At 37.1% G+C, this 288,358-nt stretch overlaps 2 protein-coding genes, 1 long non-coding RNA gene and 1 other non-coding gene across 6 annotated transcripts; 3 read left to right on the top strand and 1 right to left on the bottom strand.

Moving 5' to 3' along the window:
• Positions 1 to 42,525: 42,525 nt before the first annotated feature.
• On the top strand, positions 42,526 to 94,446 carry ZC2HC1A (zinc finger C2HC-type containing 1A). Of its 2 annotated transcripts, XM_043880017.1 has the most exons (10): positions 42,526 to 42,643; positions 59,182 to 59,255; positions 61,596 to 61,712; positions 66,538 to 66,679; positions 69,161 to 69,309; positions 74,468 to 74,567; positions 75,189 to 75,288; positions 84,162 to 84,278; positions 87,869 to 87,976; positions 92,235 to 94,446. In XM_043880017.1, exons 1-10 carry the CDS (start codon positions 42,628 to 42,630, stop codon positions 92,398 to 92,400), a joined length of 1,089 nt encoding a protein of 362 aa, XP_043735952.1. In that variant the 5' UTR covers positions 42,526 to 42,627; the 3' UTR covers positions 92,401 to 94,446. The 2 variants fall into 2 exon arrangements, with proteins under 2 accessions (XP_043735952.1, XP_043735951.1); XM_043880016.1 differs by lacking the exon at positions 84,162 to 84,278.
• Positions 94,447 to 107,073: 12,627 nt separating this feature from the next.
• IL7 (interleukin 7) lies at positions 107,074 to 157,632 on the bottom strand. 2 transcript variants are annotated; one of them, XM_043880404.1, is made up of 6 exons: positions 157,329 to 157,632; positions 151,243 to 151,376; positions 115,898 to 115,978; positions 114,735 to 114,866; positions 111,582 to 111,635; positions 107,074 to 108,116 (listed from the first exon to the last, which is right to left on the bottom strand). In XM_043880404.1, the coding sequence occupies exons 1-6, from the start codon at positions 157,336 to 157,338 to the stop codon at positions 107,997 to 107,999; spliced, it is 531 nt and encodes a 176-aa protein (XP_043736339.1). In that variant the 5' UTR covers positions 157,339 to 157,632; the 3' UTR covers positions 107,074 to 107,996. The 2 variants fall into 2 exon arrangements, with proteins under 2 accessions (XP_043736339.1, XP_043736340.1); XM_043880405.1 differs by lacking the exon at positions 115,898 to 115,978.
• On the top strand, positions 157,324 to 158,301 carry LOC122679582. The gene is made up of 2 exons (XR_006336440.1): positions 157,324 to 157,457; positions 157,630 to 158,301. It is a non-coding gene; the product is annotated as an uncharacterized LOC122679582 (long non-coding RNA).
• A 68,123-nt stretch (positions 158,302 to 226,424) lies between these two features.
• Positions 226,425 to 226,496, top strand: TRNAC-ACA. The gene has a single exon. It is a non-coding gene; the product is annotated as a tRNA-Cys (tRNA).
• Positions 226,497 to 288,358: the final 61,862 nt, after the last annotated feature.

Consider the following 288,358-nt stretch of genomic DNA (forward strand, 5'->3'; position numbering starts at 1 on the left):
CTATCTGCCCACATGCAAATACACTCATGCACAAACACCCTCTTGTGCATGTTTCCTTTCTCACAGGAAACATTCCCTGTGAGAGTTTCATATCTTTTTGCTTCCCTCCCACCTCCACACCTTAAGAACCACTTATCTAGAAGGTCAAGGTTTTCTGATGAACCCACCCTGTTCACTGAAAAACTAAAATGAATCAACAAGAAGGAAGAAGGAATGCTCACAGACACACAGGGTTTTACTATATTATGGATAACAGGATAGAAGAGCAAAGAGTATAACTCTTATCTTAGTGTTGCTTTCTTTTCAAAGTATTTTTCCCACATACAGAGACCAGGGCAGGGCTTAGGAGAAAACAAATACCAACTAGCACTCAGCCTGAATTCAGGCAAAGATATAAGCCAAAGAGGCAATAAAGGATGTATATTTTTAAGTTCTTACTCAGGTCACCAGGATAAAATACTACATAGTAATTTGGGACAAAATACTAGCAAACAGTGCAACCAGTTTGCATTAATCTCTTGTGTCTCTTGTAAATGTTTTGCACCTCTCTAGTGCAGGATATGGGGATTTGGGGTCCTAGCCATCTCTCATTGTAAAGTTGTAATTAACAACCTCTGACTATCACTCATTATCTTTCTAATTTGTACCACACCTACTTTCTGATTATGTCAAGATGGATATTTTCTCAGTAACTCTTATCTTTGCCTGGAATCCCTGTCAATCTTTCTCTTTAATGTTTTCAATTTTCCTTGCTTTCTTGTCTTTCTCTCTCTCCTGTCCAATCCAACACTACCAAACCATCTCCCTTCTCTCTGCTTGTTTTCTGGATGACTGTGAAAAGTTTATGACAATGTTTATTCATTGTTTGCAGCCTCAGTTTAGACAGAGTGCTACACAGCTTTTTTTTCCTGTCCCTGGGAACAGAGGAAGTTTCCCATTTCCTAAGATTATTCCTTCATCTGAGGTTTTTAAACCATTTTCTTTCTGACCTTAACAGGAGGTCTGTTAGTTATCCTTTTCACCGACTTTACCCTTTTCCACAAAGGTGCTCAGGTTCTCCAGTTCTCTTTCTTTAACTGCTTGTCTCCTCAAATAGCAATTTTCATGCTTCTCATTTCTTATTCTCTTGCAGTTTGACTTCCAGCTCTTTTTTTTTTTTCATTACTAATGACATCTGACCTCTCAGTAACTGTCAAAGAAGCCCTGGACAATGTGAAAATTAAAAAGTGATGATGTTACAGAGGTCTCAGGCTTCACCTAAAACCAAAATTCATGATTTTATAATTTTGATTGACATTAGCATGGCACAGTAAAGCTATATAGTACAAGTCTTCTTGAGGATGGAATCTAAATATCCCAAGAAAAAATCTGTTTTCTCCACCAGGTTCATATCTTCGTATGTATGTGTATTTTCTCTCTGACCATATTCTCTCCAAGTTTCTCAGCTACATCCTCCGATCCTGCAGTGTCCATTTCTTCATAGGAGTGGTTGTTACTTGTCAGCACTAACCTGGGGCCCGTGCATCCAGAGATGGGCAATATTATCCTGTGATGTTTGGAGTTCTCTGTTTCATTATACCCTGGGATGACTGTCAGTGATATTACCAGTTCCTCCAACAGCAGTCACATACGTGCAAAAACACTTAACATCTTTGTACCCAGTCCCATCCTAGTCCTCTGAATTAGACCTCCTAAGCAAATATATCAATCCAAATGGCTAAATATAACGGATAGTTTATGTACATTTTATTAGCCAACCCTATGGAATTTAATCTTATTCACTATGTGGTTTTTTTTTTTTTTTTGCTTGTTTTTTTGAGACATCTCATTTGCCCTCCTTTTTTTCCCCAGGAGTATTTGGTTTGTTATCTTTTGTCCTTTTCTCTCTAGCAATTCCTCACTCTCCTTGATGAGTTCTTTTCTTTTCTACATCCCCACTACCTCCCTAGAATTCCATCTTTATTCCTTTTACCTAACCTCACTCTACACTCCTCTTCCACTCCAACATCATTAGTCACCGTAATACCCATGATGATCCCCATGTCCTCATGCCTGGCCCAGAGGTCACTCCTAATCACCTGACTTATTGGATAGCTTAACATGGGTTTCCCAAAAGCATCTTAAAATCAACATTACAACACTAACTCCAGGATATGACACCATCCCCTTACCTGCCTTCCTTCCTGTGTTACAGATCCCATATAATAGTGGTACTGGTTTCCCAGCAACCTTAAATCAAAATTCTCAGACGTTTCTTAACTCTTCTTCCTCTAATTTTTTTTTCAGTTCCTCTAATTTTAACTACCTCTTGAAACTGCCCACTTCCTTTTGTCTACACTTTAGTGCTTTAAATCATTTCCTATCAAATATATCTGAGCAATGGCCTGCCTTGTCTGACTCTCTCTAACCATCGTACAACCAGAAGTATCTTTCTAATACAAAAGTCACATGGTTTCACTCCTCTAATTTGACAAATCTTTCAATTTAGCCAATCCAATACTTTTTTTGGTATAAGTACCATATTTTATCTTTATATAACTCCTTGGTCTATATTAGCTGTTTTTCCTATCCCTACGATGTTCTTCAGGTTTGTTGGCAAATTCTCCTTGATCTTTCAGACTAGCCTAACTTCACCCTTTTTTAAGAGACTTTTGGACTTATGTCTCCATACCCAAGCCCCATCCTAGGAAACTTACTATTCTATGTATTTTGCTCCCCTAACACTTGGTCTGCAAACATATCTCACTAAACCACAGCTATTTGTTTTCATGTCTATCTCTCAAACTAGAATATGAACTCCTTGAGGGCAGCAGCCCTCTCTTATTAATGTTTGTATCTTTATTGTCTATTAGATACTCAACAAATATTTAGAATAAATGTCTGCCTTCCTGAAGCTCACAATATAGTTGAGACACATTTACACAGATCTATCAGAGAAAAATGCAATTCAGAGATACTGTTTGAAAATAGTAAAAGATGCATAAAATTGCACTGCAGAAGATAAACACTTGATTTCTATCACCTAATCAGTGCAATAAACTTTTAAAATTTAATTCCCAAATTACACTGCACACACACATACACACGAAGATTTGATATAACTTACAGAGATGAGCTGTTTAATATAGTACAATGTACAAATAAATGAGCAAGTCAGACTGTGTCATTTAGCTAAGCAGTTATCTTAGTAAAAGTATTTATTGACATTCTGTAGTATGAATTTCCTTCAGTTTTGTGGAATTGAGATTACCCAAAAAGGGAGGTTGTATCTTAGTCTCCGGATCTAGGCAACATATTAGCCAGAGAGGAAGATCTCTGGGGAGATGTTGTTGGCTTTGAACAAGGGTGCATTGGAATTTCTAAGAATATGCTTTACAGAAGTGTACTCTAATATAGACTAATAGCCTAACAAAATAGGAGTCCTGATAAGAATATGGTGAATTTCAGTGACAGAACTCCATAGAAAAAAGTGGGAAATAACGTAAGAAACATGTTTTTGTATACTCAAGAAGAAAGCGCATTGATATATACATATATATACACACATATGGGTACATGCTCAGTCACTCAGTTGTGTATGACTCTTCACAATTCCATGGACTGTGGCCCACCAGTCTCCTCTGTCCTTGGGATTTCCCAGCAAGAATACGCGAGTGTGTTGCCATTTCCTACTTCAAGGCAGCTTACCCACCCAGGGATTGAATCCACATATCTTGCATTAACAGGCAGCTTCATTACAAATGAGCCACCTGGGAAGCCCATATATACACATGTATATAACCTTAAATTATTTTCCCTGAATATTGTATCATTTGGAAAAAAAGTAGAAAAATAGTAGTAATCAAATTAACACTGGAAACCTAACAGGACTAAAGAAGTATCCTGTATTTTTTGGACTGTGAAACAAAGAAATAAAAATGGCCAAGGTAATGGTGTAGGTAATTTTTAACAGAACACATGTTTGCACTTTGGCTGCCATGATTCATTTTACACATTTCACTTGAGTAGGATGGTGTGACTATTATGACTGTCCCATTAAATTTCTAAGTTTTCCTTTACTCCGCATGCTCTTTGAAATCCATAAAACAATATATAACTGTGAATTTTAAGAGCATAAAAGCTATGTAAAAATAGCTATAGCTAGGGAGTGACAACTTAAACAGAACCTGCCTTCCCAGATGGTCCTAAATAAAATTCAGTATGTCGTCAAATTTATTTAGGAAATATTTATTGAGCTTTTAGTAAGTTTAAGTCTCTGCATTCGATGCTATAAGGAGTGAAATTTTTTAAAGACTTTTAAGAAATTTTTAAAATCTTTGACCAATGAAACTGAAATATATGATGGTGACCATGTTTTTTTCTATCAGCATTCCCAGACTTCCCATGACTCCATTCCTCACTGTAAGAACTCTCCTTCTGTTTCCACTGTCTAATGAGAAGCTGCTTTTTGCTCAGTAACAAAAGTGGGAGAACAGATCTAGACACAGATTAGAGTGATGATAAGAGGAAAAAGAAAATTTATGAAGAATCCATACCATAATTGTTCTTTATTGAGTTATTGATTGAAGCAGACCAAAGAAAAGAACAAACAATTAAGTTATCCAGCTAACACGTTTAAGTCAATTTGTATAATAAAAAGCTAAGAATTAGAGGATTAGGAAAAGCTGTGAAACTGGGTTTCTAAAAGGGATTTGACAAGTAAGAGGCTTCAGTGAAGAGAAAAAGAGAATTGTATCAGTGTAATGTGGACAAAGGACAGAAAAGAATTGTATCAGTGTAATGTGGACAAAGGACAGAAAAGAATTGTATCAGTGTAATGTGGACAAAGGACAGAAAAAAAGAGCATTTTTATAGGCTATTAGCTATAATGGCAATTAATTAGCTATGCTTTACTATTTTCAAAGAGATAAATGTAAATATTGGGAATACCTTTCAATCATTTCTGTGTTTTGGATGAGACTTCTTTTGAATATGGCTCCACACAAAGAGAGGGCCACATGATACCCTAAGTTTTATTGACATGTACTCATTTAATTGTAATGGTAAGACAAGCACATATATATTTGTAATAAATAGTTAAGTATAATGAGCAATAGTAGATGAACATGGAACATACCATATAGATTCTTAGGGAGAAATGTCACTCAACAGGAAAGATCAAGTGAAGCAGTGGAATGATTTTTTAAAATATGTATTGAAGAAAGAGAGATTATTAGACATTTTACATAGGAAACAAAATGACAGAAACCGAGGCCCACAGGTGAAAAAACATGACATCATAAATTTTTAAAAAACTATCCAAATTAGCTAGCGCATACTCTGAGGCAACATATTGAGACGGATGCAGGAGTAGAAATCTGAGACCCCCAGAAAGGAAACCTGGGAGACCCAGGAGTTGAGAAAGTCGCTGAGAACTCAGACCAGCTCCAAGAAATCACTCATAGGGAAGAGTGTGGGCATCAGCACGTGTCCCAAGCACAAAGACCCCAAGATACAGCTGGGGTCCACACCAAAGTGCCTACCATAGAAACAGAAGAATTCTGAAAGTTAGAAATTAAGTTTTTACAGGCAGGCTTAGAGCTTCAAGATAAAAACAGACACAAGGACTTACATCAAGGTTAAGAATCCAACAGCTGAAAGAAACAGACGTCAGAGGAAAAGTGAGAAGCAGGAGAGATGCGTGCAACCAGGCATAGACAGGATCCCGCCCAGGAAAGCAGCTGCCACTGTCCTTTATCCATGTTTCTGCTCATGCCCTGAAGTACTCCTCAGTTTTATAGACTCCATACCTCTCAGCTGACAACATGTGGTGCAAGTACAAGGGAGAAATGTCCTTTAGCACCATATATGGGGGAAGAAGACTCATTGATCTTCTCTCAGGGCAGTAATAACTATCATGTTCTGAATATGCACTGCATGTTTGATTACATGAACTCCATTTTTCATGACCTCTTTGAAATGAGTATTCTCTCTCCTTATGAATGACCAGAGTAAGGCTCAGAGAAGTCAGGTGGCTTGTCCAAGATCACGTAGCTTTTGTGTTGTAAAGCCAAGACTGAAATCTAAGTCCATCTTCCCTGACATTTCCCATGCTTTTCCAACTCTACAAGTGCTGTCTAGTAGAAAAATAATACAAGCCAAAATGCATTTTTTTTACATTTTTTAGTAGCCAAATTAAAATGAAAAGAAAGCAGCAAAATGACCGAATATATCAATATTTTTAAAATGTCCATTAATATCTAATCAATACAAAACTCAGTGATACATTCTTTTTTTGCTTTGTTTTGGGGCCAATTCTTCAAAATCCAGTGTCTGCTTTACACACATATCTCAAATCAGGCTAGCTACATTTCAAGTGGTCTGACTTCCATATTGTAACATCACAAATTATTTATTCTATTCTCCTTTTTAAGGATTAAAAAGAGAAAGCGTTCACTTTGGGGACACAGGGGTATATAGCTATATATACGTATATATAGGGGTATGCTATGTTGCTTCAGTCACGTCTGACTCTGCCGCCCTGTGGACTTTAGCCAGCCAGGTTCCTCAGTCTATGGGATTTTCCAGGCTAGAATACTGGAGTGCGTTGCCATTTCCTTCTCCAATATAGGTGTATATACATATAAAGGGCTTCCCTGATAGCTCAGCTGGTAAAGAATCTGCCTGCAATGTGAGAGACCGGGATTCAATCCCTGGGTTGGGAAGATCTCCTGGAGAAGGAAACGGCTACCCACTCCAGTATTCTGGCCTGGAGAACTCCATGGACAGAGGAGCCTGTCTGGCTCCAGTTCACGGGGTTGCAAGAGTTGGATATGACTTGGCGACTAAACCAACAGCATATATATATATATATATATATATATATGAAGATGATCCACCTATTCTCTCACCTGAGCTTCACCTTTCACCAACCTAATCATCAGCAGATCAAATGGAAATTCTGTGAAGCCTGTAACACTGATTTCAATTTCCTCCTGAACAGGTTTTAATAGAAGTCCCAGACTTACAGGGCTTCCCTCGTAGCTCAGTTGGTAAAGAATCTGCCTGCAATGCAGGAGACCTGGGTTCAATCCCTAAGTTGGGAAGATCCCCTGGAGAAGCAAATGGCAACCCACTCCAGTATCCCTGCCTGGAGAATCCCATGGACAGAGGAGTCTGGCAGGCTCCAGTCTATGGGGTCGCAAGAGTTGGACACGATTTAATGACCAAACCACCACCACCCAGGCTTACACTCTTTTCCTCGTTACTTAATTCCCCCAACTTTTGCTCCAGCCCTTCTCATTACCAAACATAATCTCTGGTCCAATAAATTCAATTCCTTGGAAACTACATTTGCTTTTCCTAGTCATTGCCCTTCTTGCAGATTCAAGAGATTTAAAATACATTTCTAAGAAAATCCAAAATTTGTGTCCTCCACAGGTGTTCATTCATTGGCTTAATCAAGGAAAATACATCAATTAAGATATTTCCTAACTCCAGCCAACCTGAACAAAGAAAGCAAGCTGCATCCTTGAGGCCCATGCTACAGTGAATTCTGAGTAAACAATTTCTCAGTGTGTTAAACACCCAACAGTATTCTGCCACTTGTTGGAATCACAATTGCTTCACAGTGTTGGGTTTTTTTTTCTCTGTTCCCAGAACAGTGCCTTGTTGTACTTCCAGCCCATACAAGAATATTTTGAATGAGTCTGACTTTGCAAAGACAGCACTTGCAGCTGAAAATAGGAAAACATGACCATCTGTTCCTCCCTTCATGTTCAATCTGACAATATCCTAATACAGCTGTCTTCCTCTTTGACTCCGTCCTACTCAGCCAATCTGCCTCATTCCACCAGTTTCTCACTCAAGCTTCTTCACTTACACTGTGTCTCTCCACATTCCTCTCCTCCCACTCACCTATCACTACTTTCCTCTGTTTTATCACTTCATGATTCTTAAAATCCTCAAGAATACCAAGTTAATTGCTTGCCATTTTCCATTCTTCCAACTCCAGATTTTTCTTTCCCTCAATCCCTCTGCCTAGCACTTTCTGCACTCCTCAGCTACTACCTAACATTTTGTGGGAGAAAGAAAAGAAAAGAAAAAGAGCTCCAAACCTAAGCTTCTAGGATCAACCTGAAGTTTGCTGGAAGTATGGAAATAAGCCCTACGTTTTGGGGAGGGGCAGGGGCAGTCCAGGTGGCTCTAGTGGTAAAAGAACCTGCCTGCTGATGCAGGAGGCATAAGATATGCGGGTTCGATCCCTGGGTGGGGAAGATCCCCTGAAGGAGGGCACGGCAACTCACTCCAGTATTTTTGCCTGGAGAATCCCATGGAGAGAGGAGCCTGGCAGTCCATAGGGTCTCAAAGAGTCAGACAGGACTGAAGAGACTTAGCACACACACACCAACGCAAGCACTGGGGAAGGAACAGGGCACAATGGAAAGTGGAGGGGAGGAATGCATAAATGACACTGGTGACAAGAGTAATTTTCACCTCTGTGCTTAGTCGCTCGGTTGTGTCTGACTCTTTGTGACCCCATGGACTTCTTTGTACATGGGAATCCTCCAGGCAAGAATACTGGAGTGGGTTGCCATGCCCTCCTCTGGTGGATCTTCCCAATCCAGGGATGGAACCTGGTCTCCTGCATTACAGGCAGATTCTTCACTGTCTGAGCCACCCGGGAAGCCCCAATTTTCACCTCTATCACTACAGATTTCCAATGAGTCATTTATCAACTATGGGAGAGATGATGGTAGAGGATACCAACCTCCATCACCACCAGAAATCAGAAATTTCACAAGTTGCCCAACTATCAGAGAGATACCTTGATTTTTTTCATCTATCAATTCAGTCGAACTCCAAATGACTGATAACTCTAGGAAACAGTTGGCAAATATACTTAGGAGAGATTGATTTTCATATCATGGACCCAGAACTTAGAGTTCTTCTTACTGACAAAATGTATAATTTTGTCCAACTTAATTATCTACTCTGAGTACCAGTTTTTTGTCAGCAAAAGGAAGTGATATAGCATCTCTTAAGGATGTCCAATAATAATAGATAAGGGGAAAATTGAAAGATTAGTTAATACACATAAAGCTCTGAAAACAGTGCCTGCAATTCAATATAAATATTAGCTATTAACATTGATGTGTTGTTTTATGAAATATGTATTTATAGTCTAAGATAACTCAGAGAGAATAGTCAAACAGCTTACACTTCTTTACGGGCAGTCCTACTCAATGGCACAGAGGTTTTATTTATTTACTATTTGAACAAGTATGAATTAGTTCCTTCTACACGTCAGGTTCTTTCAGGATGCTAACTCTACAATGGTTCAACCATAGGGATAGTCTCCAACCATGTGAAGCTTACTGACTAATAAAACCTGGTTTAATTGGATCCTAGCAAATGAAATACTTAGAATATGTACTCTAATCTAATGTAGGAAAGTCAAATTTTGAGAAGCAGAATTTGAATTGGGAGGAAAGGGAAAAAGAGGGAGGAAAATCACTTCAGGACTGCCTTAGGGTCAGTTTAAGTTCAGCTTTAACTTTTTCTTGTAACTGATACTTCTGAAGTTTCACAGTGTCATACATAGTAGAAGGGGACATTCATACTCACAATGCAATAAAGCACAAAGCCCTCGGGGACTGGCCTTGTTAGGACAGGGGGAATCATTGGCAGGCTCAGTCATCTGACGACGTTCATTTCTTATTGGCACCTCGGAGAGATGTTTTCTTTTTTGCCTTCTAATTTAATTGCAGACAAAATTCCTTTCTCTTTGTTTCCCCTTAGTAAAGCTGAGGCCAGGCAAAGAGTCTGATAAACACCAAGGAAATAAAAAAGAGGAAAAACAGAGAGCATATAGATTAATTGGCTTATTAAAGGAAGGTTTCTTCTTTTCAATTTGGTTAACTGCAGTCCTAGATCTCCAGGCCTACCCATTACTCATGAGGCCCTCTAAAGCAGAGGTGACCAACCTCTGGCACTGTTCTGTGACCTGTTATGAACCTGACCACACAGCAGAAGGTGAGTGACAGGCGAGTGAGGGAAGCTTCATTGCTATCTACAGTTGCTCCCCAACACTCTCCCATCACCCCCAGATGGGACCATCTAGCTGCAGGAAAGCAAGCTTAGGGCTCCTACTGATTCTGCATTATGTGAGTTGTATAATTATTTCATTATATCTTACAATATAATAATGATAGGAATAAAATGATCAATAAACATAGTGCACTTGAGTCATCCCAAAACCATTCCCCTCACCCTGGACTGTGGAAAAATCGTCTTCCATGAGACCAATCCTGGTGCCAAAAAGGTTGGGGACCACGGTCCTAAAGATAGATGAGACACTACCCAAAAAATTCTCCCTTTTCATCTATAGACCTTTCCTTGTATCCCAATTTCTACTAAGAGACTCTTCTTCCTCTAGACAGATATGTCAGGAAAGCTGTCTTTAATACATACCTATTTCCAGCATATAGTATTTTCTACATGATTAATACTCATGTTTTATTCATACATACCAAAGAAGTATTTTTCATTGATTTAAAAACAAAATAGGCCTGAAGCCCTCAAAATCACAGCTAGGGATTATATAGGGATTATGAAGCTATTTACGAAACCAGAAGAGCTGACTTTTAAAATGTTATCACTGTTAACAATTTTTATATAAAAAGAATTCTTTTTATCCTAAGTAAATTCTATATAATAGATATTTTGATAATAGACATTTTTATATAAAAAGAATTCTTTTTATCCTAAGTAAATTCTATATAATAGACATTTCCATAATTGTCCTTGAATAAATATTTGTGTTAAATAAGGCATATTCCTCAGATAGGAAAATCAAGTTATTTAACAATAATTAAATCATCATTCATAAATCTCAAGTGTAAAATAAAACATAACTATATATTTTTATTTCTGTTAATCATATTTCTGTAAATATCGATATATAATAAGTAATAGATTTCTGCCTCCTGGTGGCCATTTGTGGTTCTAAAAGAAAAAATAACCTGTGTCTCTTAAAACACAACAAAGAGATTTTGTTTTAGAATTTTGTTTAAAAAGCTGCATTCTGGAAAGCAATGGTAGGTCAGCTTGGTACCAAGAAGGGAAAAAGTCAGCAGTGGCGGCCAAAGACATGAGTGCCTTCCAAGGGCACCGTGAAACACAGTCCCCCCTTTCCACTCCATTGGCTTGTAGGTTATAAACATATGCACATAAACTCAAGTCCTCAGGAAATCAGTTTTGATCAAACTAAAATGTTTACCTGGTAATTCTAATACATTTATCACAAATATCTTCCTTTAAGCCTCACAGTCCCATTACAGTATGGTTTGCCTTTAGCTAAATGGAATAATCTTTATGGAGTATTCTTTACATGCATTTTCCTGCAGTAAGGTCTCTTGTGTCAATCAGATATGGCCACAGAAAGGTATGCTTCTTTGTTTGGTTAAGTTGCTTCACTTGGCAATAAAATAAAACCTTTGGGAAATATCAAACATGCCTCGACAGGAAAATAGCATTGCTTACTGAAACTATACATTAGAAATGCAGGAGATTGGTCAAAATCAAAATTTACTGAGGTGATGTTTAAAACCAGGATTTATCAAAAGCTGAGTGAAATTTTGAAGTGTTGCCTCAGTAGAAATAATAGTGAAATATGTTGCATGTCATGTCACTAACATTTAACTAGTAAATATTTAACTTAAATATTTATAAGCTTATGATACAAAATGCTTTTTTGAATAGAAGGAACATGTTTCAATTGACAATCTTAGCAGCTAAAATTAATCTGTAAAATTCTGTAACTTTTAAATTGTTATATAAATTAACTCAAGAATAATTAGACACCTAAATCATGTTTTTTTGCAATATGAGTGTTTAGCTGGGAAAGAAAATATTTAAAATTTATTCTATATATCTCACAATATTCTTTTTTTTATATTTATATATCTCACAATATTCTTTTGAATAGTGCTGGTCTGCAAAAGGGAAAGAATAGAATGAATATCACTTTAAGCACAAGTAATAAACATAATAAGTTAATTGAATCCAAATTACTAAACTTACTTGTATGCAAAATATTTTGTTAAACACTAGTGAAATTTGTTTGTCTTTTAAACTATTGTTTTGAAATAGAAAAGGATTGCATTTCCATTGAAGAATATTCTCATACAGTTAAAGAAACAATGAATTCTTGAGAAGAAATAATAAACTTGACATATAAGGACAACTTTCATTTATCAAGACAGCTCTTTAATATACTTTAATATACATTTTAATTTTAGAGTCTGGGAGTGTAGATGAGGAAGTTGGTGATGGACAGGGAGGCTTGGCGTGTTGCAGTCCATGGGGTTGCAAAGAGTTGGACATGACTGAACGACTGAACTGAACTGACATTTTAATTTAAAAAATGTTAATAGAAATATTTAAACATATATCAAGTAAGAAGTAGCATGATGAACTCCTATCTAGCCATTATCCAGCTTCAACATTATCAGTTCTTAGGGAATCTGGTCTCAGCTACACTCCCAGACTCTAAAACCCAGTGGGATCACTTTGAGGAAGATTCAGACATCATATTGTCTTCATTTTAAATACTTCAGTTTGCATTTCTAACAAAAAAAATTGTTTTATGTGTTATTACTGTAGCATTATCACAACTAAAGAAAAAGAATAATGTCTTATTATCAAATTGCCGCTATTCCACTCTACAATGATCTCATTAAAATGACTCTATCGTTAGTTTGAATCTGAATTCATAAAAGGTTTATATATTATAATTTTGAGAAGTCTCTTAAAGTTCTTTTTTAATTAATAGGCTTTATTATTTAGAATAGCTTTAAATTTGCAGACTGAGCTGACAGAGAGTCCCTGTCCAAAACTGGCACAGTTTCAAACCCTGTTACTAACATCTTACATGATTACAGTTGTTGTTGTCCAGTCGTTCAGTCGTGTCCGACTCTTTGAGACCCCATGACCTGCAGCATGCCAAGCACCCCTGTCCTTCACCATCTCCCAGAGCTTGCTCAAACTCATGTCCATTGAATCAGTGATGCCATCCAACAATCTTGTCCTCTGTTGAATCTTACACTATTATGGTACATTTGTTCAAATTAACAAATATTGACATATTATTAAGGACTAAAGTTTATATATTATTCAGATTTCCTAGTTTTTAACCTAACATCATTTCTCTATTCTGGGATTTTATTCAGGATATCACATTATTTATACATATTGTCAGATCTCCTGAGGGACTTCTAGCTTTTGGCAGTTTTTTAGACTTACCCTTCTTTTAAATGACTTAATTTTAATGAGTACTGGTCAGGTATTTTGTAAAATATCCCTTAGTTGAAATTTGTCTCTGATGTTTTTCTCAGGGTTAGACTCAGGTTCTGGGTTTTGAGAGAGAAGATCACAAAGGTGAAGTGCCATTTTCATCACATCATATCAACATATGCCACATATTTGATGTCATGTCGATGTTGACTTTGATTTCCAGGCAGAAATTCTTTCTGTCAGGTTTCTCCTTTGAAGAGTTATTCTTATTCTTTCCCATCTCTATGCTGTACCCTTTAGAAAGAAGATGTGTGATATTTAGAAAGAAGATGTGTGATCATCATGTATAAGCCCACGCGAAGGAGTGGAGAGTGATATATCCACTCCTTTAGGGCTGGAGTGTCTATAATTCACTTGGGATTCTGCATGGAGATTTGTCTCTTTTCCCCCATGCATTTATTTATTCCATATTCACGAGTCATATATATTTATCTTATATTTTAGGTTATATTCTAAATAATTTAATATGTAATGCATGCATGCATGGGTGCTCAGATGTATCCAATGCTTTGCGACTATGGACTGTATAACATATGGATTGTAGTCTGCCAGGTTCATTTGTCCATGGGTTTCTCCAGGCAAGAATACTGAAGTGAGTTGCCATTTCCTCCTTCTGGGGGTCTTCCTGACCCAGGGATCAAACCAGGGTCTCCTGCATTGGCATGTGGGTTCTTTACCCACATGAGCCACCTGGGAAGCCCTATATATAATAAATAATGCCGAACAAAACTGTTTTGTTTATTACTCAGTTTCCAGCGTTGATCATGGGGGATTCTCTCTATTGCCTCCTGTGCCTCTTTGACCTATTTCCCCAATGTGGAGTTTTTTGAGGGCTTTCTTCCTTTCTGGAATTTCAAGATGATTTAGGGATATTTTGTGTATTTCCTGCCCTGTCTCAAAATCTATCATTTCTCCAATAATCTCTGGCTGTTATATGGGAGAAAGGGATTAGAAAGTAAGATCTGGGTGCTAGATGATCGCACATTGCCACTGTAGTCTCCTAAATTTGTAATGATTTTTTAAATTTGCATACATTAAACCTCAATCTTTGGGCTGTGAAGTTCTACCTGTTTTTATAAATGCATAATGTTATATATGCAGTATTTCAATATTGTATATAGTAGTTTTGCCACTCTAAAAATCACCTGTGCTTCACGTATTCAAGTCCCCCAGCACCTGAACTCCAAACAGCCATTGAAGTTTTTACTGTATCTATATAATTTTTCCTTTTCCAGAATGACATATAACTGAAATTGTATATTATACTACAAAGTCTTTTCAGACTGGCTTTTTATTCATTTAACAATATGCATTTAAGCACTCTGCAGTTTTCCATGTCTTTTCATGACTTGATAGCTCGTTTCTTTTTATAGCTGAGTAATATGGCATTGTAGCCAGAGTTTGTTCATCCACTCACTTTTAGAGGTCATCTTGGTGGCTTCCAGCTTAGGCAATCATGAGTGAAACTCTTGTAAATATTTTTATGAAGTTCTTTGTGTGGACAAAGATTTTTTACCTTAAGTTGGTAGACACCTAGAAGCATAATCACTAGATTATATAAACACTATATTTAGCTTTGTAAGAAATTGCCAAACTGTTTTTCAAAGTGGTTGTAACATTTTGTCTTCCCACCAGAAATGAATGAGAGTTCCTGGTGTTCTGGGTCCTCATCAGCATTTGGTATTATAAGTTTTTTGAAATGCTGTCATTCTAATAGGTGTGTAGTACTTTCTCAGCTTCCCTATAAATTGCAATCCCCTAATGACAAACAATTCTGAGTACCTTTTATATGCTAATTTACCATTTGTATGTCTTCCTTGGTGAAGTATCTATTCAGATTTGTTGCCCACTTTCTAGTTGGGTTGTTTGTTTTCTATTTTTTGTTTTCAAGAGTCTTTTCTATATTTGGGACAGAAGTCCTTTATAAGATAGGTGTTTTGCAAATATTTTCCCCAATATTTTCCTTTTTTAAACAGTGTCTTTCATAGAGCAGAAATTTTTATTTTTAATAAAGTCTAAATTATGTATAACTGAGTATTTATAATTCTTCTCTCCTTTATAATACTGTTATCATTCATTTCTTTTATTCATATGCTAAATTTATTCATATCCAAAGTTGTTGCTATTATCACTTGAAGCAGTTATCGTTAAAAATAAGAAAAATAAAATAATTCTTAAGAATATAAGTTAAAAGATAATATAAATACATTTACTTATTAAATAAATAAAAATAAGTAAAAGGAAATAAATCTTATTAAGAATAGGAAAAGTAAAAGCTTTTGTTTTGCCATCATTTATTCCTTCTCTTTCTCACATTCTTCCTTTCTTTAGGTAGATCCAAGTTTTTGTCCTTTATCATTTTCCTTCCCTCTGAATTCCTTCAGCTACTGTTTTTCTGAGAAAGTCTTTATTTGTCATTGATTTTTTGAAGCATAATTTAATTAGATATATAATTCTATGTTAGTATTTATTTTTCTAATACCTTAAATATCTTTCAGGGGTGTTTGTTCTGAAAAACTAAAAATCCCATTTCAAGCTCTAAAGAATATTGGTGTTTCAATTTCACAAGATATAAATAATAATGCATTACAATTTAACATTTGACAAAGGCCTCCTTGAAAATAAGCCATAGAGGAGAGGCTGTTTCATGACTTTCCTGAAATAGTCCCTCATTGTGACCTAAAAAGCTTGGACTGGGTATGAAATGAAATACTCTATATGCAACAGACTCAGACCAAGTTGTTCAATTTCCCATTTAAAAAAAAAAAAATCTTCTCAGAGTTACAATTTGTCTTTAAATTCTCAGCACTGACAGAACAATATAAGAAATCACCCACAAGGAAAAATATTTCTCAGCTTTTACTCAAAATCACAGATGAATACATTGGGCAACGTTCCTTGTACACAGGCCCTCTGAATAAGTTCCTCTGAAAGTTAATATGAGGTCAGAAAGAATGCATTTTCTCAAGATATTAAATACAGTATTTCCTTCCTGGAAAGCTAGCCTGAGACATAAGTGAAACATACAGAATTTGAATAAAACAAAACAAAAACAACAAGCTAGAGATTCAGGTAAAACCAAATAAAATGGTGAAATTGAAAGGACTGCTCTGACTACCAATACCCATGACTCCAATATTCAAACAACTTCTTTCCCTAATAGGATTCTTATGTACACAATTCCACTTAGTAAGTATCATTGATTTTAACCCTGACCTATTGAATATAAACTGTTTGACACCTCCTGTGTGCTGTGAACAAAAATGTCACCTGCCATTTCAGTAAACTGGGGATGATCAGCCATCAACCCAGCTGCCCCTTGTGGCACACCCTGGGGGGAATATAGAATGGAGAAAATCAGGCTGCCTGCCACCAAACCATCAGCCTCTGAAGCCACCCCGAGAGGTGCACCCCAGGGGGACTCAGGATAGAGAAAAATAGGGACCTGGCCCTAGAAAGCTAAGGTGCATATCAGAAGATTAATTTCAATAAACTCAGATTCTTGCATCTCGCCATACACAGAAAAGCACTAAATTCATTAACTTGATATATATGATTTTCTTTAATTAGCGGTAATCTTTTCTTGAATGTTTTAATTGGTGGCAAATTGCTTTGCAATGTTGAGTTGGTTTTCTGCCGTACAACAATGCACATCAGTCACAGTTATATATATAGCGCCCCCTTCTGCAGCCTCCCTCCTCCCCCCTCCCACTCCTCTAGGTCGTCACAGAGCACCAGCTTGGGCTGCTTGTGTTATATAGCAACTTTCCGCCATCTATTGTACACGTGATAGTGTACATTTGTCAACGCTACTTTCTCAATTCATTCCACCCTCTCCTTCACTTGCTGTGTCCACAAGCCTGTTCTCTACCAGGTTCACCAGTGCCATTTTTCTAGATTCCGTATGTATATGCATTAATATAGGATACTTGCTTTTCTCTTTCTGACATACTTCACTCTGCATAAGAGGCTCCAGGTTCATCCAACTCACTACAACTGACTCAAATCCCTTCCTTTTTATGGCTGAGTAATACCCTACTGTATATTTGTGCCATGTCTTCTTTATCCGTTCATGTGTTAATAGACATCTAGGTTGCTTCTATGTCCTATCTGTTGTAAATATTGCAGCAATGAACACTGGGGGACCGGTATCTTTTAGAATTTTGGTTTTCCCATAGTGGGATTGCTGGGTCACATGGTGTGTGTGTGCGCGTGTGTGCTAAATTGCTCCAGTCATGTCCAGCTCCTTGGGACCCCATGGACTGTAACCTGCCAGGTTCCTCTGTTCGTGAGATTCTCCAAGCAAGAACACTGGAGTGGGTTGCAATTTTCTTCTCCAGGGGATCTTCCCAACCCAGAGATCAAACTGGCATCTCTTCTGTCTCCTGCTTTGGCTGGTAGGTTCTTTACCACCAGCACCACCTGGGTCATATGGTAGACTTATTCCTATTTTCTTATAGAATCTTCATACTGTTTTCTTTTTTTTTTTTAATTTATTTATTTTAGTTGGAGGCTAATTACTTTACAGTGTTGAAGTGGTTTTTGCCATACATTGATATGAATCAGCCATGGGTTTACATGTGTTCCCCATCCTGAATACCCCTCCCACCCATACTGTTTTCTATAATGGCTCTATCAGTTTTCAATCCCACCAACAGTGCAGGAGGGTTCCCTTATCTCCACACACTCTCCAGAATTTATTGTTTGCAGATTTTTTTGCTGATGGCCATTCTGACTGGTGTGAGGTGATACCTCACTGTAGTTTTGATTTGAACATGTTTATTTGGCCATCTGTCTGTCTTCTTTGGAGAAATGTTTGTTCAGGTCTCCTCCCACTTTTTTGATTGGATTGTTTGCTTTTCTGATATTGAGCTGTATGAGCTGCTTATATATTTTGGAGATTAATTCTTTGTTAGTTGTTTCCTTTGCAATTATTTTCTCCCATTCGGAGGATTGTCTTTTCATCTTGTTTATAGTTTCCTTTGCTGTGCAAAAGCTTTTAAGTTTTATTATGTTCTATTTGTTTACTTTGCTTTTATTTCCATTAACCTAGGAGGGTGGGTCAGAGAGAATCTTGCTGTGATTTATGTCAAAGAGTGTACTAATTAGCAGTAATCTGTTTTCTTTTTTTCAAAAACTCTTATATATCCTGGCTCCTCACTTATCCCTTCAGAACAGTCCTTCAAAGCTATCTGAGAGGCTTAAGTGCTCAGTAAGTCCACTGAACAAAACATTAATTCTCAACTTTTAGGTTGTGCCTTTTTTTCAGTCAACAGTGCTCAATAAATTTTTATTCTTAACTGCCAATTATACCCTCATTTTTCACTTCATTTTTCACTGTGCCCATGACAGCCAATATAAATAGAATTAAAAGTACTTGAAAGACCCAAATCCATAGTCATAGACTTTGAAAGATTCAAATTTGTGAAGTACTAGTGAAATACATGCAAAATTTTAATCTGAGATTCATAAATCCTCTACATTCTAGAATTTTAATACAGGATAACATTTCCTAATTATTCTGTCTACCACTTCTGTCAGGTTTGAGAAATATAATAGCTAACCATGCTTTTTTTCTCTTTATCTACCACACTGTACTTATGTCACCATAAAAGCAACATAACCAGAAAATCTCACATTTCTGAATGTTATTATATGCCTTCTGTTAAAATGAAAATGGACACTCCTGTACTACTGAATAGCTTCTTTTCAAGTGCCACGGTAAACTCTGACTGATTCCAATGAAATGATCTGAATTTTCAAACAATGCACATGTCAGCATTCCAGTGAAGAACTAGGACAGACAGGAGTCGTTTCCATTCACACAAAAAATCCACACACTTGATCTGACTTGTCTTGGTGTATTTAACAAAACCACAAGTGGTGATATCCTGCTTAGAACCAAAATACTTCCTGCTATTCTTAACAGAATTTAAATTTGTCTCCTGGCTGTCTTGCAACTGTCTTTCTCTGTGAAGCAAGACACCAAATGGCCCCTTTAGTCCCAGTTTGCTTATTACAATAGGCTATTTGCTTTGGGGATAGAAAGCAACTTAAAGAATAACAGAAATATTATTCTTTCCTAATTTTGGTTGAGAATGACCACATTTATTTCATAAAAAATAACAAAAAGCTTATGATTGAGAATAATATAGGGTTTAGTTATAAAGTTTCAGTTACATGTCCATGGAGAACAATCTCCCTAGGAAATAAACTCTTATCTACAGTTGCCTCGAAAGATTTACTATTCTGAGGTTATGGGATAAAATAATATTGAAGGTTTGAGGCAGTTATTTTGATTTCAATTGTGGTTGAAGGTACCCTGCCATACTGCTCTGAAATTATCATGGATTAAATATTTCACAAGTTATGTAGACTATAAATTTTAGTAGACTATAAAAAGATCCATACACCAAGTATTGCTAGACAATTATTGGGAGAGTTCTCCTTCTTAGTCTCCACAAGTATGCAGATAAAATTAGGCTAAAGTGAAGTATCAAGGACAACTTTAAGAAAATAAGTGTGTTGCAAGTGGATAAATTTAAAAGTAAGGAAGCAGGAGAGGCTAATATGCATTAAATGTCTCTGTGCTTGGTCCTCATAGCAGCCTTGAATATTGAATCTAAAAGGAGAATAAGTGTACAGAGATTAGTTCTTTCTTCCAAAGTTATCAACTGTGAATGGCCCCCTGCACATTCAAACTCAGTTCATTTTGTTAGAAATATTCTTGTACATGCTCCACAGAAAGGAATTAAACAGCTACTTCTACCCTTGGTATAATGGTTGCACAAGCATCAGGTTTATATTTAGCAGCATCTGTTGCTATCGTTTCTTCAACTCAATGTCCTACTGTGCCTCCACTACAGACTCAGGCCCTATTAGAAGGAATCCAGGACGGACACTTAAGCATGCCGTATTAGTGCAATAGTTTGGGCAACAGGAAACCAATATGATATCCATTGATGATCTATTCCTTGTGAGCAATTCATATTTTGTTATACATATATCTCTCTGATGGCCTAAAGCAAATTAGGAAAAAACATCCCTACTGAAACTCTTCTCTCTTCCCTCATCTTCCCACTGTTAGCGTATGTTTGTTTATTACTTTGTGTATTTATGTATACATCCATCTTCCAAACTGTAAGTTACTTTGAAGGCAGCAAACATAAAATCTGATTTTGTATTCTTTCTGCTGGAAAGAAAAATCTCTTAACATACTGCGCACTCTCTCTCTCCACACACACACACACACACACACATATGTCCTGTGCATGCATGCTCAGTCACTCAGTTGTGTCTGGCTCTTTGCAACCTCATGGACTGTAGCCCACCAGGCTCCTCTGTCTATGGAATTTTTCAGGCAAGAACACTGGAGTCGGTTGCCATTGCATTCTCCAGGGGATCTTCCCAGCCCAGGGATCCAACCTGCGCCTCTTAAGTCTCCTGCACTGGTAGGCAGGTTCTTTATCACTGCACCTCCTGGGAAACCCTATGTGTATGGTGATGATTGTTGTCATTCAGTCGCTCAATTGTGTCTGACTCTTTGTGACCCTATGGACTGCAGCACGCCAGGCTTCCCTGGCAATCTCCCAGAGCTTGCTCAAACTCATGTCCATCTAGTTGGTGATGCCATTCAACCATCTCATCCTCTGTCGTCCCCTTCTCCTCCTGCTTTCAATCTTTCTCAGTTTCAAGATCTTTTCCAATGAGTCAGTTCTTCCCATCAGGTGACCAAAGTATTGGAGCTTTAGCATCAGTCCTTCCAATGAATATTCAGGACTGATTTCCTTTAGGATGGACTGGTTTGATCTCCTTCAGCCCAAAGGACGCTCAAGGGTCTTCTCCAGCACCACAGTTTGAAAGCATCAATGCAGTATCCAACCTGCATCTCCTGTGTTGCCAAACTGATTCTATACCACTGAGCCACCAGGGAAGCACACATATATATATATATGTGTGTATATATATAATTTCTTTTGGTGTAGTTCCCATATTAGTGGAAGCAGTGACAGATTTTATTTTCTTGGGCTTCAAAACCATCGTGAATGGTGACCATAGCCACAAAATTAAAAAATAAAAAGCTATGAAACACCTAGACAGCACATTAAAAAGAAGGGATATCATTTTGCTGACAAAAATCCATTTGGTCAAAGCTATGGCTTTTCCATCAGCCATGTATGGATGTGAGAGCTGCACTATGTAGAAGGCTGAGAGCCAAAGGACTGATGCTTCTGAACTGTGGTGTGGGGAAGACTCTGGAGAGTCCCTTGGACTGCAAGGAGAGCCAACCAGTCAATGTTAAAGGAAATTGACCCTGAATATTCATTGGAAATACTGATGCTGAAGCTGAAACTCCAGTCCTTTAACCACCTGATGCAAAGAGCCAATTCACTGGAAACACCCTGATGCTGGGGAAGACTGAAAGCAAAAGGAGAAGGGAACAGCAGAGGATGACATGACTAGATAGCATCACTGACTTAATGGACATGAATTTGAGCAAACTCTGGGAGATAGCAAAGGACTGCAGGGCCTGACATGCTGCAGTCCTGGGGTCTCAAAGAGTCAGATAGGACTTAGCCACTAACAACAATATGCTAGTGCATTTTCTGCTAGCTAAACTCTGATGCAAAACCACTAGAGGGAGATCAAGCATCATTTCCTTTTCTTTGCTTGTTTTAGTTGTTAACATTATTTATATAACTTTAACATTGTATAAATGTTCCACTATGAATTAATTTATTGGTGTTCCTGAAGATTTTCCTTCTAAGCTACTAGAAATGTTTGAACAAAGCTGAATCCAATAAAATTAGTCACAAGAAGTTTAAATACTTCCACAATCCCCATTTTGTTTAGTCTTACAGCATTTGATTAAACAGTTGCAATCATCTTAAAATCTGCATCAGGTCAAATGTGAACCATGAATAGTTTATTCCCACAGTAGTGGATATTTCATTTACTCCAGGTTTATGCATTACTTAAATTAACCACAAGTTTGAAAATAAAATATGTTAACATGAAAACAATGAGGCTTAGGAACATTTCCTGGCATTTCAAAAATTATGTGCTAACATGAAGATTTTTGCTGTTATTGTTTAGTCACTAAGTCATGTTCAAGTCTTTTGCGACCCCATGGACTGTGGCCTACCAGGCTCCTCTGTTGCCAGGCAAGAATACTGGAGTGGGTTGGCATTTCCTTCTCCAGGGGAATCTTCCTGGGCCAGGGTTCAAACCCACGTCTCCAGCTTGGTGGGTGTACTCATTACCACTGAGCCACCTAGAAAGCCCAATGTAAGTATAATAAACTATAATAAACGGTCTGTTTTAAGAAAATCAACTGGTCAGTATACAGATGAATTTTTGTTTTATTCTAATTTTGACTGAATTTCATCTTGAGAAACTTTAATTATATATTAACATTCACATATTGAGGGCTTCTCACATGACTCAGTGGTAAAGAATCAGCCTGCCAATGCAGGAGACCCAGGAGACGTGGACTCGATCTCTGTGTTGGGAAGATCCCCTGGAGAAGGAAATGGCAAACCATTCCAATACTCCTGCCTGGAAAACCCCATAGACAGGGGAGGCTGGCAGGCTACAGTCCATGGGGTTGCAAAGCGTCAGACATGATTCAGTGACTGAGCGCACACACAATCACATATAGATAAATTATGCCTTTATTTACAAAGAAGTAGTTTTAGTAGTTTTGAGTCTCAAAGGTCTAAAGTTATTAATAAGAAATTTGGGGAAATATAGATTAAATTATCTATTGACATTTCTGAAACAATGAGCAACTATACAATAAAGAAGCCTTTTATTTACAGAAATAGAATGAATATTTAAATCAAGGACAACAGAAAGAGAAGTGTTAAAAAAAAAAAGTACTTATCAGTCAGTTCTCCCAGTCTTTGACTCATGGAAACAGGCTGTTAAAAATAAGCAAGCCAATGCTATCCTCTGATTTTCCAGACATAATATGCTTCTGGAGTCAAATGACTGGGCTTTGAAATAAGCTCCGCCATTTGCTAATTATGTGTCCTAGGAAAACTAGTTAACTTCTTCAAACCACAGTTGGGAGAATAGTTTCTCTCTCATGGGATTACTCAGTGGATTAGCTGAGACACTGTGTATAACACATTAGACACCATGCCTGACACAGAGCTCTGACTCAACAAATATGGAATTATTATCATGTGAGGAGCTCTGAATCTTGTTGAACAAGTTGGACAAAATGCATCATTTTCTCAGTGTTCCTACCATTGTCTCACAGACTGATTAATTACTGTTATAGATCATCCCCCCTCTCCTATATATCATATAAATCAGGGGTCCCCACCTCCAGGATCTAATGCCTGGTGATCTGAGATGGAGCTGATGTAATAGGAATAGAAATAGAGTGCACAATAAAGGTAACACGTTTGAAAAATCGCAAAACCATTCTTCACTCCCTGGTCCATGGAAAATCTGTTTCCCACAAAACAGGTCCTTGGTGCCAAAAAGGTTGGGGACCGTTGATAGAGATCATTCTTCCCTTAGATTTCAAAGTCTCCCTTTCAGTTTCTTCAAAATACACCATTTCAAGGACTTTGGACAACTGAATTCAACAAAATTTTTGGAATCATAAAATAGAATTGTAATGATTATAAACCTACACTTAAGTTCTGGCTCTATGGTGGAGTCAATGATGGATTAAAATAAATATAAAACCATGGTCTCTATCCTGGAAGATGAGAATGAACTAGAGTAGTTGATGGGGGGAGACAGGAGAAGAGCAGAGGGGACGAGAGGGGAGGAAATTAAATTTCTGTTATTTTAAGCCACCTAGTTTGTAATATACTTACAGGAGCCATAGGAAATTGATACAGAAGGACTTCCTTTCAAATCATCATAGTTACCAAGAAAGAATATATAGATGATTACAACTGGAAAACTGAAAGATTTAGGTAAGAAATGTGTGTACCCTTTGTAACAGAGAAGAATCAAATCTGACTCCGTATTGGATGGAATCCTTTAGCTCTAATCTCTGCTCTATTGCCTGTCCTTAGTTATGCTGGTTCTACACCTTTGTCAAAGAATGTTGCCTATAGCATGAAATATACAGCCCTATCTCAAGGCTCTGCCTCCCAGTTAGACCTTTGAAGTATAACACTTCATTCTTACAGAGATAAAAAGCTGCAGAAGAGAGAATAACATTTTTCTCTGTTAACAGGAATGTCATCATGACCAGGCCTATGCAGACAGCTGCTGTTGCAAAGTATTGCCACATCTCCTCCAGGGTCTGACCAGCACGAAAAAGTTGCAACAACTGGTCACAGCCTCTACCCTTTCAGTATAAAAGAAGCCTGATTTCTAACTCTGATAAAGTGATTCTTCCGGATCCTAATCCACCATCTTCTCTGCTGGATTTTGGAATAAAGTCACTCATCCTTTTTCCAGCAACTTGGCTCAATTTACTGGCCTGTTTTGTGGTGAGCAGTACAAGCTTGGATTCAGTGACATGAGGGATGATAATCTTTGCAACTGAAAGATGATCTAATTGAAGCGTCAGTGACAGTTGAGTTTTCCAAGGTGCTCCTAGATTTTCTTTGGTTATATTTTTGTGTTTGCTGTGGTGACACACAATAGGTGAAATTGTGATTAACTTAACTTTCACAGTTTAAGGTATTGATTCCTTCACCTGTTTTTTTTTTTTCTTTTCTCAGTTCTATCACATTTCTAACAGATATATTTGTCTTGTCCCATCCTCTCACAAATGTAGAAATGGTGGTAAATGTGTTTCCTAATGAGCCTATGATGCTATGCTTTTCAGTCCTGTGTGCTGAAAATACTGACAACTGCTCTGAATTCTCATTTATTTAACTTCAAGAAAAAAAAATAGAAATTGATGTTTAAATGAATCTAGTAATTATAAATTATTATGGACCAGGCATTCTGTTAGATATGTTCATGTATTATGTGATTTACTCTTCATCACACTTGGGAGAGACGGGAATGGCTGCCCACTCCAGTATTCTTTCCTGGAGGATTCCACAGACAGAGAAGCCTGGCAGGTTACAGTCCATGGGATCACAAAGAATCAGACATGACTGAGTAACTTTCACTTTTCACTGCCTTGAACCCAACCTTAGGAATTTGGCTCAGCCTTAAAGTATTACTAATAACACTTGAGTTTAGCATTATACTGCCCAGTGTAGCAATAAATCAAACTATGGCAAGGTAAGCTTTCGACAAGATGTTTTTGGATAGACCAAAAAGCTACCCAGAGTTATTCCTTTCATAAATGGCTACCGAATACTACTAAGATCACAAAATGTGGTGTCTTCCGATGGTGTGGGTCCTATACTTAACATAAAATTCTTGTTTTATGAAAGAAGAAACTGAGGGCAGGGTTTGTTCAATGATTTACTCAAGAATTACATAGCTAGTTAGTAATTCAACTTGGATTAGATTTACTGAAATCAAAAGGAACAAGATCACCGATGTTGAACATCTTTGCAAATACTTCTTAAAAGTCAAGTATGAATTACTCCAGAAGAATCTTGCTTTTATAAAGAAATTTTTACTAAAAATTTTTATAAAATATATGAGTTATATTAGAAAAGCCTATGTAACAAGAGACCCCAAAAGTAACCACTAGAAAGAAAAATGTTATCAAGTTATTATCAAGAAGTTATTCACATAGTTTTGCTCCTTCAAACATTTAAAAATGAATTCTTAATTTCAACATTTTGTCTAGTGGTCAACAAACTAGGTCTGTTACACTACTAGAAGAAGCAACAAGTTCATCTTTGACCTAACCTCTGTCTGCTTCCTTGTTATTAACTGCTATTCTCTAGTTAATGAAGTAAATAAAGAAATTGCAACTGTCACAATTTTTTAAAATATACATGCAGTCAAACATTTTTTTTTGTTTGTTTGGTGTACAGTTCTTTGGGTTTTAACACATGTACAGATTCATGTAACCACCATACAGAACATCTCCATCACCACAAAATACTCCCTTTTGCCACTCCTTTATAGTTATACACTCTTCCCCCACTCACTCTTACTGCAGAGCAACCACTAATACATTTTCTGTTTCTGTAGAATTAACTTCTCTAGGTAATATAAATGAAATAAATAGAATAAAACATTTTGAAACTGGCTTCTTTCACTCAGCATAATGCCTTTGAGACCCGTTCATGTTATTGAGTTGTTAATGTTGAGCTATTCATGTTGTAACAATAGTTGTTCTTTTATATTGCTGAGTAATATTCCATTTTATTATTGTATGAGCAGTTTGTTTATCTATTCTGTCAAAAACTTCTTTCTAGCTTTTGGGAATTATGAATAAAACTGCTAGAAAATTCATGTGTAGGATTTTATATGACCAAAGTTTTTTATTTATTTAGAACAAATACTTAGGAGTGGGATTGCTAGGGTCAAATGGTTAAATTCATATTTAATATTATAAGTGACTGCCTAACTTTTTTCAGAGTGGCTAGAGCACTTACATTCATATCAAGAAAATAGGAGACTTTTCAGTTGTTCTGTTTCCATCCCCATCCTTAGTATTGTCTGTCTGTTAGTTTTCATTTTAGCCATTCCAAGAAATGTGTAATATTGTGTAGTGATATCTCATCATGGTTTGATTTTGAATTTGCCCCATTGGCTATTCAGAAATGTATTAGGTAATTTCCAGCTATTGGGGGATTTTCCATATAACTTTAAAAAAATTAATTTCTACTTTAATCTCATTAAGGCAAAGATATGCTTTGATTTCTTTAATTCTTTCAAGTTTTTAATGTTATCATCTATTATTGTAAATATTCCATTTACCCTGAAAAGAATTATTATATCTGCTATTCTTGAATGGAGTATCTACAAATGTCAATTAGTTCCAGCTGATTGCTCTCTAATATTCTTGATGACTGTTTTGTCTACCTGTTCTATGAAGTTAACGTAAGTTGAATCTCCAACCCTAATTTTTAATATATCTATTCCTCCTTTCAGTTTATTAGTATTTGCTTCATGCATTTTGAATCACTTCTGTTAGTTACATAATCTGTCTATCATGGGTTTTTTTTTCCCATTTATTTTTATTAGTTTGAGGCTAATTACTTTACAATATTGCAGTGGTTTTTGTCATACATTGACATGAATCAGCCATGGATTTACATGTATTCCCCATCCTGATCCCCCCTCCCACCTCCCTCTCTATCCGATTCTGCTGGGTCTTCCCAGTACACCAGGCCCGAGCACTTGTCTTTTCATTTTTAAAATTTGAAGAAATTAATTTTTTGACTTAAAATAGGAATTTCCAATGATAAAAATGCTGTTAATTTACTATGTGGCTCAGATATCTGTTTTAATTTCACTTGTTTAGCCACTCAGTTTAGTAGCTCAGTTGTGTCCGACTCTTGAAACCCCACGGATTGCAGCACACCAGGCTTTCCTGTTCATCACCAACTCTCGGAGCTTGCTCAACTCATGTCCATTGACTCGGTGATGCCATCCAACCATCTCATCCTCTCTCGTCCCCTTCTCACCCTGCCTTCAATTTTTCCCAGCATCAGGGTTTTTTCCAATGAGTCAGTTCTTCGCATCAGGTGGCCAAAGTACTGGAGTTTCAGCATCAGTCCTTCCAATGAATATTCAGGACTGATTTCCTTTAAGATGGACTGGTTTGATCTCCTTGCAGTCCAGGGGACTTTTAAGAGTCTGCTCTAACACCACAGTTCAAAAGCATCAATTCTTTGGCACTTAGCTTTCATTATAGTCCAACTCTCAAATCCATACATGACTACTGGAAAAACCAAAGCGTTGACTAGACAGACCTTTGTTGACAAAGTAATGTCTCTGCTTTTTAACATGCTGTCTAGGTTGGTCATAGCTTTTCTTCCAAGGAGCAAGTGTCTTTTAATTTCATGGCTGCAGCCACCATCTGCAGTGATTTTGGAGCCCCCCAAAATAAAACCTGCCACTGTTTCCATTGTTTCTCCATCTATTTGCCATGAAGTGATGGGACTGGATGCCATGATCTTAGTTTTCTGAATGTTGAGTTTTAAGCCAGCTTTTTTATTCTCCTCTTTCACTTTCATCAAGAGACTCCAGCTCCTCTTCACTTTCTGCCATAAGGGGGGGTGTCATTTGCATATCTGAGATTATTGATATTTCTCCCAGCAATCTTGATTCCAGCTTGTTTAGTAAGTTTGCTAAAAATTGTTATTTAAAGAACAAAATTTAATAGCTACTTTATATCTAAATTGGAGAGACTTGGAGAAGAGTCTTCAACTACACCTTTAGTATTTTAGTTTCTAAATTTTGTAACAAAACCTTGTGATTTCAGTATTATTTTCTTTTTTAGTGCTTATAGAAATTAAAAAGAATTCATTGTAGTATACTTGATTTACAATGTTGTAAAATAGTTCAGGTATACAGTAAAGTAATTCAGTTATTCATATTTATAAATATTTATTTTTTAACATTCTCTTCTACTATAGGTTATTATTACAAGACTTTGAGTATATCTCCCTGTGCTATACAGTAGGTCCTTGTTGGTTATCTAGTTTATTTATAGTAATGTGTGTGTTTTAATGCCAAACTCAGATTAACTAAGAAAGCCAGAGAAAGACAAATTTGTAGACTCTAGGAAAAAAAAAAAAAAGGATACAAATGAACTTATTTACAAAACAGAAATAGACTCATAGATGTAGAAAATGAACAAGATTACCAAGTGGGGGAAGAGTGATAAATTAGAGATAAAATCAGTGTATTATTCTTAAGACTATGTATATGTGCTCAGTCATGTCTGACACTTTGTGACTGCATGGGCTGTAGCCCAACAGACTCCTTTGTCCATGGAATTTTCCAAGCAAGAATACTAGAGTGGGTGGCCATTTCCTACTCTAGGCAATCTTCCCTACCCAAGGATCAAACCCACATCTCCTACATTGGCAGGCAGATTCTTTACCACTGTGCCAAATCTACCATATTGTATGTGCAGGTATTTGGAATGGGAATGGAATACAGGGATTCAAAGGAAAGAGTCTGACTTCCACAAAGCACCAAGGATAAAGTTAATAATTCAGCAGAACTAGGTCCATGAAGCCAATATGACCAAGAAAATAAACAATCTATAAATTGACAACAGTCTTGGCTTTCCCACAAAAAAAGGAAAAAAAATTGAATTTAAATAAACTTCCAAAGTTCAGAGTGACCTCGAATAAGTCAATTCTTTTCTAAAGCTGTGTAAACACTGTGATGTTGCTGCAGTTTTTAGCCAGATTTCACAGAATTCCTGAGCAAAGTGCTCATTATTCAGTTGGGGCACAAGAAATAATTTTGAACTTTCTTCCTGTTTTGGTCTCTAAGCAAACACTATGAAGTATTTGCGGTAAAGATGCTAAATCCTATGTAAAGGAAACAAATTTTAAAAATTCTAAAAAAATAAAATGTCTCTTTTCATTTTTTGCATTTCTAAGGTCCACTTGTAAGTATTTAAACTTCATTTTAAATTTTAAAATACATTTTACTTTACTTTAAATGTCTTGGCTACATTGATTGGTACTAGTAGGGTATTTTTGGAAATGTGTGTTTTAATGTGCGTTAAGGTTGAACCTTGTGTTGTAAAAAGGTGATGAAATTTACCCACCAATCTTGCGATAATTAACTCAGTAAGACCTCAATATCCTTATTCTATAATCTCCCAAATACACATGGTTTGACTTGTTAGTTAATAAGCACCAACACTTTTACTATTTCATATCTTGCCACAGAAACATCTGCAAAAAATTCAATGACTTTAACAATTCATTTCTAAACAGCAATACAAACTGAAGTGTTACTTTGATGAATATCTTGTATATTATTGAAAATGTCATATTTAGTTTTATTTTTCATTTTGTAAAACTTCTCATTATAAATTACCAAACGTATATTTTTGTTTCCAATTAACACCTTTGCCAATTTCCCTTTCCTTTCATCAGAATTTGTATTCTTCTAATCCTCCAAACTAGTCATCTTTATTTTCTGATTTGACTTTTATTCTAATGTCCTAACATAAATTGCTTTATAATTTAATTTTAGGAGAAAGTTTACTGAAGGATCAAAATATATCTTAGTATCTGATAAAGAGATCATGTGATTCAGTTTATTTCTTCTCAGTTGGTGTTAACCTTTACTATTAGAAAGTCATGGGTTTTACAGTGTCATACATACTGTATGTCACATTTTAATTTTTAATATTAAATCGCACATTGGAAAATATGCTGCTAATAGACTGAACTGTGTCTCTCTCTCATCCCCAAATTCATGTGTTGAATCCCGAACCCCACAGTGTGACTATATTTTAGATGTAGGAGGTAATTAAGGTTAAATGAAGTCCTAAGAGTGGGGCGCTACCCCAATATTATTGGCGGCTTTCTAAGAAGAAGAATAGAGAGATCTTTTTCTTTCTGTCATACAAGAACACAGCAAGAAGCTGGCATCTGTCAGCCATGAAAAGTGTCTTCACCTGAATTCTGCAGCTATCCTGATCTCAAATTCCAGCCTCCAGAACTGTGAGAAAATTATGGTATTTTGTTATAGCAGCCTGAGATGACTAACATAATACTTACATATACTTTATTATAGCTATACAATGGAGTTATTGGACATTAGCCCAGCTAATAATAAAGTGACACTATGTTTTATATTTTGCTACTATTTTTCATGTATAATCTACTTAAGGTAGCCCAGTGGTGGCTGGAGTAATGGAAAAGGGAAGATTCACAAACTTGCGCCCTGTAAAATGATAATATCAAATGTCATAAAACCACACCCTTGAATCTACCAACTCTGTTACCAGCAATATGCAGAACCATTGTCTTATTAGGCTTAGGTCATTTCAGTGTCCTTCCAAAAGATCACCTTGCTCAATGTCTTTACCAGATATAGTCATCTGAAATTACACATTAAAAAATGTTTAATCCTGTTCAAAAATCATCAATGCTGAAGATTCTTCAGTCTATGAAATAAATTTTAATCTGAGACCCTAGCACTCATGATCCTCTGTAATCTGGGCCCAATTTAAATTTCCTACATATAATATTAATAAATGCTCAGTAAATACTTGTCTAATTAATTTTCCATCCTCAACAGGTTCTCACTCTCCCCTGAACTTGCATTGTCATTCCTGCTTTTACGACCTTGGTTCATCCTGTAATCAACTGCCTACTCAAAATACCTGTCATAATCCTATCCATCTTAAAAGAACAAATACAAAATCCACTTACTACAATCCATTTTCCAATTCCAAACCATAGGAATATTCTCTTCCTATAACTCCTCTGCCTTTTGGACTTAAATTTTTAATTCTAGCATTTTACATATTATGTATGTAAGCATATATTCCTAGCATTTAAAAACTATCTTATTACCTCATCTAGATTGTAAACTTCTGTAGGACTTTCATTCTTAGTACCTCAGTTCAGTTCAGTTCAGTCGCTCAGTCATGTCCAACTCTTTGCTACCCCATGAACCACAGCATGCCAGGCCTCCCAGTCCATCACCAACTTCCGGAGTTTACTCAAACTCATGTTCATTGAGTTGGTGATGCCACCCAACCATCTCATCCTCTGTTGTCCCCTTCTCCTCCTGCCTTCAATCTTTCCCAGCATCAGGGTCTTTTCAAATGAGTCAGTTCTTCACATCAGGTGTCCAAAGTATTGGAGCTTTAGCATCAGTCCTTCCAATGAATATTCAGGACTGATTTCCTTTAGGTTGGACTGATTGGATCTCCTTGCAGTCCAAGGGACTCTCAAGAGTCTTCTCCACACCACAGTTCAAAAGCATCAATTCTTCAGTGCTCAGCTTTCCTTAGAGTCCAACTCTCACATCCATACATGACTACTGGAAAAACCATAGTCTTGACGAGACAGACCTTTGTTGGCAAAGTAATGTCTCTGCTTTCTAACATGCTGTCTAGGTTGGCCATAACTTTTCTTCCAAGAAGTAAGCGTCTTTTAATTTCATGGCTGTAGTCAACATCTGCAGTGATTTTGGAGCCCAAGAAAATAGAGTGTGTCACTGTTTCCACTGTTTCCCCATCTATTTGCCATGAAGTGACGGGACTAGATGCCATGATCTTAGTTTTCTGAATGTTAAGTTTTAAGTCAACTTTTTCACTTTCCTCTTTCACTTTCATCAAGAGGCTCTTTAGTTCTTCACTTTCTGCCATAAGGGTGGTGTCATCTGCATACCTGAGGTTATTGATATTTCTTCTGGCAATCTTGATTCCATCTTGTGCTTCATCTAGTCCAGTGTATCTCATGATGTATTCTGCATATAAGTTAAATAAGCAGAGTGACAATATACAGCCTTGACATACTCCTTTCCCTATTTGGAACCAGTCTGTTTTTCCATGTCCAGTTCTAACTGTTGCTTCCTGACATGCATATAGATTTCTCAAGAGGCAGGTCAGGTGGTCTGGTATTCCTGTCTCTTGAAGAATTTTCCAGAGTTTGTTGTGGTCCACACAGTCGAAGGCTTCGGCATAGTCAATAAAGCAGAAATAGATGTTATTCTGGAACTCTCTTGCTTTTTCGATGATCCAACAGATGTTGACTATTTGATCTCTGGTTTCTCTGCCTTTTCTAAAATCAGCTTGAACATCTGGAAGTTCACGGTTCATGTACTGTTGAAGCCTGGCTTGGAGAATTTTGAGCATTACTTTACTAGTGTGTGAGATGAGTGCAATTGTGCAGTAGTTTGAGCATTCTTTAGCATTGCCTTTCTTTGGGACTGGAATGAAAACTGACCTTTTCAGTCCTGTGGCCACTGCTGAGTTTTCCAAATCTGCTGGCATATTGAATGCAGCACTTTCACAGCATCATCTTAGTACCTAGAATTCTTCATTAATCTTTCCCTGGAAACTCAGCCTGAAATAATCTCTCTACTTTGACTGTTTAGTACTTATTTTCTATAGACTTCATTAAACCTTGATTATATCCAATATGTTGTTATTTGTCATATATTATTATTATTATAGTCTTCATAGGTTCTTGCTCAGTGAAATAGAATTTAAGTTCCTTGAAGTCACAGGCTTTTATTCTTACAATGTCTTGAACTGCAGTATGTAAAAATTTGTATATAAAGAGTCACGAAGGGCAAAGGACCAGAAGTAAGAAGACCTGGGTTCTAGTTCATGGTTTAGTTAACCAACCATTCATGTTGGGCAGTCTTTTAATAAACCTTTCTGGGTATTTTTAGAGGAAAGTTGTGGTGGGAGATTGTTAAGATATTTTATAGATTTATTTTCTGATATTTGGGCCATAGTTTGCCTCTTTCTATGGTGTCCAAATTGAGACACAAAGAGAAGTATCTACCTCTGAAAAGAGGATAGGAACAAAGAAGAACTCTGACATTTGGAAGCTGCCAGTGGGATATTTGAATTGAGTCAGGGTTATATAAAGGTCTGAATTCTTCCAGAGAATATTTTTGGTTTTACTTTGCTGCTTTCCAGATGTTGGTTACTCAACTACTTGTGCAAGCATAGTATATTAATTAGGGTTCTCCAGAGAACAGAACCAATAGGATCATATCTATAGCTATAGAAAGGTAATATCTTTCTATAGAGAGATTATATCTATATCTAAGAAAGAGATAGAGACTGATTGATTTATTGATTGATTTTAAGCAACTGGCTCCTGTGATTGTACAAGCTTGGCAAGTTTAAAATTTGTAGGTCCTTTTAGGCTGGAGACCCAGGGTAGAATTGGAGTTTGAGTCCAAAGGCGCTCTGCTGCCAGATTCCTTCTAAGGGGAGGTAAACTTTCAACTGATGGGATGAAGCCCAACCACATTACCAAGCTTTTGTTGCTAAATCCTGTCCAACTCTTTGCAACCCCATGAACTGCAGCACCCCAGGCTACCCTGTCCTTCACAATCTCCCAGAGTCTGCTCAAATTCATGTTCTTTGAGTCAGAGTGCAATTATGGAGGGCAATTTGTTTTACTCAAAAATCACCAATTTAAATGTTAATTTCATCCAGAAAACACCTTTGCAGTATATCTAGAATAATATTGACCTCACCAAATCGCCATATTAAACTAACCATCACACATAGATTCTGTCATTGAAGAAAATAAAGAATAATTCAGATGGCTTCCACTGATTTCATTCCATCGATAGTTTATCAGTCCTCTCTTTCGTGATCTGAGAGAGAACATAAATCTAGTGCATTCCCTTTGGTCATTCTCATCAGACTTACTGTCCTTACTTAGAAAAAGTAGTTATGCTACAGTCATGTATCTCAAATTAGATAATCTATTTACATATTCTAATCCTGCCACTTCCTAGGTGGCTCAGTGGTAAAGAATCTGCCTGCAATGCAGGAGATGCAGGTTCAATCCATGGGTCAGGGAGATCCCCTGGAGAAGGAAATGGCAACCCACTCCAATATTCTTGCCTGGAAAATCCTATGGATAGAGCAATCTGGTAGGCTGCAGTCCGTGGGGTCTCAAACAGTCGGACATGACGGCGACTAAACAGCAACAACCACCAGGACCTGCCACTTACTCACTATAAATTTTAAAAAGTCACTTACTCTCATTGACTCTCTGTTTCTTTGAAATGAAAATGAAAAGGATAAGGCAGGTTATGAGGATCACATGAAATTATATGGGAAATGGTTTTCATATTATAAATGGTATTCATATTATATATTAAATGGCCTTCATATTAACTATAACCATTGTGTATTAAATAAATACTCTCTGCCTACCTAAAAGAACTATTTTGAAAACTATATCATTCATTCACATCTATTCACTCATTTAGCAAATATTTATGTTTTAAATAAATATTTATTAAATATAAAAAACCATCTATTGAAATATTAAACCAAGTTTCTCTAAAACAACAGTGTCCTACAAAAATGTGGAGAATTATCAAAAGCACTGAATAAATAGCTGGTATTCTGTATAGTTGTTATCAACTCAGGTACTACTGGACATGGGCTGGAATAACTTTTAATAACAGCACTTTTTCATTAAATTGGCACTGCTATCTATCTATAAAGGAGTCTTTGGTCAGGTTCCCTACAAGCAAGGACTAAGAGGGAGAGTCTTGCAGCAGTGATTTGTTAGGAGACTCTTCTTGAGTGAAGGAAGCAGGTAGGGCAATAGGGAAGAAGAAAGGTAAGCAAGGATATAGTCTTACCTGAAGACTACCTTGAGTCAAAGGTTAATTTGTGGCACCCCAGAGTCAGTCAGTCACTGGCTGTGGGCTGCCTCCCTGATGGTGAGACCATAACCTCTCAGGGGAAGAAAGTAGCCATGGGTTACCAGCCAACATAATTAACAAGTGGGGCTGGGTGCACCTTCCAGTATAAACGGAATCTGAGAACAGGGCAACAATAACCTTTAGTATAAAGTGCCAGCGATGTTCATAAAAATAACAGAAGCACTGCAAAGGTGTTCACAACATTCTGACTCCTCAAGTCAGACTTACTAACATCCACATAGTCTTTTACAGAATTCAAATGCTCTGAAAACTGCTTCTTCTTAATATATAAAAATTAAATTTCTATGAATACTAATATCTTGTTATATGGAATTTCTCTTTCTTATATAAGTTTTATTATGTTTTGAAAACAGAACCAGAGAGATTCTTATTTCTGTTTTGTTGATTATCTGTCAGCTGCTAAGAAACATAAATGTGAATAGGCTTAAGCAATTCTGTTTCTTGGAAACAGCAAGCAAACAATTGTTGGATTTATATGATAAAATTAGGTCAACAATATACTCAACTTACACTTTTGAAATGTATTCTAAGTAAAAAGTAAGTAAACAGAATAATGTACTTTCATTGTAAAACTGTAAAAAGCAGCTTTTCTTGAAAGATAGGTTTGCACAAGTGGGAGTTTTTATAGATAGTTAAAGGCAGATAATTCTAATAACATGTGTATCCACAATGAAAATCAGAACTTTAGTTTTTTACTTTTACCTGTTAATTCTTAAGGCAAAACCAAGTGATCAACTATATTAATAGTTAGCATGTGTTAATAGGGTGAATTCGTAAATAGTTGTTTCCATTAAAAGGTAGCTGCAGAAACTAGAGGATCTAATTGTTTTAAGAAACAGAGCCATAAAGCTTTTAAAATCATGAAGAAGTGCCAAGGTACTCATTTAGGTGATTTAAAAATGTTTCTTCTTTGTTCTTAGTATAAATACCCTGACATCATCATCATCATTATATAATATTTATTTGTAATACTTTACAACACTTAAAGGAAACTGTTTTAAAGGTTGTGAGACGCTCCTATGATTATGATTAATAATAAAGCAAGGGGAAAAGGACTCAATATTTTTCTTTTTCTTCTGTTTTTCTTCCAGGTGGGAAAAGGAGCATTTAAAAATACTTTGTTTTCCTAGCAACAAAGAGAAAAACTGGATAAGGCTGAAATTCATAAATTCTCAAAATGTTCTGGGCATTGGTTCCTATTTGAATTTTTAGAGTTACCTCATAACTTAAAAGACACTAGAAAAAAATGTTGTTGTTGTCCTCTCTACTCTGAATTTAAATTGTCTCCATTTTCTTAGAATTAGGTTTGGCTACACTCAGAAAAGCGTGTAAACACATACCCTCATAATCTAGAGGTGACGAGAACTTTCATGAAAACTCAAGGGCACATTTCATAAAGAAAATATATTGATGGACTTTTGACAAAATTAAAGTTAAGGATTTCTGTTCAGTGACAGGCATCATAGACAAAGATATCCAATATTTGACAAGCTAGAAAAATATTTTTGAACTAATCAAAACCAGCAAGGCTTAAAATCTAAAATATACAAAGAAACTTACAAATCCATACCAAAAAGATGAGAATCACAACATAAAACAGGGACACGTGTGCATGCTCAGTGAATAAGTCATGTCCAACTCTTTGTGATCCCATGCACAGTAACCTGCTAGGCTCCTTTGTCCATGGGATTTCCCAGGCAAGAATACTGGAGTGGGTTGCCATTTCCCATTCCAGGGGATCTTCCTGACCAGGATTTGAACCCTTGTCTCCTGCATTGGCAGGTGGATTCTTTACCACTGAGCCACCAGGGAAACCCCATAAAACAGTGATTAAATTAGACAATTCCTTGAAAGTCAAATATGAATTAGCAAATACATGACGACATTCCCAACTCTTGATTCTCAGTAGACTGGCAAAATTTAGCACTAAGCCAGTATTAAATAGATACAGAAAGATGGATACTCTTAAACAGTGCTAGTGGCAGGATACACTGGTACAGACATTGCAGAGAACAATCTGGGCATGCTTACTGGAGATGAAGGTGAGCCAGTAATCCATTCCAGGGATGCATCCCAGAGAAACCTGAGCCCAGGGTCATAAGGGGACAGTCACAAAGATGTTCATTGTAACTGCAAGTTAGAGGAAGCTGGGCGCCTATCACTGCAGGAAGGAGTAAATAAAATGTGGTATATGTATTCGGTAAAATACATTTCAGCACTTGCAAGCAATAAACTAGTGTTTTATACAGTAGAATAGGTAAATCTCTAAATAAGTGTTTATTTAGAACCAATTACTTTTACAAGCTGGACCTCACAATCTAAGACTTAATAGCCCATTGAATATATTGTCCTCTATTGCTCTGTATTATGTCTTGCTCAGGCTTCCTCTACTAGATGTTATCTTCCTGGAAACCAAAGAGACTTCTTCAGACCTCCCTGTTGTGCCTAGAACAGTGTTACATATGTAGGAGTATCTCAATAAGTATTTGAATTAATAGATTTTAATTTCAGATTTGGAATTGTGGTGGTCAGAGACGGAGAGAAGTGATCCTAATTGAAGGTTTAAAAAAATGCATCCTTTTGCAGCTAGGAATTCGTTTTGAAAGTGGAGGAGAGCAGAGAATCCTGAAAGAAATGGAGTTCTTTATGGAACTAGAGGAGAACGAAGTAGAATAATCACTTTCACACTATGAATGGAGTAACCCTCCAATCAATGAAGGCAATTAAGCCTGCCTTAGGGTCGTCTTTTCTCCTTCTATTAATGTTTTCTTCTTCAGTACTATGTCTCTGAACACATACAACTTTTTGTTTTACTTTAGTTTAAAAATAAAACTAATACGAGCTAATTCAGAATATGGTTCTTCAATCTATAATACTGTTCAGTCCTTTCTCCTCAGATTTAAGAAAAAATATGTCCCTTTTGTTTTTGTTGAAAATTATCATTTTCTTTATGGTTGCCAAATGTATAAATGAATTTTTATATATTAAATTGTGGTGGGTCATTTCCTTGGAGACTGTGGAGGGTATACATAGTGGGTATATAATCTGAGATTCCGAATCTCTTTCTGAAAATGATTTGAATGAGAGACAAAGGATGTCTCTGAAAGGGAAATTGATCTTTGTGTAAGATCCAACAGGAAGTTGGAGTTTTGAAACAAGAAAATATATGTAGCTTGCTCAGCTCTTTGGAAGGTGCAAATGAGATGTGGATGGACTCCAGGGAATGGTGGTTGAAGGGAAAGTAATGCGAAGTGGAAAGAATCAGGGATATGATGTAATCAGACAAGGGTGCAGTATCTATTTCAGCTACTTAGTAGTTTTGTAATCTGCATAGAGTCAGTAAACATCTCTGAACCTTTGTTTTTTTTTTATTTTTTATGATAGGGATATGGGAACACCTTTAATTCACACTCCTCTAAGAATGTTATCATTAGCTAAAAAGATCACTGGCGAGATAAAAAAAATTATAAGTGATAAAAGCTTTGGAACATAGAGGAGAAACTGAGCTTTGTTCATTTTAATGACTGGCTTGAAATGAAATGGGCCTGAAACATAGTAGGTACTCAACAAATATTTGTTAAATGAATATATCACAGAAAAATGGAATAGATCAAGGAAAAAAAAAGCCAGGAGAGTGCATTAAGACCAAATAGATTTTTGGGTCAGGCACGTAGAGGGCAGAGGAGGGAAGGCAGATAAATTGTCTTCTTCATCCAGGGGTCAGGACCAGGGAAAGCTGAAGAAGCCAGGGTAGATAAAAGTGTTGAGAGAACATTACTCCTAAACATTGGCAGGCACGTTTTAGAGAGTTAAGATTCACAGTAGCTATGCCTACACAAATATACCTTGAACAACCAATCTGAATTATCTGAATTTACATTTAAGGTAATTAGAAAGCAAGATGAGGAGGAAGTGAGGAGTCACATAAAATCCTCCATTACAGGTGGAATCAGACAGACTAGAGTTTAAATCCAAGTTAATGTAGCTCAGCTGGTAAAGAATCCGCCTGCAACGCAGGAGAACCTGGTTTGATTTCTGGGTTGGAAGGATCTGGTGGAGAAGGCAATGGCTACCCATTCCAGTATTCTGGTCTGGAGAATTCCATGGGGTCACAAAGAGTTGGACACGACTGAGTAACTTTCACTTTCACCATTCACTAAGAGCATAAATATTAGCAAAAAATTAATCTCTGAGACTTCTAGAAATCCAAGACTTCAATTCTAAAAGATGAAAATTATACCTACTTTGTAGAGTTGTTTTGAAGATTAGATAAGTGACTATATGAAAAGGGCCTAAAACGTGCCTGATATAATTTTTTCAAAATCATTACTATATCATTATTATTGTTTTTACTGTAGCGGTCATTGTTACTGTATTGTTGTTACTGTAGCAGTTATACCCAACAGGGTGTGTATCAGCCGATTCCATTTGTGACTTGACTTCAGCTCAAGAACTTGGGATTTGTAAAGTAAGTTAGTAAGTTTTTTCTCTATTTTGGGTTTTTTTTTTTCCCAATGGTGGTTTTTCCCTTTTAGTGCTTGTTTAAAGCACTCCCATCCCCCTCCCCTCCCCGATTCTAACTTTAGTCTTAGCAGCACCAAAGGAACTTCCCCCACTCACTCCAGGGTGGCTAAGTGGCAGGCAAGGCTGTGGGCTGGCCATTTAGACCTAGGATCTCAAGTCTCAGAGGAATCAAACAACCAGAGCAGAACTAGGGGGAGGCGAGGAGTTGAGACAGGCGTGTCTCAAGAGTCCATATCAGAGACAGACTGCACCACATTCAGACACAGTAAAATCACCTTCCCAATAAGAGATGGCCTAGTCCTCAGGTGCTTGTTTGTGCCTGCATGCTAAGTTGCTTCAGTTGTGTCCCAACTCTGCCACCTGTATTGCTGATCCTGTACCTGACACCGGTTATCTCTCTGTTCACACTGTTTGCACTGTTTGCACTGTTTGCTGAACCCAGGGTAGGCAAGGCGCCAGCTGAGGCTGGAAGGAGACTGGAGGAACCATGGGAACTGCAGACAGGTTTATTCTCTCTTGTCTGGCACAGTAGCCATATCGCAGTCTCTCTCCTGGCTGCCGCAGCAGCCATAGCAACAGCCACAACATAACCATAATGAAGCCATAACATAACATAACCTCATGTAACATAACCATGACGTTTCTCCAATGTATCCCTAATGCAGCAGCAGCCGGGGCTTTCATGTTGAAGCCCGCATAGGCCCACCATACAAAGTAGCTCAAGACCAAGTGAGTACCTCCTGATGCAAATGTGCAGTGCTATATGTGATTTTGGCTGTTACATAATCATGCAAAGTCATTGTTTATAGAACATGGGTGAGAAGGCTCTGAGAACATGGGGAGAGAGCCTAACTGACACCATCTTATTAATTTCCCCACACCACCCTATGGACTGTAGCCTGCCAGGCTCCTCTGTCCATGGGATTCTCCAGGCATGAATACTGGAGTGGGTTGCTGGGCCCTCCTCCAAGAGATCTTCCAGACCCAGGGATCGAATCAGTCTTTTATGTCTCCTGTTTGGCAGCTGGGTTCTTTACCACTAGCACCACCTGGGAAGCCCCAAGTGCTCAGATCACTCATTTACAAGGTATTCTTGGATGGAGAATAGAACTCTTGCTTCATAAAGTCTTCTGGTTTGTAAGTTACGTACTTTTATAAGCAGACAAACTTAGATATGATGTCAACATTTTGCAACTGAACAGAATAATACGAGAATTCATATAAGATTTGTTACGGAAATTACACTAATACTGACAAATTGCTGAAACTCCAATACTTTGGCCACCTCATGCGAAGAGTTGACTCATTGGAAAAGACCCTGATGCTGGGAGGGATTGGGGGCAGGAGGAGAAGGGGACGACAGAGGATGAGATGGCTGGATGCCATCACCGACTTGATGGGCATGAGTTTGAGTAAACTCCGGGAGTTGGTGATGGACAGGGAGGCCTGGCGTGCTGCGATTCACCGGTCCCAAAGAATCGGACACGACTGAGCGACTGAACTGAGCTGATTTACTAGAGTTAGCCAATGAGATGGCTTATTACTGCTAAATCAAATTTTCAAAGACATTTAGTTCTGGGGAAATGTGTTAGACTGTTAAGCCAGAGGTTTTAGCTAGTTTTGCAGTTAGCTTTATCCTAAAAGGTTTTGACAGAAACAGGTTTCCATCTGTCATATATAGATTAGTTTTCCCCCTAAACTCCCTGATCAAAAACCTAGTTTTATGTCACCTCCTCAGTTGGGGCGCCGACCGACTACTTTAGTTCCAAGTCTGGGGCCCGGGAAGGCCAAAAGTAGCCTAAGAGGAAGGTAGCTCTGAGTTTTCCCTTTAATTTTCGGCCCAAGCTTTTCTGCGGAGGAAATTGTTTCTGAGGGCCGAGAGAAATCTCAGTTCCACAATTCCAGATAGAAAGTACTATTTCTGTAGGAAAACAGTCCTAAGACTCACATATCCATGTGTGAAGAGAAAGTCTAGGAAATACACTCCGGTGAAGTGTGACTACATAGCGGGGAATGGAGAGGGTGCTGCTCAAGAGTGTGTAGGACTTGGGGTCTGTTTGCGTGTTTGCTTCAAGTCCTCAGAGAGGGACAGATGGCAATTCAGAACTGCACTTCATTGAGGGACTGCTGACGGGAACACTGAGGTGCTGAGATATTCTAAACAAAAGGCTAAGGCGTGAGAAAAACAAGGCGAGAGTCGAACAAAGGCCGCCGTTGGGCGGCAAGATGCAATCCAACACGGTGCAGGCTCACCCAGAGAGCCGCCGCTGAAGCGCGGAGCTGGGCGTCCCCCTTGCCGCGGCTGCAGGAGGCGGGCCACCTAGAGGCCCCGCCCCCTCGTAACCCCCCGCCCCTCCCGCGCCGGACCAATGGGAGCTCGGGATATTAGCAGGTGGGAGGCGCGGCCGGGTTGCTACAGCCGGAGCTGGGCGGTGGCGGCGGTGGCGGCGTTGGCGGCGGTGGCGGGTGCAGCTCAAGGAGTCCGGCGGATCCAGAAGCGTTGGCGCAATGGAGGGACTGGAAGGTGAGCAGATGAAAGGATGTGGGCGGGGCGCTTGGCGGTGGGGTGGCGGGGGGAAGGGTCTGCCCTGGACCTCGGTACCGGGTAGGCGAGGGCAGGTTCCATAGTGGTGGACCCCGCCGCTCCTTCGGAGGCCGGGATGATACGGCTCTCTGCAGCCCCCGACGCGGTCGAGCTGATGATCCTTAGGCTACCGCTCCTCAGACGGTTTATACCTGATGCACTCCCCCGCCCTACCCCACAAGCCTGATTTGCCCTCTGGTAAACGTCTGCAAATTCCTTCTTACCATTTTCTGGTCTGCCTGACTCCTTGAGTGTCCTATTGGTAATAACAGCCTCTGGCCAAATTTTATTTTCCTTGCAAAGTGGACTCTCCATTCATGTCTGCCGCCTCCCCACCGCCAGCTTTTGCTGGAGCCCCGGGGTGTGTCTCCCGCCTTGAGCTGCTGATACTTTCCTTGGCCACTTTCCTTGGTTTCCCTAGGTAACCGTTTTTCCATTTCTGCAGCGTCTTTTATGGGAGGGGTGCCGAGAGCATCTCCCGAGGAAATGTCACTGGCCAGTTTTAGAGCTGGGACAATAGGTTAACAGAAGGGTTTAAGGGTTTATTCTCGAGGACTCTGTAAGGAAAAGCCGACATTGATTCTTTATCTTTGAGTTTATCTTTGTGCTGTACCAGGACGCCAGATTTTGCTTTGTTCCCCATTCTTTCACTTCTCTGTTCTCCTTACCTATGTTATCCTGTGTGATACAGCATTTGCTTAAAGACAACAAAGGAAAAGAAGAAAACAGCATTAGCAATAGCGGTTTCAGGATTCCTTTTCAAATTGTGTTTAATCCTTCTGATGAAGAATAACCCTAACAGAACTGAGGAATCCTGTTGCAATGATTTAGCTTTTTTTCCCTCCTCTTAATTTACATAGATTCAGATGGAATTAATAAACAGTCATTGAGCCCTGTGTATTGTTGCATGCTGGAGAGTAAATTATTTTAGGTTGTGTTATGAAAAGAAAAGTAATAACTGATAACTTTCTGCAGTGACCTAGTCTCACCAAAAAGCAAATACAGTAATGAGTATGATATTATTTCATGCTTTTGCTCCTAGGTGACGCTGTCATACTAACCACCTTGAGGATGATAGATCATCGAGACCTGTGATGATTTTCTATTTGTGTGCAGCTGCAGTGTACTATAACAAATGAAGTTCTTGTTCTTTACTTATTTAATTTATTTTAGGCAGATCACTCAAAGTTTCCATGAAGTAGGGATTGTAATGGTTTTCCTTACTCAAGGTGTTTTTGTTTAGAGAACTCCTAGAGACAGCTTATTATTATTATTATTAATGAATTTTCAAACATATGGTGGTATTCTAGCATAGGATCTTGGGTCCTGGATTTCTTATGAAGTTATTTTAATACACATACAGTGCTTTAGAATGGTTTTTCTGAAGCTTTATTTTTCTATTATTTCATTTAGCATTTGTAATTGAGGCAAAGATCTTCATCTGACTTTTCATTTATTTATGCTAAGCATCTAAAGCAATGTCTGATACAAAGTAGGTATTCAATAAATATTTGTTAGATAAATGACTTTGTCCATGAGAGGTCCTGGGGATGCAGGAAAAAATAAAAAGTCAAAGCGCTCTTCTCATTGAGCCTACATTTTAGTGAATCTTAAGTTTTAGCAGTGCTGACATTACTTTTGAAATCTTACCATTAATGCTTTTAAAATACAATGAAAACCTATTATAATACTCAATTACATGGGTGAAGAAATACATGAATTCTGCTGTAATATGTTATCATGGGTATGTTTTAGGGGCCGAACTTGTGATGTTTCATGTTAAACAGTACTTCTTTATGCGTTTAATTTAAACAAAATTAAGTTGCTACCATTAACAATGTTATGGTGTGTTAATTGTAATGAATTAGTTACAATATATGAAATTATTCTTTTTCTAGAGCAAAACAGTTGAATGTTGGTAATTTCAAATGGTAATGAATTTTTTTATTTTAATAAAATAAAAGCTCTCAGAGAGTTTTGTTGAAATTAGTGCCTTTCCTTTTCTCCTCCTCCTTTTAAAAAATTAGCCCTTGTTAGGTCTCACTTTATAAAGATGAAATTTGAGTCTTAATGAGGAATTCATTAATTCATTCCTCTGTGACTTCGTTTAATAAACAGTGGTACATTGGTACAGTGATAGAGTTTTCCCTTATTGGAAATTAAAATCCAGCATATCAAAGGTGTCTAATGAACCTCATATTGCAGTATTCAGTAGAAAATCTTTGAGAATTTGCTTAATACATACCATGTGTGCTTGTGTGGTTAGTTGCTCAGACATGTCTGACTCTTTTCGACCCCAAGGACTGTAACCTGCCAGGCACCTCTGTCTAAGAAATTCTTCAGGCAAGAATAATGGAGTGGATTGCCATTCCCTTCTCCAGGGGATCTTCCCGACCCAGGGATCAAACCCGTCTCCTGCATTGCAGAAGGATTCTTTACCATAATAATTGAGCAAATATAGTACTGCTTGGCATTAAATTAAAAGGAATTAAACCCATGTTTTTAATTGAAGCCAGTTAGCATGACTGAAGTGACTTAGCAGCAGCAGCAAACTAAACTTGATTGTAAAATCAGAAAATATATGTACTCCTGAAAAATTTTATTGAAGATTATCATACTCTTGGGGCTTCCCTGGTAACTCAGCTATTAAAGAATCCACCTGCAATGCAGAAGACCCCAGTCCGATCCCTGGGTTGGGAAGATCCCCTGGAGAAGGTATAGGCTACACATTCCAGTTTTCTTGGGCTTCCTGGGTGGTTCAAATGGTAAAGAATTCAAGTGCAATGAGGGAGATCTGGGTTCAATCCCTGGGTTGGGAAGATCCCATGGGGAAGGGAATGGCTACTCACTCCAGTATTCATGCTTGGAGAATTACACGGACAGAGGAACCTGGCAGGCTACCGTCCATGGGATTGCAAGAGTTGGACACAGCTTAGCGACTAAACCACCACCATGCGCTATAGGTATGTCTAAAGGCAATAAAAGTCATTCTAGACCTGGGAAAGTTCAATCTCTTTTAAGCTTTTCATCTGTGAAATGGAGAGAGGACAAACCCTAAGCAGGTTTTATCCATATGTATTGTCATTCCTTTCGTGTGTTGATAAGTCATTATTAACAATTGTGACAGATCTTCCTGCCTAGTCCTCTTTTGGACTGCTAAAATTAGTAGGGCTTAGGGTACTGCCCTCTAAAACTTGATTAAAGTTTGATTGCTCTTTGCATATGTAGATCTTGATGTAGTTGAAGAAAGCCATGCTGTCCCTTTAGGAGTTTTAGTTTGTTTTTCCCTAATCTAAGCACTGGTTTAACTGATAACTCATCATCTTTACTAATTTATCTTGATTCATTTTTTTTTTTGGTACTGACTTTAATGCCATATTATTTTAATAGCCAATGTATTGGATGGATCTGTGCTTGGATCCTTGCTTTGTTTCTTTTTAGCTTTGGAGCTAATACACTCCAATCTACCTGAACTATATTAAGTATTAAGTGATGTAACATATATTAAGCATTTGGCAAACTGCCTAGTACATAGGAGGCCCCCTTTAGTGCTTGTTTATTGGATGGATAAAAATCCCAGGAAGTGTGTTAGAACCTTAAGAGTGGTTCAGTAGAGGTACAACATAGCAGACTTGGAAGGGGTTGTGGGCCGTCTCACTAGATAATTGTGGCAGCAAAAAAGGTTGGAGAAGGGAGAGGCTGGAAATGTGTATATGTGATAAAGATTTGAACTAAGGCGAAAGCAGCAGAAATTAAGGGGAGATAGGCATAGAAGACATTTCTGTGATGGAGAGATGAGATAGAACTGCTGGATGTGGGAGGGAAGAGGAATCAAGGAAGGATAAAGCAGTTGTGTAGCTTGGACTAAGACGTAATACTATCTTTAACCAAGAGAAGGACAAGTTTGGAAGATGAGGTAATGATTTTGGCTTTAAAAATGTTGTATCTGTGTGGTACTTGGGGCATATCTGGTAGAAAAGTTTTACAGCTGCCTGTAAATACCTATCTGGAGTTTTTAGTTTAGTAGTCATCAGCTTATTAGTGACAGAAAATAGGTATGTTTGCTCAGCGAAGCTATATTTAACAAGATGAAGAAGAAAAAAAACTTGGGGGGACTGATGCTTTAAGGTTGAGCAGGAAAGGAAACTAGAGTAGGGGGCAGGCAGTCTTTAAAAAGGCTTAAAAATTGTCAAGAAAGGGAAGTGGGGGAGAGTGAATATTTACTGAGTATGCTGGAAAAAGCCTGTCGCACTTTGTATTCTTAGAGACCTAGGTACTAACCAGGTGCAACCCTGCTGGCTTATGAAATCTGAAACACTTGGGCTTAGGAGAAAGAAAGATCACTGAAGCCAAGAGAGAAAGGGCTTTAAAGGTAGAAGGGATTGGTCAGCAGTGCCTCACGATATAGGAAGGTCCAGTAAGGTGAAGATTCAAGAGGCATTTCAATTTGACAATTAATAGATTAATGGTAATCAGTTGCTTCTGTTTCTTAAGGTCTTTGTCTCCTTATTGAAGAAACTTTACCTGATCGTATCTACTTCCCAGACACACGCATAGTATTATGACTGTCTTCTCTCTGCTTACTCTGTTCTGTTTTTCTGTCGTTGCACTGTGCTTTTCACTACAAAACATTTTATAAACAGTGTTAGTAGCTCAGTCGTGTCTGACTTTTTGCGACCTCATGAACTGTAGCCTGCCAGACTCCTGTTCTTGGGATTCTCCAGGCAAGAATACTGGAGTGGGTATCCATTCCCTTCTCCAGGGACTCTTCCTGACCCAGGAATGGAACCTGAGTCTCCCACATTGCAGGCAGTTTTTTTTACCATCTGAACCACTAAAGAAGCCCATATAAACAGGTAAATATATAAAATGTCAGGTAGTGGAAAAAAGTGATTTTTTTTTTTCCCCAAAGAGTAGAAGCTTGGTAAGATCAGGGTCTTTGATTTCATCTTGTTTGCCTAATTTCATCCCTGTTTGCGTCCTATTTTCATATTTCATCCTATTTTCATCCATTTCATATCTAATTTCATTCCTGTTTGCCTAATTCCTAGAACAGTTCCTGTCTCATCATAGGTGCTCAATAAGTACTTGTTGGATCAACATATGTGTCTATTTTAATACAGTGTTTAGTCCTGATAAAGCTTGCCTGTATTTCAGATTGGGAGTGAATGAAAGGTAGAGACGAGTTAGTCAGTAAATGTAAGCCAATGTTTCAAAAAATATGTTATGCAGGATATTGGTCCTAAATAACTTTTAGGCACAGAAAGGATTTCTGTTGGGGAAATAACAGCATACTAAATCTCTCTCTTTCTCTTAAGACTGAGGAAGTTCTACTCTAAGAAAACCTGTTTGTTTAATCTAGCGTTTTCCAAACATTTAACCATAAGCAAAGGATTTGAGTGAGGGTGATTGGTAGAGGTAGTGGAAATGACTAGTCAAGTTCAGACTGGATAGGAATGGAAGTACAGCCAGGAATGGGTTATCAGAAAAATGCAAGTCACTCTGAGATCAAGAAAGTGACCGAGAGGTAGATTGTAGAAGGCTGTAGTTAGAGCACTTGTGTATTTTAAGAGTCCAGAGGTGGAGCTTTCTAAGTTCTTTTAGCAGTGGTTGTTTTTGCTGGAGTGCAGGTCACTAAAGTGGACGAAGGGTGAAGGCTGCGTGCTGAGTAGGTTAAGGGTGACTGTGAAATACTGAAATCTAGGGTGAGCTGAAAGAGGAATAGCTTACAAGATATTAGAGAGCATTGACCTGGAAGTAACTTGATTTTAAAAAAGGGTTGTGGGGGAAAGTAGTAAAGCAGCTGCCATGTACTTCAAAAGAGAAGTTTTTTTTTTTTTTTTTTTTAACTTTTATATTGGAGTATCACTGATTAACAATGTTATGATAGTTTCAGGATAGCAAATGGCCTCAACCGTACGTATGCATGTATCTGCATACTGCCCTCCCATCCATGCTGACGAATAACATTGACCTGAGTTTCCTGTGTACATGTCAGTCCCAAAGGTTGGTTTCAGATAAGCAAGTGACCAGTGGTGAAGGGACAGGCATGTTACACAGAGGCCAGAACTATTCTTAATTTATGAGAGTTTTGTTTTGGAAATGTCCCCTACTATTTCTTAACTGTATACATTTTAGAATGTCATAACTATTTTAGATAAAAGCATATTCTTTCATATCACCTATATAATAGTGTTACATAAAATGTCATTTCAAGCCGCCTTATCATGCAGAGCAGATTTTGAAATTGTTCAGTACAGTAAGTCATTACAGAATCAACAGTGTGTTTAGGATAAATTTTGTAAGGAGAGGGTAGCTGCTTTAGAATATTAAGTACTTATTCACTTGGTTCTGTCCTTCAGTTTGAGTGCTTCTTTCATCAGTGAGTTATCATCTCTCTCTGCTGTATTTTTATAAGTCACACAGTTCCCTAGCTTTTGCCACTCAGGAGAGAGTAGTAGAGTTTGCCTCATGCCCTGGAGAGTAGTATTTTTTATTTTATTGCTTGTGAAGCATTTTTATGTATAACATCTCAGTTGATCCTCTTGAATTTTAAGGTAGATTGAGCAGATGCTATCTTCATTTAACAGATGTTAAACTTGAGGCTACCTATGTGACTACTCATATATTTTCTTATAGTTCATTTAGTGAAAACTTTTCCAACAAGGAGAGAGACATCATGTTCTTTGCTCAAGGTCCTCGCAGATTGTCAATTCTGTGTATAGACAAGTGGAAGTCACTTCCTCGACATCTTGCAGTTGGTCAGTCGGTTTAATCATTCTTATTTATGACCGACTTTCTTTTTTAAATATAACACCAGTAAGGGAGGTGTCTTATTATCCATATACTTTTAAGGGAGATTTTATTAAATAAATATGCTATATTTATTATGGTGTATTAGAGTTAGAAGGGGTGCTCCTAGGTCATTTAATCTTAACATCCTTATTTTATATAAGAGGAATGTGAACCTTAGAGAGTTTAATATCTTGCCCAGCAAGTCATAGTTCAAAATGACAGAGCTGAGACTTGACTTAGATAAGATGAGACAAATTCCAGTGCCTTTTCTATTGTAGAGAATATTAGAACATTGCCATTAGGACAAACTGTGGCTTCGTGACTCTAAAGCCTAAGCTGCTTATCATGACCTCTTGGTAGACATTCTTTCCAGGGGATGTTGATGCCAACACACGTGACATATTTTGTGGATTATAGGGCTATGCTCTAAAAGAGAAAATTAAATTTATATATATATATTTATTTTGAATAACATAATGACTTTTCATTTTTTAAAATAATTTAAAATGTTTTCTCTTTAATGCTATTTCCTCTTTTTTATGCCTTTGGTGATAATAATTTTCTTTTTCTTTAAATACAATTTGAACTTGTTTGAAGACTTGTAGGAATTAATCCCAGGAGTTGATTTTATGGTAGTATTCTTGTTGCCATTATATTAAGTTTTAAGCTTTTGTATTAAAAAAAATGGAAGAGGATTTGGTTCTTAGATATAGAGCCAAAGAAGTAAATCATGTAGACTGTTGGCTTAATCAAGCAGTGATTGTATATCTCTACGCTGTGTCACTATTGCTTGGTACATGCTTGGCAAGTAGTAGGGACTCAAGTAGGCACTCACATTATTTCCATGTGTTAACTGATTTTTCTTAATAGTTAATTTTCAACAGATTTTTCTTTGTTATCTATTTAACAAGGAAATACTAAAATATACTTTGAAGCAAGTAGCATCTGGTACTATTCAGTATTTTATATTGATACATTTTTAAATCATTGTTTGGAATTTAAAGGAAGACATGAAAACTATAAATAGGCAAGCAGTATGTAGTATCACTTTGAACAGTCCTTCTGAAGACATTCTAATCTTCATGTATCTAATGGATTCAGCTGCCAGCAACTGCCTCAGCTTTCTGGATAATTAATGGAATTAAGTGATCTAGATAAATGAAGTTGCTTTGATCTCCCTAAATAACCTAGTCTTTGGTACTAGAAAAGACAAATCAGGCAAAGCTTAGCAATGCTTTTGTACTGTTCACAGCTTAACTGCCACCGTACAGGCATTGACTTCCATCTGAAATGACAAATAGTCACTCTCTGCCACTGAAATAGGGCAGAGGAATACCTAAAGTATGCAAGAACAAAGCTTTCTTCTGTTACTGTTTGATTGTCTTCCCACCAATGTCTGTTTTGATTCTCCTGATAAGTTTTGTGTGGACTCAATAAATGCCTTGCAACAACATATATATGAAGTCAATAACTGTACTTTTTTCATGAGTTTATTTGTCACTTCTAAAAGATAATGGTTCTCTGACAAAACAATTTTAACCATCAATAAAATCAGTTCAGTTCAGTCTCTCAGTCATGTCTGACTCTTTATGACCCCATGGACTGTAGCACGCAAGGCTTCCCTGTCCATCACCAGCTCTTGGAGCTTGCTCAAACTCACATCCATCGACTCGGTGATGCCATCCAACTGTCTTATCCTCTATCGTCCCCTTCTCTTCCCGCCTTCAGTCTTTCCCAGCATCAGGGTTTTTTTCCAGTGAGTCAGTTCTTTGCATCAGGTGGCCAGAGTATTGGAGTTTCAGCTTCAGCATCAGTCCTTCCAAAGAATATTCAGGACTGATTTCCTTTATGATTGACTGGTTTGATTCCCTTGCTGTCCAAGGGAATCTCAAGAGTCTTCTCCAACACCACAGTTCAAAAGCATCAGTTCTTCAGCACTCAGCTTTCTTTATGGTCCAACTCTCACATCCATACATGACTACTGGAAAAACCATAGCTTTGACTAGATGGACCTTTGTTGGCAAAGTAATGTCTCTAGTTTTTAATATGCTGTCTAGGTTGGTCATAGCTTTTCTTCCAAGGAGCAAGTGTCTTTTAATTTCATGGCTGTAATCACCATCTGCAGTGTTTTTGGAGCCCCCCGAAATAAAGTCTGTCACTGTTTCCATTGTTTGCCCATCCGTTTGCCATGAAGTGATGGGACCAGATGCCATGATCTTAGTTTTTTGAATGTTGAGTTTTAACCCAGCTTTTTCACTCTCCTCTTTCACTTTCATCAAGAGGCTCTTTAGTTTTCTTTGCTTTCTGCCATAAGGGTGGTGTCATCTGCGTATTTGAGGTTATTGATATTTCTCCCAGCAATCTTGATCCCAGCTTATGCTTCATTCAGCCCGGTCTTTCGCATGATGTACTCTGCATATAAGTTAAATAAGCATGGTGACGATATATAGCCTTGATGTATTGCTTTCCCAATTTATTCAGTAGAAAATATGGTCAGGATACTATGTTTGTCTTTTTAATGAAAGTTACAGATATAGAAATAAATTTAGGTGTGGTATTTGGCTAGGAAATAAAATGACGAATTGACTTAGTTATGTAGATCCCAAGGAATGCAGTGAGTGTGTGTGTGTGTATGATGAAATTTGTTATGTGAAAGTACATGAAAGATGCATTACGATAACTTGATTTTGTGAAAGTTGAAGAAACTTCTTTGTTTAATGAATTGTGTCAGATTCATTAATGTCAGATTATCTCAATTTGCTGGTCCAGTGAATCTTAATATTATGTGTATGAACAAATGAACAGTTCACAAAATGCATAGTAACTAGGTGATCTTTTCCTTAAAGCATAATACTTCTGAGTTTGGTGGGGACAACATTCTTTTTATTCTAGGCTCCCTAATCATATTAGGAAGCCACCTCACTAATCTCCAGTATTATTTCTTCCTTTTTTTTTTTTTTTTTTTTAGTTTAAAACTATTATATTGTGGAAAAATAGACATAACATAAAATGTACAGTTTTAACCATTTTTAAGTGTACGGTTCAGTTGTATTAAGTACATTCGCATTGCTGTGCAGCCGTCATTACTGTCCATCCCCAGAATGGCCTCATCATCCAAATTGTAGCATCTGTTTTCTTCTTATTTTCCTTCCAGCTTTGTATATGTAACTGACATAGAGTGCTGTGTGTAAGGGATACAGGATAATGATTTGACTTACATATATCATAAAATGATTACCACAGTAAATTTAGTGAACATCTTTCATCTTACATAGATAAAAAATAACAGGAAAAGAACATTTTTTTTTTCCCTTCTGATGAGAAACTCTCAGGATCCAATCTCTTAACTTTCATATACAATATAGAACTGTTAATTATCTTTATCATATTGTCCATTACATCCCTAGTACTTAATTTATAACTGGAAATTTGTACTTTCTGATGACCTTCATCCAGTTTCCCATCTTCCTTCATCCCCAATTCTGGTAACCATGCATTTGATCTCTTTTTCTATGAGTTTCTTTGGGAAGTATAAAATTATTGGGAAGTATAAAGACTAAAACTGTTAATGTTCCTGGTGCAGAGTATAGTGATTTGATGCTTCTCTACATTTCAAAATGATCACCATAATAAGTTTAGTTACTGTCTGTCATCATGCAAAATATTATATTATTGCTGACTGTATTTCCCATGCTGTACCTTTCATACCTGTGACTCATTTATTTTGTAACTGAAAGTTTGTATCCTTTAATTTCTCTCACCTAATTCCCACCCTTCCCCGCCCCCACCAACCCCAGAAACCATCTGTTTGTTCTTTGTGTCTATGACTATGCTTCTTTTACAAGTTTGTTCATTTGTTTTGTTTTTTAGATTCTGTATGTAAGTGAAAGTATACAGAATTTGTCTTATTTTACTTAGCATAGTATGCTCTAGACTAATCCATTTTGTCACAGGTGACAAGATTTCAGTATGAGCACTGATTCAGTCTTGAGATATTGTATTTGTCCATATATCCATTTTATTGGCATTTAATTGTTCAGGGTAATCTCTTATCCTTTGTATTTCCATGGTGTTAAATATAACATCTCCACTTCCATTTCTAATTTTTTAATTTGAGCCCTCTTTTTTTCTTGATGAGACTTGCTGAAATTTTATCAATTTTTTTTATCTTTTCAAAGAACCAGCTTGTATTTTAATTGATTTTTAAAATCATTTTTAGTCTCTATTTAATTACTTCTCCTATTTTCTTTATGATTTCTTTTCTGCTAATTTCTGAGTTTTGTTTTTCTTTCTCTAGTTCCTTTCAGTGTAAGATTAGGTTGTTTATTTGAGATTTTTCGTATTTCCTGAGATAGGTTTGTATTGCTATAAACTTCCCTCGTAGAACTGCTTTTGCTGCAACTATAAATTTTGGATCATTGTGTTTTTTGTTTTCATTTGTCTCTAGATATTTTTTACTTTGGGATTTTTTCAGTGACCCACTAGTTGTTTAGTTCTATATATTTGTGTGTTTTTTTGGACAGTTTTTTTCCATTGTAGTTGATTCCTGGTCTCAGCATGAAGTTTCTTGGTATGATTTCAGTCGTAAATTCATGGAGACTTGTTTTGTGGCCTACCACAGAACAACCACTCATTATGTGGTTTGTCCTGGAGAATGTTCCGTGTGCACTTGAAAAGAGATGTATTCTGATGCTTTTGGATGTAATATTCTATATATGTTAAGACCATTTGGTTTAAGGCCAGTGTTTCCTTATGAATTTTCTCTCTGAATGATATGTTCATTGATGTAGGTGGGGTGTTAAAGTCCCCTACTGTTATTGTGTTATTGTCCATTTCTTTTTTATTTGTTTGTTAATATTTACTTTATGCATTTAGGTGTATCTGTTGAGTGCGTATATATTTACAATTGTTATAGCTTCTTAGATTGATCTCTTTATTAGGTAGTGTCCTACTTTGTCTTTTGTTACAGGCAGTGGTTTAAAGTCTGTTTTGTCTGATATAAGTCTACTACTTAGGTTTTTTTCTAAATTTCTATTTGTGTGGAATCCCTTTGTCCATCCCTTCACTTTCAGTCTCTTTTCCTTTAGATCTTGATTGAGTCTCTTGAGCAGCATATATAAGGTCTTGTTTTTGTTTCCATTGAGCTACCCTGTGTCTTTTGATTATAGCACTCTATGTCTATATACATTTAATTATTGATAGGTATGTATTCACTGACATTTTTGTGAAATTGTTTTCAGGTTTATTTTGTGGTTTTGTTTTTGTTGTTGTTCTTGTTTTCTTGTTTGGCTCTCTTTCCTTGTGATTTGATAACTTATCTCTAGTATTATGTTTAGATACAGGGTCGAACAGGACTGAAGTGACTTAGCAGCAGTAGCAATAGATTCCTTTCAGTGTTTTCTGTTTGTGTCTGTTATAGATTTTTTAGTTTGTGGTTTCAATAACAATCTGTCTGTGGTTATTTTAAGCTGATGTGATGTCCTCTTTAGTTTGAGTGTATTTTAACAATCCTGCATTTTTATTCCTCTTCTATGTTAAATGTTTTTGACATCATATTCTAGATCATTTGATTTTTATATTTCTTAACTGCTTACTCTGTCTATGGAAGGTATTACTAATTCTGTCCTTTAATCTTTCTGCTGGCTTTATTAGTGGTTGGTCTGCCACCTTTACAGTGTATGTGCTTTTACCAGTGAGATTTTTCCTTCCCTAACTTTCATATTTCTAGGTGAGGCTTTTTGGTTAGAGAAGTCCATTTTCATTTCTTGTAGAGCTAGTTTCATGGTACTGAACCTTTTAACTTTGCTTGTCTGGAAAACTTTTTATCTTTCTTCAAGCCTGAATGATAGCTTTGCTGAGTAGAGTATTTTTGGTTGTAGATTTTTTTTCATCATTTTAATTTTTTTTTATTAGTTGGAGGCTAATTACTTCACAACATTTCAGTGGGTTTTGTCATACATTGATATGAATCAGCCATAGATTTACACGTATTCCCCATCCCAATCCCCCCTCCCACCTCCCTCTCCACCCGATTCCTCTGGGTCTTCCCAGTGCACCAGGCCCGAGCACTTGTCTCATGCATCCCACCTGGGCTGGTGATCTGTTTCACCATAGATAGTATACATGCTGTTCTTTTGAAACATCCCACCCTCACCTTCTCCCACAGAGTTCAAAAGTCTGTTCTGTATTTCTGTGTCTCTTTTTCTGTTTTGCATATAGGGTTATCGTTACCATCTTTCTAAATTCCATATATATGTGTTAGTATGCTGTAATGTTCTTTATCTTTCTGGCTTACTTCACTCTGTATAAGGGGCTCCAGTTTCATCCATCTCATTAGGATTGGTTCAAATGAATTCTTTTTGACGGCTGAGTAATATTCCATGGTGTATATGTACCACAGCTTCCTTATCCATTCATCTGCTGATGGGCATCTAGGTTGCTTCCATTTCCCCTGAAATCAGGAACAAGACAAGGGTGCCCACTCTCACCACTACTATTCAACATAGTGTTGGAAGTTCTGGCCACAGCAATCAGAGCAGAAAAAGAAGTAAAAGGAATCCAGATAGGAAAAGAAGAAGTGAAACTCTCACTGTTTGCAGATGACATGATCCTCTACATAGAAAACCCTAAAGACTCTACCAGAAAATTACTAGAACTAATCAATGAATATAGTAAAGTTGCAGGATATAAAATTAACACACAGAAATCCCTTGCATTCCTATATACTAACAATGAAAAAACAGAAAGAGAAATTAAGGAAACAATACCATTCACCATTGCAACAAAAAGAATAAAATACTTAGGAGTATATCTACCTAAAGAAACAAAAGACCTATACATAGAAAACTATAAAACACTGATGAAAGAAATCAAAGAGGACACAAACAGATGGAGAAACATACCGTGTTCATGGATTGGAAGAATCAATATTGTCAAAATGGCTATTCTACCCAAAGCAATCTATAGATTTTTTTCATCATTTTAAATGTATCATGACATTCCCTTCTGTTGTGCAGGATTTCTGCTGAAAAGTCAGTTTATGATCTTATGTAAGTTCCCATGTATGTAACTATTTACTTTTCCCTTGCTGCTGTTAACACTCTGTCTTTAATTTTAGCCATTATAATTACACTGTTTTTTGGTGTGGTCCATTTGGGTAGATTCTGTTTGGGGCTACTCTCTGTGTCTCCTGAACCTGGATGACTGTTTCCCTTCCCAGGTTAGGAAAGTTTTCAGCCATTTGTCTTCTAATATGTTCTGTGCACTTCACTTCTTTTTGAACTCCCAAAGTGCAAATGTTAGTATGCCTGATGTTGTCTCAAAGGTCTCTCAGACTGGCCTGATTTTTAAAATTCTTTCTGTTCAGCCTGAGTGATTTCTTCTACTCTCTTATCTTGCTGTTCCAGTCTTCTATATCATCTTAATCTACTGTCGATTCCTTCCAGTATGTTTTTTATTTCACTTAATTGCAGTCTTCAGCTCTCTTTCATTCTTCTTTGTGTTTTCTCTTTTTTAAACTTCTCTCTGTGTTTTGCCATTCTTATCCCAAGTTCTTTGAGCATTTTTGTGATTGTTATGTTAAACTCTTTACTGGGTAAGTTCCTTAGCTCCACTTCCCTTAGTTCTTCTGGTCTTTTATCTTCCTCCTTTGTTTGAAACATACTCCTCTGTCTCCTCATTTTGCCTAACTTGCTGTTTTTATTTCTATTTATTTGGTAGGTTGGTTACATTTCTTGATCTTGTTGGAGTGGTCTTTTGTAGGAAAAGTTCTGTGCCTCCCAGCAGCTCACTACTCTGGTCACCAGGGCCTTATGTTTCAGGAGTGCCCCGTATGTGGCCTCATAGGCCCTCCTGATATGGTGGGCTGATTGTTATGAGTGGTCTAGTTGGCACTGATGGTCTCTGGTCCAGTTGATTGCTAGGCTTGGCCTTTGTGGATGCTGACTGCACTGGTGGTAGGCCCAGGTTATGAGGTGGCTGTACCCTGGGCTTACAGGGCTAGTGCTGGTCCCCTGGTGGGCAGAGCTGGGTGGATCTGATGTGGCTGCCTGAAGCGGATTCACAGACGGTGTCAGCCCACAGATCTGCAGCTCTGGGGCCAAGGGCGTCCAGTGGCTGATGCCTGGCTGTCCACCTGGCTGGTGGGTCAGGCCAGGTCCTGGAGTTGGTGCCAGCCCTCTGATGGTTGGAGCTGGGTCTTGGGTTCTATGGTGAGATCTCTGGGTCCGTGGTAGGCAGGGGGAATCAAGGCAGCCGGTGGTCTCTGTCAGCCTGCTGTTGGGTGAGGCTGTGTCCCTGCAGTTAGCTGCTAGCCGGTGGGTCCCTGGGACTGTAACAGACGGTAACAGGTGGGCAGGGCTGAGTCCTGGCACTAATAAGCTAGAGGTAGGATGCCGTAACGTTTTTTGCTGGCATTAGCATTCCTCGTGGTAGAGGGAGCTCTAAGATATGGTTGCCACTGAGTCCCAGTTGCCTGCTTCTCTCTGGGAAGCTCTCCAAGACGAGCATGTGCGTCTGCCCAAGACAGTTTAAAATGACTGCTTCTGCCCTATGTTTTGGAGAATGCAGATTTTGTGTGAGTTCTTTAACAGTGGAGTCTCTGTTTCCTGCAGCCCTCTTGGTCCCTTGAAAGTTAGCCCCCAGCCTTCAAAGCTAAACATTCTTGGGTCTCATCTTCCCGTTGCAGGACTCTCTGGATTGAGGAGTCCAGTGTGGGGCTTGGACTCCTTGCTCCTTGGGGAGAACCTCTGCAGTTGTGATTATTCTTGTGTGGTGGGTAGCCTACCTGAGGGTATGGGTCTGGACTGCACCATGTCCCCACCTCTCCTGGTTGTCTCATTATAGTTCCTTCTTTTATCTTTAGTTGTGGAAGATTGTTTCTACTAGTCTTCAGGGTTTCATGATACCTGCTCTGTAAGTAGTTGTAATTTTGTTGTGCTCACGGAAGGAGGTAAACTCAGGATTTTCCTACTCATCTTCTCTAGCCCACTGTAGCCACCAATGTTATTTTTTAATGCTTTGATGATAAGTAATATATATTAATCTTCAGATAAATTTTGTTTTTAAACTTTAGTAATTTACAATAGAGACAGCCTGTAATTAATTAAGAGACTATGACAAATTGATTTGGTTAAAATAGAACAAAACCAATTTCAGCAGTATTAGTTTGTTTCTTTTTAAATTATAAATTCTGTGTTCGGTATTTGCCTTTTGACCACTGATAACTTTAAGTCTTGTGCATTTTAATTGGTAAAGTTGCTTATCTCAAAGTAATACAAGAGATTTTCACAAGAACTGACCACTTATATTGGAGAAGGAAATAGCAACCCACTCCAGTATTCTTGCCTAGAGAATCCTGTGGACAGAGGAGCCTGGAGGGCTGCTGTCCATAGGGTCGCACAGAGTCGGATACGACTGAAGTGACTTAGCTTGCATGCATGCACTGGAGGAGAAGGAAATGGCAACCCACTCCAGTGTTCTTGCCTGGAGAATCCCAGGGACAGAGGAGCCTGGTGGGCTGCTGTCCATGGGGTCTCACAGAGTTAGACACGAGTGCTAAGTCGGAAGTGACTTGGCAGCAGCAGCAACAGACCACTTATATATGAAATTAAGTAAAGACTAAAATGTAGACATTTCACAATAAGAGCCACTGAATATTTTGACTACATTCTTTTCTGTTCTAGAAAATGGAAGTGTCCAAGTTGGAGAATTGTTACCTTGCAAGATTTGTGGAAGAACATTCTTTCCAGTGGCATTGGTAAGTACCTTTTTCCTTTGGTGTTTGATAGAGCTTTAGTGGTTTAATACTTAAGAACAGTGGCAAGATACATAAAGAGATTCTGGCTAATGTTCTTTGCTCAAGAGTACCAGTTCCATCTATTCATTCTTGCAGAATATTCTCTTTGCTTCAGAGATTGATTGGTCTTCAAAACTCCTCTGTTAGGGTATTAAAGTATTCCTTCCCTTGTGGGACTGTTAATGAAACCAAAACAAAAAACTCTTAGTAATACTCTTAAAAATAACGTGTATAAAGAAGCAGAAGGATATGATGTTTTGGATTTGCTTTAAACCTCAGGAAAAAAGTTGGGGTTTGAGATAGATGAAATAAGATTGTTTTTTTTTTTTTTTTAAAATAAGATTGTTAAAATGTTGGTAATTATTGAGGCAGGGGATCAGTAAATGGAGCTAATTATACCATTTTATCAGTTCTTATGTATGTTTGAAATATTCCAAAGAAAATGTATTTTAAATAAAACTGTTCCTAAAATATATTATGCATTCTTTAGAGTGCAAATACATTTGTATGCAAATACAAAGAGAAGCACACCTTACATTAAAATAAAATATCTAGCTAAATAGAGAATAAGAAAAAAACAATATATCTTATATATTTTGTTTTAAGTTCAAATATAAATAGGTATTTATGAATATTTTCATTTAGAATAAAGATTTTTCTTTGCGTATGGATCTGCTGTTTAGAGTTCTGTCACATTTTATTTTACATCCGTACTGTCCCCAGTTATTCTTTAAAGCAGTGAGAAGGAATTAATGATCCAAAATGGCCACCTGACTACAGCCTTCTCTTAAATATTAACAGCTTTTTAATCCTTTCTTGCCCATACTTACTTAAGTAACTTTTGTTGTAACTTAAGTAACATTTGTTGTCATTGAGTCACTATTTTTCAAACCATTTTCAAAGCTTTAAGCTGAGTTTTCACAGGGGGGATATATCTTTTTTGGTGCTCATTTGTTTAATGTTTAATCATTGTCAGTTTGTATAATATATCAGTTTTTGGAGTAGGTGCTACATTCTTTTGATATATACTATTCAGTATGAGGACAGCCATTTATAGAAAGTTCCCTGTTAACCATGCTTTTTTTTTTAATATTTAAGAAATTTTATTTTAATAGTTATAATTATTGCGTTTGTCAGAATGAAATCTGAAAACAAGTATGTTTTACAAGTATGTAAAACAATTGAATATTGATTTTGTATTGAAAATATTAGCGGCTGTATAACATGGAATCAGATAGTTCTGTTTCTTGTTCTCCTAGATAAAGCTTAATATTTCCAACTTGTTCATTGTGTATCAAAATAGAAAAGAAAACAGTGCATTGAGTATACTCTGTGTTGTTAGTCAACATGTTTTATTAAGGGGAAGGATTATTATTTATCCAGTTAATTTGAGATCAGTTAAGAGAGCTTCCATTGTAATGGCTGTAAATGAGTTGGAAACCATATTTTTAAAAAATTGCACATACAAAAGAACTGTAGGAATGAAACACTAGATAGCACAAGAAAAATCCTTGATAAAAATAAGGTAGAAAGTTTCAGTTCCAGAAATGGGGAGAAAAGACAGAAACATGACCACGTTGTCTTGGGCCGTGTTAACAAACTGCTATCACATGAGCTGAGTAGAGTGATACAAACTGTTGTTATTACGTTAGCTTTTGTAATCCTAAGGCTAAAACATTTTCCATTTACATTCCTTTTTCTAGTATCTATTTTCAGGTATTTAGTAATAAAGATATAACTTTTTGCCCCCACTTAAATAGCTGTGTCTTTTACATGCATTAGCTTCCTTATTCTTAGCAGTGTGAAAACCAGGAGAATGTTAAATAACTTACAATAAAATTTTGGGAGAATATTTATATTTTCTTGTTGTGAGAAAGATAACTTATAGCATGTTTATATATATATATGTTTAGCTATTTAGTTAAAGCAAGCAATGTCTTATTTATGCCTTATTATTATTGAAGAGTTGACTCACTCGAAAAGACCCTGATGCTGGGAGGGATTGGGGGCAGGAGGAGAAGGGGACAACAGAGGATGAGATGGCTGGATGGCATCACCGACGCGATGGACATGAGTTTGGGTGGACTCTGGGAGCTGGTGATGGACAGGGAGGCCTGGTGTGCTGCGATTCATGGGGTCGCAGAGAGTTGGGTACAACTGAGCGACTGAACTGATTATTTATCTTCAGGTTTTAAACTGGTCTCTAAAAAAAATAAATAAACTGGTCTCTAATGACAATTAAAATTTTATAATCTTTTTGTAGAAAAGAAAATGATATGTTGTATTTCTTTATTTGAACAGAAAAAACATGGACCTATTTGCCAGAAAACTGCCACTAAAAAACGGAAGACTTTTGATTCAAGCAGACAAAGAGCTGAAGGAACTGATATTCCAACAGTAAAACCTCTTAAACCTAGGGTAATTCTATGACCTTTTGAATAGTATAAACCTTGCTGCTATGTGTAATGAAAAAAATTAATTATCTGTTATGCTAAGATTGAAGAGTAAGCAGAATTCTATGTCATGTTCTCAGTTCAGAAGTTATCATAAACTTGTTTGTTTTGAATTTCAGCAAAAGGGGGACCAAAGTACTCTCCAACTACAGTGAGGTTTTTGTAGCATTGGAGAGTCAGTTCCTGAGCTATAGGCTGGAAATAACTGAAAAGTCTTTACATGTTCTTTGTAACTCATTGTTCATTACTTGGCTATAGTTTATGTCTCTGTTCCTAGTAGTGTAATCCATGTAGTATATAAAAGGAAAGCTATTAGTTACAAATGCTTTAGCCTAATAAATATTATCTTAATTGATTTTTTTAGCATTTGTGATCTTAGTATGCCTTCCGGGGAGAAGTTTTATCCATTGCTCAATTGTTCACAAATTGACCACTGTCAGCTTACTTTCTTCTTTGTAACAAAGCAAGGAATCTCCTATGCTAGCTAATCTCTCCTTAATACCACCTGTCATGATATTTTATTTGCTAAGAATAAATCACATAAATACTTAGACATGTTTTTAAAGAGTCATTTTAGTGCAGTAGTCAAAATTTGAGTGCCTGATTTATATGTTTTTGAAACAAACTGTTTTCAGTAGTAATAGCTTTTCCCAGTGGTGCAGGAAAGCATTTCTCTATGGGACAGTTAATCGTACTAGTAAAGTCCTTTGATAATAAAAAAGAAGTCAGTTCATCTTTGTTTTTCAGTCTATGAATATTTAAGGGGAGGATGGAGAAGCTTGGACAAGGTGCATACATTATTTAGTTTTCCCTGGTAACCTGTCAGATATGTGATTATGTTAACTTTAATTAGCCTACATAAACTAATCAAATCTTTGGAGGCAGTATAAAGTAGTGAGTTTGAAAGCTGGCTCAACAGTCAGACTGCCTGGATTTATCCCTGGCTCTGCTACTCTGTTGTAATGGGCGAGTTACTTAATCTATACTTTTGTTTTCTGTAAAATGGTGATAGTAGTTATCTATCTTGTGGAATTATTAGGGGAATTGCATTAAGTTTATCCATGGTGATCTCTCAGTAATTTTTTTTTAAATTTTTTTTTTTTAAACACTTTACAGTGTTGTGTTGGTTTCTGCCATACAACAACACATCAGCCATAGTGTGTGTGTGTGTATATATCCCCTCACTCCGGAGTCTCCCCTCCCCACAGGGCTGGGCTCCCTGTGTTATAAAGCAGCTTCCCACTAGCTATCTGCTTTAACATGGTAGTGTATATACGTCAGAGCTACTCTCTCAGTTCGTCCCATCCTCTCCTTCCCCTACTGTGTCCACAAGTCTGTTATCTATCCCTGCCCTGCAAATTGGTTCATCAGTACCATTTTTCTAGATTCCATGTGTGTGTTAATATGGGATGTTTGTTTTTCTCTTTCTGACTTGACTCCATGTAAAACAGACTTTAGATTCATCCACCTCAATTCTACTGACTCACATTCATTCTTTTTTGGGGGGCTGAGTAGTATTTCATTGTATGTGTATACCACAGCTTCTTTATCCATTCATCTATAGATGGACATCCAGGTTATTTCTTTAAAGAGGAGGTTTGTATACTTTAAAAAACTTAATCTTTAAGAAAAAGCCAAGTAAAAACTTACTTTACGATAAGTAGTTTTATTTTCTTGCTCCTTAAAGTGTGGTCCATAGAGCAGTAATAGCAGCACTGTTTTGGAAATTTGTTAAAAATGCAGTCTCAGGTTCCTCCCAGACATACTAAATTTGAATCTGCATGTTAACAAAATATTTGAATGAGTCATATGCATGTTAATTGGAGAAACAGTATATTAGAAGATTTTAAACATTGTAGTATGGGCTTCCCAGGCACAGTGATAAAGAATCCTCCTGTCAGTACAATAGATGCAGGAGATGTAGGTTCCATCCCGGTTGGGAAGATCTCCTGGAGGAGTAAGTGGCAACCCACTCCAGTATTTTTGCCTGGAGAATCCCATGAACACAGCAGCTTGGCATGCAACAGTCCATGAGGTCAAGAGTCAGATGCAACTGAGCACACACAAATGTCATGGTGAGGTTCTCAATACAAAAATCACAAGCAGAGTGGAGCAAAGCAAATACAAACTCCCATTTTTGGAGAAATTCAGGCGTACTCCAGGGACTACAAACAAAGTATGTCTCTTTCTCCTCTCAAAGTCGCTTTGTCATGTCTGTAGCCGTTCTTTCTCCAGGGGATCTTTGCAGCCCAGGGATCAAACCCGGGTCTCCCACATTGTAGGCAGTTTCTTGACTGTCTGAGCCACAAGGATAAGTCAGAGCTGCCCAAAGAAACAGATCCAGGAGAAGCTACCACAGTAGAAAAGCAGGAAGTTGCTGGGGCACCCATGGCCTAGAATCTGAGAACCTGCCACCTTACAGTTGTGGGGTCTCCTCACCCTCAACGGTGACTCCTTAAAGATGAGGGTGCTTATCTGAAGGTACATATCCCTTGTTTATCACAGCACAGGCAGGAACTGGGGTGAGCTACAGGAACTTGGAATGAGCTGAAAGTGGAATGAGCCTGTCTGAAATTGGACAAAAGCCAGGAGGGAGGAAGTGGGAAGAGGCACCGAGATTTGAAGAGGTTCAGAGCAGAGGCTCTCAGAAAGCACTAATGGAAAAGATAATACCCTTTCTGAAGGTGAGGGGGCCACTTTAAAGTGTCCTGTTTTTGAAGTGATTAGTTTAAGAATTGAGGGAAGTATAGATGGCAGCACCAGCCCTCCTGGACATATGTTGTTTTAGAGAAGCAGAAGAGGAATGTCTGTGTAATCAATTTTGTTGCTTTTGTAATGACTAGTTGGGAAGTTGTTTTCTTGTTTTCTATTTTTTGAAAGAATTTTTAAAAGATTGGTGCTTTTTCTTCCTTAAATGTCCTCATGTATTTAACAGTAAAGGCAGCCATCTAGGCCAGGAGTTTCCTTGGTGGTTCTTTTAATAATAGATTCATTAAAAAGAAATAAAAGGCTATCATTGTTGTAATGGGATGTAATGTTAACATGCAGAAAGGTTTCATATTTCAACAAACAACTCATTGAAATATAAAAATGATTAAAAGATTCTTACAAAAGAACAGCACAAAATATATTTAAGAATTAGTAACTCAGCTGTGTCTGGCTCTTTGTGACCCCAAGGACTGGGGCTCGCCAGGCTTCTCTGTCCACAGAATCCTTCAGGCAAGAATACTGGAGTGGATTGCCATTTCCTTCTCCAGTTTAGGAATAAACCTTATGGTAACAAAGGTGGAAAACTTTCACAAAGAATACTTTAAAAAACTACTGAAAGACCCAAACAAACCTGTTTTCTAGTGGAAATACATCACATTCTTAGATAAGTAAATTTCAGCTAAATAGAGATTTTAAGTTAAGTTGTGTATGAATGGAATGTTTAATTTTTCCAGTTAAAATGTAGTTTTAAAAAACATGCTGACTTTAAAATGGAAAAATAACACATATAAGAATAACCAGAAAATATTGAAAGAGAAACAGAATAAAGTAGAGTTAACCTTTGTTGATTAGTCTCTCAGTTGTGTCCAACTCTTGCAACTCTTCCAAGTGTCATGGACTGTAGCCTGCCAGGCGTCTCTGTCCATGGGATTTCCCAGGCAAGAATACTGGAGTGGGTTGCTGTTCCTTCTCCAGGGGATCTTCCCGATCCAGGGATTGAACTGTGTCTCCTATGTCTCCTGCATTGGCAAGCGGGTTCTTTACCACTGAGCCACCAAGGAAGTCTTTACTGAATATTAAAATATTATAAAATCTCAATATTTAAAACATGAGTATTGACACATGTAGTCGAAACAGTGGAACACAGAGTTCAGAAATAGGCCCGAATGCCAAAGAGAATATGATAAAGGTGTTGTCTCAGTTCAGTAGGCAGAAAAGTCAATAAAGGATGGTGAGGCAGCTGCATAGCTATATTAGAAAACAAAAAATAAAGTTGAGTCCATATGTCACTCCATACATGAGGATAAATTCCAAATGAATAAAAGATTAAAAATCTTAAAAATGAATCCATGAAAGGACTAGGTAGAAACATGGTAAATTTTTATTTTACTTTCGTGTGAGGTTGGACCTTGCTAAGTGACTACAAATATGGAGACAATAAAAGAAAAAGTAAGTTCAACTGCATTTAAAAAATAATTCTGCATATCAGAGGACACTTAGACAAGGTTAAAAGAGCTATATTGTGGGGGATGGGTGAGGCTAGTCTGTAAAAAAAAATTACTTGAAGTTGTTAAAAACAGAAAAAAGGCCAATAACCCAATAGATATGTTGACCAGGCTTTATAAACACACCACAGAAAAGGCAATACAAATAATTCTTAATGATACAAAAAGATGTTAGTTTTCACTCATTATAGGGAAAAAGCCAGTTAAAAACCACAGAAAGAAATGTTTTTCACCTCTCTTATCAGTTAAAAAAAAAACACCAAAATTTCAGTATCATACAATGTTGGAGAAACTATGGGAGAATAGGGAAATACACCCTTAGTGGTGGGGTTAAATGTTTGTAACATTGACAGGCAGTTTAGCAGTGTCTGACACAATTTACAGTTATAATTAAAAATTGCATATAAGTACAGTTGCCTAAAGTTTCTTTTTAAAATTATAACTTTGGGAAGAAGATCATATAAGGATCCTGATAAGAGAACACTTAAAATATTTCCTTGAGTTTTGTTTTAATATATTAAAAACTGTTTTTGAAAACTAGTTTTTTTTTGTTTTGTTTTTTTAATTTGTTTATAGCCTGAACCACCAAAGAAGCCATCTAATTGGAGAAGAAAGCATGAAGAGTTCATTGCCACAATAAGAGCGGCTAAAGGCCTTGGTCAAGTGCTGAAAGAGGGTGGCAAACTTCCCCCACCTCCTCCACCGTCTTATGATCCTGGTATATGGCGTATTTTGACTGAAAGTGTTCATATGGGGACAAAATACTGATCGTATTGATAGAGTTCTTATAAATTTTAAGATATTACTAAATTTATAATAATTGAACTTGATGAAGCATAATCTTGGTAAGTTTCCTGTAAAATAATGGTGACAGTCCAGGCATTTAGGCTTATAAAGACACGGCAGTGTTGAACATAGAAATGCATCATATTTTTATGTCAGTACTTTTATTTAAACTTTTTCTCTCAGTACTTTTGTAAGGCATTTAATATAATTTAAGAATTATTGTAGTAGTGTAGTGTTAGTCGCTTAGTCGTGTCCGACTCTTTCCAGCCACAAGAACTGGAGCCTACCAGGCTCCTCTGTCCATGGGATTCTTCAGGCAAGAATACTGGAGTGGGTGGCCATTTAGTATTTAATATAATTTAAAAATTATTGTAGTAACTATTAAATGTTCCAGGAAAACATTTTAATCATGCATATTGTCAATTGAAATGTAGTCATTCAATAAGATTCAGATAGTTACGTTGCTTAGTTCTTTGGTATCATCTCATCTAGAAAGGGGAATTAAATAATAACTTTGCTTCTAAAAATGTATTACTCTAGTGGGATAACCACCATATAAACAGATTTTACTAAATTTGCCCTAAATTCATGTATTTTTATGTTTTCTTCATTTGGTGGGTAAAAGTTGCTTGTTTATCCTTACCAAAAGCAAGGCAAGATGCTGGCAAGATGCTATGAGATAATTGAGATACTGAAAGATTTAAAATAGCACCATTGACATTTTGCCATTGGGTACAGAGTAGCCTCAAGAAGTAGTTATTTTAATATAGCAAGTTAGCTGCTTTAAAATTGTGTTAGTATTCTAGATTGGGATTAGTTTGTTAGCAAAGGGAAAGTTAGATATGATCCTTTGTAACATTTTATTGTAGAAGAGAGGTTGATAAACCATTTGTATAAAGGGTCAGTAGTTAATCTCTTAGGTTATCGCAAGCCATAAGGTCTCTGTTGCAGCTGTTCCTTTCTGCCACCGTTTCTAGAAGTCAGCCACAGAAAATATGTAAATGGCTGTGTTCCAATAAAATTTTATGAAAACATGTTGCAGGCAAGCTGGATTTGGCCCATGGGTCCTCGTTTGCCAATTCTGTCTGAGCCTTAGTAATTAACTTTAATGCTTTGAGTATCTCTGGAATGTTCCATCTGGGTGTGAGTCTCTTCTATTTCTACCTTAATTTTCTCCATGAAGTTGAATTCTCTCTTTGTTTCAGAGGTGTTTGTATATTGTATCTGATTCAACATAGGTATATTTCTCATGTTTGCATAAGTCAGAGAGAGAGAGTGACAGTTTTCAGGATATTTTGAACTTTAGAGAATTTTTTTATCTCTTGACCCTAACAAAACAACTACTTTGTTACTAGAGGTTTTAGATGTATTTCACTAGTTAGCAGGACACATTTCTGAGCTTGAGATGAGTGTAAATTCTAAAAGGCAAACTCCACCTCAAAAAGTAAACCTGTTGAAATAAATTGATTTTTTTGTGACCTTGCTAAGTTGTTATATTTATTTCTCCTTGATATCTCATAGATTTGAAATCTTTTACACTGCTACAAAATTTGATTTTTTCTGGGATAACTTTATTTAATTTTATAAAAAATTTTGTTTATAGTATGCATTCCATTTGGGAACCCCTGGTGGCTCAGAGGGTAAAGCATTTGCCGGCAATGTGGGAGACCAGGGTTTGATCCCTGGGTTGGGAATATCCCCTGGAGAAGGAAATGGCAACCCACTCCAGTATTCTTGCCTGGAAAATTTCATGGATGGAGGAGCCTGGTAGGCTACAGTCCATGGGGTCGCAAAGAGTCGGACACGACTGAGCGACTTCACTTTCACATTTGGGAAGCATATTTAATCTTTGAAGCATTTGCAGTTTCTTAAACTTGAATTAATTATGTTAATGAGATATATTTTTATCACTTCTTCCATCTGTTGGGACCTCTAAAGAAAATAAAACTGTATAAAGTCTTTTACACTATTTCTTGACAGCTTTTATCTAACCAAAATTAAAGATTTTAACAGATGAGCCCAGTTTTTGTATATGTTTAATGTAATGTGTTATTAATAATTAACCTAGTCTACCATATAAAAAATATATGTTTGATGAAAAGATATGGTATTATAGAGGCAAAAATGAATTAACATTTTTCCTTATTTTTTTATAGTGAGGATTTATTGTTTTTCACCCCTCAAACTTGATTCTAAGCTGGAAGAAAATTGTGATTTGGCATATGCTAGCAGATGTTTTTTCTTAAATGTCTTTACTAAGTTCCTATAAGTCAGGTTGGGTGGTTATAAAGAAACAAGTTTTTGCTTCGCAAACATTGTTTATATGTCTTAAGTTACTGTTTATAAAACTTATAATTCTTTATGTCTCATTTCAAGTATTTTATTACTAATCTGCTTCTTTTTTCTGTTTTAGACTATATTCAGTGTCCATATTGCCAGAGAAGATTTAATGAAAATGCAGCTGATAGACATATAAATTTCTGTAAAGAACAGGCAGCACGTATTAGTAATAAAGGCAAATTTTCTACTGACACCAAAGGAAAATCAACTTCTCGGACACAGGTAATCATTGTAATCATTCCTGCAAATAAATAATGAGGTGATTTAAGTTCATGGTTTTGTGTTTGTTCTTTACAGAACATTTAAGTACAGTTTTCTCACCTGCTAAAATTTATATATTAATGTTCAAGGATTTAGTAAGAAATTTGAATGGCTATGTGAGAACAAAATTTGAAGTAGACTTGGGTTAGTGAAGACTTAAAAAACATACAGATTAAAAGAGGTATTAGGGAAAAGGAAAGGGTTAAAAATTGGTATAGTACATTCACAGGAAACTAGAGGGGTTAGATGAGTGAGAAATTGGCAATAAAAATTCACGTTTGAAAATCATGTGAATAATGAATATTTTCATGTGATATGAGTAATATTTCATGTGAAATGAGTAACACATTTCAGGAAATGAAAGCATAGGTGCACATCCAGACTTCTACTTTTGAACTTTTAGGCAAAAGTGATGTTAATATGTGTAAGCCTTTATTTCTTCACCTGTGAAGTAATCTGCATAACTATTGTGAGAAACAAATGAAATGATGTATGTGAAAGCAGTTAGAGAACCGTAAATCATAAGAGAATTTTGTTATGTGTACTTTATTTTTGCACTACTGTTGTTTTTCTTTAAGTATATTGTTATGTTAAAACTTTGACAGTATTATACTTCTAAGCAAATTTTATTTTTCACAAAGCTTTCATTTGTTAACTTTTTTTTTTGGACTGTAAATTTAGCAAATGGTAATAATCAAATTCACTTGTTACTTATGAATAAAATATTGGATTAAAAGATCCCATTGCAATTGAGACCTCCTTGAGAGAATCCTGCTATTGAATTTCTGTAAATATTATTGGAAATAGAGCATATGATTATTATCATCATCATTGTGGAGAAAGAACAGCAAAGAAAACTCATTTTGAAGAATTTCCAAAACAGATGGCAAACAAAGCTTATCTTTTAAACAGTTTAAGAACACCCAAAAAGATTTTTAAGAATAAAATAATAGAGCAAAGGAAATAAAATAGGATGTGTATATTTCAACAGCGTGGTGTCAAATGATTCATAAATGTAAAATCCAGCTAGTTTTTAGTTCCCACCTTAAATTTTCAGTTCTGATTCCATGCCCAATGATGTGTATTTATTTCAGTCTAATTCCGTATTTTCTCATTGTGTTCACTCGTTTTTGAGTAATACTGTACCAAGTACTGGATCTATATTAGTAAACTAAGTAGAATACTTTTCCTAAAGATTCTTAAATGCTTCCTTATCATATTTAGTGACTATACTCTGGTCTTATTGCAGCCCACTACAAATACAGTAAAGATCAGGTTTTTGTAGTTAAAAGAAGTTCTACCATTCAGTTAAGCTTTCATAATTCTTCATTAGGAATTTTATCAAGTTCAAGCATGGTTGTATTAAAGTAGACCCATGAAATGCCATGGCATAGCAGACCAAAAAATGTCATTTAATGTATGCTAAGTTACATATTGTTATTTTAAAAGAACAAATTAAATAACCCATGCATAATTTAGATCCTGCATCAGATTAGGTTAGACTGAGTTACCTTATGAGTTTCAAGCAACACAGTAAGTATTTTGTGTTTAGGAATTTTCAGTATTCTGATTGATTCTTACTTACCCTACTTATTCTAAAGTAGTGAAGTTTTAAGTCTGAAAATGTGCCATTCAATTGTTAATAATGTTTTCTGATTATTAAAGGGCTTTCTATTCTCTATGGAAAATTAAGTATACATGTATATATTTTAAAAGTTATCACCATAGTTAATATTTTAAATATTTATCTCTAAGCTCTTATTTTTTACAACACTTATACTCTGACTTTTTTCTTATAGTTTTCCCCAGTTGGTTTTTTTTGGTAAATTACATGCAGAAAAAAATGCACAGCACATAAATTCATGTGTAACCACAGGAACATTGAGAAATAGACTATTCTTAGTGTTACAGAAGCCTCACTGCACTGTTTCAGTCCCAGTATGTAATGTTCTCCCACTCTCAGCCCCAAGCATTTTGAAGTAGTCACTATTTTGATTTTACATACAATCAATTTTTGCCTTTATTTATAGTCTTCAGATCATGATGATATTTTTATCTATGATAGCTTTATAAATACTTTTCTTAAAGTATAGTTGGTTTCCAGCTTGTAGCTCATCCAGCCCGGGATTTCTCATGATGTGCTCATTTCTCATGATGTAGGTTAAACAAACAGGGCGACAGCAGATAGCCCTGTTGTATTTTCTCGATCTTGAACCAATCCATACAGGGTACTAACTGTTGCTTCTTGACCTGCAAACAGGTTTCTCAGGAGACAGATAAGATGGTTTGGTATTCCCATCTGTAAGAGCTTCCCACAGTTTGTCATGATTCAAACAATCAAAGGCTTTAGCTTAGTCAATGGAACAGAGATAGATGTTTTTCTGAAATTCCCTTGCTTTCTTGATAATCCAGTGAATCTTGGCAGTTTGGTCTCTAGTTCCTCTTTCTTTCTTGAACCCAGCCTGGACATCTGGAAGTTCTTAGTTCATATAATGCTGAAGCCTAGCATGCAAGATTTTAAGCGTGACCTTACTAGCATGGGAGATGAGTGCAATTGTCCAATGGTTAGCACATTCTTTGGTACTACCCTTTGGAACTGGGATGAGTATTAACCTTTTCCAGTTCTGTCGCCACTGCTGGGTCTTCCAAATTTGCTGACATGATGAATGCAACACCTTGATGGCATCATCCTTTACGGTTTTGAATAGTTCTGCTGGAATTTCATCATATCCACTAGCTTTATTAACAGCAGTTCTTAAGGCCCACTTGACTTCACACTCCAGAATGTCTGGCTCTGGTTGACTAACCGTACCATCGTAGTAATCCAGTTCATTAAGATCTTTTTTATACAGTTCTTCCATGTATTCTTTCTATCTCTTCTTGATCTCTTCAGCGTCTGCTAGGTCTTTACCCTTTTTATCCTTTATTGTGCCCATCTTTGGGCTGAATGCTGCCTTGGTCCAAATAAATAAATACCTTCTCCCATTTTATCAGAAATGAAAAGTCTTTGTGAACATAAATATTTTACCAAGGAAATGTATTAGGTTTGTGATCTGTATAAAAACACATGAAATAATCATGTATTGAAACATGTATTGAAACATGTATTGAGTATAACTGTAAAAATAGACTGTTCTTCTGATCATTAAAATGAATTTATGCAAAATCGTTGCTAGCTAGAGTCATCCTGAATGCCTAGTAGTAGAATTTCAGCTTGATGTGTAGACTAGATAAAATACAGCTCAGTAAGGAAGGAGTCGTATTATCTAGGTCAGGGGAACAGCCAGTTACTGAGAGATACATATGTTTTAAACTAGAGGCATTCAGAGTAGTATGAGAAGTCAGTAAGGAAACTAACCTGACTTGTTCTGACAGAAAGTAATAGGAAATACTGTAGAAGATAGATACAGTTGGGCTAGATTCTCGTCATCTCAGAAAACCTGACCAAAAGACTGAGTAAAATAATAGGAGGTCTAATACAGAGCAGAAAAACAAAGCACTTTTTGAAAGAAATGTTCTGCCTTTTTCTGTTTATAAGCCATTAAATTAATATAGAAATTCCTAATATATACCTAGAAATCTTTATTCCCAGTTTATAATGCTGCGAGGGCTCTTCCTGCCTAAAACTTGACCTCTCAGGGTATATTGTTCTGTTTTGATAATTAGCAAAATGTGAAAGAGTAACCAAACCTGTTTCTTAATCCAATTTTATTGACTGTATTTTTAGTAGGCATGCCTCTAATATTTTGACAAGTCTGTGTTAGGTCTTGTTTTCCATAGTGTTAGTTTTAAAATCTTTCCTAATATATTCAAGAGTATTGATATTTTCATGGGAAAGACTGATACTACCGGAAATACCTCTTAGGTTTTCCAAGAAACAGTATATTTATATGGCTCCATATACATTTCCAAAGTCTCCTAGTCATTTTGTTCATTTGACAGACAGTTATTGAAGGTTTTCTAGTTGCCAAGTGGTTAAGAAATGGAAGTTTCTGGCATTATAGTGTCAAATGTGCTTGTTTATGTGTGTGTGTATGTGTGTGTGTGTGAGACCCACTTATAAGATTTATTTTTGTAAAAGGTCAAATACTGAATTTTGAAGAGTGTGTGATTTTAATGTTTGTGCTTAGCCAGCAGTTTTTAATAGCAGAGCATCTTAAATTTTATACTGATAATAGGTTATAAATATGATTTGATTTTTAAAAGTTGGACTTAAAACCAGTTTCTCTCATAAAGTCCTAAGAATAGGGCTCAGGTACACAGGCAAGCACAATAATCACCTTACAGTTGGCATACAGGATGAGGACTGAGACAGTATGAGTCTTAATTCCTGTTCTGTGAAGTGGGTGTAACCCTGGGCAAGTTTACTTCTTTATATTGGGGTGGGTGATAAATAAGATGCTTTATATTCCGTAATAGAGAAGAATTTTGTTTAAATAAGAGACAGTAAAACAAACTTGATGGTGATATTTCTCTGTAGAGAAAAAAAGGAGAATAAATGAGATAAGCTGAAATACCGTATCTTTTCTCAGCCCATATCCCATTCATGTAACATGCTCTGGTGAGGTTAATGAAGAATTAGCTCTTTGTTTTCACATTGGGGCAACAATCTGTTAGACAGCTATTTAAAACTTGTTCAGGCTTATATGTGCTCTTAGGAATTTTCATCAGTAAGATATGTGCCTGGATTATATATATGAAATATAAAACCATACCAAGGAACATACAAAAATCTTGACCTTTAGAACCACACCACCGAGGGAGCATCTTTGGGCGGTTTTAAGTTTTTCTAATAATATGGTTGGCATTTAAAATCTTAACATTGAGGAAATTTTTTCCACTTGATCCATTTTGTTTTCTTTCAACTGGGAAAATTTACTCTCTATTTTAGCAGCAGAACATCTGAGCCAGAATTTTAGTATGCCAATTTGGAGAAGGAACATTTCTTGGGTAACTTCTTTCTGAGGTGATGTTTTAACCTACTCTTTCTAAATTTGGATAATTTGAGTAGGTGGTAAAACATCTGACACATTTAAGGGAATGTGTGCTTTTGAAATACTGGTTTGTAATCATAATCAAAATGTAATGTTGATAAAACATTGTGTTTTCATTGTTTTAGTATAAGCCGCCTGCACTTAAAAAGTTAAATTCTCCTGGGACCACCTCATCAGGATCATCACGATTACCACAGCCAAGTGGCACTAGCAAAACTGTTGTAGGTAATGAGATCTGTAAAATAACTTGATTTTTTTTTTTTTTTAAATATCAGAATCAGTAGAGAAGGAAATGAAGACAGTATTCTGTTTTGGATTATTTAAAACTAGGTTTATTAGGAGTTGATGTGGAAGATAAGAAATTATTTTGGGTAAAAATAAAGTAACTTTCAGTAGCTTATACTTTAGATGTTTTGTAGTCCTTTTTTAGTGTAAATGTCTATCCTTGATGTAGTTACCGATATATCATCTCTTCAGAGTAGTCAACCAAAGTCCTTTTCTTGATTCTTTGACCACAGTATTTTTTCCCCTTGTTTCTGTCTATACCTGTCTAAACTTGATAATTATCCTTAATAGGCAAATATTTAATGGTTTAAAGAAGATCTTGATTGCTGAAGTGTACCTTCATTTGTATGTAAATTGTAAGAAAGAAGTACAGAAATTAGAAATGAAGGATGCTGTGTGTTGTTCCATAAAAATTTTACTTAATTTTGGATTTGATCGTTCATTTTGATTTTTTGTCATGAAGATTTATTGCCACGAAAGCATTGTTTTGTCAGATGCTCTGGTTAATGTGATTTTTCTTTTTCAGAGTGTTGTTAAAACTAATGCCTTTTTTATTAAAAGGTGCTCCCTCAGGTAAAGTGTCTTCAGTTGGCAGCTCTTCGGGAAACAAACTTCAGACCTTGTCTCCCTCCCATAAAGGGATAGCAGTCCCTCATGTAGGGTAAGTCTACACGGAACTTAATCTCTTAGTGATGTATATATTCATACATGCCTGGTACTAAGGTTTTGTTCTATTTAGGTAACATGGGGTCGCACAGAGTCAGACACGACTGGAGTGACTTAGCACACACAAACACACACACAGTTGGCTTTTTCATTAATCTCAATTTTCTAAGTTTGTCTTTTAATATATTGCTGATCAGGAGCTCACACACTGCTTTTAAGAGTCTAAATTAGTATAACCAGTTTGGAAGAAGTTCTGGTGGCATTTCTCAAGAGCCTTAAACATTCACATTTTCCATTTCATAATTTTACTTCTGAGAATCTAGTCTAATGAAATTAATTAAAATACAGTAGACCTTTTACACTAACAATTTTTTTTAAGCATGTATCAGGCACTGTGCTAGACATTTTACATTATTTTTATTAAAACCACCCCGCTGCCATAGGAAGAGAGGATCAGAGAAGCAAAGTAATTTCCTCAAAGCCACACAGCTGTCAGAGTTAGTAGCATGATACCAGCTGACCTCTCTTTGGTGATAAGCATCAGTCTCTTTACATATGGTTTTATTATAATGTAAAAAAAAAATGTGTAGCTATGTTTGAATATCAAATTGTGAAAATCTACAAAGTGATACTATACAATCATAAAATATATATAAATTTTAAAAAGATGAGTCTACTGTTATTGGAGAAGTAGGTTGGCTATAAACTCCGTGTATACTTCGATAGAAACTATAACAATTTAATACTATTTATGTTTCTATAGTTTTATGTATATGCTTTTTAGTAAAGTAGCATAATTAAGCCTTCAGCAATTATTTTAATGTGGGAAAATTCATTGATAACACTAGAGTTTTTAATAGAAATCTTTCTATTCTAGTAGAAACTCACTTTTCATTTTGATAAACAAGAAAACTAAGGGATGGCATATGATTATTAGAATGTAGCCTTATTCTTTATATTTACAGATACTGTTTATAAAGTTGGTTTAGGAAGCCTGACACATTATTTTCAGATCTAGAGTCTCAGTTTGGCTTTTATATAGGAAATATATAGGATGGTATCTATCTTTTTTTTTTTCCATTTATTTTTATTAGTTGGAGGCTAATTACTTTACAATATTGTAAGGATGGTATCTATCAATAGACAGTAATTGCCTTTTGTTTCCTAATTTGGATTATATATAAAGTGTTTAAGATCTAAAGATAGTTTATTGTAATTAGCATTGTAGAAAAAGAACAAGATCAGCTAACAAGATCTGATTAGTTAAATGCTTTTCTTTTTGTCATGCTTCCAAAAAAAAGAGACAGGCTATCCTTAAGAAAGAGACAGGTTATCAGTAGAACAGCTGGTTGAAGGTAAAAGGTTCTCATCTTCCAGTGCTAAAAAAAAAAAAACTGATCTGATTTTCTTTTTATAGCTTTGACTCATTAGATACGTAAATATAGAAATATCAATATGTTTTAAGTTTATAAATGGGGGTTTCCGTTTATGGTTGACTGTGAATTATAGGCTGGTAATTTTTTTTAGTACCTTTCCTATCATACTGGTAATCTTAACCAGTTGGCACTATTAAGTTGCACTGACACTCTTTTTAAGGGGGCATATGAAGCTGGCTGGTAAAATGAAAAGGGTTACTGGATTTTGGATTAGAATACTAGATTTCTAGATCCTACTTTACCCCTAACTAGTAGCTACCTGACTTTGTTCTTATCTGTTTTCTCTTTCTTGCTCTGACAACTTTAAGTCTGCTTACACCTTGACAGCTGATGAACATTTATTAATCTTTAGGAGGAAATTTTTTTACTAATGAGAAGAAACTTTAGGCACAAGAATTTTAAAAGTTGTGCACTGCTATAGTGCTATAAAGATTTAAAAATTTTCATTTGTCCCTTATTAAACTGTCAGGCATGACTGTTTAAATCTCATTTGTCCATACTATATATGATGCTTATGTGTTAAAGGACTGTTTCTAACTGCTGGAAAGAGAGTGGCGATGTATGCTTCTGACCAATATATTACTATGAGTTAATATAATTACTGTATTAATTGATAGTAATATGATTATTATACTGAATAGAATCATTCATAGCTGTCAGAGTTCATTCCTTTTTTAGAATTACTGAGGTAATGGTTTGTCTCTTTTCCTTACTAGATTATAAAATCTGTGATGGCAAAGCTCTGTTTCTGCTTTACTTACAGATGTAACTACAAAATGTAGAATTTTTTTGTGAATATATGAAATAATAGTGAGTCAATAAATTCAGTTCCTGATTTGTTAACTTTTTGCAACATCACAGAATCATGATTCTGGTACTTGTAAGGTAATTACTTGAGATTTGTATGACTGTTCTTTTGTCTTTTCATACTGAAAAATTGAAGGCAAAAAGTGAAGGCGGTGGCAGAGGATGAGATGGCTAGACGGCATCACCGACTCCGTGGGTCTGAATTTGAGCAAACTCCAGAATATAGTGAAAGACAGGGAAGCCTGGTGTGCTGCAATCCATGGGGTCGCAAAGAGTCAGACATAACTTAGTGACTGAACAACAACAAAAATGATTATCATGATTTTTATTGACACAGATAAATCAGAATTGAGTAAAGACAGAAATAAGACATCTAGAATTAAGACATCTGGTTCAAGAAGTTGAGCATCTTTTGAGATTAGTAAAATGAGTCATTTTAGTGGTTTGAAATTATTTAAAGCCTGGTGTGTATAATCTTTATTGTGTTTGCCTGCAATCATACATATCAGTGATCTATAATATTTAGCATATATTGAAATCACACCACAGAAAAATTTATCTTTTTACTTGAAAAAATTCTAATATGTTTGATAATTCTAGACAACCTGTGGGTCAGCTGATTTTAACAGAATTTTTTAAAGCAAAATACACCCTAATGGAAATTTTTTTTCTTGTGCCAAAAATAGTTTTCTTTATTCCTAGAGATATTAGAAGTATGATGAAACCCAGAGGTTTTTTTTTTTCTTTTTTTTTTTAAATTAATTTATTTATTTTTTCAGTGGGGAAACCCAGAGTTTTAAATAAATATTGCTGTGCTTGAATTGTGTCAGATAGTTTACACAGTTGTACCTTTAGAATTATGTTTTCTTAATGGTTAATTACTAACTTAAATGGGTATTTCAGCTGATAATTTTCAGTAGTTAAAGTATCAAATTGCAGAGATTTACTTCTGTTCAATTACTCTGAGAACTATAAGTTTACTTTGGAGATAGGATATAGTAGGTGTGTTAAAAGTAGAGAAACAGTGCAGGAAAGGAGCATTTTTTTTTTTTTTTTGGATGAAAAAAGAAATTGGTTTCTCATGCTTTATATTAACAGGAGTGAGGAATGAATGTCTAGGTTTTGAGTATATGTTTGTATGAGTGGAAACAGGCTTTTCTTATAAGCCAATCTTTTGATGTGTGTGGTTTGTGTGTACCATTATTTAGATTTTTATGAACTTCTCTACTTTCATTATTGGTCTGGAAATGCCTCAACCTAGAATTGCACAGTTTGGCTTCCTATGTGGATAACAATTATTTCAACTGTTAGACTAAGGAAGCTCACTTTGCCATGGAATTGAGTTACTACGTTATCTGTATAGAACTTAATCAATGAGTTTAGGATCAAAAGTAGAAGTATGAAAGGCTTCGAAACTTTGAGTGCCTCGAAACATTATAGCTATAGATGTCCACAAAGATACAAAATACCTCTTGGTAAAATTTATCCTCAAATTATTTCAGAAGTCGTCTTTTTGTTTTATCTCTTCTGCTCTGTTATAGTGTACAGGACTGAGTGGCTTATTTCCTAAGAATTCACTCTCATGGTGTCAACAATAAACAGGGACCTTTCCTAGGTTAAAGTTTATCTCAACTCAGAAATAGATGGATATGTTGCCAAATACTTGCCGCATTGCCAAAAACGCTCATTTAGCAATGAATATTTGGAAAGCCTGCCGAAGCATTGTTCCTTTCTAGATATACTATTCATATCATGGCAGTTACATACAGCTAGAGATAGTCCTTTTAAAAACCCTGGGTCTATCATTTATGTAAATGTATCAGCTTGACAAATTGTTACGTATTTTTGTCTTGGACTATAAGATAGTGATTTTGATCATAACTCTTTATGGTAAAATTTTAGATCATCATTGAAATTTGCCTTTCATTTAGATTTTCAAAAATTTAAAATACTGGCATCCTCTCAAGTATGGAATTTTGATGTTTTAGAGTAGGTGATCTTTTTGAACTATGGTCTGAGGGCCAAATCCTGCCCAACAATTGTTTTTATGGAACGTGGCTGCACATGGCCAGTGGTGAATTGTCTATGGCTGCATCCATGCTATAGTGCAGAGTCGAGTGCGACAGAGACAGTATAGCCTGCAAAGCCTGAAAAATTTACTTTTTGGCTTTTTATAGGAAAAGCTTGCCACTCCCGGTTTTAGAATGGGTAAGTTGAAGGTAGGGATTTTAAGGATTCTTCATTTATTTCCAAAGATGGAACTATTTTTAAAGTCATATGGACCATCTAAGAAGTTAGACCACATATTAGTGTTCCAGTGAACCAAAGGGTATTTTTTTTTTAACTTTCATTAATCCATTCAAACACATTTCTGTGATTGAATTAAAAGAATAGTAACAGATTAAAAGTATACTTCCATGTTGACTCTGACCAAATCTGAGTACCAATGTAAGGATATATCCTGGAACTTCATATGGGAATTCTGTGTTTTGTATGTCAGTGGGAATTCTGTTTTGTATATCAAATTGCTTAGTCTACACCAAATTTGTGCTGTGTAGATGTGCTTGGTTGGCTTAAAATATGTTCCTTCTTTTCTTTAACAGCAGCAAGACTGTTAAATGAACTTCTTTATTCCTGCCTTAATATCTTAGGCCTTTCATGTAGCATTGTCATTACTGAATTGGACCCTTTGAAAGAAAAATAGCATAGAGGCACTCTGAAAACATTGATGTTGATAGTTCTGTAATGATTACGATCACACTGAAATTACAATTCTCAAACTTTGTAAATAAGGTAAAAATACATAATACAGTAGTAGATTTTTCATTGTTTTTCTCCAAAATTTATTATCAGAGTAACCCCAGATGTAGATAGATGTATAAACTAAATATTAAAATCACCAGTGGTGATGTTTTTCATAACTTGAAACATCAAAGACCCCTGAGGGCAGGGCAAAACATATAATAGAGAATTCCTGCTTCCTTTACTTGTTTTATTCACTTTCTTAAGTCAGTTATCGGTGGTTTGCAAGACCAAGAAACACAGCAAGAAGAAACTTTGACCGAAGAGCAATTAGTTGGGTTTAAAACTTAAAATTCCTTTTGAAAATATGTCACCACTTTTGCAAAGAATTCAATTTCTTTCCAAATATCCCTTTATCTTGTTGCTACTTTGACTTATTTTTAATGCTACTGAAGGAAGAGGGACAGAAAAGAAATGGTTTAATAGAGAAGGAAAGGTGGATAAAGAAGCATTCTTGTTCACTAAAATAAATGTGAAAATGGTACATGAGAGCTGGTCTGGATCCAAGTCAGTTTAGGAAAATATTTAAGTATTTGAAAGATCTTTTGTTGTAAACTGATAATCTTAGCTTTTTAAATTTTTTATTGATATATAGTTAATGTACAGTATTCACAATTTTTAAAGGTTATAATACATTTAAAATTCTTAGGATATTTGGGTATATTCCTTGTGTTATACAATATATTGTTATAGCCTAATTATTTTATACATAGTAGTTTAAACCTCTGTGTCCCCCACCCCAAATTGCCTCTCCCTCCTTCCCTCTTCACACTGGTAACCACTTATCTTTGAGTCAGTTTCTTTTTTTGTTCCATTCACTAGTTTATTTGTTAGATTCCACATATGTGATGTAATAGTATTAGTATTTGTAATGTATATACTTTATATATTTGTAATTTATATACAAATACTATTAGTAATAGTATTTGTCTTTCTCTAAGTGATTTACTTCACTTAGCATGTTACCCTCCATGTCTATCCATGTTATTGCAAATGGCAAAATTTCATCTCTTTTTATGGCTGTGTAGCATTCCATTTTCCATTTGTGTGTGTGTGTGCATGTATGTACATACATCTATATGTATAAACCTCATCTTCTTTATCCATTTATCTGTTGATGGACACTTAGGTTGCTTCCGTTATCATGGCACTTGTAAATAGTGCTGCCGTAAATGTAGGGGTGTGTGTATCTTTTTGAGTTAGTGTTTTTTCAGATGTATACCCAGGAGTGGAATTACTGGGCCATGTGGTAATTTTATTTTTAGTTTTTTGAGAAATCTCCATATAGTTTTCCACAATGATTGCACCAATTTATATTTTCACCAATAGTGTAAGAGGGTTCCCTTTTCTCCACATCCTCACCAACATTTGTTATTTGTGTCTTTTTGATGATAGCCTTCTGACAGTTGTGAGTTGGTAGCTCATTGTGGTTTTAATTTGTATTTCTCTGATCATTAACTACAATGAGCATCTTTTCCTATGCCTTTTGGCTTTGGAAAATATCAACTTTGGAAAATGTCTAGTGAGGTCTTTTGCTTTTTTGATGTTGAGTTGTATGATCTGTTTATATATTTTGGATATTAACCCCTTATTGGTCATACCAGTTGCAAATATTTTCTCCCATTCATTTGGTTGTCTTGTCCATGGTTTACTTTGATGTCCAAATGATTTACTTTCATTTTAATTAGGTCCCAGGATAATTTTTAAATTTATTTAAAACCTTAGCATTGACTATCATGTCAAGGTTTTTCAAATATGTATGTTAGCAAAATTTTATATGTAAAAGCACCTAAATAGATATTAATTTATACAAAGATTATATTTATTAAAATTATGTAAAATGCATTTATGTGTAAACTTACATACTATATAACCTTGATTACATTGAGAATTTAAAATGTATTTTTATTTAGTTAGACCTTGAAAATAACATAGCATAACAATAGAGATCTACAGTGGAACGAAGTGATTTGAGCTTAATAACAACATTTACTAACATTTAGCCTAAGTAGCATTTGAACTGTGATATACATACATATACACAGGTAGACCTAGACCTGGGTCTCCTGCATTGCAGGCAGATATTCTACCATCTGAGCCACCAGGGAAGACCAGGCTAAGTAACATTTGAATTGTGTGTGTTTACACACATTCATATACATGGTAGACAAACCAATTGAGTTGAATTTCATAACACAGGTATGTGGTAGTAAAATCATCATTGAAATATGCCTTTTAAACAAATTACATTTTTAAAATCTGAAAATACTAGCAATCCTTTCATATATAGAAAATATGTAATATTCCCAATAGAGAATTGCCTTTACATTTTTATTAGATTCTACTCGTCTCCTTTGTTTTATCATTTGTTAGATTTTAGTAGTTCTTATCATGTGAGAGGAATCCATGTTTTAAATGTTTCTAAATTTTAATTCTGAGTTTTAATTTCAGTAACTTTTTTTTCTGAGGAAGAAAGTAAAATCTTTTCTTTTTCTAAATCCACAGACACCGTTTGTAAGAAAAATACTGTTTGGAATGATAGTGCTTTGATTGTTATTACATAATTTAAAGAAGAATCTGATTTATTAATTAAAATTCTTAATAGGTTAATTTTCTACTAATTGCTCACAAATAAAATGCATAAAATGTTAATCTCACAAATTTTAGAAGTTTTGTTATTTTATATGTAATAAATATGCAATATATTTATTGGAGGCATTTAAAAAAATCCTTTAAAATGTTTTAATGAGTGTGATGTAAACACCTAATGTGAAGCAGCACCGCCTGCAAAGGATTGATATCAACTTTCACAGCAGAATGCCTGCTGCGTATAGGATATTGAAGGAACAGAAGCAGGATAAAATGAGTCCCTCTGTGGAGATCCTTATTATCTGGAGGGATGACCAGATTCTTTTGAGACACTAAACTCTGTAATAAGAACAAAGCTTCAGGTCTGTCTTATTTACCACAGTATCCCCAGAATTTAGCACAGTGCCTGATACATAGTAGGTGCTCAGGATTTAAATGAGTAAACAAAAATCCCTTAAAAAACTCTTTGTTATCACGCAGTGATGTGTCATTCAATAGTCATTGAAAGTAGTACTCCTAGTTTTCTAATTTAATTTTCCCTGCTCCCTACTATGAATGGATATTGATTGATGATAATATCATTTGTTTGATGTAAAATAATGAAATCTTTGCAAACCTGCAGTTTTCTGTTATTCAGTAGCTGACAATCCTTTCTAATTTTGGTTAAAAATATTAGCTTCAGACAGCATGGTCACTTATAATTTTTCCATGTGGTTTTTAGAATTGCCATCAGTGTTTTCATAGGATCATGCTTAATGTTTCTTTGGATAAATTTCAGAAATAGGAAAGTTCTGTGAATTCAGGGAAAGGGACAGTTAGATTATTTGTGAGCTCCATAAGAACAAGCATCATATGTGTATTTATTTACCAAAATAATAACTTCCAGTTCACTGCTAGCTTCAGAAATTTTAAACAGTTGTCCTTCTTAAGTTTTGTTTTGTTTTTTTATTGATTCCATTGCCCTGATAATGTGTAAGTGTGGATTATGTTAGTATGTTTGTCAAAACTGGCAGGGTGGCCTGTGTAGTCAGATTTTCATATTTAATAATGGCAGTTGTATGAACTATCTGAGGATTCTTTTTGACATTAGTCCTTACCCTGGCAGTCAGATAATTATGAAAAGAGCTTGGGGGGTAGATTTCTGATGAATCAGAATAATGTATTAAATTTTTTTTTTGAATATAAAGAAACAGTAGCATTCTCCTTATGGGTACACCTTTATATATTTTAATAGTAAGATGGACAAGTTAGGCCCTCCACTTCGAACTGGAAGACATGTGCAAAAGTTGTATGAGAGTGATACAAAATCAGACAGTGCCATCAAAAGACATGAGTTATTACCCATTTACAAGTAAGTATTTGTAACTCAGTTTGGTTGATGTTTTTCAGATATTTCCTTAAAGGCTTTATATAATGAAATACTATAAATTTGTACATTCCTATACCTAAAATTTTTTATTTAATCATTTTTAAGCCAAGAAGTGTTGAATAATCTTCTAGGATTTATACCACTTTGATTTTTGATGAGCATTTTTACTATCCTGTCTATTTTTAGAGCACTCATTAAACAAAATTTACATTTTAATTTTAAATTAAATTTTAATTTTTCCGAGGGTTGAAATGAGTTACCTTAATAATTGTTATTTTTATGAAACTTTTTTAGGAGTAAAATTTTTAAAAGAGTATAGGGAATATTACATTATATATTATATAAATAGAATATTGCTAGAGTATCTCTTAGTTAAGTAGATGATAAATTATTATAAAAAAGCAGGAAAAAGATCTTAGAACACATTCAATCCAGGGATCCGTAGTCTTTGTGTTAGATAGTTACAAATTCCACATAACACAGGGCAGTAATCTCATTCCCTTCTTTGTACTGGCCCCGCAGACTAAGAGGAGAAGCAGGATGGCAGTGGCAGTCTTGGGACTCTCCGCACGAGTCTTCCAAGCTTACAAGTTTGTGCCCCCAAAGCAAGTCTTGCCCTCTCATCTTCAAATGATGAATTGAGGGTCTCATAAGTTAAATTACTTAATAGAGCTCACCTAATTAACTTTTAAACCAAAGTCTACCACAGCATTCTTTTTTCCATAAATAATACATTTAGCTAGATATATAATAAAACAAAGACGGGAAAAGTCTGAGTCTTTAGCAGCCGTCATGTGTTGTTTTTAAGTAGACAGTGATAAATCCTAGAAGGAAGAATTTGTGCGCTGAGCTTTTTTTCTTTGTACTGTTGCTGCTGTCTGTACCCTCCAAAGCAGATCTCAAAGAAACAGTGTTTAGCAGTGGGGTGGAGGAAGTGCCGTTGCAAAGTTAGACCTTCTTTTCTTATTGGCTTTAACTCTAGCAGGCAGATTGTATTAATGGACACGTAATAAGGTAGCACTTTCAGACTCTGACCAGGAAGAAAAATGTGTTGATGGTGTGAGACCTGGAGTAACATGTTTTAAGTATTGATCAAAATGGTTCTTGGCATTCCAGTTCTACCTTATAGATGTTACTAAAAATACACAATAGGCATTGAATAATGACACCTGTTGTTGATAACTTATATTTTATGTATTTTTTATTATTTTATAATTTGAATAATTATTGATATGAAGTTGTATGTGTATATGCATTGGTATGTTTGTACTGTCTATATATCATATGTACGTTATATGGGGGCGATAGTGTTTCTAACAAGTTTTCATTCTTGAGCCAAAAAACCAAAAACCCTGTTCATCCTGTTCCTCTATGACTCTTACTTGGAGGAATTGCCACCATTTGGCAGGGAGTTTTCAGAGACTGAATTCCTAAAAAGGCATGTGATAGTTCTGCAACATCCCTAGAGGGGCCATGTGAAAGTAGAGTAGCATACACCTCATGGGTGGACTTGCAGTGAGTGTTTGAAGGCCATTTGAAGAGGTTCAGGGTAACCCATCCATGCACCAGGGTGATTCTCGTCAAAGTTTAGAAATAGTTTAAGTATTCAAAGTTGCCTCCATTTGAATGATATCATTACATATTGAATATAAGATTTGGAATGAGACCCACATAAATTCAAATTCAAACACTCTGGCCATGTAATATGAGTGAAAGTTGCTCAGTCAAGTCTGACTCTTTGTGACCCCACGGACTGTAGTCCATGGAATTCTCCAGGCCAGAATACTGAAGTGGGTTGCCTTTCCCTTCTCCAGAGGATCTTTCCAACGCAGGGATCGAACCCAGGTCTCCCGCATTGCAGGAGGATTCTTTACCAGCTGAACCACACGGGAAGCCCCCAAGAATACTGGAGTGGGTAGCCTATCCCATCTTAAGTGGATGTTTCTGACCGAGGAATCGAACTTGGATCTCCTGCTTTGCAGGCAGATTCTTTACCAACTGAGCTATCAGGGAAGCCCGGCCATGTAATAGCTTTGCACTTAATCTCTCTGACTATGAGTTTTTTTCAACTTTAAAATGGGAATAATATCTTCAGAGATTTTTGTGGAGATTAAAGAAAGCGAAGTATGTGTAGTACCTGGTATCATATCTGGCATGTAATGGGCATTTGGAAAATTTGGATGTATTTTGGAGACAACTGTTTAAAATTTGGGGAGACTCTCTCCAGCTTTGCTATATAAGTAGAGAAGGAAGAATTTCAGCCAGAGTTTGAGAACTTATAAAGGTGTTTTTTTTTAAATAGAATTCTGCTTGATCGTGTAACACAATATTGCTTATCTCTGAAATGAAAAGATTTGACTAAATTTCTAAAGAGAGGGAGGAAACTAACACTATAGAACATCTTACACCTAGTTCTGCATTGACTTATCTGTCACCTTGGGGAAATTACTTAACTACTCTTTGCCTCAGTTGCCTCCTTTGCAAGATAGAATTAGTAATCTTTACTGTTTCATAGGATTATTATGAGGATTAAATAAATTTTATATGAAGACGGTTAGAAATGTAGCTATAGGAATTCCCTCGTGGTCCAGTGATTAGGACTCTGCACTTCCACTGCAGGGGGCATGGATTTGATCCCTGGTTGGAGAACTAAGATCCCTCATGCTGTGAGGTGTGGCCAGGAAAAAAAAATGCATCTACATCAAATGTAGTAAGCACTGTTAATGTAAGTGTTAACTTGTAGTAGCAATACTAATAATAGTAATACCATATCACCCTTAGCTATGCTAAATGTAGTATCAATTACATTTTATATATCTGACTTCCTATAAGTGATGATGGTCACGGGTTATACACAAGGGAACTTGGACTCAGATTGCCAGACCCAGAGTTGTTCAGTGGCAGTTGAGATTTGAATCCAGATTCATCTGAATTCCAAAGCCTATACATTTTACCATTTTTACCTCATACATAAGTGTTCTTTGATTTCGGAATTTTCAGAAAGTGAATTCAGAAAGGTATGATCAGCCACTTTACTGATAACAGATAGCCCAGGTTGTATAGTTGGTGAAATTAAAATCTTTAGAGGCAAGAGTATATTATTAACCAATTCATTCTAGTTGCTTTTTTTAAGAACAAGCTTTCATAAATGGAATATTATTCTTCAAAAATGGTTAGCAAAATTTTTAACCCCATCTCATACATCTAACATTATTATTTAACTCTAGGCACTCAACAAGACTTATCTCTAGTTTGAGGGGACTGTAGATTTAAACTTTAAAAAATTTTGAAGTGTTTTAGAACGACTAACATAAATTTCATGTCAAGAATATATAGACATTTTTAAATGATTTTATGTACCATCAAGATATTGTTAGTCAATGCAAAATGCTTTGGCTTTTACTTCGTATTAAGGATTTCAGATGTGAAATAATTATGGATTTTAATCTATTGAGTTTACCTCTCTATAGCTTCTAGTTATTTTTCTAATCATTCTAATAAGCAATTTGTGAAAGAAATGCTTACTATTCAGTAGTTTTTTTTCCATTATGCCATCTCTTTCTGTCTTCTAGGACTAACATCAAACCTCGAAATTCCACACCACCTAGTTTGGCCCGAAATCCTGCCTCAGGTGTGCTTACAAGCAAAAGAAAAACATACAGTGATAGCTACGTGGCCAGGTATGTTTAGCTCTGATATTGTAATAACTAAAATAAAAATAAGTATTCATTGTTTTCCAAAGACCATGTACAAAATTTCTATCAGGTTATTAATAGAAAGTCTAATTTTTCCTGTGTGATTTAATTTGACTTTGTTATACAATAAAGACCTAGTTTTGAGTGTAAATAGTATTTTCTTATACCTTGTAGATGTAATTTTTATGGTAAATACTCAGATACAGTTTGCTCAGTACCACTGGATGCATTTGTGTTTTTTATGTCTTAATTTTAACTGCAGCATGGTTATTTTTACCTCTTCAAATTGAATAATAGACTTTTTACACTACTGCTATTATAATTTTCAGCAGCATTTTAGTACATTTAAATTCCTCTGATGAGATTGTGATTATCCATGTACGTCCGTTTCTAATATGTCACAATATTTGCATAGCTTTGACATTGGCTCTGTTTTTCAACCTATAATAAAATCATTTCAGTTATAAATACTTTATTTTTCATATGTATCCCAACTTATTCCATAAAGTTTTAAGGAAAGGTACAGAAATGTATAGTGAAATACAACATCGTTTTTTAAATGAAAGAAAATAGGAAAAGGAAAGGTGACAATTAAAAGATAAAGTGGAAAAAAGAGTGTGGTTAGTTCACAAAGTTTGTATCATGAGACCTGTAGATAGGCCAGCCCTGGGCCACAAAGTGGCGTATAAACTTCGTTGTAGTAGCCAAAGTACAGGAGAATGGAAGAGTAGTTACATGATTCTTGTTATCTGAAACAGAAAAATAAATCACTTTTTCTGAGAAAGTACAACTAGTCCTGAGACCTTAAAAGTTCTGCTGTGATTTCTCATACAGAAGCACTGTGTAATTTAGTGGTTAACTTATTAATTAACATCCTACTGAATCCATACGAAATAGGGCAATGGATTTCATAGGGTTTTTTTTTTTTTAAGATGCCTATAGTGCACGCCTATAACATGACCATCCTGTGATACACCGAAACCAGTGTGATGTGGTTGTGTTATATGAAAGTATATATATTGTCTACTCTTGTTATAAGTATGTAATATGTACAGACATTCAGTATTCATATTTAATCTGGGGATAGATTTTTAAGTATCTAAGATGCTAGCTCTCCCTCTTGGTTTTGCCCACTAGAGGAAGCATCTGTGGAGATTTCCAAAACCAAACATGTGGAGGTCTCTCCCAGATGGAGAGTGGGGTCTGGCCGTCTGCCATTTAGAAAGTTTTAAGGGTGATGCTTATGCTTAAGATGAGAACCATAGAGGAATTGATAAGTTGCTGTCTTTTCAGCTAGATTGTTTAATAAGTATTGTTTGTTTCACCTGAGGCTTTGATACATATTTTTGATTCGTATAAGGAAGTGAGCTTCTGTTTCTTAGAGTCCTGAATTGTGGCTGTACTGTGTTCTCTATGTGTGGAACCATGTGCTTTGAATCAGCGCTGAGTTTAAGATTAACATTCTGCTATAAAATGTAAAACTTAATAAATACATATGCTTGAGTAAATGAGTAATTTTATCTTTCCAAAGAGGTAGACAGAGTGTTAACAGGCAGGAGCAAAAGTCACATTAAAAAATGTTTGGGATATTCTTTTTTCCTTTTCAGACCTTGTTATCTGATAGGAAGCCCTGAGCCTTACTTACCTGAGTTAAACTCAACCTCCATCCTGGACAAAAATACTTATAAGTGAAACAGAAGGAGAATTCTCAGAGATTTATTTTTCTGGAAGTCTGATAGATTACATTTCCTGGACAACCCCTTCCAAATAGAACACCTAGAAATACTGGATAAAAGGGAAATATATGTATTTCTGAATGTATAGCTTAGCTTTCAGAAAAGAAAGGAAATTTCTAAAGAAAAAAAATACGAAGAAAGTTAGAGATCAATTTGGTGAATTAACTGTGACACTGCAGCTACTTTTGAGGTTTTCAGTGTCTTCACTACAGAGAGACTTGGGTTTTTTTTTGTTGTTGGTCAGAAGGTGCTTTATTGGGGGGTGGGGGCTCCGGCGTCTCTCGGCAGCTACAACTGGATCTCTCGGAATGCCCGCTTCTCCACCAGTTTCACTTTGTACTTGCGCTTGAACTTGGCTCGCTCCCGAGGCTCGATCATGTTCCTCCTCTGGAAGCTCTTGAACCGGTCACGGAGGATGTTGCCCTCGGGCCGCGGACCAGCCCTGAAGAGGCGGTTGGAGAAGTGGGAACGGGCGGGTCCGGCAGGACCACACAGGGCCCATGGCCTTGGGGGGAGCTGGGCTTCCCGAGGGAGGGGAGGGGCACCAGGGAGCCACAGCAGCTTGTGAGCGAGGGAAGAACAGGCTCTGCTCTGAGCTTTAGAGAGACCCCTCTGGGGCCGAAGACACGGAGGGTGGGGCTGGGAGACCAGGGACAGCCCAGGAGGAAAGACCTTCTGAGGATCCCAGGCTCCAACCATCGCATCACCCAGCCCGTCACCCTGGGGGACCCCGTGCCCTCAGCCCCCAGGCAATAGCCCAACCGGCCCCGCCTGGGGCAGCCGTGATGTCGGAGACTTGGGTTTTAAGGTAATTTGGGGAGAGAGGAATTGACTTCTGGGACTTGTACAAGATAGTGTTAAAAACAACTTGTCCTCACCCTTCCCATCATGCCTCTTGCTCTAAGCCAGGATTCTTGAGTGGTTCAGCAAAGATTCTTAGGCTCAGCCAGAGACACTTATATGACTGTATATTACATTCGTCACTGGGACTGTTTTCAGAAATAGGAGGTGATAGCAGGGCAGCGTCAGGTGTTTTCTCTTTCATGGGAGGCTTTGCAGCATTCCTGAAGCTTGTCTTCCTCAGCTATCCAACTGACAGCTTAGGTATAAGAGAATAAGATCTCATAGGTGGGTATAGGGTCAGTTTAAGAAGTCCTTTTTCCCAAAGGGAATCGATGTGTCATAATAACAGTTTCATAGACATAGCTTCCTGGTTATCCTGAGGGATATGTCCGGTTTCAGTGAACTGCTTGCAAACCCTGTTGCCTAGAAACATAGCTGGCATTTCACCTCTGCTGGGTTTTCATTAAACAGAGCTGAGAAGTTATCCCAAGGTCAAATGTGTTCATAGAAGAGGAGAAAGGTTGTGTTAACCCTTCTCTCACAGTATTCAGAGAGTTATCTCTTGAGTGAAAGCTGGACTAGGGAAAAAAAAAAAAAATCAGGAATAAGAGATTCCAAGGATACTTGGTCTGTCCTAGCCATGGCTCTGAGGGATGTGAATTCCCACTGATAATTCATAACTATAGGTGGGCCTTCATATGAGTTTAAGGTTTGAAAGTAAAACATCTGCATATTCTAGTAAATTCTTAACTGAAAAAAATAACTTGGATACTCTTGGTTTAAGAGCTTCCTGAGAGCTTAGAAAAGCAAAAGCAGAAAGAGCCAATTGAAATGCTGTTAAGCCAGGCCTCCTGATTCTCACAGGTGAACGCACATGAGCTTGCAATTCTGAACTACAAAACATATTTCAAGCCATACAGGGAAACAGGGAATCAGTCATGAGTGACAACAGAAAACAAACACATATGCCCAAGACTTAAGATACTGAAATTCTTCAGACATTACTTATAAAATAAGTCAGTTTGAAGTATATAAAGGAATAAGACAGGGAATTGAAGTCATCAACAGTGACAGTATAATATCACAGAAAGATTAGAGATCTTTATAGAAGAACCAAACAACTCAATACAAGAGGGAAAAAGTTCAGTTCAATTCAGTCGCTCAGTTGTGTCCAACTCTTTGCGACCCCATTCACTGCAACTCACCAGACTTCCCTGTCCTTCAGTTTCTCCTGGAGTTTGCTCAAACTCATGTCCATTGAGTTGGTGATGCCATCCAAACATCTCATCCTCTTTTGCCCCTTTCTCTTTCTGCCCTCAGTCTTTCCCAGCATTGGGGTCTTTTCCAGTGAGTCAACTCTTCTCATCAGGTGGCCAAAGTATTGGAGCTTTAGCATCAGTCCTTCAAATGAATATTTAGGGTTGATTTCCTTTAGGGTTGACTAGTTTGATCTCCTTGCTGCCCAAGGGACTCTCAATAGGCTTCTCTAGCACCACAGTTCGAAAGCATCAGTTCTTTGGCATCAGTTCTTCAAGAGTATTAATGATGAGATTAAGAACCTTTTAGTTATACTTAATAATACTATTTTCTGTTTCCCAAGGGCTACAGATTGAAAATTACTGTCATGAACTTTGTGTTTCTACTTTCTCTCTGTACCTCTCCAGGCCAGATGGAGACTACATCTCTTCATTTAATGGTGGAAACACTAAAGGCGTTGAAGGAAATTCAGCGGGACACTTACCAAAATTCTGCCATGAATGTGGGACTAAATACCCTGTAGAATGGGCAAAGTTCTGCTGTGAATGTGGCGTTCGAAGAATGGTTCTGTGAACAGAATCCAAAAAAAGAAAAAGCTTAGTCCTGAATATTATGATTATTGCTGCTTGGACATCTGGAGCACTTCCTCTAGTGATTTCGTGCTAAAATTACTCAAAATACTTTTTTTCAACAGTTTTTGGAGCATAATTCTTTGGCCGTGTAATGTGCGTGTATATATGTGTGTGTACATATACTGTATATAATAAATACCTGGTAACCTAAGCTGTGCCATTCAAGGACATACCTACTTATCAGTCAGAAAATAACTTTAAGTGGAATCATTTACCTTAGGTATACCTTTTCTTTTGTTAAAGTACATTAAGTATACTTCCACAAACAATCCAGCATTAGTGCTTAGTGCTCTAAGCTTTCAGATGATCATTACTTTGAGCAGAACATAAGAATAAACATTTTTTATTATTGACCTATTTTCAGATAGCATCATTGTAGGATGGAATGCTTGAACTTTTGAAACTGAGAGAATATTTTAGTTACAATTAGTTGTGTCGTTTTCCTGTAGAGCTCTTTAATAATTTATAAATATTTTTTAAAAAGAGAGGGAAAAACCCCTATTGCCTATGTTGCTCTTGACTCAGTGTATTAATTCTATAGAAATTTTTACTCAATTCTTTAAAACGTAATTAAGCAGTTCCCTTTTCAGAGACACAAAGCTGAAAATACATATGTTTCTTTTTCTAGTTATAACTGAATGATTATTTTTTTTTGCTCAGTGTATATTAGTTGAACATACATTCTTTCTACTTCTAATTGTCTTCAGATTTCACTTTTGTCCTTTTTTCCCATTATCTCATGTCTGAAGAGTAGTTTGCTACTTCATTTTTGCAGTTTGCAAGTTAATTATTTAATAGAAGATGCACAAAGTTCCTTGCAAAATCTTGCATTTATATCTATGTATTTGAATTTAGAAGAAATTAATGGATTTTAAGATAGATCATCTCACCTAATAAACAATTAACTTCAATAATTAATCGTTAGTGCAGGGCATGAAGGTAAAAAGGATTGAATTTTAATCACTCGAAGTATAGTTATATGTATTTATGGGTAGGTTAAGAGAATGTTAATATTTAATTTTCCCTACTCATGTTTTTCTTCCAGTGTTTAGTGCTGAAGCACCATTTACTTCACAATAAAAAGCCTCTGAAAATGCATTGCTTAATGGATAGCTGCTTTATTATGTAATTAAACATTCACAAAAATGTAATTATACTTTCACCTTTATTTTGACTAAAACACAGCTTTTAATCATTGTCACTTTCAGTGTAACATTGTATTTAGTAGTAAATGCCTTTGGTTGCTTGTGCAGCCAAATTCAGTAATTCAGTAGTTATTTCTGTTGAATCAAACCTAACAAACCTTGATCTTATTATAAAGGTACAAGCAAATCATTTATAGGCAATTTCTAACTTCTTGTTTATGATTCTGATCAACTGTGAGGATCAGCGTAGAAATTTGTGACTTACAGCTTTCTATGAAATTCATTTATACTTAACTTTATAATTTTATTCATTAGTTGTTTTGTTTTGTTTTGTTTGTGTTTTTCATTTGGGCAGAGGATAACTTAGTGGTAATGGAAATTTAGGACTTACCTTATAGTTCCTTTCCTGACTGTCAATAATTTTTTTTCTGGTTGCCTTTATTTAGTCATATTGGCGAAAAGGAATGGTCAGAGGTCAAAAAAACTATACTACAGCTTATTCCATCAACTAGAATAAGCTCTAATAAATTTAGGAGAATAATGTACATATTAGAGTTCCATTTCAATTGTTTATGTTCTTCTGTTCTAATTATTAGAAACCATATAAAGAAAGAACTTTAAACTCTTACTTTATCTAGAATTGAGCACTATGTTCTTCCAAGTATGTTTTTAAAGATCACATAAAAAAAAAAAAAAATCACATAATTTTTGTCTGCCCAAGGAAGGGATAGGTAAATGATCTTAAACAAAGTGGCATATGTTTGTTTCTCACTGAATTTTACTGTAGCAAGTAAATGTTATAATGTACTATGTGGAAATGAGTTGGTAAGAAATCATCTAATCCCAAAACCCAGAGATTGTTATAAACAGTAAGTAGGTGAAATATATTAATGAATTATGAAACATATCGATTCAGTGTATTTAAATGCATTTTTATATTACTTGCATATATTATTTTCGTGTTGATTTGTTGTGCAATAGTTCAGTTTTTAAGAAATTTTCCTAGATCTATGCATCATTTATTTTATTTTTATTTATTTTCACAAGTATTTTCCAGTGTGGTAGAATGAAAAGATGATTTAAACTTAAAACTGTAAAAATTGCTTATATAACATTCTGAAAGTTATTAGCTTGGAAAGTAAGAGGAGTGTGGCTGCTGTTGTCTCTTGTCCGCTCTGTTTTTTTAAATTACAAACAATGTCTTCATTTGTGAACCTATTCAATAAAGACATGAAGCAAAAAAATGCCAGTTGGTTTTCACTGATGTAGTGTCTTTTTTCCAGACACAGGTAGAAAGACAGGAATCTACTGAAATAATAAGAATATATTCAGAGTCAGAATACAGACTTTTTAAATGAGAAAAGAGTTTTCACTGGCAGTTTTTTTATGTGCCGTCAGCTTTTTTTTTTTTTTTGCTGTCAGCTTTTAAGAGGAGTTACTACTGTTTTATTTTGAAGTGTTTTATAACTTCAAAGCATTATAAATCTGTTTCTTCACAAGATTTTTAAGGCATAGAAATTCTCTTTTTAGGCAATAAAATTTAGCAGTTGAAAACATTAGAGAAATGAGGTTAATAAGGAAACACTATGAGCATTTCTAATTAGGTAATATACAGTTCAGTGGCAAAAAGTATTTGTGATGAATACTTAATTAGATATCATATTTAAAGCTTTAAACTGTAGCTGTCTGTAGTGAAAATATTAGACATGTTTAATTTGTACTCAATTTTCCTTAGGCTCGAGGTGGATACTTTCTACCATGAGTAGAAGCTCAGGGAATGGAAAATAATGGAATACATACATAGCTACAGAAAGTCAGCAGGACTCATGTCTTTATTAGCGTTGCACATATATGTATTTTATACGTTAAGTGTATTTTTAGTTTTAAGATGGTTAAGTGTATTTTTAGTACTAAAAATAGATTGATTTGTCCAACTGATTGTGCTGTTGAATATAGTAATGGAGAATCATTGAAACAAAGTTTATAATAGCCATATTCATTTTTATTTTCGTTTAGAAAAATTTTAGTTAAATATTGTCACAATATTTCTATACAACTTTTCTTTTATGTGTGAATTATGTTTTTGCCACTAGAGGGTGCTTTTGGATAATTTAAGATTACTATCCTCTAGTAATGGCCTCTCAGGAATAAGGTGCCGAGAAATATTGAAGGCCGGAGAAGAAGGGGATGACAGAGAATGAGATGGTTGGATGGCATCACCGACTCAGTGGACATGAGTTTGAGCAAACTCCAGGATTTGGTGAAGGACGGGGAAGTCAGGTGTGATGCTGTCCTTGGGATCACAGAGAGTCAGACACACTTAGCGACTGAATGACAAGAATAGCAGTAATAAGTATTTTTTTTTTATTACATGAAATGACAGAAATTTATAAGATGTAGTTTTTTGTTATATATTTTGCTCTGATTTTAATAGCCTATGTGTTTTTTGTTTGTTTTTAAGAAACATAGTTTAGCTTCTTTGGGGCGCCAGCCAGGTGATATTTGATTAAAAAATCTTTCATATTAACACCTCACATAATTTTGTTAGCAAAAATTATGCTTCTCAAGTGTATTACTCATGCACATTACCATATAATTCTTATGCTATTACTTTAGCATTTCATCTTAGGACAGGAAAGCTTAAAGTTATAATCTTTAAGATGTTTTTATTTCCTTTGATCAGCTAACCTTATCTAATGAATGCAAGTGAGATCAATTTATATAGGAGCTAAATAAATGCTTAGACCAAATATTAGATGCACAAAGCTAAAACTTTATAAACATTTTAAAGGATTTTTTTTTTTGGTCTTCATTCTATGAAATGCTGGGAATCAAGAGTTATACGTAAGGTGTGATTTAGTCCCTGTCCTATAGTTGATCATTTATTTGGAGAGGTCATTATATAAACATACAGTTTAGGACAAAACAAAGGATTTTTAATTGAAGTATAGTTGACTTAAAACATTGTGAAAGACTTTAACAAAACTTAATTGTAAAAATACCAACAAAATGCTTTGTAAGTGTTGAAACTTCTTATCACAGGTCATACACTTCACCATTTCCTATTTTTTTTTCTCCTTACCTTGTCCCAGTGCTTAGGAGAAAACTTGCTGGAATAGAAAGAGCTGCAGTACCTTTTAGTGGGTAGAAGTGGTAAAGAGGATATGTGTATGATGAGTGTGCACGCTAAGTCATTTCAGTTGTGTCTGACTGTGACCCCCTTGTAGCCTGCCAGGCTTCTCTGTCCATGGGATTATCCCGACAAGAATACTGGAGTGGGTTGCCGTTTCCTCCTCCAGGGGACCTTGATCCAGGGATCGAAGCTGAGTCTCTTATGTCTCCTGCATTGGCAGGCAGCTTCTTTACCACTAGTGCCGCCTGGGAAGCCCTATGTGTATGGTTGTTGTTCAGTTGCTCAGTGATGTCCGACTCTTTGCGACCCCATGGACTGTAGCATGCCAGGCTTCCCTGTCCTTCACCATCTCCCGGAGCTTGCTAAAACTTATGTCCATTGAGTCAGTGATGCCATCCAGCCATCTCGTCCTCTGTCGTCCCCTTCTCCTGCCTTCAATCTTTCCCAGCATCAGGATCTTTTCTAATGAGTCAGCTCTTCTCATCAGGTGGCCAAAGTATTGGAGCTTCAGCATCAGTCCTAATGAATATGTGTATGGTGGGGTCTATAAAATGGGAGCTGTCAGAGCTGTGAAAAGTGAACTGCTTGGATTGTCCTGAGGACAGAGGACAAATCATCACTGAGTAAAAGTTACTGACAATTGCAACTGTTCAATCTTATCTCACAGAACTCTTCACTTTCACTGTCCTTTTTTTTTTTTTCACCTCTCTACTCAAAGCCTCAGTTTCTATGCCTGTTTTCAATTCGCAACTATGGATAGGAGGCTGCCAGTAGTGGTGAGTATACTTGACAATGAAATACTGATTTTCATTCATTGAATCACCAGTCTTAAAATCTTAAATTATAATACACTTGAAGACTGCCTGGAGCATTAAGATGAATGCCCTTACCCACCGATGGTGGAGATATAAATTTATGATACTTTTTGAAGAAGTTGACTAAATTTTCTTTAAAAGCCTTTAAAATACACATGCCTCATAATCCAGTAATTTTATTCCTAAAATGTGTTTCTTCTTGAAGAAGTAATCTGAAGAAGAATTTTTATGCAGAACACATTTAATAGTACTATTATTTGTAGTGATAAAAATTAATTTAGTAAGTTAATAAAGCATTTTTCAAATAATTTTTAATGGCATGGTGAGGTTATGTTTTGTTATTAGAACAAAAAGCTAGCCTAAAATAGTGAATGTGTGTAAAATACAATTCCAGTTGTATAGAAGATGAGACAGATAAAAGAGCTTTTAAAGTATTTATATTCCTCTTTATATCATGTTTATTTCTACTCTTAAGTAGTTATGATGTCACATATTCTTTATATTTTTGTATTACCAGTTTTTAAATGAATATATAATACTTTAATACTTTTTAATCTTTAAAAAATGAAGAGGTTTATGTTTTTCAGAACCACTCGCATTTGATGATAATTTATGGAAAATCACTACCTCCTCTTTGTTTTCTGATATTCACAAATGTAGTTGATAGCCCTATATTAATAGTAAGTATTAATAATATATTTAAGCTAGTTTCTGTGATACTTTTGTTAAAAGTGGTTTCTGTCAACTCTGCGTAATTTTAATAAGATAATTTTTCTTGAATTTTATTGAATACTCATATTCTGATATAGCCCTCCCTCAACTGTTTTACCACCTATGATTTGAAGAATTTTGGCAAGTATGAGAAATGCAAGTGAATTTTTGATTTATAGAGCTAAAACAAGAATTAAACTTGTTCTAAATGTTTTAGAGTTTTTTTTTTCTTTCTGCTTTTGATCTTTGAGGGGCAGCTATATATACGTTTACTTATTATACTGTAAAATTTTCAAAGTTATCTTATTTCTCCCTCTTGTTATTTTATTCAAGAGGAATACTTTAAGAACCAAGAAGTTTCAATAATATATTTCCATTTTTGCTAATTTTCCCAAACTTAGGAGTCCTAATAAGGAAAAAAACTCATATGGACCACACAGGAAGCATCAGAAATTCTTCATTTTGAACACTAATCCTTCAAGGGTGATTTCCCTTTAAAAACTTGCTATTTAGTTAACTATTACAATTTGAAAATTTAAACCTAAAAGTTTGTTTTCCAATCTCTTACTATAGACAAAAGCAAAGCACCATTTGAATGAGCAACATGTGTTCTAGATCAGCTCTGCATTCTTGGTGAGGCTCTGTATTCTCACGGTCTTTGTTTTTGATGAACAGTGTTATGGTTCTCCCTCTGGTGTTACTAGAAAGATTGTTTGTCACTGATGCAGTTACCAGAAAGCTGTTATGTGAGGAGGGGCTTATCACTTACTGCCTTAGATACTTTATTTAACTAAACTTTGAACAATATTAGAAGTTAAACTGCTTAAAACATATCTAGTAGTGAAAAATTGTCTTGATCTATTTTAAACCTGAGTTTTCTTACAATCTAAGGGTCATTTGTCATGTTTGTGGCTAGCATCTTTTGAAAACCCTGTTTGGTAAATTTTCTCTTTCAAAATCTTAGCCAGAATGTAGTTTCCCACTCTTTCTTGCAGCTACGGAGTAGATATGTAACCTTGGAACTATGGAACAGACTGCGATTCTGAAACAAACAATGTGAGGAAGCAGACACTGTAGTATGCATCTGTTTTCTCTTGAGGATGGTGGTGAGACACTGGGCTTTGAAGGCAATTGTGACAGCGTCAAGAAGTGACACCCGTTTTGCAAGATGCGACCTGTTACTCGTTGACTCTGAACCAGTGACTACGCCAAGGGAAAAAGCAGGAAGAACACACTGATTTATGTGAGGAAGTCAAATGACATCAAATGAATTAAAGGTAACGGGTTATTAAAATATCAGTGTTGAATGATGCTTTTGCAAAGGTAACTGGGATTCCTTCTTACTTTTTATGTTTGTATACACAGTATCTGTGACAGCAGCCCTGGAGCCCAGAGCTTCCAATTTAAGTCCAAATACTAAATGATTTTAAGTTGTTTTACTTTTAATTTTAAAGTCACATGTCCCCATGGTGGCCCTTTAGCTGACTGTCCTCCACTGAAGTAGTCTTTCATTATATGGGCATTGTTTCTGGCTGAACAACTGCCTAAATTGATTAGCTGGCTCTTCCAGAGATTTCTGTGAATTATCCAGTAACTTTTAATAAATTCCTTTTTGCTTAAACTAAGTAGGCTGGGATCTGTTATTTGAACTCAAAATGTTTTCAGTGGTAAAATTTAGTATGACTTTGTGCTTCCCCTTCATAATGCCAATACTATTGAGAAAAGTGCTTAAAACCATGTTCTACAACAGGAAATCTTCAGTACATTGAGTTAAGACACCTTTCCTCATCCCACTCGTTGGTGTGAGATAATTACAAACTGAATTTTAAGAAATATACTTTAAGTTAATATAATTATATTCATCTGCCAGGCCCAATTTGAGGCTTATCAGTAATGCATGTAAAATCTTTGCCACAAATGTCTGACACTGAAGTTTTTATATAATTTTAGATATATGTACATGTTATATATTCCTCAAATATTTAGCTGCTATTGATGTGCCAGGCACTGATCTAGGGGCAGTGAACCAACCAGTCAAAAGCCCCTGCCCTTTTGAGGTTCACATTCTAGTGGATGAAGATTGACAATAAAGAAGATAAATCAATATATTTTACATTAGAGTGTGATGAGTGTTATGGAGAAGAAGTGGGGAAGAGGTGGTTAGAATGAGACTGGTTGGAGAGTGGAAGTGGGTCTCAGTTTTAAGTAGGGTTTGAGGGATGATGGCATGAGAAAGTGACATTTGAGCATACAACATACAGAGGGCTGAGCCCTTATTGGTTATTCTTTTTGTTTACTTTGTTGAAATTGTTTACTGGGTTTAAGTGCTCTGTGTTATGAGCATTTAATATCTTGAAGCATGTAAGTGGACAGCAGAGGAAAGAGATTTCATGCAGAAGATAAAAAAAGACAAAGGCTCTAAGGTAGGACCCCTGTAACTGTGGAATGGTGTGAGCCAAGAACAAAATATTAGAAACTTAAAGTTCCCAGATTGTTCATGCTGTGGAGGCCACTAAAATGGTTTTGACTTACTTACAGGAACAGGGAGTGATGTGATCTGGTTTAAACGTATAATCTGAATGTGTGTTCTTTGGCCCTGAATATGTATTCTGTGGGTTTTCCCCGTGGCTCAGTGGGTAACGAATCTACCTGCAGTGCAGGAGACACAGGCAGATGTGAGTTCGATCCCTGGGTCGGGAAGATCCCCTGGAGAAGTGCATGGCAATCCACTCCAGTACTCTTGCCTGGAGAATCCCAAGGACAGAGGAGCCTGGTGGGCTATAGTCCATAGGGTTGCAAAGAGTCAGACACGACTGAAACAACAGCACGCACACACAGCCCTTAAGTTAGTGAGAAATAAAAGGTAAAGTTGATATACATTCTACCCTAAAATGTCACATAAACTTATTTTTTACCTTCCCTTAACATTTGACTTTCAGGAAAGAATTACCTGATACAAGTTACAGTTGAAACAAACAGAAACTTTCCAACCCCACCTGAGTATAACACAGAAGGAGCAGTGTCCTCATTTTGCAAGACTTCCCTACAGTTCTCTAATCTCTGTTCATTAAAGTTGAAGCCTGATTTCCTTATTGACTCAACTATTTTCTCCTACTTGGGGAGGCAAAGTTTAGTCATTAAGTTTCAGTGCAGTTCAGTCACTCAGTCATGTTAGACTCTTTGTGACCCCATGGACTGCAGCACGCCAGGCTTCCTTGTCCATCACCAACTCGCTGACCTCACTCAAACTCATGTCCATTGAGTCGGTGATGCCATTCAACCATCTCATCCTTTGTCGTCCCCTTCTCCCGCCTTCAATCTTTCCTAGCATCAGGGTCCTTTCCAATGAGCCAGCTCTTTGCATCAGGTGGCCAAAGTATTGGAGTTTCAGCTTCAGCATCAGTCCCTCCAGTGAATATTCAGGACTGATTTCCTTTAGGATAAACTAGTTGGATCTCCTCGCAGTCCAAGGGACTCTCAAGATTCTTCTCCAACACCACAGTTCAAAAGTATCAATTCTTTGGTGCTCAGCTTTCTTTATAGTCCAACTCTCACATCCATAAATGACTACTGAAAAAATCATAGCTTGACTAGATGAATCTTTGTTATCAAAGTAATGTCTCTTCTTTTTCATATGCTGTCTAGATTGATCATAGCTTTTCTTCCAAGGAGCAAGTGTCGTTTTAATTTCATGTCTGCAGTCACCATCTGCACTGATTTTGGAGCCCCCCAAAATAAAGTCTGTCACTGTTTCCATTTTTTTCCTCATCTGTTTGCCATGAAGTGATGGGACTGGATACCATGATCTTAGTTTCTGAATGTTGAGTTTTAAGCCAACGTTTTCACTGTCCTCTTTCACTTTCACCAAGAGGCTCTTTAGTTCTTCTCTACTTTCTGCCATAATGGTGGTGTCATCTGCATATTTCTCCCGGCAATCTTGATTCCAGGTTGTGCTTCATCTAGCCTGGCATTTCTCATGATGTACTCTGCATTTAAGTTAAATAAGCAGGGTGACAATATGCAGCCTTGATGTACTGCTTTTCCTACTTAGAACCAGTCTGTTGTTCCATGTCCAGTTCTAACTGTTGCTTCCTGACCTACATACAGGTGTCTCAGGAGGCAGGTCAGGTGGTCTGGTATTCCCATCTCTTTAAGAGTTTTCCACAGTTTGTTGTGATCCACACAATCAAAGGTTTTTGTGTGATCAATAGAGCAGAAGTAGGTGGTTTTCTGGAACTCTTTGGCTTTTTTAATGATCCAACAGATGTTGGCAATTTGATCTCTGGTTCCTCTGCCTTTTCTAAATCCAGCTTGAAATCTGGAAGTTCACGGTTCACGTAGTGTTGAAGTCTGGCTTGGAGAATTTTGAGCATTACTTTGCTAGTATGTGAGATGAGTGCAATTATGTGGTAGTTTGAGCATTCTTTGGTATTGCCTTTCTTTGGGATTGAAGTGAAAACTGACCTTTTCTAGTCTAGTGGCCACTTCTAAGTTTTCCAGATTTGCTGACATATTGAGTGCAGCACTTTCACAGCATCATCTTTTAGGATTTGAAATAGCTCAACTGGAATTCCATCACCTCCACTAGCTTTGTTCGTAGTGATGCTTCCTAAGGCCCACTTGACTTCCCATTCCAGGATGTCTGGCTCTAGGTGAGTGATCACACCATCATGGTTATCTGACTCATGAAAACCTTTTTTGTATAGTTCTTCTGTGTATTCTTGCCACCTCTTCTTAGTATATTCTGCTTCTGTCAGGTTCCTACCAGTTCTGTCCTTTATTGAGCCCATCTTTACATGAAATATTCCCTTGGTATCTCTAATTTTCTTGAAGAGATCTGTAGTCATTCCCATTCTATTGTTTTCCTCTATTTCTTTGCACTGATCACTGAGGAAGGCTTTCTTATCTCTCCTTGATATTCTTTGGAATTCTGCATTCAAATGGGTATATCTTTCCTTCTCTCTTTCGCTTTTTGTTTCTGTTCTTTTCTCAGCTATTTGTAAGGTGTCCTCTGACAACCATTTTGCCTTTTTGCATTTCTTTTTCTTGGGGATGATCTTGATCACTGCCTCCTATGCAATGTCATGAACCTCTGTCCATAGTTCTCCAGGCACTCTGTCTATCAGATCTGATCCCTTGACTCTGTTTGTCGCTTCCACTGTATAATCATAAGGGATTTGATTTAGGTCATACCTGGATGGTCTTGTCATTAAGTTTCCCTTCCTAATGTAGTACCTGATATTCATAAACTTACCTTTCATCAATGTAAAATCATCTCAATATAACCTTCAAGTATAATGGACAAGAGATCCTTCTAAGACACCATGAAAGGAAGGATGGAGGATTAATAAAAGATGCATGTGGATTAGAACTGGAACATCTTTAGGTCCTGAGGAAGCTGTCAGGGTTGGTCCCTCTGCCAGGCTGTATGCTTCTCTTACTCATCCGCATACTTCTCTAATTGTGTATCTTCTTCACTCACTACCTGTTCCCCCATTCTTTAAATTTGCCAGTGCTCAACTTAATAAAACCTTAAAAACATTCTATTTCAGTCTTACTTTGGGTAAATTTATTTGAGATTGTGGCTCAGATTTCTGGAACAGGGCACCTTAACTAGTTCATTTTCTCAAGCTGTGTGACATTTATCGCAGATTGTTAGTCTCTCATTAATTGTACTTCGGGCAGATGCCCTAGAGGGCCCCATTGGGTGGGTTGAGAGGCATGACCTCACACGGCTAAGAACACTTAGCAGAAGTCATGGCTGGTACAGACTTCCTTAAAGCAGGTGTGGATGTGTCAGGGAATGGCTGACATATTTAGAAAAAGTATTTGATTATAATAGCCTTCATTTAAAACATTTTTTTTAATTGGAGGATAATTGCTTTGTGTAGGTTTCTGTTGTATAACAATGTGAATCAGTCATAAGTATGCATGTGTCCCCTCCCTCTTAAGCCTCCTTCCCGACCCACCCCCGGCACACCCCCTCTAACCCGTCAGAGAGCACCAGGCTGAGCTCCCTGCATTATACAGTAACTTCCCACTAGCTAGCTATTTGACATGTGAAGGTGAAAGTAAAAGTTGCTCAGTCGAGTCCAACCTTTGCGACCCCATGAACTATACAGTCCATGGAATTCTCCAGGCCAGAACACTTGAATAGGTATCCTTTCCCTTCAGGGGATCTTCCCTACCCAGGGATCGAACCCAGGTCTCCCACATTGCAGGTGGATACTTTACCAGCTGAGCCACAAGGGAAGCCCAGCCACAAGGAAAGCCCACTTTACATATGTTAATGTATAAATTTCAATGCTGTTTTCCCAATCCCTCCCACCCTCTTTTTTCCCCTCTGTGTCCTCAAGTCCAGTCTCTACGTCTGCGACACTATTCCTGCCCTACGAATGGGTTGATCAGTACCATTTTTCTAGATTCCATATATATGCCTTAATACATGATACTTGTTTTTCTCTTTTGGACTTAACTTTACTCTGTGTAACAGGGTCTAGGTTTGTCCACCTCAGTTCAACTGGCTCAAATTTGTTGCTTTTTATGACTGAGAAATATTCCATTGTATAGCCTTCAAAGTAGCAAATTTGAAAAACTGAAGTGAAATGTTTTATGTAGATATTTGTTAATAGCTATTAGTATTAATCTAGTGCAAAGATTCTAAGTGACAGTAGAGAGACAAACCTCTTGGAAATTTGTGTCCAAATTTTGTGATGATGGAAGTAGAGCAATAGTTTACAAAAGCAGATACATTATACCTGTTTTTTTAAATAATACCTCAAAAAGTAAAGCCTGATGGAATTTTAGCTACTGGGACTGTGCTGAAGGTAAATGAAGAATTTTAAAACGTGAGATCTTAGAAATTTTTACCTTCATGGAAAACGTGATTTTTATTTACAGCTGATAGAATTTGGAAGAACTTCATAAGGAGTAAGACCATAATGACCGATAGCATGAAGATTTCATGGATAGAGTACCATAAAGACCATCCAAATTTTAATAGAGGATGTGTGTTTCCACAGAAAAATTTACAGTAGATTTGATGAAATGTCCTTCTTAAACTGACTGTAAATGAAAGGATGGCTAAAAGAAAAGAAACACTTCTAGTTGTGATAGAACTATCTTAATCCTGAAAGGAATATCTCTTACTTCAGTAAATTCCTTTAAAGCTTGTTTTAAAAGACTCTTAACTGAGTCTCTTTGTATAAAGTAATATTCCTCTAAGTGTGCTAGGTTCGTGGTTTTTACATAAAAGTGTTCTGTAGTCAGTTTTGGAAATGGTATCTTGATGTTAAACTTTTTTAAAAACTTTATGAGTTTACAGAGCTTTTAATATATGAATTGTGGATCTCCAAGAGAAAATGATCTGATCTCAGAACTCAGGTTTGTTTCTTTTTTTTTCAGAATCTATAGAGGGTTTCTTGTGACAGTCTTTAAAAAGTGCTGATTTAAGGCATCCACATACATATCTGAAAGACAGTGTCCATTGAAATGAAACAAATCTAATTAGGGGATAGAAATAATAAAAAAATGTAGTATCCAAGATCATTACTAACCAACCTGCCGTGTCTTTACTTACCTTGCTAGTAGCTAGGAAACAAGAGAAATACAATCATAAAAGCCTGGTGGTTTTTTCCATGAATTTGACACACTATGCTGAATAAGAATTTTGGGGTGTGAGTTTTCTCTCCAATTCAATTCTATCATAAACAAATGATAAAAATGAAAGTCAGTAGTTAAAAAGGAGGAAAATTTTAATAATTTTTAATGAATTTTAAAATAATCACTCCTTATTTTGTCACAATCTCAACCTTGTTAGGAACATTATAGACAGCCTTCATGGAAACACTTTCAAGAACACGTTTAAAAGTTTCCCTTTTGAAGCTTAAAATGTCCTTTTCATAGCTGATGGTTTACCAACAGCGCTGCTTCGTCAGGGTGGAGGTGTACCACATAGTTGACCTGTTTTGTGGTGGATGGAAACATAGCCTTCTTTGATAAGTCTGTCTGGAGGAAAAGCTTGGTGGAGAATCAGTTGCTCCCAAAAAGTGTTAGTAAACTCCCTTTTCTGGAATTAATAATAAAAACCAAAGAGAAAACTTAGTTGGCTCACCGCCTCATTACCGGGAATCAGTGAATATATACAACTGTGTGTACAACTCGATACAGCCGTCTGCTCCAGTGAGGAGGAAACTCTGTGTGGGTTGGGGACCATGAGAAAGAGAAGCTGAGAGACAGACGTGAACTGAGAGGAAGGTCTTATTGAGGATGGCACCTGAGCATTGTCTGTAGATTAAATAAGTCAGTCAGCTCTGAACCAGGTGATGATGAGACCACAGTGGCTATTTTAGAACACTTGGCCCGCCTAGAATAGTGTTTTCAGTTTCCTTTGTAAGTGAAGACTATTGGCAAATCTAAGCCTAGAAGGATTTGCCAATAGTCTTCACTTATAAAAATGGAAGATGCCTGCCTTATAAGCTAGTTTTCAGGCCCTGACAAAAACAGGCAGTAAAGTAGTATTCCTATTCTTACGTAGTTTGGGTCCCCAGTCTCATGTACATTCTTGACAGTTAAGAGGTTAAAGACTATATTTCAATGGAAGTGAAAAATCAAATAGTGGTGCCATATTAAAAATCTTGGGCTTAAAAACTTGTTTTGGAGGACTTCCTTGGTGACCCAAGGGTTCGGACTCTGCACTTCCACCACAGGGGGCCCAGCTTCAGTTCCTCATGGGGGAACTAAGATCCCATAAGCCACATAGCATGACCAAAAAAAATCCTGTTGGGATTAATTAAATGAATCTGACAGTGTTAATACATAGGTCATTTATTATCAAAGGAGAAATGTTATCCAAAGTAAGCAATTGTAGTACTGTATGAAAATATTTTTATATACAGATATTGTGTCAAAATTAAATATACACATTCCATTAATTAAAAGGCCAACATATATTATTCTCTTAAAAATATACTTCCCGAATTGCAAACTCATGTAGACAAATTTTATTACACATAAATGACAAAAGTAACCCAGTGCTATGGTTTAGCATCCTTAGGACAGGTGACTTTCTGTTTTGTGAAACTATTCATTATTTTAATTTTAAAACATCTGTAATATCATTTATCAAAGGCACTGTGTTATACATTCATGTTTAATTACATCTCTTAATATCTTTCAATTACCTTGGACTCCTTGATGCTACTGCTTCTTTATATGACTCATTCTCATGGGCCTTATCCATATCTCACTGTTAACTCTGAAACATTTCCAGCACAGACGAGAAAAATTTCTACTCTCATTGCAGCATACTGATGCATAATGGGCATAAAACTATATATTTTGGTAATAATGAAATGTTAATTTTTAATCCTCATAACCTTTATATACTTCACAGAATTTATATATCTTCTGAAAATTTTAAACACATTTAAAAAGTATTATTGCAACTAATACCTTATATGGATTGTCTTAAAAAAAAAGGTTCAGAATTAATACCAATTAATATATGTCCTCATACATGTGAAATAGTTTTGTTGATTGCAGCATTTGGTTTCCATTGTTTAGGTCCATCTTCTGGAACTACAGTAAGGATTTCTCAGTTGCTGTAATCTGTTTTAACCAGGATGCATTCAGTAACTTCCAGGAGGCGTTCTGCCTTCGAAAATTGCATGAGCAGATAGATTCTTGGAGAATACAAATAAAACTCAAGGTTTTATATTGCTACTCCATATTTTCAATGTTCTTTAATGCCCCTCAAAATTTTATTCCAACAAGTTTTTATCTTTTGTAGTAGTATCTTTAGGAAACACAGGTCATTCTGTTTTTTCTGTTCCTTTAAAGATTTATTCTCTTCCTAGAGAAATACATAAAAAAAGTTTTTAAGTGCACATTTTAATAAAAATACACATTGTAAAACATTTAGTCTTAGTTTCCACTATACTAGGTTATATTAAAAATTTGGTAATTAAAAAGAAGAATTTTGGGACTTCCCTGGTAGTCCCAGTGATTAAGACTTTGCCTTCTAATATAGGGTGTGCACGTTTGATCTCTGGTTAGGGAGCTAAGATCCTACAAGCCTTGTGGCCAAAAAACCAAAACATAAAACAGAAGCATTATTGTAGCAAATTTAAAAAATGGTCCATGTCAAAAGAATATTTAAAAAAGGAGAATGTTGAATGACATTTTAAAAAAATTATGGTTCCTAGCTACAATCATTGATGTGTAGGATATACAAGGTTGTTACGATTTAAAATTTAGGATTAAAGAGCCATGTCAGGTGGCCACCATTTTTAGCAATGCAACATAAGTGGACATAAGAGTGCTGTTTAAACTTTTGTGAGAAAGATCTGTACATTATTCAACTGAGTTTTTTTTTTTTTACAATGGAGAAATATTTTTATGGAAGAAATAATTAATACTGAAAATATTTATTTTGGCAAAGATGATTAATAAGAATATACCCAATTAAGTTTGTTCCCTAGTCTTCACTAGAGAATGGAAGATGTCTGCCTCATAAGCTAGTTTTCCTACTCAGTCAAAAATCTTCAAAAGGGCTACTTGTACAACCTACAGAAAGTGGAGAAAGAGACACCTCAGATATAATAGACATAGAAAAGAATAGCGATGCGTATCCTCAGTTATATTTTCATGAGTCCCAGAGATGTGGACTCTGGATGCCTGAGAAGTGAGTTACTACAGGGTAATTTCTTCATTTCAATAACAACCGATTATTAGGTGTTTCCTAGGTCAGGTACTGTGCTCAGTGCTACACATATATTATTTCATTTTATCTACTTAGTAACTATAAGATTGGTAATTTCACCTTTCACATTTGAGGAAACTGAGATGCAAAGAGGATAAGTAATCTGCCATGGTCATATAATCAAGTAAATATAATAGATTGGGTCTTGAGCTTGTTTGTCCTATTTTTAGTGTGGTCACATTCAGATTTCTTTCAATTATATATTTAGTAACACTAACACATACTCTTAAAATAATTCATTTACAAGATTAGAGGACAGATTTCAAAGGTAAATATGAAGCAGGATTTCTAATATTCTTTGTATTGAGGATCCCAGAACATTTGTTTGTTTGTTTGTTTTTGAGGCAAGGAGTATGACTTTATTTTGAAAGTCAGAAGACCACGAAGATGGCTCTGTCATCTTCAAAAGGGCTACCTGTACAACCTACAGAAAGTGGAGAAAGGGACATCTCAGATGTAATAGAGATAAAAGAGAGTAGCTCTGCGTATCCTCAGTTATATTTTTGTGAGTCCCTGAGTTGTGGACTCTGGATGCCTGAGAAATGAATTAATGTCTTAATTAACTAATGTCTCAGGGTTTGGATGCCAGATTCCTTTACAGAACAAAGAGGGAGGGGTGTGAGGAAGTAAAATAAAAAAGTCATATGCCAAAACATCTTTAAAAAGTATAAACTGAAGTTTATGTGACTAGCAGACTTGAAATACATAGACATGAACATTTCATGACTTTTCTACATAGACCAAGACTAAGCATTCATTAAAAAGACAAACATGATTTTATGTCTGTAATTTCAGGAACACAGGTGTTACCTCCTTTTTCTAAACTTTCTTTCCAAATTCCCTTAGCCAGAGGCACTCAGTATATTGATACTACTCAGGTATTCATTTCAACTATTCCACTTCAGGTTGGAATACCTAGGGTTTCCTGAGTCCCAGGGTGTGCAGACTCACTCTGCTTCTCTAAGAGGAGTAAGGGATTTCCATACTCCTATCCTGGGCTGGGAAGATCTCCTGGAGAAGGGAGTGGCAACCCATTCCAGTATCCTTGCCTGGAAAATTCCATGGACAGAGGAGCCTGGTGGGGCTACAGTCCATGGAGTCGCAGAGTCAGACACGACTGAATGACTAACACACACAGAGTGGTCAAATAACATAATAATGGAAATGTGATAAAAGAATCTATCACTCTCATGAACCAGGTGTGTTCATTTTTCCATGCCTCATTCTAGTTAATATATCATTGTCACATTTAGTGAAATATGCCTTTTCATTCATAAATATTTTGCATATTGCTATATAATTTTATGCAACAAGCTAATAGAATGTGTGTACATATAGAGTATTCATGTACTATTTCACATATACAGTATATAGTGTATGGGCTTCCCTGGTGGCTTAGTGGTAAAGAATATGCCTGCCAATGCAGGAGACATGAATTCAGATCCTGGGTCAGGCAGGAAGATCCCCTGCAGAAAGAAATGGCAACCCACTCCAGTATTCTTGCCTGGGAAATCCCATGGACAGAGGAGACTGGCAGACTATATAGTCCATGCGGTTGCAAAAGAGTCAGACATGACTTAGCAACCAAACAACAACACTAATATATTGTATAATCTATGTGAGTAAAATAGATTTAAAAAGGGTCCTTATTTTTAATATGTATTCCTTCACTAAGGTCGCTTTTTTTATTTGTATCTTGTTTTCTAGTTTATTTTTTTCTATATAGTTTGGTCATGTTCTTTGCCTATTACCTATTGAGGTTTTAATTTTCTTTGTTAAAAAATCAATGCTCTGATATTTTCCCTAGCTTCTTTAATTTTAAAATAGTGGTTTTTTAAAATGCAGTTTAAAGAGATCCAATTTCTAAGTCGTATCTCCCTTTTCCTTTTACCAATATTATAATGACTATTTTCAAAACCAACCATATAAAAGGAAACAGTTCAAAGAGAAACATTCAGAAATTGTTGAGCAAAAAGCTGATAAAAAAGATGTCTGCCTTCACCCTCTGCCTTCACATTAGCCTCTGCTGATTTGCATGGTCTCCAGCCCATGCGTGCGTATGTGCTCAATCACTCAAGTTGTGTCCGACTCTTGTGACCTCAAGGACTGTGGCCTGCCGTGCTCCTCTGTCCATGGGATTCTTCAGGCAAGAACACTAGAGTGGGCTGCCATGCCCTCTTCCGGGGATCTCCCTGACCCAGGGATCGAACCTGCAGTCTCATGTCTCCTGCGTTGGCATGCAGGTTCTTTACCACTAACGTCACCTCAGAAGCCCCCTCATGCCTGTAGACAGTACCAAACTACTAAAATGACATCATAGAACACGGAGTTGGGAAGAGAGGTGCACACTGGCTCCAGCCCACAACCAAAGGTTACAGAGCGCAGCTTTGGGGAAAGGCCTGGCCTTCCAACCCTTCTGATCCATTTATTTTGAAAGCTCGTTGTGTATGAGGACTTCTACTTTGTTGTTTCCTTAACAGGGCTGATCTTTATCAGGATGCTGGAGTTATTTCAAGCTGTTGAAGGCAAACATCTGGAGGGTGCAATAACTCTTACCAAATTCTTAGTGGGTTGGGCTTCACCCAGGGAAGGGGGTTTTCTTCCTTTACCCTTAAAAACAAAGTCATAATATTGATTATTAGTCCTTTATTACTTCTTCCATTATTATAACTGCTAAATTTCATATTACCTTCGGCTCATCTAATCTACTTGAGAATCTATATATTGTTAGTATGGCAGAATACTAATTTCACTTAGAAATATTATCAAATATCAGGGAAAAGGGAGAAACAAGAAAGGTTAGGTTAGTCCTCCAAATAACCTAGACTCATAATTTTGCAGATGTGTCCAGCACTGTGTTAATTGCTGTGAGGTCTGAAAAACAAACATGGAAGGGTATACTCACAGAGACAAAACTAGAATTTCAATCAACATGAAAATAATATTGCACTAAGTTGTTAAATCCTAACCATAAATTTTATTAAACTTTACCCATCAGAAGCAAGGTGAAATGCACAATAGTAAAAAGTTTGTAGCATGCCTGACTCATGAAGAAAATTCAATGTAGTTGACCATCTTTAACATCTTGTCTTCTCATTACAAGAAAAAGCTGGATTGTATCAGTTAATTTTGTAACCATTTTAATATCAAGATTTTAATTTTCATGTTATTTCTCTAAAATTAGTTGATTTTGGAACATGGTGATCCATGCAAAGTTCCTCACATGAGAGAAAGAAGTGCAAACATACAGCATACCTATGACCTTTAACCCTTCTATTCGAAGAGGTGATATTGATAGTTTGCTCTTTTCAGTTAAGCCCTGACTTGAAACTTATACTCAACATAAGGCGTTACTAAGCAATTGCATTTGTAAGCAACATGAAATGAACTTCCTATTCCTGCATAAGATAGTACAGTAATCCTTCTGTATTTGTAGGGGGATTGGTTCTGGGACCTGGGTGGATACCAAAATCCAAGGACAGATGCTCAAGTTCCTTATATAAAATAGCATTGAATTTGCATATAACCAGGCACATGCTCCTGTAGACTTGAAATCGTCTCTAGATTACTTATAATACCTAATACAGTGTAAATGCTGTGTAAATAGTTGTAAACACAATGTAGATGTTGCATAAATAGTTGTAAATGTGGCTCGACAAATTTTAAGTTTGGCTTTTTGGAAGTTTCTGGAATTTTTTTTGAATATTTTTGATCCACAGTTGGTTGAATAAGAGAATGCAGAACCAATGGATATGACAGGCTGACTGTACCTTTTTTTTTTTTAATGTCGTCCTCCTTATTTTTTTGTTTTTTAAGTGTAGAATAATTGCTTTACAATGTTGCATCAGTTTCTGCCAAACAACGTGAATCAGTCATAATTATATTTTTATATATATGCACACATATATATCCCCTCCCTCAGAAGCCTCCCTACCCCTTCCCATCCCACCCTTCTAGGTCATCACAGAGTGCCAGACTTGGGCTCCCTGTGTTGTATCGAAGCTTTCCACTAATTACCAGTTTGACACATGATAGTGTATATATGTCAATGCTACTTTCTCAATTAGTCCTTCCCTCTCCTTCTCCCGCTGACTGTAATTTAAATCATTATAAATAAGGATTAAGAGCTGAAATATAAGCTCTTCATGAATCTTAAACTTTGCCTTGAAGGATGTATAGATAGAACAGTAGAGATCAGATGTATAGAAAACAGAAGAAATTCTATATAAGAAGTTAACATGAATAAGGGGACAAGACTGGAAATAAGCTTGGCAAAAACACACCACCAGGAGGAGGCTGGCTTGCATGAAGTAAATAACCATAATGATAAATGAAGTAGTCCAACTTATTAAGGTCCAACATGTATTTTCATCACTGTCTATAGGGCTTAAGGACAATCTTGCCATTTTACCTTCTGTGGGCAACTACTAGTATTAAAATTTTTTTTAAACAATCCTTTTTCTATCATAAAAATGTTAACTTTTTAAAATATATAATAAACATTTTGGCATATTGGCTTTATATGGCAGCTAGTAAAATTCCTAAGGAGAGAGTAAAGTAATAATAGTAATAATAAAAATTTATTGAAACTTTTTAGTACTAAGCAGGTTTCCCAGGTGGCTCAGTGGTAAAGAATCCACCTGCAATGCAGGGGATATGGATTTGATCCCTGGGTCAGGAAGACCCCCTTAGAGCAGGAAATGGCAACCCACTCCAGTGTTCTTGACGGGATAATCCCATGGATAGAGGAGGCCTGGCAGGCAATAATGCATGGGGTTGCAAAGAGTTGGACATGACTGAGCTCGCATGCATTCATGCTATATGAATTATATCATTTAACACTTAACCTTTTCAACATCCTATAGTGTAGATACTATATTTTTCTCCACTTCGCAGGTGAAAGAAATTGTTGTCTAGTCCCAAGGTAATGTCTTCCATATTTTGTTTTGTTGGTTACATTTCATAACTGCTAGTAGAGAAGTAGAAAAAATTAGCCCTGTACTTATCAAAATTATTGAGGCAAAAAACCTGAAAATTGTTGGACATAAATACACTCAAATTTTATATAAAAAGATATTTGTTAAATATTTGATTAATTTTTATAGGTTATGAGTTCTTACAAATGTGTACATAAATGGGTTAAAATTAAGATATTTTAGAAATAAAAATTTACCATCTTCATCCAACTTATCACCCTAGCCTCCTTGAAAATTACTATGGCAATATGAAGTGAAAGCCACTCAGTTGTGTCTGACTCTTTGTGACCCCATGAATTATGCAGACCATGGAATTCTCCAGGCCAGAATACTGGAGTGGGTAGCCTATCCCTTCTCCTGTGGGATTCCTTCTTCCCGGCCCAGGAATCGAACCGGGGTCTCCTGAATTGAAGGAGGGAAGCCCATGGCAATACTATTTATTAGTTTCTTTCATGTATTTGTTATCCTTTTTTAATTGAAGTATAGTTGATTTACAGTGTTGCCCTTTTTTATTTTTAGTTCCCTTTTATAAATGATTTCTTTGCCCTAGCCAAGAGAGGAATAGGTACTTTATAAGTTGAAATTTTCCTCTTCTAGAATTGAGTAAATGCATTTTAGTTTTCTTATAAGCACTTAGATTTCTCTGCTAATGCTTATGATCATCAGAGAATACTAGGATCCTATCCCTGGAGGAGTTTATATTTTGGTTCAAAGTAAATAGTCCTCAGCTTACCTTGCTGGTGCAGTTTAGCAGTGTCAATGTGCCCTGTGAAACTGTTGATAGGTGAAGCTTGAAATCGTCACTGATATTCATTTTAAGGAATTGCTTCAACTTTCGAGCAGCACGATTCAAAAATGAAGCTTCCTATTATAAAAAAAACATCAGAAGGGCTGTGGTTCAAATAAAATATTAAGAAGTAATAAGCTTTTCTAAAGAGCCTAGAGCCAGAACTGTATTGCTAAATAATGCCCCACCTCCACCCCACTTTTCTTCTATTCCAGTTAATCACATGACTGATGAGCAACTAAACTGAAACTGTTTAGCTCCCAGGTGATAGCCTCAAGTGCCTAGAACTCAGTTTAATGATTATGTGACACTTTAAACTCTTTTTTTTTGTTATGTATGATCTTATCGCTTATGAGTAAGCACATAACAAGTTTATTCAGTATTAAACAAGATAACTAAAGGAGAGCGCTTCTGAAAGCAGCAGTAATAAAAGGTATGTGTGATTTTTATTATTATTATTTTTGCCCCTTTGGCGATATGGATGAATAACTGGCAATAATAAAGGGCCTATTTGCCCAAAACAAGTTTTCAAAAATAGGAATTTTTTTTGGAATTTATGGATACACTCAAATGCCATGAGGTTAACTCAGTTATTGTGAGTTTCCAAAAGGCTTGAATAGCACACTAGTTTCTGAAGAAAGAGATGACACAAACTTTTATTCAAAATTCTGTAAATTGTAACATTACACCAAATAGAGGAGGTAATGATTTGAAGATAAGAAAATATTGAAAGAAAAAATTTAAAAATGCCTACAACTAAATTATGCCCATTAATTATGTCTGTATATGCAAGCAATCATTCTGACAAGCATTTTCCTGAATAAATGTTTCAGAACGGAGAGGTATATCTTTGAATTCAGCAGTTCTACTGTTTTCAAGGTGAAAAATGAAATGCTAAAATTGAAAGGAATATTTATCAAATAAGCATAGGAAAATTTGTAAAATAAAAGTATAAAAGACCACAATATAACAATATATCAATGGGAATTGTCAGGTTAGAACCAAAAGACTATGTCATTAATAATCAATATAATAAACAGATACAGGAAATATAAACTTCTATGATATCAAGCTCAAATGACATATAAATTCCAAATAATTATCATTACCTTATTATCATCACATGAATGTTTTTTAAAAAAGTTAGGTTCGTTATTCAGGCAATTGCTATCAAAGTTTATCATGTTGTCCTGTAATAAATAATATAAAATAATATGGTTAAACTGGGGACCTTTCTAGTATGTTGTAATTATAAAAATAACAATGTTATAATATTTGGTATTTATATGTGCATTTTTAGGAAAACAGCCTGGCTCAGCTGACTAGGCAGAATAGTTTTCTATAATTGAAGAATAAACAAGTATATACACAAACCCTTAAAAAGAGCTTCCCTAGACTCCATAGTTTAATTCAAGAAATGAGAGAAACTGGTTCTTGGGAGGGGGTAATGAAAGTATCTATTTTAGTAGTTGTACTATATAGGAGTTGTACTATATGGGAGAAGGGAATGGCAACCCACTCCAGTATTCTTGCCTGGAGAATTCCATGGACAGGGGAGCCTGGCAGGCTGCAGTCCATGGGGTCGAAAGGAGTCTTTCACTATATAGGAAACACTATAAATTTAGAAATCATGAAGTTGAGATTCATTTAAGCAGTTATTTGGCCCAGTTTCCTGACACAATCAAACAGTGACAAAGAATTAAGAATGATTTACTTGACAGAGTAAAGTTGAAATTCATTCTACAGCATTTTAAACAAACCAGTTGGGGATGTTTGAGGTAGAATTTTGCTGTGAAAAAGTGAGACTGAATGTGTGTATTGTCATATAGGAGTGGGAAGGCAGACTGGCACATTCTCATTTTTCTTATCTAAGATATTATCTTATCTAAGGAATTTCTTATCTTTAGAAGGTGGGGATTTAGAATGCAGTTGACATATTAGAATTTCCTAAGGATTCAGATTCTTTATTCACAGGATTGGACTAGCTCTGTCCAGCAAACTAGCAATTCCATGATATCAAAGCTTCTATCGAGCAATCTTAGCCTATGTGTTGTCATCAAAGAAACACAAAAAGTGGGGTAAGGGCAGGATTTAATCATGGGCTTCTAATCTTCATCTGCCTCTCAGAAAAATATGCATTAGTCTTCGCACCTGTGAAAAGCATAAATAGTCTCTGGGTTTATCCTGACATTAAATGTATATATTATCTGTTTTACCTGTAAGAATTATACAGCCTGAATATGTAATCATTCATATAACCATTCAACACTTCCTACAGGTCAGTGTGCAAGGTTCTCTGCCAAGCTTAATGGGAAAACAAAGATAAAAAAAAAAGTTGCATTTTCTTGTGCCCATAAAGGGCAGATGCTGCATCCTTTGACACTTGTACATCATTTCTTATGTTTGTGAAAGTATGCTTACATAAACAAGATTTGTTAGCACCAACCATCCTAGTCATACTGCAAATATCTCAAGTGCAAATAGATATATTTTTCTATAACTATCCTCATGTTGCCATTATAATAATACACATTCCTGAAAAGATAGTGGAGAATTAATGTTCTCTGCAAGGAGATCCAACCAGTCCATCCTAAAGCAGATCAGTCCTAGGTGTTCATTGGAAGGACTGATGCTGAAGCTGAAACTGCAGTACTTTGGCCACCTCATGCGAAGAGTTGACTCATTGGAAAAGACCCTGATGCTGGGAGGGATTGGGGGGAGGAGGAGAAAGGGATGACAGAGGATGAGATGGCTGGATGGCATCACTGACTCGATGGACATGTATTTGAGTAAACTCCGGGAGTTTGTGATGGACAGGGAGGGCTGGCGTGCTGCGATTCATGGGGTCACAAAGAGTTGGACACGACTGAGCGACTGAACTGAACTGAACGTTCTCTCATTTTCCTATTGACTTATATTTAGCCTCAAGAAGGACAATAAATCATTCATACATTTCTCTCTGATAAGACATGCATTTTGTTTTTGCCATGTTATTACTGTTGTTTAGTTGCTAAGTCACATCCAACTGTTTTGCAACCCCATGGACTGCAGCCTGCCAGGGTCTCTATCCATAGGATTTCCCAGGCAAGAATACTGGAGTGGCTTGCCATCTCCTTCTCCAGGGGATCTTCTGACCTAGGGATTGAACCTACGTCTCCCACATTGGCAGTCGGATTCTTTACCACTGAACCACCTGGGAAAGCCCTGTTTTGGCCACACAATGCCTCCAAAAAAAAAAAAAGATTAACAAATATGCAGCTATCTGAATGACATTTTTCAATTTACCAAAAATTATAATATGGAATAGTACCTATTTCTTGCAGCATTTTAATAAATTGCATGAGACATGAATATTTGAAAATCCATATTAATTAAGCCACTGCTCTAGGTATTTTAACAAGACTCATTTTTGGCAGATACAGAAAGGTAATATTGTACCAGGTGATTTGTTTGTCAAATGTTTGCAGAAGTAGATAAAATTGTTACTTAGAAGGTTGACATAAAACTCCTATAGAAGTCACAAGTATAACTGAATAGTTAACTTTAGTTTGCATTTTATGACTAAATTTAACATAAACATAAATGAGTAACAACTACAGTTGCTTTCTGCAATTGTTTTCATTTAATCCCTATGAGAAAGATGGTTCAGACTAAGATTTATAGAATCATAGAGTTGGAAAGAAGCTTATACATCCATCTTTTGATTTAGAAAATAGCACAATTACTTTATCAGTAGTTTATTAAAGGAATCTTGACATATTTGAATATTCATATTTATTATGAATATGAAAAACAAGAGACAATCCAAGATCACATTGACTATGAACTCAATATTCTCCAGTAAAAACATTATGTTATCTATGTTGTTCCTTAAATACCTAATGTCCTTTCCATTTGTAGAATTACATATTCTTTCATTGCAGCATAGTTTTCTTCTATCTTTGAAATTTTTCTATTGCATTCATAGCAGTCCCTTCCTCAGAAACACTAACTACTTACAAAATTGATTTCTATTTCACTTTTTATTTTATATATTTTCTTTGATTTTTTTTTTTCAAGATTCACTTTTGTGTGGTTTTTGCCAACATGCCTTTGATATGCCTGTTCTAATTGGACACTCATGGTCACATGTGGTCTAAGTGAACTACTGTCTATTTACAGCTTATAAATGATTCTCATCAGCAGCTACATAACTGATGGCTCCCTCCTTTCTACTCTTCTTCTATTTTGTAGGTCTGGGATTAAGGATTGGGGTTTGGACATAGAAAAGAAAGATTTAATCTCATGGCTTACTATTCTTTGAAAATGAACTTGGTCCCTACAGAAATTTTCTTCCATTTCTGATTATCCCTATTACAACCCACTCATGGCCCAAAATCTTATGACATAAAAAGATTCATTTGGAGGACCCTTTGAAAAGTGAAACTTCTTTTTAATGCAATTTGTAATCTGTATGAAATTTGAAAAAGTCTATATTGTTCTTGGAATACTATTTGAAATGTTACAGATTTTACCGTTAGTCAGGTAGCTTATCGGATTATAGTAAGAATTGGTAGCTAATTCCTAGCTTAAATGAAAAATCATTCATTTATTCTTCAATCAACTACTTGTTGAACATCTACCATGTACCTTATAGTAACTGGGGATAGAACTGTGATCAAGATTACAGATGGCTCCTTCCTTCAAGAAATTTACCTCTGGTGTTAAAGACAGACATCAATCCAATAACCGCAATCAAATCTCAAGTTGATAATTGTCATAAACTAAAAGTATATGCTACCATGAAAGCCTATAAAGAATTTTATTTAGGAAGTTCAGTAAAGACTTCCCTGAGAAAGGAACACATCAACTGAGACCTGTAGCGTGAGTAAACTAGAGAAAAAGGAAACAGAGGAGGTGAAAAGATACAGAAAACAGCATTTATGGCTTCAGGTCAATAAGACGGAACAACAGCAAATATGCTGCTGGATGAAAGAGTAAGAAAGCTAGTATACAGCAGAGAAAGCAAGAGAAATCACTGGTTCCATATGAAACAGACAGTCTAGAGGATACCAGATTATGCAGGGGCTTAACATGTTAAGGACCTTGATCCTCAAATTAATTAATGACTAAATACTTTTTTGAAGGATCATGTTAATATCCACATGATAAATGGTTCGAAAGGGTTCAAGAATGTAATAGGAGGCTATTATATACTCAGTGCTTGAAATAATAGTTTATTGGACTTGGTAGTAGGAAAGAATGTAGCGATAGTTAAATTGACTCAAGAAATATATAGAAAGCAAATAAAACATGATTTGAGAATTAAAGTTAATGAAGACTGACAGACCAGGGATGATTCCTTGGTCTCTGGTGTGTGTGACACAATACACTATGTTGTCATTCACTGAGATAGGGCATAGTAGAAGAGATGGTGTGAATAAAATGTTTGATTTTAAATAGATTAAGTTGACATTCAGGATCCAAGAGCATACACAGAGAAACCAAAAAGTTGGAAAAACTGGCGAATAGATAGTTTTAACAAGGTGGTGATCCATAATGTACAATGCCAACCAAGAGGTCAAGTAAGTTGTCTTGTACAAAATCTATGCCCATAAAAAAAGCAAAACGAAATTAGAAAAACAAAACCTAACCTGCTATGATTTTATCAGAGTCTAACCTATCTGGGGTAAGAAAAACACTCAATATCAGTCCTTGCTCCACATCCTTTCTCACATAAGTTGGTAGGCATTAGAAGCACTAGTAAAGTTTACAGTCCAGGAGCACAAACATATCAAAGGACTGAGACTTAATTGATGGACTATAAAATGCTTCCCACCTCCCCACTTTAAAGCTGGCTTGGAACTAAACATTCAAAGAATGAAGATCCTGGCATCTGGTCCCATCCTTCATGGCAAATAGATGGGAGAAAATTGGAAACTGAGAGACTACTTTCTTGGGCTCCAAAATCACTAGAGATGGTGACTGCAGCCATGAAATTTAAAGATACTTGCTTCTTGAAGAAAAGCTATGGCAAACCTAGACAACAATACTTAATGGTGAGAAACTCAAAACTTTCCTATAATTAGGAACAAGGAAAAGATGTCCCTCTCATCATTGCTTATCAACACTATGTCAAAAATCTTAGGTGATTTGATAAGAAACGAAAAGGAAATAAAAGATTTACAAATTAGGAAGGATGAAATATAACTGTCCTTTTAACTATATGACATCATAATTTACATAGACAATCCTAAAGAATCAACAGAAAAAAAAAAATCTCCTGGAGCTAATAAATGATCATGTGAGGTCGCAGTATACAAAGTTAGACAAAATTAATAGTTTTCCTCCATACCAGCAATGAGCAAATGTAATTTGAATTTAAAAACACAACAGTGTTTACAGTACTTAGGTATAAATCTAACAAAATATATACAAGATCTTTATGAAGAAAACTACACAACTCTGGCGAAAGATCAAAGGAGACTTAAATAAATGGAAAGATCGTCCACGTTGATGGATTGGAAGATTCAACCTTGTCAAGATGTTTGTTATCCCAACTTGGCCTATGGATTTATCATAAACTCAATTTCAGCAAGTTATTATGTGAATATCAACAAACTGATTCTAAAACTTATATGGAGAGGCAAAAGATCTAGAATAGCCAATTCAATTTGGATAGAGAAGATTAAGTCATAGAACTGACTCAGAAACTATAGCAAAAAACTGACTGATAAACCACAGCAGTCATGATTGTGTGACAGTGGTCAAAGAATAGACAAATAGACCTGTTTGCAACACAACAGAGAGCCCACATAAACCCACAAACTCGGTCAACTGGTCTTTGATAAAGGAGTAAAGAGAATACAATGGAACAAAGCCCCTTCAGCAGTGCTGGAACTGGATATCCACATGCAAAACAATTTATCCAGACCTTATACTCTTCATAGAGTAACTCAAAATGGATCACAGTCCTAAATCTAAAATACATAACCGTAAAGCCTAGATGATAACATAGGGGAAAATCTAGGTGATCTTGGGTAAAGCTCTGACTTTTTATATATAATTCCAAAGGCATGATTCTTGAAGGATATAACTGATACTGTACTTCACTAAAGTTAAAACTTCAAAACACATACATATACATACATATATACATATATATACTTCCCCTGATTACAATAATTATAGTAGCACTATTCACATCCATATATATGGATAGGTGTGTGATAAAGTATATATTATATATATGTAGTATATAAAACATATATAAAATGTATAATATACATGATAGCATTATGCATATCCATACCATAACATACTTTTTATATAGTACAAACACATGTACATACAAACACTTCTCTTTGAAAACAAAATTGGCAAAATAAACTTTTTATAGGGACTTGTTTACATAGACAGTGGGGCACCAACAGAAAATTAACATGCTGTCCATTTAATGGCTGCATCTGTGATTAGTCTTGCATGCACAGTATCTGATTTCTTAAGAATTTAAATGTTTTAAAATATCATTTAATATCAGCATTCCAGCCAGAGGTTATTTTAGCCAGACAAGGTGAATACCAAGACAGGAGTGTAACATTCTCTTGCCACCTAGGATCCCATAAAGTGGCCCAGTATACACTGAAACCATAGATTCTTGCCTTAGCTCTATTAAACCACAGACATTTTAAAAACTGAGTCATAACTGACATATAATATTAGGTTTAAGCATTCAATAATTAGATATTTGTGTATACTGCAAAATGATCACTGCTATAAGTCTAGTTCACTAAGTTTAACACCTACCACTACATATAGTTAAAATGTTTTCTCCTATGATGAGAACTCTTGAGATTTACTCTGTTAGCAATTTTCAAGATATATATACAGTATTAATAACTATAGGCACTGTGCTGTATATTATATTCCCAAGATTGAATTCCCAGTTTTATGGGATCATTCTGCTTTATACCATAATGACAGCTTGTTTGGTTAGCTCCCCCTTGCATTCTTAAGTCTTCCAGTTTGGGAAATAAAGTATTTTCTCACCCTACTTGTATTATGGCATTTTGATTTTGGTTTGCATGATATAGTTTTCCCATCTGTTGACTTTTTAAATTATTTTGAACATAAAAATATTTTTATGTCATCTATAGTGCTTACATGTCATTATTCAAACAATACTAAAATGTATAATGAAAAACTTTCCAATTTTTCTCCACTGTCCCGACTAGAATCACCTCCCCAAGGTGATTCATATTAGCAGTTTGCTAAGAATATTTTTTAAAATTGGTTTTAATTGGAAGATAATTGTTTTACAATATTATGCTGTTTTCTGCCATATATCAACATGAATAGGCAATAGGCATATGTATGCCCCCTCATTCCTGAACCTCTCTCCCACCTCCCACCCCATCCCACTCATCTAAGTTATCACAGGGCACTGGATTTGAGCCACCTGTGTCATACAGCCAGTTTCTGCTGACTATCTAATTTTACATATGATAATATATATGTTTCAATGCTTCTTGCTCAAAAAAAAAAGCTATGCATATGTGTAATGTGCATTCAAAATTCACAGATATAAATGATATATAGGGTTTATGAAAGCATGTTCCTCTACCATTTAAAATATAGGATCATAAAATATATATTACTCCTCAATCTGTTATGTATTATTTTCACTTTATATTATGATCTTTATGATCATCATTCTAAGTTAAATATATCTTTTTAAAATAACTGCATAATCTACATTAAGTGTATTCTGAGGTTTATTCAACACTTCTCTCATTGATGAAAAAACTCAATATTTGTTCAACAAACATTGCTACAATAGACATCTTTGTATGTGTATTTGTATGTGTATATTATTGTTATTTAGTTGCTAAGTTGTGTCCAACTCTTTTGTGACCCCATGCACGGCAGCCTGCCAGGCTCCTCTGTCCATGGGATTTGCCAGGCAAGAATACTGGAGTGGGTTGCCATTTCCTTCTCCAGGGGATCTTCCCAACCCAGGGATCGAACCTGCATCTCCTGCGTTAGAAGGAAGATTCTTTACCGCTAAGCCACTAAGGAAGCCCATATATATGTTATCTCCTTTTATATTAATTTTTGCATTTTTATAGAATTAGTTTACATAATTGAGATGCTGAAGGGAATGGTATATCCTTTTAAAAATTGTTATGTTCAGTACAAATGATTCACATTTCCACCAGCAAATGTGTCCATTTTGTCACATCTTTGCCAGCACCAGATGTCATAAGCCTTTAACAATTTTACCAATCCTGATATGTGAAAATTTGTGCCTCATTATAGCTTAAATTTGCATCTTCATGACTACTAGAGGGTGAGCATAATTTTATGTTAATTGGCAATTTGCATCTCCTTTTCTATGAACAGCCTCTTCTTAGCCATTTTCTTAAGTTGTTTGTCTTTTAATGATCAGTTTCTACATTTTATATTAGGAATTTTTAAAAACTTTCTCTATGTTTTGTTTCAGGTGCGTCTCTCATATAACATACTTTTTATACAATTAGTTTAAAATTCAGAGATTAAAATAATACAGATATTTATTACTATTTTATGCTCCTTTTCATCTGTTTTGTAATTTTGGTATGTTGTTGGCTTTAGCATTTATTCTTTGTTATAACTAATTAAGCTCTGATATTCAAGAAAGGGAAGATACTTAATACAGTAATTTAATAGCTAAAGTGTTTTCTAATAAATTTTATGCTATAATTCTAAGGTCAATATATAGTGCTACTAATTAACAACCGAAAGTTAATTAATCAAAGCTCTGAGGTTACCAAAATATAATTATGTTCATTCCAGTCCTTCCTAAAACCAAGAGTAGCTAAAGCAAAGCAATTCTAATAAAATTTATTGTCACTTTGCTTCTTATTTAACTTACATTCATGAAATAATGTTTCACATTGTTTGTCTCCAAGAGCTTCCCTGGTGGCTGACACAGTAGAGAATCTGCCTGCAATGCAGGACACTTGGGTTCAGTCCCTGGGTCTGGAAGATCTCCTGAACAAGGAAATGGCAACCCATTCCAGTATTCTCTCCTGGGAAACCCCACAGACAGAGGAGCCTGGTGGGCTATAGTCCATGGGGTTGCAAATGTTTGGCCATGACTGAGTGACTAGCATAGTACATAAAAGCAGAAATACAGAGTTAAAAGCTTTAACAATATTGACAGTCATTCTGTAGAGAACGGTCCAGGAATAAAAGCAAAAAACACCAGTCCAAAAACAATATTGAAAATGACTATATTATCAAATACAGAGTGTCAAAATAATATCATAAAACTACCCTCCATATACTTTTCATGCAGAAAAGCTAGAAAAGAGTCAAACATGACTGAGCACACACGCATGCATGCACATACACATATATGTATAACAGAATCACTTTGCTATACACCAGAAACTAATACAACGCTGTAAATCAACTATACTTCAATAGAAAAAATTTAAAAGTCAATCGGCCAGCAGAATTCATTAGAAGCACTTATAGTGTTATGTATACAGAACAAAGGAGGATACCACAAAAGGGTAACAAGTAAATCTTAGTTTCAAACCCATCCTTTATCTTGTGTAAAATTGTCTATGCATGGTATGCCTTTTCTGGAAGTGAATATATATGTTTTATTTATGGGATGCCTTTCCAGTGTTAAAACACACCTTAGATACATAACTTGATGTTTTATTCAGTTGTGTTAATCAAGTTGTGGCTTTGTAAGCTTGGGGATAAGAAACAGTGTTCCGGGAATGGTATGATTCAGCAGTTGGCAGATTTCAGTAAATATCAATGTTCATGTCAAATAGAAATACATAATAGTTACTGAAATCTGGCGTCATATCCATCTATAGTTGGTGCAGTGCCATGGATCAAGAAGTTGTGCATATCCACTCTGGATATGTAGGAAATGTTATTATGAGACATATATAAAAGTTTCATACAGGGCATCCATTCCGTGTGTCTTCTAAATAGACTGCAGTCCTACTTCAGTACCATGGAAAGAACACTGCAACTGAGATGTGGGTAACTACATCTTAGTATTTCCATTGCTGACCTTAAATAATTTTCCAGCAGTAATAAACTTACAGAGATTATGTAAGCCAAATTTCTAATCTTATGAATTATAATAGAAAAGTGAGGCAAAACAGCAGTCAACTGACTTGTCCAAGTCTCAAAGTCAAAGTGGCAAAGCTGGGACTCTGACCCTAACATTTTCATTGCAGACCAGTGGGCCTATTAATACAGCACTGTGCTAACCTAAGGTAGCTTCTCCTTGAATTTCCTTATCTGTAATATGAGTTTGTTGAACCTGAGCAGTGGTTTTCACACACCATATTCCATGTAATCCTAGGGTTCCACAGGATGACTTGAGGACCACTTGGAAATAAGCATGAGATGATGCATAATAGTCAAGACTCAGGGCCTCACTGGAGTTTTACGTAGGATTCATTTGAAAAAAAGTTTCATGGATAAATAGAAATTTGAAAAAACACAGTTACTGGTGATTCACTTTTAAGTTCTATAAATGCAGAGTCATCATATATATGTTTAAATTTTAATAGAATTTCACCCTCATAAATCAAGTAATTTATAGTCTCCTCTTTTTCTCTCCAGCTGCTGGGAGTCATTTCAGTCCCACTACTCCTTTTGGAAATTTTCATCTAAGAACTCCATTCACTTACTATTTACTACTTTTTGTTTACTTGTTTCCAGTGTGAGAGCTACACTTAACTAGTCTTTAAGTTTTCCATTGTATCTTCATGTAATCAAAATTTACTGATTGAAGAATGATGATTACACTTATCACACATTACCAAAATTTCAGAGAACACCAGTCATATGTAAACTCTGAATTCAGAAATAACTCATCTTTCTGAATGCTTCTCAACTCCAGTTTATTTTATGAGCCGTATGAGTTACCTTTCTGAATCCAGACCTAATTCTACTGTTGTGCATATTACGGTGCTTCAGTCATGTCCAACTATTTGCAACCCAAGGACTGTAGCCCACCAGGTTCCTCTGTCCATGGGGATTCTCCAGGCAAGAATATTGGAGTGGATTGCCATGCCCTCCAGGGGTTCTTCCAGACCCAGGTATTGAACCTGCATCTCTTATGTCTCCTACATTGGCAGGCAGGTTCTTTACCACTAGCGCCAACTGGGAAGCCCAATTCTACTGTTAGGGAGTTTAAAAAGTCATCAGTGGCTCCTTATTACCTAGTCCTAGAAAGTCAGGTTCACATTCCTCAGGTTGCCATGCAAGGCCTTCCAAGATCTGATCACAGCCTAACTTCCAAACCTTATGCATACATCTCAATCAATGCTCAAGCCACATCGGCTGTTGGCTGCTAAATGTGACTTCCTAGCCCCCATATTTAATAAGTTACTGTCTCTATGTATTTTATCTTAAATTATCAGCACTATCCTGTTGTGTTGTAATTCTTTATTTAAGAGTTTGTCTTTCAAAACTGTTCTTTCAAGACTGGAACTTGGTCTTGTGGACTTTTTTTTTTAATACTCATGTTCAATATCTAATAGATTAACAAGAGATTAATTTCCAAAATATACAAACAACTCATATAGCTTAATATAAAAAAACAATAAAAATGGGTAGACCACCTAAATAAACGTTTTCTCTAAAGAAATCATACAGATGGCCAACAGGCACTGAAATGATGGTCAATTTCACTAATTAACATGCAAATCAAAACCATAAGGAGGTATCGCCTCACACCAATCAGAATGGCCATCTTTAAAAAGTCTAAAAATAATAAATGCTGAAGAGAGTGTGGAGAAAAAGGAATACTTTTACACTGTGGTGGAAAAGTAAACTGGTATAGTCACTATAGAGAGCAGAATGAAGGCTTCTAGAGTTGCAGTAGGATCCAGCAATCCCACTCCTGGGCATGTATCTGGAGAAAACTCCAATTCAAAAAGATATATGCAGGCTAGTGTTCATAGCAGCATTATTCTAGGACAGGGAAGCAACCCAAATGTCCATCAACAGATGAGTGGATTAAGAAGATATGGTACATATATACAATGGAATATCACTGAGTCAAAAAAAGAATGAAATAATGTCACTTGCAGGAACATGGATGGACCTAGAGATCATCTCATGAAGTGAAATAAGTCAAAGACAAATAATTAATATTACTCATATGTAGAATCTAGAAAATGATACACATGAACTTATTTTAAAACATAAATATATTTACAGACATAGAAAACAAACTTACGGTTACCAAAGAGTAAGGAGGGAGGTGAGGAGTGATAAATTAGGAGTTTGGGATTAACAGATACACACTACTTACTATATACAAAATAGATAACCAACAAGGACTGACTGTATAGCACAGCAAACTATACTCAGTATCTTGTACTAACCTATAATGAAAAAGAATCTGAAAAGGAATGTACATACATGTATAACTGAAAAAAATAACAGGTTGCATATAATCACCAGCAGACATTTTATAGATTCATATCAAATTGTATTAAAACCCCGGACTCTCTTCTTATTTCCTTAAGACCTATCCATTTTTCAAAGTTCTATTAAAACTGTAATTCTCTCTTTACTAGTCACTAGAATTCTCAGAGTGCACATCATACATCTTTGAATTGGCAGAATATAATAAGCAGATGTTTAATAAATATTTAACTGAACTATTAAGGAAGAGAAGTTAAGATTTTTCCAGAGATCTAGAAAACCTCATTGCTAATCTGCCAAAGTATGCACAATGATCATCTTAGGAGATTTTAATTATCAGTCTTAAGGTTAATATTGCAGTAATGGTTACGTAGGATCTCCTAAGCATGGCAATCAGCAATTAACAAATGTGCCAAATATAAAATTCTAATTACCAGTGCTTATATACTCTGCTCTCTAACTGCCTTGCCATTTGCCTGAACTTTATGTACAGTTGTCCAACTATAGGGCCCATAGGATTTTATGAATAAGAGAATATGAGGAGCCAAGTACTAGACTAAATATATTTAAAGATTCTGGTGAGCTGAAGTGAGATGGTCACAAATAAAACAAGATAGAGATTTACTGAAGAAAAGTGTCCAGCAAAACACTATAACCAAGTATGGTGGACCAAATTATTGTGCAGAATCACAAGGGGAGTACTTTATTCTGAGAGTACTGCTGTAAACACTGTCTAGTCAAACAACAATAAGCAAGACATTAGGTAAGCTACGTGTGCTTGTATTGGTAGCACATGAACCAAGAATGATAAGGAGTCATGAGTATTGCCAATATGGTAAAAAACTATAAGTCATATAATAAATTTTGCAATGTCACTCATGTATATTTACATCTTTATCCTAAAATTTAAAAATGACATTTCAGGTTTTGTATATAAATACAGTAAAGTACATAAACTCATTTATTCAGTCATTTTGAGGGGCCTACTCTATGCTAGGTAATATTCTATAGATCCTGGGAATACAGTCATTAATAAAAGTGGCATGAAGGTAATGAAAGTATATAATGCATTGCAGGGAGAGGATAGGCTACTCTAATTCTAGCAAGGAGTGAATTTTATGCTCATCAATTCACCTTTCTGTTATTTTGGTTGGGTGGATTTTGTGGCTGGTAATTATTTTCTTCTTTTTTAAGAAAAGGCTCATGAGTGCTCTGCCCTGTTCATTTTGACAAGGATGCATAGTTTTCTACCTGTGCACTCTACACTTAAACAGTATCTTTGTTGTCACTGTTGTTCAATCACTAAGTCATGTCTGACTCTTTGCAACCCCATGGACTGCAGCACTCCAGGCGTCCCTGTCCTTCACTATCTCCCAGAGTCTGTCCATTGAGTCAGTGATGCTATCTGTAGCTCAGATGGTAAAGAATCCATTTGCAATACAAAAGACATGGGTTTGATCCCTGGGTTGAGAAGATCCCCTGGAGAAGGAAATGGTAACCCACTCCAGTATTCTTGCCTGGAGAATCCCATGGACAGAGGAGCCTGGCTTGCTCCATGGTTTACAAAGAGTTGGACGTGACTGAGTGACTAAGCACACAGGTGAGTGTATCAAATTGAGTAAAAAAAATATCTTGGCTAGGTATAGGATTCTTCAAGTCACATTTTATTTCCTTCAGAATTTTGTAGCTATTATTCCATTAGCTTTTGCATTTAGATGTGTAAAATTTGAAGCCACTCTGATTCCCATCCCTCCCCTGGATGAGGTACCATTTATACTTAAACTCTTTATTTTTTAATTTAAGTGTAATTGCTTTACAGAATTTTGTTGGTTTCTGCCAAATATAAACATGAATCAGCCATAGTGTACCTGAACTCTTGAATTCTTCTTTTATCTTAAAGTTCAATCCCACTACCAAGATATAATGTACTGAAAATCATTTTATATCAGTTTCTATTAGTGTATGAAATTCTATTTTTTTCAGTCACTTGGAGGAAAACTTTCCTCTATCATAGGTTACTTTACTTTTCCATTTGCAGTTTATCTTTTATAAGAACATTTATCCATAAATTGCTTTATTACTGTCTATGGTATTTCTATATGGTTGCCATGTTGTTTTCATCTGAAATTTACAGTAGCCAACTCTGTGCTGATATTTATTCAACTCCATATCTCATGATGCCCTCTTACCTACCAGAGAACACTGTCTTTTCTTAGCACTTCTAATTGGGAGAAGACATGATATCACCTGTTTATCTGTTCTTACAAAGCCTGAGAACCCAGGGTGGATTTATAGGGGTTTGTGGAGATGGTAGTGTGACGGGAATGGAAGAGGGCAGAATTAAGGTCAGTTGTATTGGTGAGCAAGGACTGTGCTCCTTATTAACTATTTTTTGAGTCCACTGTGGGGTTTGATGATTTGCCTTTTTTAGTGAGAGAACGGTCACTTGGTCTTCAAGATTTCTTTCCAATTCAGAGTGATGTGTTTTGCTTTTGATGGAGACCATAATGTTCAGGGGTCATTTGCCCACTTTACTTTGTCTTTCCCCAGCAGATATGTCCACTGCCTCTCTGCCACATGGAGTACTGAGATCTTTTTCAGAATTTTGTCCACTTTTGTGACCATCTGTAGAAGTTTTCTATGGCTGCCATAACAAATGACCATAAACTGGATGGCTTAAGACAAGAGAAACATATTCTTTCACAGTTCTGGAAGCCGAAGTTCGAAATCAAAGTGTTGACGGAGTTCCATGCCTCTCTCCAAGCTTTTGGAGGCTGCTGGTGTTCCTTAGTTTGTAACTGCCTAACTTTGATTCCTACCTCTTTCTTACATGCCATTTTCCCCTTTGTCTCTTACTCCCTTTCTTCCCTTCCAAGGATGCTTTGGATTTAGGACCTACCTAGTCCATGGCTATCTCATCTAGAGAGTCTTAAATTAATTATATACATCTGCACAGGCCTTTTTTTCGACATCAGGTCACATTCACAGGTCCTGGCTGTGCATAGCACGTGGGGTGCCACCACTAAATTCACAAAACCATCAATATTATTGTTTGGGGGAGGGGCTGTTGTTTTAGAAGATTTATTCATCATGTGGGTCCTTGAAAGTTTTTTTCTCATTTGCAGGCTGCCAGCTTTTAATGACTTTTTTGCATAAAGAACTGCCTTTTACTTAGTTTAATTCTCTATTTTATACTTTTGTAAGGTTTTAGGCACCCGGTTTTAGCTCGTTTTAATGTGCTTCCATCTGTCATCTTACCCTACTAGTATGTTTTAATTTATGGATAACAGCAATACAGATACCTTTAGACTGTATTGTGGGGCTTCCCATGTGGCGCTAGTGGTAAAGAACTCACCTGCCAGTGCAGGAAATGTAAGAGACGTGGGTTCAGTTCTTAAGTCAGGAAGATCCCCTGAAGGCACAGCAATCCACTCCAGTATTCTTGCCTGGGAAATCGCATGGACAGAGGAGCCTGGCGGGCTGCAGTCCATAGAGTCGCACACAACTGAAGCGACTTATCATGTGTAATTATTAAAATTATGGTAAAGTCCACTTTGAAGTTCGGAATCTATGTTATGTCATTTCTTTGCTGTCGTGAGATCATTGTTCAGTCGCTTAGTTGTGTGCTATTCTTTGCGTAATGAGATCGCAGTAGTTTTAAAAAGAGTGTGATATGCCATCAAAATAGGTATGACACACTCCAGCAGATAGACAGCACTCATGATCTCCTATCTTTTCCATTTTTCCAGTTAATGTAGTTTTATCTCTACCTGCTAAATTTCTAGAAACCTCTTTTCAGTCTACTGAATTGTCTGAGAATACAGTTTATTCAGGCTTCCCTGGTGGCTCAGCCAGTAAAGAATCCGCCTGCAATGTAGGAGACAGGTTCGATCCCTGGATTGAAAAGATCTCCTAGAGAAGGGAATGGCTACCCACTCTAGTTTTCTTGCCTGAAGAATTCCATAGAGGACCTTGGTGGGCTACAGTCCTTGGGATTGCAGAGTCAGACACGACTGAGTGAGTAACACACACACACAGAGTTTATTCAGTGTGAACAAACTAGGTTTCTTTTCAAATGCCATATAGAGAAAAAAAACCAGGGTTATCTGAACCATCTACAGATTTTGGTCCGTGCATTTTTTCCTGTTTGTTTTTATTTCTGTTGCAGCTCAGAGGTATCAACAGAGAAAACCAGTGCAACATAGTCTGATGTTCTTGCTAGTCTGGATATTTGTATAAGCTCTAGTTGTCAAGCCTGGGTCCCAAGTTTGTAAATATCTAATGCATATTTATATGCCCAGCATTATCTCCAAAGAGATCTGTGATGTCAGGGTACTCGGATCTGCAAGTGATGCCAATCCATACATTCTTTTCCAAAGTAAACTTTCCCCAACAAACATCTTGAACCTGATGTTGAGCCCAGGTGACCAGTTAGTACTCCTTTTTCTTCTGATGAATTCATCCTGTCAGTGGATATCAGTCAAGAAAAACCTCACTCTTTGATAAAGAATATCATGAAACCTTAAAAAAATAAGAGGTTGGGTTCTTAATCTTATTCTTCCCAGGAAACTATCTATGGAAATGTAATTGTTTCCTCTTTAGCAACCAGTCATGCATGAAAATACACATTGGATTTCTAGAATTTATGTCACCATAAAATAAGTATTACTAGCCTTATTTTTAGTTATTTTATTTTGCATCTTTTGTAAAAATAAACTTCACTGTTTTAAAAAATTGTTGTTGACTTATAATGTTGTGTAAGTTTCTGGTGTACAGTGAAGTCATTAATATATATCTATATTTTTTCATATTCTTTTCCATTATGGTTTATTACAGGATATTCAATATAGTTCCATGTGCTATAGGACCTTGTTGTTTATCTAAAAATAAACATTCCTTTTAAAAACAGTTTCAGGTTTTCAAGTAAACTAGAAAAAAAGGACAAAGTTCACATATATCCCTTCCTCTTGATCCAGTTTCCTTTATTATTGATGTCTTGCATTAGTGGCAGCTTTGTTACAGCTCATGAATCAATATTGTTACATTATTATTGACTTAAGTTCATCATTTCCACTTGGGTTCACTCTTGTATGATAAAGTTCTATGGGCCAAAACCCAAAACACAGAAGTGTATGTGATATATCTACCATTGAAATATCATATTGAAGTTTCTCTGTTCTAAAACTATCCTGTGCACCATCTATTCCTTCTTCTCTCCCTCCCTCCCCGATCCCTGTCTTTTTATTATCTCCATAGTTTCGTCATTTCTAGAATGTCATATAGTTGGAATCACTAGTATGTAGTCCTTTAACATTGGATTTTTTTTTTGCACAATATTCCTTTGAAATTCCTTCCTATCCTTTTGTGGCTTCATAGTTCATTTCTTTTTATCACTGATTATATTCCACTGAATGAATATACCACATTTGTTTATCCATTTACCTGTTAAAGGACACCTTGGTTGGCTCATTTTTGGCACTATGAATAAATAAAACCTCTTGAACTTTAGCATGACAGTTGGAAGGATTGATATCTTAACAATAGTAAGTCTTCCTACTGATAAATATGGAATATCTCTCTATCTAATTCTTTTTTATTTCTTTCATCAGAGTTTTATTGTTTTTCATATATATATATACAAGTATATATGTATATATATATATACAGTACCTATTTCATTATTGTACTTATTTTTACCTGATTACTTCATTTTCATGCTAATGTAGGTGGTGGTGTGTTTTTAATTTCAAATGCCAGTTGTTCACTACTGGTATATAAAAAGCAATAGATTTTTGTAATTACCCTTGTACCTTGTAACCTTACCTTTCATATAATTGCTTAATAGTTTCATGAGTTCTTTTGTTGATTCCTGTGAATTTTTTATTAATACAGTCATGTCATCTAGAAACAAAACTCCTTTTTTCCTTCTGTATTTATGTTACTTTTTTCTCTTTTTATTGGATTAGGTAGATTTCTCAAATGATGTTGAATAGGAGAGGTGAACATTAACTGGTTCTTAGACTTGAAATAAAGCATATAGTTTCTAACAAATAAGCGTGGTGTTAGCTGTAGGATTTTTGTAAATAAACTTTATTTGTTGTATAAATTCCTCTCTATTCCTAGTTTGCTGAAAGTATTTATAATGAATCCCTGTTAGATTTTGTGAAATCCTTTTTCTGTATTTATTGTTATGATTTTTTTTAGCCTATTGATGTTATTGATGAAAATTAATTGATTTTCAAATATTAAACCAATCTTACATACATAGTTGAAATACATTCCAATTAATCATGTTGCATAATTAATGCATTGTTGAAGTTAATTTGCTAAAATTTTGTTGAGGTTTTTTCCCCACCTATGTTCACAGAAATATTCATCTGGAGCTTTGCTATCATGTTATGCCATCATCAGGTTTGGTTTTAGGGTGATGCTGGCCACATAGAATGAGTTAGTACAGTCTCTCTATTTCTAATTTTGCAAGACTTTGTACAGAACTCACATACTTTCTTCCTTAAATATGTGGTAGAATTCACCAGTGAAACCATCTGGACCTGGAATTTTGTTTGGAAAGTTGTTAATTGTTGATTCAATTACTTTCATAGAGAAAATAGACCTATCCATATCATCTATTTCTTCATGTGTGAGTTTTAGTTACTTATGTCTTTTAAGGTTCATTCATTTAAATTATCAAATTTGTGGACATAAAATTGTTCATATTTGTATTAGGCAAGATTCTCCAGAAAAAGAGAACCAATAGGGGGTGTATATATATATATAATATATATGTATATATATACACATATGTTATTATATGTATTATACATATATTACACATATATTTATACATATATGTATATATACTTATATGTGATATTTAAATATATATTTGTATATGCATATATAAGTGTGTATGTATATATATACACACACATATATAAATATGTATATATTATATATATACAATATATAGATATACATATATATACATATATATATAACAAAGTAAAGGGCTCATGTGATTATGGGAACTGGGAAATTCAAAATCTGCAGGACAGGTCAGTAGGCTGGTGGTCTAGGGAAGCTGATGTTTCAGTCTTGAATCTGAAGGCAGCCTGAAAGCAGAATTCCTTCTTACATGGAGAACACGGTTTTTACCCTTACAGCTTTCAAGAGACTGAATGATGTCTTACTCTGCTCAGGTTGCTATATTAAAATACCACAGAATAGGTGGCTTAAACAACAGATATTTATTTCTCACAGTTCTGGAGGCTGGAGCATCTTAAGATCAAGGTGCCAGTAAATTTGGTTCCTGGTGAGAAGAACCCTTCTGGCTTTCAGAGGACGATCTTCTCACTGTGTCCTCACACACTGGAGAGAGAAAGCTCTGGTGTTTCTTTTCTTGTGTGTGTGCTCAATAGTTCAGTCATGCCTGACTCTTCTGCAACCCCACAGACTGTAGTCCCCCAGGCTTCTTTGTCCATGGGAGTCTCCCAGGAAAGAATACTTCAGTGGGTTGCCATTTCCTTCTCCAGGGGGATCTTCCTGACTCATGGATTGAACCCGCGTCTCTTGTGTCTCCTGCACTGGCAGGCGGATTCTTAGCACTGCGCCACCTGAGAATACCGCTGCTGCTTCTTATAAGGGAACTAATCCCATCATGAGTAGCCTACTCTCATGACCTCATGTAAATTACCTCCTGAAGTCCCCACCTAGTACCATCACAGTTTAGTTTAGGGCTTCAATATATGAATTTTGGGAATAATATAGGCATTCAGTCCATAACAAATGAGATCATCTGCACCATGAAGGTAACTTAACCTATTTTCTTCACAGTCTATTGATTTAAATGTTAATATCATCTAAACTATATCTTCACAGCAAAATCTGGACTGCTGTTTGATCAAGCAGCTGGGTACCAGAGCCTAGCCAATTTGACCCATAAAATTAATCAGCATAGTAATGTTCCTTTATTATTCTTTTAATATCTATGGAATTAGTAGTAATGATCCCTCTTATTTCTAACATTAGTGATTTGCATCTTCTTTCTTATTTTTGTAGTTAGCCTGACTAGAGAGTGACTTACTAATTTTATTCATCATTTCAAAGAGCCAGATATCAGTTTCATTGGTTTTTTCTCTATTAATTTTTTGTTTTCAACTTTTTCTCTAAATTTTGTTAATTCTTTTCTTCTGATTAATTTATTTTTTTAAATAAAAATAAATTTTTGGAGTGTAGTTGATTTACAGTGTTGTGTTAGTTTCAGGTATACAGCAAAGTGAATCAATTATATATATATATATATATATATATATATACACATTGCTCTTTTTTAAATACTCTTTTCTCATATAGGCCATTACAGAGTATTGAGTAGAGTTCCCTGTGCTATACTGGAGAAGGCACTGGCACCCCACTCCAGTCCTCTTGCCTGGAAAATCCCATGGACAGAGGAGCCTGGTAGGCTGCAGTCCATGGGGTCGCTAAGAGTTGGACAGGACTGAGTGATTTCACTTTCACTTTTCACCCTCATTCATTGGAGAAGGAAATGGCAACCCCTCCAGTGTTCTTGCCTGGAGACTCCCAGGGCCGGGGGGGGGGGGGGGGTTGGGGTCTGGTGGCTGCCGTCTATGGGGTCGCACAGAGTCGGACACGACTGAAGCGACTTAGCAGCAGCAGCCCTGTGCTATACAGCAGGTCCTGGGTGTTCATTGGAAGGACTGATGCCGAAGCTGAAACTCCAATACTTTGGCCACCACATGTGAAGAGTTGACTCATTGGAAAAGACCCTGATGCTGGGAGGGATTGGGGGCAGGAGGAGAAGGGGGACGACAGAGGATGAGATGGCTGGATGGCATCACCGACTCGATGGACATGAGTTTGAGTAAACTCCGGGAGTTGGTGATGGACAGGGAGGCCTGGCGTGCTGCGATTCATGGGGTCGCAAAGAGTCGGACACGACTGAGCGACTGAACTGAACTGAACTGAGTGAGTATATTTCAGTCCCAATCTCTCAGTTTATCTCCCACCCCATCTCCTGATAGCCATAGTTTGTTTTCTGCATCCATGGCTCTATTTCTGTTTTGTAAATGAGTTCACTTGTACCCTTTTTTAAAATCCCACCTATGTGATATCATATGCTATCTGTGTGTGTTCTCTCTTTTCTGTTTCCTAATATGAAAGCTTAGAGGATTATCTCCTATCTTTCTTCTTTCTATGTTAGCATTCAGTGCTCTAGGCATTGTTTTACTGTGTCCCACGCATTTCATTAATCTGTATTTTCTTTTCATTAAGATCAAAATATTTTAAAATTTCTCTTGAGATCTCTTCTTTGATTCATGTGTTATCTAAAAGTATATTTCTTAATCTCTGAATACTTGGGGACTTTCCATCTCTGTTTCTGTTATTTATTTTCAGTTTAATTACATTTTGGTTTGAGAGCATAGTTTCCATCATTTCTATTTTTTAAAAACTTAAGGTATATTTTTTGACTCAAAATGTCTTCAACCCTATTGAAAATCCCATGTTAGCTTCCATTTAATGTGTATTGTGTTGTTGTTGAATGAATTATTAATATTTTACAAACATCAATTAGGTCTGGTTAATTTATTGTGCTTTTAGTTCAATTACATTCTTACTGACTTTCTGCCTGCTGAATCTGTCAGTTAGTGCTAGAGAGGTGTTGAAATCTCTAGTTATAATGGTGGATTTTCTATTTCTTCTTGCATTTTATCAGTTTTTGCTCTCAAGATTTCAATGCAGCTGTTAGGCACAATCACATTAAGAATCAATATGTTATCTTGGAGAACTGTCACCTTTATTATTATGTAATGCCTTGTTTATTCCTGAGAATCTTCCTTCCTCTGAAATCTGCTTTGTTTGAAATGAATATAGCTGCTTCAGCTTTCTTTTGATTAGTGTTGACATATCATTCTCCATCTTTTCACTTTTAATCTGTATCTTTACCCATTTAAAGTAGGTTTCTTGTAGACAATATATAGTTGGGTCTCATTTTTTTTTTTTCTATCCACTCAGAGAGTCTTTTAATTGATGTATTTTATTTTACTTTTATTTTATATTGGAGTATAGTTGATTAACAATGTTGTGTTAGTTTCCCATGTACAGCAAAGTAATTCAGTTATACATATACATGTATTGACACTTCCCTATTGCTCAGCTGGTAAAGAATCTCCCTGCAATGCAGGAAACCTGGGTTTGATTCCTGGGTCAGGAAGATCTCCTGGAGAAGGAAATGGCAGTATTCTTGCCTGGAGAATTCCATGGACAGAGGAGCCTGGTGGGCTATAGTCCATGGGGTCACAGAGTTAGACACAACTAAATGACTAACATACACACACATACACACGTATCTATAGTTTTTCAAATTCTCTTCCCATTTAGGTTGTTACATGGTATTGAGCAGGGTTCCCTGTGCTATGCTGTAGGTCCTTGCTGGTTATTCATTTTAAATATAGCAGTATATACATGTCGATCCCAAACTTCTAACTGTCCCTCCCTAATTGGTGTATTTTTATTTCATCTTTACAACTTTAAAAAGTCATTAATAAAACAACAACAATAAAAAACTTACCTCTTAAAAGGTTACATTTTGTGTTAAATTGTAACAGATTCAGTCCTGTTGCTAAATTATATACACAGGAATTTTTGTTTATCTTCTAGAATAACTCAATTAATAAAGAACTACTTTAATTTTTATTTTATTCAATTTAAATAGCTTCTCTGTTAATTATAGTTATTTAAACATAATCTGGGCTTCCCAGGTGGTGCTAGTGGTAAAGAACCTGACTGCCAATGCAAGAGACACCAGATATGCGAGTTTGACCCCTGGGTTGGAAGATACCCTGGAGAAGGGAATGGCAACCCACTCCAGTATTCTTGCCTGGGAAATCCCATGGACAGAGGAGCCTGGTGGGCTACAGTCCATGGGGTTGCAGAGAGTCACACACAACTGAAACAATTTAGCATGCAAGCAAACATAATCTATTTGGAAATATTTATAAAGTAATATTTGACTAGAATTTGATCTTTTATTTTCTTAGCAAACCAATCAATTGTAGGATAGGTATTAGGGGAGCGAGACTTTAAAGAATTAAGGTTTTTGAAAAGGAGAGAGAGATTTGAATTTTGGAAAGATAACTCAAGTGGCAGTGAAGAAGATGGATGTACGCAAAAGGTGGTGAGACGAGCCAGGGGCCTCCCCGAATGCTATAGAAGTAGTGTAAGGGAAGTTTGATGACTGCCTGAACTAAGACTGCTGTGCTTAGTCATTCAGTCCTGTCTGGCTCTTTGTGTCTCCATGGACTGTAGTTCCTTTGTCCTTGGGGACTCTCCAGGCCAGAATACTAGAGTGGGTTGCCATGCCCTTCTCCCGAGGATCTTACCAACCCAGGGATTGAACCCAGGTCTCCCGTATTGCAGATGGATTCTTTACCATCTGAGCCACCAGGGAAGCCCTGAACTAAGACTAAGATAGTGGAAATCATAGAGTGACTGACTTGACTTTTACAGGGGTTAAGAAGATATACTACTCTCTAGGATTTAGTGAAGGATGAGATGAAGGAGCAAAGGTCTTAAGAGTATTTCAGGCTTTGGTGACTAAATAATTGGGCACATGCTGTTCTCTAAGACAGAGAATGTAGAAGGAGGAGTAGGCTAAAAGTGATGATAATTAGCCTTCCATTGTGTCACAATACATCTGGGTGGAGATTTCTATGGTGTTTGAATTGAACGGTTCTAAAGTTCATGAGGTAGGTGTAGACTTAAGGGTAGATTTGAGAGTTATCTATGAAATTTAAATCTGTGAGGGCCCCTGGAATAGAGACAGAGACAGTGTTAAAGATATTAGAAATGATAAAAGCCAATTATTAGTCATTAGATTATATAATTAAATAATTTAAAGGACAATCCTTTATATGGCTGCAATTACACTGAAGCATTCCTAGAAAGTATTTGGCCATATTTAGCAGCCTTTATATTTTTAACCAGACACTGTTCTGGTGACTAAGAGTCACATCATTCAATCATATGAGTCATGTTTAGGCAAAACAACTTTTTAATGGATAAAATAATGCAGTATAATGTAAAAAAAATTGCTTATGTTGGATATCAGAAAAGTACTTGACATTTTATTCGTAAGAAATTTTCAAACAGACAGGTGGTCAAGAAAAAAGACGTCTGAGCATATTTGAAACAAGTTCTGAGTTTCCATTAATTTATGGTGTTGACTTACAGTTCATAAGTTATTTATTATATTAGGTTGGCCAAAAAGTTCATTTGGGTTTTTCCATAACATCTTATGAAAAATCCAAACAACCTTTTTGGTCAACCCAATATATTATTGCAATTCACATTATTATTTATATGAAAAACTACAGTGTGAAAGATACCTTTGCTGGGCATTCTGTGCAATGCAAAGATGAATCAAACTTAAACTGTCCTTAAGATATTGATACCTATAGTGCTGTATGGGGAACTAAGACAAAAACTTAGTTATACTTACCAGAAGCACAGAATTAAGACTCACAGACAAGTTTTAAATAAAATTAAGAGAACAATCTCATTTACAATAGTATCAAAGACACATAAAGTACTCAGGAATAATTTTTAACAAAATAGGTTTAAAACTTACAGCCTCAAAACTACAAAACATTGTTGAAAGAAATTAAAGATCTAAATAAATGGGAAAACATCCCATATTCATGGGGCAGAGGCATCATTATGTATTGTTAAAAAAGACAGTACCTATCAAATTGATTTATAGGTGCAGCAAAGTCCCTAGCAGAATCCCAACTGACTACTTCTCAGAAATTAATGAGCTCATCCTAAAATTCATATGAAATTGCAAGGGACTGAACAGCCAAAACAGTCTAAAAAAAGGACAAACCAGAAGGATTCACACTCTGCTTTCAAAACTTACTCCAAAGCAATGGTAATAAAAGTCTGATACTGGCCCAGCATAAATATGTATCTATGAATGAAATGTAAGCCACACATATGTGATCAACTGATTGTTTTTTTAAAAGAGTACTAGGACTAGTCCATGGGGAAAGGATCATCTTTTCTTCTCCAATATGGTTTATTTATTGCTTTATAAATTGCTGAATACATTTCACTCCAGTCCTTGATTATATGTAGATTAGAGACAGATAGCTTATTAATTACTACTAATATAATTAATTTAGAGGTATAATGTTTGACACAGAGCATTCCACATAGTAGAGGATTGATACATGTTTATAAAAGGAGGAAAACAATCAATTGTTCAGGTTAGTAATAAAGAAAGGGAGGAAAAGAAAGAAGAAAATAAAATGTGGTTTTTGTTCCCTGTTTCAAAAAGTTGGGGCACTATGATGGACCCCTAAGATAATTCAATGTTCACAGTTTGTAGGGGATTGGAAAGTACCAAAGTGGTTAAATGAGGTATCCAAGATTGAACTGGGGTCTCCTGAATTGCAGGTGGATTCTGTACGTATTGAGTATCAGGGAAGCCCTCCAAGATCACAGTGCTTGCTAATAATAAAGCCAGTAACACATTTAGGTCTTCTGATCCTTCACTCAGTGTCCCTTGAACTGCACTGCAATACTATTTCCCTGAAAAGCAATCTACTCAAGGCTATCAATGAAAGGATATTTTTTCTTGCTGCAGAAGATTGCTTGATTTATCCATAAAATAGATGCTTAATCATGGATGCTAAAATAAAATGAGGAAGGAAGTGTTAGTTGCTCAGTCATGTCTGACTCTCTGCAACCCCATGGACTGTCGCCCACCAGGCTCCTCTGTCCATGGGATTCTCCAGGCAAGAATGCTGGAGTGGGTTACCATTTCCTCCTCCAGGGGATCTTCCTGACCCCAGGGATCAAATGTGTTTCTCCTGCATTGCAGGCAGATTCTTTACCATCTGAGCCACCAGGGAAGCTTAAAGTAACGGCTAATTGAATTTATGATGTGTTGTTGTTTATTTTTTTTGTTACTGTGGTTGAATTGAACATTGAAAAAGAAACAAACTTCATAGGAGCTGATACCCACAGAGCGAATATATGCCTTTCGAGATCTGAGGCAATAGGATTTAGGTATCAGACTAACATCAGGGTACTATTCTAATTTTTCCTTTAAGTTTATAAATTCTTTCCATATGAGGCAAGGACATACATGAAATTATCCAGTGGGATTCCCAGATCACCAAAATTCCTTAAAAAGTCTCTGGGAGTAGGCCCAGTAATCTGTGTTTCAACAAACCTTTCAGTTCACCTCAAGTATCTTAAAGTTATGAATCACTGCGTTGCTCCACAGCCATCAGCAATTGTATCTAAAGCTCTCTGAAGTTGTTCCACACTCTCTCCTTTCTTTCCATGCTAACCTATAAATTATCTACATTGCCAGAAAAAAATTATAAGATATAAATCTGATGATGTTATTTCATTCTCCATTCATTCATCAAATATTTATTGAGAGTTCTAGGCCTTCAGGGAATAGCTGTGAATACAAAGGACAAAGATTTCTATTCTTGTGGTGCTTATATTCAATGTCTTTTATTCCCCACCAAATTCCCCAATGACTTCAGGATGCGTAGAAAAGAGGTCCAAACTCCTTTGTATAATGAGCCCAGCACTCAGTGGTCCAGGCTTTCTCTGAGGATTTGGTTCTTGTCTTGCAACCCAACCACACCATGCAATTGGTTTCTTAATTATATTCATTTGCAAGGTGATCCATCCCTTCCCTAGGGGAGCCCCCCAACCCTGTTCTGTTCCTTTTGGTAAAACCTTCATGTGTTTTAACATTCAAGAATTATGTGTGACCCTGCTATTTTTAAAATGGATAACCAATAAGGACCTATTGTATAGCACACGAAACTCTGCTCAATGTTATGTACTGGCTTGGATGGGAGAGGTGGGGTTTGGGGGAGAATGGATACATGTATATGTATGGTTGAGTCCCTTTGCTCTTCACCTGAAACTATTGCAACATGATTAATTGGCTATACCCCAATTCAAAATAAGAAGTTCCAAATATAAAACAGAAAAAGAATCATGTATGGCCAAAACCCACAAGAAGAAATAGATGATCTGAATAGGCCTATATCTATTGAAGAAACTGAATCAGTAATTAATAACATTCCAAGACAGGAAGCACCAGGTCCAGATGGGTTTACTGATAAATTCTAGCAAACACTTAAGAAAGAAATTAGACCAATTCTATACAATCTCTTTCAGAGGGCAGAGTAGAGGGAACACGTCCTAAGTCAGTCTATGAGAATACCATTACTTTAACACCAAAACCAGAAAGCGACAAGAAAAAGGGTGGAGGGCAAAAAGAAAAGAAAACTTCAGGCCAGTTTCTCCCATCAACACAGATGCAAAAATCCTCAACAAAACATTAGCATATCAAATCCAGTAAAATACAAAAAGAATTATACACCACAACCAAGAGGGGTTTATTCAAGCAGACAAGCCTGATTCAACAGTGTAAAACCAATTTAATCTACCACATCAATACAGTTTTTTAAAATCATATGATCTTATCATTTGATGCAAAAAAAGCATGTGACAAAATCTAATACCCATTCATGAAAAAAAAAAAAAAACCTCTCAATATACTAGGAAAAGCGGGAACTTCCTCACCTTGATAAAAACTGTGCAAAAATACAACAGCTAATGGCTTCCTTGCTTCCCTGGTGGCTCAGCATATTAAACAATCCACCTGCAATGCAGGATATGCAGGTTTGATCCCTGGACGGGGAAGATCGCCTGGAAAAGGAAATGGCAACCCACTCCAATATCCTTGCTTGGAAAACCCCATGGACAGAGGAATCTGGTGGGCTACAGTCCATGGGGTTGCAAGAGTCAGACATGACTTAACAACTAAACAACAACAATAATAATGTCTTACTTAGCATTGAAGAATTCGAAGTTTTCCCACAGAGATCAGGTAAAAAACAAGGATGGCCTATCATACCACTCCTTTTCAAAATTGTACTGAAAGTCCTTGCTTAGGCAATAAGTCCTTGTTAATGCAATAAGGCAAGGAAATAAAAGGTATACATATTGGTAAAGAAGGCGTAAAGCTCAAAATGGCAAAGCGATGGAAACAATATAAAGATGAGTGGTTGCCAGAAGTTGGTGGGGGAGGAAGGATAAATAGGCAGAGCATAAAGGACTTTTAGAAAAGTGAAAACAATCTGTACAATAATGGATATGTGCCATTATACTTCTTCCACATCCATAGAATGTACAACACAAGTGTGAACCCTGAGGGAAATTGTGGACTTTGGGCAATTATGATGAGTCAATGTAGGTGCATCCTTCATAAAAGTTGTATTTCATAAAAAGTGAATGGTGTTGATAATAAGGGAGGCTATATATATAGGTGGGAGGATTGGGTATGTAAGAAAAATGTACCTTCCTCTCAATTTTGTTGTAAACCTAAAGCTGCTCTAAAAAGTTGTCTTTAAAAAAAAAAATCAGGAGGAAAAAAGTCATGTGTTCCATGAAGACTTGTCTTCTCTCCTTAAAATGTGAAATGGCAGCTTCCACTTTGGTGTCCATATTGTATACTAATTTATAGGTAATCCTATTTTTATAGATGTGGCTACATAAAATAAAATCTGTATATCAAGAAAACAAGATAAAAAGTAAATGTAAACTGGCAAATGTTTTCAACAAATGTGATAGTCATAAAGTTATACGTATATAATATCTTACTGAATAATAGCCAATAGGAGAATGGCAAAGGATCTTGAGGGCTATAAGGAAGAAGATATTCTTAAACCAGTCTCCATCCTGTCCACTGTCATCTCCTCTGTCCATACCACTGACATGGCCATGATTACAGGTGTGTGGAGTCACACTGTATAATTATTGCACAGAGGGATGGCATCACCAGAGTTTTGTACTACATTTAAAATCTAAAGCTTTTAAACAACAGGATCCCTAAAAAAAATAGAATAAATATCAGCAACAGACTTAAATAAGTGATGAGGATCCATAAAGGCCAAAACAATCTTAAAAAGGAACATAGTTCGAGACTCCCACTTCCAATTTTAAAACTAACTACTGTGCTACAGTCATCAAGACTGTGTGGTATTAACATAAAGATGGGCATATAAGCAATGGGATGGAATTAGAAATTTAAAATATACCTATACATTTTAGTACAACTGATTTTCAATAAAGGTACTAAGACAATTCAATGGGGGAAAGTAGTCTTTTCAACAAAAGGTGCAGAACAACTGGAAAAGAATAAAATTGGACTCCCTAGCTCATATCATATACAAAAATTAACTTAAAATAGATCAAAGACCTAAACATGAACTAAAACTATAAAGTTCTTAGAAAAAATATAAATGTAAATCTTTGTGACCTCAGATTAAGTAATAGTTTCTTAACTATGCTACCAAAGGCATTACCAAAAAAGAAAGAATAAATAAGTTGAACTTCATCAAGATAAAGTTTTGTGCTATAAAAGACACCAGAAAGGAAAATAAATGCAAAGAATGAGAGAAAATATTTGCAAATTGCACATCTGATAACATTTAGTGTCCAGAATATATTTCAAAAACTCTCACAACCAAACAAAACACAACCCAATTAAAAGTGAGCAAAAATTTGAAAAAAATTTCTTCAAAGAAGATTCACAAATGGCCGAGAAGCATGGTCAATACTGAAAAGATGCTTGACATCATTAGTAATCAGTGAAATATAGATCAAAGGAACAACGACATACTACTTCACAACCACTAGGATGACTATAGTAAAAAAGTCAGACAGCAAGGAGAATTGGAAACCTCAAATACTGCTGATGTGAGTGTAAAATGGTGTAGTCACTTGAGAATAGTTTGGCATTTCTTCAAAAAGTTAAACACAGAGTTACCATATGACCCAGAAATTCCATTTGTAAGTGTATATCAAAGAGTATTCCACAAAAACTTGTATAACCAAGATTTGAAGAAGCATTACTCATAATAACAAAACAGTGGAAAAAAATTATGCATTCAACTGATGAATGGATAAACAGAAACACAGTATATCCATTCAACAGATTATTAATCTATAAGAAGAAATGAAGTACTGATTCATGCTATAATATGGGTTAAGCTTGAAAACATCACGCTAAGTGAAAGAAGTCCAATACAAAAGGCTCCATATTATATGATTCCATTTGTATGACTCGTGGAGAAAAGGCAGGTCCATAGAAACAGAAAGTAAGTTAGTAGCTACCAGAATCTAGTAATGAGGAATGGGGAGCTATTGCTAATGGTTTTATCATTCTTTGAGGTGATGAAATGTTCTGGAAGTAGATTATGATGAGGATTGCACAACTTGTGACTATACTTAAATTCACTAAATTGTACACTTAACAGTAGTTTGTGTTTTATCTCAATGCAAAATAAAAACATAAATGATGAATACATGTAAAAAAACAATGTCACAAGCAATCAAAGAAATGTAAGTCAAAACAAGTTGTTTTTCTACTGCCCTGCTAGATATTATCAAAAATAAAAATAATGCTGACAAAAATGATGACCTCATATATTGCTGTAAGAACTGTAAATTTGTGGGCCCTTCCTGGAAAAGAATTAGGAAATATGTATTAAGAAGCCTAAAGTGCTGATTCTATTTAACCTAGACATCTGAGTTTTAGGAATCTAAATTCCTTACTTACTAGACCATATAGAAAAAGGACCTTTATATCTATTATGAACTTTCCATTCCTTTTGAGCTAAGTAGAAAAATGAGTCTCGCCCTTTCCCTGAACCTTATATGGACTCTATGTCATGGTTTCCATCATCTATTTTCTTACTTCCACAACTCAGTTCTACTTTATTGATGTGCTCTGGATGATTTTAACATCCAGATGTATTCAAAATGTTTGACAGCTCCCCTTCATCTTTCCCTACAATACAACCAGATCAGTTACCATCTTAGTGTTCCTGAATCCTTCTTTCATTATGTTATTACCATAACTCTCTATCATGTGTTCTCCTCCCCCCTCAAAAAAAAAAAACAGGCTATTGCCTGCTTTGCCTCATCATAATGTGGACTTTTTCTGGAACTAGACTGTTTGAATTTGAATTCCAGCTTTGCCACTTGCCAGCCAAGTGGTTCAGGTCTCACTTTCCTCATTACATGGAATTATCATGAGAATTATATAATTATTACATGAAAAGTCGTCAGAGCAGTGCTGGCACATAGTAAACCCTGAATTTGTGTTGGTGTTATTATTATTATTATAACTAACAGAGGATAAGATGGTTGGGTGGCATCACCAACTCAATGTACATAAGTTTGAGCAGGCTCTGGGAGTTGGTGATGGACAGGGAAGCCTTGCATGCTGCAGTCCATGGAGTCACAAAGAGTTGAACATGACTGAGCAACTGAACTGAACTGATTATTATTATTATCATCTCATAGAGATACTATGAAGCTCAAATAATGTGTATGAAACCGCTTTGTAATGCACTATCCTCATAGAGGACCAAGGACTATCTTATTTTCTAATGACTTACAGTGTACACAGTAAATTTTCAAAAATTTGCATTGAAATTAAATGTTATTTTATGACCAAATCACTGTTGACTTTTGGGTATGTCTAAATAACATCACATCAAGATAACTCACAATCTTGTTATATATACACTTGTGTCTTCCACTATGTTAGTGGTCTTTTCAAAGTAGAGTCTACAATGGACAACCCACTGCAAGCAAGGAAGGAAAAGTTTTAGGAATTCTGTCTACATTTTTTCTTCATCTTTTGTAAATTTTTATTGTCTGGAATATATCATTACTAACATGTATAGAATTGCTATGCAAATTCTATAACATGTAAGTAAATGTATACTGGAAGTGCAGGCTTAAGACAGTTTTACTAAATGGTGTACTGTCTCAAAGGTCTGGAGATCAGCACACTAACCCACAGTATGGTTTCTCTCCTGGTGTCAAACTGATCTATTGAAGTCCTCCTAGCACACAGTTTATATTTCTTTGTTTCCAAATCTGACTCACAACCAATTTGTTTAAAATGAGAGTATGACAGCCACTCCTTTTCAAGCTGCAACTTGCATTCTTCACACCAAGACTTAGCCACCACCAAATGTAAGTTCCTTAAAAGACAGGTCTGTATCTGGCCTATTTTTGCATCTACCCGCACACCCCCACCTCCCCACCACACAACAGGGTTTTCTATAGTAACTGGCACATAACAGGCTCCACATAAATGTTGGTTGAATGCATATAATGACACAGTGATTGATTGCTATTGGAAGGCAGGAGAGTGTGCTGGTGAACAGCAGAAGCTCAGATCCTGGCTCTGCCACATAACAGGGTGACCCTGAGTCTCAGAATTGTCCTTTGGGAAATGAAGCTGATTAAGTAAATGGACTCCCCTGGGGTGTCCAGTGGTTAAGAATCGCCCGCCAATGCAGGGGACACGGGTTCGATCTCTCTGATCCAGGAAGATTCTACTAAGTCCCTGCACTGCAGTTATTGAAACCTCCATGCCCTAGAACCTGTGCTCAGCAATGAGAGAAGCCGTTGTAATGAGAAGCCCTGGCACTGCAACTAGAGAGCAGCCCTTGTTCATTGCAACTAGAGAAAGCCTACAGGCAGCAATGAGGACCCAGCATGACCAAAAATTAAATAAATAAATAATGTTTTGAAAAGTTAGTAAAGAGTAAAATCCATTTCTTGACTCAAAATATTAATTTAGTAGCGTAATTTAATGGAGAAAATGCCCTCAATTCATGAAATAAAAAACTGGGCAATTACCATGTAGTGTGCATTTTTCATCAGCAGTTCTATATACTGAAGTGGTACAGCATGCAGTTATATAGCATCTTGAGTTTCCCGTATCCCCCCAAGAGGTAAGACAATGATTTCGCAAGGAGTTGTGCCCCTTCAGTATGAGTATGCAGAGAAAGAGTGAGTGGGAGGAAGGGAAAGATTAGATAATTATTTCCATCTTATGAACATGTGAGAGAGATTGCTTTGTCATTTGGCATTTCAAATACTGATTACTGTTAAATCAACACATCCTATTACATTAATATAGCTTTTAAACTGTAAAAAAATAATTTTGGTCAATGAATTATTTGTCTATGTTGAAAATCCCAAAGAATAGCAACAATACCAATACCACCTCCTGGAACTAAAACGCAGTTCTAGCAAGATTTGAGGCTACAAGATTATATACGAAAGTGCTTTCCTATATACCTGCAATGAATAATTGGAACTTGAAATTCAAAACACACCATTTACAAAACTACCCAAAATACAAAATCCTGTGCTTAAGTATAGTTCTAACAAAATATGAACAAGATCAATATGAGGAAAAGCACAAAATTCTGATGAAAGAAATAACAAATGGAAAGATATTCCATGATCATGGATAGTAAGATTCAATATAGTTAGGATGTCAGGTAGGATGTGAGTTCTGATACCTCCCCAATGAAGATATGCGGATGGCAATAGCATGTGAAGGATGTTCAACATCATATGACATTAGGGAATTGCTAATTAAAAGCACAGTGAGGTACAATGAAACATCTATTGGAATGGCTAGAATTTAAAACACTGACAACAGCAAATGCTGGCAAGGACGTAAGGCAACAGGAGCTCTCATTCATTGCTGTTGATAATGCAAAATGGTACAGTCACTTTGGAAGACAGCATGGCAGTTTAATACAAAGCTAAACATAGTCTTACCATATGATCCAGCAATCATTCTCCTAGGAATTTATCCAAATGAGTTGAAAATGAATGTCCACACAAAACCCTGCACACGAATGTTTGTAGAAGTTTTATTCATAATTGTCAAAAGTTAGAAGCAACCAAGACATATCCTTCAATCAGTGAATGGAGACACAAACTGTAGTACATCCATTCGATGGAATTTTATTCAACAATAAAATGAAATGAGCTATCAAGCCACAAAGTCAGGGAAGAACCTTAAATACCCATTGCTAAATCAAAGAATCCAGTCTAAAAAAGCTACAAACTGCATGATTCTAACTATATGACATTTTGAGAGGCTAACCGCAGAGACCATAAACAGATCTGTGGTTGCTGTGGGTTCAGAGGAGGGAGGGAAGCATGAATCAGTGGAGCACAGGGAATTTTTAAGGATAGTGAAACTATTTGCATGATTCTGTCATGGTGGATACAGGACATTACTCATTTGTCAAAACCCATAAAACTGTGCAACACAAGAAGCAAACCCTAATGTCAACTATGGGATTTAGTTAATAATGATCTATCAATATTGGTTCATCAACTCTAACTAATGTACCACACAAATGCAAGATGTTAATTACAGGGGAAATTGTACAGAGGGAGGGTGGGTATGTGGGAATTCTCTACATTCTCCTCAACTTTTCTGTAAACCTAAAACTACCCTAAAAAATAATAGCTGTTATCAAAAAATGTCCAAAGTAAGTAAAAAATGCCACAGCAAATTATACGTATATATATATATATATATGTATAAAATACTTAAGTATATGCCTATACATGCATTCAGATAAAATAACTATACATCTCTTTCTCTTCATGATAATTTTTCAATCTTAGTTCCCTGACCAGGGATCAAACACATTCCCCTGTAGTGGAAGCATGAAGTCTTATCACTGGACTGCCAGGGAAATCCCTTCATGATAAATTTTAAACATTATATTCTGCTATTTTCCTTCTTCTAATATAATGCATTTATATGGACTGTCAATGGAAAGTGAGGAAATGCAGAGAGTTATGCTAAATTAAGTTCAGAAAAATTTTGGTAGTGAAGGGAACTAGGATTGATGAGTCTGAGGGCTAGGAAAGAATTCTTTTTAAAGGATATAATGATGCCAACTCTAAAAAAAAAGATACTGTTAGCCCCCATTCACTTTTATTCTTTAGTTATTTCACTGTCTTTCAAGGAATATAAGTAAATACTAAAAATATAAAACTGCATACCAACAGTACATATAAAATTTTGCCAATGAGTTAAAATGTGAGGAAAAGAAACACATACCAAGTCATCGATGTTGACCATTAGAACATTCTGATATGCTCCACCGTCTTTACCGTTAATGTCACAATCAGATGATGCTACTGGCAACAGAACAAGGATCAGGGGAGGAATTCCAAAGATATACCTAAAAGAAACTGAATTCAACAGTAAGTAAGAATCAGCCAAATGTTTTAAGTCATATTATATCATCTGATGGCAGTGTTTCAACTGGCCTGACCACTAATTTCTAAGAATTTTTAAAATGTATCTTGCTTCTGCAGAGTGTAGGAAAAAACTCCAAAGTTCAGTATTATGTAACAGCCAAAGTAAGACAATATTTTAGAGTCTAGGTTTCTTTCATTTTAATTCAGATATAACTTTGGGATAGTGCAGAACAGGTGTGATGACAGCAAAGTCTCTTTGCTCCGTCGACAGAAAAACAGGTCAACTATAGGTTAAAAATTAGAAATTCTTGAAAGTTTATGATCTACGGCACATGACTGTATATTTATGTAAAACTTGGTGGCTGATCAAGTGTCCAGCTGTTTCCTGGAGGCAACATTGCAGGAGGTTTATCTCCACGGTACGACACTATGATTATATTCTTTCTTTTTAATAATGGACCTTAGAAGACTTACCTTTCCCAGAACTGGCACAAAGTTGACATTTATATTATAAGACTCCTTATCTTTTCAGTATCTTCTATTTCTAAATGCCCAGAGACCCATATTCTCTTCAAACACAGCCCTGTTTAGCTTCTTGACATGTTAGGAAAACAATAAATGAATTCATGCCCTGTTAATGAATTATTTATATCTGTTTTTAAATAAGTGTTCTTAATTAGGGGCATTTTTTAATCAAAAGGGATGAAATTATAAATGACATCATTTTTGGCAATAGTAATACACTGATAGAAAGCCAGTGATTCCCTGAGGCATTAAAATCTGGTTTTATGGGGACTTACTGTATTTCTTCACAAGCTTTCCAGAGTGCCTTGTTTGCATCTTTCTGTAAACTATTGAGTATTGATGACAATGTATTTCCTGTGACTTTCACCAGTGAACTTTAACTATTCTCCTTGAGTGGAAGACTACTCCTGATTAAGATTACCAACAATGCTGCTTGGCACCCAAGGAACTAAAGACTGTCAAATATATCATAAACTTCCTGATAATCTATTACATCATTATCTGTCATACAAAAGTGAGTAGCTCTCCCCATTAAATTATGCGCCGTTAGTGACCCATATATTTACAATAGAGAATGTAGACTGGGTAGCAGATAGAGGAACAAACATGAATCTCACATCGAATCTTCATATGTCACTGACATTGAAAAAGGTAAGAAAAACGAAATGAGAGGCAGAATCTACTCAAAGCTCTGACACTAAGTTTCTGTAGGCATGATGAGCAAGAATTCACTTAGGACATTAACAATGATGATGATGCTAGTTACCTTGAACTGAGTACCTGTCATGTACCATCAGTGCCTTATACTTACTGTCTCTAAAGATCAAAGGGTCCTCCAGGTAGTTAATCTTTTTGTTAAACATAAATAGGAGGTGCCAGGTCTGGATTCTCTCCTGAGCCGATTGATTCACCAGGATTTGATCATAAATGCCCATAACCTTTCTAAAAAATAATTTTATCTATTTATTTACTTTTGGCTGTGTGGGTTTTCTTTGCTGCGTGGGCTTTTTCCTAGTTGCGGAGCACAGTTTTCTCATTGCCGTGACTTCTCTTGTTGAACAGCACCAGCTCTAGGGTGCACGGGCTTTAGTAGTTGTGGTCCCCGGGCTCTGGAGCACAGATTCAATAGCTGCAGTGCACGGGCTTAGTTGCTCTGAGACATGTGGGATCTTCCCAGATCAGGGATTGAACTCATGACTCCTGCATCAGTAGGTGGATTCTTTACCATTGAGCCACCAGAGAAGCCTACCCATAATCTTTTGATAACATGTCATCATTTTGGTCTAAATGAAAACTACCTCCATGTTCTATTATCTATCTCCACCTCTCCTTCTTCTACTATTGTCTCTCCCACCTTAAGATTCTCAGACAATGAGAATTGCTAATTATTTAGCGTCCTAACTTTGTAATGAGGTTTGTATAGATAGTGCAGAGCCAAACTTTTTCTTTTCTCTGTCATCTTAAAGGTGTCTGGCAGGGATACTTCAGGAGGAATAGAGGATAAGGAAAGTTTATACAGCATATAACTTGAAATGAGCATTAAAGGAATATTAACAACATAATTAAATATTAGAATGAAAAAGAGACATTTTTACTATTGTATATAAATGTTATTTCAAAGGTCCACATTTTACACTTTGATTTAGGAGGCAGTTTTATTTTTTCTGAGCACTAGTTATTGTGCCCTCTTCACTCCAAATTTCAGTAATGAGTGCTTCCAAAATTCACATTGATCCATTTGGTCATTGGATGGTATTTTATCAATGCTTTCAAATGATGACTTAGTGGGAAATTAAGTCTTTTTTGTGCAATTCTAAAACAATATTTGTCTTATCTGTAAACAGTGTCTTTGGTTGCCACTATTGTTGTTAAATAGGTCAGCCCTGGGCTTCCCTGGTGGCTTGGCAGTAAAGAATCCATCTGCAATGCAAGAGACATGGGTTCAATCCCTGGGTTGGGAAGATCCCCTGGAGAAGAAAATGTCAACTCACTCCAGTATGCTTGCCTGGGAAATCCCATGGACAGAGGATCGTGGCAGGCTACAGTCCACAGGACCAAAAAAGAGTCAGACATGACTTATGAATTAAACCACCACCAGCAGCTCAGCTCCAGATAGCCTAGGGCAACACAAAGCACAGAGGGAGACTTGGGGGTTAGTCTTGGTGCAGAAATGGGTTAAGAGACCAATTGAAGGACAGAGCATCTCAAAATCTTCACTTGCCTAATTTGTGAAATGAAAACCTCAAACTAAATGATCCCTTGATGTCCCTTTCAACTCATAAGCACCTTAACTCTAAGAATCTACTTAGCCATCCAAACACAGCAACTCTTTAAACTTGAAATTCCCTGGTGAACAATGTTGCAAATACATTCCTGTGTTTCAAACCCATGTCTCAGAAGTTCCTAGATTTCTCATTAATGACTTGCTTTCATCTGAAGTCTTTTCTCCATACCACATAGAGAATAACTTATTAACATTGCCTAGTTTGAGCCTGCTTTTGACATTGTTGTCACAATAGGAAAGGGCTCTGCTTTTATTTTTAGATTATGCATAGAATACCAACTCCATCTACCACCACCCGCCCCCCCACCTTGACCTTTCCCTTAAGTTACAAAAAAAGATAAACCATAAAGAATAATGCAAGGCAAGCTTGGGCTTGTGGAATTTTCTTTAGATTTCCTGAAGGGATTGAAACTGGAGAATTTGTTTTCAGTAGGGAATTTGGTTAAACCAGAATGATGGCTGTCTAAAAAAGTCTTGTTGGTTTTTAAATTAAGCCAAATAATACATTCAATCCTCAGATGCTTAAGTTATGGGGTCAGAGTGAACATAAACAAATTAGTTTCTATAATCCTTCAAATCCAATCTTTAATTACTGTTTAAGACCAATCAGTGTTTATTGACTATTTGCTGTACACATTACATAGACCTATTTTCACTGGAATTTTTAAGACACAGTCAACAGATATTCAGGATGGAATGAAAGACATTATCTGAATATATAAGATTTGGCTTTAGTATAAGTAGTTGGCATAAGCAAATGAGTGAATAAAGAAAAAGTTAATAAACAGTAGGAAATAACCATATGTTATATGAAAACCAGCTTTTTAAGGTTCTAAAATGAATTTTATGTTCACACAAAGAATTCTAATATTTGCCACAAACATATTGATTGGATTATAAATTCTATCCATAAGTCCTGTGATAAATAGCAGATAAAGACATTTCTGAAGCCACCCTATAATACTATATACAGTATTTCATTTAATCCCATAACCATTTCTTGAGGTAAACACTATCAATTGCTAAACATTTTGGCAGATGGAAAATCTGGGGCCCAAATTTTTCCCCAGATAAAACGAGTTTTGTAAGAGGCAGGATTCAAATCCAAGATTGTTAGGTTGAAAAGTCTAGAAACTAAGCTTTTCGCCACTGAGCTACACTGCTTCCTATAAAAACAACTGCATGTGTATCCTCAAGGGAAATGTACAAAAACCCCATCTTTCTCCACATGAAACTCACTGTGGTGCTTCCTTGGCCAAGCTCTGAAACATTGCACCACATACTCCTATTTCAGGGGAAAAAAGACATTGATTGCTTGGTTTTATTACATTAGGGTATGTGTCACAGGTGCAGCCAGAAAAAAAAAAATCTCACATCTCAGTGAAATCAATATGTAAGGTGGTCCTACAAAGTAACCTCTTCCATTTTTGTCTAAGGTATTTGAGCATTGTTATGATGCCCTGTGTAATTCTCTTTAAATTTGTTCAGGCTTTCTAATCTTCCTTAGTTCTCCATTTGTACCACTTATTCCACTTTTGGGTCCTCAAATAATTAAATTATCAAAACTAGAGAGCACAATCATCAAGGACTACAAAGGAGGTCCTCAACTACTTCAACTGCCAAAAGAAGTGTCAAAGTGAAAGGATAAAAAGTAATGAAACCTCTAATGAAATCTATTGGAACAAACTGCAGATAGCCACTTAGAGTAATTATTATTAGGAATTTAGAATTCTCATATTTTGGTTGCTAATAACTTATGCTACATGATTAGTGTAGATATTCAGGAAATAGAGGCTCCTTGTCGGTAATGGACACCTTAGCTTCCTCCCCTTGTTTTACCACTCACTCTAGATCAGAGGTGATGGGAGGATCAGAACTGGGAGCCATCCAGAAAGAAGCAATTGCAGGAGATCCGTGGGCATTGTAAGGAAAACAGGAATATACCTAATTCCTAATTCTATATTAAACTTCTAGAGGAGGCCCATTAAGAATTCTCTATACTCTAAACCCTACTCCTTTATTTTTGTTACTGATCAGGTATTTCTGGGCTATGTCAATTTTGATGCTTGAATACCTGTGAGTGGGCAAAAATTTCTTCTAATCTAAAAGTGCAGCCAGGAAAGGCATCAAACACGAGAACAACCTCCTGTCTATTCTGGCCCCCTCTCCCATTCGTCTACTTTTGATAGAGGAAGTATTTACTGTAAAACAGCAGAATTTTCCTCAGCCGATCCCTCCCTAATCACATCTCCCCTCCCCCCAAACTCCCCAGCACACCTTTTTTTTTTTTTAATTTTTCCTAGTCAACTTTTGGACTCTTTATACTAGCCATATGGTTGCTAACGCCATCGCTTCAACTCTGTCCCTGTCCATTTTAAATTCGTATTCCACACAAGTAAAATCTAGTCGATCTCAGCAAGGGTCTAAAATGTAGAATTATGCCTGTTAATTCTGCCTCCGTCAAGAAGCACCCATACAGAAAAAAACAAAACAAAACAAAACCCAAAGTGGCCCTTCTCGGTCCCAGCCCGGAGCACTTGGTTTCCCAGCAAAAGACACTGGGTACAGCCCCAGTCGGAAACTCCCAGCCTCACTGGGTGAAAACGGGGTTTTCCGGAGACCTGTCCCTCTGGGGTTTAAAAGCGTGTCCCGTGGGAGCTTCGCTTTCACTTCTCTAAGGACTTGGAGCTGCAAGAGCCCACATCCTCGCAGATCCCGGGGCGCCGGTGAGTATCCCGGCGCGGCCAGAAGCCCGGGGTGGGTGGGTTGGGCGTTCGGTTGACAGCGGGCGGCGCTGGCTCGGGGAGAAGGACGGGGCGCATTGCTACCCCGGGACCTGGGCGCGGACTGCCACCGCTGAACGGCCCCGAGGCTGCAGCGCCGGGTCTCGGGGACAGAGGGCCGGCGTCGGGGACCAAGGCTCCCACGCAGCCTGCCAGGTGCAGGTGGCAATGGGCCAGGGTACTCGGGCGCGGCCGCCGGCTGCCCCGGGGCAGAGCCCGGCTCTCCGCAGGTCCAAAGTGCAAGGCCAGGCTGTTCCCGGACGCGCCTGGGCGCGGGGCCCCGCAGCGCGTCCCAGAATCCCCGGGCGTGCCGGGCGCGCGAATTTCTGCGCCCGAGAAAGGAGCGCTTACCATGGAACATGGTCTGCGGGAGGCGGGCTTGGTCATGATGACCGCAACTGCAGCAGGAGCACGCTCTCACCGCCCATAGTCACTCCCAGGACCCTGGTCTTCCGCGGAGTTACCGGGAGTCCGCGCCGGGTAGGGCCGTCTCTGTCGCTGGTTCCTCCTACCCACGCCGAGCCTGCTGTTTCATCCATCCCAAGGGGGGCGGCACACACCAGGGCCCGGCTCTGCGCTTTGCCTTTCCCATAACTTCCGTAGGATCAGCCGGCAGTGTACTTTCAGTTTCTACTTTGCGCTTGGTCTGCAGGTTCGATCTCCAAGTTAATCACTGGGGCGCCTTCACAGCACCCCCCGCCTCCCTTCTCCTGGTCACCTGCGTCCTCCCCGAGCGCTTCCCGTGCGCCTGGACCAGAGGAGCGCGCGGATTCCCAAAGCACCGCAGGAGCAATGACTTGGTCTTCTGATTCCGGGCGATTTGAGGCAAAAGACTTCCCAGATGACCTCTAGCCGCCTTGGCAAAGTTAGGCGACTAGGATCTAAAAGCATCGGTTGCTAATGAGTCCACAGAAGCCGCAAATGTGTGGGGCGAGAGCTGGGTTATTAGCGGGAGCCAGCGAGGAGGCGTAGCAGCTCTTGCCGCAGATGTGGTGGTGGACGATGCCAAGCCCTCTTGCTTAAAAAAAAAAAAAAAAAGGAAGTAAAGAATGATGAATGATTAAGAGGGCCATGGGCCACTCCCTCGGCCTCTCTAACCTCTCTTGGTCTCTTTCCTCTCTGTCTTTTGTACATGCACCTGCCCAGGTGGGATCTCAAAGGAAAATAAAACGGTGGGTCAGTCTCCTCTGGTGAGAGCTATCTTTGGACCTAGAAATTAAAGCCCAAATTAGGCAGAGAAAGTGGAGACTGATAATAGCTCCTAATAATGTCTCCCACTTGTGCTACCACTAAATTGGTTAATAAATCAAATTATCCATCTTGACTGTGTGTTACAGAAGCGATCTTTTTTTTTCTACACCTGAATTATTTAGATATTTTCTGTCTTGGTTCGGTTTCTGATATTCTGCAGAAACCCTGCTTAAATGAAGGTGGGTGATGTAAAGAAATAACAGTGATAATAATATTATGGCTATCATTTACCTAGCATTTGTTCTGTACCAGTATTGTGCTAATCCTTTTATACATGTCATCTCAGGCAAACTTTTCTCTGTGGTAGATAATTTTGTGGGAACTAAGACGTCCTTAAGTATCTGCCCGAATTCACTCCGCTGGTTAGTAACAAATGTGGGACACAAACCTACTGTAAATCAGCTCTAGAGTCCCCACTCGGAAACCTTGGCTTAGAAGTCCTGTGAACAATGTAGAAATTGATGCCAGGACAGAAACAGAGTCATGTGTTGTGTGGGTATGACTTTGCCCCTGTGTGGGGACCTCAGGACAAGTTTCTGGAATTTGTGAATTCTCAATTGAGATCCAGGCAAGTCAATTAACTTGAGGATGTGAGCATTTCAGATTCTTTGATAGCGTGAACAAAGTAAAGAGGGAAAGAAAGCAGAGAGAAAGAGGAAAAAAAAAAAAAAAAAAGGAATAGAGGGTGAAGCAGTGTTGCTTAAGGCTGAAACTTGGATTTCTATTCCTCTTTTAGCCTCACTTCTCACATCCAGTCCATAGGCAAGTCCTGTCAGCAATACCTCTAAAATAAATCCTGAATCTATTCTGTGAATTGCCTAAGGTTAAACCATTAAAACCCTGCTGTCTAGGGACCTTCCATTTTCCACTCTTGCCCACAACCTCTTCATTCCCTTCATAGCAGCAGGATATTGATTTACATGTGCCATTTTCTGTGACCACCCCCTGACCACTTCCCAGGGAACACGGGGCTTTCACGGCCCCGTGAGTGATCTGGGCTCCTGCTGCCCTCCCCGGCTCTCTGGTACCCATGACTTTTTTCCTCCCTGTGTCCAGCCAAGCTGAATTCCACTTAGATGAGCATCTAGGACTTCCCTGGTGGTCCATTGGTTAAGACTCCTCCCTTCTAATGCAGGGGTCGTGGGTTCGATCCCTGGTCTGGGAGCTGAGACTCCACATGCCGTGTGAAAAGAAAAAGAAAGTGTCTAGCACACAGCCATGCAGAAAGTAAAAGAATGAGAGAGGAGAATTGAGTGAGATGCATGAATGAGAACATGTGTGGAAGAGTCAGTATGTGAAGGCAAGAGGAAAATAGGAGGAAAGGGGAAGAGAACAAGGGAAACAAACAAGAACAGGAGGCAGAATGTGGCGGGGGTGGGGTCAGATGTCAAGTATTTCCATCTGACTGGAACTTAGGGTGGAGGTGGGGAGTGGAGAAACAGGAGGCCGGAGTGACAGGTAAAATTGAATTGTGTAATTAAACACAACTATGTTGGCCATTGATTTATTTAAAATCCCTGACAGCAGAATTGAGGTATGTAACTGCATATAGCCTGCAAATTTCCTTTTTATTTTTTTAACTTTTCAGGGACAGATAAAAGAGCATCCTTCAATAACTTGCTCAGCAGGAAATCCGTCTTCCTTTTTCATGCAATCACTGTAAAACCTGGTTGAACAAGAGCTTGTGCATAAGTGAACTTTTGGGGAGCATGAGGGGAAATTATTCAGAGCTCCAGGAGAGGAGATGTAAATTCCCCACCAGACTCTGACCCTAAATGTGAAGAATCTCTGCAGAAAATATTCATAAAGCGTTGAGTATTTTTATCATTATATGCAAATGGGCACTTTCTAACTTCAAGTTATTATTTTTCTGTCTATGGCAGAATTAATACCAGTTGGAAAAAAATTCCAAAATGTAGTCTTAAATTTGTGGTTGATATTTTGGTAAAGTGAACATTATTTTTCATCAGATAGATAAGGATAAAAGAAATGTCATGAATTTTTATATGCTAATGTTTTGTGATTAGAAAAGCTGGGTGGTTACCATCAAGTTCACTTATAGACCCAACTGGTGCAGAAAAGCCAATATGGAAACAAAATAGTATATACAGTTTATGAATTATAACCAATAAATATTAAGAAAGAAGACAACATCCTCAGAATGATTAATACAATGTACTTGAAAAAATGGAAATAAAACAATATAAATGTCAGCTTAAAGAGAGAATCATTTGAGGTTAATGAATGTCTTTTTAAATGTTCCACAATCTTTAATCTAAATAGTTCATTATTGGTAATCTGAAAATCTTTTCTTGATAATTATCTGAACTATTTTTACCCAACATAATATGACCATTTTTTGTAGTCTGAGATCTGAATGCTAGCTATCATTCTATCAGTATTTTCTGAAGTTCCTGTAGCTTAATTTTCCAGACATAATATTCAACATATTTCAAACACACAACACACAAAACAGATTTATGGCCATGTGTTCATGTAGAACACATGGGACCTATGCTTAGAAGGGCTACAGATTTGGTTTAATGGTCTGCAGTCACTGTCTTGAAATTATTAATTATTTTTGGACAAAGGAACTCTCATTTTCACTTTGCATTGGGCCCCACAAATTCTGTAACTGGTCATGCATACTCACACATATTAAGCTACACATTGAGGACAGCAACACATGTCATCAAGGTGATTTCAGCTTAGTGGAGAAAACAGATGTTAAATGTAGAATTTCAAGGATAGTAAGTATTATGAAAAGGAAAATTTGAGATGTATTTCAATTAGAGTTTTAAGGAAGTCTAGGCCTGTTTTAAAAATTAGTGAAACTGGGATCCAAAATAGGTTAATTTACCTGGTGGCTCATATGGTAAAGAATCTGCCTGCAATGTAGGAGACCTGGGTTCAATTCCCGAGTCAGGAAGATCCCCTGGAGAAGGGAATGGCTACCCACTCCAGTATTCTTGCCTGGAGAATTCCATGGACAAAGGGAGGAGCCTGGTGGGCTATATTCCATGGGCTTTCAAAGAGTTGGACACGACTGAGTGACAAATAACAACACACCCATTCAATGGAAAAATAGCTATAAGTGAATAACCTTTAATTCTAAAGCAGATCTGTTTGATTTTCACGCCTGAACTTGACAATGAATTTTCAATTTTATCAAATGACTACTTAGAATTTTTTTACACGGTCATGTTTTTTCTTGTTGCTCCTGCTGCTGCTGCTAAGTCACTTCAGTCGTGTCTGACTCTGTGTGACCCCATAGATGGCAGCCCACCAGGCTCCTCTGTCCCTGGGATTCTCCAGGCAAGAACACTGGAGTGGGTTGCCATTTCCTTCTCCAATGTATGCATGCATGCTAAGTTGATTCAGTCGTGTCCAACTCTGTGCAACCCTATGGACAGCAGCCCACCAGGCTCCTCTATCCACAGGATTCTCTAGGCAAGAACACTGGACAGGATTGCCATTTCCTTCTCCAGTTGCTCCTGAATTAACCACAAATTTACTATAATGCTAAATTCAAGTTGCTAACATTTTACTTATAATTTTTCAATTACATTCATAATTGGTGTGTGTTTGTTCTTCATATCATATTCAATTGAGCTGGGGCTATTTTTGTCCAATTTTCTTAGCTTCACAAAGGGATTTGGGAATTCTGTTGTTTTCTGGAAACTGTAATGTTTAAGCACTATATGACTGATTTGAGCTCAATAATGAAACCTATTTTATTGTGTGGGGTGCAGCCTAGGGATAAGATGAGACTACCAGTTTCAAGCATTGCAAGAATCAAAATAAAAAGGATTCTTTTGAAGGCTTAATCAAAATGGCCACTTCAAAGTATCAGGAACTGCTGGAAATATGCATATCAGCATGTGAATGATTGCTTGAACCATGAAAATGAATGAAATCACCCAACCTGCAATTTCGGAGAAAGGAAAGAGTCAGTCAGTGCCAGGAGGAAACTTGAGACCTGGGCATTCAGGGCAGGTGGAGAGCTGGGTGCCAAACAACAAACTGACAAACGATAGGGCATGAAGTCAGAGAGATGTTAGCTTAGCATCCCAGAGGTCAGAGAGAGAGAGAATTTCAAAGCAGATTAACTAGTCAGTATTTCCAAACGTCACAAAGAGATTGAAGATGAGGATTGAAAAGCATGTCCACTGAATTGAACAGAGTAGAAGAGATTTCTGTGGTCCTCATGACGACAGTTGGAGAAGAGCAGTGTAGCGAGATACAGTATTCTGGTTTGTGGGATGTAAGGGAAGATGCAAATTAAGTGAGAGGGGACAATTTTTCAGGATGTCTGGTGAAGAAAAAAGGAATCTGATAATGATTTGAAAGGCATGTAAAGCATAATGGAAGTTCTAGTTTTCATATATGAGAGGTACTATAACATATTTATATATTAATGGTTAAAATTAGGTTTTTCTGAAGAAGTTAAAAAGGATGGAACCAAGAAACCCAAGATAGCAGATTAATATTTTTCTTACAATCCTTCCTCTTTCATCTCATTCCCTAAATTCTGTAATTGTAAACAATTAGAATCTACTATAATCCACAATGCCTAATTTTATGTTCCTTGTTGAAATGTTCCCTATGATACTCACTTGTCTACTTCTAGATTGAGTACTGGCTAGTCTGTGGAATCTAGAAAAATGGTACAGAACCTATTTCCAAGGCAGTAACGGAGATGCAGATGTAGAGAACAGACGTGTGGACACGGTGGGAAGAGGAGGAGGGGAGGTTGAAATGAGTTGGAGATTAGGATTGGCTTATACACACTCCCATGTGTAAAATAGCTCGGGGGAACCTGCTATAAGGCACAGGAAGCTGAGTTCAGTACTCTGGTGACCTAGGTGGGTGAGATGGGGGCGGAGTGGGAGAGAGGTTCAAAGAGAGAGGATGTGTGTATACTATAGCTGGTTCACTTCATTGTACAGCAGACGCTAACACAAGATTGTAAAGCAATTATATTCCAATAAAAAAAATGCTGCCAAACTACCTTTCAGAAGGAGCAGCTGTAGCATATGTAGCCTGCATTAACCAATCTGTTTGTACACTAATGGGTGTGTTGTTGGCAATCAGAGGTCCAGTTATTTCCGCTTACTGATATAGTGTATAGAAGTAGCTATACCTATACAAGGGGAAAGGCACTTAAAGAGTACTGCCAAAGAAATCTACTTGCTAGAACAGATTTGCCATAAGGTTTATTGATTTCCTTTGACAGCTTGCCTGTGTGTGCTAAGTCACGTGTTGGACTTGTTGCAACCCTATGGACTCTATCCTGCCAGGTTGCTCTATTCATGGGATTCTCTCCAGGCAACAATACTAGACTGTGTTGTTATGCCGTCCTCCAGGGGATCTTCCCAACCCAGGGATTGAACCTGAGCCTCTTACATCTTCTGCATTAGCAGACAGGTGTTTTACCACTGTGGGCACCTGGGAAGCCCGTTTTACAGTTTAATATTTGATAAATACTCAGCAGGAGAAAGAAAAGAAGGAATTGTATAAAGTCAAATATAGGACAAATTTGAAACAAGTATTTCTTAAGGCCCTCAAAAGACCTGAAGAAAACTAAAATCATAAGATGGTGGATCAAGATTAATACAAAGCAACTGTAGTAATAACAGCACCAGCAAAATATGAATTTGACCTACTCCCTATCTCCCAGCAGTTTTCTAGATTCAACTTCCCAAAATTTCTTTGAATCTCTACTCTTTTTTCCCTTCTGACAGTGATCTTTGTGGCTATTGAAAATCCTGTTTTGTTTTGTTGTGATTGTTTTTGGATTTTGCTTTAAAGTCACTGATTTAAATCTGGGTGTTACTGGAGAATGCCTGTGAACACTGCTAGTTTCAGAGGTTGATTCTTAAATGAACAGTGTATTAGTACAAGTAAACACAATATCCATTTTTTGTCTTATTTTTTAATTAGGCCTCATTGTAGGCCAGCCACATAAAATATGCCCTACAAAGTGAAAATATATCTACTGAAAACTTAAAAAATAAATTGAAATAGCTTAATACATTAAGAACATGTTTGTATTTGGTAAACAGTCCTAATTTCATAAAACTTACTTTAGAATAAAAAAGTTATGAAATGGGTTAGTTTGGAATTAGAATATAAGGAGCCTTAGTTTTCTGATCTGAATAAAAGTTTAGAAAGCTCAGAGAGTGAAAATGACAGAATATCCTTTTTAAAGGAGGGAAATAGCAAGAAATAGAATGTATCACATTTCACTGGTAATAAAAATAATGTCTTAAGACAAATCAGGGTGAAAAGTGTTGGTCAAAAAAAATCTAATGAGGAAGACATGGTTAGAAAACCTGTTAAACATTAGAGAGAATTAGTAACAGTAAAACAAACAAGGAAATCAAAGCCTATATCTACCATTTCATAGGCTATGTTACTCGAGGAATACATAATACTTCACTGCATTTTTCGAAGGTATCATTATGTCTTCCTAGAAATAGTGAAGGTCAGCACATAAGTGTGTTGAAATCTCTCTCAACCCTAAATAACCCCATTAAAAAAAATTCAACACACAATTATCAAGTAATATGCCATACACTATTCTTGATGCTTGGAATATATCAGTGCACAAAACAGACAAAAATAATTTCTGTTGAGCTTACATTCTAGTGGAGGAGATAAACAATAAAAAAATAAAAATTATATTAAATGTTAGAAATTTATTAAGGTCTATGGAAAAACGGTAGGATCAAGATAGAGACTTTGTGTATGTGGAGGGGAGTGTGAGTCGGGAAGGGTGCTATGATTTTAAATGGGCTTCAGTGGGAACCTGACATTAGAACAAAAACTGAACAGTGATTGAGTGAATCACATGGATGGCTATAGGAAGAATCTTCTGGAGAGAGGAAAGCCAACGCAAAGTCCTGTGGCAGAGAGAATAACTGGAGATTTCAAGCTGTCTGCTTCTAATTATCCTTTCTCCTTCCTTTTTTGTGTACCTGACTCCTTGTGAAGAGCTTACACTCCAGTTCATTTTCTACTACTGCAATCTGACTTCTGGCTACCACATCCCAGTCATCAGTGAACTAGTCGGCTAGTCCTTGTTCATGGTGTTACTTCTTATATTTCCTTTTAAAAAAATTATAAAAACAGAGCATGCAAAGTATAAACATTTTAAAATTATTTATTTTTAATTGAAGGATAAATGCTTTACAATGTTCCCTTGGTTTCTTATGTACAACAGTGCCAATCAGTCATAACTAAATATAAATTTATATATATGTGTGTGTGTGTGTATATATATATATTATATATATATATATATATATATATATATATACAGGTCCATCATCTATGTTTGCATTTTTACTGCTTTCCTAAAAGTAGGTTCATCAGTACCATTTTTCTAAATTCTATATGTGTTAAATGATATTTTTCTCTTTCTAACTTCACTGTATATAACTGGTTCTAGGTTCATCCACCTCAGTTCAACTGATCCATACTTGTTCCTTTTTATGGCTGAGTAATATTTCATTGTAGGTATATACTACAACTTTTTAATCTATTCATCTGTCAGTGGACATCTAGGCTGCTTCCGTGTCCTGGCTATTGTGAATAGTGCTGCAGTGAACACTGGGGTACATGTTACATGTGCCTTTTTGAATTGTGGTTTTCTCAGGATATATGCCCAGTAGTGGGATTGCTGGTTCATGTGATAGATTTATCTCCAGCTTTTTAAGAAATCTTCATACTGTTCTCTATAGTGAAAGAAAGTGAAAGTTGCTCAGTCATGTCTGACTCTTTGAGACCCCATGGACTATTCAGTCCATGAAATTCTCCAGGCCAGAATACTGGAATGGGTAGCCTTTCTCTTCTCCAGGGGATCTTCCCAACCCAGGGATCAAACCCTGGTCTCCCTCATTGCGGGTGGCTCGGCTTCCCAGCTGAGCCACAAGGGAAGCCCAAGGATACTGGAGTGGGTAGTCTATCCCTTCTTCAGTGGATCTTCCTGACCCAGGAATCCAACTGGGGTCTCCTGCATTGCAAGCAGATATTTTACTAAGTGAGCTATCAGGGAAGCCTGTTCTTTACAGTGGCTGTATCAATTTACATTTCCATCAACAGGGCAAGAGGATTCCCTTTTCTCCACATCCTAAATGGAGACAAGGAACATTTTAGAAAATCAAAACTCCATCTAACCATCACATTTGTGTCAATCTTGCTGTTTATATGTATATTTAACCAGAATGAGACCATACATATTGTTCTACAACATGCTTTGTTTTCAGTCATCTGTTTCTACCTTTATATTTCAGTAATTTTTAATCTAATACCTAGATATTCAAATTTCTAAAACTGACCCCAAAACATTCATTACATTGGCGTTCTTGTTTCTTTCAGTAGATTATATTAGAAACCACAATCTGGGCACTAGAAGTGCTCATTACTTCTAGGCCTCTTTGGTGGTCATAGCTGGAAAATTTATAAATTGTTATTCTCTTTCTAATGAAACTTTAATAGTTCAGCTTTTTAAACTTATAAACTTTTAAATTTATCACTTTTCTCTTCTACTGAAGAAACTGACTCTTAATATCATTAACTTAATGGCTAATTTTTAAACAATATACACAAAGTATATAGTTGCAAAATACTGATACTGATATTACATTAAGTAACAAATTCTAAGGGAATTTTAGACCATATTCAAGCTCTTTCTGTTCCTTGAATGCATCCCTCTAAGAACATATATAACATCAAAATGCTGTATCCCAAAGTCATTTAAATCAGTCTATTTTATGTTTATTTTAATCAATTTAGCTTATGATAGTTTAGGTTGTTTTCAAGGGTATTCTAAAATTTAGTGGTTTAGAAAGTGTAGTACAGAGTGGCAAGTTCTCTTTTTCCTCTTCTACCCCTTGTCTTCTTCACCCAGTGGGTAAATATTTTCCCTGTCAGAAATAGAGGTTTTTTTTTTTGCTTTTCATTAGATGCATTATATGTAAATGATTCATAATTCTGTCAACCAGTACTCTGCTGCTGGCTACTTGGTTTGGACAGAGTCATAAAAAAGCACTTCTGGAACTTTTCACCTCTTAGTTTACTTGACATCTCAGAAGCACTGGGCCCTTAATGACTCTTTCTTGGGTTTTTATCTCCTCCTGTGTTTCCGCTAACATCATTCTGCTAATCCTCATCTTATAGACCTACAATCTTCCCTTCTCATTCTTTGGATTCGCTTCCTCTGCTTGTCTATTGACATCTCCCTTCTTCGGGTCTTTGCTCTTGGCCCCTCTCCTCTCGTTTCCAGAGTCACCTTATCCTCTTGGATGGTGTTAACCACTGTTTTATGCTCCTTGCTCACCTTTTACATCTCTAGCCTAGTCCTGCGTCCATGTGTGCTAAGTTGCTTCAGTCATGTCCAATTCTTTGTGCCCCTATGGACTATAGCCTGCCAGGCTCCTCTGTCCATGGGATTCTCCAGGCAAGAATACTGGAGTGGGTTGCCATGTCCTCCTCCAGGGGATCTTTCCAACCCAGAGATTGAAACCCAAGTCTCTTATGTCTCCTGCTTTGGCAGGTGGGTTCTATATGTCTTTAAAATGCAACCCTGTTATCCAGTAGGCTATGATGCATCTTTGAGTTTCTCAAAGATAGCTCACACTCAACATATACAAATACATACTGATTTTCTACTTCATTCCTCCCACCCTATATCCTTCTAGAATATATACTTTAATTGTACTTTTTATCCTCCATGTTGGAGGAAATGTAGGATTGATAAAAATTAATTGCTAAATCCTATTTGATGCTATGTGCTTGCTTGTAACTGTCCTCTTTCATCCTTTCCTGCTGCTTTTATTTAGGCTCTTTTTCTGTCTCCCCTCAGTTATAAAGCTCCTTGAAAGATGTTTGTGACAAAATTGCTTCAGCCAATCCATGCTTAAAGGTTCTCAGCGGCTTCCCTTTCCCTTCGAGCAGTGTTCACGGACACTCTGCACAGAACTCAAGCTCTTTCCTGATTTAGTGCCACCCTCTTGCCATCCAATCACTTTGATGCCCCACCTGGCATCGTGAACCCTCAAATCATTCAGACTTCCAGGCTCCCCAACCTCTGCACAAACTGTCCTTCAGCCTAAAGTGCTTCCCTACTCCATTCTTCAAGTAAAGCTCAGGTTTTATTTCCAGTGGGATGTTCTACTTAATGTCACTTGTATGGTCTAGGTCCTTAGTTTATCAGATGTTCATCAGCTATACTGTACTTGTTTCAATAATTGTATCCCTACCATGTGAGAGCCTTGAAGGCAAAGCCTTCTCTTTTGCTTACAGTGTCTTTTGCGTCCAGCACAGTGACTGTTTTGCATTAGGTGTTTGATTTAAGCTTGTTGAATGAATGCATGACTAATTCTACTGGTGCTTGTGTTACACTCTAGACTTACAATCTCCTGAAGACAGGCATCTATCTTGTTTGTGATTCTATTCTCAATGTTAGCACAGTCCCTGACCATCACACTCGGTAAACATATAGTCAATATCATCTTAGACCTAAATGCATATATCATTGTTGTTCAGTCACTAAGTCATGTCTGACTCTTAGAGACCCCATGAACTGCAGCACGCCAGGCTCCCCTATCCTTCACTATCTCCTAGAGTTTGTCAGACTCATGTCCATTGGGTTGATGATGCCATCCAACCATCATGCTGCATATTTACTCAATGGAGCTTCCTTGGTGGCACAGTGATAAAGAATCCGCCTGTCAATGCAGGAAATGCAGGTTCAATCCCTGGGTCTGGAAGATCCCCTGGAGGAGGAAATGGCAGCCCACTTCAGTATTCTTGCCTGGGAAATCACATGGACAGAGGAATCTGGCAGGCTACAGTCCATGGGATCTCAAAAGAGTTGGACATGATTTAGTGACTAAACAACAGTTTACTTATTTGCTGATAATTAGGGTTTAGATTAATTACAATATCTTGCTCCTCAGAATTCTAGATACAGACAGACTTCACCTTTTAGACACATTCAACTTAGTCATATATTCGAGCAACAAATTCACTGTTATGATTTCATCATACATATCTGATATCATCCATGTTATCTAGCATATTTGGCATATTAAAAATGCAGTGCAAAGAACAATTCTTACCCTAAGGAGTTTAATGTTCTCAAACCTCGAATAATCTTGATAGAACAGCATTATAAATATAAAATAAGCCTTTCTTATTAAAAAATGGCCTCCAGATGGGTTTAATGTGTTTAATTAATTGTGTGTTATTGTGTGTATTCTATAACTGAGAAATAGATATAAGGATATAGCAAAACGGAGGGAAGGTGGATTGAGATAATTGCTAAATAGTTTCTTACATCAAATATTTATTTAAAGCATTCCATTTACATATGTTATTAAATTGAAAATAAAATTATTCCAGAATCACTTATTTTTATTTGTGACGTTTGGTTTATGGGAATTATTTGATTATAGCAATGATTATAATGACTAAGGGTGGTTTCTAGGCAGCATTGTAAATAGATTTATTTCGTATGTGTCTTGGCAGATGACAGTTAATATTGCCAAAACTAAGTCCATGAAATATGATTTATAAACTAGTGTAGATATTGGTTTTCATGTTGATTTTAAAATGTATTTGCATTTTGGAATTGTGAATTGGAAAAAGATATTCTATCTGAAATGGATAGGCAATAATTTGATAACATTTAATAGTAAATTCATTGATGAAAGCATACTTTTAATTAATTTGGTGTAACCTCCTGCATTTTCCAATATATATTAAATACTTTCAAAGTGTGAAATGCTACTTAAATTTCATTATGTTTCAGTAATGATATGATATTATTCAGGTATGATAAAGTGATCATAAGAAGAAACTGTGTTGTAAAATCAAGTTATGTTGAAATACTAACATATTGAACAATAAGAGGGTCTGTATAATATTATGTGTCTTGATTACTAATATAAGATATTATGAGCATTTAACACTGGAAGTTTTATTTCCTAATTTTTTTCCCCTTCAGAGTGGCAACCTTATGAATTTATTCACCTATTTTATTTTATTCCTGCAGTCATTCTTCAAGATGTATTTGGGAAACCCTCTTAGTGTATGTTGCAGAACCTCTAGTATATTCTTTAAAAAATATTTCTGTTGTGATTATGGGTTTTGTTTTCAAAAACAGTGAAAAGATAAATCATAAAAGGAATTAAGGAATTATGGAATTCTTAGAAATGCAATTATTGATTTTGGCAAGATCACAAGTTTACATGGCTACAGAGGCCAGGTAGGTAATGTGCAGACAGCCTGCTGGGGAGGGTGATGATTCACTGCAGAGCTCAGGCCTTTTCCAGACGAGGCCAGAATGTAAGATCAGCGTTGCCTGGTTTTCTAGTTTTGTGGCCAAGGCTGAAAATTTGCATATGTGCTGGACCCTCCCAATTTTTTAAGTGTTGACTCAGTTCTTCTTGAGCTTTCCTGTAGCTCAGACGGTAAAGAATCTGTCTGCAATGCAGAAGACCCAGGTTTGATCCCTGGGTCAGGAAGGTTCCCTGGAGAAGGGAATGGCAACCCACTCCAGTATTCTTGCCTGGAGAATCCCATGGACAGAGGAGCCTGGTGGGCTACATCCCTGGGGTCACACAGAGGCGGACACGACTGAGTGACTAAGACTGCTACTACTACTATGACTCAATTCTTTTGAAAACTTGACCTGCAATTTTGTTATATCCTGTGTAAGCTCATCTTACAGTTTTCATAAATTCAGCCTTCTTCAGGCTGACTGTTTACCTCTCTTATTAATCAATAATACTATGGCAAAGAGTGAGAGCAGAGAAGAAATATGCAAAGGCCTTTTATCAATGAAGATTTCCCCCTTATAAAATAGCAATTTCCCCTACCTTATCCCCATATATTTTTCTCCATGTCATTTATCAACATTTGACAGATTGCATATTTACTTGTTTGTTCACTGCCTTTTTCTCTCCACTGTAACATAAGCTTCATAAAGATTCTATTTGTTTATTTTTTGGGTTACTGACATATACTTAGTTCCTAGAACATTTCTGGAAAGTAGTAGGTTCTTAATATATATTCACTGAATATTCCACAGATAATTATAAATAACTAAAGAATTAGGGATATTTAACCTTGACAAGAAAAGACATATCAGGAGTACAATCAAGAATGCGCTGGCATTGGCTCTACTGGCCTGGCAAAGTTGATGACATTCAGTGACATTCAGTGATGTCCCATTGGTTGTCTGAAATGGTGAGAATATTTCTGCCACAGAAGACAGCATGATAAAAATGTTAAATGTATCATTTATCAGTACACCATTTGGCATGAGTTGTGAGATAATGGCTTAGCAAAAAAAAGCACTTTTTAACATTTAGAGCTATCCAACAGTGGAATGGTCTAACTCGCAGGTGGTATTAAGGTCTGTTTTAGAGATCTGCTTATTGAAGATATAATTGTAAAACTTATTCAGGCACATAGAATTGCTAGGTCATAGAATATGTTGCTATTTTGAAATTTATCTACCCCTTTCTCTCTGGCTCTTTAAAAATTTTTGCTATTGATATTAATTTTTATAAAGTTTTACTATGGTGTGTCTAGATATGGATTCCTTTCTATTTGTCCCGTTTAAGATTTCTGGGGCTTCTTGAATGTAGTTTGCTATGTTTTATCAGTTCTAGAAAATCTCACCTATTACTTCTTCAAATATTTCCTCTGCCACATTCTTTATGTTCTATTTCTGAGGTGTAATACTTTATCACTGTACTTACAAAATCTCTTACTATTTCCTCCATATTTTTCATCCCTTTGTCCTTCAGTGCTTTAAATGTTTAGTTTCCTCAAATCTTTCTTCTAGGTTACTAATTCTTTCTTTAATTATGTGTAAACAAGTGAAACATCCCGTAGAAATTTTTTTCATTATGTTCTTCTGTTCTTGATTTTCTTTTTGGCTCTTTTTTTAATGTGCTGTGGCACTTTTTATAGTTTTTAGTGCCTGCTGAAATAATCAAGCTTGGATTTTTTATTGAATAATGTAAGCATGTATGCCTTGTAGTCTTCTTATGCCTCCAGCTATTGATCATAAGGGTGGTATATCAAGTATTTGTGGCTATGTTTCTATCTCCTATTTTTCTGTTTGTTTTCACTTACGGGGTCTCGTTTCTTTGTGTGCCTGGTGATGGCACATTACCTTGTGTGTTAGACATTGTTTTAGAAACCTCATTTGTAAGAATAATTTGAAGTCTAGAATAATGAATGTCATCCTTTAGAAAGGACTTTTGCTTTCTTTTGTCAGGTAACTGAAGGCACTTCCAGTCTGCGATCATCTTAATCTGAGTTCAAAGTGTACGATTTCTCAGCCCATCCAAATGATGAAAAGCTTGTCTAAGTCTATCAAATGTTGTATTACTTACAGTGCCTGTTTACAATAAGGGTACCCCTATTTGGTGTCATATTTTAAAGCAGTGAGTGGTTAATTAGAGCCCCCAGTTTTGAGTTCTTATTCTCTGGTTCTTCCCTTTTTTGTATAGAAGCCAATTTTTGATTTGTGGTTACAATATTTTCTTTTATGTTGCAAGACAGAGAGAGAGATTTCAATGTCCATTTTTCACTTGCTTTATTTCCACTTGAGTTTTTTCTTTTTCTGTTCACTGTGTGTCTTGCTAAAGCTGAGAAGAGTCTTCTTTATCTCTTGCTGCTACTAAGTCACTTCAGTCGTGTCTGACTCTGTGTGACCCCATAGACAGCAGCCCACCAGGCTCCCCCACCCCTGGGATTCTCCAGGCAAGAACACTGGAGTGGGTTGCCATTTCCTTCTCCAATGCATGAAAGTGAAAAGTGAAAGTGAAGAAGAGGGTAATTAGCATAAAGCCATCTACCAATGTCAGGGCAGAAAGGAGGGGTCTTAAGCATGCAGATTTCTCCTTAACCTCCTTATCTCTTCTCTTTACCATAGTTCCTCCTTCTCCTTTGCTTACTCTTCCAAAGTTTAGTCCCGCTGGTCCTGTTTCCCAAGAAAATTATCTTCAGACTCTTATGAAGGGGGTGTGGGGGTGGGTGGAAGAAGTAGTAGTCTGTCTTTGTTTGGTACAGCTGTGGGACTGAAATCAAGCTAAGTTGCTTAGATGTCTCCAATGCCTCAATTGTCAGTCACACTTCTTACTACTGCCTTCCATGCACAGAATCTGATGAATGGATTTTTGCTAAGGAGAACCTCTTCTCTTCTAATTGATGTAACTTTTTTCAACTGCTAGCCTTTTGTTCTCCTTGTCTTTATGGAATTTTACAATTTTTTTTTTTATTTTAATTTTTGGAATGCTTCTAGACATAGCAGAAATAAGTGTACCTTTCAATCTGCCAAGTTTTAAAAAGCAAATTAAATTAGGTTTTTAAATGCTTTCTGTGAGCCTCATCTGTTGTCACGTTTTCTGTAGCCACTTTTGTTATTTTTTTAGTTCTGCATTTCCAATCCAAATCCTGATTCTCTACTACTACTATTACTAAAGAAAGAAAGAAAGTGAAGTCACTCAGTTGTGTTCGATTCTTTGCGACCCCATGGACTGTAGCTTACCAGGGTCCTCTGTCCCTGGGATTCTCCAGGCAAGAATACTGGAATGGGTTGCCATTCCCTTCTCCGGGGTATCTTCCCAACCCAATGATCAAACCCGAGTCTCCTGCATTGTGGGCAGATGCTTTACCATCTGAGCCACCAGGGAAGCCCAAACTACTACAAATAATAATAAAATCAACATTTACAAAACACTTACTAAATGTCAGTCATTGTTTTAGGTACTTGACATGTTTTAACTCATTTAAACCTCAATGCTATGATACTGTATCAGTTATCTATTGCAACAATAATGCTATATGACAAAATAAAAAACCACTCAAAACCTTAAAAAATATAAAACAATTTACAACAATAGCCATATATAATTTTTTACAAGTCTCTGTTTCCGCTGATCTTCAGTCAGTTCAGTTCAGTCACTCAGTCGTGTCCACCTCTTTGCAACCCCATGCACTGTGCACGCCAGGCCTCCCTGTCCATCACCAACTCCCGGAGTTCACTCAAACTCATGTCCATTGAGTCGGTGATGCCATCCAACCATCTCATCCTCTGTCATCCCCTTTTCCTCCTGCCTTCAGTCTTTCCCGGCATGAGGGTCTTTTCAAATGAGTCAGTTTTTTGCATCAGGTGGCCAAAGTATTGGAGTTTCAGCTTCAGCATCAGTCATTCCAATGAATATTCAGGACTGACTTTCTTTAGGATGGACTGGTTGGATCTCCTTGCTGTCCAAGGGACTCTCAAGAGTCTTCTCCAACACCACAGTTCAAAAGCGTCAATTCTTCAGCACTCAGCTTTCATTATAGTCCAACTCTCACATCCATATATGACTACTGAAAAAACCATAGCTTTGACTAGACAGACCTTTCTTGGAAAAGTAATGTCTCTGCTTTTTAATGTGCTGTCTAGGTTGGTCATAACTTTTCTTCCAAGGAGCAAACATCTTTTAATTTCATGGCTGCAGTCACCATCTGCAGCGATTTTGGAGCACCAAAAAATAAAGTCTGTCACTGTTTCCACTGATTCCCCATCTATTTGCCATGGAGTGATCATGGCTTTGGCTGCTCACTGGTTTGCAGTCAACTGTCAGGTTGAATGGAGTTGTGGGTCTAAGATGGCTTTGGATAAGACAAGCTGGTGTTTTCTATGTGGTCGCTGATTTTTCAAAAAGCTGTTGTTGTTCAGTCACTGAGTCATGTCTGACTCTTTCTGACCCCATGGACTGTGGCATGCCAGACTGACCTGTCCTGCACTATGTACCGGAGTTTGCTCAAATTCATGTCCATTGAGTCAGTGATGTTATCTAACCATCACATCATCTGCCACCCCCTTCTCCTTTTGCCTCAGTCTTTCCCAGCATCAAGATCTTTTCCAATAAGTTGGCTCTTCACATCAGGTAGCCAATGTACTGGAGTTTTGGCTCCAGCAACAGTCCTTCCAGTGGATATTCAGGGTTGATTTCCTTTAGAATTGACTGATTTGATCCCCTTGCTGTTCAAGGGATTCTCAAGACTCTTCTCCAACACCATAGTTCAAAAGCATCAATTCTTTGGTGCTCAGCCTTCTTTATGGTTCAACTCTCACATCTGTACATGACTACTGGAGAAACCATAACTTTGACTATAGGAACCAAAAGGCTATCCTGGGAGTATCCCCATGGTCAGACCAAGATTTCAAGGGAAAGAGTGAAAGAACCTAGTCTTTCCTGAAACCTAAGCTTACACTTCACGCAATTGCTTTCTATCCTTCTATTGATAAAGGAAATCAAAACACTGGTCCAGGCTCAAAAGGTTGGGACAAGCTCTGCCTCTTCATGAGAAGAACTACAGAGTCAAAGTGCTAAGTGTATGAATCCAGTAAAGAACTCGAGCCATTCATGCAACTTTTCCCCACAAATAGGCATTATTATTATCTTCATTTTAAAAGAAACTGAGCTACTAAGTAACCAGCTCAGGGTCATGGATTAATTAGATGGTGGCACTAGCATTTGAATTCCAACTGTCTGGCTTCAGTCTGTGCCCTTTATTTACTCCTATGATTTACTCTCTTGAGTGACAATACTGAATCAGCTGAAGAGATGATAGAGAAAGAAAGGCAAAAGATATCAAAAGGGCTTTGAAGTAATTCAATAAAGAGAAAGAATGAACAAGCCACACAGAAGGGGGAAAAAGGTTACTGCAAGAAGATGACACTGAAAATCTTCCTCCCTTTGTGAAATTAGAAGAGAAAAAAAAAAAAAAAAAAGAGATTTGCATGTAGCCTCTGGGTTTTGGAAAGAGAAAAAGCATACTGTCGAAGGTAGCTGGCTTACTGGAGTCTGCAGCTTGTTAGAACCCATCTCATTTCCACAACTGGAAAGAGAGCCCAGGATCCAAAAATGTCACAAGGATAAGATCTCGGTGGTATGAATAGTTGGGGAAAGGGCTTTGCAGCTTCTTGTACCAGCTGCAGTATGAACTTTAAATCCTGTAGTTTGGTTATTTCAGTTGGTTTATAATGCTTAGGTTCTGTATGAAATTGATGTGGGAACATGAGTTAAGCTGATAGACATCCTCAAATGTGTTACATACTGGCTGCTCTTAATTTTTAATTTACACTTTTATTAGTCCTGCTAGCGTGTCTTCCTTGCTCTCAGTCTCCAGTTTTTCCACATCCATTTTTTTTTTTGCAGCAACCAGAGAAATTTTTCAAAATGTGTATTTGATCATAGCAATTTCTGCTTAAAAATCTTCAGTAATCTTAATTATCTTTAGAGTGAAGTTGAAATTTTGTAAGGTCCTTTATTAGGCAGCCTCTCTTTACCTCCCAATCTGTTCCTTAGTGTCTTTTCTCTCTCAGCTAAAGACCTTACAGAATTCCAAATATGTCATACACTTCCATGTCTGGCTCCCTTTTCTCACACTGCCCTTTTGACAAGAAATATCTTGATCAACACAGATTGTTTCTTTCTTTTTTGTTCCCTCCCTCCTTTCCTCACTGCCTACCTCCTTTCTTCCTTCCTTCCTTCTGTTTCTTTTAAAAATTTCTGCCAAATTGAGAGGAATCGGAAAGGTATATGACTTGTACCAGGTAAGGAAGTTGGGAGCAGAAGTGACCTGTGTTCAAGGCAGAGAAGAGGTTCCATGTGATTCTTTTCCCTCATCTCACACTTCATCATTAGCTAAGAAGGACATGGTTTCAAATGAAGCAGCTGTAAATCGGTGGACCTTCCTCAGGCTAGATTCCTAAATGTTGGTGTGAAACAGAGTTCCCCTCCAATCTGTGATAAACTTATCCGAAGAATGAGAAATGAATTTTCTTGTGCTAAGTGCCAGAGATATGGGGCTTAATAAAGTACCACATCATAACCTAGTATTTATTTAGTTCTTCTTTGGTATAATTTGGTATAATTCCATTGCCTATTTAGTCTATTCACATTGATTTATAAGACATCTTTATATGTTATACATTAACATAGACATCGACCTTTATATGTCATGTGTGCTGAAATAATTTTCCAGGTTATTAATTACCTTTTGGCTTTATGATGTATTTTCATGTTCCAAAGCTTTAAAATAATATGTAATCTACAAATCTTTGAAAACAAATTTCCCCATTTTAAGATAAGAAAGGCTATCTGAAATTTGATAGGTTGATTTTCTCCAGTTTTATTTATTTTTAATTGAGATATAATTGACATATGATAGTATATTAGTTTTAGGTGAACTGATTTGTAAAGTAATTATCACAATAAATGTAGCTAATGCTTATCACCACATGTAGTTTCAAATTGTTTTCTTGTGGTGAGAATTTTTTTTTAATTGAAGGATGGTTGATTTGTAATATTGTGTTAGTTTTAGGTGTACAGCAAAGTGATTCTTTATATATATATATAAAGTATGTGTATATATATATATATATATACATACTTTAAAGTATGTATGTGTATATATATATATATATATATATATACATATATATACATATACATATACATATATATATATAAAGTATGTATACATATATATACATATACATATATACATATATATACATATACATATATACATATATATACATATACATATATATATATAAAGTATGTATGTGTATATATACACATACATACTGTTTATATTATTTTTCAGATTCCTTTCCATCACAGGTTATTATAAGATATCAGATGTAGTTCCCTATGCTATGCAGTGGATATTTGTTGTTTATTTATTTTATATATAGTAGTGTGTATCTGTTAAGTTTCAGACTCCTAATTTATTCCTCTCATACTTTTCCCCTTTGGTAACCATAAATTTGTTTTCCATGTCTGTGAGTCTCTTTCTGCATTGTAAATAAGTCCCTCTGTATCACTTTTTTAGATTCCACATGTAAGTGATATCATGTGATATATTTGTCTTTCTCTGTCTGACTTACTTCACTTTGTGTGATAATCTCTAGGCACATCCATGGTGCTGCAAGTGGCATTATTTCACTTTCTTTTATGGCTGAGTAATATTCCATTGTATATGACATCTTCTTTATTCATCTGCTGATGGACACTTAGGTTGCTTCCATGTCTTGGAAGAACCAAAATAAACATTGGAATGTGTGTACTTTTTTGAATTTTAGTTTTCATCTCTTAGAGAGAACTTTTAAGATCTACTCTCTTGGAAACCTTTGAGTATACAAAACAGTACTGTTAGTCTGTTTTTCTATAGTCTCCAAGCTGTACGTTACATCCCCAGGAATTACTTTATTTTATAAATGAAAGTTTGTACCTTCTGACCGTCTTTACCCATTTCTCTGGTTTACTTCTTTCCTATTTTTAAAACATGAATTTTATCATTTACTGTGATTTATTTTGATGCACAGCATTGGGTAGGGGTATAGCTTTGAATAAATAACAACCATCTTAAAACTTACTTCGCTCTTTTTTCTGAATCAAAAAGACAATTTAGTGGTGTGCTTTTGAAGTATTTCGTAAACAACATCCTCATGACATCAAATGCCCATTCAGCACATTCAGGATGACTTGGCCCTTTAGCACTTCGCTGAAGGCCTGTCCTCTGCAGGGGTGCAGAGCACATCAGAGGATGGGCAGGAAGCAGAGATGTTTCCAGTCATGAGGGCAAATGCCTGATTCAGTGATGCAAGCACTCTGGAACTAGAACAGGAAGCAGCTCTCTCCCTTGGTGCTTCTGTAGTGAGCGCTTGATTTTTTCACTTACTGATTCAGCCTTTTACACCATAGTAAAATATAAATTGAGCACTGGAAAGCATTTTGCCAGACTAAGGGGATACACCCTTTTTTTTTTTTCTCGGTTGTATAATTGAAGCAGTCTGGTAATTTACAATCCTGGGGACTTTCACTATGCTTAGAGATAAGCACAGTATAGATAGTGAAAAGTTATCTATTTTTTTTTTCAGCTGCATGTCACATGTTCTAAGATTTAGACTAGGATGGAGCAATACTCAGTTCTCTAACCAAGTACATGTAGATGTTCCTCCCTTAACACAAAGATCTGATAGGGCCCATGAGATCTAGAAGAGCTTACAAGATTGATACTCTACAAATTGTAATCAGAAATGTGTCTTAGTGATGGTGGTAGGACAAAGGTGGTGTGTGTGTGTGTGTGTGTGTGTGTGTGTGTGTGTGTGTGTGTGAAAGGGAGAGAGAACCTAACCAGATGCAGCCAAGCCAGAGGCAAGTTTTTTCCTGGTTGGTCTACAGTCTTTTGCTTTAGTAGTTGGCCTTCATATTTCATGAGATGAATTCCCCACCATGTCTTAGCCTGACACATTGCAAAGACTTTTTGGTGGCTCTGGTCTACAATGGTTCTAGGAACAGAGGAAGGCAAACCTTTTTAGTATCACCGACACAGAGAGCTCAAGATAGCAGCCACATTACCAGTTTTCTGCATTTGTAGAAACATCAGGTCCCACAGTGTCACATTAAAATACTCCTGTCCATTATAATTCCCCAGGAAATTGCAATTTGAACTCTCCATAGAGCTGATATTTTGGTAGCCTTTCCCTTCTCCAGGGAATCTTCCCAACCCAGGGATCAAACTCAGGTCTCCCTCATTGCGGGCAGTTTCTTAACCAGCTGAGTCACAAGGGAAGCCCAGGAATACTGGAGTGAGTAGCCTATCCCTTCTCCAGTGGATCTTCCTGACCCAGGAATCAAACCGGGGTCTCCTGCGTTGCAGGCAAATTCTTTACCAACTGAGGTATCGGGGAAGCCCAGGTTTAATATTAGAAAGGACTCAAAAAATATTCGCATTTGTTTTATGTTGCTTGATTATTTAGTCGCTCAGTCATGGACAACTCTTTTGTGTCTCCATGAACTAAAGCCTGCCAGACTCCTCTGTCAACGGGGTTTCCCAGGCAAGGACACTGGAATGGATTGCCATTTCCTTCCTCATGGGATCTTCCCAACCAAGGGATTGAACTCGCTTCTCCTGCTTGGCAGGTTGATTTTTTACTACTGAGCCACCTGGGAAGCCCCCTTTTGTTTTATAATTGTTGTTTTTTTTTGAAATCTCTTGCATTTTAACAGGTGGAAAAGGTGAAAACAAAGCTAAACATATGCATCAGTGATGTTCTTGTGCAGTTAACACAGGTCTTCCATATCTTGGCAGATCACATTTCTATGCTTCTCAAGATACAGATCAATTGTTTTAATAACGTGGTCTGACTTCTCCAGTTTGATGTGTCCGAAGGCAGGATTGTGTATTCCATGAATCAGAAAGGATTATCATCCTTTATCACAAACTGATAACTTGTTTTAACATAAAAATTTAGTTGCAACATGTCTCCCCACAGTCAGCAGATGGTCTAAATACTTCCAGTGTTATGTGGTAAGTCAACTTGGGGCAATTTACACTTGCCACCTCCAATTGCATCACGAGGCAAGTTATCTGTACCAGGGGTCACAGAGCAGATGGGCTTACAGACTGAATTATAATACCTTGAGCTACATGTTTTATTAATTTAATTTAATTAATTTAAATTTAAATAAATATACCATGACAATCAAAAGGACGGAAAGGAGTCAGTTAACAATCTGAGAATATGGGGCAATCAGGATGGAAATATCACAGCTCCTGAATCCTGAGATATTACAAACCAAACTTGGGTTTCAGATATTTGGAAATATCAAATTGATTATATCAGCCTTAAATTAGGTATCAATTTTTTTTGAAAAACATTTTTCCAACTGTAGAGCAGAAAGACCTATGGGATAAGCTTTATGTAAACAGTAAATGAAATGCCAAGCAAATGTAAAATGTTATTTTTTTATATGTTAGTAACAGAGTATTCTGACAGCATAAATCCTTCTTGTAAATCCCATCCTGGTAATGAGCTACTCAGTTAGATTCATTCATTCACCCATTTAATTGTTTATTGATTTGCTCTTAGTCACTCAGTCATGTCCAACTCTTTGTGACCCCATGGAATGTAGCCACCAGGCTCTTCAGTCCATGGGATTTTCCAGGGAAGAATACTGGAGTAGGTTGCCATTTCCTTCTCTAGGGGATCTTCCCAACCCAGGGATCGAATTAGGTCTCCCACACTGAAGCAGACTGTTTACCACCTGAGCCATCAGGGAACATCAGGGAAGTTTATTGGTTTACTAAGTGTCAGATGTAGTTCTGACTATGTGTCTGGTGTAGTTCTGAACAGTAGGGGAAAAGTAATAGGGATAAAGCAATAAGCAAAACAGTATATATCCTGCCCTTACTGAACTTCCATTCTGGAAAGGGGGAATAGGCAATAAAATATAATAAATAATTAAGTTGCATGGGGATGGTAAGAACACTCTAAGCACACTGAAAATGATAAAGAAAATAGAGTTAGGGAATATCTAAAGGATTAGGGGTTGCATTGAGGGTAGATCTGATTCTGAGCAGGCTGAGTCCTATTTGGGGGGGGATAATGTGAGAACATTTTTGTGTTAAGATCAGATTCTAGAGTTAATCTGAAGGTAGAGTTATCAGGATTTGTTAACAGGTTATATTTGTCTGTTGTGAGAATAGCAAGTGCAAAGGCCCTGAAGTGAAAGTGTTCTTCATTTCTTCCAGGAACACCATGAACCCATTGTAGCTGAAGCAGAAGGAGCAAGGTGAAGCAATGAGGAGGTCAGAGAGGCAATGATGGAACCAGAGGTATAGGGCTTTGTAGGCAATATTAAGAACCTAGCTTTTGCTGATATGACTTACGTTTTAAAACAGTTCTCTGCTGTCTTATTGAAAAACAGATTGAAATGGGTTAAGATGAAAGCAGAAGAACTAGTTTGGAAGATGTTGTAACAATCCAGGTGCAAGAAGTTAGTGATAGTCCAGGGTGACAATAGTGAGAATGTTAGGGAGAGGTTAGGTCCTATATGTAATCTGAAGGTTGAATCATCAAAATTTGTTAACAAATTGGATGTAGAGTGTGAAACAAGGAGAAGAATCAAGATAAACCTGAGGATTTTGATATGAGTACCCGAATAAGTGGTAATTCCATTCTAAGATGGGAAGAAGGAGCAGCACTTAGAAAAGAAGAAAGACTCTGTTTTGGATATGCTAATCTAAATTGTAAAGGTCACTTTAGAACTTTAGACTTATGAACGCGTAGTTCAGGGGGAAATTGTGAGCTTCAGATACAAATTTGTGTGCTATCCATGACAGAATGATACTGAAGTCTGTGAGTGAAGATAAAGTCCCCAGGGCAGTGAGGTTAAAGGACTGAGTGTGCCACTCTTACAACGTAAAAGGGCTGGGAGATGAGGAAAGGCTGTGAAGGAAAGAGCTGGAATAACCATTGAGGGGGGAAGAAAATCAGGAGCAGTTTTTTGTTTGTTTGTTTTTAAGCTTTAGGTGATTTGCAATGTTGTGTATAGTCTCTGATGTACAGCAAAATGATTCAATTACATATATATATATGTATATACCTATGTATGTATATTCTTTCCATGATAGTTTATTATAGGATATTAAATATAGTTCCCTGTGCTACACAGTAGGACTTTGTTTATCCACTCTATAAATAATAGTTTGCATCTATTAGTCCCAAATTCCCAATCTTACATTGCCCCAAACCCCTTTTTTGGTTACAAGTTTGTCCTCTGTGTCTGTCTGTTTCTGTTTGGTACATAAGTTCATTTGTGTCATATTTTAGATTCCACACATGAGTGATATAATATGGTATTGTCTTTCTCTTTCTTACTTTGCTTAGTATGGTAATCTCTAGGTCCATCCATGTAGCTGCAAAATGGCATTATTTGTTTCTTTTTTATGGCTGAGTAGTATATCACATCTTCTTTATCCGTTCATCTATTGACAGACATTTAGTTTGCTTCCATATCTTGACTATTGTAAGTAGTGATGCTATGAACATTGGAGTGCATGAATGTTTTCAAATTACAATTTTGCCTGGAGATATGCCCAGGAGTGAGAGGTGCCTGATTTATACGGCAACTCTATGTCTAATTTTTTGAGGACCCTCCATTCTGTTCACTGTAGTGGTTGCATCAATTTACAGTCCCATCAACAGTGTACAAAGGTATCTTTTTCAAGAATGTCTTGAAAGTCAAGTAAAGAACTATTTTAAATGTTTCTAGTTAATCAAATAAGGTGAAATTTGAGACTTGATCGGGGATTGAGTAACATGAAGGTCAGTGAAGACCCTGCTTTGAATGTGGTTCAGTGGAGTGGAAAAGGTTGGAGGGGAAAAGAACAGAGACTGGATAGCAACACACAAGGAGCAGAACAGTGTGGCATCTGAACAGAGAGATGAGGTCAAGAGAGATGTGTGTGTGTGTGTGTGTGTGTGTTTTAATTTAGTATGGAAGAAATAACAAAGTGCTTGAACACTAATGGAAATGGCGTTGAGTAGGAAATTGATCATGCAGGTAGAAGAGATATTTGAGGAGCTTTAGCCTTTGGCCACCTCATGCAAAGAGTTGACTCATTGGAAAAGACCCTGATGCTGGGAGGGATTGGAGGCAGAGGAGAAGGGGACGACAGAGGATGAGATGGCTGGATGGCATCACCGACTCGATGGACATGAGTTTGAGTAAACTCTGGGAGTTGGTGATGGACAGGGAGGCCTGGTGTGCTGTGATTCATGGGGTCGCAAAGAGTTGGACACGACTGAGTGACTGAACTGAACTGAGCCTTGAATAGCTAGGTTGAATGTGAGCTAGTGCCTAACTAAGAGGGCTTCCCTAATAGCTCAGTTGGTAAAGAATCCACCTGCAATGCAGGAGACCCCAATTCAATACCTGGGTTGGGAACATCCACTGGAGAAGGGAAATGGCAACCCACTCCAGTATTCTGGCCTGGAGAATTTCATGGGCTGTATAGTCCACGGGGTTGCAAAGAGTCACGTGACTGAGTGACTTTCACTCTTACTATGGGCAAATACAGTTGGAGGCTGTGAGGGTGCGTTCTGATGGTTTCAGTCTTTACAGCAAAGAAGGAAGCACAGCTGTAAGCTGAGCGTGATGACAGAAGAGGTGTCTGGGATGTATAAGAAAGGAGACATTTATGAAAGAAGTCGTGTAGAAGAGTGGATTAGATAATCAGAGTGTAGAAGTACAGGTGAGTGGGAGATGTCCTCGCCATCATCACAAAGGGTGATTCAGGACGGTAAAGTTGGTCGAAGCTTGATTGACCCCTAGCATCCCTCCTCTTCTTCCTCCGCTTCCTGATGAGTTGTTACTGTTCAGACACTCCGTCATGTCTGACTTTGCGATCCAATGGACTACAGCATGCAGGTTTCCCTGTCCTCCACCATCTCCCAGAGTTTGCTCAAACTCATGTCCATTGAGTCAGTGATGCCATCCAACCTTCTCCTCCTGTCTTCAATCTTTCCCAGCATCGGGGTCTTTTTCAATGGGCTGGCTCTTTGAATCAATAGTGAAAGAAAGTGAAAGTGTTATTTGTTCATTCATGTCTGACTCTTTGCAACCCCATGGACTGAAGCCCACCGGGCTCCTCTGTCCATGGAGTTCTCCAGGCAAGAATACTGGAGTGGGTAGCTGTTCCCTTCTCCAGGGGATCTTCCCCACCCTGGGATCGAACCTGGTCTCCTGAATTACAGGCAGATTTTTTTTTTACCATCTGCACCACCAGGGAAGCCTCACATCAGTAGAGATATAATTAATCTTCCTTTCCTAGTCTAAACCATACTGTTCACACTTCTGTGACTGACTTATGGTCCTAGGGGCAAATTGTTTGCAACTTGTAACTTTTCCCACTGTTTTATGAATAATTAATATTGACCATATTTGGTTAAGCTAGGATTTAAGACTAGATTTACAAGAAGGACATGTTTCTGAATCAAGTTTGCAGATCAGTATAACCATGTTGTTACTAAGACAATATCTGACCACAAATCCTTTCATTCTATTTAAAGAGTTTCACAAGTGGTCAAGGAGGATATGTATTTTTGTGAATGGATATGTTACCTTTATCTGTGTCTGTTCTTAGATGAGTGGAAAGAAGAGCAAGGGGCAGAGAAGCCACTGGAAGAGGGAACATTTTCTCATTTTTAGATTTTATAAACAGCAGAAAATAAATATCTCATGGCTGTTGCAGAATGATCAGTGTCAAATGAGAAAATATATCTGCAAGAATTTTTGATATAAAGCTAGACTGAATCCTAAATCACCATTGATAAATTTTGGCTCCAAGCTTAAAGTATCAGTGTGAATTGAAAGAAGTGTTTTATCAATGTTCTAAAATGTAATCAAACTCAACAAAGATCATTAATAGCTAAGGCTTTATTCTTAATATAATGTGAGTGAAATGAATAAGAGAAATTAGGCAAAAGAAAAGGAAATATGGACTTGAAACCAGAAGTCTTGGATTTTAATCCTATCTTTGTCATTGACTAACAATCTGAAACAAACCTTGTAAACTATGAGGCCCTAAATTTCCTATTTGAAAATGAGAACTTGAGTTTGATACTTTCTAAAAGCTCTTCTAGTATTAAAGACAATTCTACAAAGTGAGTCTTTATTAAAGACTCCTTTTAAATGTGTCACCTATTAAAATACAAATGCAGAATTGGTTAATGTATTCTATTTTTCCATTTTTAAAAAAATGTATTTTTATTTTCTTTAACATCAAAAACATTTTGTACCGGGGTCTAGCCAATTAACATGTTGTGATAGTTTCAGGTGAACGGTGAAGAGACTCAGCCATACATATACATGTATCCATTCTTGCCCAACCCTCCCCCCCCATTTATTTTTAAAGAAAATGGATCTTTATTTTTTCAGTAATAAAACTAATACATGTCTTTTTAAAAAGCAGTACAGAAAACTAACAAAGTTGTAAAATAAAGGCACGGGTAATCCCGTCTCTCACTATTAACATTTGATGTCTGTAAGGCTTTTGAAATCAGTCTTGAATATTCATTGGAAGGACTGATGCTGAAGTTGAAACTACAATACTTTGGCCACCTGATGTGAAGAACTGACTCATTTGAAAGACCCTGATGCTGGGAAATATTGAAGGCAGGAGGAGAAGGGGACATCAGAGGATGAGACGGTTGGATGGCATGGCAGACTCAATCGACATGAGTTTGAATAAGCTTCGGGAGTTGGTGATGGACAGGGAAGCCTGGTGTGCTGCAGTCCATGGGGTCACAGAGAGCTGGACACAACTGAGTGACTGAACTGAACTGAACTGAAGGCTTTCAAATAACAATAGCTATTGTGATTGGAACATACTTATTCTCTTTAAAGGAGTTACTAACATAGAAAAGATACTTTTAAAAATATTAATTTTGTAACTGGATACCTTTGTAAAACTTTCTTATTGTAAGTTATTTTCAGTAAATATTTTCTTTTCTTCATGTTCAGTTCAGTCAGTTCAGTCGCTCAGTCATGTCTGACTCTTTGCGACCCCATGAACTGCAGCATGCCAGGCCTCCCTGTCCATCAGCAACTCGCGGAGTCCACCCAAACCTATGTCCATTGAGTCGGTGATGCCATCCAACCTGTTGTCCCCTTCTTCTCCTGCCCTCAATCTTTCCCAGCATCAGGGTCTTTTCAAGTGAGTCAGCTCTTCGCATCAGGTGGCCAAAGTATTGGAGTTTCAGCTTCAACATCAGTCCTTCCAATGAACACCCAGAACTGATCTCCTTTAGGATGGACTGGTTGGATCTCCTTGTAGTCCGAGGGACTCTCCAGAGTCTTCTCCAACACCACAGTTCAAAAGCATCAATTCTTCTGTGCTCAGTTTTCTTTATAGTCCAACTCTCACATCCATACATGACCACTGGAAAAACCATAGCCTTGACTACATGGACTTTCATTGGCAAAGTAATATCTCTGCTTTTTGGTCATAACTTTCCTTCCAAGAGTAAGCGTCTTTTAATTTCATGGATGCAATCACCATTTGCAGTGATTTTGGAGCCCAGAAAAATAAAGTCAGGCATTGTTTCTACTGTTTCCCCATCTATTTGTCATGAAGTGATGGGACCAGATGCCATGATCTTAGTTTTCTGAATGTTGAGCTTTAAGCCAACTTTTTCACTTTCGTCTTTCACTTTCATCAAGAGGCTCTTTAGCTCTTCTTCACTGTCTGCCATAAGGGTGGTGTCATCTGCATATCTGAGGTTATTGATATTTCTCCCGGCAATCTTGATTCCAGCTTGTGCTTCTTCCAGTCCAGCGTTTCTCATGATGTACTCTGCATATAAGTTAAATAAGCAGAGTGACAATATACAGCCTTGACGTACTCCTTTTCCTATTTGGAACCAGTCTGTTCCATGTCCAGTTCTAACTGTTGCTTCCAGACCTGCATACAGATTTCTCAAGAGGCAGGTCAGGTGGTCTGGTACTCCCATCTCTTTCAGAATTTTCCACAGTTTATTGTGATCCACACAGTCAAAGGCTTTGAAATAGTCAATAAAGCAGAAATAGATGTATTTCTGGAATTCTCTTGCTTTTTTGATGATCCAGCAGATGTTGGCAATTTGGTCTCTGGTTCCTCTGCCTTTTCTAAAACCAGCTTGAACATCTGGAAGTCCACGGTTCACATATTGCTGAAGCCTGTCTTGGAGAATTTTGAGTATTACTTTACTAGCGTGTGAGATGAGTGCAATTGTGCGGTAGTTTGAGCATTCTTTGGCATTACCTTTCTTTGGGATTGGAATGAAAACTGACCTTTTCCAGTCCTGTGGCCACTGCTGAGTTTTCCAAATTTTCTGGCATATTGAGTGTAGCACTTTCACAGCATCATCTTTCAGGATTTGAAACAGCTCAACTGGGATTCCATCACCTCCACTAGCTTTGTTCGTAGTGATGCTTCCTAAGGCCCACTTGACTTCCCATTCCAGGATGTCTGGCTCTAGGTGAGTGATCACACCATCGTAATTATCTGGGTCGTGAAGATCTATTTTGTACTGTTCTTCTGTGTATTCTTGCCACCTCTTCTTAAAATCTTCTGCTTCTGTTAGAATTATTTTTCTCTGAACACAAAACTATTTAACAAATTTTGAGCCTTTACTATGTAAAGGTATTCTTTCAATTGTTTGTATTTCATATTCTTAGAAGGCACTTTTAACAATTCCTTTTTTATATTTAAAACAATATCAGGGTAATGTTGAGAGTAAAAAGTTATGTTAGTTTTTTTTTGCTGTTGTTGTTTTTCACTCAGTCATGTCTGACTCTTTGCAACCCCATGGACTGCAGAACACTGGGCTTCCCTGTCCTTCACTATCTTCTGGAGCTTGCTCAAACTCAAGCCTATTGAGTCAGTGATGCCATCCAACCATCTTGTCCTCTGTCATCCCCTTCTCCTCCTGCCTTCTATCTTTCTAAAATCATGTTAAAGATATTTATTTAGAAGTTTAAAAATGTAAAACATTTGTTTAATGATTTGGGCACCTATTATGATTACAGAGTATTTTTTCCTTCATTTATTTTTTTTTTTTTGAGAGAAATTGTATTAATGAACCTTCTAGTATTAAACCATTTTTAAATTCTGGGAATGAGTATCAGTTGGTCATATAATAGTAGAATTACAATCAGTAATGTTACAAATATTACCATTTTATTAACAATTTTTGCTGTTAATTTTTATCGACAGGTGTCTATATTTTTACTGGCTTCCCTGACAGTGCAGTAGGTAAAGAATCTGCTTGCTAAAGCAGAGACAAGGGTTCAATCCCTGACTCAGGAAGATCCACTGGAGGAGGAAATGGCAACCCATTCCAGTATTCTTGCCTGGGAAATCCCATGGACCGAAGAGCCTGATGGGCTACAGTCTAGAGGGTTGCCAAGAGTCTGACACGACTGAGCTTGCATGTTGTTTGTAGTTATGATTTTGTTATTGCTGTTTTTAATAGATTTTGTTTCAGGGTTAAATTAACTTTACACAAAGTAATGTGAAGCTTTTTTTCTTTGTGCTCATAGAGGTAAACTCTTCCTTGAACTCTGAAAGAATTCTATTGTAACACATTCTTTGTTGTTGGGTAACAGCTTCGTCTCTGCCTTATTTAGCTGTTGACTTATTTTCAGACAACTTGCTTCACTTATTTTCCAGGAAAAGTTTATTTCAAATAGATTTTCAAACTTATAATCATAGTGTTGAATACTTTATATAAATTTAATACCATCTCTGGGAACTTGAAAAGGAGAGGAATTACTGTAAAAGTTTATATTATTTCCCATGTTTAAAATTCTCTTAAAGCATAGTTCCTCTTTAAAAATTCTTCTCTTTTCTGGACTAATTCTTTTGGCAAAGAGCATACTTCATTTATGTTTTGCATGCAGTGCTTTCTGCCACATTTAAAAAATATTTTCTTGTAAAATAAACCACAAAGAAAGCAAAAAAAGAAATTTAGAGATTAATGAATTATTAAAAGCCGAATAATTTTTAAAGCCACTTTATTAAGGTATTGTTGACATATAAAAATCTGTACATAATTAATGTGTACAATTTACTGAGTTTGGGGATAGGTAGGCATCCATGAAACTATCATCACCTTCAAGGCCGTAAACATATGCATGACCTCTCAAAGCTTCTTCCTACTTCCTTTATTATTATTAGTTTATTTATTTATCTCTGATAAGAGTACTTAATGTAAAATCTACTCTCTTAGCAAGGTTTAAGTAAACAATAGGATAGTAGCTATTAGCATTGTGCAATATAGATCCCAATAACTTATTTTACATAACTGAAAAAATTAATAGTCTTATAACCATTACTTAGATCAAAAAATAGAATTTTACTGTCCATTCCAGGAACCCCTTCATTTTCTTATCTTCTTTTTGCCGTCTTTGAATTTTATTTTTTGTTGAGATATAATTGATGTTTTATATTAGTTTTAGGGACACAAAAAATTGATTTGATATAGTGCATTAATGTACATACTGCAAAATAACGACCATGAATTTAGCTAACATCTGTCACTTCACAGAGTTACATATTTTAAATTCTCGTGATGAGAACTTTCAAGATCTACTCTTAGTAATTTTAAAAAATATTGTACAGTATTATTACCTATAATCACCATCCTGTACATTACATTCCAGGACTTATTTTATTTTCCCATCTTACTCATGGCTCTTCTCCTTTCAAATTACCCACTATTCTGACTTTTATAGTTAGCACTTCCTTGCTTTTCTTTATGATTTTATCACCCAATAATTCATATCTACTTTTTAAAACTATATTTTACTTTCAAGTGTTTTTTTTTTTTTAATCTACACATTCTCTCTTTCCCATTCATTCCCTCATAATAAATACCTTGAATGTCCCAGGGAATTGGACTTGAACAGTTTTTCACAAATCATCGTATTTTTTTACTTATCTTGTGTATTTTCTGTAAGTTGGCAACTGGATTCAGATGCTTGATAAGACTGTTTTGATTTCTGTGGCAAGACTGTGTTCTTTTGTTAGAAAACTTTATTTCTGAATGTTTTGCTTTCTATATGTGATGGGGTAAAAAAGCAGAAAACTTCATTTCTAGTGTGTTGTGTGTGTTCCTGCGTGTGTAGATTGGTGGTGGCAGGTTTGGATGGGTTTTGTGTATGTTTTGCATTAAGGGTATGAAGGAGCACTTTTTTTGACATTTGATTGATCACCTGTGTTTACTAGGCAAGTGTTATGGACTTAATGCTTGTATTACCTCAGAATTCATATGTTTAATTCTCAATGTGGTGGTATTTGGAGGTGGGTTTGGGGAAGGTGATTAGGTTTCCATGTGGTCCTGATGGTAGGACTCTCATGAAGCAATTAATGCCCTTAGGAGAAAAGAAAGAGAAAGCATGCATACTAAGGAAAGGTCATATGAGCACAGTGATAAGGTGACCATCCGTGACCAGGAACATTTGTGACACCCACTCTGCCAGCACCCCAATCTTGGATTTCCAGCTTTCAGACTCTGAGAAAATAAATGTGTGTTATTGAAGCTACTCAGTCTATAGTATTTTGTTCCAGCAGCCCAAGAAAACTAAGACAGAGGTAAGAAATCAGCTTGGAGAAAAGTCATATGGCCTAGCTTTTAGTTTGGTGAGGTCACATTTTTTTTACTGTTCTTTTGCATAACCACATTTGCATCTGTAAAAATCATTCACCCTTGCTTCTAGAGTCTCTAGATACGAGAATTCTTTCTCCACTGCCTTGCTGGAGAAATACGTTACTTTTAAGCGAAGTGTCTCTTCAAAGAGACAACTCACTGGAAAAATCCCTGATGCTGGGAAAGATCGAGGGCAGAAGGAGAAGAGGGAGTCAGAGGATGAGATGGGCATCACTGATGCAGTGATCATGAACTTGGGCAAACTCCGGGAGATGGTGAAGGATAGGGAAGCCTCGCGTGCTGCAATCCATGCGGTCAAAGAGTCGGACACGACTGGGCGACTGAACAACAAAAGAAGAATGTCATCGTTCAATAAATCATGCAACATGCTATGCTAAAGAGTGGCTGTTCATTTTTCTGAATTTGCTTAGCCTTGGAGAGGGGCATTCTATGGTAGAAAGCTGCTTCTTTCAAGGTCTCCTCTGGTTCCAGCCCTGTTCTCCATTTACTTTCTATTAGTGAGAACTGGCAGAATATATAGTTATTTCTCTGGAAACTGCATTTTCAGGAAGGGAAGTTGCTCATCAACCTTTGATGCTTTTTCTTCACACTGATTAAAATTTACTGTATTTGCTGGTAATTCCTGCCAAAAATTTGTGAAACTCTGTCATTGGCAGTATTTACTAGTTTCAGAACGGATAAACACTTTCTTTCTCATATTTTATTTCTTTTTAGTTATCTTCGTCAGTTTCCAAGTAGAGGCCTTTATAAGGGGGCTCCATCAGACACTGTCATTTCTTTCGAATAATAGTGAGTAAAGCGTCTCTAAGGAACTTGATTATTTGAACTATGAGACAGTTAACTCCTTATTGCAGCAGTTCCGAAAGTGTGTTCCTCAGAACCCAGTTCTACATCATGTTAATAGGAGTTACAGGAGGACAGGTTTTCATGATCAAATAAATGTTAATAACACAAGTGAAACAAAGTTAAACATGATTCTTTACTAAGGGACTTTTAGTCCCTTTAACATGTGAAAAGAAAATTGTGAGCATATAAGACAGACATAATATATGACGTTTTCCTAGAACTTATTTAAATTCAGTCCTTTTTTTTCCCATAAATCATCACAAAGGAAAAACAGATTTGTAGAACAGATTATGTAAAATATTGATATAGCAGCATCATTTCCTAATTGTAGGTGAAGAAGTTAAGAATAAAGGAAGTGTCCTTTGCATCTGAGCCTTGTAAATTGGATCATAAAACACTCTTCATTCTCCCTCCCTCACTTCTCCCTCCTTCCCTCTGTTATGCAGAAAATACTTAAATGCCCCTGATATGCAACACAGAACTGCTTACTTGACTCATGCTTACAATTTTGCTGTGAGTGAAGTAGGAATATTTTAAGGGGAATTTTTATGTGCTATATATATGGAAGTTTTAATATGAAGGAAATATATGTTCATCTCCCAATTTACAGGAATATTGTGAAAACTGAGTGAAGCAATGCATGTAAAATGCTATAAAAATCTGATTGTCCCACAATGAAGTCTATGGACCAGTTCTTTTCAAACGTCCTGTTGTAATTTGTTGTAATGTTGTAATGGGTTGAGCCTCACTGTGAAATATGTTGCTAGTTCTTAATAATATTTCCAAGTTTGTAATATTATGCAGTTTCTTTTTAAAAAACAAAATATACTGTGTTCCAGGTTATACTTAAAATAACATCAGTGTCATTCATTTGATTTATGACATGATTTATTAAGTGAGAGAAAAGGGGAAAGTGTCTAGCCCTTCTTTGGGAAATTGCCTTGGGGATGGATTATCTCTGTCCTTGCTAGGTGGCACATGAGGATAGCACATAAAGATTGTTAACTGAAGCAGAAGAACCCCGTCCTGGGAATGTGGCCATTCATCATTTTGGTAAATTAAGAACATTCCCAAAATGCATGATGCAGTGGCTTGAAATGTTGCTGAGACATAATCACATGAGGCTGGGTAGTAGACAATGAATCATGCGGTAGTGAGTGAGTTTAAGAGCTCTTGAAAGTAGCATGTTTCAAGAGAAAGTTTAAAGCTCGTGCAAATATTCCTATGAACAACCTGGGATGAAGGCACCTGCTTGGCTACCACAGTTTTGCTGTGAGTGAAGTAGGAATATTTTAAGGAGAATTTGTGCCCAAAATGATCTTAACAGAAACCACATCACTTTGCTATTCTAGATTGTTCTTTTGGGGCTAAAGAATTTCCTAGAGGGGAAGAGTTATAAGCTGACTATTATAACTAACAGTCAGAGCAGATGAAATCAAAACTTATTGGAAAATAGACATTGAACACACATGTTCACTGAGGATAAGTCAGCCTTAGCATTTAAACGGAAAGGGCGCAGTGTCTTTTCTATATGGTTGCAATGCAGCAGATTTTATGATTAGGGGCAGTCTGGCTCTGCCCTTCTGCTAACCTAAGGGCATCTAACATCAAGAAAAGTGCATTGTGTCTGCATATTGGTGCTGCAGTATGTAAAACTGTGACATGGCACAAACCCTTTTTGGGCAGATTTCACTAGGGCACACCCTCTTGCAGACAGAGCCAGAAACACAGAGCCCTATAGACCTTTACATGCCAGGTCTCCACACTGAATTACCCTTTATTATCTTGATCGGCACATATTCTTTTAGATACAGTAAAAATATATATATAAAGAGATCTTGTTATTCCAGATTTCTTTTGGTAACCATGTTGCCAACAAAGCACATTTTACCTATATCTACCAAGGGCTACTGATTTTGTAGTTTAACTAGATATCTGAGGAACCAAATATGCCAATGGGTGCTTTAGAATTCAATGCACGTTGTTCACAGAAACAATCCTCTTCATGATATTCACGAGGAAGACTCACAGACCCTAATTAATACACAATGTATCTGATGTTGTTGTTCGTTTGCTAAGTAATGTCTGACTCTTTGTGACCCCTTGGACTGTATGTAGCCCCCAGGCTCCTCTGTCCATGGGATTTCCCAGGCAAGAGTCCTGGAATGGGGTGCCATTTCCTTCTCCAGGGGATCTTCCCAGATCAGGGATCGAACCAACATCTCCTGCATGGACAGGTGGATTCTTCACCACTGAGCCACCAGGAAGGCCTTGCTCTATTAATGGGAATATAAGCTAATTGATGTGAAGGCATAATGTGCGTGAGGTTTTACATTGCAGAATGTTTTCTTACACACGTTATCAATGCTTTTGTGGTAGAGAAGTTAAAGTTATAAGCTGGGATACAAGTATATCCTAAAAGGCATTAGGCCTGCTGAGGTTTAGCTGGAAGCTGCAAAGTGAGTCAGAACCAGGTTTGGGGACACTCACTTTGCTACTGGGGCTGGCTCATGGAAGGCAGTCAGATAGTGATGAATCTTTCCCAGTTCTCACTCCGCAGGTGTGCATACCAGGCTCTGCAGTCCTAAGGGTGGGGCATGGCAAGAGTGATTCATATTGTGGATGGAAAGTTGGAGCCCAGGTGGCATGTGCCTCTCCTAGAGAGTCAAACCTTGGTTCAGGCACAAAAAGGAAGGGCTTGGAAAGAACTGCACAAGGTCCCATGACTCAGGAATAGCCAGAGGTCTAGGAAAGACTTCAAGTCCTAGAGGGAAAGCAAGAGAATTAGGTAGAAGAGCAAGCCAGGCTAGAGAAGGAATCAACATTTCAGGAGACAGTTGGGTTCTGTGAATGGGGGCGATCAAACATCAAGGCTACACCCTGGAAAATGCTTCCTGGCATCACTGTTTACAATCTACAATCCAGAAGTCATGATGGGGCTCCTATAGCAAAGTGTATTGAAGAACAAGACCTAGTCACATTGAAGGGCAGAGTCTATACCTGTGTACGTTAGGCTCTTTCCAGGATATTTCAGGGTGAAGAAACAGATCACTGGTATACCTGATTCTGCTTACTTTCAGGACTGATCAAGAAACTGAAGTTCCATTTAAGAATTATAGGAGGACTCCCCTGTAGGCTTAGAACCTTGACAGTGTGCAGAGGAGGTTAGTGCAGAGGAGGTTAGTCCAGAAGGGCAGTTGGGTTCCTCCTGTTTCTCCTTGTTTTTATTTCTCTTGTCACCACTACTCTTAAGCTTTGCAATCAGTTCTTAGTGAAGGAGAGAAATGGTGATGCCTCCTCAGTAACAAAGTTGGAAAAGAAAAGGAAAGATGGGAAGAAAACCAAGGAGCTGTAACCAAGAGGAAACGAGATGTCCTTTGACTGTTAACACTGGGTTTACAACTTGACTATCTGAGTACTTCTGTATCTATTAGTCACCTTAGAACATTATTAGTGGGATCACCCAGTAATCTGGGGGACTGTTTTCAAAGCTCCTTGAGTGATTATAAGATGCAGCCAAGGTTAAGATCTAGTGACTTATGTATCCAGAGGGCATTTCGAAGGCATGTAAGAATTATAAATTGGCACAAGAACCTGGATCATAAAACTTTGGGGGAAATCTTTATACATAGACACCAATCCTCTTATTAGTTTGTCACTTAGCTATGACATTTTGGGGGCTTCCTAGGTGGCATCAGTGGTAAAGAACCCACCTGCCAATGCAGGAGACATAAGAGCCATGGGTTTGTATGGCTGATTCATATCAATGTATGACAAAACCCACTGAAATGTTGTGAAGTAATTAGCCTCCAACTAATAAAAAAATTAAAAAAAAAAAAAAGAGCCATGGGTTTGATCCTTGGGTTGGGAAGATACCCTGAAGAAGGGAATGGCAACCCAATTCATTATTCTTGCTTGGAGAATTGGACAGACGAGCCTGATGGTCTGCAGCCCATAGGGTTGCACAGAGTCAGACATGACTGAAGTGACTTAGCACACACGCATGACATTTGTATGGATCCTTCTGTAAAGCTTCCCCCAAAGTACAGTCTGTAGGATGCTAGTTCCATGCAGTGTTTATAGGCTGGTGTTGACAGTGGGGAGCACCACACTTTCATACTCTGGTCTTGATACTTCCTATGTCTACTCACTTCATCCACGGTCATATATAGGCAAGTAGGATGTATTTCTCCTAGCCTCTTTTTCTCCCTTTTGTTCTCTCTCTCACTCTTTTTTTCAGATTCATTAAAAAAATGATTTATATTATATATATTTTACTTACTGAACATTTCTTCCTCCCCTTTCCTTCCTTCCTCATCTTCATTCCAATCATATAATATGGAAGGTTTTCTAACTCAGTTGATTTTGAATGTGTTTTTCCTCCCTCAGAACATTGCTCTATAAGCATCCTGGGGCATCATACTTGGGAATGTAACACTATAGTTAGAGGCTGAGAGAAGGATGAAAATGTCCATTTGGAGGGTAGTCCTTGCTACCTGTGGCTGCCTCCTTATAAGTTTGCAACTTTCCATCTTAGGAGTGGTTCTCAGTCTCTCTCTAGCTCAAATTTATGAATATCTCTTAAGATTCTTCTCATATTGCTCATTTATATTAAATAACTTAGTAGATTTCTCCAGGGGAGGAAGAATCTGGGGTAATATGACCTGGTGAGACAGATTTCCCTTATTTTCCTTGTGCTGTTTTGCCCTAGAAATGACCTGGGCCACATAAAGTTGGATGTGTAAATAGATATATTTCAGTTCAGTTCAATTGCTCAGTCATGTCCAACTCTTTGCGACCCCATGCACTGCAGTATGCCAGGCTTCCCTGTCCATAACCAACTCCCAGAACTTGCTCTAACTCATGTCCTTCGAGTTGGTGATGCCATCCAACCATCTCATCCTCTGTTATCCCCTTCTCCTCCTGCCTTCAATCTTTCCCAGCATCAGGGTCTTTTCCAATAAGTCAGTTCTTCGCATCAGGTGGCCAAAGTATTGGAGCTTCAGCTTCAGCATCAGTCCTTCCAATGAATATTAAGGACTGATTTCTTTTAGGGTGGACTGATTTGATCTCCTTGCAGTCCAAGGGACTCTCAAGAGTCTTTTTCTACCCCACAGTTCAAAAACATCAATTCTTCAGCACTCAGCTTTCATTATGGTCCAACTCTCACATCCATATATGACTACTGGAAAAACCATAGCTTTGACTATACTTATATGAATATATATGAATTCAGGGTGAGGGGCAAATATGCTTTACTCACATAAGAGTGTTTGCTTGATGATTTCTGAAAAAGCTCATTTTTTTTAAAGCTGATCTTATAAACTTGAAAAATAAGTTAATTTTTTTATATTTGGGATAATTTCCTCTCTGAAAAAATTTTAGTTCCTTAAGTATAATAATAAAAATTCATTTCAGTCAGGTACAGAAAAGGAGAAGATTGATGTAATTTGTTCTCTTTATGGTGTCCCTTAAGATGCCACCGGGAAAAAATAAGCACCACGAAGAATTTGTTGAAGACTGAGATGATTGGGAAGAGGTAGGGTTCTTCATATTCCTGGAAGATCTTCCCACTGTCTCACTTTCATGTTTTACTTCTAGAACACCACATGCCACCGTGTTAAGTGCTACTTATGTCAATATCCAAGAAAATGTATTTGATAAAGAACCTTGACAATGGCAGAAGTTTGGTGCTCCCTATAACTTTAGCAAAAGGGAGTTTTTAGCTGAGCTACCCCTTGATACTACAAGAAGTTAGGGTGCCCTTTCACACTCACTGAAGAAGATCGATAACAGTAATAGTCCTCTGTCCCTGATCAGTGGAAAGGAGAAAGGAGCTAAAAAAAAGCAGATAAACAAATCCTGTTCTTTTATGAGGACTGGTAAAGAAGGAGGGAGAAATAAATCCATCTATCAAATAGACTTTCAAATGATGACTTCATTAGTAAAGCAATTATAATTTTGCTTCTGGCTGAATAGACAGAAAAAAAAATTGGACAAAATAATAAAGTCGTAGCAACAATATTTTGGCTATAGCAGTGAAAATGTTATTAGTTTTTGTATTGTTGCCGAGCTGCGTTATTGATATTGAAGCACTTTGGAATTTGGGGTAATATTTGTGAACCTCAAGATGTTTTATTGTTTTTTTCAGTTTCTGTATAGTTTTCAAGAATTTTGGTCATTTGTGGATTGCATGTGTTTAAAGAAATTTGTAATTTGCTTTGTCTTCTGCTTGTTTTTATCTGTGATTGTGGCAATCAACCCAAGTCAGAATTGAGTAAAATCATTCATTGTCATCATCATCATCATCACCATAGCTTGATGGGCGTCATGTCTTAAAAATCAAAGAATTTTCATGTTCTCCACGAAGTTATTTTACATAGATGTTACCTTTTTTTTTTCTTTTTATTTGTTTGTTTAACTTTATTGATATAAAAATAATATTTTATTTAACCACCAGAGGGAGTCCCCAAATCTATGCATTCTAAAAGGGAATGAGAGTAAAATAAATAAGTAGCAAATTTTATGATTTTTATGGTTGAAAATAAACAATTCAAACAGCTATGTTTTATGGTATGTGGGCTCACTTATTTGGTCTTTGGTTCATTAAAAGCCTAAAACCTCATTCTACTAGAGATGCTACATTAGTTTAATTAATAGTTATTAAATAAGAGGCTATGGATATTTTCCCTAGAAGAATCAAGTTTTATAAGTATTTTTCCCCCCACAAATACTGTGCGAGCGTGGAATGGGAGAGGGAATTATGCAAAAGTTTCCTGCAGGCAGACCAAAAGTACCACACTGGCTCTACAGGGATGAAGTGTCTTGGATCTCCCAGAAAAACCTCCTTTTCAAATATCAAGCCTCTGAGTCACGTTTCCCTGCTGCTTGCCAAGTGTCTTAGAGTAGGACGATTCTTAGAAGGGACACTTCCTGGGAGCACCTGGCATTTATCTATTGCCTCTGTACCCGACTTTAAAGCTTCTCCAAGTTTTCACACACAGTCACTCCATCAGCCCTATTTCATGGCCACTGCAATTGCACAAAAGTTAAGCAAATTACCTCAAGCCATGGATCAGATGAGTGAGGGACCTGGGGTTGCATCCAGGACACTTAGCTGCGTTGGTTGGTATACTGCCTTCCATTGCTTCACAAGGCTGCAAGCTGGCCTGCTTCTGCCAATGATGCTTAATTAAAATCAAATTTTTTTCTTTTTAATTTATTATTTTTTACTGAAGGATAATTGCTTTACAGAATTTTGTTGTTTTCTGTCAAACCTCAACATGAATCAGCCATAGGTATACATATGTCCCCTCCCTTTTGAAGCTCCCTCCCATCTCCCTCCCCATCCCACCCCTCTAGGTTGATACAGAGCCCTGTTTGAGTTTCCTGAGCCACACAGCAAATTCCCGTTGGCTCTATTTTACACATGGTAATGTAAGTTTCCATGTTACTCTTTCCATATATCTTACCCTCTCCTCCACTCTCCCCATATACATAAGTCTATTCTCTATGTCTGTTTCTCCATTGCTGCCCTGTAAATAAGTTCTTCAGTATCATTTTTCTAGATTCTGTACATATGTGTTAGACTATGATATTTTTCTTTCTCTTTCTGACTTACTTCACTCTGTATAATAGGTTCCAGGTTCATCTGCCTCATCAGAACTGACTCAAATGTGTTCCTTTTTATGACTAATATTCCATTGTGAATATGTGCCACAACTTTATCCATCCATTTGTTGATGGACATCTAGGTTGCTTCCATGTTCTAGCTATTGTAAATAGTGCTGCAGTGAACAATGGGATACATGTGTTTTTTTCAATTTTGGTTTCCTCAGGGTATATGCCTAGGAGTGGGATTTCTGAGTCATATGTTGGTTTTATTCCTGTTTTTTTTAAGGAATCTCCATACCATCTTCCATAGTGGCTGTATCAACTTACATTCCCACCAACAGTGCAAGAGCGTTCCTTTTTCTCCACACCCTCTCCAGCATTTATTGCTTGGAGATTTTTTGATGATGGCCATTCTGACAGGTGTGAGATAATATCTCATTGTAGTTTTGATTTGCATTTCTATAATAAAGAGCAATGTTGAGCATCTTTTCATGTGTTTGTTAGCCATGTGTATGTCTTCTTTGGAGAAATGTCTGTTTAGGTCTTTTCCCCACTTTTTGACTGGGTTGTTTGTTTTTCTGGCATTGAGTTGTATGAGCTGCCTGTATATTTTGGAAATTAATCCTTTGTCAGTTGTTTCATTTGCTATTATTTTCTCCCATTCTGAGGATTGTCTTTTCACCTTGCTCATAGTTTCCTTTGCTGTGCAAAAGCTTTTAAGCTTAATCAGGTTCCACTTGTTTACTTTTGTTTTTATTTCTGTTACTCCAAGAGGTGAGTCATAGAGGATCTTGTCATCAAGTGTTTTGTCTATGTTTTCCTCTAAGAGTTTTATAGTTTCTGGTCTTACATTTAGGTCTTTAATCCATTTTGAGTTTATCTTTGTGTATGGTGTTAGGAAGTGTTCTAATTTCATTCTTTTACATGTAGTTGTCCAGTTCTGCCAGTACCATTCATTGAAGAGGCTGTCTTTGCCCCATTGTATATTCTTGCCTCCTTTGTGAAAAAATAAGGTACCCATAGGTGCACGGGTTTATTTCTTGGCTTTCTATCTTGGTCCATTGGTCTATATTTCTGTTTTTGTGCCAGTACCATACTGTTTTGATGACTATAGCTCTGTAGTATAATCTGAAATCAGGAAGGTTGATTCCTCCAGGTCCATTCTCAAGACTGCTTTGGATATTTGGAGTCTTTCATGTTTCCATATGAATTGTGAAATGTTTTGTTCTAGTTCTGTGGAAAATGCCATTGATAATTTCATATGGATTACATTGAATCTGTAGATTGCATTTGGTAGTATAGTCATTTTCACAGTATTGATTCTTCCTACACAGGAACATGAAATAGCTCTCCATCTGTTTTTGTCACCTTTGATTTCTTTAATTAGTGTCTTATAATTTTCTGTGTACAGTTCTTTTGTCTCCTTAGGTAAGTTTATTCCTAGATATTTAATTATTTTTGTTGCAATGGTGAATGGGATTGATTCCTTAATTTCTCTTTCTGACTTTTCATTGTTACTATATAGAAATGCAAGTGACTTCTGTGCATTGATTTTGTATTCTGCAACTTTGCTAAATTCACTGATCAGCTCTAGTAGTTTTCTGATATTATCTTTAGGGATTTCTATGTACAGTATCATGTCATCTGGAAACAATGAAAGCTTTACTCTTTCTTTTCTTATCTGGATTCTTTTATTTCTTTTTCTTCTCTGATTGCTGTAGCTAGGACTTCCAGAACTATGTTGAATAGTAGTGGTGAAAGGGGACACTCTTGTCTTGTTCCTGATCTTAGGAGGAATACTTTCAGTTTTCACCATTGAGAATAATGTTTGTTGTAGGCTTATCATATATGGTCTTTACTATGTTGAGTTATGTACCTTCTATGCCCATTGTTTTGAAGAGTTTTAATCATAAATGGGTGCTGAATTTTGTAAAAGACTTTTTCTGCATCTATTGAGATGATCATATGGTTTTTATCTTTCAATTTGTGTTTCAATCACATTGATTGATTTGCGTATATTGAAGAATCCTTGCCTCCCTTGAATAGACCTAATGTGATCATGGTGTATGAGCTTTCTGATGTGTTGCTGAATTCTGTTTGCTAAAATTTTGTTAAGGATTTTTGCATTTATGTTTACCAGTGATATTGGCCTGTGGTTTTCTTTTTTGTGTGTTGTCTTTGTCTGGTTTCGGTATCAGAGTGATGGTGGCCTTGTGGAATGAGTTTGGAAGTGTTCCTTCCTCTGCAGTTTTTTCTGAAAGAGCTTTAGAAGGATAGGCATTAGCTCTTCTCTAAAGGTTTGATAGAATTCTCCTGTGAAGCCATCTGGTCCTGGGTTTTTGTTTTTTGGGGGCATTTTTGATCACAGCTTCAATTTCAGTGCTTGTAATTGGATTGTTCATAATTTCTATTTTTTCCTGGTTCAGTCTTGGAAGGTTGAACTTTTCTAGGAATCTGTCCATTTCTTCCAGGTTATCCATTTTATTGTCATCTGGCAACCCACTCCAGTGTTCTTGCCTGGAGAATCCCAGGGCTGGAGGAGCCTGGTGGGCTGCCATCTCTGGGGTTGCACAGAGTCGGACACGACTGAAGGGCCTTAGCAGCAGCAGCAGCAGTGTTCATAATAGTCTCTTATAATCCTTTGTATTTCTGCATTGTAACTTCTCTTTGTTGTAACCTCCCCTATTTCATTTCTAATTTTGTTGGTTTGATTCTTTCTTTTTTTTTTTCTTGATGAGTCTGACTAAAGGCTTGCAATTTTGTTTATCTTTTCAAAGAAGCAGCATTTAGTTTTATTTATCTTTACTATTGTTTCTTTCATTTCTGCTTGGATCTTTATGATTTCTTTCCTTCTACTAATTTTTTTTTCCGTTCTTCTTTTTCCAGTTGTTTTAGGTGTAAAGTTAGGTTGTCTATTCGATGTTTTTCTTGTTTTTGAGGTAGGATTGTACTGCTGTAAACTTCCCTCTTAGAACTGTTTCTAGAAATTTTTTGATTTCCCTTTTGATTTCTTCAATAACCTGTTGGCTATTTAGAAATGTGTTGTTTAATCTCCATGTGTTTGTGTTTCTTACAGTTTTTTTCTTCTAATTGATATCTAGTCTCATAGCGTTGTTGGAGAAGATGATTGATATGATTTCAAATTTCTTAAATTTACTGAGGTTTGATTTGTGACCCAATATGTGGTTTTATCCTGGAGAATGTTCCATGTGCACTTGAGAAAAGGGTGTACTCTTCTGCATTTGGATGGAATGTTCTGAAGATATCAATGAGATCCATCTCATCTAATGCATCATTTAAGACTTGTGTTTCCTTATTAATTTTCTGTTTTGATGATCTGTCCATTGGTATGAGTGGGGTGTTAAAGTCTCCTACTATGATTGTGTTACTGTCAATTTCTCCTTTTATGTCTGTTAGTGTTTGTCTTATTTATTGAGATGCTTCTATGTTGGGTGCATAGATATTTACAATTGTCATGTCTTCCTCTTGGCTTGATCCCTTGATCATTATGTAGTGTCCTTCCTTATCTCTTGTAATCTTCTTTATTTTAAGGTCTATTTTGTCTGATATGAGGATTGCTACTCCAACTTTCTTTTGCTTCCCATTTGCTTGGATATATTTTTCCATCCTCTCACTTTCAGTCTATATGTGTCATAGGTCTGAAGTGGGTTTCTTGTAGACAGCATATATATGGGTCTTGCTTTTGTATCCATTCAGCCAGTCTGTATCTTTTGGTTGAAGCATTTAATCCATTTACATTTAAAGGAAGTACTGATATATATGTTCCTACTGTCATTTTCTTAATTGTTTGGGGTTGATTTTGTAGATCTTTTTCTTATCTTGTATTTCTTGACTTTATAAGTCCCTCTAACATTTGTTGTGAGGCTGGTTTGGTGGTACTGAATTCTCTTAACATTTGCTTGTCTGAAAAGCTTTTTATTTATCCATCAGTTTTGAGTGAGATCCTTGCCACGTACAGCAATCTTGGTTGTAGATTTTTCCCTTTCAGTACTTTAAATATATCCTGCCATTCCCTTCTGGCTTGCAGAGTTTCTGCTGAAAGTTCAGCTGTTAAACATATGTGGTTTCCCTTGTATGTTACTTGTTTATTCTCCCTTGCTGCTATTAATATTCTTTCTTTGTGTTTAGTCTTTGTTAGTTTGATGAGTATGTGTCTTGGTGTGTTTCTCCTTTGGTTTATCCTATATGTGACTCTTTGTGCCTCTTGGACTATATTGACTATTTCCTTTTCCATGTTGGGTAAATTTTCAACTATAATCTCTTAAAAAATTTTCTCATACTGTTTATTTTTCTCTTCTTCTGGGACCCCTATAATTTGAATGTTGGTGTGTTTGATATTGTCCCAGAGGTCTCTGAGACTATCCTCAGTTCTTTTCATTCTTTTTACTTTATTCTGCTCTTCAGAAGTTATTTCCACCAATTTATCTTCCAGCTCATTGATTCATTCTTCTGCTTCAAATATTCTGCTATTGATTCCTTCTAGAGTATTTTTAATTTCAGTAATTGTGTTGTTTGTGTCTAAGTTTATTTTATAATTCTTCTAGGTCTTTGTTAATTGATTCTGTGTTTTCTCCATTTTGTTTTCAAGGTTTTTTATCATGTCTACTATCATTATACTGAATTATTTTTCAGGGAGTTTGCCTATTCCCTCTTCATTTATTTGAACATCTGTGTTTCTAGTTTGTTCCTTCATTTGAGTAGCATTTCTTTGCCTTTTCATTATTTTTTTTTTTAACTTATTGTGTTTGAGGTTTCCTTTTTCCAGGCTTCAAGGTTGAATCTTTTTTTCCTTTTGGTTTCTGCCCTCCTAAGGTTGGTCTAGTGGTTTGTGTAAGCTTCATATAAGGTTAGACTTGTGCTGAGTTTTTGTTTGTTTGTTTTTCCTCTGATTGGTAAGGCTGAGTGAGATGGTAATCCTGTCTGCTGATGAATGGGTTTGTATTTTTGTTTTGCTTGTTGTTTAGATGGGTTGTCCTGCACAGGATGCTGCTGGTGGTTGGGTGATGCCAGGTCTTGTATTCAAGTGGTTTCCTTTGTGTGAGTTCTCACTATTTGATCCTCCCTAGGGTTAGTTTTCTAGTAGTCTAGAGTCTTGGAGTCAGTGCTCCCACTCCAAAGGCTCAGGGCTTGATCTCTGGTCAGGAACAAAGATTCCACAAGTGGTTTGTTATGGCATTAAGTGAGATTAATAGAAATATCCAAAAATGAGAAACCAAAGATGAACTCCAGACATATGGCAGTTACAAAATCAGAAAATTAATAATTAAAATAATGGAATATAAACATATACATATATAACAATGAGCAAAGTCAAAACAGCCCAACAAAAATACAGTACATTGACATGGTAAACAAAGGAAATAAAAAAATATATTTACCAGTTAAGAACAAAACTAACTAAAGCACAGACTGGAAAACAAAACTAAAGAAAGGTGCTAAGTGGGGAATAAAGCAATGAAAACAAATCTAACATATATGTTAAGGGGAAAAGAAAGAAAGAATACATATGCAAAGTTAAATAGAGGTAGATGAAGAAGATTTATATACATTAAAGATTAACTGCAAGGGGAAAAGAACAGTAGGAAAGGCAAACAAAGAATAAATGTAGAAAAAATATAATGTGTTTTAAAAAGTTAGAAATTAAAATTATAAAAAAGAGAAAAGAAGGGAAAACAATGGAAAAAGAAAGAAAAATGGAAAAAAAGGAAAACTTCACAGAACTGGAAAACCCCAAAGTAGCAGCAGAGTTTTATAACAACAATAAAAAAGTGTGACTGAATATACACACATACATATACACCCATAAGCAAAATCTAAGCAGTCCAACAAAAATAAGGTACAATAGATTGACCTGGCAAACAAAGGAAACCAAAAGTTGTATCTCCCAGAACAAAACTAACTAAAGCACATACTGGAAAAAAAAAAACTAAAGCAAGGTGCCAATTGGGAAATAAAGCAATGAAAGTAAAACTAACAAACATGTTAAGAGGAAAGGAGAGAAAGAAAAGAAATAAAGAATAGGTATGCAAAGTTAAATTGAGGTATATAAAGAAGATGTATATACATTAAAGATTAACTGCAAGGGGAAAAGAACAGTAGGAAAAGCAAACAAAGGAATAAATGTAGAAAAAGTAATAATAAGTTTAAAAAGTTAAAGTTTAAAAAAGAGGAAAGAAAAAAGAAAAAAAAGGAAAACTCCATAGAACTGCAAAAGCCCAATGCAGAGGCAGAGATTTATAACAACAATAAAAAATGTGACTGAGGAGGGGAAAAAAAGCTCAAAAACTTAATTAGATATCATAGTGCCAATTAAATTGACAACTACAGCAGAGGGGGAGAAAAGTAAAAAAAAAGAAAGAAAGAAAGAAAGAAAAAGAATCTATATAACAAGTTGAAACATAAGAATAATAAATGTTTTTCTTGAGTCACGGCTGTCAGAGTCCTTTCCGTCACCGGGAGTCACAGTCCACCTCACCTCCCTAGGATGCCCTCCAACACTGTGCCGACCTCTGGACCTGCTTTGGGGCAGCTCAGATTCTAGTCTGGTCCTACTCCTGTGTGTTCTTGCCTCCAACGTCCACAGCTATCAGAACTGGTGCATTTTCTTTTGTGGAAGCTCTCAATGTCCTTTTATATATTCCATAGACACAGAGTCGGCCTAGTTGATTGTGTGGATTTAATCTGCAGCTTGTACAGCCGGTGGGAAGGTTTTGGGTCTTCTTCCTTAGCCACACTGCCCCCGGGTTTCAACTGTGGTTTTATTTCCACCTCTGCGTGTGACTCATCCACTGGGGTTTGCTCCTGAGGCTGCCCTGGAGGACTTGGGTCTGCCCCTGTGAGGGCCAGTGTGGAGGTGGTGCAGCTGCTTGGGCCGCAGGGGTTCTGGCAGCACCAGGTACTCAGGGGAGGTAGCAGCTAGGGCAGCAGGAAATACAGTGCTCTAGAGGGGTAAGGCAACCAGTGTTGGCCAATACACTCCAGTATTTATGCCTGGAGAATCTCTGTCCTTGACAGAGGAGCCTGGCAGGCCACAGAATATAGGGCCACAAAAAGTCGGACAGGACCAAAGCGACCCTGTGCACATAGATGCAAGGCTTTTTTCTCCTGTGGCAGCTCTTCCCCAGTGAGAGTTGAGCATGTAGGTGGCACAGCTGCTTGGTTTGTGGAGGCCCTGGCGGTGCCAAATGTGCAGGGACATGGACTGTCTCTGCCGCAGGAGTTATGGCCCTATCAGAGTCTTTTTTCGAACCTCTTGAAGCTGGAATTCAGAAGGCCTCTTTGGCCAGTCTTTCTCTGTAGCTCTGCCTGTTCAGGCACTTAAAGGGCTCCCTTGCCTGGGGTCCTTCTCTGTTGTCCACACATTAGGCATATAGAGGGGCCCCCTGACTGGGGTCCTACTCTGTAGATCAGTGCATCAGGTGTTTGATGGGCCAGCCTCTCTATTGTTCAGCTCCCAATGCTGGTGTGTGGAGAGAAGGGCTTTGATGATGGCTCCACCCACTATGTGTGACTCAGCAGTATTGGCTTGCTTCCATAGCTTCCTGTCTTTCCTCCACAGGCATTTCCCACCACAATCTCCTCCCTCACATCCCCTTGATCTGTCTCTCCACAGTCAACAGCAGCCCTTGTCCTGGGATTGCTCCACAATCCCTAGACTCCAGCTCCCAGCCACTGTGCCTTCCAGAGGACCTGTGTCCCCTTCCGGGGTATGTATGGCTGCGGCAAGGACTGTGTGATTTGCATTCCATTTAGCCTGCCACAGATCATCTGCTTCACTCTCAGCCTTAAATGTTCCTTCTCTGACTCAGACAATTGCCCCGACGTGGGGATTGGACCCCTGCTTTAGTTCCCCCACTCGCTGAGGGCAGGTCCAGTCCTACCAACACTTCTGTTTTTCCCTCTAGTTCCTTCCTCCTACCGAGTTTTGCATAGTTCTATATGTTCTTTCCCACTGGTCAGTTGCTCCTCTCTGCTCTCAGCTGGTGTTCTGCATGCACTTCTGTATCTGAAGATGTATTCCTGATGTATCTGTGGAGAGAGATGTGCTCCATGTCCACCTACTCCTCTGCCATCTTGTTCTACCTGAGAATCAAACATTTGAATTCACATTTCTGAGTGGAAGTCAATGGTATTTCACCACCACAACTAGAATATTGTCTCTATAAAAATAACTAATTCTTGTTGTATTTAAAATGGATAACCAACAGGGACCTGCTGTATAGCATAGGGAACTCTGTTTCATATTACCTAATTAATTACCTAATATTACCTAACAACCTAAATGGGAAAAGAATTTTAAAAATAATAGATACATGTACATGTATAGCTGAATCACTTTGCTGTACAACTGAAACTAACACAACATTACTAATCAAATATACTTCAATATACAATAAAAAGTTAAAAAAATAAATTACAAACACAGAATAGTAGTGAAATAAATTCATTCAGATTCAGCATTGATATATTCTTCCTTCCTCACCTCCTTTAACCTCTTACTCTCTCCAGTGAAGTGAAAGTCATTCAGTCATGTCTGACTCTTTGTGACCACATGGACTACACAGTCCATGGAATTCTCCAGGCCAGAACACTGGAGTGGGTAGCCTTTCCCTTCTCCACGGGATCTTCCCAACCCAGGGATTGAACCCAGGTCTCCTGCTTTGCAGGTGGATTCTTTACCAGCTGAGCCATAAGGAAAGTCCAAGAATACGGGAGTGGGTAGCCTATCCCTTCTCCAGTGGATCTTCCCAACCCAGGAATTGAATCAGGGTCTCCTGCGTTGCAGGCAGATTCCTCTAAGAGGCTTGCAAATAAATTCACTATATCAATAATAAGATTTAACCAAGACTCTGCCTCAATGTTAGCATTTTGGACCAAAAAAAAAAAAATATATTGTATTTGATTTCAGGGTAGCTCTGCAATTGAGCTATGTAGTTGAAAAACTGTTTGTGAAAATCAAGTAAAATATTAAATACATAAGGTCTCCCAGGTACCCAAGAAAGTACTAAGCTCTGAGGCCCATGGTGATTATCCCATAATGCTGAGCCAGCCTTTCTACAGCTGGAGTCACAGGTGCCTAGGAAATCTGTCACAGTCAGACCCTGCAATATTCTAGCTCCTTCAGAAGCTTGGGGCATCCTGAGTGCTATGTTCCCCTCCCTTCATCCTCCATTGGCCTTATCCCACCTTCAAAGGCCAAAGTGTCAGGGCTGATTTTGTGCTGAAATACTGGGCTCCCCAATGATACACATTCTCTAACCTGAACTGAAATGCACATAACCAACGTGTTATGGCTGCTGCCTCCTTGGCTTACCACAGGGGGCAGACACCGACCAATAAAGTGTTTAAAGAAACAAATTCCCAAGGACAAGCAGGGAGTTACAAAAATGTAGGAAGATGAAAAGAATAAATTTCAAAATGTATTTTCTGGTGCCACCTTACTAGTGCATCACATGAAATGGAGTTTATTTTGCTTCTTTAAAAATAAAGAGCTCTTCACTAATGCTAAATATGCATGAGCTTAAGGTTTGAAGCTAGGGTGATAAAATTTTTCTGCAGAAAAATACTTCTGGATAGTATTCTCTTTTTTACACCTTGTATTTCAAATTTAATAATTCTATAAATATGTTTTGCTCAGATGTTGTAATCCCCCCAATGAATAATACATTCTTAGAAAATATCTTTCCCAAGGGAGAAATCCCATGAACATTCATTTTAGCTCCCCTTGCCAGCCATTGGTTTTCATTCTTTTCTTTCTAAAAACCTGAGCAAAGACACATAAAGCATTGGTTATTTTCAATGAAATATGCTATGTGCCAAAGTAAAAAAATCTCAAATCTATGGAAAGCATTATGAAGTATTACATTAGTGGTTACTGCTCTGTATAGACTTGCCTATGTTGTCTTGTCTTTAGCGTATTTTAGCATAATGGTGATGTACAGGAACAGTGAAGCCTGACTGTTAGGATCTAAAATTTTGCTTCACCACTTTTTGTCTCAGTTTTCCCATCTGTAAAATGGAGATAATAATAGTACTTATCATATTGTTCTGAGGGTTAATTGAGTTGATATTTGTTAATTATGGATATTTATTTAATAATAGAAAAGTGTCTGGCAGTTGCATTTGTTTAAATAAAACACATAGTGTTTCTTCATAGAATCACTATGCACTAGGTCAACATTGTTATACTAATGATTTGGTCTCTTTTTCCTTTTACGTCCAGAATGTTTGTATTAGAAGTTCATTTGACATATAATGCCTTTGGGAGCTGTGTGTTTCAGTTTTCTCATCTATGAAATGGTGATGATGATCTTGTCTCAGAGATCTGATTTGAGATGGAGTGAGGTAGTACATGCGAAATGCTTGGGAAAAGTTATGGCTATAATAGGCATGCAATAAATTCTCATGATAAATATAAACAACAATGTGCAAAGTCATTAGCAAAACTCAAAAAAAAAAGATTCAAGGAGATAAAATGAGTATCACAGAAATGAAATGCTCATTTATTAAAATATTTAGATTGTTTTGTTCTTTGCTTTATCAGATTCAGATTAGAACTATTCAATCTATATTTTCAAAACAGAGTGGGTGATTCATGTCAATTCAGTTCAGTTCAGTCACTCAGTCATGTCCAACTCTCTGCAACCCAATGGACTGCAGAACTGCCAGGCTTCCCTTTCCATCACCAACTCCTGGAGCTTGCTCAAACTCATGTCCACCGAGTCAGTGATGCCATCCAACCATCTCATCCTCTGTTGTTGCCTTCTCCTCCTGCCTTCAGTCTTTCCCAGCATCAGGGTCTTTTCCAAGGAGTTAGTTCTTTGCATCAGGTGGCCAAATGATTGGAGCTTCAGCTTTAGCATCAGTCCTTCCAATGAATATTCAGGACTGATTTCATTTAGGATTGACTGCTTTGGTCTCCTTGCAGTCCAAGGGACTCTCAAGAGTCTTGTCCAGCACCACAGCTCAAAAGCGTCAATTCTTCAGCACTCAGCTTTGTTTATGGTCCAACTCTCACATCCATACATAACCACCGGAAAAACCACAGCTTTGATTAGATGGACCATTGTCAGTAAAGTAATGTCTCTGCTTTTTAATATGCTGTCTAGGTTTTTCACAGCTTTTCTTCCAAGGAGCAAATGTCTTTTAATTTCATGGCTGCAGTCACCATCTGCAGTGATTTTGGAGCCCAGGAAAATAAAGTGTGTCACTGTTTACATTGTTTCCCCATCTAATTGCCATGAAGTGATGGGACTGGATGCCATGATCTTAGTTTTTTGAATGTTGAGTTTTAAGTCAGCTTTTTCACTTTCATCAAGAGGCTCCTTGGTTCCTCTTTACTTTCGGCCATAAGGGTGGTATCATCTGCATATCTGAATTTATTGATATTTCTCCCGGCAATCTTGATTCTAGCTTGTGCTTCATCCAGCCTGGAATTTTGCATGAAGTACTCTGCATAGAGGTTAAATAAGCAAGGTGACAATATACAACCTTGATATACTCCTTTCCCAATTTGGAACCAGTCCATTGTTCCAAGTTGGATTCTAACTGTTGCTTCTTGACCTGCATACAGATTTCTCAGGAGGCAGGTAAGGTGGATGTATGGCAAAAACCACTACAATATTGTAAAGAAACTATCCTCCAATTAAAATAAATAAATAAATAAATAAACAAGAAAAAAAAAAAAGAAAAAAGGTCGGAACAAATTATGTGCCTAACAAATGTTAGCTTCTGCTCTTTGGGGTTAAAAGAAAAAGATATTTGGACAGAATTTTTAAAAAAAATTCTTGCTGTGCATATTTTCTTCTTTTAATTTAGTTTTAATATTTCAGCACCAAAACATTTTCCAGGAAAAAGAAGTATTGTGCTAGAACTGTGGGCCTGTGTAATGGTAGGACAGATTGAATTTAGGATTGTAGGTTCTTAGGGTCACGTGGGCCCACTGAGGTGTGGGGATGTTTTTGGAAAGCCTCTAAAGTATGCAACTGGAAGGAAATTAGAAGGCTCTGAAGAAGCTGTGGCAATGGCCAAGAAATGCAAAGAGAATACTAGACTGGAAACTCTTGTGTAGGAAGAGTCTATGTCAGACAAGTTTATCTAATGCCAGATAGACCTTGTTCAATCACAAGGATTGGAGCTTGGGGCAGTGCTCTAATAACTAGGCAAATTGATAAGGGCAAGGCAGCATGAAGACATAATAGAAAAGAAACAACTTTACCAGGGCAGAAGACAGTTACTGAAACTAAGCTACAAGACAATAACCTAAGTTTAGAGATGAGGATATACCTTGAGAACAAGATGAGAAATGTCCCTTCTTAGGGAAAACTTAGGTTAAGGCTGAACTCATAGATGACAGTGTTACTGTACCATGTAATGTACACTATTTCACCAAATGCACTTATGAGTGTCAAGATGATTTCCTTTAATAACCTTCACAAAAGCAGAAGGCATAGGTAATTGAGTTCAGCTCAGCAAAAGTCAACGCAGGGCCATTTACCATGTATTTCATGGATATGTACGATCTACTTTTATGCCAAAGAGTTTTTGTTTTGTGTTGATATTGAGAATTAAGAGGCAGGCCATATACATCTTCTTATGAAGAGCAATTATTGGATTGAGAAATATACATGAATATGGAAAAATGAGGCTAGGAAATAAAATAATTTTTACTACCTAAATCAGCAGGTGAATGATGGAGGTGAAGCAGACTTGTAGCATTATACTCGAATTGCTTTTCTCTTTTTCAAACATGTGGTTTTGGGCTCCATCAGTAGAGTTAGAGGTTTGTAGAATTTGTTCCTGGAATGAATAGTTCCAACCAAGCAGAGAGTTGACAACATGGAGGTTGGTTCCTGACATCGATGGACCTCAATGTGGCCAGGCCATCTGTCTGGTGTGAGAAGCTGGGCAAATGATAAGTCGTATCCTGTCAGGGCTTGTTTCTACTCCAGGCAAAGACAACAGGGGAAAAACTGTTGAAGAGAGGCAGAGGCCCTGTTTGACTTATGCAGAGAGTTGATAACCTCACTTTTTCTCCAAGGACCACTGGATCTCTGACCTAATATATATTTTTAAAAGATCAAAAAACAAAACAAAACAAAACATGCACATCAGGATATACAAATTAATCCTCCATTGCTAAATGCCTAGGGAAAAAAATGGAATAATAGTTTTTTTTGAGGGGCAATGTTCGCAATGAAAAATCCTGTACTCAGCCAGATTATTGGTCATGTGCTTTGGCAACAGAAAGTTCTTTTGTCATATGCAAACTCTCAGAAAATAGGCTGCCAACATTCACTTCAAGAAAAAAAAGAAAGAAATTCACCAGTCAAACAAGAGATTAATTCAAACAGAGATCACAAAAATGAGGAAGTTGTGGTATAAAATGTCAACCAGTAAGCACAGAAACTATTTGAACATTGCTTCTTTTTATCAACAGCTGTAAAATTTCAAGTAAATATAAAAAAATTAAGGGAAGATACATTGCAAATATTAATAACAAATCAAACCTCTGAATCCAGATTATCTTTTATTACAACTGGGCAATGGAGTGAGGTTGGGGGCAAGAGGCATGGAAGTAAAGCCTGCTAGGCTTTTTATCTTTCATAGGAGGAAGTCAGTGAATGGCACTTCTGCGCTGATGTAGAAAATTTAAATATATATATTACAGTACACTTTTCAAATGTTAAATTTTAAGTAATCAGTAGAAAAATAAAAACAAAGTGGCTTCTAAATTATTATAGAAACTAAGCAAAGAAAATATCTGTATGGAGAAAGACCAGTGAAAAGGGAACAGAAAGAAAGCACAAATAACAGAGCATGAAACAGTGATACTCATGTGACTAAATATTTCATACATGATCGTAAATGAAAAAAAGGTTAAGCTCACCGTTAAAACACACTCCAACATATCTAACCATGTACATACAAGAAAGAACCCAAAACAAAATAGGAGGAAAAGTAAACAATAAAAAGATAGGCAAAGGCATATTCAGCAAACAAATTCTATTATTTATTAGGTGTGAGATTATGAATATCCACTGAGGCGTAATTACAAAACAAAACCAGTAAATGGAAGAAAGATAAAAGCTACTATTCACACTGAAGATAGAGAAGAATCAAAATCTATGCAGAAAATAACAGTATATTAATATATACAGAGCAGAAACTACTAGAGGGAATGGATAGGAAATGACAGTGCAATGGTTTTGAACATGACTACTTTCAATTTTTGACAAGTGATAAGACATAAAATAAAGACATCAAACAGTCTATTTAGTGGATTTAATTATTAAATTGATAATTGAAATTTCTTCCTTTAAAAATATTTCAACATTTTCATTTTCCTTACATTTATCAAATCAATGATACACTAGACCACACAGGAAAGAAACATCAGTAAATTCCTCAGTTGGGTCATATTTTAGAATAACACTTCAATAAATCTCAGAATTAAGCAAAAATATTCAAAAATATGTGGAAATTAAAACTTATTTTTAAGAAGGTCTCAGATCAAAGATGAAGTTTTAAAATGAAAATTTTAAGATTTATAATTTTGGCAATAATGCATAATACATACCCTGAAAAGTTTCACTAGAAACATGCATTTCTATGTGGATAAAATATAGCAAATCATTTTTTAATGTATTCACTGTAATGGAAGTGAATCCCTTGAGGTTAAAAAAAAAGAGAGAGAAAACTGATTAGAAAATAAAACTGAAATCCACAACTTCCTTGCAGAAGTGTTCCAGAAAAGCTAGACGCATTCCTAGGAGACCAGGCCTTGGACCTACGTATGGAGAAGGAGTTTGGAAGTGAAGCGCCTGGAGAAAGCTGCGAATCAAAAGGGCTAAAGTAATTATTAGTAAAAGATTAGATGGAAAAAATAAAAACAATGATCTAGAAACACTTTTTGTGAACAAAGGAAGAAGACAAACCATGAACAAAAGGTCTCCATCGCAAATGTGCAACCACATTGGTTTGGAGTTTAAATTTACACTTATCTGTCTAAGGGAACCACAAGCTGAGAATTAAATTTAAGTTGATTCAGAAGCAGCAAAACATAATGTGCATAGCGAAAGACAAATAATAAACATGTATGCATGCTCAGTCATGTTCAACTTTTTGCAACCCCATGGAATGTAACTCACCAGGCTCCTCTGTCCATGGAATTTTCCAGGCGAGAATGCTGGAGTGGGTTGCTATTTCCTCCTCCAGGGCATCTTCCTGATCCAGGGATCGAACTCACATCTTTTGTGTCTCCTGCTTTCATTGGCAGGTGGGTTCTTTCCCAGCTGAGTTACTTGAGAAGCCCAAATAAAACATAAAAATGGACAAAATAAACAGCGTGAAATAAGATGGTGTACATATGCTGTAAGAGAAGGTATATGTCTTCCAAAGAGGGATGACTTATTCCAGGCCAGATGAAAATTCCACAGAAAAAGTCCACTGAATATAAATTTGCAATGAAAAGTAATACACAAGGAAATTAGGCAGAGTGAATGAGAACAATTGCAATATGGAAAATATGAGAAAGAAGCACAAATAATAAAAAGAACAAACATTTTAGAAGGAAACAAAAAATAAAATTTGCAATGAAAATATAAAAAATATATATGAAAAATATATATGAAAAATATAATCGAACATACTTGTCATGAAATGTTTACTCACGCTATTAGGAATTTTAAAAGAGAATTGAGCCAATGAAGGAAAAGATCTATATAAAGAGATAAAGCTTAAGATTTTCTGTAATTGACTACGGACACAAATCTCTGTATTTAAGAAGCAAAACTGAATCTTAGGCAGGTAAAAAGAGGATGATATCAATACCTAAATGCATCAGTTTCTTAAGAGATCACCAAAGGTAGAGGGATCTTTACAAATGAATGGACAACTTACTGAATGGGAGAAAATATTTGCAAATTATGTGACCAATAAAGGGTTAATAGCCAACATATATATAACTAGCTGATAGAAATAAACATAAAAACAACCCAATTAAAAAATAGGCAGAAGAACAAAATAGACATTTTTCTAAAGTGGAAATGCAGATGGCTACCAGGCACATGAAAAGATGTTCAATATTGTCAATCATTAGCAAAATTCAAATAAAAACCGTAATGAGATATCACCTGATGCCTGTCAGAATGCCTATCATCATAAAGAACACAGATAATGAGTGTTGGTGAGGAAGTGGAGAAAAGGGAAAATAAATGCATCCCAGTGTTCTTAGCAGAATTGTTTACAATTGCCAAGATATGGAAGCAATCTAAGTTTACATCAACAGATAAAAAGATGGAAATGTGTCATACACACACACACACGCTGGAATACTACTCAGCTACAAATAAGAATGAAATTTTGCCCTTTACAACATGGATGGACTTGGAGGATATTATTATGGTAAGTGAAATAAGTCAAACAAAGAAAGACTAATAGTGTATGATATAACTTATATGTGGAATCTTAAAAATTACCTAGTGAATATATGATTCACTAGCTTGTTGTATTTTTTAGATTCCCTGGTGGCTCAGTGGTAAAGAATCTGCCTGCCAATGCAGAAGACATGGGTTTGATCACTGGATTGGGAAGATCTCCTGGAGAAGGAAATGGCAATCCACTACAGTATTCTTGCCAAGAAAATTCCATGGACAGAGGAGTCTGGAAGGCTACAGTCCATGGAGATGCAAAAGAGTCAGACATGACTTAGCAACTAAATGACGACAATAGCAAAAAGAGAATAAAACAAAAATGAAGCAAACTGACAGACATAGAGAAAAAACTAGTGATACCATTGTGGACAGGGAAGGAAGGAGGGGCAATATTGGCGTAGGGAATTACAAAGTACAAACCATCACCTATAAAATAAGCTGCAAGGACATATTGTAGAACATGGGAATATAGTCAATATTTGATAAAAATGATAAATAGTGTACAATCTTTAAAAATTGTGAATCATTATATTGTATACCTGTAACGTATAATATTGTACATCAAGTATACTTCAGTAAAAAAGGAAGTACATGTTTGGAGAACTGAAGTAGCCACATCTAACTATTATGACTCCGATGATGACCAAAAACACGTGGAGTGAGATGACTGCTCCTCAGGGCAATGAGACACTTTCAGAATGAAAATTATATCTCAGATCCTTAAACTCTCTTGAATTATGTGACTCTCAGCCAACTTATATTCAGAGAGTCACAGAATTTCTATGATGATTCTAAACAACATATCTTATTCCTAAAGTTCTACAATAATCTCTCTGGAAAATCAGAAACAAAACTTAATTGTATGGGTTATAGAAAATAAATTCAGAGCCTCATCAAATCTCTCATATGAAAGTCAGGGCATCACTTGGGAAGGAAAAGATGCTGAGATTTGGAATAAAACATTTGGGAAAACTTGGATAATGTTAAGAATGTTGAACATCTGAACACTCAGAAGTTGCTTTTCTAGTGGAAGAAGCCTTCCCTTCTGTGTTTTGGATTAGTCTTTTTTTATTAAGGTTCTTTAATTACTTTTCCTGGTATAGTTATCTTATAAGAAATACATCTTTTCTCCTCAAGATTTGCCTCAAGTATATTGTAACTAGGGTCAGTTCTTAGCATGCTTCAAGCAGTTATGCTCACAGTAACCTGGGAGAAAATATCTCATACTTCAAAATGAATTGCAAAATGTTTATTCATGGAAAAAGTCAAATTTATTGATATGGCTGCACCTACCAGTGAATCTGAATGTAATGTGTTGGTTGCAGCAGGTGGAAAGGTCTCTAGCATTTTACCCTGGTTGGTTGAGTAAAAATTTTTGACTCAATGGTCACTCAATGGTTACTCATTGAGGTTGAGATATCAGAACCTCCTTGGTATAATATAGAGGAAAGAATCCAAGGGCTTAAGGAAATAGGCAAGTTGGAATGGATTTATCATGTGCAACTGGTCCTTCCCGTATTGCTTTTTCTGAAAGGGCACTCCCTTCACTAGGCTACTGAGAAATTACATAGGTGAGAGGAACATTTGTATCTTTAAAATATGGGAAAAAAATAAAATAAAATATGGGAATATCTTTGATGGACCAGGTATAGTGTTGGAAGATGTTGTCATTGAGCTGAGCTCCTCATGAGAATAATGCAATATTTAACTGCTAGAGACTAAGTATACATTTAAACTGGTTTTAATCCACAGAAATATTTTGCAGGCGATAATAAATCTCGTCTTCCTAAAAATTAGGTAAATGTGCAGACTAGCAGGACATTACTTGATGGAGAACAAGAAAAATCCTGAAGTGAAAGTGTTAATTGCTCTGTCACATCCAACTCTGTGACTCCATGGACCATAGTGCACCAGCTCCATGGAATTCTCCAGGCAAGAATATTGGAGCAGTTTGCCATTCCATTAATCAGGGGATCTTTCAGGGAAACATGTCAAGCAGTGTGCCAAACTCATGATTCTAGTAATTTCAAAGGAAAATCATGTCTTCTTTCCTGATTCCTGACCGAAGGCAGTTCACAGACCAAGATTGAAGGGGTCTTTAGGGTCCACTGAAACACTGCCATTGGGATCTACCATTTATCTTTCCTTCAGTCTTGTCAAAAGAGATCTGAGGCCAATTACTAGAGTAATTGTGCACTGGAAATAATGAAATATCTAAACTCTGAATTCTCAAGGCTTAGTCAATGCCCAAGAGTTTAGATATTTCATATGGAACTTATGATAATCAGGTAATAATTGAAGTTAAGTTCCAAGTTTGAATCACCAAGTGCCTAAACCATGGAATCATCCTGCAGTTATTTCTCCAGTTCCTAAATGTGTAATTGACCTCTGGCAGACACACTTGGCATCTGACAGGATCTCTGCAGTGGTCCTCTGATCCAGGAAGTGAGGGCTGTTATGGCAGGTAGGGCAAGTGGAAGCCTCTGAACTTTCCCTCCCCACCAGGATATTTAACTGAAAGCAACACTGCATTCCTGCAGAGAATTGCAGACGTGAGTGCTGCCATGAAATGTTTGAAAGATACAGGGTGGTGATATGTTCACATTCCCATTTATCTTTTCCTGTTGGCTTGTACAGAAGGTGGTGTGTCTTTGGAAATGACTGCATTATTTAAACTTAATCAGGCATAACTGTGATTATAGCTACTGTTCCAGATATGGATTTTTTCCCTAAGTTCTTTTTCCTCAGAAATTGTGACCAGCCATCATTTTGAAGAATCTATTACAGGATGGACTGAACTGAATTGTATGGTGGGAGTAGATCTGAGAAGTGCAATACTGGGGCCAAAGCGAACCATTTGGTACTTTGCCAAGATCTTTCCAGATCACTTTTTACTGTTTTATGTGCTGTAGTTTTATGCTCTTTTGTTTCCCAAAACCAGAAGTTATGGTCCTTATTTTTGTATAATTGCCTTAAGGCTATTTGTGCCTTACATTGCTTGAATGAACATTAAGGAATGTCAGGGAATTTATATATCCTTGTATGTGCCCAGTAACCGTACATTGACATGTTTGGGCATATGAAAGCCATTAGCTTCTGTGCCTTGGGTTTTAGTTTACACATCACTGTTCCCTGTGGGATCAACTTGAAGTTGCTTTATGCAGAATTTAATCTGAGACTGTATCCTTGCTGGGCTTTTACCATTTCCCTATCCTCTTCGCTTTCACTCTCTTGCTAGTTTTCCACAGAAACACTCAAAAAGTTAATTGCATGTGAATCCTTGCCTTAGCATCTGCTTTGGGGGAAACAAACCTAAGATATCAGCAATTATCTATTGGAAAATATAATGGAAAAATAGAATTCCATTCATAATAAAACAAAAATGTAAAATGCCTACAAGTAACAATATGAATTAAACTACAAAATGCTAGTGAGTATCATTTAAAAGAAGGCTTGAAAATGGCGATACAGGCTATGAACATGTGTAGAAAGATTAAATATCATATAAATATTTTCTCCTAAATTTATATAAAGATTAAAGCCACTTCAAAGTTATTCTAAAAATTTTGGAAAAATTAACACATAATACTATTCATCACATTAACACATAATACACATTATACATAACATCACATTAACACATTAATACATAATACTATTCATCATACTGAGATTACTATGTCAAAATTGTTATTGTAATGGTTATATCAAATTTATTTCTAATAAATCCTACAGTATTTTGAAAATATACTTGGCATGGTTAAAGGCATTATTTACAAAGTGAAAGATAAATAACTTCAAAGAAAACTTCTTACCAAAAAAATCAAAAGAAGGTTATTTTCTAGTTATATAATAATAAAAGTAGCAACTACTTACTTAGTCTGTCATATATACATACCTATGGTATACACATATATCCAGACATATGTGTTCAATCATTTAATCTTCACAGCCTCTCAATAAATTATGTGTAGAGTTAGAGAAAAGGAAATCTATGTATAGATGGGTTAAGTAACTTGTTCAAGATCTTACAGGTAGAAATTGATTGGACTGGGATTTAACTCCAGACATTTTAAATTCAGATTCCACACTCTTAACCATTTTGCTATGTACCTGTATATGCTAATAACCCATTTACCAAAGACAATGAAAAAATTAGGACCCATCACAAGCAAGTCATTCTGTCATAAGGAAGACATATATCGCTACCAAAAGAGATATTTCAAAACTGTTTTGAAAGAGAGCAATGGAGGAGAATACTGTAAATCTGTTCAAAGTCATTATCCTGAGAACTAGCACTCAATGGATGTGGGAACAGGGCTCAATTGCATTATATTTCTAAAGTTTATTAAAACCATTTGTCTCATATGCCAGTTATCTCTGTATCTTCAACAGCCATTCCTGTATGATCAGTCCTCAAAATGCATTTAAAAATTTGAAATGGCAGTTATTCTTTGCTCTTCTTTATCTTCTACTTTATCATCTACATTATTTACTAGCACTGAACAGAGATTTATTGATTTATTCAGGCTTACGGTAATGATTACAGATGTCTGGCTGAAAAATCTCTCTGCTAGTTTCATCTAGCTACAGAAGCAGAATCACCATAAAATATCTCCATCTGTTCTGTCAAGCTATATGACTCACTGTGACTGTGGGTAGTTGAATGACCTACAGAATGATCAGGACATTTGACCTGTACCTAACATTCAGACCATCAGTTGACAAAATGAAGCAGATCTTGGTCCCAATCCAAGATTAGATTTAGTAATAAAAATTTAACTCATTTTTTGATAGCTCTTTCAATCACATATTCTAAAAGGCAGTATTGAGAAAAGCATGCTCTTATTGAAGAGACATGCACTGAATGTAGTCTTAAGTTATTTTTCTTTTAAAATTACTTTCATATCAGATATGAAATCTGATATAATATCTAATATTATGTTTTTGTCATTATTATTTCTTTAATATTCACTTTTTCTTAAGTATTTAAAAATTAATTATCTTTAAGTGCATATTTAAAAAATATAAACAATAGCAGTTTTATTTTTATCAATTATCTATAAATACTATACTCATTAACACCTATTGTTTCTTAGGCATAATGTTACAGTCATTTAAGTTTATTGAGATCAAATGTATTTCAATATCAATACATTTTTTCCCATATAATTAGTGAAAAATGAATTGGCAGTTAACAGCTAATTATTCTATCCTTTCTGAAGGTGATGCTGTTATAATCAGTGAATAATAATAAGATCAGAGAATAAGCATTCTATATCTATTCTCTTAGTCTTGTCATCTTAATCTTAAAGCGAGGTTCATTGAAAAGGGAAAAGAGATGGGGTTAAATACAGGAACAAAAATAAATACGTTTTTCATTTGGTACAGTGAGAGGATTACCAATGAGGGTGATGACTTTGTACTTCTACTGATGAAAAATGGCTAACTGGTGAGGAGTGAACACTCTGGCAGGAAACAGAAAGCAGACACATAATTCACAAACCAGACAGTGAGAGAGAAGCCTCAGAATAAAGATAAGTGTAGACAGGCGTGTGTGTGGATGGCAGAGTGCACCGATAGAGGCTGTCGCCCTCATGGGAAGGCAGAGGTATCAAGGCTCAGAGCACATTTCATCTGCAGATGCTAAAAAGCAACCTAAAATGTGAAAGAATGTTTGGTTATAGAAAAGTGATGGAATTGTTTCCAAGAAGAATAATTAAGAGGCATTTTAAAATAGAGGAACAGTAGCTTCTGTTTCTCCTCATGCATTCTTAATAAAATTTGGACTTAGTTTGGTATTCAGTAGGGATGATCTTTGAAAACTTATTACCTATGTGCCCATTCACAGCATTATACACAGAAGGAAACTGAGGTGCAGGGAAGTGATGTAGCTTTCCAAGGTCCTGAAGCTGGATGGTGGCAAAGCTGAAACGAATGGCAACACTTTTCAGATATCAGATTATATACAAGGGTTTATATTTTGGATACTAATGGCCTACCTTCACATAAAAAAAAAAAAAAACAAATTGTAAGGGTTTCAGTTTGGAGAAGCATTTATAATAATTACTCTACTTTGATGATTCTTATTTCAGTTCAACTCAGAACATTTTCCCCATACCCAATATATGTAAGCACTATGGTAAGGAGCAAAGTTTAAAAGAGGCACTGTCCTTGCATTGAAAGGGAGATTATAAACAATTCAGTTCAGTTCAGCTCAGTTGTTCAGTCATGTCCGACTCTTTGTGACCCCATGAATCGCAGCATGCCAGGCCTCCCTGTCCATCACAAACTCCCGGAGTTTACTCAAACACATGTCCATCGAGTCGGTGATGCCATCCAGCCATCTCATCCTCTGTTGTCCCCTTCTCCTCTTGCCCCCAATCCCTCCCAGCATCAGGGTCTTTTCCAATGAGAATTAAGAGAGTCTAATACAGAAGTATATTTAATATACCAATAGCTTGTTTCCCTATCTGCCTGATAATGAGATTTACCTGTGACATGTTAGAAATATAGAATCCTGTGTCTCTGTCTTGCAGATTCAGGATCTTAGATCTGGAGTGAAGGTTCTTCTAATTTTTAGTTAATATTACAGATCATTCTTATGATTGGGCAGGCTGGGTAGACATTACTGCCATATTTCCCAAGTTTGTTTACATATTGGAATCATCTAATGAACTTGAAAAACTAATAATTCTTCTTTCCCACCCTCAGAAGCCATCCTTTGATTTATTATTCTGAGGCATAGCCAGCAATTTAGATTTTTAAAAATCACCCAGATGATTCTGAGGAACAAACATTTGTGGGAACTACTTTACTATGCCATTGGGATGTGGTGCTTAAGAAAGGTATCATGAAGGAAATGCCCAAAACCTTTTTAAGCTCATACTTTCAAAAATTTACCACATGATAGGCATTTTTCATATATTAGGTTTTCAATTTTTAAATAAACCTATCAGGTTAATACAATTATTATCTATATTTCATAGCTTAAAAAATATAGAAAACAAGCTCAAGCCCATAGCCTGTAAAAGTGACTGAGCAGATATTGAGAACTGGGTTTTTCTGAATCCTTAGCCTGAGTGTTTGTCACTTTGCCAGACCAACTTTCAGATGCAGCTTGAAGGATGGTAAAGTTTGAACTGACAGAAATTGTGATGGAAGGCATTCCAAGGAAGGCACCAATGTCAAGAGAGGGAGGAGGGAGTGTGACAAGTCAAGTCCAGAAGTTTGCCTCCAGATAATGGAGGGCCTTCAGTTCACTGATTGCTTGGCTAATCATCAGGACATTGGTTGGTCCATTGATTGGTTGATTCATTTATTCAGCTAGCTTACTGTCATTTTTAAATGACATTGCAAGCATTACACTGAGGGCGGTGACTGCAGTCATGAAATTAAAAGATGCTTATTCCTTGAAAAGAAAGCTATGACAAACCCAGAAAGCTACTGAAAAGCAGAGACATCACTTTGCTGACAAAGGTCCAGATAGACAAAGTTATGGTTTTTTTCCAGTAGTAACATACAATTGTGAGAGTTAGATGCCAAAGAATTGATGCTTTTGAATTGTGATATGGGGAAAACTCTTGAGGATCCTTTGGACAGCAAGGAAATCAAACCAGTCAATCCTAAAGGAAATCAACTCTGAATATTCATTGGAAGGACTGCTGCTGAAGCAGAAGCTCCAGTCTTTTGGCCACCTGATGTGAAGAGTTGCCTCATTGGAAAAGACTCTGATGCTGAGAAAGACTGAAAGTAAAGGGAAAAGGGGATAGCAGAGGATGAGATGGCTAGATAGTATTCCTGACTCAGTGGACCTGAATTTGAATAAACTCCAGGAGATAGTGGAGCACAGAGGAGCCTGGTTTGCTGCAGTCCACGTGGTTGCAAAGAGTCAGACACGATTTAGTGTCTGAAAAACAAGTATTACATTGTAAAATTTTTTTTAAAAAGCACTTTTAGATTGAACACATGAGTTAAACATTCACATAGACTTTTGACAATGAACTTGTTTCAATTTCTATTTTATTTCTGTTAACATGCTATAAAAACTTACAGTAAACATGTTGAGAACCAAGACATCATTGCAGACAGAGCACTGAGGAGTGCTGAAAGTTCACTTTTGCTGGGCCTTTAAAAGATCAAATAAACAGGAGTAGGAAGAAACCCTGGTGGCTCAGATGGCAAAGAATCCACCTGCAATGTGGGAGACCTGGGTTCAATCCTTGAGTTGGGAAGATCCCCTAGAGGAGGCATGGCAACCCACTCTAGTATTCTGGACTGGAGAATCCCCATGGACTGAGGAGCCTGATGGGCTAAAGTTCATGGGGTCACAAAGGTCAGACATGACTTAGTGGCTAAGCAATCTTACCGCAAAAATTATTGTACTGAAATAAATAGAACTACAGCTACATATATCAATAGGGATTAATTTTAAAAACAAAATTGAGGAAAAAGGTCTATAGATGGCTTGAAATATATTTTTATTTCTGCATGCATATATATTAAAATTTTAATCATATATGAAAATCAGTTCAGTTCATTTCAGTTCAGTTGCTCAGTTGTGTCTGACTCTTTGCCATCCCATGGACTGTAGCACACCAGGCTTCCCTGTCCAACACCAACTCCTTGAGCCTATTCAAATTCATGTCCATCAAGTCAGTGATGCCATCCAACCATCTCATCCTCTGTTGTCCCCTTCTCCTCCCATCTGCAATCTTTCCCTGCATCAGGGTCTTTTCAAATGAGTTGATTCTTTGCATCAGGTGGCCAAAGTATCAGAGTTTCTGCTTCAACATCAGTCCTTCCAATTAATATTCAGAACTGACTTTCTTTAGGATGGACTGTTTGGATCTCCTTGCAGTCCAAGGGACTCTCAAGAGTCTTCTCCAACACCACAGTTCAAAAGCATCAATTCTTCGGCACTCAGCTTTCTTTATAGTCCAACTCTCACATTCATGCATGACCACCAGAAAAACCATAGCCTTGACTAGACGGACATTTGTTGGCAAAGTAATGTCTCTGCTTTTTAATATGCTGTCTAGGTTGGTCATAGCTTTTCTTCCAAGGAGCAAGTGTCTTTTAATTTCATGGCTGCAGTCACCACCTGCAGTAATTTTGGAACCCAAAAGTATAAAGTATCTCACCATTTTCATTGTTTCCCCATCTATTTGCCATGAAGTGATGGGACCAGATGTGATGATCATAGTTTTCTGAATGTTGAGTTTTAAGCCAACTTTTTCATTCTCCTCTTTCACTTTCATCAAGAGGCTCTTTAGTTTCTCTTCATTTTCTGCCGTAAGGGTGGTATCATCTGGGTATCTGAGGTTATTGATATTTCTTGCAGCAATCTTGATTCCACTTTGTGCTTCATCCAGCCCAGCATTTCTCATGATGTATCCTGCATATAAGTTAAATAAGCAGGGTGACAATATATAGCCTTGATGTACTCCGTTTCCTATTTGGAACCAGTCTGTTATTCCATGTCTAGTTCTAACTGTGCTTCTTTGACCTGCCAACAGATTTCTCAGGAGGCAGGTAATGTGGTCTGGTATCCCATCTTTTGAACCATTTTCCAGTTTGTTGCAGTCCACACAGTCAGAGGCTTTGACATAGTCAGTAAAGCAAAAGTAGATGTTTTTCTGGAACTCTCTTGCTTTTTTGATGATGCAGAGTATTTGGCAATTTGATCTCTGGTTCCTCTGCCTTTGCTAAATCCAGCTTGAACTTTTGGAAGTTCACAGTTCACATACTGTTGAAGCCTGGCTTGGATAATTTTGAGCATTACTTTACTAGTGTGTGAGATGAGTGCAATTGTGTGCTAGTTTGAACATTGGAAAGAAAACTGATCTTTTCCAGTCTGTGGCCACTGCTGAGTTTTCCAGATTTGCTGACATATTGAGTGCAGCACTTTGACAGCATCATCTTTTAGTATTTGAAATAGCTCAACTGGAATTCCATCACTTCCACTAGCTTTGTTCATAGTGATGCTTCCTAAGACCCATAGGAATTGTGCTCATATTTGCATGAAATGTTCCCTTGGTATCTAATTTTCTTAAAGAGATCTTTAGTCTTTCCCATTCTATTGTTTTCCTCTATTTCTTGCATTGATCGCTGAGGAAGGCTTTCTTATCTCTCCTTGCTATTTTTTGGAACTCTGAATTCAAATGCGTATATCTTTCCTTCCCTGGGACTTCCCTGGTGGCTCAGATGGTAAAGCATCTGCCTACAATGCGGGAGACCCAGGTTCAATCCCTGGGTTGGGAAGGTCTCCTGGAGAAGGAAATGGCAACCCACTCCAGTATTCTTGCCTGGAACATCCCATAGACGGAGAAGCCTAGTAGGCTACAGTCCATGGGGTCACAAAGAGTCGGATACGACTGAACTACTTCACTCACTTTATATCTTTCCTTTTCTCCTTCGCCTTGAGCTTCTCTTCTTTTCTCAGCTATTTGTAAGGCTTATTTTTAAATTTTAAAAATATATGACAGTGATACAAAATTCATAGTAGGGATGCTGTGGCTGATTTTATTTTCCAGTTATGACCACAGTAATATTCTCATCCCAAACATTCGTATGATGTGACCTGTCATTTTTTTTCATTTGGTATTAGGTTTATGCTCATTTGCCATGAACTTGACTGGACCTGTGTGACTATCGCAAACAGTGAACATGCCTCCAAACGATTTCAGCCTCTCATAGTCACCCCCAGGCCTGAAGTCTTCCCGGCTGATACTCCAGACATCGTGGAACAGAGTTAAGGCATCCTCACTGAGCCCTTTCCCAATTTCTGATTCACAGAATCCACAATTTAAAACCATTATTTTTTAAAAGACCAGTGATATATGACTTAAAAAATACATGAGTAATTTTTGTTCTTTTTAGGAAATAGGTCCCTGGAGGTTTCTAGACTACGCAAGTGGCATTGACATCCATCCCTAAGCAGAATGCTTCCTATATGACACTACTTTCTATTGAGTGCTCTTTTATTTCAGTACAATTTGAATTCTTCAGATTATCAGAGAAAATGCGGCTGGGTGTTGTTTGTCAAAGACAGCTAATCTCCCTTTTTACAAGAATGGTTTTTCTGTAGGCCATGGAGAAAGTAGAGAATGTTTGGTAGCAAGAGGAAGGGGATTTTGGAGACTCTGAATATTGAATCTTTCTGGGAGAAGAGTTTCCTGGGTGCAGAATTGTATTTTCTCTCTTGATTATAAAGTTACTGACTTTTTCATCAATTGTGTGCATATGCATGGTCGTATGATGTACACTGTATCAGTACCAACAAACCAGCACCAAGATAGGTAATACACCAAAGTGACTCCATCAAAGTATTTTGGTCAATTAGCTTTTCCATGCAAAGGAACTAAATGTCAATGGGATGATGATACTAATGTTAGGTATTACATTTAGAATTTACGACTGCACATGTGAATTCAATTATTCTTCATTTATCAAATATGTTTTTAAGTGTTTGTAATGTGTCAAGCAGTGCACCACACAGTGAAGTTAACAGAGTGAGCAAAAAATAACATTTCCTGTTCTCCATGATCTTGCAATCTAGTGGGGAAAACAATCAAATAACTATACAAATGTACAATGGATATACATTGAATGTCATTTATTCAGTTCAGTTCAATCACTCAGTCGTGTCTGACTCTTTGTGACCCCATGAACCGCAGTATGCCAGGCCTTCCTGTCCATCACCAACTCCCGGAGTTTACCCAAACTCATGTCCATTGAGTCGGTGATGCCATTTAACCATCTCATCCTCTGTTGTCCCCTTCTCCTCCTACCCTCAATCTTTCCCAGCATCAGGGTCTTTTCAAATGAGTCAGCTCTTTGCATCAGGTGGCCAAAGTATTGGAGTTTCAGCTTCAGCATCAGCTCTTCCAATACATTGTCTAATAAATACAAGGCATGTGGGTTCATCATTCAGTCATATCTGACTCTTTGTGACCCCATGGACTGTAGCCTGCCAGAGTCCTCTGTCCATGGAATTCTCCAGGCAAGAATAACTGGAGAGGGTAGCCATTCCTTTCTCCAGGGATTTTCTTGGCCCAGGGATTGAACTGGAGTCTCTTGCATTGTAGGCATATTCTTCACCATCTGAGCTACAAAGGAAGCCCAGTAAATATAATAGTACATGCAGATTAAGAAGCACCCAATTTAGTGAAGAATATATTGGTTATAATATAATATATTGTTATATTTATAATATGAAGTCAAGAATATGTATGAGGGAAATCAAATTACCTGTTTACATGAGGAAAAATGAAGTTTAACTTTTCAGCACATTGTCTAGTATAGAGGTTGTGTGGGGGGTCCAAAAGTATGCAGAAAGTTATGACAAAGTAGCCATTCTGTCAGACAACAGGTCTGTCAGCATCTCTATTAGGTGTTTGGTTCAATTATCTAGTAGAGAAGAGTAATGAGGAGAAAATACAAGAAGAGCTGTTTTATGATCCTGGATATAGATCATTTTAAAAACGCTATTTGTGAATTTAATACTAAATGGGTTTATTATTTACAAAACACTGGAAATAATTTGATCATCCTTAATGATGTATGTTAGATTTATAGTTTGTTTTTAAATTAATTGAAAAATGAAATTGAACTTATTTCTTTAACTTAAAAAGCACAGTGCACATAGTCATTATAAAAAAAAAAAACTCAGCAAAGGTCATATTTGAGCAATGCTTGGAATCCTGTTGCATTGAACTTATAGACCAGTGAAACTGCATCTTATTTATCTGAAGCTTTGCAAAGACGCAGCAGAAGGCCTTTTTCCAAGCTCAGGTTTCACTGTGGATTTCAAGAGAGTTGTCACAAAGCAATCTCCTACAAAAATCTCTCATCCAAATTCCACAAAGTCGAGTATAACAGACTCCGTAATTGAATCTTTATCCAGCATGGAGATGAGATGCCTTCTGATCTAGTATTACACCAGTAAAAGCTTGTCACTGGTTACCAAGAACAGTTACCTTAGATCAAGAATATGATCCGAGAGAGAGCAAGCGTGTGTACATGCATCCGTTTTATGAAGCTGAAATCCAATCTATGGCATTCATAGTTTCTCAAAGTTATCATAAAAAGCATCAAGCTAGAGGTAACATGGAATGGTATTTTTATCTTGAATGTGTTATAATGCATTTACTTCCCAGTTCTTTAAATATTAAAAAGATTCTTATTAATCACTGGATTATTCAACTATCACTAGATAAAATGGAAAAGTTTTAGGAAATAAGGGGGACAGTAATTCTAACATATCAGAGGAAAATAAACATTACAGTACATGGTATTATGAACTTAGGTTTTCTTGCCATTGTGAAGCCGTCACACATTTCCTTCCATCTTTGACATGTACAATTGTGAAGGTAATAATGCTTAAAATGACTCTACTGTAAATTTTCCCATTGTCTGATTAACACTCTTGTATTAGATGGCTAGAAGTAAAATAGATGCTTTATTTTTTTTTTTAGGCAGAAAAAGTATTCTTGTCAGATTGCTTCACATTCTTTAAAGAACTCTCAAATACAAAGTCTTCATTCATCCTCCAAACTTCAAAGCAAGTTGTAGGTAGTTGAGGTATCATGACTCCTCTGAACATGAAGAAATCGGTGCCCTGAAAATTCAAGTGGGTTTCCTGAAATCATATAGTAATCTAAGTGTCCTGATTCTTCAAACTATTCCTTTCTCTAGGATGAATTTATGCAGAAAGAGAGACTATCTCTTAAAATGACTTTATTAGATTGCTAGGACTGCCACCCAAGTACTACAAACTGGGTGGCTTAAACAATAGGAGTGAATTGTCTCACTGTTCTGAGGGCAAAACTTCCAAAATCAAAGTGTTGGTAGGGTTGGTTCCTCCAAGAGCTCTGAAGACCAGATCAGTTCTAAGCCTTCCTCCTTGGTTTATAGATGACTGTCTTCATGTTCACATGATTTTCTTTCTATAACTTCACATCCTCTCCCTGTGCATATATGTGTCCAAGCTTCTTTATATATATAAAAACACCAGTAATACTGAATTAAGACTTATCCTAGTGACCTCATTTTAGCTTATTACCTCTGTAAAGGCCCTATTTCCAAATAAGATCACATAGTGACATACCAGAGGTTAGGACCTCAACATACAAATTTTGGTGGGACACAATGCAGCCCATAACAATGACCTTTAGCTTCATATCCAAGAATGTGATATGGTTGATCTACAAACTGCTAGCAAGTTATATGCTGGGATTGAAGGGGGAATGTCTGCCAAGCCCACATTTCTTCTAGAAGACCTGCTCTTCCATAAAGATCAATCCTCAGCAGTCACTTTGGCACCATGTGAAAGCGTCCCCTTGACCAGTCAAATATTCCTCCATGTGTATGTGATTCAGCTGAGGTAATCAGATTTTCCTGGGAATATTAAATTGGTGGACCATTAGCCGCTGGTCTGTTTGAGCTCTGGTGCAGTTCTTTAGTTTCTCAGTCCATGGTTGTTGATATTTTCTTTAGGATTCTGTGAGAATCTATGAGAGTCAATCCTAAAAGAAATCAACCCTTTAGGTGTTGATATTCGCTGGGAGGACTGATGCTGAAGCTGAAGTTCCAAGCCACCTGATGTGAAGACCTGACTCATTGGAAAAGACCCTGATGCTGGGAAAGAACGTAGGTAATTGGAGAAGGGGGTGGCCGAGGATGAGATGATTAGTAGCATCACTGACTTGATGGACATGAATTTGAGCAAGCTCTGGGAGATCGTGAAAGACAGAGGAGCCTGGCATGCTACAATCCATAAGATCACAAAGAATTGGACATGACTTATTAACTGAAAACAATTATGAGAACCCTATTATATTTTCAGTATACCCTTCTCCTTTTATCCCCTTTTTTTCTCTCTTTCTCCCTCCCTCTCACTCTTCCCCGCTTTGGTTACTTGGGTGTGTGTGTCTAAAACAACTTAAAGTTCACCTCTCATAACAACAGCAAAACTTGGTTACAAAGGGGGCAGCTTACTAGATTTGTGTTATCAAAAATTTTTTTAATAAACACCTTCCTCAAACCCTAGTACACAGAATAAGTGGACTCTACTATGAAGAAGAAGGATCTGTGTGTCTCCCCAGGTACTCCTTCAAGTTTTGTCTTACTCTTTACTTTCCTTCCTTCTGCTCCCACAATCAGACACTGAAGGGTGTGTCTGGAGGTCCAAGGCTGTGTAAACCATGACTTGAAAACCGTGACAGAAGCTTCATTTCTCCTTCATTCCTAGAATTATTTTATTCCCCTCTGTATAGCCAACAACTCATTGATTTCATTAGAAAATGACTTAGTTTGAGAAAATGATTTTCTCTCTATAAGTAGCCATTATCAAAAATATGGCCCTAGAAAGAAATCAGGCAGAGCCAATGAATTTCCTAAAATATGAGAATATGCTTTGATGTGAACTGTACTTTGAAATCCCAGAGTGTAACTTCCAGCAAAATTCTTAAGAGAGAAGGGTTTTCATATTTCTGACTGTACTCTTTTTTTTTTTAAATTTCCAGAGGCTATTTGTCATTTTCAGTAACATAGAATTTGATAAATGAGGGAAAGTAGAATCTAATTACAAATAATTGATCACTATTATGAGAGAAATGTTTTTTTTTTTAATATGTGAAAGGAACTTCTATTGATTGAGCAAAATATTCTAGTAATTGTTAATATCTTTTTTTTTTTTGTGAGGAACAATTGATTGAAGTCTCTACCGAAATGCTTAGGACATGCAGGAGATGTAGAGAATAAAATGATCTCATTAATGGGATCTTGCTTTACTTTTTAAATGTTGAATATTTATATTCAATAAAGATCTTCTTCCTAAATGAAATGTGCATGTGGGGTTGTCTGTAGAGGTGGGATTAGTGTCTAGATGTGGTATTGTTGTTGTTGCTCAGTTGCTAAGTTGTGTCCAACTCTTTGAGATTCCATGAACTGTAGCATTCTAGGTTCCTCTGTCCTTCACTATCTCCCTGAGTTTGCTCAAACTCATGTCCCTTGAGTCAGTGACGCCATCCAACCATCTCATCCTCTGTCGCCCCCTGCCTCTCTTGCCCTCAATCTTTCCCAGCATCAGGGTCTTTTCCAATGATTCAGCTCTTTGCATCAGATGGCCAAAATATGTATGAAGTGAAGTGAAGCGTAGTTAAAGTCCCTCAGTCATGTCCAAACTTTGCAACCCCTTGGGCCATAGAGTCCATGGAATTCTCCAGGCCAGAATACTGGAGAGGGTAGCTGTTCCCTTCTCCAAGGGATCTTCCCATAGAGAAAGATAAATCAGGTGGGATGTAATCATCATTTCAAAGAACTAATCATCCTGCCAATGATCCTGACTTGCTCCACTGGTCCTTATTCCCAGTAAGAATGTATTACTATGTTTCATCTTTAATTGGTTATTCCTTTTTTAATTAAAACAATCACTTGGCATGAATTAGGAGGTCTGAACTGCTTTTGACTATCTAAATGTACTTACTGGGCTTTAGATTCCTACTCTGTAAATAAAGGGTCTAAATTGTAATATTTTATATTTCTACTGATTTTGGAAAGCATGCCCAGTAAGTCAGTTTCTGATCAGTGATGTCACACCACACAGCTCCAGGTGGCACTCTGCATGTGGAGCACACGGCAGCCCAGATCTGATGAGTCAACATTTTAATTAATTATATCTTGTTCTCATTGCAGTTAATTAGTATCATGGCCAGATTTTACTAAGCATTCTGAATTTAATTTAGAGACACATAAATCACTGACAAATTCCTTTGGCATTTCAATATAAGAAATACTAAATTTCTCAATGTATCTTTTGATGTTACTTCTACTTTGAAAAATTGATTAGCCAGGAGTCAAAATTAAATAAGGAAAAGCATGTGAAATCAGGGAGAGAATGTTTTATGTGTATATATATATAATAACAATCCATTTCCTAGACTAGGAAATATTTGTTCTTTTTTTCCTTGGCCAAGTCTTTTTCGGAAGGTAAATAATAAAGAACAAATGTAGCACTAAGTAAAAAAATTCTTCCTTCAGTCCTTCTGTGGGGAATAGGCATGTCTTCTTGTTAGATTTTAGTTTTCTTTTTTTAAGATTTTTTTTATGTGGACCATTTTTATTTTTTATTTTTTTTAATTATTATTATTATTTTTTTATGTGGACCATTTTTAAAGTCTTCATTGAATTTGTGATAATACTACTCCAGTTTTATGTTTTGTTTCTTTGACTGTGAGGTCTGTGGAATCTTAGTTCCCCAACAAGGGATCATAAATGTACCCCCACCTTCTACATTGAGAGGTGAAATTTTAACCACTGGACCACCAGGAAATCTCCTGATTTTGTTTTTTTAAAGCCATCGTTCCTGGACCAATCTGCAGCATCCACCAGCTATTTCTAATATTATGGCTGTAGTTTGGTTCTTCTCATAGAATTTATTACAATTCCATGCTTTTGGCTAGTCATTTATCTATTATTCTCTAGCTCCACATGATTATGAGGACATTGCCTATCTGGTTCATTGTTGTGTCCTCAATGTTTAGAATAGTTCCAGGTAGCAGATAGACCGTTGATGTTTGTTGGAAAAATGAATGAGGATAGTCTCCTGTCTGGCCTGACATGACTGAACTAATCTTATAAAGGAAAGAGATCTGGCTGATGTTTAGAGAAAAAACTCCAAGGGGCAAGGTTGGAGGCAGGGAGATGAGTAAGAAAACGACTAGTATTGACATATATACCCTACTTTGCATGAAATAGATAGCTAGTGGAAAGCTGCTTAATAGCACAAGAGCCCAGCTCTGTCCTCTGTGATGACCTAGAAGGGTGGGATGGGGGGTGGAATGGGAGGCAGGCTCAAGAGGGAAGGCATGTGTGTACACACATAACTGATTCATGTAGCTACACAGCAGAAACTAACACAACATTGTAAAGCAATCATACTCCAACTTAAAAAAATTAAAAAATAAACAGCAAAAAAGCAACAAAGCAATAACACAAAAATCTAGCAAAAAATGTTTTAAAAAAAGAAAGGAAGAAACAATAAACAAAACCACAGACTGATCACATTTATGAATAGCAATGGAAAAATTATGAATAAAAGATTAACAAAAAGCTTAAGTAGTACAATGAAAGAATATTATTTCACACAAAAAGTAAACTACTGCAGTGGTCCAGGCAAGATATAGTGTTATACTTAACCACAGTGGTGGTGAAATTGGTAGCTAGTGATTCAATTCTATATATTACACATATTTTGATATTCAAATCATCAAAATTGAATGATGGATTGGATGTAATATGTAAGAGATAAAGAAGAGTTGGGGATGTTTCCAGGGATTTTCATCTAAGTACCTGGATAAATGGATTTGTCATTAAATAAGGAATTATAGGAAACGTTGGAAAGGAGGATTATGCTTTTCATTAAAAAATTTTTGGTGCATATAGTGTTCTTAAAATCAAGTGGTCAGTTTTTAAAATGTTGACTTTCAAAAAGTTGAATTTCAGAAGAGTGCAAAAGTGGAATATTTTTAAAAATTGAAGCTTCTCTGTACCTTGCTTCTTAATTTAGTTTTTATTATCTTCATGTGTCATAGGTGGTGCTAGTGGTAAAAAAAACCTGCCTGCTGATGAAGGTGATGTAAGAGACATGGGTTCGATCCCTGGGTCAGGAAGATCCCCTGGCGAGGGGAATGACAACCCGCTCCAGGATTCTTTCCTGCAGAATCTTGTGGACAGAGGCACCTGGAGGGCTACAGTCCAAAGGGTCGCAGAGAAGGACACAACTGAAGTGACTTAGCACACATACTCATTTTTTAAAAAATAATTTTAGTTATTTATTTTTGGCAGTGCTAGGTCTTCACTGATACGGGTTTTTTTTCTCTAGTTGCAGTGAGTGGGGGCTACTCTCGAGTTGAGGTGCATGTGATTCTCAATGCAGTGGCTTCTCTTTTGCAGAGCATGGGCTCTAGGGCACGTGGGCCTCAGTAGTTGTGGTTCTTGGACTCTAGAATATAGGCTCCATAGTTGTGACCCATGGGCTTAGTTGCTCCGAGGCATGTGGAATCCTTCCGGGTCAGGAATCGAACCCATGTCTCCTGCATTGGGAAGCAGAGACTTTATCACTGAACTACCAGGAAAGTTCCATGTGTCTGCTTTTATTACTAGTATGTGATTATATACTCCAAATTATATACGTCTTTGACATTTTAAAATTCTATACAATGGATACCATACTAGATAACATGACCACTATTTTCTCTCCATATTTTCTCTCTATATTGGATTCCATAAGGTTTATCCAGGCTATACATGTATCTGGGTTTCCCTAGTATCTCAGCTGGTAACACTTGCAATATGGGACACCTGGATTTGATCTTGGGTTGGGAAGATCCCCTGGAGGAGGGTATGGCAACCCACTCCAGCATTCTTACCTGGAGAATTCCCATGGACAGAGGTACCTGGAGGGCTACAGTCCATGCGGTGGCAAAGAGTTGGACATGACTGAGCAGCTAATCACAGCACAGCATACATGTGTCTATTTTATGCATTTAAACTATGGTATTCTATGCTGTTGAATAAATATTAATATATTCTCCTTATAATAGATATTTAAGCGGTTTCATTTCTCTATCATAAACATGCTGTTAGACATTCTTGTACATGTATTACTGTGAACATGTGCTAGAGTTTCTCCAGGAATTGTATCAAAAAGGTAGCCTACTGGACTGAAGGATATAGACATCTGTAGACGTAGTTGAATTGCTGTATGTGTTACATCATTTTATTCTTCCACTAGCCTCCATGAGAGTTCGTAATTTCCATACCAACATCAATGTGATTTTAATTTTTTCAGACATTTTTTCTTCCCTTTACCAGTCTAATGAATTGGAAATTATATTCATTGTGTTTTACTCTGTGTTTCTATAATTTCTACTGAGTTGGTGTACTTTTCTATGTTCATGAATATTCTATTGTTCTTTTTCTGTAAATTTCCTGTTCACATCCTTTGTTGATATGCTTATTGCTTAATGTTGTTGCAATTGTTGTTGCAATTGTTGTTGATTGCTTATTGTGTTGATTTTCTTATTGATAGTTTTATTATTAATTTATAATAGCTCTTCTCTCTCTTACTTTCTTTTTCTTTCCTTTCTGGATGTTAATTCTTGATTGGTTAGGTGTATTGCTAATAATATCGCTGAGCCAACTGCTTCTCTTATTTGTTAAGAGTTTTAGACAATAAGAAAATTAATGTATTTATGCAGCACAAATTTCAGAGTAGTTGTTCTAAGATTGGTAAATTTGGTGACTTCAGCATTCATCAAGGATACAGATTCTTTCTGTCCTTCAGCTCCATCATGCTTAAGGTCTCTTTTTTGCCCTCTCTTGTCCCCCTCCTTGTCACTGAGGCACCGTGTTCAAATATGGAAAACTTTACTAGAAAAATTGCCAGTGTAATGTTTTAAAAGCAAGCACTCATCTTTTCTGAAGTATACCTATCGCATATCCTGTGTACTATTCATTGGTTCAGAGGCTACCTGAAAACCAATCAAAAGCAGAGAGAATGGTAAGAATCAATAATTCATATAGCCTTTCAAGAATTTACTCCTGAGCTGGGAATGGTGTACCTTTCTTTGAGAAATAAGAATTTGAACATCTTCCCATAAGAAAGATGGGAATTAAAAAAAAAAGAAAGATGGGAATTAGTGCTTACCTTGTAGGCAACAAAGAGTGAATGCTACGGTTCTATTAATAGTTTTCAGCTACTGTGAAGGGGAAAGTCAGTTGTATTTTCTAAGCATTTGCTACTTTATAATATTAATATTAATAATTATTCTTTTTATACAAAAACTTAGAGTTTCTTTACTATTTCATCATCCTTCAGTGGTAGAGTATGTCTTGTTAGGTAATTGGTAAGAAGTCCCTTTGCTATCCTACTGTAGCCTAAAACATTAAATCTAGTTTAATATTCTTTTATTATGTCAACCAAAAATCAGATTTGAATCCTGCTGAAGTGTATTGCAGCTACTAGTCATCCAGTCTCATAATACACACAGTATTTACAATATGCCCCATTCACAATTGATCACAAAAGGGAAAATAAGGTTGTAATTGATGGATACATAGTTCAGTTCAGTTCAGTCGGTCAGTTGTGTCCGACTCTTCGAGACTCCATGATTGCAGCACGCCAGGCCTCCCTGTCCATCACCAACTCCCGGAGTTTACTCAAACTCATGTCCATCGAGTCGGTGATGCCATCCAGCCATCTCATCCTCTGTCGCCCCCTTCTCTTCCTGCCCCCAATCCCTCCCAGCATCAGGGTCTTTTCCAATGAGTCAGCTCTTCTCATGAGGTAGCCAAAGTATTGGAGTTTCAGCTTCAACATCAGTCCTTCCAATGAACACCCAGGACTGATCTCCTTTAGGATGGACTGGTTGGATCTCCTTGCAGTCCAAGGGACTCTCAAGAGTCTTCTCCAACACCACAGTTCAAAAGCATCAATTTTTCGGCGCTCAGCTTTCTTCACAGTCCAACTCTCACATCCATACATGACCACTGGAAAAACCATAGCCTTGACCAGATGGACCTTTGTTGGCAAAGTAATGTCTCTGCTTTTTAATATGCTATCTAGGTTGGTCATAACTTTCCTTCCAAGGAGTGAGCGTCTTTTAATTTCATGGCTGCAGTCACCATCCGCAGTGATTTTGGAGCCCCCAAAAATAAAGTCTGACACTGTTTCCACTGTCTCCCCATCTATTTCCCATGAGGTGATGGGACCAGATGCCATGATCTTAGTTTTCTGAATGTTAAGCTTTAAGCCAACTTTTTCACTCTCCTCTTTCACTTTCATCAAGAGGCTTGTATACATACTACTATATGTAAAATAGATAATCAATAAGGGCCTGCCGAATAGCACAGGGAACTCTATTCACTACTCTGTAATGGCCTAAAAGAATCTAAAAAACAGTGGATATATGTGTAACTGATTCACTTTGCTATATACCTGAACCTAACACAGCACTGTAAATCAACTATACTCCTATAAAAATCAGGGGCAAAAAAGATTCAAACTAAATCTTGTACTTAAAACCCAGTAAGTGTTGCTTTCTGAAGTTTTTTTTTTTTTCATCTTGTGTATCCAAGTCCTTTTGGACCAAAAGATAAAGTGTTATACAGATCACGTAAATGGCACATACAGATTACATTCTAGAATTATTGTTAAATGCCTTTTAAAAAGTCAGAAACATTCAGTGTCATTCAAAGCTTGTCCCTACCCTGTGGCTTCCTGGAGAATTAAATTGCAATCTGAAAACTTCAGTAAGCCTGTGTTAAATTAGTACCTTTATTTGTTTTTTCCTTTCTTGACAAAAGGAAGATTAAGGTCCCTTTTGTTTTGCACTCAATATAGCTTTTCTTACAGGAATGTGGCATTTAAATCAAAATTCCATTTAGACGCAGAGAAAGTCACTGATAAAATGATCTTTTCACCTCTCCTCTTGTTTCCCTGCCTCTTAATTTTTTTTTTTCCCAAGTAAGCAGCCATCTACTCCAGTGTAATCCTCTCCCCATATCCTCTTCAAGCCTGTGATGCTGAATGCTATAATCTTGAATCTCACTGCATAGGTGTGGGATGGGGGGGAGAGTTCCACAAAGGTGGAAGCTAAGAGAAAACACCTGTAGGGTCATTTTACAAATGGAATCACTAAAAAGCTGTGCTTCTTGCTGGGTAATAGCACAGAACCTTTAAATTGTAGAAATTAGAGACAGGAGACCCATCAGGCCACCTTGTCCCCCTCATATAGCAGCTTTATGCACTCCACGTGAAATGACATGAGCAGTGAAACATCTCAGGCAGCCCTGGGGAGACTCTACTGTCCACTAATATGTCTTCCAGCTGAGAAAATGTTGCTGAGAGCAGTCCAGCTTTCCTTTTGCCTAATTTCACATTGTTCTGCTCTGCCATACCCTTTAAAAATGCAACCACCCTTTCTTTTGCTCCTCTGTCTTTGAAACCTATGACCTTGTAATACTACAACATTGTTATTATCTTCCCTTGTAATTATTTGTGCCAAGCAATACAAATTTCCCTCTTAAAATACTGCCTTAGAAATCAGCCCTCATTGCTAAATTCATCTAAATCCCTACTGCTTTTCTAAAGGGTTAGTCATTACACCCCCATTCACTCTAATTCAGGAACTATGTTTCATATAATTTTATTTTGTGTATGTGTGTGCTTATAGAAATCGAGAACTTTTGCTCATTTCTTATAGAAAATGACTATGATGGTCAAGCCAGTGCCTGGACCTCACAATTTCACCATGAATCAGAAACTTGCTGTCAGTTCCTAAAGCCATGATTTATTTTTTCCCAAGATATCATTAAGTTTAGTATATCACAATTCTAGATTCTTCCTGGGATTTTAGCCTGCTCAAATTCAAATATATATATATATGGACTTCCCTGATGGCTCAGTTGCTAAAGAATCTGCCTGTAATGTGAGAGACCTGGGTTTGTTCCCTGAGTTGGGAAGATCCCCTTTAGGAAGGCATGACAACCCACTCCAGTATTCTTGCCTGAAGAAGCCCCATGGACAGAGGAGCCTGGTGGGATACAGTCCGTGGGGTCGCAGAGTTGGACACGACTGAGTGACTAAGCACACATATACATATATATATATATATATATGAATAAACATACTGTTATTTAACACCTTTTGCTCTGGGCAAAACCTGAGGATACTTACATGACCAACTCTTGAATAAGATGTTCCATCTACACGTATTAATATTTAAAAATGCCATGTGTTACACTGTCTTCTATGATAAAATCCACATTTTGCAGTTACAAAACTCTCACTTCAGCTAGCTTGGAAATGGAGAGAAAAAAATTCTCCACTAGGGGCTTCCCTGGTGGCTCAGTGATAAAGAAATCCTTTTTCCAATGCAGGAGACGCAGGTTGGATCCCTGATCCAGGAAGATCTCACCGGCGGCAGAGAAAGATAAGGCCATGTGCCACAGCCGCTGAGCCTGCGCTCTAGGGCCCGTGAGCAGCAGCTAGGCAGCCCATGGGCCACAACGGCTAAGGTCCGTGCACCCTAGGGCCTTTGTTCTGCAACAAGAAAAGCCACCGCAATGAGAAGCCCACTTATGGCAACTAGAGAGTACCCCTCATTCTCCACAACTAGGAAAAACCCGTGCAGCAACAAAGACCTAGCACAGTCATAAACAAATAAAATAAAATTATTTAAAAAAATGACCCCATGGACTGCAGCCCTCCAGAACCCTCTGTCCATGGGGACTCTCCAGGCAAGAATACTGGAGTGGGTTGCCATGCCCTCCTCCAGGGGATCTTCTCAATCCAGGGATCAAATCCAGGTCTCCCACATTACAGGCAGATTCTTTACCATCTGAGCCACCAAGGAAGCCCACCAAGGTGTTGGGGAGTGGGAAAGCCCTCAGTTGAATCTTAAAGATCTGACTTTCATTCCAAAATAGCCTGCCAGTGGAAGGTGGAGAGGTTCTTGTGGTTATTTGTTTTTTCCACACTGGTTCCACCACCCCAGCATGCTGCCCCCAAGTCCTGCATTGCTTACTGCTTACTATCCTGATCCAAGAAAGGACACACAGACCTTCCCATAATGTCCAAGGGCAAGCATACAACATTTAAACAATACTGTGGTGAAGGATTTGGGACAAACACAGGGACATACATAAAGAGAATCTTGCATGCAGAATATAACTTAAATTCTTGGAATTATAGGTGTCATTCCATATTAACTTTTGGCCTAGCTCCAGTTGGAAATTTTCTGTTTCACCCAGTTACCCAAAATGTAGGCACTATGATGCTTCATACTTAAGATTCTTCTGAATCTAAAGAAGAGTGATGCTGAGACAGAAGATACTTAACCTAGCCTTTGAAAACGTGACTGAAAGTAGGAACTGAACTCTATTGCCCACACAGGACGGTGGAATCATGATGACAAGCTCTTATGACTGCTCTCAGAGGTGATTAGAATGCTTTGGGGTCAATTGTTGTGCTTCAGTTGTGTCCAACTCTGTGTAGTCCTATGGACTGTAGCTGGCCAGGCTCCTCTATCCATGGGATTCTCCAGGAAAGAATACTGGACTGGGTTGCCATGCCCTCCTGCATGGGATCTTCCTGACCCAGGGATCAAACCCTGGTGTCCTGCATTGGCAGGTGGGCTTTTTACTGTAGTGCCACTGTTGTTGTTGTTTAGTTGCTAAGTCTTATCTGACTCTTTGTGACCCCGTGGACTATAGCCTGCCAGGCTTCTCTACCCATGGCATTTCCCAGGCAAGAAATCTGGGTTGGGTTGCAATTTCCTTCTCCAGGGGATCTTCCTGACTCAGGGATCAAACCCAGGTCTCCTGTTTTGGCAAGCTAGTTCTTTACCACTGAACTGCCAGGGATGCTTTGGGCCAATAACACAGCATACAACACAACCTCCAACAAACTTGTCTCAGATTGCACTACTGTAAACGGAACGAAGGGACAGGAAAGGTGTTGCTGGAGCAGTGGGGAGAGAAGGCTGGGGCGAAGTGACTGGATCTGGAGAGACAGAGAGGAGGGAGAGAGAATTATGCATTGAGTGGTTGCCATGCCATGCAGGCACATACATGATGCCCATTATCTCATTTACTCATTACTGAAATGATTTGCAGGTACATAAATAGAAAACAGCTCTGACTCCTGGGCTTGTGTCTTTCTATCCACACACCCCTTCACCATTTTTCAAAGACATGAGATTAATGAGACAATAATGTTGGTAAAGTGTTTCAATTTCCTTTGAGAAAAGAGTCATAAAATGTTATTGTTACTCTTATTATGGAAGCTCAATGAATGCTTTAGTAGTGCCATTGATGTAACTAATATTGCTCTCATTTATTTCATTTAGAGAAATAAAAGTCTAAAAATAGGAACAAGCATATTTATTGGCTTTTTATTTAGCTTAACTGCAACTTTTTGCAGATCAGGGTCTTGAAGGCAAAATCTGTAAGCAAGGACACAGATGGTCTGAGGGGTAAATGTGAGAACCTAATGTCATCCAGGAGGTGCTCTTTCTAAAGTTTGGTTCTCCCAAGGAGTGAGAAAGGTGGATTAGTATGAAAGGCCTCAAACAGTCTCCTCAGTTTATAATTGTTAAGGAAAAATGTAGCAATAATTCTACTTTCTATGGAAATAACAATGGGCTCAATTCAGATAATTTTCTTCTCTAGGAGGGCAGACATTTTCCCCTTTTTCTATGAAAGGGGTTAATTGTGTTAATTATGAAAAACAAGATGATGTAAAGGACAGTAGGGCATTGTAAAGGCATATTGAGTTATGCACATATTCACGTACAAACAAAGACCCTGGCATAACTTATCCTAGTTTTGCCATTTTTCAAAGGTTTTTTATTGGGAAATCATTCAGTTCTTCAATATCACCAGCTGCAATTGTCATTTAAGAATGGAAACATGAGAATTTTACCCAAGGGTTTAATGTGGCTATTATAGGTTTAATTATCATTTGTCTAAGCTTGGACTTTATTATGTTCAGATGTTTTCAAAATACTCCACATTCTTTTTTTAATTAGTAAAATTCTACACTTTGTTCAGTCATGTTGCTGACTGACTGGACCTTGCACAGAAAGAAGTGTTGATATGATCATCCTGGTGTTTTTAGAAATGAAAACTGAGACCTAGGGAAACTAAGGCAAGTGCCTCAACCAAGGTTCCATCACTAGAGAAGTGGCAGGAGATGGTACAGGGAGGGGTCAGAGTTTGAAAAATCTTATACCTCAGACTGGGGAGTTTGGATTTTCTTCTGTGGGCAGCAGAGGCTTTCAACCTGAGAAGTAATATGACCAATTCTTTGTCTTTTGAAGAAAAGAAATCTAGAGATGAGATGTATGATGGTCTTGACAAAGAAACTCTCAAGAATTTTGTTCTGGATGTTAAGTTGCAGAGCTATGTCAACAGCCCCAGTGATGTGAGATGAGAATTCTCCATGGGGAGTGGATAGGGGATACAAGACAGATGAACAGGAGAAAAAACAATTCTGTTTCTATGCATTGAAGTCCCACAGAAATAGGATCCCCACAGTGACCAAAGGAGGCTGTTTATATATAATTTTTAGACAAAGAAACAATTATTTGTGAAGATTTAACAAAACAAAAGGGCTTATACTTGGGGTAGCAGACTAAGGAGGAATTAAAAAGTTTGTTTATACCACTTTCTTAGGCTTGAATTCCATGGCTGTAGTGATGAGATTGCTTTCCATACCCTTGGCATAGGGAGCATACCTTCCTGTGGGAGATTTATTTCCTCCTTTCAAGGGGAAAGAGTTGGGTCAGAGTGTGGTTGCCTTAATAATTTCCCCTAACTGTCTGTTTCTTATGACACTTTAATTCAAAATAATCCATATGCCATTGAGGCATATTTTGGGGGCAGCCAGCCCTGAGCCCCAACAGTGGTATGTCATTAAGTTAATTTGAGAACACACTCCTTTCACTGATTGTCTTTCATGCGCTAAGAGTTACTTAGGAACCTGGCACAAGATGATTGAGAAACACTTCCTACCATCAAGAATCTATGTGTTAGGCTGGGCAGACATAGGATTAAAAGTCTATTTAGGTTGATTCAGTTCATTCACTCTGTCCAGTCCGACTCTTTGCGACCGCATGAACTGCAGCACACCAGGCTTCCCTGTCCATCACCAACTTCCGGAGATTGATCAAACTCATGTCCATCGAGTTGGCTATGCCATGCAACCATTTCACCCTCTGTCATCCCCTTCTCCCTTCAATCTTTCCCAGCATCAGGGTCTTTTCCAATGAATCTGTTCTTCGTATCAGGTGGCCAAAGTATTGGAGCTTCAGCTTCAGCATCATTCTTTCCAATAAATATTCAGGACTGATTTTCTTTAAGATTGACTGGTTGGATCTCCTTGCTGCAAATGGACTCTCCAGAGTCTTCTCCAACACCACAGTTCAAAAGTATCAATTCTTCGGTGCTCAGCTTTCTTTATAGTCCAACTCTCACATCTATATATGACTACTGGAAAAACAATAGCCTTGACTAAATGGACCTTTGTCGGTAAAGTAATGTCTCTGCTTTTGAATATGCTGTCTAGGTTGGTCATAACTTTTCTTCCAAAGAGGAAGAGTCTTTTAATTTCATGGCTGCAGTCACCATCCTTAGTGATTTTGGAGCCCAAGAAAATAGTCTGTCACTGTCCATTGTTTCCCCCTCTCTTTGCCATGAAGTGATTGGACCAGATGCCATGATCTTAGTTTTTGAATGTTGATTTTTAAGCCAACTTTTTCACTCTCCTGTTCCACTTACATCAAGAGGCTCTTTAGTTATTCTTTGCTTTCTGCCATAAGGGTGGTGTCACCTGCATATCTGAGGTTATTGATATTTCTCCTGGCAATCTTGATTCCAACTCATGCTTCATCCAGCCTGGCACTTCTACATGTAAGTTAAATAAACAGGGTGACAATATACAGCCTTGACATACTCATTTCCCAATTTGTTATCATTCCGTTGTTCCATGTTGGGTTCTGTTGCTTTTTGACCTGTATACATATTTTTTAGGAGGCAGGTAAGGAGACTTCCATGATGGCTCAGACGGTAAAGTGGTAAAGCCTACAATGCGGGACAGCTGGGTTCAATCCTTGGGTTGGGAAGATCTCCTGGAGAAGGAAATGGCAATCCACCCCAGTACTCTTGCCTGGAAAATTCCATGGATGGAGGACCCTGGTAGGCCCCAGTCCATGGGGTCGCAAAGAGTCGAACCAGACTGAGTGGTTTTTCACCAAGGAGGTCTTATATTACCAACTCTTGAACCATTTTCAGTTTGTTGTGATCCACACAGTCAAAGGCTTTAGCATAGTCAATAAAGAAGAGGTAGATATTTTTCTGAAATTCTCTTGCTTTTTCAATGATCACATGGATATTGGCAATTTGAGCTCAGGTTCCTCTGCCTTTTCTAAATACACCTTGAGTATCTGGAATTTCTTAGTTCATGTACTGTTGAATCCTGGCCTGGAGAATTTTGAGCATTACTTTGCTAGTATGTGAGATGAGTGCAATTGTGCAATAGTTTGAACATTCTTTGGCATTGGAATTGGAATGAAAACTGACCTTTTCCAGTCCTGTGGCCACTGCTGAATTTTCCAGATTTGCTGGCATATGGAGTGCAGCACTTTCACAGCATCATCCTTCAGGATATGTAATTGCTGGAATTCCATCACCTCCACTAGCTGTGTTTGTAGTGATGTTTTCTAAGACCCACTTGACTTCGCATTCCAGGATATCTGACTCTAGGTGAGTGATTACACCACCATGGTTATCTGAGTCATTTACATTTTTTTATAGAGACTGTGTATTTTTGCCACGTCATCTTAACATCTTCTGCTTCTGTTAGGTCCCTACCATTTCTGTCCTTTATTGTGCTCATCTTTGCATGAAATGTTCCATTGGTAGCTCTAATTTTCTTGAAGAGTTCTCTAGTTTTTCCCATTGTATTGTTTTCCTCTACTTTTTTTGTGTTGATCACCAAGGAAGGCTTTCTTATCACTCCTTGCTATTCTTTGGAACTCTGCATTCACATGGATATATCTTTCCTTTTCTCCTTTGCCTTTTGCTTCTCTTTTCTCAGCTATTTGTAAGGCCTCCTTGGACAACCATTTTGCCTTTTTGCATTTCTTTTTCTTGGGCATGGTCTTGATCCCTCTCTCATGTACAATGTCATGAACCTCCATCATTGTTCTTCAGGCACTCTATCTGTCAGATCTAATCCCTTGGATCTGTTTCTCACTTCCACTGTATAATGGTAAGGAATTTGATTTAGGTCATACCTGAATGGTCTAGTGGTTTTCCCTACTTTCTTCAATTTAAGTCTGAACTTCGAAATAAAGAGTTCATGATCTGAGCCAGTCAGCTCCTGGTCTTGTTTATGCTGACATTATAGAGCTTCTCCACCTTTGGGTGCAAAGAATATAATCAATCTGATTTCAGTATTGATCATCTGGTGATGTCCATGTGTAGAGTCATCTCTTGTGTTGTTGGAAGATGGTGTTTGATATGACTAGTGCATCCTCTTGTCAATTAAGTCAAAAAGTCAATTATGCTGTAGTAAATGCAATAATGATTACTAATGCCACCCTTTATTCTTAAATAATAACTGGGACTCTCTAAGGCTCATTCATACTAGCCACTGGACTTAATCCTTCAGGCTGCTCTAACATAGATTGGATAGCTCAAGCACCACAAACTTATTTCACACTATTCTGGAGTCCAAGAAGTTCAAGATCAAGGTCCTGATGTCTGATGAGGGCATGCACTTTCTGGTTTGATGATGGTATCTTCTCATTGTATCCTCACATTGCTGTTGTTGTTTAGTGTCTAAGTTGAGTCTGACCCTTTGGCACCACCATGGACTGTAGCCCACCAGACTCCTCTGTCCATGGGATTTCCCAGGCAGGAATACTGGAGTGGGTTGCCATTTCCTTCTCCAGGGGATCTTCCCTACCCAGGAAGATCTAACCCTAACTCTAACCCTCGAACCTGTGTCTCCTCTGTTTCCTGCATTGGCAGGAGGCTTCTTTACCACTGAGTCACCAGAGAAGACTGTATCCTCACACCGTGTAGAACAGAAAGAGAGAGAAAGTAAACTCTAATGTTTTTTTAAGGGACTCTGATTTTGTTCATCATAGCTCCATTCTTATGACCTAATTACCTCACAAAGGTCCATATCCTAATATCATTCATGTTGAGAGGTGAGGATTTTAAAATATGACTTTCAGGGGATGCAGACATTCATTCCATAGCAAGACTTCTAAATATTTTACATGAACAACCTTTTTATATCTTTATAACAATGTTAGTAATACTGATGCTATCATTATTCCCACTTTACATGTGAGAAGGTAATGCACAGAAACATTAGGTAACTTGTCCAAAGCCATAGAACTGAATTCTAGAATTAATATTTAACTCCAAGTAGAGTCCATGCTATAGAACACCAAACGTGGTTTCTCTCTGATAGAGATCCATGAAGTATATTCTGTATATGAAGAAAGGTGTTAAGAATTTTGTTCTAGGTGTTAAGTTCAGCTGTACAAAGTTTATTTTTTCCAGGAGACAACTGGGAATTTGGATTTAACAGGCTGGGAAATAGGTGAAAACTAAGTGAAGAGGAAAGAAAGAGCCTGTTGATGAAGGTGAAAGAGGAGAGTGAAAAAGCTAGCTTAAAATTCAACATTCAAAAAGCAAAGATCATGGCATCTGATCGAATTACTTCATGGCAAACAGATGGGGAAACAGTGGAAACAGTGACAGATTATTTTCTTGGTCTTGAAAGTCACTGAGGATGGTGATTGCAGCCGTGAAATTAAAAGGCTCTTACTCCTTGGAAGAAAAGCTGTGACAAAACGCTGCTGCTGATGCTGCTCAGTTGCTTCAGTCGTGTCCAGCTCTGTGAGACCCTATGGACCACAGCCTGCCAGGCGCCTCTGTCCATGGGATTCTCTAGGCAGGAGTACTGGAGTGGGTTGCCATGCCCTTTTCCAGGGGATCTTCCCAAACCAGCGACTGAACTCAGATCTCCTGCATTGCAGGCAGATTCTTTACTGCTGAGCCACGAGGGAAGCCCTACAGAGTATTAAAAAGCAGAAACATCACTGTACAAACAAAGGTCCATATGGCTATGCTTTTCCCAGTAGTCATGTATGGATGTGAGATTGGACCATAAAGAAAGCTGAATGCTGAAGAATTGATGCTTTCAAATTGTAGTGCTGGAGAAGACTCTTGAGAGTCTTTTGGATTGCAAGAAGATCAAACCAGTCAATCCTAAATGAAATCAACTCCAAATATTCATTGGAAGGACTGAAGCTGAAGCTGAAACTCCAAAACTTTGGCCATATGATGTGAAGAACTGACTCATGGGAAAAGATGGATGCTGGGAAATATTGAAGGCCGAAGAAGGGGATGTTGGAGGATGAGATGGTTGGATGACATCACCAATTCAATGGACATGAGTTTGAGTAAGCTCCAAGAGATAGTAAAGAACAAGAAATGTGGTTTGCTGCAGGCCAAGGGGTCCCAAAGAGTCAGACAGGACTGAGTGACTGAACAACAGCAAAGACATAATTGAAATTTGCTTATAGCTGAAAGCAATGTGAGGGTATTTCCAAGGTACAATCTTTGGTCCAAGTCTTAGAGCTCTCTAGTGTGGGAGACTAACACACAGAGAATGGACAAAGGATAAGCCAACAAAAGAAATAATAGGAATGGTCACATGATCACTAGACAATGGAGACAGTGGAAGACAGATATCAGGACAGATTACTAGAAAGAGTCAGTAAGAGTGAACAATGCCAAGTACTACAAGGAAGGTATGTAGGACTGAAAGTAAGTGATTAAATTTAGCAACTTAAAGAGTTTTGTTGATTTGGGTGAGAACAATTTCTATTGTCTGATAGTGAAGATAGCTACACTGTAAAAGATTGAGACCAAAAGGTCATGCAAAGAGTGACTGATAATTTCTGTTTGAAGAAGGTAATTCATAGAAGAACATTATCATCTGTGAATGCCAGATCATCAGACAGAACTTGAAGAATAGGTTTTAAGAGGGGAATGGGAGAGATCATTGCAGCTACCATTCTAACAAATGATCCAAGTTAGTCTGTGGGTTGGGATGGTCAATCAAAGTGTCTAATTCTTGTACTTCAGCTCCATCAGAGAACCACTTAGCAATGTATCCTTAATATGCTTTCATTCATTAACTCTCTCATCCTCATTTATTCAGTAAACATTAAGCACTTGCTAAGTGCTGTGCACACAGATTTGTATGTACGTGCAAGTGTTGGTATGTGTTCAGAGGGATGGAGGACAGAATGAGTGTTAGGAGGAAAGGCTGACATGGAAGTCTGCCAGGCATATATTGTTGATCACAACGTTATAAAGCCAAAGAGAGCAAAAGGACATTGCCTGATCATTCAGTTGTGTCAAGTCTACTGGGGCTAAAGTGTATAAGGACTCATGGGACACAGCCTTGTTATTGGCAGGAGATAGAAAACCCCAATTCAGGACATAATTATGGAGGCTAGCTTGGATCAGACTTTATTTTTTAAAAGTTAAAAAATAACTCTATATCTACATCACTACTTTTTAGGATAGTACTAGCAATACTAACATCACATGTTATCTTCTCTGAAAATCTGCATAACATTGTATTTATGAACATGGGATGCATATTCCATACAAAAGTAATTTTATTCACAAATTTCAGTATTCTCAAGTTAATATTTCATTATTTTATATCTTTTATACTTTCTTATTGGAAACAGTTGTCACAATGCTTGTGCATGAAGATAGCATTGTTTCCTGTGTAACGTTGCTGATTGAGATGGCTCAAGTAATAGCATGTTTCTCCTTCGACCCTGAGCCAGTTCAGATGATGTAACTGCCTGTGAAACAAATGTCCTGCCATGTACTGGGAAAACAGCCTAAACTACAGTGAGCGCAGCTCTATGAACTCTCTACAGCAAACATTTTTCAGGAAGGAGAGTTAAAAAAATAAAGGAAACATGTCATAAAAAGGAAAAGTGGAATGAATGGAAGTCAGAGAAAGGCTAGGGAAGGAGGAAGAGGGAGTGGGGCCAACAGGAAGTCCTGGATGAAGAAGCGCAGGATGAGATCCTCTTTGTTATGTCTGGCTTCAGCACCATGTATTTGAATAGACATGAAGCGCTTACTTTGTTTCTGGTTTTCCTATTGTGGCAGATGGTATGTGAAGTGTTAATGTGTTGTAGATTAAAACTCGAGACACTGAACAACACATATGGCTTTATTTTCCTGTGATGCCCCTTGCCCCTAAAGAGAGAAAACAGGGATGTTCATCATTTGCTCTTGACAATCTGCACAGAAAAACAGAAAACTAATATAGAATTTTCAACTTCTAATGTAAAATATGTTTGCATTTGTGTGGCTGAGATGTGAGAAGGATCCCTGAGAAATGTGTGGGAAAAAGAAAACTGACATGTTCTTTATGAGGGTCTTCTTAGAAACTTCCTACCACAGCCCCCAACCTCAACTGAAGTTGAGAAATACGTGCTTCAAGTTGTACCCCACATCCCATGAGAACCTCTCACAGAGTCTGACAGGCCCTGGTGTGATCTGGGGGATGTGATGATGTGTGCCTGCCTTCTGGGCTGATGTGTTTATTGATATCTAAGAAGCCATTTTGGGATCAGTCTCAACTACCTCAAAGGTGGAATGATGGAAGAGGAAGACATCTTGAGATGATTCCCTTCCAGAGGGCTTTCTGCCTGGAATGATGGGAACACTTCAGATAAGTGTGGGGGTGGATTTCCAGGTACAGAAGCTTTACTTTCCAAGCTGTCAGCCAGATGTAAGGCGGCATTTCCAACTCCATGAAACTGCAATCAAAAATTCACTTTAAGATCGGTGCTTCTGCTGCCGCTGCTCAGTTTCTCAGTCATGTCCGACTCTTTGTGGCCTCATGTACTGAAGCCCGCCAAGCTCCTTTGTCCATGGATTTTCCAGGCAAGAATACTGAAATGGGGTGCCATTTCCTATCCCAGGGAATCTTCCTGACCTAGGGATTGAACCCACGTCTCTCGGGTCTCCTGTATTGGCAAGCAGGTTCTTTACCAGTTGCACCACCTGGGAAGTCCTTCGATGTTTCTGAGAAATTCATAAAAACATCTTATGAGAGAAACCCAGAAGACCAAATTAAAATCCTTAAAACCAGCCGTTATGACCTTTGCTGACCCCTAACCTGTTGAGGCCCCAAGTACACATTCTGAAGAGGCACAGAAATAGAGCCAGTAGCAGAGAAATAATAAGCCAGAGTGTTTTACCTAAGATAGAGATAAACCGAGAATAAAGATGTCTTTAATTGGCAGAAACTTGAAAATATTACTGTTGAACTTTCCTGGTCATATTGTTAATTATGTATTATCCAATAGCTAGTATTAAAAGAAATGGTAGGAAAAAAATAGAATTGCTTTCTGTTAGTATCTTGCCAACTTCACCTCATCCAATAAGTTGGTATTCTTTTGTTACATCAGTAAGTTTCTTATTTTACATCTGAAAGACAAAAAGACTGATGCAGTGAAAAGATCCTTCAAATTATAAAAAAGATTGGAGTTTGAGTGTCAGATTTCTTTATTGGATGTGAAGCCTCTCTGCACCTTAATTTCTCATAAAACAAAATGATCATTTCCCACCGTTTCACTGAGCTTTTCTAATTTCTAGATTTAGATTCTTTTATTTTTAATGTATTGAAATTTGTTAGGAAAAAATCATGTCTGTGGTGCCATTTTAGATTATAAAAGCCCTCAATGTAGTTATTAGGCCTCCTCCTTTATGCTCACCTAGTCCCTGTTTATGCTCTCTTCTTCATCCAGAGTCTGTTGTACTATAGTTGTTTTTCTGTGTGAAATTGGACCATATTTCTTTATTGTGTCCTGTTTCTGCATGCTGCTTGATTGATTTATTTCAATTTTGTTCCTGAATTTTAAAAACTGTAGCAAATAGCCATTTACCAAGTGCAACAAAGTTATATATATACACAGGGAAGCCTGGCATGCTGCAGTCCATGGAATTGCAAAGAGTTAGACATGACCAAGCAACCGGACAACAGTAACAGCACACACACACACACACACACACACACACACACCAGTTCAGTTCAGTCGCTCAGTCGTGTCTGACTCTTTGTGACCCCATGAACCACAGCATGCCAGGCCTCCCTGTCCATCACCAACTCCCAGAGTCTACCCAAACTCATGTCCACTGAGTCGGTGATGCCATCCAACCATCTCATCCTCTGTTGTCCCCTTCTCCTCCTGCCCTCAATCTTTCCCAGCATCAGGGTCTTTTCAAGTGAGTCAGCTCTTCACATCAGATGGCCAAAGTATTGGAGTTTCAGCTTCAGCATCAGTCCTTCCAATGAACACCCAGGACTGATCTCCTTTAGGATGGACTGGTTGGATCTCCTTGCAGTCCAAGGGACTCTCAAGAGTCTTCTCCAACACCACAGGTCAAAAGCATCAATTCTTCAGCGCTCAGCTTGCTTTATAGTCCAACTCTCACACCCATACATGACCACTGGAAACACCATAGCCTTGACTAGACGGACCTTTGTTGGCAAAGTAATGTCTCTGCTTTTTAATATGCTGTCTAGGTTGGTTATAACTTTCCTTCCAAGGAGTAAGCATCTTTTAATTTCATAGATGCAATGTATAAATACATACAAATATATGTCTATATTCATATATATAAAACAATTGCTATATATGTAACTATTATACATACACACACACACACACATATATATAAAATCTCTGATTAATCTCTAAACTCCTGACACCATGTTCTCCCTCTCCTCCTTTGTTCTCTTCCTCCCTTCTTCACTCTGACTTTTTCTGAGTCTTGATGCTTTCAATATTCAATGTTACCAACTAAAACATGATGAAAATGGCATTTGGAAAGATTCACTTCCCTCAGTCTCTTCCTTGCCTCCTTATTTCCACCAAATTGTCCTGGTTCTCCTTTAGAGTGATTTTGTAATATGTTTGTCCACCTTCTCACCTCACTGTGCTACTTCTTTGTATCTCACCTAAGTTACCTATTCCATAGATGATAATGGATCTTTCTATCTCTATGTTTTCACACTCCAATCTGTATGGGTATTTTTCTAAACTGGTATGAACTAAATCAAATCCCTTATGATTATACAGTGGAAGTGAGAAATAGATTTAAGGGACTAGATCTGATAGACAGAGTGCCTGAAGAACTATGGATGGAGGTTCATGACATTGTACAGGAGACAGGGATCAAGACCATTCCCAAGAAAAAGAAATACAAAAAGGCAAAATGGTTGTCTGAGGAGGTCTTACAAATAGCTGAGAAAAGAAGAGATGCAAAAAGCAAACAAAAAAAGGAAAGATATACCCATTTGAATGCAGAGTCCCAAAGAATAGCCAGGAGAGATAAGAAAGCCTTCCTCAGCAAAGAAATAGAAGAAAACAATAGAATGGGAAAGACTAGAGGTCTCTTCAAGAAAATTAGAGATACCAAGGGACCATTTCATGCAAAGAAGGGCTCAATAAAGGGCAGAAATGGTATGGACCTAACAGAAGCAAAAGATATTAAGAAGAGATGGCAAGAATACACAGAAGAACTGTACAAAAAAGATCTTCACGACTCAGATAATCACAATGGTGTGATCACTCACCTAGAGCCAGACATCCTGGAATGTGAAGTCAAGTGGGCCTTAGGAAGCATCACTATGAACAAAGCTAGTGGAAGTGATGGAATTCCAGTTGAGCTATTTCAAATCCTAAAAGATGATGCTGTGAAAGTGCTGCACTCAATATGCCAGCAAACTGGAAAACTCAGCAGTGACCACAGGACTGGAAAAGGTCAGTTTTCATTCCAATCCCAAAGAAAGGCAATCCCAAAGAATGCTCAAACTACCACACAATTGCACTCATCTCACATGCTAGTAAAGTAATGCTCAAAATTCTCCAAGCCAGGCTTCAGCAATATGTGAACCATGAATCTCCAGATATTCAAGCTGGTTTTAGAAAAGGCAAAGGAACCAACATCCTCTGGATCATTGAAAAACAAGAGAGCTCCAGAAAAATATCTATTTCTGCTTTATTGACTATACCAAAGCCTTTGACTGTGTGGATCACAACAAATTGTGGAAAATTCTGAAAGAGATGGGAATACCAGACCACCTGACCTGCCTCTTGAGAAACCTGTATGCAGGTCAGGAAGCAACAGTTAGAACTGGACATGGAACAACAGACTGGTTCCAAATAGGAAAAGGAGTACGTCAAGGCTGTATATTGTCACCCTGTTTATTTAACTTCTATGCAGAGTACATGAGAAATGCTGGGCTGGAAGAAGCACAAGTTGGAATCAAGATTGCCGGGAGAAATATCAATAACTTCAGATATGCAGATGACACCACCGTTACAGCAGAAAGTGAAGAAGAACTAAAGAGCCTTTTGATGAAAGTGAAAGAGGAGAGTGAAAAAGTTGGCTTAAAGCTCAACATTCAGAAAACTAAGATCATGGCATCTGGTCCCATCACCTCATGGCAAATAGATGGGGAAACAGTGGCTGACTTTATTTTTCTGGGCTCCAAAATCACTGCAGATGGCGACTGCAGCCATGAAATTAAAAGACGCTTACTCCTTGGAAGGAAAGTTATAACCAACCTAGACAGCACATTATAAGGCAGAGACATTACTTTGTCAGCAAAGGTGTGTCTAGTCAAGGTTATGGTTTTTCCAGTAGTCTTGTGTGGATGTGAGAGTTGGACTGTAAAGAAAACTGAGCACTGAAGAATTGATGCTTTTGAAGTGTGGTGTTGGAGAAGACTCTTGAGAGTTCCTTGGACAGCAAGGAGATCCAACCAGTCCATCCTAAAGGAGATCAGTCCTGGGTGTTCATTGGAAGGACTGATGCTGAAGCTGAAACTCCAATACTTTGGCCACCTGATGTGAAGAGCTGACTCACTTGAAAAGACCCTGATGCTGGGAAAGATTGAGGGCAGGAGGAGAAGGGGACGACAGAGGATGAGAAGGTTGGATGGCATCACCGACTCAATGGACATGAGTTTGGGTGGACTCTGGGAGTTGCTGATGGACAGGGAGGCCTGGCATGCTGCGGTTCATGGGGTCACAAAGAGTCGGACACGACTGAGCAACTGAACTGAACTGAATCCTGTCATTGTCTGGTTTAAAAGCTTCTTATTTTTCCACACTATATTTAGGATGGTTTCTAACTTCTTAGCATATATGAATTTGAGGCTGTTTACAATATGACTATCCTTTGCCTTACCGATTTCATCTCTTGTCTTGTAGCTTCTGTCCATACCATTTTGCGCCTTTTATCATGAAACATCTTCACATCTCTTGACTTTTCCTCATACTGTGCCTTCCACCCAGATCCCAGTTGCTCTTTCTTTTCTTTCTTATTTAAAGAATTTTTAAATTGGACCATTTTAAAGTCTCTATTGAATGTGTTGCAATATTGTTTCTGTTTTATGCTTTGGTTTTTTTGGCCATGAGGCATGTGGGATCTTAGCTCCTAGACCAGGGACTGAACCTGCACCTTCTGCACTGGAAGGTGAAGTCTTAACCACTGAACCACCAAGGAGGTCCTGCCATTTCTTTTCTTAGCCAGTTGTTAATTCCTTCTCCTTCATATTCTGATCAAATATGAAATGTCAAAACCCCTCCTCTGCCAAGCTTTTCCTGCAATTTTAAGCAAAAGTAATCACTCTACAGCTGTGTTTCAATATACCTTTCAAATCATTATTTCGCTTTAGTTGATAATCTCTGTGTTTCCATAGAGACTATCAGGGCCTACAGATTGGTTTTGATCATCCTTTTAAACTCATATGGTAAAGGAAATGCTCTGGGTTAGTTATGAAAATAGTTAATATATTTTGGGGTTACTATGCACCAGGTATTGAGAGTTTAACCTACAATCTTCTTTTTTTAATCCTCAAAATATTTCACTGTAATGTGCAGAAGGAAGAGACTTGATTTATTCATTGTAGGCTCTCCAGCAGCTGGAACACTGCCTGGACCCTGCAGATGCTCAAGAATTGTTTGTTGACTGATAGAATGAAGTAATGAATGAATAAACAGATCTATGAGAATGGACTACCATACTTCCCATAGGACAAATAAGGGACAAGAAGCAAGTGAAGTTGAGGGATTTGGTTATTACACATAAAATATGTTCTAGTTGAAAGCATGTTTGATAACACCACATTCTGCAGTTTTATAAAAAATTGATGTAACACTGGTTTATTATATTATATAAATTTCATGCAGCAGTCCATGGGGTCACAAAGAGTTGGACATGACTGAATGACTGAATTGACTGATAAATTTCATGTGTACCACATTATATTTTGACTTCTGCACACCCTACAACATGCTCATCACCTAAAGTGCAGTTTCTCTCTGTCACCGTACATTTGCACTTCTTTTCCCATTTCACCCTCTCTCCTCCCCACTTCTGTGGTAACCATTAATTTGTTCTCTGTATCTGTGTGTTTGCTTTGGTTTGGTTTCGTTTACTCGTTTATTTTTAAATTTTTTAATATTTCACAAAGGAGTAAAATTATACAGTGTTTGTTTTTCTCTGTCTGAGTTGTTTCACTTAGCATAATACCCTCAAGTTCTATCTACACTGTTGCAAATGCCAAGATTTCATCATTTTATGGCTGAGTAGTATTCCATCATGTGTGTATACACATACATACACACACGCACACATATATACATACATATATATGTGTGAGTGTTTCTATATCTTGGCTACTGTAAATGCTGCAATGAACATATAGTTGTATGTAGTGCTTTTAATTCTTTGGATAAATAACCAAAAGTAAAATAGCTTTTTAAACATAATACAATAGTGTTCTATCCAACTGGGCTGAGCAATAGTGATTATTTTAGAAGCAGCCCTTGGAAAGAACATAGCACAGATCTCAGTTTCTACATAAATCAAAACAAAAATAACAAAAGAAGATAACACACCATTACCACCAACACTTTAATCAGGATAAAGAAGACATGGGATATACATATATACACACACACATACATACAATGGAATATTACTCAGCCACAGAAAAGAATGAAATAATGTACTCTGCAGTAACATGGATGGATCTAGAAATTATCAAACTAAGTGAAGTAAGTCAGACAAAAAACAAGTATCATATCACTTATATGTGGAATCTAAAAGGATGATAAAAATGAACTTATTTACGAAACAGAAACAGACTCAGAGACAGAAAACAAACTTACGGTACCAAAGAGGAAAAGTGGAGGGAAAGGATAAACAATACGTTTAGCATTAGCAGACACATACTACTATGTATGAACTAAACAAAAAGAACCTACTGTATAGAGCACAGGGAACTATATTCAATATATTGTAGTAACCTATAATGGAAAAGACTTTGAAAAAGACCATGTGCGTGTGTGTGTGTGTGTGTGTGTGTGTGTGTATTAATCACTTTGCTATACATCTGAAACTAATACGGCATTGTAAATCAACTATATCTCCATTTAAAAGAAAAAAAGAAGTGAGATTTAAGTGCTGCAAGGATTTTCAAGTGAATTTAATTAATTTCCATTGAAATTCAAACTTAGAGCATTAGTGGGATTTCAGCTACCTTTGCATGGCCAAGGGAAGGTGCGTTGTAACCCAGAACATTTTGTGTGTCCAGTAAGGGTTGGACTTTATGATAGACATAGACATTGTTGTCTCCATTGCAGTACAAAATGTTTAATGCACTTTAGCCATATGCAATAAACACACAAAAAGATATATCCAATTATGTCTTCAAGTATTTTACTGTTTTATACTTCTCATATTTAAGGATTTCTAAGTGAACTAGTAGAAATATTGATAAAAAAAATATTTTCTTCTAAAAAAGATCCTATCTCAAATATTTAGAGGTATTTGAAGTGTTCTAAGTTGAGTTCTATATGAAAGAGATTTATTTTACTTTTATTTTAAAAAGCATGGAAATCCAAGTGGCTTATCAATAAACTAGATCCCAGTGAAAAGTGTTATTAATCAAGAGATAAACATAAGCTGCTTAGACACTGAAACTGCCAAAAAATTTTGAGAGGTGCCAGATTTATTATTCTTTAAACTCATTTGTGCCTTCAATAGCATAGGGGAATGGTTGTGATCACAGTTCAGGACCCAAAACTACACTAGCTTAAATCACAGCTCAGTCACTTAATAACTGTAATATCTCCAGCAAGTCACTTAATGTCCCTGGGTCTCAGCATACTCATTTGTGTAAAGGTAATAACAGAATCTCTAAGGACAGTTATGAGGATTCAATAAATTAGAATGCAAAGCATTCAAAATAGTGCCTGTCATATGAAACCAGTTAATAAATTCAGTTATTGTTGTTTACAAAGGGGAGAATAAAGACAGAATAGATAAGGTAGTTCTCACAACAATCCAAATCTCCGGGTCTGCCTTAAGCTATCCAGAGTTGTTTATGCATTCATTAAACGAGATTTTAGAAGTGAGGGACCGTGAAAGGCAGCGGGCATGCAGAAATGAATGTGAAATGGGTCTTGTCCTCAAATGACAAGCCAAACAGACTCAACAATCCGTAATAGCATCAGCACTCTGAGTGGTTTGAAATTGTTTCTAAAACTTTCATGAAATTCTATCTGACATGAAAATAGCATTCCATTAATTTTGACAGTATTCTAATCTCTTTCCTTTCCTATTCATAGGAGTCAGTCCAATGGAAAGAACATGCATTTCCTACCTGCTATCAGCATTGTTCCTAAGGTAACTCAAATCTCCAGAATGAGGAAGCACTTAGCCTGGTCTCTGTATGAAATAATCTTGTGCTAAAATCAGAAGTTCTGTTATTTCCGAGAAAAATGTGATGGTCTCTACAAACTTCCAGCAATGCAGGTTAGGAAGCAGAGCATCAATTCTTTGAATGCCACCAATCATGCAATCTAAAATTGGTAAGATTAATATGCAAGTCACATGGAGCTTTTTGGAAGTGGCTCTTGGACTCTGTCAAAAGGGTGACTTTCTCTTACTTGAAAACACAGGAAGCAGAGTTTGGGGCCTCAAGCCCAAGTCAGATGGTTTCAGCAGTGTGCTGTGTTCTTCTGTGACAGGCCAGATCTTGGAGACATTTTGTTTGATTATGAATGAGGAACTAGAAATTGTAACACTGGCCAGGGATGTATTCTGCATAGATTGTACCAATGAATACACTGTCCACCTCATACTTAAGATAGTGTATGTTAAGTGATGAGAGAACAGACATTTCTGCATCTTGCTTTTGTGTCTCTGGATATGTTCCAGTGACTTATAGTTTACAGTCTATGGGAACTTGAATAGAATTTGTTTCCTACTGTTGTGTGAAAACTGTATAAATCTTAATTATGTTGAATTGATTCACAGTGCTTTTCAGGTCTACTACATCCTTCTACTTCTCTGTATATTTATTCTATTAATTTTTGGGAGTCTGATATTGAAACTCCAACTAAAAATCTTAATTTATCTGCTTAAAAATAATTGTAATATACAGTGAAACTCTATGTAACCTTGTTCTGTATTTTCCAACTTTCCTGTAAATGTGTTATCATACTTCCATAGTTTTAAAAATTAAAATAGAAAACAAAATATATATAATATATAACACATAATATATATAATGCTAGATTTGCTTTTGTCAAAATGTTATTTTCTACTCTTCGCATCAACAGAATTGCATTGTTTTAGTACTGTCTCTATGGTGTTGGAATTATATATAGTATCATAATAGTTGTGCATTCTGTGAATTTTAAACTTGGTTACTTTGTAGAAAAAGGGCATAGGAAATGTTGAAGCAAAATACACTAAGAATATCTTAAATTCTCCTTCACCCTCAAAATGATATAATCACACATGAGATCTCTATAAAAAATCACTCCTCAGAACAGGGAGAGGTCTTGCATTTCACATTTAGCTACTGCTGAGAATATGCTAAAAGCTTTTTCTCAGACAAACTGTCATTTCTACAAATGTCAGGCTTACAGACACTCCATGCTCCAAAAACTCATTTTAATTTGGATGATAACTAAGAGCTTGTCACATGCTAAGTCATTGGAACTATTTTCTACTCAGTTCTGCAGTGAAGAAAACAGCAAGCTCTCCCCAAGCCTCCTCTATTTTTCCTCTCCACATCCAACCATCAGAATATACTATTTTATAACACACACAAAAACGTTTTGAGTATTTTAGGTCTCTTATGTGTGCCTCACCTGCAGTCATTTTCGTATAGCCAAACTCTGGTTTCCAGTGATGGCAGTAAAGAGAACTGGAGCCACATGCTCCAGCTACACCTCAAACTGATGGGGAAGTCATCGCCTTTGGCCAAGAAGGTTGCTTTGGAAATGAGTACAGGGGATGGTAATGAAAGAAAAGGGGTTGCCCTGGTGGCTCAGCAGTAAAGAATCTGCCTCCAAATGAAGGAGATACAGGTTCGATCCCTGGGTCTAAAAGACCCCCTGGAGAAGGAAATGGCAACCCACTCCAGTATTTTTGCCTGGGAAATCCCAAGGACATAGGAGCCTGGTGGGTTAGAGTCCATGGGGTCGCAAAAGAATCAGACACGACTGAGTGACTAAACCACAACATGATACATTATTTTATGTCATTTTACTCCCATTATTAGAGGCTGCCTCTGCCTTGTTCCTTAATAGCAGCTTCTTATTAGAAACATAATTCTGGCTGTCTCCTGAGAAAGCATGAAATTGCTGCATTAATATTTATTTTGCAAAGGAAAACAAGATATCAACTATATCGGTGTTACACTGGGGATGATGTCCAGACCCTCAAGTGTCAGTCATCAGTTTCCATGTAGTTTTGATATTTTTCTTCTTATGACTTCTGGGGAACGCTGGCTTATAGATTAGATACCTCTTCTTTCTTTCTGGGGATGAAGATTAAATAAGGAGCAGTATTGATGCTGAGCTTGTATGTCTGAGAATTTTAAAGCTTCATGCCCTTAGTTAAACTTTGCCACTAGGGGAACAGATACTCCTGAGTATTGGAGGTAATTATGCAAGAGTGTTTTTATTTACAACAACAACAAAAAAATAGGTGGCATAGGTTTTAGGAATGTTGCCATGACGTTACTTCTCAATCCCTGGTTTGAATCTCTTCAGTATCTTCAATGACTACCCAGGGCCCATCTGCTAGCCCATTGTCTATAACCAAAGTCTGGCTCTTGGGAAAAGGTGAACCACCACAAATGGGACAGCTATCTGTGGCAGATGGCATTCATAGACATTATAGGTATTTTAAGAAGCCATTTGATGACAGATCTTGGCTTGGGAAAAGGATATTGTATCCCAGTAATTTAAATCTAAAGTGAGTGATGCAAAGAGTTGAAGGCAGGGACTACAGCATTTCAAGAGCAGTGGATATGCCAGCATCCTTGTGTTCAGTGGCAGCAAATAGCTGCAATCCCTGTGGTCCAGGGTCGGATTGCGTTCTGACAGTGGAAGCAGCAACAATGTTAGTGTCATTCTCACAGGCTGTTCTGAGGCCTGAATTTGGAGGCGCTTCTGGTCACACTAAAGGTGCTTTCCTTTGGTTCCTTGGACTAAACTAATCTAAGCTTAAAACTTAGATTTGGAATTAAAGAAAAATCTAGCTCTTCATGAAAGATTGTTTGAGTAGACTTGCTCCAATCTATTGCAGTATTCCTTTACCAGAAATAAATATGTTATAAGCATATTGACTGGTTTCCAGAATCCAGGAGATTGGTGAAGTTTTAAGCTTAGATTAATCTAAACTTAAGAGAGTAGGAAACACATTACTAGGCAAATGGAATTAAGAACAAATGCATGGACAATCCTGAGCCCCACCTTTTATTGCTAGATTCATCAGACCTAAAATTCACTGTCTTAGTAAAGTTCAATGGCTGCAAACGTTTCTAACTGGTCACTCTCGACTTCTGTGCTTTTCTCACTGTCCACCAGAAACTAGCTGTTCATGGACTGGCAGACCACCGTGCCATTAGTGCTGTGGTGAGAGGACAAAATTTAACTCTGTGCCTGAAACACACTTCTAAATATTTAGCAAATGTGAAAGAAAGAAGGATAGGGAAGAGGGGCATAAAAACTAAAGCAAAGGAGGTAGGAAATTGAAGAACCATAACAATTTAAAAGGCTGGAACCAAAACTACAGTAGACACTGCCATAGGCACCTGAGACAAAAGAATTCACTAGTATCCTAATGAAACCATTGAGTCGGGATCCAGACTCAGTGTGGTTATGTAGTTGTATCCAGAAATATATCTACATTTTCCTACTAATGTCTTTGTGGTTGTTTATAGTTGCTAAGTTGTCTCCAATTCTTTGCAACCCCATGGATGGAAACATGCCAGGCTTCCCTGTCTTTCACCATCTTCCAGAGCTTGCTCAAACTCATGTCCATTGAGTCAGCGATGCCATCCAACAATCTCATCCTCTCTCACCCCCTTCTCCTCTTGTCTTCAATCTTTCCCAGCATCAGGCTCCTTTCCAATGAATTGGCTCTTTGCATCAGGTGGCCAAAGTATTGGAGCTTCAGCTTCAGCATCTGTATATATACACTATTTTTTTTTTAAAGGTTTATATAGAAGACTGACAGGCATTGTTAAAAAGAGGTCTTTGAATTTTGTGGGAGCAACTGATAAACATAGCCAACTTGTCATGGGTAGAGTGGGAAAATCAGAGAAGCAATACAATGTGCATGATGTACCTTGCAAACCGGGTTAGTTTGGCTATGCTGTTCCTTATACATACAGATATTATGTCTTGTAATGTCCTGGACAATTAACAGTTAAGACTGATGGAAACATACGTATAACAGAAGGGCACAGCAGCCTGCATATATGCTGGTACTGAGACAGGTTTGGGCATGCGTGGTCAAGCAATGGTGACGTGGGCTTCCAGGGGGCGATTGTCATGAGGCATGTTGCTCGTTTAAAGGCATTTTGCCAATTTAAAGGCATTTTGCCCTTAAACTCTGAAAAGAGATAGTTTAAGGGGAAAAGGTGGCCCCAGAATGCTAAACAACAGAACAAATTCCTAGTCATTGTAAAAATCAAAATATTTCCTCACAGATTCTCAAATGCCTACTTGAAGTAACTTTTATTTCTCCTTTATTCTGCGTATTCAGCTCTCTTAAGATACAGTGTATACATCTATGGTATTTAAAGATTTCTTAAAACGATGATAGTTAATAATTACTAAGCACTTAATCTATGCCACCATTGTGCAAAGCCCAAACCCTATGCCATTTCATTTATTTCTCTCAGAAGAGTTTACATTTCATGCCATTATTTTATTCATCTAACAGTTGAGTAAACCGAGAGTACAGATGTTAGGTAAATTGCTTAAATCCACACAGATGATGAGGGTTTAATGTTTACATCTGGATTCTGGATATCAGAGTATGTATCCAGGCTTCCCTGGTGATGCTAGTTATAAAGAATCTGCCCCCAATGCAGGAGACCCAAGTTCAGTCCCTGGGTTGGGAAGATCCCCTGGAGAAGGGAATGGCAACCCACTCCAGTATTCTTGCCTGGAGAACCCCTTGGACAGAGGGGCCTGGAGGGCTACAGTCTATAGTGTCCCACAGAGTTGGACACAACTGAAGTGACCTAGCATGCACACATGCATCCTGTAAGGTGGTCTTTAAAGGACAATATACTTCATTTAACATTGGTGGGGAAATTAAGGGCTGAAAGGGAGAAGCATCAGAGCATTCCTTTCAGATGTCCCTTGACTACAGACATGCCTTTACCAAAACACATGCTTTTATTTATTTTTTTTCTCTCTAAGTAACATTTTTTTTTCTTTTTTTTTAAATTTTAAAAAAAAATTTTTTTATTTTTTATTAGTTGGAGGCTAATTACTTCACAACATTTCAGTGGGTTTTGTCATACATTGATATGAATCAGCCATAGAGTTACACGCATTCCCCATCCCGATCCCCCCTCCCACCTCCCTCTCCACCGGATGAAACTAGAGCCCATTATACAGAGTGAAGTAAGCCAGAAAGATAAAGAACATTACAGCATACAAACACATATATATGGAATTTAGAAAGATGGTAATGATAACCCTTTATGCAAAACAGAAAAAGAGACACAGAAGTACAGAACAGACTTTTGAACTCTGTGGGAGAAGGTGAGGGTGGGATGTTTCAAAGGAACAGCATGTATATTATCTATGGTGAAACAGATCACCAGCCCAGGTGGGATGCATGAGACAAGTGCTCGGGCCTGGTGCACTGGGAAGACCCAGAAAACACATGCTTTTAATATGAGCTGGGGATACTCTGCTAGTCTGAGCTTCAGGAAACCAGTAGAGCATTGAAGCTAGGAGAACAGAACCTGAATATAACAGCTTCGGTTCAGATTCAAGGGGTTCACGATTTTAGGCAAAATTAGTCTAACAGCTTTGCTTTCATTTTTTTTTAACCTGTGAAACTGATAAGAGAGAGAAAATCTAAACTATTGGGGAAATTGTGACTGAAAGTCACAGCCCTGAAATATAGGACCTTAAAAGCCTGAGACTTGATTGGAGGATTATGGAATGTTCCTTCTTCTCTACATCTCACCACCACCCCAAGAGTGCTCTGGTAGAGCAGAGTGGATTACAGTTGAAAGAGCTGCAAGCCATTTTCCCTGAAGTAAATCTGCATGCATGCGTGCTAAGTCCAACTCTTGTGTCCAACTCTTTGTGACCTCATGAACTGTAACCTACCAGGCTCTTCTGTCCATGAGATTCTTCAAGCAAGAATTCTGGAGTGGAGAGCCTCATTCCATGTTTTGGTTCTGTGTTCCTGGTTCATGAACAGTCTTTATGATGTGTACAAAATAAACTTATAACTACTTTGGTGATTCATTGGTTTTATTTCTGTTATTTATGAACTTTTGACAAAGTTAAAGAAGCAAGCCTACACAGGCAAAAGTTTCATTACTGATGACTCCATTTATATGACATTTTAGAATAGGCAAAATTGTAGAAGCAGTAAATAGATCAGTTGTTGCAGGAGTTTGGGGAAGGGGCTGAGTAAGTCAAGCCCATAGGATTATTTAGAGTGGTGACACTATTCTTTGTGATTCTGTAGTGGTGGATACATGGCACTCTACATTTGTCAAAAAGCATGGAGCATTTTGGCACAAAGTGTGGACCTTAACACATTCAAAGAAAAATCATTCAGGAAGTTGGAGGTGTCCTGAGATAGAATGAAAAATGTGATAAAAGACTCTAACTGTATTAAAAGTGTCTGTCATACCCTCACTGAATGGAAAAGAGGCATAGATATTGTCCTAAGTAGCTTGGGAAATCAGTGGAAACCGTGAGCGAAGACAAAGGAACTATACAGAAGCACTGTGTTATGGTTGATAAAGCTCTTTTCTATGAGGATGCAGATGAACATCTGAAAGCACTATTTATGTATACTGGAACTGAACAAATAAGTAAATGCATGGTGTTTCTCACTTTGAAGTGGGAGTTTATAGATATGCAAGGAAAAAGGCTAGACTGATCCATGTGGTAAAGGATTAGAGTTGGAGACATCAGTATGAATTCATGTTTCGATGAATATAGATACAGATGGCTGCATTTAGGAAAAATTATAGATGTGTGAATATACATGCACATCTTGCCATACTCTGTCATCTCCCAGGGCCTAAAAAAGACTCTTCAATAACTCTTCAGTAGCAACAAGCACAGCTAATATACAGATCTTGGTTTCTAATACCATTCTTCAATAAAGGAACCGGAAATCACTGGAGAAATGACCAGTTCTAGGGCTGAGGCAAGGAGTATATTGGGTTGACCAAAAATTCTTTCAGTTTTTAAGTGAAAATAAGACCGTTTTTAAGTCAACTATACTTCAATAAAGTAAATATATATATTTTTAAAAAGACCCTTTTTCATTTTCACCAAGAACTTCATTAAGCAATGTATTTACTGTTTTTGTTCCTCTACTGTCTGCCATTGTTCAGTCAGCTTCATAATTCCATCTTCTCAAAACTTTTAATATTTTTGAACAACGAACGTCTTCTGGTGCCCTTTATAGTCACCCAGGGAAATGGCTATTTTTTTCTATTAAAAGAATTTTGTAAAGACTGAAATAAATGGAAACTCCAAGATGCAACATCTGGTCAATAGAGTGGATGAATCAGAACTTCCCAACTGAGTTTTAACAGTTTTTGCCTGGTCATCAAAGAAACATGGGGTCTTGCCTTATCCTGATGGAATATTGTGCATTTTCTGTTGACTAATTCTGTGCTTTTTGTTGAATGCTGCTTTCAGATAGTCTAATTGAGAACAGTAGGTATTGGAATTAACCATTTCATTTTCTAGAAGGAGCTCATAATAGAGGAATCCCTTCCAATCCCACTGTAGACACAACATCAACTTCTTTGAAGTCTGGCCTTTGGTGTGGTTGGTGATGGCTCATTTCCCTTGTTCCACAATCACTTCTGTTCCACATATGATACAGTATCCACTTTTCACCACCTATCACACTTCATTTTAAAAATGTAATGTTTTTGTTATATTTAAGTAGAGAATTGCATGTGGAAATATAGTCAAGAAGGGTATTTTTTTGCTTAACTTTTGCAGAACTCAAACATCAAAGTGATTAATATAACCAAGCTAGTGTGGATGATTTTCAGTGCTTGATTTGGATATTCTGAGTATGTCTTTTAAAAAAATCTTTTATTGCAAGATATTTTCTTTACAATATTGTGCTGTTATCCACCATACATTATCATGAACCAGCCATAGGCATTCACTTGGAATCTCCCATGTGGTATAACATTGATCATTCTCAATTAATATCTTGATTTGATTGCTATCAACTGGTCTACCTGACCATGCAGCATCTTTCAGAAAGAAACCTCTAGCACAAAACTTTGCAAACCACTTTTGACACATTCGATTGGTCACAGCACCTTCTTCATGCACTACACGAATCTTTATTTTCCATTTCGGTTCTGCTTTTACCTTTCTTGAAATAATAAAGCCTAATATGCTGAAAATGTTGCTTTTTTCCTTCTATCTTCACTATTAAAATGGCTACATAAGTTTTTTTTTAATGCATGGTGATATGACAGCTGCCACAATACAATCTAAAAAAAAAATGTTTTGACTGAAGTTAAAGACAACTACTAAGCACTATTAGAGCCATCTTATGGGGAAAAGATAAAAAACAAGGAAACTTTTGGCCAACCCATTACAAAGTGGATTAACTGATGGAGCTCCCAAAGACTCGAGAGTAAATGATTTGAAGAAAATAAATAAAGTAATGCTAGATTATTATCCAAAGTATAAAAATAAAAAAACTTTCATAGTTCTGTAAGTGACTCAAAAAAATGAAAAAATGGGAGTGATTAGACAAATCTGTGCAGATATAATCTAAATAATTTATGTAGATATACCACCATTGATGAAGGGGAATTCCACTCTCCAATCCTTCATTGTAGATTTGGTACAGTGATTTCTCTCTAAGCAGTACCATATTTAAAGAGGGAAATGTGGAAAGCATAACTGCAGAAAAGAAAAATGTTACAAAGATCACTTCAGTCAGATAATCAAGGTTCGCATACACGGTAATGGGTCATGATGATAATGTGTACCCAATGCATGATGTGATAATAATACTACTTTACATTTGTGTTCTTCCCCTAAAATCGTTGCCCCAATCTAATTCTGAGAAATACATCAGACAAATGCCAATCGAGGGACATTCTACAGGCTGCCTAACCAGTATTCCTCAAAACTTAAAGTCATCAAAGACAAGAAAAGTATGAGGAACTGTCACATCCAAGAGAAGACTAAGGAGACATGACAACTGCATGGATTGTGACATGCTGGAAAAGGAAAAAAAAAAAAAAAAAGATATTAGGAGAAAATTTGAATAAAGGATAAACTTTAGTAAATGGTAATACAATACCCTCAACATTAGTTCATTAACTATGACAAATGTACCACACTAATACTGGATATAAATAATAGAAAAAACAGTCCAAAATCTTCCTATATAATTTTAAAGCCAAAATTTCTTTAAAAAAATGTTTTTAAGGTTTAGAATAATTTCATTTGGTGGCAAACAATTACCTGTTTACCATCTTTGTTTATCCCACTTTAGTGAAAATATTTATACATTTAGAAATATTATTGTCTGATCACAGTGTCCTGCTCTAAGATCTTTCAGAAGGGTTACAAAATATATGACATGTATTGAGAGAGTCAATTCCTAGGCAGGTTGATAAGAAGTCCGGGGTCCCCAAGGAGGAGAAAGGGGTCTGGAGCTCCCAAGGAGGAGATAGGAGTCTGGAATTCTGAAGGAGGAGGAAAAGACAAACATCTTTTTTTTCCCCCTACATTCCTTAGTCTTAGTCACATAATACATATTTTTTCTTTAAGCCCAGAACTGATGATTACACAACAAACAACTCAGTTTAAACTCTGTACTAAGAATTATATAACAATGTGTCCTGTTTGAGGACAGTTTCTCCTTCCTGAAAACCTTCTGGCTACTCCTGTTATCTTAAAATGTAAATTATGGGAGTGGGTCTAGTAAGATCTTTATAACCTTGAGACATTCTTTTGATTTATTGTAATAACTAATTAAAAAAGTATATAACTCCCTTGCTAACACCAGTGAGAGGAGCACTCTCCATCCCACTTCTGATGCCTATGTCAGAAGCGTTCTCTGTCCCTTTTCTTACTTTAATAAAACTCTGCTACACAAAAACTCTTGAGTGATCAAGCCGGGTCCCTGGTCCTGAAGCTAAATCTTCTTCAGAGATCACGAATCTGACATCGTTCACCATAAGCTATCAGTATCCTATTGCCTTTCTATAATCCCAAATATTTGAATTTTCAGAACTTATTTTTCCCTGGGGGTTTGGTCAGGAATTATGAATCTTCAGGGTCTATTCCGTTGGGCTACATGAGAATCATATAAATAATTTACATAACAGACTTAATTTAGTATCTGTCACATAATAAACATAATCATTTTCAATTGTTGTCATAGTTGCATTTTCTAACAGCCCATGAATTAAACAAATTATCTCCTAGCCAGAAATCCTAGGCAGTCTCAGCTATTTGGAAAGGTTGGGGGAGATCTGGTACCCCAAACCAAGAGCAACACTTTGCCTATGAGAACTCATTTCCATAATTATATATAGTTTCATTATGTGGACATCAAAGAGAGGTTGGCTCATGCCCATGCAATTGAAACTTTCCTGCTATTGATCGGATCTGTGCAATAATGTGATTGATTAGTTGCACTGAGCTGAGCTGAAAGAGGTCCCAATACTATGGTTTAATTTCTAGCTCACAAATTGTGCTTTCTTCACAGATTTTAATGTGCTTTGACACGTCCTTGTCTTAAATCTGTGAGGTAAGCTGTGTGTCATCAGGGCCCTTCTGCTCTTGTTTTCAGTGATCTAATTGTGTTCTAACAGCTTCTCTTTCCCACAAGAGCTATAAGAGAATAGAAAGCAGAATGAACCCATCTCCAGATCATCACCTTGTTTTGGTGGCAATCCAGGTGGCACCAGATTTATTTTCATTTTGAGATAACCAAACACAGTGAGGACATACACATTGTTGTCTTTTTTTGGAAACTGACTCAGATGCTTCCTTTGCTTCCTGTTTGGCAGCCCTGGTGATCAGGGGGCTTGATATTGACCCAACATCCACACTTATCATTCAGTTGCCAAGAGTGGCCTGACCAGGGGACATATTTTCCACATGTTTTTGACTGAATGTGGCAGTCCTGGGGTGCGTGATTCTTCCTGCTCTGAAAACAAAATTCTTTTATCATGACTCTCTTTTCTTTCTTCCTTTGTGAGGATTGCCTTTTTGTTGTTTTTTCTGATCTTGCTCTTTCCCTTGCTATTAAGTCACATTTTGACTTTAGGGCTTCCTCCGTTTGGGAATGAACCTTGCTGTGTGAATAGAAAGAAACACTGCTCCAAGAAATAAGTGTAGGTGTCGATCTTATTTCTTAAAGACTAGCTAATTAGAGAAGATCTAACTTTCTATTTGAGAAACTATGCCCTTCAGACTGGAGCTTCCCTGGTGGCCCAGACAGTCGAGTCTGTCTGCAATGCAGGAGAAGACTTGGGTTCCATCCCAGAGGTTGGGAAGATCCCCTGGAGAAGGGAATGGCAACGCATTCTACTATTTGGCCTTTCAGATCATTTTAAATGAATTATACAATTTCTGATTGTATTGGCCATACCTGTGTATTACAGTGATATAGAGGTTATTTGCCTGTAAGGCCAACTGCATAGCCATGCCTGCAATGATTTTAGTTGTGTGGGGCCACCTGTGGTTTTAGCAAGTTATACCTGGAAATGGAGGCAGCAGCCACTATACGGATGGCTTTTAGTCCCATGACTGCAACTCCTCCTCCATGCCTTTTAAGCCCCATTCTCTTTGATAGTTGGGAGACTCACATTTTACTCAGTAGAGCTCTAACCTACGCTTTGACCCCTGTTATAAGTTACGTATTATTATTTAAAGTGAATGTGACATCTGAAAGTAAGCTTTTAGGAGTAGAGGACAGAAGGATAAGAAAGCACAGAGGCCTGAGCTGGTGGAGGGGGCATCGCCAGGAGTGAAGGAGGAGGCGATGGAAGGAAAGCTGGGGACATAAATACCTGACTGCTTATTTTAAAGCATAATGAGATGGACATCTTGGCTACCTATTTGTCAATCAGGAATAGAGACGTGGACTTGTGGACACAGCAGGAGGAGAGGGTGGGAGACATATTGAGAGAGTAGCACTGACCTATATACTCACCATGTGCAAAATAGAGAGCTAGTGGGAAGAAGCTCTATAAACAGGGAGCTCAGCTCGGTGCTCTGTGATGACCTAGAGGTGTGGGATGGGGGAGGTGAGGGAAGGAGGCTCAAGAGGAAGGAGACAGATGTAAACATACAGCTGATTCCCATTGTTGTATAGCAGAAGCTAACACAATACTGTAAAGCAATGATACGACAATAAAACAAACAAGCAGAAACAAAACCGAGGACCACTATGTGAGTCTACACTTCTCCTGAAATTACCTTTACTATCTGGCAAACTTTCCCCCCGTGTTTTGCTTTAAAAAAAAAATGTATTTGTAAGCCATCCCAGCAAAATGTTTCTGAAAGCACAGATTGCTGCTTTTAAAGAAAATAGGAAAGAACTTTACATTTGAAAATGACCTGAAAGTCTTAAATGTATTCAAAACTTCACCAATAACCAAACCTAGGTCTAGACTTCAAATATGTGTACTGTTTACTCTCATCAGTTTGGGTACATCTGGAGTTACTTTAAAGATTTGATATGATTATTCATTATATTCTCTCTGTTTCACTTTGGGAACAAAGAGGATCTTGGCTCTTTTCCTCTCTCTGATTTTAGTCTCCTCTGCAAATAAGAGAACACGTGGGGGGAAAAAAAAAAGGATTTCTATAAGAGAAACAGTTGCTGTCACTGCCACAATCACATAAAGAGTAAAATAAAAACTTCAGTTAATTATCCAGATAATTCATGCAAAGGTGCACCTTAACCTCTGAAATTATTAGCATAATGGCCATGGTCCTCTTCGTTTTCCAAGGATAGATAAATTCTAGTGCCTGTTATAAAACTTTAATGCTTTCTTTTTTTCAAATTTAACATTTCCTGTCAAAAGATTTTAATTCTGAATTTAAAAAAATACACCAAACCATATGATAGATTAAATTTGATGATTTAAAAACTGAGATGTTGCTGTGATGGACAGATTGCTTAACAGGAAGATAAAATTTGGCCAATGTAAGAGCGAGGTCTCATAAGCATCTTTTTAGAAGCAAAGCATCTGTTCAGCTGGTTTATTTTTCTACTTTTTAGATCTACCAAAAAGTAACTTTTCAAGTGAGAGTTCCAACAGAGCTCTAAGAGCTCTTAGAGGTCCACATTTCTGTCCATTTGTCCTAGAAAGACTATTTTCTTCAGAAGTTGAATGTTTTATAATATAATTACTAAACAGAACTTCATACTAAATTTTGAAATTTCTGTTAATTTTTTAAAAACATTCAGAATAGTCTATAAAAAGCAATTTTCAGTTTTAATTATTGTAAAAAAATTGAATGCCAATAATAGCCCCCTTTGCTGCCATCTGTTGTTCTACCAAAGAAATGACTCACTGGTAATACTTTTCTTTTGAACCTAAATTACTCATCAAAATCAATAGTTCTAATATTAAGATGAGATTCCCTTCTTGATACTTTTTTTCTGCACGGAATCTTTTCGTCTCTACCAGTTGGGGAAACAGATTTTCAAGTACTCACGCATGACCATACAGAGATTTAGATTTTCCTCTTAGCATATGCAGTAGACATTTGAGAAGGTTGAATGGACAAAAACAAAGAAAGCCTCTGATTCCTGAACAAACCCATCATACTCAAAAGAGCTTATAAGCTAATCTTTGTAAAGTAAAAGCATTTAACTTAATGACAGCACTCTTAGTCCTGAAAGTAAAATTTAAATGTAAGATCCTACTTCACCCCACAATTGCAGTCTATTGGGCACATAATTAAAAACTGGAAATATAAATAAACCTGAATGTAACATGGTCCCAGATTTTGAGCATTTCAAAGTTTGAAAGAGAAGCCAGACTGTGTTCAGATAAGGAAGTTTCTTGTTCATGTCGGTATAGGACATATTGGTGAGAAATAAAAAAATCAAAATAGTAGTGTGTGGATGGCAATCCTATTATGAGGTGATATCAGTTGTGATAGAAATGGAGACAACACAGTGAAAGAGATTTAAAGACTGAGATTCGGTGACTAAAAGGGTTGGGAGAAAGACCATTATATGTTCAGAGTGAGGGAGGTTGGGTGCTGACTTGCAGGAAAAATGCTTTTTCAGCTGTATCTCAATTACCAGGAGATCCCAGATTATTGCAACTATCTGAAATGTAACCCCCTGCACCAAAAACAAACAAACAAAAAAACCCACAATAATAAACAAATGAAAATCATATGGCAAACAGTTCAGTAGCTCCAAAAGAGGCGTGTCAAAGACATCTTAAGCTAAGGTGTCACATTTTTTCATATCAGATTATCTTTGTCTCTGGCTAAGGTAGCATTGAGCTTCGCAGGTGGCTCAGTGGTAAAGGATCCACCTGCTAATGCAGGAGATGTGGGTTTGATCTCTGAGTCAGGAAGATCCCCTTGGGTAGGAAATGCAACCTGCTCCAGTATTTTTGCTTGGAAAATTCCATGGACAGAGGAGCCTGGATGGGCTACAGTCGATAGGGTTGCAGAGTCGAACACAACTGAGCACACACACACACAAAATGGTACTAACTTCTGTTTTAGCAACAATTTTAACTTAATTAAAATTTTAATGCACTGCAGATAAGAAGCAGGAGATTAGGATGGGGAATAAGGTCAAGGAAACCATTCTGAAGGCAGGCACGCAGGGAGCTGTGAGTCATGGCCCACAGTTCAGCTTTATAAATATTTTCGATTTCAAATTTTTTAAATTTCACCTGACTTCATGTTTTAATAGCACTCTCTCACCTTTCTAAGAATCTTTTACCACTCATCTTGTCCTTAGATTTGTCTTCAGCCAGGAGAGTTCAGTTTGTGAATGTCCCGATGTGAGTTGGCAAAGGGTCTCCTGGGAAGAGTCTTGGGTTGACTGTTTCTGACTCAGATGCTAGCCTGCTGCATGATGCCAACCACATCTTAACAACAACACAACAGAATATAGCAGACACTTATTTAGCAGTAAGTGTCTGCCAGTTGGGCTTCCCAGGTAGCGCTAGTGGTAAAGAACGCACATGCCAACGCAGGAGACTTACGAGACTTGAGTTGGATCCCTGGATCCAGGAAGATGCCCTGGAGGAGGGCATGGCAACCCATTCCAGTATTCTTGCCTAGAAAATCCCATGGAAAAAAAAAAGTTCCCCAAACATACTAGCCACAGTTCAAGTGCTTCACAGCCACTTGTGACTGCCATGGGGACCATGGAAAAAGAGAACGTCTCCACCATTTCACAAATTCTATTAGGCAGCACCGTTCTAGCTGTATAAATATGTTTCTAGGAAGTTGTGTATAACATTATCTTGTAATTCTTTTAATTGCTACCTCATTTACATGTTTATTCTTTAATATTATTCTCCTAAGATTTCTTATCTCCTTATTCAGGTTGCTTAGCTACTTAAGAAGTCAAAAAAACTAGAGTTTGCATTTATCATTCTTTCAGTATTTCCTTTGTGCCTGCAGGCTAAGTTGCTTCTGTAGTGTCCGACTCAGTAATGCTATGGACTGTAGCCCGTCAGGCTCCTCTGTCCATGAAATTTTCCAGGCAAGAATTCTGGAGTGGGTTGCCATGCCCTCCTCCAGGGGATCTTCTTGACCCAGGAACTGAACCTGTATCTCTCATGTCTCCGGTATTGGCAGGCGGATTCTTTACCATTAGCGGTAACTTGGAAACCCCATTCCCTTTGTATCTTATTTTAATTATGTTCACAACTTATACTATTTATTATGATTAATTCCTTTTTGCTTTATTTCTTCCTTTGACTTCCTTAAGTAAAGCAGTTCTTTAATTTTCAACATTTCTTCACATTTATTTTAATAACATTGCAGAAGTTTTATCCCTTAAATTTTACTGTGCCATCTTTTCCGATACTTTTTCCCTTTTTATCTTACTCTACTTTTTGTTGCCTTGAGTAAGTTCTCTGTTCCCCTTTACTTTATTAATTTAGAATTTTATTCTGATTTGATTCACTTCCAGTCTTTACCAATCAAAATTTAACTTACAGTTTTAGAATATTTTAGGAGTGTTAAATACTCTCTTCCCAAGATGTTTCACTTGCTCTCTCTTCACACTTCATGTAGAAATGAAATTGTTAGAAAATATTTAGTTTCCTACTTCCTTCCACCTCTGCTTCAAATCCTCAGTTAAAACAATTTAGACTTTTTTTAACATCATGTTATTATGAGACTCTCTCTTAAATTATGTCTTTTTATTTCAGCACTTCTTTTTTTTTTTACAAAATCCCAATCATTCTGCCATAGTCAATGTAGACTTAAATCTGGTGAATGATTTGGAAAGGGTATCTTCTTTCTTTTGTAATTTTCTCTCTGAAAGTTGAGAAATTTTCTCCTTGCATTTCAGAAGCTATCACATGTCTAAGTGTATGTGTGTGTGTGTGTGTGTGTGTGTGTGCATGCAGCATGTATGTGCACAAAGATGCCTAATATGGTCCTAATACATCACATTCTCCCTAATATGGGAGAATGTGATGCTAACTAAGCATTGGACCTTATTAATAAGAATTACCAGAAGTTCAATATCGAGCCACGAAAACATTATGAAAGTCCTTCAGGATTAAAAACTCAAATTTAGGAATATCCAAATCAGGCTTGTTCTTTTAGAAAAACACAACCATATGGAGGATACTAAAGAGGGGCCGAAATTAGGGTAAAGTTTAAAAAATCATAAATTGATATACAAAGTGCTAGAATGTTTATCACCTGATATTTTTTTCCTGAAATTCTCTTTCTGCTAGCAGTTTCTGCCTTTGAATGATTTATTGAAACTACTTAAATTTCCTACTAGCTGTCACAGCTGAGTAGACTGATAGGCCTCTGGGAGGATAACTATGTCCCATTACGCTGATTGCTTTTGTATCCAATTAGAACACCTCAGTCTGGTGAAGATATTGTCAGAGATTACAACAGGTGACCGTCATGCACCAAAAAGAGAGGGGTGTGTGTGGGAGGGGGGGTGCTTAGGAATGAGTGAGATATAAACATTGGACCCTTGCTGAGTATTTTACTGGAGATTTAGAAAACAGTATACTTAAGCCATTACTGACCACTAGAAGCAAATATTTTTATTTTTCACACACAAAATAAAAACAATGCATTACTCTTTGCTCATCTCCGCCTTGCTGCCTTTCTACAGTGGGGCTGAGACCTCCATTTGCTGGCCCTTGGCTTTTCTATTCTGTGGGTGAACAGCTGCCACTGTAAATGCTGGAACTGTTTATAGTTTCAGCCACGTTATATATTTTCTGCTCAGCAATACCACCAAGAAGTATGCTTTTCTCAGTTCTCTCCATCTAATGATATGCTGCGGCATGCATAGAGGAGTGTCACAATCTGGCCTCTAACCTCTGCAGTGATCACAGTTTGGTTTTCTCATCTCTGCATTGCTGTCTTTTTTTTGGGGGGAAAAAGGAACTGTTTGCCTTGGGAGAATCAAGATTTTCTAAAATAATTTTCATTAACACCTTCCTGTTATTATACTCATCAGCACAAGTCAATCTATTGCAACTAATGATTTAAAATCAAGATGCTTTGTGTATTCTGTCTACCCACCCATCACACAAATCACTCCACCTAGACTCTTATTCCTGAGAAATTAGATCTTTGTCTGCTGCTTGACAACTTAATTTTATTCTGAAAGAAGCCCAAGTAATTGGATCAAGATATTTCTCTGCAGAGCTGCATTTATGTTTCTAAATGTAGCACACTCACTGCCAATTTTTCTATAGGTTGCCTGCTTGGTTATGCTGGAAACAGAGAGAGATATGATGTTTAATAGAATATTCTTCTGTTATTTTCTTTTGTGTGACTCTATTACGGACTCTCTTGCCTTTGTATTCAGTTCAGTCCATGTACACTACCAAGTGATCAACAATCACAGGTAAAGAGCCTTCTTAAGCCCTTCTAATAAAACATGGTACATGATGAATGAGTAAGTGCTGAATGTTGATTCTAATCAGTCCTGATTTATACTGAAATCAGGGCTGACAGCCTCATGGTTTAATAATTTCCTTTATCTATTTATTTGACTGTCAGCACATACTTCATGACAATCAGTTGAAAAGTGAAAGTTATTTTTGTCTGTTAATTACTTTGTTTACATAGAACTAAGATACTAGTTTAGCTATTTGTTTTGTCAAAGTTAAATGACGTAAATTTTAGCAAGAATTTAATTAGGGGGCAATAGCAGTGAACAATCAAGTTAACTATTATGGTTAAAATGAAGCATTTTAAAAATAAATATATAGAGCTGTCTGGTTTGCTGTAATAATTGAAAGGAAAGAAGACAATTTCTGGAGACTCACAAAAAAATGTATCATCTTTCTCACAGAAGTCAGCTTAGGATGTCTGGCATTGCAGTGGAAGGCCTAACATTGCAGCTCAAATCTGTATTTCACTCCCTGTTCTGTCATGAGGCTGTGTGACTTGCTGATTTTTAAATAAGCTGTAATATTTTTTCTTGGGAAATCCTACAGATAGAGGAGCCTGGAAGGCTACAACCGATGGGGTCACAAATGAGGTGGACATGACTTAGCAACTAAACAGCAATGGTAACAGCAATATTTTTCACTTGTGCGATCCATTTAAAGAAAATATATTTGGTCAGGTTCCTCTTATATTGAGGCCATCTTTTATGACTAATAGTTTGAAATTAAAAGAGTTTTGTATCTAATATTAGGAAGAAAAAAATGAATTATGAAATAGAGTGAATGTGATCCAATGAGTAGATGCATCTGGAAGCCACTTTTCCATCTCACTCTGAGTTGTCTGGACAATATGCTACCCATGAGTAGGTAGGGACCAGGGAAGATCCCTCCTTCTGGTTGGAGTGAAAGTGAAAGTTGCTCCTGGTTGGGGAGGCTGCACTTAAACTGATTGGAGGAAAAGTTCTATTTTCTAGTGGACTCTAAGCTGGCTTGAATTCTAGGCTGATTGAGGCTCAATTTTCGGTTCATCCACTATGTGTCATGTAAAAAGGAAGAATAGTGAAGTGGATGAGATTATTCTATGCAAAAACACACCACGTGCCCATCAGCACCTGGGTCCAAATACCTTCTGTGTGGGTTGATGGAAGAAATGCGAGATCTTCCTGGGCAGACCCTTGGCTTAAAAGATTTTCTAATAAAGCCCATTATTTTACCCATGCTAAGTGATGTAATGGGATTCACTTTCCTTCTCAATACTGGGTCATCCCATTCTGTTTCCTCACTCTCTTCTCTGTGTCTCTTTCATCCTGTGTTTTACCTCTTGGATGGCTGAAGAAGTTCATGATACTGGATAAGAAGAAAACTTCCAGGCCTAACAGGAGGCTTTGAAAGCTGAGACCTAAGCTGGTCTGTCCATGTTGCTATGGGCTGTCAAGTTCAGAGTTTTTCATTTTTCTCTGTATCTCCTTTTTCCAAACTCTACTTTTATTTCCATGGGGAGAGTTGACATAAATAATGATGATATGAACTACAGTGGCAGAAAGATGTAACAGACACATTTCCTCCTATATCTCCATTAAGTTCAGCTACAAATCCTGGGAATTAAATGTAAAACAAGCAAACAATTTTTAAAGATGGGGAGAGAAAGGCTGACCAACTACAAATCACAGTACCTGGAGAAAAACATGGTGGTGAGTTTCCTGGATTTTCTTTTTGACATATATATACTGGACTGGGTGATGGAAAAGCTAAAAACCCATAAACATGGACAGGAACAAACAGGAAAAAAAAAACAAAAACAAAAACAACCAAGAATAAAAGGACCAAGAAAGGGGAAAGACAAGAAAGACAAGAAAATTTCGGAACATAATAGCTGCATTATTCCTCTCAACACACTCCAGTAAAGGCTGAATAGGAAACCTAGAATTCCACCCTTGCCCTGTGTAACAAGGCGCTCTCCTTGTCAGGTTAGTGTCAAAAAAAAAAAAAAAAAAAAAAGAATCAAATGGGAAGCTGTATATTCATCCCCACCAGACAATAATGAGCTCCTGCATCCCCGTGGCGCTGGAGAAGACATGGGGAGCCTGGAATTCCATCCCTACATGGTGATTATGAGACATTCCTATCTCTTCCTGCTAGGATAGTGTCAGAGGAATCCTAGTGATCAGCCAGGGTTTTCATCACTGTCCAATGATAACAAAGCCACATGATGTAACAAGATTGGAGACCACGCAGAGACCAGTAACAATGCTCCCTGTCCCTTCTATCTCCATGGTGGTATTGAAGTGGAGCAGGACCCTAGGGGATCCTCCCAGGTACAAAAGTCTTCCTTGATTTCTACATATCTTTCTTTTCCTTTCCACCTGAGCCGTTGTAGGGTCAGTATGACCTGATTTAAACATAAATTTTGCCCCAAACTGCTCAGTCTTGAAGTGACAGAGATAAAATCTGCAACTAAAGTCTATGGGTGGCAGGATCCTTTTCCAAATTCTCCCCCCACCCTTATCTTCATCCACAGTTGCTGTCTTTGAAATTAAATGACCTAATCTTATTACAAATTTTAGGGAAAGAAAAGATGCCAGAATGACTGATGCATGCAAGAATTCAGGTTTGCCGGCTACTTCTCCAGCATCAAGTAGGTGGCATTAGGCAGTGTCTGGACTTTCTCAAGACATCTGGAGGTGTAGAATAACCATCAACACCACTTGCCCCATTTTTGCATCCTTGATCTTTGAAAGACCTTTTCTACTCTCCCAGTTTGTCTTACCCTCCCCTTCCCCACCCTGTGTCCACATGTCCGTTCTCTGCATCTATTCCTGCCCTGCAAACAGGCTCATCTGTACCATTTTTCTAGATTCCCTACATATGCACTAACATACAATATGTGTTTTTCTCTTTCTGAGTTACTTCGTTCTGTACGACAGACTCTAGGTCTATCCACATGACTACAGACAATGTCCTAGATGGTGGAATGGGAGAGAGGTTCAAGACGGAGTGGGTAATCATATGTATACAGATAGCTGATTCACTCTGCCATACAGCAGAAACTAACACAGCGGTGTAAAGTAATTATATTCCAATAAAAAATTAATTAAAAAGCCCTTCGTCTGTGCCAAAACATTAAGATGGATTTTAAGGACACTAGTCTAGCATCTTCTCAGATAGCCAGCTTTCTCAAACAAAGTGGCTTTCTTTGCTTCAGCGCCTTGTCACTCAACTGATTGGCCTGTCATGCAACAAGTAGAGAAACCTGGGGTCTGTAACAACTTTGGTGAACTAGCCAGGATGTGACCCTCTGAGGCCTCCAGGGCCTGCTTTGGGCCCCAAAAAGCTAAGCAGTGGGCTACAGGTTCATTTGGGCAAACCAAATAGTAATCACCATGATAAATAAAATAAAGGCAATTTTCTTTTGTTTAAAACTAATCACAGTGGTGCACAGTGGCTAAGAGTATGAGTTCTATTTTTACAGAGCTGAATCTATTACCTATGTGATAATCTATTACCTATGTGATAATTTGTTACCTATCTATTACCTATGTGATAATCTATTGCCTATTACCTATGTGATAATCTGTTACCTATGTGATTATCTATTGCCTATCTATTACCTATGGCCAGTTATTTCCCTTCTCTGTGCCCATATTTCTTTAAATCTATAAACTGGGAAATAATGATAGTAACCCACTTCTAAAAAATACTCTGAGGATGAAATGAGATAATCACTGACATAGGTTTAGTAGAATGCCTTGCATGTTGCAAGCCCTCAACCCACAGCATAATTACTATTATTTTAAAGGCAATACAAAAACATGTATTATGGTCATAATGTCAATAGATAAATTCCATTTATTTAACCAAAAAATAATTTTTAAGATCTCAAAAAATAATGGAAACTATTCCAGAAATACCTGAAGTGTTTGTTTATAAATATGATAATCTCAAGAGCAACAAAGGGATTTAATGAGATTCTGATAAAGCCAAGCAGTGGACTTAGTTGTTCTCCATTTTTCATTTGATTGACCAAATGAAATGCTTCCTGAAATTTGCCACATAGGAAATGAAGCTAAGCTCAGCTTTATGCTAGACAAGCTTAGTTATCTTAGAAATGATTTAATAGAAAACAAATTCAATAATTGATGTATTCAAAAATTTATAAGGCAATATTACACTCCTTTGGCAGAGATTTGCTTAATTTCCTACAGCTGAAGTTTTCAGAGACTTGTTCTCAGAATAAAAGAGATATTTGGTCACACTGGCTGAAGAATATATTGTTAATTTGTTTAGTCACTAAGTTGTGTCTGACTCTCTGATCCCATAGTCTGTAGCCCGCTAGACTCCTCTGTCCATGGGGAACCCAGGCAACAATACTGGTGTGGATCGCCATTTCCTTCTCCAGGGCATCTTCTTGACCCATGGATCCAAGCCAGGTTTCCTGCATTGGCAGGTGGATTCTCTACCATTGAGCCTCCAGGGAAGTCCATATTGATAATAAACATTTTCAATTTTGAGTTTTTTCTATTGTCACTGTTTCAGATTCAGTCTAGTCCTACAATATTCTTCGGCTTATTGATATATAGTCTGCTCAACTGTAATAGACAGCTGCTTCCTGCCTACATCAGTTAGGGCTCAATCAAAAAAGCAGGATCATTAGGAGCTACATGCAGAGAAATTTATTCAATGAATTATCTTATAGGGGATTTCTAGGCAATTTCTAAATCCATAAGGTGAACCATCAAGAGAGCAGTCTAGAATTCTTGGGCACAGGCAAAAGCTATTGTTGGACAAACAGAATTTCTTCTCTAGGGAAAACCTCAGTCTTGATTGAATCAGTTCCAGCCAGATTATCTAGGATAATCTTCCTTCCAATTGATTACAGGCTTTAATTACATCTACAAAATATCTTTACAGTAACACATAGATTAGTATTTCAATAATTGGGGTCTGAATCTTAGCTAAGTTTCACATCAAAAACAACACTACAGTTTGACATCTAGATACATCTCCTTAACCCATACTTAAAATCCAATAATAAAGTCATATTTCTACCTAACAGGATGTAACTATTCCATTTAAAAATGACAATGCTTACCTTTTTTTCCAGAGGGTATGAAGTCTTTGGATGATATTCAGTTTTTTCCAATATTCGATAATTTACTGTATTATAAAATTGACTAACATGAATACATCTTACGTTGGATGATAAGGTAATAAAAGAGACAAGAGAACAAAGATCTTTGATTAATATATATGCAAACTTATTCAAAATAAAGCAAAGAAACTATACTTATAGCTATTATAGTCCTTGTTTCTGCAACTGGTTGGATGATTGTAATTGTAGCTAGTATTTATAACTACTTTCTCTTACTTAATGGTTGTTGTTTAGTAGCTAAGTCATGTTCGACTCTTTTGTGATCCCAAAGACTGTAGCCCACCAGACTCCTCTGTCTGTGGGATTCTCCAGGCAAGAACACTGGAGGTGGGTTACCATTTCCTCCTCCAGGGGAGCTTCCTGACCCAGGGATTGAACCCCTGTCTCCTGTGTCTCCTGCACTGGCAGGCAGATTCTTTATCACTGAGCCATCTGGGAAGCCCCCAGAACGGGCCAAAGTTGCACACCCAAAGGAGAAATGCACTGCTCCTCAAATCTAAATAGGCCCACTGGGCATTATGCTGCTTTTCTGGTTATATGAGGGCCAGACAATAACTTATTCTTCATCTCAGAAGGAATATATTGACCTGCCTCTTATTATTGCATCCCTAGAGATAGCTGAGATGGAAGACTTCTGAATTTCTGTGAAATGTATTTTCTACCTTCTGTAACACAAATACCTAGAGTAGTTGCTACTTTCTGCTCACTAGATCCAATCAGCATAATAGCATTAATATAAAGGACCAATATGTCATTTCATGGAAAGAAAAAGTGATTAAAATCCCTGTGTAGTAGATTATGACATGGGGTTGAAAAACTGATATACTCCAAGGTAAGGCCGTGAAGATTTATTGTTGGCCTTTCCGACTGAAAGAAAACTACTATTACTGATCTCTACAAACATACATAGAGAAAAATTGATTTTCCAGGTGAATAGCTGCATATCAAATACCAGTGGATGTGTTCATTTACTCAAGCAATGAAACAACACCTGGGATTGCAGCTGCAATTGGAGTCCCTACCTGATTAAATTTATAATAATATACTGTCATTCTCCAAGAACCATCTGTTTTGTGCACAGGCCAAATAGCTGAGTTAAATGGAGATATGGTGGGAAGTCACCATGCCTGCATCTTTCATGTCTTCCAGGATCATAGTAGTGCTTTTGGCTTTTTATTTTCCTAGGTGTAGGGAGCTGTAGTGACTTCCACTTGGTCTTTCCTTCCATGATATCGTTTACTCACAGGTCAGAGAATCAATGGAGATTCTGCCAATTTCTAAACATGCCTATTTCAATTATTAATTCTGGAATGGAGAAATAATTGTTGTTGTTGTGGTTGTTGTTGTTTAGTCCCTCAGTCATGTCCGACTCTTTTGCAACCTCATGGACTATGGCCCTCCAGACTCCTCTGTCCATGGGATTTCCCAGGCAAGAATACTGGAATGCATTGTAATTTCCTTCTCCCAACCCAGGGATTGAACCCATGTCTCCTGCAATGCAGGCAGATTCTTTACTACTGAGCCACTGGGAATCAGGAGAAGTAATTACAGATGGGTTATTACACACACTGAGTCCACGGTGGGATGGACTTGAGCTAAAATCTGACCTCTACTAGTCTCTACAATGATTGGTAGAACAGAGTGACATTTTTGGGGTATCCAGAAATTAATGTCAGTTAAGAGCCAGGGTTCAGTAATTCCCCTAAAGTGTAATGGTTCCTGTTTCCCCAGTACAGTCACCTTGACAAATGGCCCTAGGTCCCTTTGGAGAAGGCTAGGAGAAATACGAACAATACCATATTGTTTTGGCAGTTAACGGGGTTCTTCTTCAAGGGAACCTATCCCCACCTTCATTTAAGGATTCTGGGACATAAACTATCTCAGTTAGGAAATTGACTCAGGTGCCATGCCTTAGTCACAAGACTTGATGATTCAAGTTAGACTTCTAAACAGATGGGCTATTCACTAAACCTGAATAGTCTTTTTTTTTGTATGGAGACCATGACCTACTAATTAATGCCATATATCTCCTATAAGTTAGATTATTCTGCTTACTGCTTAGAATCTGCTGTCTATTACAGTCACCACACCTATTATTACCCCCATTTCATGTAGGGGATCCCAGTTCAATGGTAGCACTTTCCACTGTAATTCCTACTTACAAAGAAGAGCAAATAGATTTCTTAAGGATGTTGCAGCTCCCCTCAAGCTTATTTCTCATGTGTGTTAGTAACTTAGTCATGTCCAGTTCTTTGTGAACCCATGGAATGTAGCCTGCCAGGCTCCTCTGCCATGGAATTCTCCAGGCAAGAAAACTGGAGTGGGTTGCCATTTCCTTCTCCAGGGGATCTTCCTGACCCAGGAATTGAACCTGGGTCTCCTGCATCACAGCAGATTCTTTACCAGCTAAGCTATAGGAAAGTATATTTTCTCATAGTGGTTGTAAAAGGTTTCCTCTGGACCCTTCTAATTGGGTGATCAGGTCTTACCTGATGTAGTCATTCTATTATTACAGCTTCCCTAAGACTTTGCATACTGGAGTGGGTTGCTTTTTCCTCCTCCAGGGGATCTTCCTGACCCCGGGATTGAACCTGTGTCTCATACATCTGCATTGGCAGGCAGGCTCTTTACCACTAGCACCACCTGGGAAGCCCAGAGTCAGTAATACCTTTAAATCTAATCAGATGATAGAACCAATTCCAGAAACCACAGAAACAATTCAGAAAAGTTATCTTCCTGATTGTGTTCCCCTAGAACAACTTCTAGTGCCAAAAATGTTTCAATTTGGATTATCAGATTAATCCAAAGGAACAGAATCAGTAGGAGATACATATGAAATTTTTTGCAAGGAATTGATATACATGGTCATGGGATCTGGCTAGGCTAGCCTAAAATCACTAAAACAAGCTATTAGGAAGGGCAGACTGGAATTCTTGAATATGAGTGGCAGTTGCTGGCCACAGGTTAAATTTTCTTCTGCTTCAGAGAAGCCTCAACCTTTCTCTGAAGGCCTTTTGATTGGTTGCACCAGGCTCAGTCAAGTGATTAATTAAAAGAAAGTGAAAGTCGCTCAGTTGTGTCTGACTCTTTGCGACCCCATGGACTATACAGTCAATGCAATTCTTTAGGCCAGAATACTGGAGTGGGTAGCCTTTCCTTTTTCCAGAGGATTTTCCAAACCCAGGGATAGAACCCAGGGACTTTACTTACATGTACAAAATACCTTTATGGCAACATCTAAATTAGTGTTTGATTGAATAAGTGGGAGCGATAGCCTATTCAAATCAACACCTTAAAAACTCCATCACATGTTACATTAGAAAATGTCAACTTTATTGAAAAATGGACTATATGTGTACCATCACCACCTTCTCTTCTGTTATAAAATTTTTCCTTTAATTTCTTAATAGTGCAAATTGTTATGTACAAAATAAGCTACAAGGATATATTGTACAACAAGGGGACTATAGCCAGTATTTTAAAATAACTATAAAAAGGGTATAACTTTTAAAAATTGTGGATCACTATATACATCACTATATACATATATATACAGACTATATACATCTATAACTTATGTAACATACATCAGCTATACTTAGATAAAACTTTTTTTAGAATTTTCCATTGATTTCTTATAAAAATCAAGGAATAAAAATTCCTAAATAAAGGAACCATAGTATGGTCAATTTGAATATCAGAGGTAGAATTACTAAACCAACATTTTTATATTTATTAGATATCATGTTAGATATAAAAGTATTGTACATATTATATATCAATCTAAATGTACTCTTTTTTGTATTTTTAAAAATTTATTTATTTTTTATTGAAGGATAATTGCTTTACAGAATTTTGTTGTTTTCTATCAAACCTCAGCATGAATCAGCCATAGGTATACATATACCCCCTCCCTTTTGAACCTGCCTCCCATCTCCCTTCCCATTAAACCCCTCTAGGTTGGTACAGAGCCCCTGTTTGAGCTTCCTGAGCTACACAGCAAATTCCCGTTGGCTACCTATTTCACATATGGTAATGTAAGTTCCCATGTTACTCTTTTCATAATGTATTATTTTAATTTGAAAAAAACTTTGAAAATGTTTAGAATATAATTTAAAAGAAACAGAATAGGATACAAAGTAGATTAAATGTAATCATATTTGTGTATGAGGCAGGTGCATTAAGCAACAGAATTTAAGATATTCTGTCAGCATTTTCTGTGTGTGGAAAGAGAGCTGTGAATAACCTGAGGGTTGATTTCTGATGATTTTTATTTAATCACTTGAACAATTTTCTTTGTTCATGAAATTGTAAGCCATCCTGGCACCCATTTCTCCAGAGCAGGTTGAAACAGGATCTTTTGTGGTCTGAAAAGGTGGCAATCCCACTCAGTACAAGGAACAGTTCCTGTGGGAAGAAGTGAACCAATTTACACAGGGACCTCTAGGGAGGAAAGAAATACAAACCTCACCTTTCCTTATAGAAAAGTACTTCTGATGAATTGAGGTGGCCTGGATCGGGTCCCTTGAAAGAAAGGAGTCAAAGACTGCAAAGAGAAACTCACCTTCAGCGACAAGAAGGGTGTATTTGGGCTGCTGAGTGGAGTCCAACACAAGGGACAGGTGTGATTTTAGGTGGTGGTTGGTTCTGCCATAACATGAAAGAAGGAGCAGAAACCTAGGTCAATGGAGCACCTGCAGACCTGGGAAATGTTTACTGGAGCAGCTGCAGTTTCAGAGCCTCAGGGCTTGGCACCAGTGTATCCTTTAAAAGATAATCTGAAGCTATGCTCTTCTGCCAAAAGCACTATCTTGTTACAGGTAATACTAGCATTTTAACTGTGATAATTCTCAAAATTGCAACATAACATTGAAACAGAGCAGGACTCTACGGCCCTTGCTGCACCCACCCCCCACATCCTCTGCCTGCCTTCTGTCTGTGGGAAAACTTTAGCCAAAGAGTAAGTTTACCCAGAGAAGTTAGAAACAAAGGAAACAGTAGGAAAACAGAAACAAAACAAAACAAAAAACAGTAAAAGGAGACCAAATAATAATAATTTAATCATTAAGATTGCCAAAGGCAAGAAATGGTTTGAATGTCATTCATGTGCCAGGCATGTCCATGGATTAGACATTTGTTAGATGTTATTGATTGAGAAATTTTCCACCCTCAACAGTCTAGGGATGAAGATGCATAAGCAAGCAGACCATTGTAATTTTCTGTGGTTCTCTACCACTAGCGCCACCTGGGAAGCCCGGTCATTAAGTATAGTCAAGTACTTTTAGTTCCTCCTCAAAGGGCTATAAGTAACATTATGTACTGTATCCGGTGAGTTGTCTTACAGATGCTGAAACTTCTACCTGGTGGAAGAAGTTAACTACACAATGACCAGACTGTACCTGTGACATAAGCTGCCACAATTTCAAGAAACAGTCTCAAACAAATGGAAACAAACTGACTCTGCAACTAAAGATTAACTGTACCTAACAATCAAGATGATGTTGATCACCAATTTAAAGATGACTGTCAGAGCTGACTGGGTTGTTTCTGCCTGCAACACCCACCCCCCACCTGTCTATAAAAGCTTTTAGCCCCTGCTTGTCAGTTGGGGGAGTCACCCTTTGGACTTTGGACAGATGTTCCTCCCTATCCCTCCCAACCCACCACGCCAGCACTCTCACCTCCCCATGCCAACCTCTAAAATAAAGCAAACTTTCCTTCCCACCAACCTGGCCTCTTTACTGGCTTCTGAGTGGCCAGCAGCCAGACCAAACTTTCTGTAACAGCATGAAACACAGAAAACCATAGACATAAGTGGTCATGTGAATTTTGTGTACAATTAGCCCTCAAGGCAGTATCTCCTTTGAAATTAACTTTCAGGGTCCACTCAGTTTCTCCACACAATCTACCCAAGTTATAGAGGTATATAATGCTGGTAACACTAAAGAATAAATTTGTGCATAGAAGAAAAGGAAAAGGATATAAGAATATATATATATACCAAAATTTAATTACATTTTCATTAGAGTATCTATTTTTCTCCTTTTGTCCTAGTTTCAAACTTTTGTTAAATTTTCTTATTTTATTTAATATACTTAATACTAACTTTATAATGCAGAAACTGATAAAAATTTGAAATATATTTTTTACCTTTCAATTATGTCATTCACATTATTTGAGCTTCTCTGGTGGCTCAGTTAAGAATTTACCTGCAATGTAGGAAACCCAGGTTCGTTCGATCCCTGGGTCAGGAAGATCCCCTGGAGAAGGGAAATGGCAACACATTTCAGTATTCTTGCCTGGAGAATTCCATTACATGCTTAAATTTTTGTATTAAATTATTGATTTTTGACACATATTTAGGTTATTTGGAATTTTTCTTTACACTTTGCCTATAGCATATATTATAGGTTGAATGGCATCATCAGCTCAATGGACATGAGTCTGAGCAAACTCCAGAAGATAGTAAAGGACAGGGAAGCCTGGTGTGCTGCAGTCCATAGGGTTGCAAAGAATCACACATGACTTAGTGACTGAACAGCAATAGCATATACTAAAATGAAATATTAAGAATTTTCTGGAGATTTGGTT

This window comes from Cervus elaphus, chromosome 21 (assembly GCF_910594005.1).
Source record: "Cervus elaphus chromosome 21, mCerEla1.1, whole genome shotgun sequence".
NCBI classification, from domain to species: Eukaryota; Metazoa; Chordata; class Mammalia; order Artiodactyla; family Cervidae; genus Cervus; species Cervus elaphus.

What these genes read in the sequence shown, in the direction of transcription:
- ZC2HC1A (XM_043880017.1), top strand. An exon ending in ATAGCAGTCCCTCATGTAGG is followed by an intron (nt 75,289 to 84,161) that starts GTAAGTCTACAC and finishes ATATTTTAATAG; the next exon opens with TAAGATGGACAAGTTAGGCC. An exon ending in GAGTTATTACCCATTTACAA is followed by an intron (nt 84,279 to 87,868) that starts GTAAGTATTTGT and finishes TCTGTCTTCTAG; the next exon opens with GACTAACATCAAACCTCGAA.
- IL7 (XM_043880404.1), bottom strand. An exon ending in ATTCATGTGATGATAATAAG is followed by an intron (nt 114,867 to 115,897) that starts GTAATGATAATT and finishes TTTTTATAATAG; the next exon opens with GAAGCTTCATTTTTGAATCG. An exon ending in CCCAACCCACTAAGAATTTG is followed by an intron (nt 108,117 to 111,581) that starts GTAAGAGTTATT and finishes GTATTTCTCTAG; the next exon opens with GAAGAGAATAAATCTTTAAA.